This window comes from Sus scrofa, chromosome 6, assembly GCF_054392235.1.
Source record: "Sus scrofa isolate SSC_HxYL_T2T_F1_AM1 chromosome 6, Sscrofa_HxYL_maternal_Yorkshire_Landrace_v2.0, whole genome shotgun sequence".
Taxonomy (NCBI): Eukaryota; Metazoa; Chordata; class Mammalia; order Artiodactyla; family Suidae; genus Sus; species Sus scrofa.
The window spans coordinates 57963412-58166044 of NC_139388.1; the positions used below are offsets into that span (position 1 = coordinate 57963412).

Below are 202633 nucleotides of genomic sequence, written 5' to 3' on the forward strand. Positions count from 1 at the left end.
TAGGAGGCAGGAGGTGCTGGGACCAGAGCTAAGGGGTGAATTGACCATAAGCGGGTAGAAAGAACAGGATTCGGGGCTAGGGTCCGGGGGGGCGGGGGTGAAGAAAGGTGCAATTATCTGCCGGGGCGCTGAAGGGCACAGAACCTGGAGGAAGCAGAGGCTTATGGGAAATGTAGTCCCGCCCCGGAGACTTGTGGGAAACGGAGTTCTGGTTCATCCAGAAGGGAGGCTCGGATTAATGGTCTTTCCCCCCCTCACCACCCCCGCCCCTTTGTCCCCGCGGAAGCGGCGGTGCGTGAAGGTAGCAGGAGCGAGGGCTTCGCTGCTTGGGTCTTTGGAAATGACGTGGGCAGAATACTTGAGTCCTAGGGAGCGGCGTAAGTGAGAATGCAGCCCTAACTCTGACGGTGGCTTGCTCTTTGTTCATTTATTCACTCAACAAACAAATTCATTGAACCTACTGTGCATAGCCAGGCCTCATGGCAGAATTCAGGGGTGCAGCATGCAACAAGTCAAATCCGTTCCCTGCCCTGGGGGGTGGGAGGGTGCATGTCACAGGGACTCACAGAAGGTCCACTAGAGTTTTTCAAACTGTGAACAGTGAGCCATTCCCGAGGTTTAATGTCAACCTTTTGGGTTGCAACCAGAGTTTTAGGAAAAATAAAATGGAATAATCTAGAAGATGCAAGGGAAATATCCATGTATGGAACGTTTATTTCTGACAGGTCCCTATTCGAAGACCTGAGGCCCCGATATACTCAGGACTTGGGAATTTTTAAATTTGAATAAGATCATAGGAGCATATTTTGTGTATTCGGAACAGCGCCAATGCGGTCTGGGGCAGCCTGGCTGACATATTTCAGGGGTGAAATTTATGGGCTGTCCCACTAAAAGGGATAAATTATATATATATATATATATATATATATATATATTTTTTTTTTTTTTTTGTCTTTTTGCCTTTTCTTGAGCTGCTCCCACGGCATATGGAGGTTCCCAGGCTAGGGGTCCAATCGGAGCTGTAGCCACCGGCCTACGCCACAGCCGAGCGGGATCCGAGCCGCGTCTGCGACCTACACCACAGCTCATGGCAACACCGGATCCTTAACCCACTGAGCAAGGCCAGGGATCAAACCCGCAACCTCATGGTTTCTAGTCGGATTCGTTAACCGCTGCACCACGACGGGAACTCCGGGAGAAATTTAAGACTGTGTGTCTGTTTAGGCCAGGTTCTGCTTCCAAATTTACAATAAACCTTTTTGTTCTCAGCATTTTGTTGATCTGAAACTGTGGTTCCGTGTGTCCCATGGGGTCCATGAGACCCAGTCAGGGGATGAGGGAGGTAAAAATTCTTTTCATACTAAAGCTTACATGCTTTTTTTTTTCTCTCTCTCTCTCAGTGTCCACTGGAGTTTTCCAGAAGCTATATAGCATGCAATATAGTGCCTACATGCAGCAGTTACAAGGATCCAGCCAGATCCTTGGTGAGCCAGATACTGAAAAGATTTGCAAAATGGTAAAACCAATGCCACTCTTATCATTAAATTTTTTTTTTTTTTGGTTTGGAAAAGTTATTATTTTTAGTAAAGTAGTTTATGGGTTAAGTGCAATGGGTTTATTATTTTAAGATACATTAGTAAACAAATTTTAAAAATATTTTTAAAAGTATCAATTTTAATTTCTAATGTGGTAAAACTTTTTTTTTTTTTTTTTGGTCTTTTTGCCTTTTCTAGAGCCACACCCGCGCGGCACATGGAGGTTCCCAGGCTAGGGGTCAAATCAGAGCTGTAGCCATAGGCCTATGCCAGAGCCGTAGCAACGCGTGATCCGAGCTGCGTCTGCAACCTGCAACGGATTCTAAATTGCTGTGGCTGTGGTGTAGGCCGGCAGCTGTAGCTCTGATTAGACTCCTAGACTGGGAATCTCCATATGCTGTGGGTGCGGCCCAAAAAAGCAAAAAAAAAAAAAAAAATATTATTAAGGATTCCCAAAGGCTATAATTTATGTGGGTTATATCTATCAATATTTACCACATTAGAGGAATTCCCGTTGTGGCTCAGTGGTTAACAAATCCCACTAGGAACCATGAGGTTGTGGGTTTGATCCCTGGCCTTACTCAGTGGGTTAAGGATCCGGTGTTGCCATGAGCTGTGGTGTAGGTCACAAACTCAGCTTGGATCTGGCATCGGTGTAGACCAGCAGCTGCAGCTCCAATCGACCCCTTATTTATTGTGTCACCTAGTTATTGTGTAGCCGAGTGGGAATGCCAGGGGTAGGGATTCTTGGGGACCCTCTTGGAGGCTGCCTGCTGCAATCTGGGACCAGTTCACTGGGGGTGCAAATGACCAAATAGCATCCAGCCCTGTGTTCCTGTGACACTCCGTTTCGCTTCCAAAGCTATGGCTGAAATGTTCCCCACTAGCCAGGGACATTCCTGACAATCCCTGGGGGACCCACTCTCTTCCCTGCGACCTTGATGCCCTTTCCACATCCATCCATTTGTCCCCGCATCACCTTCTGGCTTGGGGGTTGGCACACCTCATTAATTTAAATGAGGCCGTCTACACTGTGAATGCAGAGAATGAAAAGTGGCTTTTATTGCACCTTTGGTATAAAGGGGAAGGCGTGTGTGCCTGCATGCTGAGGACGCTCCATTGGTTTGACAAAGGCATCTCATTAAGTGTGCCTTTCAGGAATTCAGAGCTGGCAGTTAAAGCAGGATTAGCAGATAGGAGAATGAATGGGCATGACTCCCTTGCAGGGCAGGGCTGCAGGGTACAAGGGCCCGGGTTTGGTTTGGCTTTGCTTTTTTTAAACATTTATTTTATTCATTTTTGTCTTTTTAGGGCCGCACCCGCAGCATATGGAGGTTCCCAGGCTAGGGGGCGCATCGGAGCTACCGCTGCTGGCCTACACCACAGCCACAGCAATGCAGGATCCAAGCCGCGTCTGCAATCTACACCACAGCCCCCCACTACGCCGGATCCTTAACCCACTGAGTGAGGCCAGGGATCGAAGCTGCAACCTCATGGATGCTAGTCAGGTTCATTAACCACTGCGCCACAACAGGAACTCCTGTTTTACTTTTAAAATCTGGTGCTAAACTACTATATTTAGAATGGATAAGCATTGAGGTCCTACTGTACAGCTTGAGGAACTCTATCCAGTCTCTTGGGATAGACCATGATGGAGGACAATGGAAGAACGAGAAAAAAAAAAATAGATAGATAGATATATGACTGGGTCACTTTGCTGTACAGCAGAAATTGGTACATTGCATTTTCTTAATTAAACTCTTTTTGTGGTGGTTTTTTTTGTCTTTTTTTTTCAAATTTTGTCTTATTGTCTTGGCACAATATTGTAAATCAACTGTATTTTAATTAAAAAATAAAATATTGGACTTCCTGTTGTGGCGCACAGGTAACGAACCTGTCTAGTATCCATGAGGATGTGGGTTTGATCCCTGGCCTCGCTTAGTGGGTTAAGGATCCTCTGGCGTTGCCATGAGCTGTGGTGTAGGTTGAAGACACAGTTCGGATCTGGTATGGCTGTGGCTGTGGCCTGGGCTGGCAGCTGCAGCTCTGACTTGACCCCAAGCCTGGGAACCTCCGTATGCTGTAGATGTGGCCCTAAAAACATAAAATAAAATGAAGACTTTTAAAAATAAAATAAACTCTGGTGCTAGATAATATTTGAGTCTACTTGGAATTAATTCATGAAGCAATCCACTTCTGAAATAGGTCCTCTTATACAGGAACTTCGGAGTCCCATAAAAACTCAAGCAAATTTTATTGCCCAAGAAGCATATTATCAAATAAGATAATGAATCAGTATCTCAGGCTTTTTAGAAACTGAACTGCCTGGTAGTTGAGAGCCTGGGCTGTCTGCCTTTGCATGCCACTGTGCCACCAATGCTGTGTGGCTTTGGGCTAGTTCCTTTACCTCTCTGACCCTTAATTTGTACATCTGTGAAATGGAGACAGCACTTACTGGGCAAAACTGCCTGAGATAAAGGGGAAAGTGTTTAGTAGAGTCATTGTCACAGAGCAGATGTTGGCTACATGATACCACTGTTGGGTTTGCCAGAGTTGTGATAAATGCATAAAGAAATAAAAAATGCAGGAGTTCCCATCATGGTGCAGTGGAAAGGAATCCAACTAGGAACCATGAGGTTGTGGGTTTGATCCTTGGCCTTGCTCAGTGGGTTAAGGATCTGGTGTTGCCATGAACTGTGATGTAGGTTGCAGATGCAACTCGGATCCTGGGTTGCTGTGGCCAGTAGCTGTAGTTTTGATTAGACCCCTAGCCTGGGGACCTCCATAAGCCCTGGGCATGGCCCTAAAAAGCAAAAAGAGAAAGAAAGAGAAAATGCAGATCCGCTATGCCAATAAAAAAATGGGCAAAGGCAGGACAAATACATCACAAGGCAGAACTACAGTGGATTACAAACCAGTGGAAAAGCATTTACCCTCAGTATTAACTCACTTTGGTAGTACTATTGGAGTTCCCTGGTGACGTGCCAGTGAAGGATCCAGCGTTGTCACTGCTGTGGCTCAGATCACTGCTGTGGTGCCAGGGGAATTTCTCCACGCTCGCCAAAGAAAGAAAGGAAGAGAGAGAGAAGGAAAAAAAGGAAGGAAGAGAGGGAGACAGGAAGGACGAAAGAAGGAAAGACAGACCAGTACGCATTGCTTTCTGAAAAAAAAAAAAAACAAACTAAAAAAAAAATTTATTAGTTACGTATTTAGTCTTCATCTCCCTCCTCTGTCCACTAGAACGATTCTGTTTTGTTCATTGCTGCATCTCCAGCACCCAGAACTGTACCAGCCATGCAATCCGTGCTCAATAACTACTTACTCAACAAATGAATATGGAAATGAAAAGGAGCGTCACCTTTTCACTGACCAATAGCAAAGCTCTAATAAAATGGTACCATTCAAAGGGGAGGATGTGGCGAGACCATGGCTTTACCGTGTTTACTGTAAGCCAGTGGAAATTGTTTTAACCTTTCTAGAAACTGACTCTTACCCAGCCATTCCACTTCTGAGACTCTACTAGAAGGAAATAATGTAAGATCTGCACAAAAGGGTTTTTTTTGTTTTTTTGTTTTTTTGCTTTTTAGGGCCACACCCACGGCATATGGAGGTTGCCAGACTAGGGGTTGACTTGGAGCTACAGCTGCCAGCCTGCATCACAGCCACAGCAACGCTGGATCCCAGCTTTGAGTGCGACCTACACATAGCTCAGGGCAATGCCCGATCCTTAACCCACTGGGCGAGGCCAGGAATCGGACCCGCCACCTCACGGTTCCTAATTGGATTCATTTCTACTACGCCATGATGGGAACCCCTAGATTTGTGCAAAAGTTTATGCACAAAGACTTTTCTCTGTTTTATCTTTTGTGTTGGTAAACAAAAAATTGGTACAGCAAATGTTGATAATACTTTTCATATACTTTTGATAATAAGCTTTAGAGGAAAGGCTCTCTAAGTGAGAGAGTAGCAACATCATGGAGTATTATGCAATCATTTTACCTAAAAGCAGAAAATGTTTTGATGATATATTAAGTACAAATAAGCAGACCGGGGAAGTGCTGGGTACGGTATCCTCAACAAGAAATTCGAAGAAAACGCGTCACCATTTCAAATTATTGGAAGGATCCATAGCGAATGATGGGGACAGAATCGCCATCTTCTGCTTATCTGTAGCTCCCAACACCCTGCACAAACACAGACATGATCCTAAAGCCCAAAGGAAATCATTTTCAAAGCAAAGTGTTTACTTCCTCTGACTGATCAGGGATTCGGTCCTGGAGATGGTGGAACTAATTCCAGATGCAGAGACGGCACAAGGCACAGGCGTAATTTTCCCAGCGAACGCGTGGCAGGGAGCCAAAGGTCCAACCATAGGGAACTGGGGTGGGGGGGGAAGCTAAATCATAATCCGCCCATAGCGACTTAGGCAGGTATTAAAAGTCCTGTTTATGGAGGTCCTGTCGTGGCTCAGTGGTTAACAAACCCGACCAGGATCCATGAGGACTTGGGTTCGATCCCTGGCCTCGCCGAGCGGGTTAAGCATCTGGCGTTGCCGTGAGCTGTGGTGTAGGTCGCAGATGCAGCTCAGATCCTGTGTTGCTGTGGCTGGGGTGGAGGCTGGGGGCAACAGCTCTGATTCGACCCCTAGCTTGGGAACTTCCCTCTGCCGCCAATGCGGCCCTAAAAGACAAAAAGAGAAGAAGAAGAAAAAAAAAAAGTCCTGTTTATGACATGCTTCAAGCCCCCAGGAAAATGTTTGTGTTGAAAATCACATGTAAGCTCCCATGTGGCACAGGGGGTTAAGGATCTGGCGTTGTCACTCCTGTGGCAAGGGTTTGATCCCTGGCCCAGCAACTTCTGCATGCAGTGGGTGCAGCCAAAAAATAAATAAATAAGAAGAAAAGAGAAAAAAATCATGTGTAAAAAGCAAGATATAAAATGACATATGCAATAGAATCACCTCTATGTATGTTTGCATATACATTTTTGTATATATACACACGTATATACATACACAGAGTTCTCTTTGATTTTATCTATACAACACACACGCACACACAAAATAGAGGCACAGGAGTTCCCACTGTGGTGCAAGGGGGTTGGTGGCATGTTGGGAGGGCTAGGATGCAGGTTCGATATCCAGCCTGGTACAGTGAGTTAAGGATCTGGCTTTGCGGCAGCTGTGGCATAGGGTGCAACTGCAGCTTGGATCTGATCCCTGGCCTGGGAAATCCAAAAAAGGGTAAAAAAGAAAAAAAAAAGAGGCACAGAGGGGATTTTATACATATATATACACACACATATAATGTGATATAAATTTTATATATTTACTCTTTTTTTGCTTTTTAGAGTCCCACCTGTGGCATATGGAAGTTCCCAGGCTAGGCATTAAATCGGAGCTGCAGCCACTGGCCTACGCCACAGCCAGAGCTGTGCCAGATACGAGCTGTGTCTGCAAACTACACCACAGCTCATGGCAACACCGGATCCTTAACCCACTAAGGGAGGCCAGGGATCAAACCTGCATCCTCCATGTTATATATATTTACACTTTTAATTTATTATATTTATATTTGTGGTAGTGTAGTTATTATTACATTATAATATGCAAATTTATATTATAAATGTATATTATATTTTAATTATTATATAATAATAAATATATTACTATATTTATTATAGTATACATTTTATATTATAAATTTCTATGTAATCTTTATGTGTGTGTGTATATATATATATATGCGAAATTAGGAGACAAAACCAGGATGCTAATAACACAATTTTACAAAGGTAAAACCCTTCAAAGAATGCCACTCCTGGAGTTCCTGTTGTGGCTCAGCAGTAACGAACCCAGCTGGGTTCCATGAGGATTTGGGTTCGATCCCTGGCCTCACTCAGTGAGTTAAGGATCCAGCGTTGCCCTGAGTTGTGGTATAGGTCATAGATGTGACTCAGACCCAGCATTGCTGTGGCTGTGGCTGTGGCTGTGGCTGGCAGATGCAACTCTGATTTGACCCCTAGCCTGAGAACTTCCTTGTGATACAGATGAGGCCCTGAAAAGCAAAAAAAAAAAAAAAAAAAAAAAAAAAAGCACTACTCCTGGTTATTTCTTGGAGGAGCCCTGGGGATCAGTCTTGGCCTTTCAACTTTATTTATTTTGGTTTTTTTTGGGGGGGGTGCACACCCACAGCATATGCAGCTTCTCAGGCCAGGGGTCGAATCAGAGCTACAGCTGCCCACCTATACCACAGCCACAGCCACGCAGGATGCTTAACCCACTGAGCGAGGCCAGGGATCGAACACGCAACCTCATGCTTCCTAGTCGGATTGGTTTCCACTCCGCCACTCCGGGAACTCCAGCCCTTCCGCTTTACAGAGAAAGCCCCTTGGCCCCTCCACGTCTTTCCTGGAGGCCCCACCCTTCACTGTAGGATGTCCCCTTACTGTTTTATGCTGCTATGTATTTCCCAAATATTTAAACCTTTATAAACATATACTTTTGTAGGGGTTTTTTTGCATCTAAACATTGCATAGCGTCCTGAATGAGTTGTCCTGCAACTTGCTTTTATCCATCCTGAGATTTTTACCTGCTGCGTCGAATTTCATAGAAGGGTGAGTCTCAGTGTATTTGATTATTGCCCTGTTGGCGGCACCTAGATGGCTTCACAGCTTTTGCTGTGATAAACAGCAAAGTGGTGACTCTTCTTGCAGGTTCAAGGTCCCCACTTGAACGCGGCTTGGCGTTCAAATGTGTCTTTAGGGCGATTTGGAGAAGTTCCTGGAAGGAGAGGACGCCAGTGGCTTTGCGTGGAGACGGTCCGCTCCTCCTCCTCCTCCTCCTCCTCCTTTCCGGTAATTGTCAGGTTTTCCATGTTGAGTCTCGGCTTTCTTTTTCTTTTCTGTTTCTTTTTTTCTTTTTGGCCACACCTGCTACATGTGGACGTTCCCAGGCCAGGGACGGAGCACCCAGTTCAAGGCATTTGTTTCCATTTCTTTACCTACAATTTTATTGAGGTATAATTAATGTACCATACACTGTACATAGTTGAAAGTGCACAATTTGCTAAGCTTTCACAATTGTGTACCCCAGGGAAGCCACAGCCACCAGCCAGATAGTGAACACGTGGCCTCTCCCCCAGCAGTTCCTGTGCCGCTTCGTAATTCCTCCTTCTCACCCACCATGTGTGAGCACCCATTGATCTGCTTGCGGTCACTGTAGATTAGTCGGCATTTTCTAGACTTTTATATAAATGCAATCTTTTAGAGTGGTCTATTTTTTTCCTCGGGCTTTTTTTTCACTCAGCAGAATTATTTTGAGATTCGTCCATATTTTTGGGTATTTCAGACGTTCATTCCTTTTTATTGTCAGGAAGTATTCCCTGGTCTGGTCGTGCCACAATTTGCTGATTCATTTGCCTGTTGGTGAACATTTGGGTTGCTTCTTGGATTTGGGTACAATAAATAAAGCTGCGGACCCTTCCTATCTGGATCTGCATAGAGACCTGTGCTGCCGTTTCTCTTGAGTGAATACCCAGATGTGTAACAGCTGGGTCATGGGACACATGTAATTTAACTTGATGAGAGTAGGGAGGAAAAAAAGGCCCCCCTACCCTTCTAGGTGCTTTGGGCTGGTCCAATAATTCAATTGAATGAAGACGCATCAACTGGAGAGAAAAAGATTGAAGTGGGTGTGTATGGAAGCCCCAGGTAGACACGAGGCTCGAAGACAGAAATTGAGGCTTATGTGCCATCCTGAGTTGAGAAGCGGGTAGGGGTCTGGGGCTTCCAAGGAAGATAATTCACTGGAAGATGGGAAGAGCAAATGTTTGCCACGTCACAGAGAGGCAATGGGGCACAGAAAGGAATCTGTGCCCGGCTCCCCCCAGCTTGTCCCACCTAGCCCCCTCTCGGGTAACCGTTCTCTTCCTGGGCCAGACCCCCATGTCTGATTGCTGGGTCTGTTGGGCTTTGAGTGCCCTCCGTTTAAAATCATCTACACCCGCCGAAGTGGTACATCCTGGGGTGACCCTGCCCTGCACCCCACCTGGAACGTCCTCCGCAGCGTCCCTGGAAATTGCACATCGCGGAGCTGGTAGCTGGTTCCGTGATGTCATGGAATGAATCGCTTAGTCTTGAAAATAGGTCAGTTCAGCTCAACAGTTGCGTCTCCTTTTTAGGAGGTGGTGGTGCAGCTGGGCTCCCAAAGTTAGGCCTTGATTGCATGAGACATTAGGGATTTAATAAGGCATTTCTATGGAAACAAAAGAAAAACAATGGCTAATGATTGGAGCAGATTATAATCCCAGTTGCTACATATTGGGCTCAAAGCATCTTCAGATGGACTGGGGGCAGGTGATGGGAATCTGGCAGGTCTTCTTCTTCTTTTTTTTTTTTTTTTTGTCTTTTTAGGGCTGTTCCCGCGGCATCTGGAAGTTCCCAGGCTAGGGGTCGAATCGGAGCTGCAGCTGTCAGCCTACACCACAGCCACAGCCACAGCCACGCCAGACCTTCGACCCCACTGAGCGAGTCCAGGGATCGAACCCGCATCCTCATGGGTACAAGCTGGGTTTGTTTCCACTGAACCACAATGGGAACTCCACCTTTAAGCCAATTAAATAGAGCTCTCTTTTACACATTCACTTTGGCAATACCATGGGGAAGTAGAAAATACTGCACAACTACAATGCATATAAATAGACACACATGACCATACAGACAGATGCAGAGACCTCGTAGCTTTCTATTTTCAAGGTTTAATCATGAGACGGGTATTTGTGGAGGAGACATTTAAGGTTTTGTTACGGAACCAGGGTTGCCGGACGCACCGCAAGACAAATGCTGAGATGCAGAGAGTTGCAGCTGAGAAAGAATGTCTTCACAGGCAGCCAGGCAGAGAGACCAGAGAGCAAAGTCTCAGATCCACCTCCACGAAGGTGAGGGGCTTGAGATATTTATGGGATAAAGGGGTCGTGCAGGCATATCCGAGTTACACGCTTCTTCATGGAATGTATGTTTAAAGAATGGAGGCGCTTAGCATCATCTGAGGGTGGCATGTTTGGCCCTCTGACGTCGAAGTCACTCATCAGACACCTACGCAGGCCTAGTTTTAGGGTTGATGGTCCCAACTGGCTGGAAGCGAAGAGCTGGAAGCTGGAGCTGGAAGGAGACACAGCTGACTCCAAGTGCCTAGAAAACAACTCTGGCGGACATCTTTTTTTTTTTTTTTCTTTTTACGGACACACTCGAGGCTTACGGAAGTTCCCAGGCTAGGGTTCGCATCGGAGCTGCCGCTAGGGGCCTGCACCACAGCCACAGCACACTGAATCCCAGTCGCATCTGTGACCTACACTGCAGCTCAGGGCAACACCACATCCTTAACCCACTGAGCACGGCCGGGGATTGAACCCACATCCTCAATGGACACCACGTCAGGCTCTTAACCTGCTGAGTCACAATGGGAATTCCTCGGCAAACGTCTCACTGCTTAGCCTAGGTGAAGCTTGGAGGGTAGGTAATTTGTAACAAAATAATTAAGGCAAGCGTGCTCAGTGAAGGTTAGGCTACAAGCAAAGTGGGTTTTAGCAAGCTGCAAAACAATCTCAAGATTTTCTGTTAGTCACCACTTTCTGTTCTGTCCTGGGGCACGGCTTCAGGATGGATTTTTTTTAAGTCTGTGAGGTATGGTTTCCATTTTTTGTTCGTTTTGTTTTTGTCTTTTTTTTTTTTTTTTTGTCTTTTTGCCATTTCTTGGGCCGCTTCTGAGGCATATGGAGCTTCCCAGGCTAGGGGTCGAATTGGAGCTGTAGCTGCCCGCCCACGCCAGAGCCACAGCAACGCAGGATCCTCGTAGTTCCTAGTCGGATTCGTGAACCACTGCGCCAGGATGGGAACTCCTGATTTTGTCTTTTGAGGGCTACACCTGTGGCATATGGAGGTCCCCAGACTAGGCGTCCATTCTGTCTGAGCTACGCCACAGCCACAGCAACTCAGGAACATACACCACAGCTCATGGCAACTGGATCCTTAACCCACTGAATGAGGCCAGGGATCGAACCCGCATTCTCAGGGATGCTAGTTGGGTTTATTAACTTCTTTTTATTTTTATTTTTGGTCTTTTTCTTGCCATTTCTTGGGCTGCTCCCATGGCATATGGAGGTTCCCAGGCTAGGGGTTGAATTGGAGCTGTAGCTGCCAGTCTACACCACAGCCACAGCAACACAGGATCTGAGCTGCACCTGCGACCTACACCACAGCTCACAGCAATGCCGGGTCCTTAACCCACTGAGCGAGGCCAGGGATCGAACCTGCAACCTCATGGTTCCTAGTCGGATTCGTTAATCACTGAGCCACGATGGGAACTCCAACCTTAGTTCTTCTACTGAGCATGTGATATTCTGATGCCAATTCCACTTCCAGCATGTCCATGTCATTTTTTCCCCAACATCAAGCAATTCTCAGACCCGAACCAGGTGCCCTGCAGTTCAACTCGGTTCTAACGCTGTCTTCCTGACGAAACGTCAGAGCCCTCAAGTTAAGGATTCAGTTTAATAAGATACCGCCCCACCCCACCCCCAATCCCCACTTAAGACACCAGTCTAAGTTCAAGTGGTCACCTGCGCTTCTGACTAGCTGATCAGATCTTCCAATGACCGTTCCTTGGGTTCAATTAATTTGCCAGAGCAGCTCACAGACCTCAGAGAAACATTAATTACTGGATCACTAGTGTATTATAAAAGAATATAACTCAGGGAGTTCCCGTGTGGTTCATTGGGCTGAAGAGCTAGTGCTGTTACTTCTGTGGCTCAGATTCGATCCCTGGCCTGGGAACTTCTGCATGTCTCGGATAAGGCCAAAAAAAGAGCTTTTATCACAGGAAGGGCCGCGTGGAAAAGATGAATGAGGCTAGGTATAGAGAGTCTTTGAGAAACTTCTTTTTTTTTTTTTTTTTGGTCTTTTTGCCTTTTCTAGGGATGCTCCTGAGGCACATGGTGATTCCCAGGCTAGGAGTCCAACCAGAGCTGTAGCCGCCAGCTTACGCCAGAGCCACAGCAACACCAGATCCGAGCCATGCATCTACAACCCAAACCACAGCTCTTGGCAACGCTGAATCCTCAACCCACTGAGCAAGAGTCGAACCCTCAACTTCGTGGTTCTCAGTCGGATTCGTTAACCACTGAGCCACAACGGGAACTCCTTTGGGAAACTCCTTTACATGTGATTGATTAACCATGGGCCATTAGTGATTGAACTCAAACTCCAGCCACTCTCTGCTCTGACAAGGTCAGGGATTGGATGAAAGTTCCACCCTTTCAATCACATGATTTGTCCCCACCCCCACCCCGCCCCCTGCCTCCGGGCAACCAGCCCCCATCCTTAGGTGCCAAAACCACCTCATTAATCAAATCTGGTGTGGTGGACAGGGGGTTGTTAGGAGTATCAAGACATTATCTTTTTTTTTTTTTTTTTGTCTTTTGTCTTTTTAGGGCCACACCCACAGCATATGTAAATTCGCAGGTGAAGGGTTGAATCAGAGCTACACCTGCCAGCCTACACCACAGCCACAGCAACTCAGTGATCTGAGCCTCATCTGTGACCTACACCACAGCTCACAGCAACGCCAGATCCTTAACCCACTGAGTGCGGCCAGGGATCAAACCTGTGTCTTCATGGATACTAGTCAAGTTTGTTACTGCTGAGCCACGAGGGGAACTCCTGGATGTTTTTTCATTGTGTGGCCACCTGTGGATTGTAGGATGTTAAGCAGCATCCTTGACCTTGACCCATTAGTCCCAGTAGCATCTCCTCTCCCAGTTATGACAACCACAAAGTTCTCCGATGTTGCCCAGTGTCCTCTGGGGGTGACAAAACCCTCTGGATGCTTTTCCAAGTTCCCTTGTGGGATTAAGCACCACTGGGTCCAACTTTCGTGGTGTGAATTCTTCCCGGTTTGTTCGGAGAGAGTTGTGGGTTCCTGGTGGTGAGTGGGGTGGACATAATCCCTCTTCCAGGGACCACCAACCCCCAGACAGGAGGGACAGACATTATACTAGGACTCAGGAGCTTCTGACTTATCCCAGCTTGGGGAACGGTTTTTAAAAGGCATCCAGGTGTTCCCATCATGGCGCAGTGGTTAACGAATCCGACTAGGAACCATGAGGTTGTGGGTTCAATCCTGGCCTCAATCAATGGGTTAAGGATCCGGTGTTGCCATGAGCTGTGGGGTAGGTTGCAGACACAGCTTGGATCCAGTGTTGCTGTGGCTGTGGTGTAGGCTGGTGGCCACAGCTCTGATTAGACCCCTAGCCTGGGAACCTCCATATGCCATGGGTTCGGCCCTAAAAAGGCAAAAGACAGGAAAATAAATAAATAAATAAATAAACAAAATAAAATAAAAGGCATCCAGAGGAGTTGCCTCTGTGGCACAGTGGATTAAGTGTCGGGCATTGCTGCAGGTACGGCATAGGTTGCAACTTGGGCTCAGATTCAATTCCCTGGTCCTGGAATTTCCGTATGCTGTGGGTGCAGCCATAAAAATAAAAAATAAAAATTTTAAAAGGAGTCCAAAGGGTGTTTTGGTTTTATTTCCATTTGTTTTTTGGCTGCACCTGGGGTATGTGGAAGTTCCCAGGCCAGGGATGGAACCCACGCCACAGCAGCAGCCAGAACCACAGCAGTGACGAGGCCGGGTCCTTAACCCACTGAGCCACAAGGGAACTCCAAAAAGTGTCCAGCGGGTTTTGATGGGCAGCCAGGATGAGAACTGGTGACTCTGAGCCATGTTGATTAAGTATTTATCATGGGCCAAGAAATGGGCCACAGGTTTTTTGCCTCCAGCCCGGTTGATGCCTTCCAGCCGCAGCACACACCTTGCTGGGCTCCAGTCCAAGCTGGAAAAGTGACATTAGCCCTCTGCATCTTGGTTTCCTCATCTGTAAGATGGGCTTAATTAATAGTGCCAGCCGGAGTTCCCGTTGTGGCTCAGTGGTAACAAACCTGACAATATCCATGAAGTTGTGGGTTCGATCCCTGGCCTCGCTCCGTGGGTTAAGGATCCAGCATTGCCGTGAGCTGTGGTGTAGGTCACAGATTCGGCTTGGATCTGGCGTTGCTGTGGCTGTGGAGTAGGCGGGTGACTGAGGGTCCGATTTGACACCTAGCCTGGGAGCCTCCATATGCTGCAGGTGCGGACCTAAATTAAAAAAAATAATCATATTACTAACAGTGCCGGCTGCATAAGGTCATCACGGGGATTAAATGAAGAGCCATGTAGATTCTTGGCAGGGTGCCGGGCACTGAGTAAATACAGCGATTGAAAGAGTCTGACAAAACAATGGCTGTATATCTTGGTATCGCAAGGGTGTCGCAGCACGCTGGCCTGGCGTGTAAGGCGTGTCTGCTTCCCTGAGCTGGGAGAGAGCCTGTCACACATCACGGGGGACCGAGCTCCCTCCATCTTTCCTTTCCGTCTCTTGAGAGACACGGTCCCACCTCCGAAGCTCTGTCCTTGCTGTCCTCCCCAGCCCTTCTTCCCTCTCCTCTTTCAGGTGCTTGCCTAGTTGTCACAGTCTTGGGTTTTTTGTTTTTTTCTTTTTAGGGCCGCACCTGCAGCATGTAGAAGTTCCCCGGCTAGGGGTTGAGTCGGAGCTGCAGCTGCTGGCCTACCCCACAGGCACAGCCACAGCCATGCCAGATCTGAGCCCTGTCTGTGACCTTTGCCACAGCTCATGGCAACGCCGGATCCTTAACCCATCGAGTGCGGCCAGGGATCGAACCCACCTCCTCATGGATACTAGGCAGGTTCAACTCCACGCCCACCCCAGGCTCCCCGTCGCCAAGCCTGCCTTAGCTTCCTCCACAGCACTGTGTTTACATGCTCATTGGAAAGCTCTCCCTGCAGGGCAACCATATACCATTGTTAAGGCTGCTCAATAATAGACTATTTTTTTTTTGGCTACACCTGTGGCAAGCAGAAGTTCCCAGGCCAGAGAGCGAACTGGAGGCACAGCAGTAATAATGCCCAATCCTTAACCCATTGAGTCACATGAGAACTCCAATACAATATTCTAATTAAAAAATTTTTTTAATTTTTAATTTAAAAAAAATTTTTTTGTCATTTTTGTCTTTTTAGGGCCACACCGAAGGCATATGAAGGTTCCCAGGTTAGGGTTCCAATCGGAGCTGTAGCCGCCAGCCTAGACCACAGTCACAGCACCAACAGGTCTGAGCCGTGTCTGCGACCTACACCACAGCTCACGGCAACGCCAAATCCTTAACCCACTGAGCAAGGCCAGAGATCGAACCCACAACCTCATGGATGCTAGTCAGGTTCGTTAACCTCTGAGCCACGACGGGAACTGCTAAAAAAACTTTTGGTCACACTCAAAGCATATGGAAGTTCCAGGGCCAGGGATAAAATCCAAGCCAGAGCTGGGACCTACACCACAGCTGCAGCCAACACCTGATCCTTAACCCACTGTGCTGCAGCCGGAACTCCAATATACTAATGTTTTAAAAAATTCACTTGCCAAAGGAAGGGAGTCTTTCTTTTTTCTCTTTTTGGTGGCACCTGCCACATGTGGAAGTTCCTGGGCCGGAGATCGAACCCACACCACAGCAGTGACCCAAGCCAGGGGTGTGTTTTTCTAATTGATACCAAGGCATTGTATGGAACACCAGCTTCCCCCTGGAACCCTCTGCTCCAACCACACCCTCCTCCTACCACAGGGCCTTTTTTTCTCATTTTGTTAATATTTTATTTTATGTTGTTTATTTTTTCACCTTTTTAGGGCCACAAGACGAATTTTTTTTGCTTTTTAGGGCCGCACTTGTGGCACATGGAGGCTCCCAGGCTAGGGGTCTAATCGGAGCTATAGCTGCCGACCACAGCCAAGCCAGATCCAAGCCGTGTCTGCGACCTACACCACAGCTCACGGCAGTGCCGGATCCTTCACCCACTGAGTGAGGCCAGGGATCGAACCCACAACCTCATGGTTCCTAGTCGGATTCGTTTCCACGGCACCACGACGGGAACTCCCATTTATGTGATTTTTAACTGTTATCTTTCCCTTTTACCACTATCCTGTTTTCCTATGGCTGCTGTAACACATTGCCATGGATTTAGTGGTTTAAAACCACCCAAGGGGAGTTCCCGTTGTGGCTCAGCAGATTATGAACCCGACTAGTATCCATGAGGATGCGGGTTTGATCCCTGACCTGGCTCAGTAGGTTGAGGACCCAGCATTGCCACAAGCTGTGGTGCAGGTCACAGATGTGGCTTGGATCTGGCGTGGCTGTGGCCATGGTGTAGACCAGCAGCTGCAGCTCCGATTGGCCCCCCCCAGCCTAAGAACTTGCATATGCGGCAGGTGTGGCCGTGAAAAGCACAAACAAACAAGCAAAACAAAACAAAACACCCCTATCTTATGAAACTTAAGACAAAAAATAAAACCACACAAGTTTCTTCTCTTGCGGTTCTGGGAATCAGAAGACCAAAATGGCTCTCACTGAGCCAACATCAAAGTGTCTACACCGCCGCTGCTTCTGGAGGCTCCAGAGGAGGATCTGTTTCTTTGCCTTTTCTGCTGGCTGCCTGCATTGCTTCGCTTGTGGTCCCTTCCTCCATCTCCAAAGCCGGCAGTAGTACCTTCAGTCTCTGACTCTGACCCTCTTGCCTCCCTCTGTCACTAGTAAGGACCCTTGTGATGACCCTGGACCCCCTCAAGGCACGCAGGCTAAGCTCCCCATCTCAGGACCCTGAACTTGATCACATTTGCAAAGTCCCTTTTGTTGTCTGGGCCCACATATTCGCTCTGGGATCAGGAGGGTGCCCAACCCACCACAACACAGTCTCACCTTTTCGGTTCCCCAGCGCCTGGCACAGAATAGGCGCTCCGTAGGAGGTGCTGAATGAATGAATGGACCGGAAGCAGCAGGAAGGGCAGGATGGATGTTTGGTGGAGCAGGTTTGGGGAGATCCAGGGCCAAGGAGGAAGTGCCAGCCCAGAAGGAAGTAGAGGCAGTGCCTCGTGGCCCAAGGCAGGATGATGGACAGAACAGGGGGTAAGCCGGACCGGCTGGCCAGGCGGGAGGTAGAAAAATGGAGCAGCTATTAGGGTGTCCTGTTCTCCGGGACCGGAGCCAGCCTTCCACCCACCTACTCACCACCCTCGCCCTGGGGTGGGCCCAGGCCTCCCAGGGGCCACCTTAGGGAAGGGAGAGGGTGGGGGGAGGGGGGCACGGGGATGCCCGACTGGCACAGCTGGTTTGGCTGGTCCTGGCATCTCGGCAGAGGGGAGCCCTGGGGAGTGCCCTCCCCGAAGCCGCGGGGGAGGGGCAGCGCCTTTGTTCTTGGGTTCACCCCTGTGGGCCCCAGACTCCGATGCCCACCACCCCCACCCCAGGAGGCTCATTTGCTGTTTGTCCCCGCGCCAGGGGCCAGGAGCCTAACGTCCCCAGTCCCCACCCTCTTCTGCCCTCAGACGCAGAAGCCCAGACCCTCAGCCCCTCCTCCCTCAGACTAGTGCCCCCAAGCCTTGGGTTCCCTCACACGTCACTTGACCTCCTGGGCTCCCGGCTCTCTGGGCGCGTGTGCCCCCATCCCCACCCATCTGCTCCTCTTAGGGCCAGGCAGCTGGGTAAGCACCCAGGTTCCCCTCCGACCCCGCCCACCCTCTCCCCAGTCTCTGGCCCCATCCAGGACCCCAGAGTCAGGGTCCCCAGCCATCACTGCCCCAGAGGAGGCCAAGCCCGGCCCCGCCTCCGCCCGCCCTGCAACCGGGCCACCCAGCTCTGCAGCCAGCGCAGCCTGTGTGAGCATGTGGGGTGAGGCTGCGCCCTGGGGCAGGCTCCTCCGTGGGGATGGAGGTGGGGATGGAGTAATCGGGGTGGGGAGCAGAGAAGGAGGTTTCTGAAACGCTGCACGCCCCTGATGGACCCACTGATTAGAGGGCGCCCTGGGGGGAGGGAGCCCCGCCGGCTTGGAGCTATTGGCTGCCCTCCTCCCACCCCACCCAGCGTGATGTCTTCGTTTCCTTCTCAGAGGGCCCTTGGCGGCCTTGGGGATCAGGACATCCCCCTCCACCCATGACCCACCCTTTGCCCAGGTCCGGGTGTCTCGGTGTCCCAGTTTCATCTCTGTCTGGGTCACCGGGCTCCCAGTCTCCATCCCTTTGTCCTCCGGGATCCAGGAGTCAGGGGCCCTGGGGCCTCCTCCCTCAGACCCCTGGTCCCCTGGCCTCTGCACCGTGCCCCTTCCCCCTCCCAGGCAGGATTGGGGAGCCCTGTCCCCCAGCCTCTGTCCTCTGGGGAGCCCAGGCTCTAAGCAGCCCTAGCTGGCCTGTCCTCAGTTCTCCCAGAATTCCCAGCAATTACTAGCTTTTAATGGAAAGGTTGGGCTCTGGAGGTGACAATGGCCCCGATTCCATGGAAATGTGGAAACGTGACCTCGTGACCCAGTGACCTCCCTTTGCCCATGACTGAGCCTCCAGGAGCCAAAGGGCACATCCTGGGGCTTCCTGGGGCCAAGTGGGGGAGGCCGGAGAGAGGCCAGGAAGTGGACATGGGGGGGCCCAGGATAGGGTGGGGGTGAGGGGCAGGCTTGAGAGCTCCCCATTTCTGCTCTCTGCCCTCAGCCCCAGCCAGGGAGACCACTGTCCGCGTCCCTTTCCTGTCTGGTCCCTAAGGTGTGGCAACGTGCGAGGGGGCCCCTCTCGTGGTCAGCGGTACACTCAACCTGATCTCTGCATGGGGGTGACGAGGCATGTCCTGACCTGCCCAGCCCGGCCCCGCCTGGCATCGCTCCCGGCTGCCATTAAGCCCCCAGGGGCGGGTGTGGGCTCCCCACCCAGGACGTAGGAATGCCCCTATCCCCATGTGCCCCCTCTTTGGACTGAGGAAATACCTCCCAGTTGTGTCCCCAGCTCTTGGTCTGGACCCCCACCAGGCCCCCCTCTGGATGCTGTCTCCTCTCAGGTCACTCAGATGCCAACCTGGACCCTCCCCAGAGGCCCGTATCTACAGGCAGGACACCAAGCGGGAATGTCCCTCAAGCCAGCGAGTCGATGCAACTAGTACACTAGCTATGCCGGTCAGTTTAAACCTTCCAGGAGCCATATTTTAAAAAAAGAGAGAAACCAGGAGTCCTCGCTGTGGTTCAGCCGGTTAAGAATCTGACTAGTATCCCTGAGGATGCGGGTTCGAGCCCTGGCTTCGCTCAGTGGGTTAAGGATCTGGCGTTTCTGTGAGCTGCGGTGTAGGTAACAAATGTGACTCAGATCCTGCATTGCTGTGGCTGCTGTGTAGACCAGCAGCTACGTCTCCAAATCGACCCCTAGCCTGGGACCCTCCCCATGCCGTGGGTGCACCCCTGAAAAGGCAAAAAAATAAAAATAAAAATTGGAAATGTTTGTTTCGTTGATCATGTGGGTCACATTTCTAGGACTTAATGGCCCAGAGTAGCTGGTGGCTCCTGTGTTGGACAGCAGGCCTCCCCAGATATTAGTCAAAGGGACGGGTGGATGGATGATTGGGGGATGAATGGATAAATGAGTGAGGAATGGAGGCAGGGATGGAGGGATGGACAGCTGGATGAATGGATGGATGGATGGATGGACGGACGGACGGACAATTACTGCTCCTCCTTGTGCCCCCGCCACTGGCAGCTGGCACTGGGTTTCCCACTTCCTCCTTCCCAACACACTCCAAGTCTCTTCCCTATCCCCAGACTCCTAGGCCGCCCCAGATTCATTTCTGTGGGGTCAGTGGCCTCCATTCCTCTTCCTTCCCCCCCGCCTCTCGGTGAGATGCTACTGTGGTGTCTTCTGGTTCCTCTGGCCGCCCCCTTAGAAGTCTGGGCCCCTCGCTGGGCACCCCCTGCCTCCAGCCCCACGTTCTGAAGAGATTCAGCCACCTGCTCTTCTGCCACTTGTCGCTCATTCCCCAGGACCCAGGACGACCCACTCATTCCATCAGCAGCGTTTGTCGAATGTCTACCACATCCCAGAAGCGCTGCCAGCTACTTCCCTCGGGATACAACAGGGAACAAACAGACAACAAGCCCTGTCTTCATGGGATTGAGTCTGATGAGGAAGGAGACTGTCAACAAGACCAAGAGTAAATCACTGAGGATGGTAATGAGCGCTACGGGGTGCGGGTGGGGGGGCGGACAGGAAAGGGGGATGGAGAGGTTGGTGGGCAAGCCTGGAGGAGGTGATACAGGACAGACTTGGATAAAGGGAGGCAGCAGAGCTCCCAGGTCTGGGGAAGACCGTGTCAGACAAGGGAACAGCAAGTGCAAAGGTCCTGGGGTGCGAGCCTTTTCTGGGTCTCCCAGCCCCTTTGTTGGGCTGCTCCCTTGCATGTTATTCTCCCTTAAATATCATCCTTGAAACTCTCATCAGGTGTCTCTGGATCTCCTTGTCCCCCGGGCTGCGCTCCCAAGTGTCCCTCCTAGTCTCCCTCAAGGATCTGGGGGTTCTGTTCCCCCTAGAGGCGCCTTCTCCCCTGGAACCTGAGGCTTCTGGCTGGCACAGGTGCCCTTCCACTCTGTCTGGCAGTGCTGTGGTGGCCCTGGGGACAAGGTTCAGAGGAAGTTCCCATGGGAGGGATAGGGCAATAGCTAGAAACCTTCTCCTTAGAGCTAGAAACAAAAGGTCATTGAAGGCAGAACAAAGGCCAGGCAGTCCAAGCCGGAGGGCCAGGCACCCCCATCGCCCTGAAGTCCACAGCCCCGGGCAGGGAGAGCTGGCCCTCTTGATTTCCCCGCCTCCCTGTGAGAGAGCCCTTTCCACATATGGGAGCATCGAGGCTAATACTGAAAGGAGCTGAGGCAGGATTTGAACTCAGTTGTGGTGGTGTGGAGAAGGGGGGTGGGGGACCCTCTTATCACAGCATCCTAGAGGTGAGCGCCGTTGCTCTGCCCCAGAACATTTGTCTTCTGCCTGTTTTCAGAGTGAGGATGGCCCATGCTGTGTGACCTTGGGCAAGTCACTCCACCTCTCTGAACCCACTTCTGCATCTATTCCATGTCGGACATGCTGGTTCCCCTCACCTGCACAACACATGGCAAACCATAATGGGTCGGTAAAGAGAGTTTTCAGTGCTAATATTTTTGTATTTATTCATCCAACCAAAATTTCTCTGGCACATATTAGAAGAATGAGGAGACATTTCTAGAAAGATTCCACCAACAGGTTAATAGTGTTTATCTCTGTGGGTAGAAGGAAGGTCACAGGGATCCTTATTTTCTTTCTGGAGTTACTGGCGCAGATAATTTTTGGTGGCAGGGGTAGGGGGCGGGGGTGGCACTCCTTAGGCATGCAGAAATTTTCCAGCCAGGGGTCGAACCCACGCCACAGCAGTGACAACACCGGATCCTTAACCCCTGGGCCACCAGGGAACTCCATGCATATATATATATATATATATATAGGGAGAAGGTATACAGATTTTTTGTCCTATAAAAGGAAATAATTTCTTTCCTTCCTTCTTTCTTTTTCTTTTTCTATCTTTCTTTTGATCACAGCATGCAGTAGCTTGATGTGCGATCTCAGTTCCCAGACCAGGGATTGAAACCAGGCCATAGCAGTGAAAGCACTGAATCCTAACCTCTGGACCACCAGGGAACTCCCCCAAATAAATCATTTCTGGTGAGGAGATTGGGCTTCACAGCTAGACTCCAAGTCTCTGAGGACTCAGGGGACTAGCAGGCGGGGCATGGTAGTGGCTGGGTTTGATGGGATGGAGCAGAAGGGGACGCCAGCTTTGCAGAGCCTACTGTGTATCAGATACTCCACGAAGCACCTGAGAACTATCTCATCTGGTCCTCACAACAGCCGGGTGAGATGGGTCCAATTTACGAGGGTGGTGCTGGTGGGGACCCGAGGCAGAGGGGGACAACGGGACCAGCTTCAGGTGGCACAGCTGGGAGATGCTGGAGCTGGGATTCAGCCCAGGCACCGTGAGCGTCAAACCCCCACACACCCCCAGCTCTGGCTGTGATCTGTGGCATCTCGGCATCTCTCTGTGTCTCCCACTGTCTCTCACTATCTCTGACCCTCCATGTCTCTCTCGCTCCCTGGGTCTCTCTGTCTCTCTTGCTGTCTCTGACCGTCTCTTGGTCTCCCTCTCCCGGGCTGCCTCTCTTCTGTCACTGCGTCTGTTTCCACATGTGCTTCTTGCCAGTTTCTGTCTGTCCGGTTCCCAGTGTCTCGGTCCTTAAAACAGCGCCCGGCAGACAGGAGGTGCTCAATAAATATTTCTTGAATGAATAAAGGCGTGAATGAATGAAGAAATGAACGAACTTTCTGAGACGAGACTAGCTCCCAAGTCAGATGAGCCAACCGAGGCTCCAGGTGGGCACAGACCTGGTCTCAGCCGTCAGCCTGGAAGGTTCCCCTGTGGGATTGGCCCTAACCCCCTGAACTCTGTTCCTAGCCACTGGCGAGATGCCCGGGAGGTGCCCATCACCCCTCTCCCCACCCTCCGAGAAGGGTGGCCCTTGGCCTCTCCCCGCTGTTGGAGGCGTGGGTAGCAGCTGGGAGAACCGGCTGGAAGCGGCCCCTCCCCTTGGGCGTGGAGGTAGACACCTGGCCCGCTCCCCCAGGTGGCAGACGCCACCGCTGCTCATACCTGGTCCCTGCACCGCCGGCTCCCAGCACATTCTCCTCTCCCCACCTTCGCCCTCCTGCCATGGATGGGCCTGCCGAGCCCAGGAACCAGGCCGAATGGGATCCCTACGAGAAAAACATCTCGGAGATCAGGTGAGGTCCAGACCCCGGCATGGGTCTGAGCCCCCTTGGGGCGGGGGAGGTGGCCTGGGGAAAGAGCCCGGGGCCTCTGGCTCGTCTCCCACCCCTGGGCTGCAGATGCCTCCAGCGAAGGGATTTGCGGACCCGGGCTGTGCTAAGTCACCAGTCTGGATGCCTGGTGTCCCTGTAATTCAGGGCCTCGATTTCTCTATTTGTCCAAGGGGCCCAGAAGCAGTTGGCCTCCCTGCCACGGGACGGGATGAGAGCAAGGGCTTGGTGCATGCTTGTTGCTTGGGAAACAGGGGGGCCTGTTGCCCCCCCTTTCCTCCTAGACCTTCCCCAAAGCCCTTCAAATGGAGGTGCCTTCTCACAAGGGAGATATGAGTGTGCCACCTGCTGTGGGGGGAGGATGGGAGAGGTGGGCGGGGTCTGGGATGCAGCTGAGTCCGAGTCAGAGGTTGCGTCCCTGGGGTGGGGGAACTTGGGGACCAGGAGGATGGGTCTCAGACTCCCCCATCCTCACAGGAGTGGTTAGGACAGCCTTCTCCCCAGCTCCGAAGTGCGGCTCTTTGTTCCTAGGAACGAGTCAGCCGGCTTTCCAGATGGGGATACTGAGGTTGAGAGGGAAAGTGATGGGTCCGTGATTACGCAGCCAGAAGCAAACCCAAACCCCATCTGTCTGACCCCAGAGTCTGTGGTTTCTCCTCTCTGTGAGAGCCTCGGGGAAGCCACCTCCCCACAGCCCCATTTTTCAGAGGAGCAATCGGAGGCTCAGAGAGGGCAGGCAGCCTGCCCAAGGCCATGTAGCAAGCTATTTAGGGGATCTCTAACCCCTAGTATCTTGCAGTCTGCCAGGCGAGTCTCTCCTGGCTGTACTATCTCAGGCTCTCCCCTCCCCTCCCTCACCCTCATGCTCTGGACTCCAGAGACTGGAGCAGTTGAATTCTGATTGCTGTGTGACATAGACAAGGCTCATAGCATCTCTGGGCCTCCCAGGCTGATCCCAGGTCGGCTTGAGGAAGCTCCCAGCATGCTCGCTCTCCTCCACGTTCTTTTCTCCAGGGTCTCTGAGTTCCCCAATCTCTCCCTCCGGAGATAAACTAGTTCCCTTCCAGGGTGCCCATCTCTAGGGAAGCCTCCTCCCGCCGGGCCCCAGGAGCCTTCTTGCTGCTCCTGTACAGGCAGCTGGCCATACAATCCCAGCCCTTGCTCCCTGAGTGAATTGGAACCAGTCATTTGTCCTCTCCTGGCCTCGGTTTCCTCATCTGAGAAATGGGGATTAATACCCCTCACCTGGGAGTTCCTGCTGGGGCACAGTGGGTTAAGACCTCAACAGCAGCAGCTCAGTTTGCAGCGGAGACACAGGTTCGATCCCCAGCCAGGGAAATTCCATAGGCCGAGGGCGTGGCCATTAAAATACATAAATGACCCCTCACCTGTGAGACATTTCTGGACCTGAATTCAGCAGTCCCTGGGGAAGTGCCCTTGGGATTTAAAATCCTCTTTTCCATGAGCTTCTGGAATCCCCCGGATCCCTAGGGATGTCTCTCATGAGGGCCTTTAACCTCAGGTCCCCTCTGACACGCGACATCCCCAGCATTGATGGGGACCTCAGTGGCTCCCCCAGAATCACTCTTCCACCCAGACCGCTGTCAGTCACCAGGTCAGACCTTCCACCCCCGGCCATCGCCCTTGTCCCTCCCTTTCTCTTCCTCCCATGACCTGTCACTCCCCAACCCCACTCTCCTGTCCTCTAATGCTCTCTGTCCCCAGGGCCCCAGCTCAGACCTCATCTTGGCCCCTGGAGCCTTGCCCCAGCCTCCCGCCCCCTGCTCCCAGTCCCTAGGCCCTCCAGGCCCTGGCACCCGGGCCTCTCCAGGTCAGCCTCCTGCCTCGCCTGCATTCTATCCAGTCCATCATTTCAAACTCCCTGCCCACACCTCACTGTCCCTCCCCCAGCGCCCTTGCCTGTAGGGTTTCCTCTGCAGGGATTCCCAGAGAGTGCTTTTCTAATCTCTAAATGTACCCCTGGAGTTCCCATTGTGGCTCAGCAATAATGAACCCACCTCGTATCTATGAGGACGCCAGTTCAATCCCTGGCCTTGCTCAGTGAGTTAAGGATCCAGCGTTGCCATGAGCTGTATTGTAGGTTGCAGGTGCAGCTTGGATCTCGCGTTGCTGTGGCTGGCATAGCCCAGCAGCTATAGCTCCAATTCGACTCCTAGCCTGGGAACTTCCATATGCTGCAGGTGTGGCCCTAAAATAAGCAAAAATAGGAATTCCCGTTGTGACACAGCAGGAACGAATCTGACTAGGAATCACGAGGTTTTGGGTTCGATCCCTAGCCTCGCTCAGTGGGTTAAGGATCCGGTGTTGCCATGAGCTGTGGTGTAGATCACAGACCCGGCTCTGATTCAACCCCTAGCCTGGGAATCTCCATATGCTTCAGGTGGGGCCAAAAAAAAAAAAAAAAAAAAGGCAAAAATAAATAAATAAAAATAAAAACATAAATAAATCTACCCCTGGCCAGCCCCCGCTCAAGTCCCTTCCATAACTTCCCAGCACCCACAGCCACGGTTTCCAAAACGCTTTTAAGACACAGATTCCTTTGGCCAAGAGAAATCTTACATCCAAGGAGAAATACATACTAGAGATCCAAAGGGAGATGGGAGTTCCCTGGTGGCTCAGGGGGTTACGGATCTGGCATTGTCACTACCGTGGCTCAGGTTCGATCCCTGGCCCAGGAACTTTCACATGCCAGCTCTCATTGAAAATGGGGCAGCAGGGCTGGGGTCCTGCCACTGGCCCTGCTCCCTCGGTGGGAGCATCTCTCTGCCCTCCGACCCCACCCTCCCCACCTTACTTGCCGCCTGGGCCCCACCTGGCTGCTTCCACTGCCCCCCACCCCCACCCCCGGATCTCACACCTTCAGTCCTTTGCACCAGAAGTTTCCTGGCCTGGGGTGTCCTCTCCCCTCCACATGGCAAACTCCTCGCACAGTTTAAGACTCTTGGCCATGACCGGTAGTAGGTCCTTGATCAGACTCCTGGCTTCAAACCACTGCCTTGGCACCAAAAGGTGGACCTGTTCACAGACAGTGTCAGAGTCGGGCCCCCCTCTGCAAAGGCCCTGAGATTGTCGGCAAGGGATGCATGGAGGGAGATTAGGCAGGCTTTGAGCTGACCCTTGCAGGATGAGCCAGGGTTAGAAGACACTTGAGGAGAGGCTGAGGGGGACGAGACTTTGGAGGAAAAGGACAGCTGCTTGTTGGAAGTGATGTGCCCTTCGCGTCAAGGGCAAGCTGCTGTTTCCAGGACACTATCCGCAGCTTGATTTCTTTTCTTTTCTTTTTTTTAATGGCCAGACCCACGGCATATGGAAGTGCCCTGGCCAGGGACTGAATCTGAGCCACAGCTGCAAGCTACGCGCAGATGCAGCAACACCGGCTCCTTTAACCCACTGCGCCAGGCTGTGGATCGATTCCCAGCGTCTGCAGTGAACCGAGCTGTCGGATGGGAGTCTTAACTCAGTGTGCCAGAACGGGAACTCCTGATCCCATTTTTTAAAAAACACCACCCCCAACCAAACGAGAAAAGCGAAGCACTATATCATTTTTTGAATAGAGGCATATATGATAAAACCATCTTAAAAAAACAAAACAAGGGAATTCCCACTGTGGCTCGGCAGCTTACAACCCCGACGAGGATCCATTCGGGTTTGATCCCTGGCCTCGCTCAGTGGGTTCAGGATCTGGTGTTGCCGTGAGCTGTGGTGTAGGCCAACAGCTGCAGCTGCAATTTGACCCCTAGCCTGGGAACTTCCGTATGCCACAGGTGCGGCCCTGAAAAGCAAAGCAAAGCAAACCAAAACAAAACAGAAGACTGTCAGGAATTTAATTCAGGTTAGTGAATGAGGGGGAGGAGGCCCACAGGCCATGGAGGAGCCCAGAGATACCGCAGGATTTGTTGCTTGGAAGGTTCTAGTTCACGGGGTTTGTTACAAATTATGGTTTTGAAATTTTATGTATGTTTCATGTAGATCTGTATGTATCCAACAGATTAAAAATCGATCGTCAGGGCAAAACCAAAGCTTTCAGAGGAAAAAGAAGCAGGAAGAATGCAGGACCCAGGCAGTTACGCTCAGTTTACAGGTGGCAGAGCCAAGGCAGAGCCAAGCCCAGAGCACGTTAATCCCTGCGGAATTTTTAAAGTGCTCCCCTTGCAGAGTACCTTCTGAGTATTGCCTCATTTAATCCTCACGACAACCATTTGAGATTAAGCCAATGAATGAGTAACTATTATCAGCCTATTTATGATGAAAGCAGTTGAGGCCCAGAGAGGTTGAGTGACTTGTCCAAGGTCACACAGCTGTCAAGGGAGATGCAGTCAGGATGTGACCCAGGACAGCCTGACTCTATCGCGCCCTGGAAGGGATGGGCAGGTGTGAAAGGAATTTGGGGATGAGCAATACGAGGAAAAGAGATGTCAGGAGTGCCCAGCATGGCTCAGCCGGTTAAGAATCCGCCTAGTATCCATGAGGATGCGGCTCTATCCTGAGTCACCATGAGCTGTGGTGTAGGTCTGTGGCTCGGAGCTGGCATTGCTGTGGCTGTGGCATAGGCCAGCACCTGCAACTTGGACTTGACCCCTAGCCCAGGAACTTCCATATGCTGCAGGTGTGGCCTCCCTGCCAAAAAGAGAGAGAGAGAGAGAGACCTCGGATAGGAGGCTTCAGTATGTACTCTGTGCTCTGCTGTATTTCCCGGAATAGCCTGTGTACTGGGCTGCACTTTAACCAGCTCCTTCTCAAGAAAGTCAAGGCCAGGAGGAGCCTAGTAGGCATTTGTACCTGCGGGTGTTGCTCCCCCCCAAGCAAGGTCCTTTCTGATCTTCCCTTCTTTATGGTTGAGGCGGCCAATCTGTTTCACAGCCCCGTCCCTCCTTTTCCTTGGGGAGAGCGGAGCCACTCAGATGATGTTACGGCTACCGTCTCACCAATCAGAGAGCTGCTTTTCCCAAGAGGAAGGGCGGTGCTAATCAAAAGGTAATTATTTGCAGTATGATTAGACATTGGACCTCCTTGCCTGGGTGGAATTTGGGCAGGTGGAATTTGGGCAGGAAGAGAGGAGTGAGGATTCTGGAGTCCATTAATAAATAAAACACATTGGTGGGAGTTCCCGTTGTGGCTCAGTGCTTAACGAATCCAACTAGGAACCATGAGGTTGCGGGCTTGATCCCTAGCCTTGCTCAGTGGGTTAAGGATCCGGCGATGCCGTGAGGTGCAGTGTAGGTTGAAGACGCGGCTCAGATCCCACGTTGCTGTGGCTGTGGTGTAAGCTGGAGGCTACAGCTCCAATTAGACCACTTGGCCTGGGAACCGCCATGTGCTGCAGGTGTGGCCCTAGAAAAGGCAAAACATAAAAAATAAAAAAACACGTTGGTGAGAATTAGAAAAACGTGTGGGAGTTCCCTGGTGGTCTAGTGGTCCAGTGCTTTCGCCACTGCAGCCTATATTCAGGCCCTGGTCTAGGAAACAGATACCACATCAAGATGCTGCACAGCTACCAATAAATAAATAAATAAATAAATAAATAAATAAATAAATAAAGGGGAGTTCCCATTGTGGCACCATGGAAACAAATCTGACTAGTATCCATGAGGTTGCAGGTTCGATCTCTGCCCTCTTTCAGTGGGTTAAGGATCCAGTGTTGCTGTGAACTGCGGTATAGGTTGCAGGCGTGGCTTGGATCTGGTGTGACTGTGGCTATGGCGAAGGCCAGTGGCTACAGCTCAGGCTCAACCCCTAGGGAACCTCCATATGCCACCAGTGTGGCCCTAAAAAGCAAAAAAAAAAAAAAAAAAAAAAAAAAGATGCTCACAGCCCCCACCTTCCCCTCTCCCCACACCCCCTGCAAGGGACCCAGGCTTGGAGGGCAAAGGGAAGGAAGTCTTTCTGCTCCCATTTGTTCTCTAGAGACTGGCAGGGTGGGAGGTGGGACTCATACCTGTGGGTCCTGTGTAAGGAGGGGAGGTGGGAACGCTCAGGACCCACTTGGAAAGAACCAGAGCAGCCCAGCTAGCTGAAGGTAGGCTCTGGGGGAAGCAGAGTGGGACTCCGTGGCACCAAGTGCCAAGCCAAGAAGAGAGACCCTGGTTTCGCTGGGAGGGCTGAATCAGAGGTCCCAAGAGAGTCGTATTGGGCTACTCGCATGGGAGCCTAGACCAGGGCCCCAGAGGCCTCTGCCACTGCAGACAATACCCGCCTGCAGGAAGACCTCCGGAGTTCAAAGCCTGCTCACCTTGCCTGCCAGCATGGACCTGCCGCCGGGCAGACAGGGTCGCACTAGGAGCCGAGCATCCGTGAGATGGGCGTGGCAGGTGATGATGCTAAGTCAGGCCTCGGCGGTTTTCCTCCCCACTGTGACCACTCTTGAGCCAGGAAGGGTGGGGATGGGCTGAAATGAGGATAATTACGGCCCTCGCGAGCGTTGGCCACACACCAGGCGTGTGCGCGGAGCCGTGTGGGCGAATCCTTTCCATCTTCACGGAAGCCCTGTGGCGACGAGGTTGTGGTTCCCATTTGACAGATGGGGAAACTGAGGCCGGAAGAGGCCTACAGCTGGGATTTTGCTCCAGAGACCTCGCTCTTTACCCTCATGCGGGAGAACAGGATCAGACAGGGACCTCGAGCTGCAGGAAGGGTTTGCCTCTCAATGGCCGTAACTTTCACAGGGGGTGGGGGGCAGGGTGCTAGTAGCCCCAAATGGCATCTATGAGACTGTGGTCTGTCTACCTTCCAGACCAACACTGCCCCATACATGCATGACTCTAGCCCCCTAGACAAACATTTTCTTAGCTCCATTTAAAAAAAAAAAAAAAGTAAGTTTCCACAGTGGCTCAGTAGCAACAAACCCAACTAGGTTGCTGGTTCAATCCCTGGCCTCACTCCATGGGTTAAGAATCCGCATTGCTGTGAGCTGTGGTGTAGGTCACAGATGTGGCTTCGATCTGGCATTGCTGTGGTTGTGGTGTAGGCTGGTGGCTGTAGCTCTGATTTAACCCTTTTGCTGGGACCCTCCATATGCCACAAGTGCAGCCCTAAAAAGAAAAGAAAGAGAGAGAGAGAGAGAGAGAAAGATAGAAAAGAAAAGTGAAATGAATTTTAATTATATATTTAACTTAACCCAATAGATCTGAAACATTATTATTTCAACCTACAATTGACAGAAAAAATTATCGGTAAGATATTTTAGGAGATCCCTTCGCAGGCTCAGCTCGGCTCCTGAGGTGCTGTGGCTGTGGTGTAAGCTGGCAGCTACAGCTCCAATTCGACCCCTAGCCTGGGAACCTCCATATGCTGTGGGTGTGGCGCTAAAAAGACAAAAGACAAAAGACCAAAAAAAAAAAAAAAAAAAAGATATTTTACACTCTTCTTTTCATACTAAGCCTCTGAACCCAGAGTGCTCACTTTATCAGACCAGACACTAACCTTTCATCAGAAAGATTTGATTTACATTCAGATCCCATCACCGGTTGCAGCTTGAAAGTTTGATTCCTAGGCCTGAGCTGTTCCAAACCTGCATTTAAAAAATATTCCAGGAGTTCCCTTTGGGGCTCAGCGGTTAACAAACCCGACTAGGATCCATGAGGATGCAGGTTTGATCCCTGGCTCAGTGGGTTAAGGATCCAGCATTGCCATGAGCTGTGGTGTAGATGGAAGACGTGGCTCGGATCCCTCATTGCTGTGGCTGCGGTGTAGGCCAACAGCTGCAGCTCTGATTGGACCCCTAGCCTGGGAACCTCCATATGCCGCAGGTGCAGCCCTAAAAAGCAAAACTAAAATCAAATCAAATCAACATAAAAAGTATTCCAGTAATTGAATTGTCAAGGTTTCAGTTGACATCAATAATAATTAAATAAAATTAAAAGATGAGACCCTCGGTGGCAAGGGCCACATTTCAAGGGCTCCATAGCTACATGCGGCCAGCAGCTGCCACAATACAGCCATTCCCATCATTCAGTTCTGTTGGCTGGCATGGCTCTAGGCTGCCTGGGCGCCAAGGTCGGGAGAGGCATATGGTAGGAGCTTAATAAACGTATGTTGGAAGGGAGAGAAAGAAAGAGAGACAGGAAAGTTAGAAAATTCGAGAAGAGCCTTCAGGCTAGAGGCACAGAACATGCCGAGATCCAGCCGTGTAGCGGAGCATGGAGTGTGTGGGGAACAAGTTGAACTTGACAGTGGGAACAGAACAACACTGGCTGCGCTGGTGTCGGGACCCAGGGGAGGTGAGGCAGTGCAGGCCGACATGCCCACAAAGAATCGGCCGGGCTTTGAGAAACAGAGCCAGGGATGCAAGACAAAGAACCCTGATAATTTGAAGAGAGTGAGTAATTTCTTTAGCTAGATTTTTTCTCTATTGATACTGTAAAAGTAATAAGTCAAGATGATAGATTTCAGCTGTTTTCAAAAATATTATCTTTGCCATGCTTATCCCTTTATTTATTTAGGCCACCAAGGAACTCCTTTATTTTATTTTTTATTCAAGTATAGTTGATTTGCATCGACTGTTAAATATATATATATATATATATATATATATATATATATATATATATATATAATATGTGTATAGATTTTAGGAGTCCCCTGGTGGCTTGGTGGGATAAAGATCCAGTGTTATCACCGCTATGGCTCAGGTCACTGCTGAGGCACAGGTTCAATGCTGGGGCCAGGAACTTCTACATGCCGCAGGCACGGTCAAAAAACAAAATAAAATAAAAATCTCAGAAGCCTCAAAATTGTATGTGGGAAGGGAGGGTAACTGATTAAGAAGAGGCACCAGGGAATTTTCTGGGGCAATGGACTGCTCTGTATTGTGACAGGGGTCTAGATTGCATGGGGCTTTTAAGCATTTGTCAAAATTCACTTGAAATTAGGAGGTTTCAAAAGACGCAAAGTTCTGTCTAGTTATCCATCTATCTGTCTATCATGGTCATTTCTAAGTGGGAGAATTGCAGGTGATATTTATTTTATCCTCTGTTATTTTTCATATCTTGCAAATGGTCTATATATCGGGAGTTCCCTTTGTGGCACAGCAAAATGAATCCTACTAGTATCCATGACGACACAGGTTTGATCCCTGGCCTCACTCAGTGGGTTAAGGATCCAGTGTTGCTGTGAGCTGTGGTGTAGGTCACAGATGAAGCTCGGATCCCTATTTGCTGTGGCTGTGGCATAGGCCAGCAGCTGTAGCTCCAGTTCAACCCCTAGCCTGGAAGCTTCAATGTGCCTCGGAGGGGGGGGTCCTAAAAAGCGAAAAACAAAAACCAAAAAACAAAAAAACCAAATGGTCTATGTATAATTTTTTGTAAGCAGAAAAAATAATGATTCTAAAACTTTAGATAGTAATAATTTCCATCTGTTGTTAAAATAATCGAAAATGTGAAAAAAAAACATTAGGAATTTTCCTCAACAGGAAAATAATTTTTAAAAGATTAGCTATTTTTTAATGATTTAAAGATTAGATATATCTTTCAGCTATTTTTTCCCAAAGTTGAATAGAATTTTATTATTTTTCTAATTTATTTTTCATTAAACGAATGATTCCTTAAATTATGTAGTGCTTTACAATTTTCAAAAGTTTCGGAGTTCCCAGCATGGCTCAGCAGAAACAAATATGACTAGTATCATGGGGATGCACGTTCGATCTCTGGCTTCGCTCAGTGGATTAAGGATCCGGCGTTGCCGTGAGCTGTGGTGTAGGTCACAGATGCGGCTCGGATCTGGTGTGGCTTTGGTGTAGGCCAGCAGCTATAGCTCTGATTGGACCTCTAGCCTGGGAACCTCCATATGCTGCAGGTGCGGCCCTAAAAAGACAAAAAAAAAAAAGTTTCATATACATGATTTCGTATAATCTCATAATAACCCTTTTTTAACCCCCTCCTCCTGTGTTGCCCTCCCCACTTCCTTCTCCTCCCTGGTAACTGCTGGTTTGTTCTCTGTATCTGTGAGTCCACTTCTTTTTTTTTTTGTTTTATTCACTAGTTTATTGTAGTTTTTTGGTTTTTTTTTTCTTCTTTCTTAATGGCTGAACTTGTCTCATATGGAAGTTCCTGGACCAGGGATTGAATCCAAGCTGCAGCCGTGACCTATGCCCAAGCTGCAGAAACACTAGATCATTTGATCCACTGTGCCAGGCTGGGGAATAAATCCTCACCTCTGCAGTGACCTGAGCCACTGCAGGTGGTTTCTTTTTATTGTTATTATTAATGATTTATATTGGCAGTTGGATTCTCAACCCACTGCACCTACAGCAGGAACTCCTGTAGTTTATAGATTCCACATATAAGTGATACCATTTGTCTTTCTCTGTATTTGTCTTTCCCTCTCTGACTCATATCACTTAGCACAATACCTTCTAGGTCCATCCATGTTGCTGCAAATGGCAACAGTTCATTCTTTTTTCTGACTGCATAATATTCCATTGCATATATATGTACCACCGCTTCTTTACCCATTCATCTGTTGATGGACACATAGGTTGTTTCCGTACTTTGGCAATTGTAAATAATGCTCTTGGAACTATTTTTTAAAAAAATGATGACTGCAGATTTGAAAAGACTGTCATAATAGAGTAACTAAAGAAAAGCAAGATGCAGAGTAAATTGTAAGGTCTGGTATTAGTATTGTTTAGAAGAACTTGGAGGAGCAGAGAAGGAATCTGAGTGTTCTCGCTATGGCTATGCTCTCATGTACTTCCATAAGTGCAGTTAAGTTATGAGCCAAACTCGTTGTATGGGGATCCCCAAAGGCTGGCATAGCAGTGCTGGGGGACCATTAAGTTTTTTTTTTTATTCTTGGCCACCCCAAGGCATATGGAGCTCCTGGGCCAGATCAGAGCTGAAGTCGCAACCTTAGCCACAGCTGTGACTGTGCTGGATGCCCAACCCACTGTACTGGGCCCAGGATGCAGCCTGTGTCCCAGCGGTCCCAAGACACAGCCAATCCTGTTGAGACACAGCGGGAGCTTGGGGTGGGGGAGGGGAACCATTAACTTATTAACAAACCCAGATGGGAGTCCCTGCTGTGATACAGTGGAAAGGAATCCTAATCGTATCCAAGAGGATTGGGGTTCAATCCCTGGACTTACTCAGTGGGTCAAGGATCCAGCATTACCAGGAGCTGTGGTGTAGGCTACAGATGCAGCTCAGATCGGGTGTTGCTGTGGCTATGGTGTAGGCTAGCAGCTGCAGCTTGGATTCAACCCCCAGCCGGGTAACTTCCATAAACCGCGGGTACAGCCCTAAAAAGTGAGAAAGAGAAAAAAAAAAGATCAATAGATACAGGATTTGTTATTTTCCTAATTAGATTCTCTAAAAAGAGAATATGCATGTGTCGTCTCAAGGCAGTTCTAGCCGATGTAACAAACATCCCCACACTTCTGGAGCTAAATTAAGGTGGTAGAAAGTCATTTCAGACTCACATTCCAGCCCCAGGTGGCGGCCGGGGAGGGGGGTGGGTCCTCCTGGTCACGTGACACCTAGAGGCCCAGCCTCTGCCATCTTCCACCCTCCACTCCCCCAGTCCCTGGAGACATCTCTCTGGTACTGCCAGCCAAGGGGGCAGAGGGCAAGGACGTGGCAGTCACTGCCTTTACTCTGTGTTCACAATTGAGAATTCAAGAGGTGCAGAAAAGCCTGAAATGGAAAATTCTGGTTCCCACAACCACCCCAGATCCATTCCTTGAGTAACCATTTCTGATGCTTCCCTGCCAGAAAATTTCTCTTTTTTAAGTTTTTTGGCTGTGCCTGTGGCAAGTGGAAGTTTCTGGGCCAGGGATGGAACCCTCACCACAGCAGTAATCAGAGCCTCAGTGGTAACAATGCTGGATCCTTAACACACTGAGCCACCAGGGAACTCCCAGAAAATGTCCCTTGATGTGCATATCTTGTCTTTATTTACTCTGTTTTTTTGGAGGTGGGGTCTTTTTAGGGCCCCACCTGCAGCATATGGAGGTTCCCAGGCTAGGTGGCAAATTGGAGCTACAGCTGCCTGCCTACACCCCAGCTACAGCAACACAGGATCTAAGCCATGTCTATAACCCACACCACAGCTCACCGCCATGCTGGATCCTTAACCCATTGAGTGAGGCCAGGGATCAAACCTGCATCCTCATGGATACTAGTCAGGTTCATTACCTCCGAGCCACAATGGGAACTCCCTACTTGTTTTTATTTATTTATTTTGTTTGTTTTTTAGGGCTGCACCTGAGGCATATGGAAGTTCCCAGGCTAGAGGTCAAATCAGAGCTACAGCTGCCGGCCTACACCACAGCCACAGCAATGCAGGATCCAAGCTTCGCCTGTCATCTACACCACAGCTCACGGCAATACTGGATCCTTAACCCACAGAGCCAGGCCAGGGATCAAACCCGAAACCTCATGGATCCTAGTCACGTTCATTAGTGCTGAGCCGCAACGGGAATGCCCCTACTTATTTTTTAAACATAATTAAGATACTACTTTATATCTGTCTCTTGTCAAACATTACACTTTTTGTAATATCTCAGTCATCTTCCCAAATAAATGCCACTTCTTCACTCCTCTAACATTTTATTATGAGATTTTCAAAACTTATAAAAATGTTGGTGGATGGGAATTCTCTTCGTGGCTCAGTGGTTAACGAACCTGACTAGGATCCATGAGGATGTGGGTTCAATCCCTGGCCTCGCTCAGTGGGTTAAGGACCCGATGTTGCCATGAGCTGTGGTGTAGGTCGTAGACGCAGCTCGGATCTGGCATTGCTGTGGCTGTGGCTAGACTGGCAGCTACAGCTCTGATTCTGCCTCTAGCCTAGGAACTTCCTATGCCGTGGGTGAGGCCCTAAAAAGCAAAAAAAAAAAAAAAAAAAAAGTTGGTGGAATGATTTAATGAACTGCTCTCTATACCTGCTATCCCTAACATTTTATTATACTTGCTTTATCCTATGTCTGTGCGTCCTTCTCTCCATCCAGCCATCCTTCTTATTTGTGGTGAGTTTCAAAGCAGTAAGCCACAGACATCAGAACATTCACCTTAAACTTGCCAGGCTGCGTATACACAGACTTCGATATTGGCTTATGGCTTTTTCCAGATGGAAGCTGTTTCTGTGCGGTACATTGCACGCATGTGAAATGCGCCAGTTTGAGACATATATGCGTAACCCAAATCCACAGAAACGCCTCCTTTTGAATGGCTGGATTTCAGTGTTTTCCAGCTGTGATCCAGTTCATCCAGTTCTGATGTATCTAACCAGTTCTCTGTTGTTCAGGTTCATCTTATAAACGATGCTGCAAGTAGCCTCGCGGTACCTATATCCTGGGCACTTCCTCAAGGGCACCCACCCAGGAAATGCCTGGGGGTCAAGTTCATTGGTGCATCTAATAGATGTAATGGACTGTTGCCTGTCTGATGCTGGTTCTTGGAGGCGGGAGACGCGAGACGCAGAATTTCGGCTCCCTTGTAACCGCATTACTAGTGGGGAAGATGGATTGAAAGAAGTCACTAGACAAAGAAAATAGTTGCTAAGTATTAAGAGGACTAGTGAAAGAAATAAACAGGATGGATGCTGCGATAGGTAAAAATGCACCCTGGACGCGCGCACCCTCTGCTTTGGGGGAGGTGGCCTGTATAATTTACAAGCTGCCAAGTGACCTCGCAGAGAGGTTCCTCTAATCATTCCCCACCCCACCCCCTGGGCCGCCTGCCACCGCAGCCAGGAGTAGGAGGGCGAAAGAACCTGATTCTCCGCGCTGCGGCCAAGGCATGAGTCATTCCGCTGAGGTGGAGGTGGCCGGAGGTGGGGACGCTTGCCCAGATGGGCTCCAAGCACAATTTCGGGAGGCGAGGCAAGGCACTCCTGCAAGGGAGACCAGCCCGGGCGAAAGCAGAGCAGCTGACGCCGGGCGTTCTGGCAACGAGGCGCACTGAACCCAGCCCGGGCTCCAGGAGCCTTGGCGCTGCGCTGCCTGCGGAGAAAGTCAAGTGGACCACAGGCGCCCGCTGTGAGTCAGCAAAGTCCTCCTGAAACTGAATCGCATTCCTGGAGGGCGGGGCCGCTCACAAGGTGGGGGGGGGCGGCGGTTCCCGTCCCACCAGAGCCCTGAACCCCCGTGGCCTCTCCCTTCTTTTGCACTCATGGTCCCCTCTGGTCCCCACACAACACTGGTCCCTCCGCTCCTTCAGGTCGGCTCGACCTCCACCGATCTCAGCGAGCCCTCGCCTGACTCCATCCGTCTCAAACTGCAAACCCTCCTGACCCCAGACGCACCCCATCCCGCACCGCTTCAGGTTTTCCCACCCCCTTCCGAGGCGCTACTTGTAAAACATCCTGCTTTAACGTTATTGTTCATTTAAATGTAAACCGCATTAGGTTTGGTTTTGTTTTGGGGGCGTTTTTTGGCTTTGTTTTGTTTTTTGTTTGTTTTTTGGCTTTTGTATCCCTCCGCTCCTGGCACATAGTAGGCATTTAGTGAAAATGTGGGGGCTGAGGAGTGCCCGCTGTGGCGCCATGGAATGGCCAGTGTCTCTGCAGCACCAGGATGCAGGCCGGATCCTCTGCCCAGCACAGTGGGTTAGGATCCTGCATTGCCTCAGGTGTAGCTTAGGAGGCAACTACCTCTTGAATCTTAATCCCTGGCCAGAGGTTTAAGATCCATATGTCATGGGGCGCCCCCCACCCCCAAAAAAATCTCTGGGCTGAATTAATGAATTTGCCTCCCCTCAGGCTAAATGGCCTAAAGGTCCGAGATGGGGAGCTCTCTTTGGACATCAGACTGGATGTCCCCCATCACTGCTCATTCTTCAAATGAGACCAGAGAGGGCTTGAGAGTGATCTCAGGTCACACAGCACATCCAAGCCAGGCCTGGAATGTAGGCAGGAGTTGCTTCTCTGCACAACCTGGGTAGCCAAGAGGGATGCTGGCCGGCGGGATGTCTTATTATACTAATGGCTAATGGGCATTAAGTATTTATAGGAAGGAGGTTTTTTAAAAAAAATCAATCAGTGAAATTGATTTGTGTGTGAGCGAGTGTATCACTTTATGAATTTTAACACATGTATAGATTTGTGTAACCATCACCACAGTCAGGATACAAAACTGCACCATCAACCCTTGAAGGGTCCACCCTATCCCAGTCCTAGCTGCCCCACCCCCACCCGCAGCCCCATTTCCCCCCCCCCCCGCCCCGCTACTGATTTATTTCCTGTTCTTATACTTCTGCGGGTGTGTGTGGATGTGTGTGGGTGTGTGTGGTGTTTCATTGGCTGCATCTGCAGCATTTGGAAGTTCACAGGCCAGGGATTGAACCCATGCCACAGCAGTGACAACGCCAAAATCTTTAACCACTAGGCCACCGAGGAACTCCCCTGTATTTTCAAAAGTGATCTATGCCTTTCCTATTGCTGCTGCAGCAAATGACCACCAATGGAGTGGCTTAAAGCCATACAGACGTACGCACCTGCATTTCTGTAGGTCAGAAGGCCAACTCCAGCATGGCTGGGCTCACATCGAAGCATCAGCAGATTGGCGTTCCTCCAGGGTCCTTCTGTGCCTTTTCCAGCTCCTGGAGGTCACCCGCATCCCTTGGCTTGTGGCCCCTTCCTCCATTTTCAAAGCCAGCTGCATGGAATTCCCTGGTGGTGCAGCAGGTTAAGGATCCAGTGTTGTCACTGCTGGGGCTTGGGTTCAATCTCTGGCCCAGGAACTTCCCTAGGCTGCAGGAGCGGCCAAAAAGAAAAAGAAAAAAGGGCCAGCTGTATAGGATCTCGCAAACTCCCTTCTCTCTAACCTCTGCTTGTCTTTACATCTTCTTGCTCTGATTCTGACCCTCTTGCCTCCCTCTTATAAGGACCCTGTGGTTACATTCAGGACTCACCGGCCTCTCTCCCAAGTTCAAAACCCCTAACATAACCGCAGCTGCAAAATCCCTTTTATGGTGCAATGGAACGTATTCGCAGTTTCTGGAGATGGGGCCACGGATGTCTGGAGGCCATCATTCTGGCCACTGTAGTCCCATAAATGGAAATAGGCAGGTTGTGACCTCCTGAATCGGCTTCCTTCCTCCACAATGCCTTTGAGACTCATTCATATGGTTGTGGGTATCAGAGTTTTGTTTTTAGGAGTTCCCCAGGGGCCTAGCAGTTAAGGATCCAGCACTGTCACTACTGTGGCTCAGGTCACTGCTGTGGTGCAGGTTCGATCCCTGGCCCGGGGAACTTCTGCACGCTGTGAGGGCAGCCAAAAAAAAAAAAAAAAAAAAAAAGAGTTTCTTGTCTTTGCTGAGTAGTAATTGTGTGGTATACCTGTACTTCCGTTTATCCACTCACCTGTTGACGAATATTTGGGTCGTTCTCAGTCTTCAGAATTCTAAACAGGGCAGCTATATAGATGTTGGTGAGAATACGAGTTTTTGTTTCTCTCGGGTGGAGCCCCAGGAGGGGGAGAAACTTTGCTTTAAAATCTGTGCGTATATTAAGATGTTTCATTGAGGTCTATGAATAGGAGCTCCCGTTGTGGCTCAGTGGGTTAAGAACTTGACATAGTGTCCACGAGGATGCGGGTTCAATCCCTGGCCTTGCTCAGTGGGTTAAGGATCCAGCGTGGCTGTGGTGGTGGTGTAGGCTGGCAGCTGCAGCTCTGATTCGAACCCTAGCCCAGGAACTTCTATATGCCGTAGGTGCAGCCCTAAAAAGAAAATAATAATAATAATAATAATAATATACCCTTAGGCGTTAAATATTCCTGTGACCAAGGGAAGGGAGGTGGACACAAAGAGTGGTTATGTGAGTTGACTGAGATCAAATCTGTCTATCCGACCACCCCCGAGCCCCCGAGCCCCCATAACCCTGGCCCAGAATGAACACACCTGGGGAGAACTGTATGAGGATGTAGGAGGGGCTACCCCATGGCTCTGGTAGTTGGGGGTGCAAGCCTGGGGTCTTGCTGCCTGGGTTCAAAACCCAGTTCTGCCCTCTGCAGCTGTGTGATATCCGCCAAGTGCCTTTGCCTCTCTGTGCCTCCGCCTCATTTGTCATGTGGGGATGGTAATATTCCAGCAAGCAGTCTCTAAGGGCTGTTGCCAGAATAAATGAATTAAGGCCCATAATGTCCTGAGGCATGTGGGGCCAGGGAGCACTGTGAGCATTTCTTTTATTTCTTCAAACCAATATTGACGGAGGGTCTTTGTGTTTGGAAACACTGGCAATCAAGACAGAAACCGCCCCCCCCCCCAGAAAAAAATCCCTGGTCTCATGCAGCTTACAGGCAAGTGGAGAAGAAAGGCAATAAACAAGACATGTAGGAGTTCCCAGCATGGCTCAGCGGTTAACGAATCCTACTAGGAACCATGAGGTTTCAGGTTCGAAACCTCACTCAGTGGGTTAAGGATCCAGCGTTGCCATGAGCTGTAGTGTAGGTCACAGGCGCGGCTCGGATCCCGCGTTGCTGTGGCTCTGGTGTATACAGTTACTGCTCTGTTTGGACCACTATTCTGGGAACCTCCATATGCCGTGGGTGCGGCCCTAGAAAAGGCAAACACACACACACACACAGGCATGTAAAGCATATGTAAACCGTAAGAACTGGTCTTGGTCAGTGTGACGGGAAAACAGGGCAGGATGAGGGGGTGCAGTGGGTTCGATTGTAAACAGCGTGTCAGGGGAGGCCTGGTCGATAAACAGTGATGTTGGAGCAAAGATCTGCAGGAGGTGAGGGTGCCAGTTATAGGCCTGAATGGAAGATAGAACAGCCAGTGCAAAGGCCCTGAGGCAGGACTCAGCCTGAAGAGTTGAAGGAAGAGCTAAGAGACCTGTGTGGCTGCAGCCCAGTGAGCAAAGGAGAGAGGATGAAGATAAAGGCAGAGGGAGATCACGGAAGATCTTGAGGGCCCTTGCAATCCCGGTGAGACTTTGGTGTTGCTTGGAATGAGACAGAGTGAGGCAAGGTTTTGAGCAGAGGAGGGACAGGAACTGACTCAGGTTCGAATCAGATCCTGCTGGCTGCCAGGTGGGGAGAGTGGACTTTATGGGGAAAGGGTGGAAGCAAGGAGACCAATAAGGAGGTGACTGCAACAGTCCAGGGGAGAGGGGGCAGGGGACAGCAGATTTTAATCTTATCAAGTTCCCCCAAGGGAAGCCTTCCTATCCGCCCTCTCCAGATGAGGACTCTGAGGCACAGAGGGGTCAAGCTGTATATTCAAGGTGTCAAATTTAATCATGGAAAGTGAGTTTCTGCAGGAACAGCCAGAGGAAATGCAGCCGGGGAAACGCAAGCTTCGGTAGTCCACTAGCAAATCCAGAGAAAGAAGGAGGGGAACTTGCTTTTATAGGGAAAAGAGGAGTGGGGCGGGGCTGTGACAACTGAAGAGTCCATTGGAGGAGTCCACAGTAAGAAGGTTTCTCATTGGTTGGGCCGCTACGGTCTCTAATTGGCTGGACCATTGTGGGCGGAGTGAAGCGTTCTTCCTTCTGCTGGACCATAAGTAGAGGCACCTTCCTGTTGGAGATGTCCTCTAGACACTCCCAATTTGAGCAAATGAGTGCATGACAGGGCATGAGTGCCCCCCGCTACAGGCCTGTCCCCACTCCGATTTTATTTATTTGGGGGGGGGTTGTTTTTTGTTTTTGATTTTTAAAGCTGCACCGGCGGCATATGGAAATTCCCAGGCTAGGGGTGGAATCGGAGCTGCAGCTGCAGGCCTACACCACAGCCACAGCAACTCGGGATCCGAGCCTAGGCTGCAACCTACACCAGAGCTCATGGCAGCGCTGGATCCTTAACCCACTGAATGAGGCCAGGGATGGAACCCACGTCCTCAAGGATACTAGTCAGGTTCCTTACCTCTGAGTCATGACGGCAACTCCCGATCCAATTTTAGATGCGGTTTCTTTTGCTGATTCCACAGAGGTCACACAGCTGGTTAGCCATGGAGCCTGGGTTCAAATCCGAGACTGTCCAACCTCAGCCCATCTCCTTTTGCACCATGGAGGTGGTGACTGAGCTTCCACCACCAGGGGATCCGGACTGGAGATGGGATTGTTTATTGTGCACCTGTTTTCTCCCGGGCACAGAGGATAAAACACAGGAGACAGACACACTGTGTCCTAGTGGCAGAGGAAGGGTGGAGGCTCATCGACAGGTATTTACTGAGAACTCCTATGATGACTACTGTGTGACTTTGAGAAAATATATTAACCTCTCTGGGCCGCTATTGCTTCTGGCATGAAGTGGTGCCCTCAATACCCACTTCACGGCGTTCTGGGGGAAGTCTGAGATAATGCATTCCCTTGGCATAGAATTTGCACAAGGGAGGTTCCCCTACCCATTCTCTCAAGCTGGGGCCAGAAGGAAGCCAAACAAGACTTTTGGGGGAGGAGGCCAGAAGAGTGAGCAGGCCCAGGCTATGTAGGGCCTTGAGCTCCAGGCCATGTTGGAAATGGACAGGAAGGAGAGTTTGGAGAGCAGACTGGGTTGAGGCTCCAGGGGGCAAAGAGGAGACCTGAGCTGGACTGGAACAGTGGGGACCAAGAGGAAGAACCAGGACCTGGGGGACAGAGGGTGGGGGGCAGGAGGGTCGCCATGTGGGACCATTCTTAGAGTCTCATGTCCTGGGGTCTCCTTAGCAGGCCAGGCCTCTTCCATGAGGCTAAATGCATCATTGATCCATTACCCATCCTGTGGGCCATCATCTCTCTGCTGCTCCTCCCGCTGCTGGTCTCTGCCACAGCTCAGTTGTCATCTTCATTCCTCTGCTCCATCCGAGCGATAGCTGCATGCCAGGCCCTGGATGTAGCATGGGAACAAAATAGGCTCAGAACCCAGGGAGAGGAAAGGTCACCCCGGGGCCAGATTTAATTACGAGGTGGGGAGAGAGGACGCATAGCACCTGTTTGGGGACATGCAGTAAGATTCGGCTGAGCAGGAATCCAGGTGGGGGCCTCCACGCTCAAGCCCAGAGAATGGCAGGGGTCAGCATTCCTGGCAGAATGAACAGCAGATACAGAGGCCAGAGGTTGGAATAGTGCTCGATGCACTGGGGGGCTTGGGCTGGTGTCGGGGTATGGGGGAAGGAAGGCCTGGAACAGAGCTGCAGGACTTGAGGTTCAAGTCTCAGTTCTGATTGGTACTTGCCACGTGACCTTGGCCATATGGCTTCCCCTCCCGCCCCCTCCATCTTCTCATCTGTAGCCTCCTAACATGCAAGGCAGTCCCAGCTCTCCAGCGTTCATGCCTTGATTGTTTATCGAATACTGATGCTCAGTCATTTATTGAGCGTCTGGTTGTTCTGGGCTCAGAAGAAGCCATAGTAAGGTGTGGACACTGTTGACCAGGAATGAGGCTGGGTTTGGGGAGTTTCTAACATACCCACAGGAGATTCTAAAGTGCCGGGGGCTGAGAACCTGGGAGGCAGGTGAAAGGACATGACAAGCGCTCTTTGACTTTCCCTAACTTTTTTACTGGTAACCCCCTTCCTTCATTCACTCATTTGTTAATTACACATTCATTCACCCGCACATTCATTCATTCACCCACTTATTTGTTCATCCACATATGCATTCATTCCGGCAAATACCCGCTGAGCCCCAGATGCTAAGTGCTGATGGAGATGGCAGGGCATCCTTGCATTCAGTGAGTATTTCAGGGACTCCTGAAGGGCACAGGATCTTTTCCTTGTTGGCAACTCCGTTTCCCTCTCCTGTAAGCTGGCGGGGGCTGGGGGTGTTTCTCCCTCAAGGAGCTGTTGGTAAAGATCAAAGACTAAAATAGCGCGGGATGCTAACGGGAGCTTCAGTGTCCTGAGCATTTATCAGGAGCCAGGTGTTTAATATATACTATCTTTTTTAATCTTTAGGTAGGATTAAAACCCTGAGGTAGAGATTACTGTTAATCTTCATGTGACAAATGAGGAAACTGAAGCACAAAGAGGCCAGATCTGCTGCCCAGGGCACCAGAGAGCGCGTGTGACCCACCAGAGCTAAGGCCCAGGCACTTAGCAGTTAATCTGCCTGGTAACTGGTGACCTCACAGCTCCGCTCCCTGGACTAAATCTGCCTGGCAACTAGTGACATTACGAATTCCCTGCCCATGCTCAGTCTATGGGCTAACCAATGACATCACGGAATAATAAAGTAACGCCTGTGTGCTGAGGGCCTACTATGTGCCAAAGGCTGTGCGGAGCAGCCCCACCTCTTGGCTCGCACAATGCCCGGTGTTGCCTCTGTTACTGGGTATAATAATAACAGTAATTTTAGTCCAGATTTATTGAATTTGTACTACAAGCCAAACTCTATTTTAAACATTTTTATTTCTAATGGTGCATTAAACCTTCCCACTAGCTCTATTTTAAAAAAAATCAACAAATATTTATATAGTGCAAACTCCTGTGCCAGACCCAGTTCTCAGCACTTTTGACAGGCTCACAACAACCCTATAAGGTAATGTTTATAATCTCCCTTGTATGAATGGAAGAACTGAGGCACAGAGAGGTTGAGTGACTTGTCCACAGCCACACAGCTGGTGGGAGGTAGAATTCAAACTCTTGTATTCTGGCTCCAGGGTTTATGCTGTTAACCAAGACACGAAGCTATTTATATCCTTGTTTTTAGAGTTAAGGAAACGGAGGCCAAGAAGGATTAAGCAGATGAGGAAGAATTAACAGAAAAAGCCTATTTGTGCAAGCCATCTGGGGTTTCATCCTCATGGGGCCCAACACCTCGCCTCCTTTTTATTAAAAACAATTGTTTTTTGTTTTCGGTTTTTTTTTTTTCTTTTTTTTTTTTTGCTTTTCAGGGCCGCACCCATGGCCTCCGTTAGGATGCGTGTCAGATCCCTGACCTTGCTCAGTGGGTTAAAGATCTGGCCTTGCCACATGAGTCGCAGGTGCAGCTTGGATCCCGTGTTGCCATGGCTGTGGTTTAGGCCTGTAGCTGCAGCTCCAATTCGACCCCTAGCTCTATTCAACCCCTAGCCTGGGACCCTCCATGTGCCACAGATGCAGCCATAAAAACAGAAAAAATCATTAAGTTTCTGAGCTTCATCTATGTGGTCAGACCCAAGCCCTCTTTTTTTTTTTTTTTTTTTTTTTTTTTTTCCGCCTTGCCTGCAACATTCAGAAGTTCCCAGGCTAGGGATAGAACCCATCATGCCACAGCAGTGACTTGAGCCACTGCAGGGATAACGCCAGATCCTTAACTCAGGGAACTCCCTAGCCTTTTTTTTTTTTTTTTTTTTTTTTTTTTTTTTTGTCTTTTGTTGTTGTTGTTGCTATTTCTTGGGCCGCTCCCGCGGCATATGGAGGTTCCCAGGCTAGGGGTTGAATCAGAGCTGTAGCCACCAGCCTATGCCAGAGCCACAGCAACGCGTGATACGAGCCGCGTCTGCAACCTACACCACAGCTCACGGCAACGCCGGATCGTTAACCCACTGAGCAAGGGCAGGGACTGAACCCGCAACCTCATGGTTCCTAGTCGGATTCATTAACCACTGCGCCACGACGGGAACTCCGCCTTTTTTTTTTTTTTTTAAGTTTTATTGAAGTATAATTAATTTACAAGGTTGTGATTTTTTTGCCTTTTTTTTTTTTTTAGGGCCACACCCACAGCATATGGAAGTTCCTAGGCTCGGGGTTGAATCAGAGCTGTAGCTGCCGGCCTCCGCCACAGCCACAGCCACAGCCACACCAGGTCTGAGCCATGTCTGGGACATACAACACAGCTCACAGCAACACTGGATCCTTAATGCACTGAGCGAGGCCAGGGATCTAACCCTCATCCTCGTGGATACTCGTTGGGTTCATTAACTGCTGAGCCAAGATGGGAACGCCTAATTTTTTATTTAAAAAAAATATATTTTTAAAGGTAGTATTTCATTTTTTTAACCTGGCCCACTTTATATAACAGAATATTTGTAAATCCTCTTCACTACCCTGAAGTGAAATCCACAAACATGCATAACCCATTTACACACACAATTTCCCCCCCCCCTCAGTTCAATGTATACTAGAAATGACCACAGATGGAAAGTAGCAGCTATAACTAGGCAGACCCAGGCTTCATGGTGCCTGAAGCTTATACTATTTTGAGGGGATTCTCCTTAAGAAAAAAAAAATCGGGGAGTTCCTGTTGTGGCTCAGAGATAAAGAACCCAAGTAGTATACATGAGGACGCGGGTTCGATCCCTGGCCCTGCTCAGTGGGTTAATGATCCAGTGTTGCCTTGAGCTGTGGTGTAGGTCACAGACGTGGCTCTGATCTGGCATTGCTACGGCTATGGCCAGCAGCTGCCGCTCTAATTTGACCCCCAGCCTGGGAACCTCCATATGCTGAAGGTGTCGTCCTAAAAAAAATAACTAAATACATAAAATAAAACAAAATCAGTACATGTGTGTGCAACATTAGGCAAAAAGAATATTTGCTGAGAAGGAGAAAAGAAATGAGTTGTTTCATCTTGGAAGCTGGCACATACACCTCAGATATTCTAGAAAAGTAACACACCAGCTTGTGGCTTCAAACCTGAGTCTTCTCTTCCATCCCGTGCTTTCGGTGCCAAGCACCCTTGGACATGTGGTATCTTGATCTCACTTCAGTCCCCAGCCTTCCTGTCGTTATGTCCAGCAGGTGTTCTGGAAGCAGTTCCTGCACCAGCCAACTTGCCATCCTGTGACGGTACAGAGATGTGACAGCAAACCTTGTACATATCTCATCAACGTCTAGTGCAAGTCAACCTCACTTTAGCCAGGTCCCCAAAATACCTACCCCTCTCCCACACCAGGAATAGGAGGCGCCGGGGACGTTACAAGAGTCATTGGATTAAATGCATTGCTCCTCAAACAGGTCACTTTGGAAATTCTAACCTCCGCTCTGCAAATATATTGCAGGGTTTTGGGAAAAACAGCTTGAGTGAGGGGCTTAAAGCTTAAGATGTTTCTAGCTTCCTGGCGACTCCACATCTGGGTTTCACGGGTGGACTCTGCCGCTCTATGGCCACCTAGGAGTGGGCAGGGGGCCTGGTCCCTTTGGCCGCTCTTTGTACAATGAGGTGTGACTTAGCGTCTTCCTCGAGGGCTGGAGCGAAGAGGAAATGTGTGGAAAGCGCTTCAGCCCACTTGGCAGGTGTGAAGTGATGCATGTCCCGCCAGCTGTGTGGCTTGGGGCAAGTCTCTCAACCTCTCTGTGCCTCTTCAAAGCGGGAGAGTAAATGCTGTCGCCTCATAGGATCATGATGGGGGGTCGGTGAATTAGCCTTACTTTGCCGATGAGGGTACGAGACCCAGAGAAGATTCCTTGCCTCCCTCAGCCCCTTGCTTGACCTCCCCCACCTGGCCTGAGAGTCCGCGGTCACTTTCTGCTGCCGAGTGTCCTGGAGGCCTCAGCCGTGAAGTTGGACCCCTGTGCAGGCTCCTAGGACCTTGAAGGATGCTCAAAGGCAGGCCCCCGCCCCCCCCCCGGGGAGGTTGACCCCCGCCTGGCCTCCTCTGCAGTCCTCCGCGTTCCTCACGGTGTCTCCCCCACCCTCCTACAGCCAGAATTTGTCAGGCGAATACTTCCGGTACAAAGGCATCCCCTTCCCCGTGGGCGTCTACTCCCCAGAAAGCATCAGCATCGCAGAGAACGCCAAGGTGCAGGATGACGACATCTTCATCATCACCTACCCCAAGTCAGGTATCTGCTGGGCGGCAGCGGGGGTGGGGTGGGGGCGGGGCCAGGGAGCAGGGGCGGGGCCAGGGAGAGGGCGGGGCGGGGCCAGGGAGCGGGCTGGGGGCGGGGCCAGGGAGAGGGTTGGGGGCAGGCAGAAGATGAGAAGGGCAGACGGGGAGTCAGAGTCTCATCGTGGCTCAGAGGTAATGAACCTGACTAGTATCCATGAAGGCATGGGTTCTGTCTTTTCTTGAAAGTCACGGAAATGGAGTCAGACCCTATGTAGCTCTAGAGACTGACTTCTCTCATTCAGCTTCATTCAAGATGTATTTTTTATTGCTGAGGAATATTCCATCAGCTGGATGGACCATGGTGGGTCTATCCATTCATCTGTGGAAGGACACTGGGTGTTTAGTTTTATTTTGTTTCCAGTTTGGAATGAGTATGGATAAGTTGCTATGAAGCTTTGCATGGGAGTCTCTGCATGGAAATATGTTTTCATTTATCTTGGGTAATTACTTAGGGGATGGCTGAGTTTATGGGACGTCTGTACGCTTCACTTTATGAGAAACTGCCAAACTGGTTTCCTAAGTGGGAACCATCTTGGAGTTCCTATTGTTGCTCAGCGAGTTAAGAACTCTACATAGTGTCTGTGAGGATAAGGGTTCGACTCCTGGTCTCACTTGGGGGGTTAAGGATTTGGTGTTGCTGTGGCTGTGATGTAGGACGGCAGCTGCAGCTCCAATTCAGCCCCTAGCCTGGGAACTTCCAGATGCCGCGGGTACAGCCCTAAAAAGACAGAAAAATATATATATAGTGGGAACCATCTTGAATTATCTGGGCAAGCCAGTTTACCATCGTGCATTCTCGCCGGCAACGTAGATGGGTTCCAGTTGCTACACTTCCTTGTTAGCACTTGATATTGTCAGGGGTTTTTTTTAAGCCATTCTAACAGATGTGTTCTAGTATCGCAATTGTCATTTGAATTTGTGTGTCTCTAGTGGCTAATGAAGTTGAGCATCTTTTCATGGGCTTATTAGCCATTGTATATCTTCTTCAGTGATGTGTTCAAAATTTTTTTGCCCTTTTTAATTGGATTGTTTTCTAATTACTGAGTTTGGAGAGTTCTGTATATAATCCGAGTATACATCCTTAATCAGATATGCCTCTTGTGAATATTTTCTCTGAGTCCATGGCTTGTCTTTTCACTTTCTTTTCAGTGTCTTCTTAAGGCAAACGTTTACTTTTTTTTTTTTTTTTTTTTTTTTTTTTTGCTTTTTAGGGCCACACCCATGGCATATGGAGGTTCCCAGGCTAAGGGTCTAATAGGAGCTACAGCTGCTGGCCTGCACCACAGCTGCAGCAACACAAGATCTGAGCCATGCCTGTGACCTACACCACAGCTCACGGCAACGGTGGACCCTTAACCTACTGAGCGAGGCCAGGGATTGAACCCTCAACCTCCAGGCACCTAGTCGTATTCGTTTCCTCTGCACCACAACGGGAACTCCCAAAACTGTACTCTTAAAAATGGTTAAATTGGTCAATTTTATGTTAAGTATCTTTTACCACACACCCGGGAAAAAAAATTATATATATATATATATATATATATATATATATATATATATATATATAGACTGGTAACGGAATTACCAAAGGGTATAGAGGACCTAACGGATACAGAAAGAGCTGATACAAGGAGCCTCCCTTCCCTTTAAGGCTGAAGCAGGTCACCTAAGGAAATTTGCTGGGGCGTCTGCTGGGGGCGAGGGGTATCAATAGGGTCAAGCCATTGCACCGCTGGTCGCTGTCCATCGCTAGAGCCTGAGGAGAAGCAGAACGAGGAAGCGAAACCTCATCGTTCTGCAGGGTTCCTCCAGCGCCCTCTACTGACAAATCTTAGCATTGCGCTAGTTGGCAAAGGGTATGTTCATAGGGTCCTGCTCCGGTGTCATAAACCAGGGCAACCAAGCGGGGATTTGGGGCTGAGAGGCAGTATGTTGGGATGTGGCACAGAGTCGTTGTCAGAATTCAAGATAATATAATACTAATACCAAGTGATTGTTAGCATAATTATTATTATTTCTCATCTGACCTGCCTGTAGTCTCCTGGATTCCAGACCTATGAACTGAGTCATTGATGAGATTCCAACTGATGTTTGTGGCTCCCCAAAGAAATCAAGGGCTTATCCCCAAGAAGGGGCAGTGAGAAGAGCTGAGGTTTTTTTTGTGTGTGTGTTTTTTGTCTTTTGTCTTTTTAGGGCCGCACCCGCGGCATATAGAGGTTCCGAGGCTAGGGGTCTAATCAGAGCTGTAGCCACCGGCCTACACCATAGCCACAGCAACTCAGAATCCAGGCCGCGTCTGGGACCTACACCACAGCTCACAGGGAGGCCTGATCCTTAACCCACTAAGTGAGGCCGAGGGATCGAACCCTTGTCCTCACTGATGCTAGTCGGGTTTGCTAACCGCTGAGCCATGATGGAAACTCCCAAAAGCTGAGATTTTAAGACTAGACACCTGGCTTCAATTCCAGCTTCCTCTGTATTAGCAGAGTCCTTCTGCCCTAATTCATAAGCCTCAGAATCTCAGAAGCTGAACCCAATGGAAGTTTACTTCTCATTTCTATAAACTCTCACTGGTGCGTGAGGGAGGGGGGACGTGGGGGGACTCCAGCATCCCAGCTCCTTCCGTCTTATGGCTCTGCCCTCCCCGGGGCCCCCAGTCTGCACTGGCATCCATGGCTCGAGCCAGCAGAGAGAGGAGGGGGATGTCACATGGCAGGTGTTTACAGGCCAGGCCTGGAAATGTCTGCAGATGGCTGCACCTGCACTTCCTTGGCTGGAACTCAGTCACATGGCCCCACACGTAACTGCAGGGGAGGCTAGAAAAATGTAGTCCTGTCATGTTCATGGCAGGGAATTGAAATGGGGTTAGGTGGACAGCTAGCCAGTCCCAGCCACATGCCACTGCCTAGCCTTATCACCTTGGCTAGCAACTTAGTTCCTTTGAGCTTCAGCTTCCTGCTTTAAAAATAAAGATAACCAGTGTTCCTACTGTGGCTCAGCAGGTTAAGAACGTATCCATGAAGTTGCAGGTTTGAACCCTGCCCTCGCTCAGTGGGTTAAGGATCCAGGTGTGGCCCTGAGCTGTGGTGTAGGTCGCAGATATGGCTCAGATCCCGCACTGCCTTGGCTGTGGCGTAGGCCGGCAGCTGCAGCTCTGAAGCTCCGATTCGACCCCAGCCAGGGAAATTCCATATGTCGCAGGTTTAGCCCTAAAAAGAAAAAAAAAAAAAAATCAACTTTAACCTCTTTCCTGGTTGTGAGGAATCTGAAATAAAACATGTAGCAAATTGTGCCACAAAGGCAGCCATTATGAATTTGATCATATCCCCCCTTCACCCCTCCCCACCTCTAATCAACTCACCCAATTTCTCCCGACAGGCACCAACTGGATGATCGAGATCATCAGCTTAATCCTCAAGGACGGGGACCCTTCCTGGATCCAATCGGTGCCCATCTGGAAGCGGTCGCCCTGGTGCGAGGCCATCATGGGTGCCTTCAGCCTCCCCAACCAGCCCAGCCCCCGCCTCATGAGTTCCCACCTCCCCATCCAGCTCTTCACCAAGGCCTTCTTCAACTCCAAGGCCAAGGTGCGGGAGGAGGAAGGGGAGTGTGTGTTGGGGAGGAGTGCCAAGCCAATCGATGATTTATTGTGCTCCTACTCTGTGCCTGGCCCTGATCTAGAACAGCAGCAAATCCAGCAGCACAACACCTGCCCTGTGAACCCACGCTCTAAAGGGGAACAGGCAGAGAAGAGATGGGGTAAATGAGGACCATACTGAACGCAGCCAAGGAGATCAATTTCTGTTCTGGGGGGGGGGTTAGAGTTAAACAAGGAGGAGGGGGCGTGGTTAGAGTTAAACAAGGAGGAGGGGGCGTGGTTAAAGTTAGGCGATGAGGAGGGGGCGTGGTTAGAGTTAGGCGAGGATGAGGGGGCGTGGTTAGAGTTAGGCGAGGAGGAGAGGGGCGGGGTTAGAGTTAGGGATGGGGTTGCAGTTGTAAACAGGGTGGTCAAGGGAGGACTCAGTAAGAAGGTGTCATTTGAGCAAAGACCTGGGAGGTGAGGAAGGAGCCAATGGGGAGTCTGGGGGAAGAACATTCCAGACAGAGGCAAGAGCAGGTGCAAAATAACTGACCCTGGAGTTCCAGGAATTCCCGTCGTGGAGCAGTGGAAAACGAATCCATGGGGTGGCGGATTCGATCCTTGGCCCGATTCAATGCGTTAAGGATCCTGTGTGGCTGTGGCTGTGGTATAGGCCGGCAGCTGTAGCTCCAATTCGACCCCTAGCCTGGGAATTTTATATGCCGCCAGTTGGCCCTAAAAAGCGAAAACAAAAACAAAAACAAAACCAAAAAAAACCAACCAACAAACAGCTGTTCCTGCACTTGGTCTGGAAACAGCCCCTCCCTCTTCCTAGAATGTGGCTGTAGGGGAGGGTTCACCCTCCTGTGGATTGAAGTGACCGGATCTGAGCTCCCGTTAGCTAGGAAGTCCCCTGAGACGTCTACCCCGAGTCCTTCCTGCTGCAGGATCAGAAGGCTGGAAGGGACGCAGCTTCAGAGGCTGACAGCTTCTCCCAACACTCGTGCACAGGTCATCTACTTGGGCCGGAACCCCCGGGATGTGCTGGTTTCGCTCTATCATTACTCCAAGATCGCCAGGCAGCTGAAGGACCCGGGCACGCCTGACCAGTTCCTGCAGAACTTTCTCAAAGGCGAAGGTGAGGACTGGGGAGGCGCCCCTAGTGGACCCGATGGGAAGGACAGGGGAGGGGAAAGAACGAGTAGGGGGAGGCCTCCAGCTCTGAGGGGCCAAGCCTGGAGCCATGTGGGGCTAGCGGGGCCCCCTCTGAGCCCCCCAGTGGGCGTGGCCCGGCTGCCCACACACCCCTCACCCCCCTTCCCCTCTGCCCGCAGTGCAGTTTGGCTCCTGGTTCGACCACATTAAGGGCTGGATTCGGATGCGGGGCAAAGAGAACTTCCTGTTTATCACCTACGAGGAGCTGCAGCAGGTGACTCCCTCTCCCCCACCTCAGCCCACCCCGCCCCCGCCGCGCACCTGCCAGCCTCCCTTCCCGGAAAGCAAAGAGCTCAGGAGAAGAAGCCAGCGGGGAAGGAAGGTCTGGAGTGGGTGTGGGCACGATTTTCAGAAAGGTGGTCGGGGGATGGAGTTCCCGCTGTGGCGCAGGGGGTGAATGATCCCGCTTGTCTCGGTGGCATTGCTGGTTCGATCCCCAGCCGGGCTTAGGGGTTAAGAATCCGGTGTTGTTGAAGGTCTGGTGTAGGTCCCAGATGCGCCTGGGATTTGAGCCCCGGCCCAGGAACATCCATATGCCACAGGTGTGGCCGAAAAAGAAAAAAAAGGATGATCGGGGAGAGCCATGGCGCTATCTGGGGAAAAGTGTCCTGGGCCCAGGGAACAGCCAGGGCCAAGGCCGTGGTTGACAGTGTCCAGGCAACCAAAGAGGCTTGTCGTGGCCAAAACCAAGAGAGGGAGTGGGGCAGGACAGAGAGGGGGCAGGACTCTAATGAGACTCGGGCTTTTCTCGGAGCAGGTGGGAGCCACGGGGCGGGCGGGGGGAGCTCTGAGCAGGGGAGGTGACAGGTTGAATGAGATCATGCAAAACTGTGACACAGGGGGGAAGTGAGGACAGTTTCCTGATGGTTGGGACCTGAAGGGCAGAAGGAAGCAGGGAAGGAAACCGCCTTTGAAGGGAGACGGGAGCCCATCTGGACCCCTTCGCACATCCCTGGGGCAGACACCTGAGAGAGAGAGGCCTTCTAGCTGAGGCAGTCAGGGAGGGCTGCCTGGAAGACGGGGCCACGAAGAATGTCGCAGCTTTGCCCCGCTGCAGAGAGGCTGTTGGGCTTCTAGATGGACCACAGCAGTGAACAGGTCAGCTGTTCTAAGTTCTTAACAAAGATCTACCCTGAGAGGCTGGGAACCTAAGACGCTCCCAGTCATGTGCCTTCATCAACAGCTCCAAACACGTTGTCTTCCTGTTTGTGCAGTTCATGTATTTTTTGTATCTCCTTTCTGTCCGTACTTGGTGTGGCAGAAAGAGCCCGGATCTGGGTGTTCCCAAAGCTGTTAAAATCTTCTTCAAAATCTCGCAGAGCCTCGGAAGTCTATCCTGAAAACGGGTGACAAACTAGAGATGTCGCAAGGACCTCAATACCTGGCAGTGGCATGTTATAAGCATCTGACAGCAAAAGTACAGCAAAGTGTCAGTACAGTGTGCAAAGGAAGAGGGATTGGGTTCTGAGCGAGGGCCCCTCTGAATAGTAAGAACCATAATAATAGATGCTTCAGCCTCCTGAGGGCTGACAACTGCCGGCCACCGAATACTGCACACGGATGATCCCATCCGACCCTCTCAAGAAGCAGACAGGGGAGGTACAGACGAGATCAAACCACAAGAAATTGCTGACATTTAACCCATTTTGAGCTGCAAAAAAAAAATTGTCCTGTTTAATGGTTCATCCCCAAATCGTCATTGCCCCCCCCCCTTTTTTTTTGCCTTTTTGCCTTTTCTGGGGCCACTCCCACGGCATATGGAGGTTCCCAGGCTATGGGTCTAATTGGAGCTGTAGCTGCCGGCCTACACCACAGCCACAGCAACTCGGGATCCCAGCCGTGTCTGTGACCTACATCACAGCTCATGGCAGCGCTAGATCTGTAACCCACTGAGCAAGGCCAGGGATCGAACCCGCAACCTCATGGTTCCTAGTTGGATTCGTTAACCACAGAGCCATGGCAGGAACTCCTGCCCCCATTTTATAGAGGAGGAAACTGAGGGTTTATAACCCAAAGAGGGCTGAAGACTTGTCTGAGGCATGCACCTCTTCACTGCAGACCCCATGGGTTTGATTTTTTTTTTTTTCCTACCTTGGTAAATCTCTTTTGATGGAAAGATCCAGAAAAGATTTTGGCATTACCCCTCCTCTCTCTTTTCCATCAAGCTTTATTCTCCAAACCCAAAACTGGGCCACACAGCCTGACAGAGTTTCTGGGCCGCCCCTGGGTGTGAGGAGCTGCCAACATGTTAGAATTTCTAGGCCACATCAGTGATTCAAGAGGATAAAGTGATGGAGGCTTATGAAACCAAGAATGACCTGGAAAATTGGGGCCGTGTGGTCGGCAGAGCTGACCAGAAGGCTGGCTATGCCAGGCGCTGCAGATCACAGAGGGCAGGGAGATAGAACGGAAGACAGGGGCTTTGGGGACTCAGCTGTGAGCTCTTCCTTGGCTGTGTGACCCTGGACAGGTGTCCTCCCCTCTCTGGGCCTCCATTTACTGATTGCGGCAATGACACCTCTGTGCCAGGCTATTGAGAGAATCGGCACAAATACACATGAGAGGCTTGGTCCAGAGATTGGTACACAGTAGGCACTCAAGGGGAGTTCCCTGGTGGCTCAGCGGGTTAAGGATCTGGCACTGTCACTGCTGTGGCTCAGATGCGATCCCTGACCCAGGAACTTGTGCATGACGTGATGGCGGCCAAAAAAATAAAGAAGTGGCGGCCTATGTTGTGTGTCACAGGAGATGCTCAATTCATAGTGACTTTTTAATATGAAGGGGATCCTGCATAAGATGCTGGATGGACATCTGTCCCCTGCTGTGACCTCTGACCTTGCCCCTTCCCTCCCTCCCACAAAACTCTCCAAAACCCCAAACTGAAAAAACCCTCAGAGGCCACAGCCCAACCCCTCGGCTGGGAGGTGGGGAAACTGAGGCAAAGATTCCAGGTCTGGGCTGGGATTCAGGCATCCAAATACAGGGTTTGGTGTCCCTTTCTCACCCGCAGTCCCCTCTCTCTGCCAACCCATCCCGACCCCTGTCCCCTGCCCCCAGGATCTCCACAGCTCCGTGCAGCGCGTCTGCCAGTTCCTGGGCCGGCCACTGGGCAAGGAGGCGCTGGACTCCGTTGTGGCTCACTCAGCCTTCAATGCCATGAAGGCCAACGCCATGTCTAACTTCACGCTGCTGCCCACCAGCCTGCTGGACCAGCGCCGTGGTGCCTTCCTCCGGAAAGGTGAGGGGATTCTGGGGTTCCAAGCCCCCTGAGGCCACTTCTTGGCTGTGTGGCTTGGGCGAGTTACTTAACCTCTCTGGGCCTGTTTCGCCAGCTGTTACATGGGAGTGCTCCGAACAGAACTGCCTTCGTGGGGTCACTGTGGACCCAGGACTGACACCCCCCTGCAACAGGGCTTAGTACGGGGCCTGGCACACAGCAGGTGCTGAGGCCCTGCCTGCCGTTCCCGGCCCAGCACACTCCCAGAGAGTTCCAGATGGGAAGGAAAGGCTGGCCAAAGCCAGCCCTGAACCACAGTGAGGCTACTGAGAATCTTTGTGAACGCTTCTTTGTTTTAATGTTCACCCAGAAATATTCAAGTGTTGGGTTTCGGGGTGAGGGTGGGAGTGTCAGTTTTCTAGTCCTGCTGTAACCAAATATCCCAAACTTAGTGGATTAAAACAACACACATGCAGAGTTCCCCTTGTGGCTCAGCAGTGACTAACCTGACTACTATCCCTGAGGATGTGGATTCGATCCCTGGCCTCGCTCAGTGGGTTAAAGATCTGGCGTTGCCGTGAGCTGTGGTGTGGGTCACAGAAGTGGCTTGGATCTGGCATTGCTGTGGCTGTGGTGTAGGCCAGCAGCGGTAGCTCCGATTCGACCCCCAGCCTGAGAACCTCCATATGCTGCAGGTGTGGCCCTAAAAAAAACAACACACACATAAGCAATGCCAAGGTCAGAAGTCCAAAATCAGTCTCACTGGGCGAAATTAAAGTGTCAACCAAAATTAATACGTGCATAACCTAAAGAAATAATAACCTAGGGAAGGAAGAAGGAAAGAAAGAAAAGGAAAGAGAAAGAAAGAAAGGCAGGAAGGAAGGAGGGAGGAAGGAGTTCCCTGGTGGCCAAACAGTTAAGGATTTGATAAGGTCACCACCGTGGTTCAGGTCACTGCTGTAGCACTGGTTCAATCCCTGGCCCAGGAATTTCTGCACGCGGTGGGCGTGGCCAAAAAATAAATGAGGCGGCAGGGCCGAGTTCTTCCCGGGGGCTCCAGGGGAGCCCCATGTGCATCTCTTGGTTCACCGCGCCTTCCTCCATCTTCAGAGCATCTTCTGCTCTCTGACTCTGACCCTCCCGGCCCTCTTAGAAGGATGTTTGCCATTAAATGGGGTCCACCCAGATAATCCGGGCTCTCCTCCCCATCGCACGATCTTTTTTTTTTTTTTTTTTTTTTTTTGTCTTTTTGCTATTTCTTTGGGCCGCTCCCTCGGCATATGGAGGTTCCCAGGCTAGGGGTCTAATCGGAGCTGTAGCCACTGGCCTACGCCAGAGCCACAGCAACGCGGGATCCGAGCCGCGTCTGCAACCTACACCACAGCTCACGGCAACGCCGGATCCTTAACCCACTGAGCAAGGGCAGGGACCGAACCCGCAACCTCATGGTTCCTAGTCGGATTCGTTAACCACTGCGCCACGACGGGAACTCCATTTTTTTTTTTTTTTCCATCGCACGATCTTTAACTTAATCACATTTTCAGCGCGATGCCTGGCACCCACCCACCGAGGGCAGGGAAAACACTGATTCCCAGTCTCAGAGCAATCGTGGAGGTAGCGCGCGCGGGGGGGGGGGGGGGCATTGCAGGAGCAGTGGAGGGAGGAAACGCTGGTGCAGCCGGGGAAGTGAGGGACAGGTCACAGAGGAGGTGACACAGGGGCTGGGAAGGGTGCGATGGATGTTAGATGGGGCGGCGGATGTTCTTGGTAGGATTTAAGAGGCCGGTGGAGGGAGGTCAGAGGTTGGCTGGAGGGGTAAGAAGGGCGGTGGGAGCTGAGGGAGGGAGGGACGGAGCGGGAGAGTAAAGTGCCCAGGGGTCTGGCCAGTGTATCACCCATCATCGTAGGAGGTTAAGGGGCAAAGTGGAGACGGAGGGGGTGGCAGGGGAAGATCTGTGCACTGGCACAGGGAACACCATGGGCAAAGGCGGCCACGTGGGAGCCAGAGTGTTGCGGGCGGGGAACGAGGTTCCGAATGCTCCTCACCTCTGCTGTCCCTCCCTGCCCTGCAGGGATCTGCGGTGACTGGAAGAACCACTTCACGGTGGCGCAGAGCGAAGCCTTCGACAGCGTCTACCGCGAGCAGATGCGGGGGCTGCCGACCTTCCCCTGGGACGAGACCCCCGAGGACGCCCGCCCGGACCCCGACCCCAGCCCCGATCCTAACCCCAGCCCGGGCCAGGCCTCCGAGGTCCCCCACCCGTGACCCTAGGAATAAAATTATTCGTGCCCCGGCTCCTCGATGCGCTGTGGAGGTGGCGTGCCGCAGGCGGGCGGCAGAGGGCGCGCGAGGGCGGGTGGGGCGCCACGGAGAACCACGGAGGCGGGGGTGGGGACCCGCGCGGGGCACCCAAGACCTGGGCAGGGCAAGGTCCTCTAACCCACCTGGCACGCCAGTGGGGTCAGTGACTCAGAAGCCTCACCCAGAGGCAAAGGCGGAGCAGGGAGGCCAGCGCTGGGCACCTGACTCCGCTGGACGAGAGTGCTGTGGCCAGGACTCCTGCGTCCTTCGGAAGAAGGGTGATGGAGACCAGGAGTCCTGGCTTCTTGGTGAGGAGCCCGCTGGGGGCCCAGACTCCTGCATCTGAGGGAGGAGGGGCCAGGTCTGGATTCCCCGGTCTCCCATGATGCTCTGGAAATGCAATTTTCTGGCAAGAAGCATCTTTATTCTGAGCAGAGGTAAAAGGCAGCTCCCCAAAGCTCACCTGTGAGCACCTGCTGGGTCCCCGTCCACGGCCCTGACCTGTTCCCCAGCAGTGTGTCCTCACCAGTTTCCTGTCCCTCAGGATTCAGGTCCGCTCCCCTGGTGGGGTTCTCCCCTCCGCCCAGCTCAGGTTACCCTCGGCTCCTGAGCTCAGCAGCTGGGGGACGTTTCCCCTTTGCTTCACCCCACACAGTTCCAGCCTGGGGGCCGCTCAGCCAGGCCTCTCCTCAAGAAAGGTTCTGACCCCGCAGGGACAGGGTGCGTGCTCTTCTAGGATCCCCGCTAATGGAGACTTGCTGCCCATTTTCTAGGCTGTGACACTGAGGTCTAGAGTCGACTTGTCCAAGTTCTAGAACAAGGCGGTGGGGGGGGGGCTTCCACTTCCTAGACTCTGAGGCCGGAAGCTTTGTGCAAGGCATGACAGCAAGGCAAGGGGCTTGGAGGTGACAGTTTTCCGACTGTCCTGGGACAGGCCGGCCCCATCTGGCTTCTGTCAAGGCTGCCCCTGGAGTCCTGGCTGGGCGGCCCAGTCTGGCTGCCGGACGCCTCTGGGTTCTGGGAGTTTGGATGCAGTATCTTTGCCAAACCTCTTCCGGGTCGGGGACAGATAGCGGAGGCGACGGGCATGGGTGAGGGGCAGGGGGCCGCCCCGGGGCTGGGACCGGGCCAGCGGACGGGAGTCCGCCTCACCCCAGGGGGCCCCTCCAGTGCCCCGCTGCCTCATCAGGGCCTTGGCTGGGGTGTCCTTGGTGCCCCAGGACTTCTTGAGCTGCGGAGGGAAAGAGAAGGAGGTGAGAGGAGGCTGGGAGAGAGGAGGGCAAAGGAGGATGGAGGGAGAGCTCAGGAAGGAAGGATGAGAGAGGAGGGAGGTGAGGGGGGGTGAGAGGCCCCTGTGTCTCCAGAACCAGGAGGGAGGTGAGCAGTGAGGCTGGGGACCCCCAGACCTAGAGATGGGGTGAGGAGATCTGTCCCCACGTGCCGCTTTGCAGCTGCGGAGGAACAGGAAGCAGCCAGCAGCTGCATGGGGGAGCAAATATTTGCCAAGGGAGGGATGCCCATTGAGGGTGGCTCAGGACCAGGTAGGGTGAGGACCTTGCCCCTGCCCATCCCTCTTCTCCCCTTGACGCTGGAGGAGGTGATTCCTGAGACTCCGGAGAGGCCCCGAGCTCCCACTTAGCAGATGGAGAAACTGAGGCCAAGAAGCGGCCCAGCTCAGAGACCCCAGGTCAGCCTGCATCCCTGCAGAATCCACCCGTCTCTCCCACGTGGCTCCACTTTTCTCCTCTCAACAGCCCGCTTCAGAGGTGGGGATGCTGAGGCCCTGCCCAGGGTCCCCCGGAGAACTGGGGCAGGCTCTGCTGGACCCCAGTCTCCAAGCAGCTAAGAGAAGGAAGGGGGGACCCCCTCAGCTCCCCTAATCCCCTCCCCAACACCCCCCCAGGACACTTAAAAGCCCTGCCTGGGAGTTCTCCTGTGGCGCAGTGGGTTGAGGACCTGGCATTGTCACTGCAGAGGCTCTGGGTGCTATGGTGGCATGGGTTCGATCCCTGACCCAGAAACTTCTGCATGCTGTGGGGAGTGGCCAAAAAATTAAAAATAAATAAATAAATAAATAAATGCTCTGCGTGGGAGGAAACCAGGACTAAGGTCTGATTCCTCCCTGGTGCCTCAGTTTCCCCACCTGTGAAAGGGGCAGGCGGAGAGCCATAATCCCATCCACCACATAGCATTGTGGCAAAGGTTACACTGAACTGCCTCTGCGAAAGCACCTGGCAAGGGGCCTGGCATGTGACAGGGTGCCCGCCCAAGATGGTTGCTTTGACCTTGGGCTCAACCTTCGGTGGGTTGAACACAGCCTGAGCCTCAGCATTCCCATCCGGAAAACTGAGCATAATAAGAGCGTTGCCTCACTGCCCTTGGGATGAGGAGGGCATGAAATCACAATAAATTCCACTTGGGGGATTTATGGTAACGACAGTGATTTCATTTCATTCGATCTCATTGACTCCTCCTGCTCACCCCCACCCCCACCCCCGCAAGCAAACTGAGGATGGGGATGGCGGCTCAGCCCATTACCCTGATGGGAACACTGAGGGTCAGAGAAGGCAAGTCTCTGCCCCCACCCCCACCCCCAGCTCTCATGGTTGGGATTATCATGCTGGGTTTCACACCCAGGGCTCTGGGGGTCTCTGCACCATGCCACACGGCACCCCCCTGCCCAGCACACAGTAGGGATACAGGAAGTGGGCGATGCAGTTATTACCACGGGGGAGCAGTTTTGCTTTCCTCGCCCCCCACCCCCCGCCCAGGGCCAGGCACTCGTAGGCTTTCACATGCTTCCATCCTCCTCCGGCCAATCTCTCTCAGACCAGCCACCAGGTCTCACCTCATTGTCACCGTCACTAGAACCTGACAGCTGGGACAGGCGGCTCAGGTCCCACAGGGAGCGGCTGGGCCGGGCCAGGGGGCCACTGGGGGTCAGGGTGCGCTGTATGCTCCTCAGGATGTCGCTAAGAGCTGGCCCTGGCATGGCCAGGGTCTCCTGCTTGTCCCCTTGGAAGACTTGGCAGGCGGCCAGGCGCTGGGCCAACGAGCCATCAGGCGATGGTGCTGGTGGTGGCAGTGGTGACACGGGGACCACAGAGCAGCGGCCGGCCACGCGGTGTGGGCTGTGAGCCAGCTGAAGCCCCCCCGGGGCTCTGACATAGGGCCCCAGGGTGGGGGCGGGCAGGAGTGGCCAGGAGGCTGCATACAGTGTCCGGAACTCTCGGCTGAAGGCATCGGCAATCTCACCGGTCAGCAGGGTCACCAGGCCACGGTGAAGGCGTGAGTCACTCCATGTGAAGCTGGGGGGGTGGGGAGAGCATGGAGGCAGGGGTCAGGATCTCCCAGCCTGGCCTGGCCCCCATCCCCAGTCCCCAAGCTAGTCCCAGAACAGGCCGTGTGACCTCCGGCAAGTCCTGCCACCCCTCCAGCCTCAACATGAACCTACCCTTCATGGGTTGGTTGTGAGGGCAACAGAAGTTAACACATTTAAATGATCATCTGGGAGTTCCCGTTGTCACTTGGCAAAAACAAATCTGACTAGGAACCATGAGGCTGTGGGTTTGACCCCTGGCCTCGCTCAGTGGTGTAAGAATCCAGCGTTGCCGTGAGCTGTGGTGTAGGTCGCAGACACGGCTCGGATCTGGTGTTGCTGTGGCCGTGGCGTAGCCAGTGGTTGTAGCTCTGATTCAACTCCTACTCTGGGAACGTCCATATGCCGCAGGTGCCACCCTAAAAAGCAAAAAAAAAAAAGGTCATCTGGAGTCAGATGCAGGTTTAAACCTGGGCACTGCCTCCCTTTTCCCTTCTGGAAAGAGAAAGGACTGTGACACCCTCGGGGACTGTTTTAAGACCTAGATGCTTCTTGTAATGATTGCCATTTATTAAGTGCTGGCTGTGTGCCAGGCTCTGGGTGCACCTGCTCCCTGCCTCAATTTGCTCATCTGTGATATGGAGCTAAAACACAGGAAGATTAGAATCAGACAACCAACATGGGTCAAGCCGCCAGCCCAGTGGCCATTCAGTACCGAGCACTAACATCCTGTGAACCCTGCAAGCGGGGCCCTCACCTTGCTACCCCCGTGATCACATTGGCTGTGACCTAAAGCCTCTAGGACAGGTCTTGACACACAGTCGTTTCTCAGTAAATGCCCTCTTTGTTGTTTTGGGGGGGTCTCTTTGCTTTTTAGGGCAGTACCCGTGGCATATGGAAGTTCCCAGGCTAGGCCTACGCCACAGCCACAGCCACGTGGGATCTGAGCTGAGTCTGAAACCTACACCACAGCTCACGGCAACGCCAGATCCTTAACCCACTCAGCGAGGCCAGGGATCGAACCCGCATCCTCCATGGATACTCGTTGCGTTCTTAGCCACTGAGCCACAACAGGAACTCCAAAATGCCCTCTTTGGAACTAAATGAACCTGGGCTCTCGTCCTGCCTCAGAGGACCTTGGACATGTGACTTTCCCTTCCTGAGCTTCAGTCTGTCCGTCAGAAAAATGGGCTCACCCAGGGCTGTGTATCTTGCACCTCGGCAGGCACAGCACCCAGCTCAGCAGAGCAGACAAGTTCAGGGCTGGGATGGTGAAAGCTGGTCTGAGCATCCTTACCTCGGCAGGGTGGCAGTGTCCTTGCTCTCTGGCAAGTCATGCGGGCCAACCTGCCCCTGAGATTGTGACACCCCTCCCCCGCCGATGACCTCACCCCGGAGCGGCCAGTGGGAACCCTGGGACAGGTCTGTGAGGTCACCCCATTCCACTCCACAAAGACTCTTGTTGGGCAGCAGCCGCTGGCTCTTCTCCATCCCTGGGGGAGTTTCTGGGACTCAAGGATTCAAGAGCCGTGGTCACGACGGAGCTCTGGAGAGCGACGTGGGGCACTGGGGACTGAGGACCCGCCAGGTGCTGACCCTGGGAGACCAGGAGCAGGGGTACAGGTCTTGTGGGCGGGAGCAGTGTCACCCAGCAGTTCCGGGAGGCCCAGGAAGCCCACGGCCTGGCTCGGGCACCGTCACCGCCGCCAGGCCACCATGGTCCTCGGCTGGCTGCTGCTTCTGATGATGGCTCTGCCCCCGGGCACGACGGGCGTCAAGGACTGCGTCTTCTGTGAGCTGACCGACTCCGCGACCTGCCCCGGTATCCCCATGCGCTGTGGCGATGACGAGGACTGCTTCACGGGCCATGGCGTGGCCCCAGACATTGGCCCCATCATCAACAAGGGCTGTGTGCAGAGCACTTTGTGTGGCCGCGAGGAGCCTGTCAGCTACAAGGGCGTCACCTACAGCCTCATCACCACCTGCTGCACGGGCCACCTGTGTAATGGGGCCCTCGACCCCTCAGGCAGCCGGATGGCCGGGGCCACCACCAGCCTGGCGCTGGGTGTGCTGCTGTTGCTCCGACACGTGCTGTGACAACCTGGAGGGCGGGGCCCGGGACTGGTCTCTAAGCTCCGCTGCTCCCCGTGCCCCCTGCCTCTACCCCCTTCCCGTATTAAATGGCCAGAGGCCCTGGACAACCTCTTGTGGCCCTAGCCTCATCCATTCTAGGGCTGTCCAGCAGAGCCCAGGGCTCAGGGAAGCATCCTCAGGCCTGATTTAGTGGTGGGGAGCCACGCCCGATGGGTTTGACGGTACGACTGTATTTCATTGGTTCTAAGACACGTATCTTTGCACATTTTGATCTGCATGCTTCTTTTCTTTGGTGGCACCTTAGAGTCGATGAAATATGGTAAAAATGGAATAAGAATAATAAACGAGAGCTGATGCTTATGGAGCACTTCTTATGTTACCTGCCAGGCACCCTGATCTCCGCGAATCCCCGAGGAACCGTGCTTCTTTTCAGAACCTCCCAGTCTCATGCTAGTGGTTCTCAAGGTGTGTCCCCTGGGGCCCACTGCCTCGGTATCAACCGGGAGCTTGCTAGAAATCCCAGTTCTCGGGCCCCCGTCCCAGGGCCAGCTGAATAGGGCTGGGCCCAGAAATCTGGGTTTTAATACATGTCATCTGGGTTGTAACACGTCGTCGGGGTGATTCTGAGGCCCACTCAAGGTTCAAAGCCATGAGGCTAGGAGTTCCCGTTGTGACTCAGTGGTAATGAACCAGATGAGTATGCATGAGGACACGGGTTTGACCCCTGGCCTCACTTAATGGGTTAAGGATCCGGTGTTGCCAAGAGCTGCAGCGTGGGTCACAGACAAGGCTCAGATCGCATGTTGCTGTGGCTGTGGTGTAGGCCGGCAGCTACAGTTCCAATTGGACCCCTAGCCTGGGAACCTCCATATGCCTCAGGTGCAGCCCTAAAAAGACAAAAAAAAAAAAAAAAGCTAGAACAATGGTACTCAATGGGGGCACTTGGGATTGTTTGTTTTTGTTTTTGGTTTTTTTTTTTTTTTTTTGTCTTTTTAGGGCTGCACCTGAGGCATATGGAGGTTCCCAGGCTAGGGGTCCAATCGGAGTTGTAGCTGCCAGCCTACGCCACAGCCACAGCAACATGGGATCCAAGCCACGTCTGCGACCTACACCACAGCTCACAGCAATGCCAGATCCTGAACCCACGGAGCGAGGCCAGGGATCCGAACTCATGTCCTCATGCATACCAGTCGGTTTGTTACCACTGAGCAACCACGGGAACTCCCAGGTCCCCCTGTTTTTTAAAACTCCCACACACCAACTGTGGGTCTAGTTTTCCGGATAAGAAAACAGAGGGTTAAGGAGATGAAAACTTAGCCTTAAGCCACTAAACAGTCCAGCGGCTGGGCCAGTGCCAGCCTGTTCTGCTACATGACGCCGCTTCTCCTGGGCAGGGGGTTAGATCCATTTTACAGACAAGGAAAGCGCCTGCTGCGGGAGAGGTGGGAACGGGTGAGCAGGGGTGTGGGGGAAGCCGCACCTGTAGGATCCTGAGATGACCCTCTCACCGTCCAGCAGCACAAACTTTTCCCGCACGTTGCCGATCACCTGCCGACGCCAGCGGCTCTGGAAACTGCAGCCTCTCACCACTCGGATGTCCAGGTTCTGGGGTGGGAGAGGTGCACCCCCGCTCAGGCTGACCCCGCAGACCCCCCACCCACTGCTGCGGGCTCAGGATCCCTCCAGGCTGGTGCTGCCTGGGGGACCCGTGACTCTCTGGAAGGCTCTGTCCCAGCTTCCCCGGAGCCAGTATCCAGCCCCAGGGGTCTCTTGGAAATACCCCTAACTCAGAGGGACCCCATGGGAAGGCTCCCCCACTTCCGCCTCCGCCTTGGGCATCACGGCTCGGGGGACCCTCCAAGCTGACCCAGGACTGCATGGGAGGGTCTGCCCCAGCTGCCCCCAGTGCCAGGCAATTAGGGACTCAGGGGTCCCTCCGGCCAGGCCCCTACCTCAGTGGCCCCAGGGTTCACCCCCAGCTGCTGGGCCAGCGTCAGGAAGGCAGGCAGCTGCTGATGGTCCAGGAGAAGGTAGACGGGCACCCAGCGGCGTGTGGCAGCGTCCACCAGGTCCAAAAGCAGGTCTGGGTCAGTGAAGATGTCCATGACGACAGCCACCAGCTGAGGGGTGGGGAGAGGGGCTGTGGGTGGAGCCTGGCGTTGGGGGGACATTCGGAGGGTGAGGGGCTCTGGGTGGGGGGTGGGAGTTTAAGGGCCCAGCCTCCCTGGGATGTTCAAGATGCCTGAGGGGAGACACGGCCCCCGGATAGGCACCGCTGTTCATGCAAAACCTATGCGTGAATGAGAAGAAAAAAGCCCTTCCCAGAGCCCTCCCCTCGCCCCCACCACCTCTAACTGCTGGAAACTGTCATCATACATCACATGTCTGGAGTTCCCTGTGGCTCAGCAGGTTAAGAGCTCAACTAGTATCCATAAGGATGCGGGTTTGATCCCTGGCCTGGCTCAGTGGGCTAAGGATCTGGCCTTGCTGTGAGCTGTGGTGTAGGCTGCAGATGCAGCTCGGCTCTGCTGGTGCTGTGGCTGTGGTGTAGGCCAGTGGCTAGAGCGCTGATTCAGCCCCTAGCCTGGGAACCTCCATATACCAAGGGTTGAGCCCTCAAAAGACCAAAAAAAAAAAAAAAAAAAAAAAATAGACTGGGAGTTCCCTGGTGGCCTAGTAGTTAAGGATCTGGCATTGTCACTGCTATGTCTTGGGTCACTGCTGTGACGGCTCGGGTTCGATTCCTGGCCTGGGAATTTCTGCATGCTGTGAGTGTGGCTCCCCAAAAAAGATGTTAAAAAAAAAAATTAACAGGCCTGTCCAGGGGGCTGCAGGGCAGACATCTGGGAAGAGGATGGAGCATGTGTCTGAGACCAGGGGGTCCTAATTAGGGGCCAGGGGCATGAATGCCTATGGCACCCTGGCCTTGGGGAGAGGGTAGGAACCCCCTTATCTAAGAGGGTGAGGGTGAGATCTTGGGGGGTGGTGAGGATGCCCCGATCCTGGGGGCTTGGAGGCATGGACTCCTGGGTTCCCGGGACGTGGACGCACAAGTTTCAGGAGGGCCTGGCTCAGGATGCCCGGGTCCCAGGGGATGTGTACACAGTCCCAGGTCTGGGGAAGGAATGCCAGACCCTCCCAGAGCCCCACCTTGTGAGCGGCCTGGATTTCCTGGCGCACGATCTCCTTGAGGGATGGCTGGCCCTCGCCAGGTGGCTGGGTGTAGAGCTGCGCCCGGGTGATCCCCTTCCAGGCTGAGTCTTCTGGCCAGCCCAGCCGCAGCACGGGCACCTGCTCCTCCGACTGTCCAGGCCAGTAGGTCAGGCTACCTGAGTCCCCATCAGCGGTGGTGGCTCCCTCTGTGGCCCTGCCGGGTTTCTGCTTTGCCGCTGTCCAGTCTTCAGCGGCCGCTGCCAGGCCCCGGAGCTCATCTCCACTCAGGAAGGGCCGCAGGCCCTCGCGCTGCACGCAGGCCTCAAAGGCCTCTGCGCCTTTGCTCAGCAGAGCCTCCAGCGCCAGCCGCTGGCCCTCAGAGTACAGAAAGCTGGGGCTGGCCTCGGTCAGGGGCAGCCCCCCTGTCCCCCATTCCATCCCTTCCAGCGCATCCAGCTGGGAGGCCGCCATCGGGCTGTTCAGGTGGGACGACGGTGAGGCTGCATGTCCAGGGTCTGAGCATCTGCGGGGGGTCTCCTGACAGGCAGATTCTGCGCGGCTGTGCAAGGCTTCCAGGACAGTCCGGAGAAAGTCCAAAGGGCTCACAGTTCCGACAATCAGGCTGCCCAAGTGACTGACCACTGGATGCACGGCGCGGCTCAGACCAAGAGCCCACAAGCCGTCTGAGCTCCCTGCCGGCCTCTAATGGTCTGGCCCTGCATGGCGGTCAGCTGCCCGTTTCTGCTCCACGGCATGACAATCTCCAGCCTCACGGAGGGTTCAACAGGGCCCCTCATGAACCCTTCAGCCAGCTCAGGGTGACTCTGCCACCACGTTCAGGCCACAGGCTGCCTGCCCGTCTCTGAGCACCCAAACGTCCCTCGCTAAAGGCAGAGCCAGCTGCCTGTTTGCTCCCCCCTCCCGGGGACAGCACCTCCAGCTGACAATTTCAATACCCGAGGGCCCAGTGGAGCACCTAGCTGGCTCCCTTGGAATGTTCCTCCCGACACCCAGCTGGCTGGCTCACCAGCTCTCACTGGCTGACCATCCCGGAAGCCTTCTGTCTGGGTCTCCTCTCTGAGCCTTGGAAGAAGGCACCCTGGCCCTAAATCTGGGCATCACCCCCTCCCCACCTGGGAGCTAGGCCAGGCTGCCCTGTGGGTTGACGGCTCTGCTCCCTGAGCCTTCACACCCGCTCAGGCTGCGGCAGTGCCTGATGCCCTCCGCAAGGGGTTTTCTCACTATTGAGCAGGTCTAGGTTGAGCCACACACGGTTCCTCAGACCGCTGGCCCTGCCTGTCCTCTGGGCCGCCCGGTGGTCTCTGGCTGCCCTCTGAGCAGTGCTGATCCCAGCCTGGATTTCTGCCTTAATCCCACTATGCCGTGCAGTCAGATCACGCACTGATTCCTGGGCAACGACCACTTGCATAACCTCCCAAGCTGCCCCTTTGAGGCTCTCCACCCAACCTCTGTCTGGCCTGTAGACCCCTGATCCCTGCAAACCAGCAGCCCCTCCTAACTCCAGCACCCAGGCAGCACCCCTCCTCCAGACCACAGCGACCAGCCCTGCAAAGAGAAGAGGAATAAAGCCAGGCCACCCTTTCTCCCTCCTTCCCAGCCCCTTCAGCACGTCCAGGTCTCCACACCCTCTCCTCCTCTTGCCTTTGCCGGGAACAGTCAGATCAGGGGGCTGGAGACCTCCTGCTTTTATTTCTGCGGTTCTTCCGGGCGACCGGCCTTATTCATCAGGTTTCTGCCTGGGATCCGGGGAACCCAGCCCCTTGTGCAAACACAGGGGCAGGGCTGATCCCTGGTGGTCTGGGGTTGGGGGACCCCAGGGAAGGCAGGTCCCAGCTCCAGGAACACACTCACCGGGCCAGCGGCCCGCCAGACTGGAGCTTCGGGGGAGAGGGAGCACCTCACCTGTTCCCACGCATTCCCTCCCCCAGAGGCCCGCTCCACCTGTACTTCCCGGTACGCGCCCTGCCTGCCACCCCTAGCCGACCCAGATCCCAGCCAAGGCCGCGGGTCCTTTAAGAGTAGGTGTGGCTAACCGTAAAAGGGAGCAGGTGCGCTAACGCCCCACACCTGGCTCTAGGGAAGGAGGTGGGGCTCTGAGGCCCAAAGGCCCGCGGGAGGGCCTGGGCAGGATTAGGGCGGGCACCCTGGGGGAAGACACAGGAGACCCGCAGACTCCACCCTCAGCACAGCAGAAGGGGCTCATCCCAGATGCAGGACTGCAGAAAGGGGCGTGGCATCCACCCCCCCAGACAAAGGCTTCCCACCCAAGGCTCAGAGCCTCCCCCACCCATGTTGCCAAAAACCACACGAAGGACCACCAGCATTCAAAATCTTTTTAATAACAAGGCAGGCTCTGGGGTTAGTTTTTGTAGCCGCGGCTGGCACGTCGGCCTCTGGCGCGCTCGAACTTCCGGCCCTTGGAGCGAACATAGGGTCTGCAGGGAGAGAAGGTAGGGTGAGAGCCGGCCCACATCAGGGATGGTGGGGCTGGTCTGCGAGCTGGTGGCTTAGAACAGTGATGCTTGTTCTATCAGAGCAGCACAGGGACACCAGGAGGCCCCATTCAACCCAAGAAAGACCAACCGGCAGTGCCGAAAGCCAAGATGCCAGGAGGGGCTGCCGAAGCTCCCTCACTAGGCATCAACCTGGGTGCCCCAGAGCTGGACAAAACACAGGCCCCACCTGAACCTAAAAGAACCTGTGCATCTGTGATGCTGCCTGCGGAGGGAGCTCAAAGCCCAGGAGCAGGCTAGGTTTACAGCTTCAAGCCAAGTCTTGAAGAAAAAGCGGGTAAAATGGGGTGGGGGACTCCAGAACGGCCTGAGGCTGGACTAGTGGGAGGAAAAGCAGCTGGAAGCATGGCAAAGCCTAGAGCTGCAGCGTGGGGTCCAGGAGAGAGGCAGGACTAGGTATACTCACTTGGTGTGGCTGTGCGGGGTCCCTGGGGCCTTGCCGAAATGCCTGTACACCTCGCGGCCCTTGCGAGGCCCTGGGGAAGGGAAGCAAGGGGTGGCTCAGGCTGATCTGGGGTGAGGGTGTCCCTGACCTCCCAGGCCAGGGAAAGTAAAGGCTGCCAGCAGTCACACAGCTCCCATCGGACCACTCCCACCCCCGGGCCCCCTGCCAGCCACTCAGCACCACTCACCAGAGAGGAGGACAGTGCCACAGCCTTTGGGGGAGTCCAGGGCCAACTGGTCGAAGGTGAGGATTTTGCCCCCGGCCTTGAGAATGCGGCTCCGGGCACGGCTGCTCACGCGCAGAGCGCACACCTGGAGGACACAGGACAGGTGTGGTCAGAGCCCCCTGGACAGTGACAGGGCCTGCTGGGACGGACTACCAACTGCCCAGACCCAGGACAAGAGTCTCGGCTGCTTGCTCAGCCCGAGAGCCAACGCCAACTACTCAGAGAGAGCTTTCTGAGTTGACAACAGCCATTCTTCTATTTTTGCGTCTAGAAATGGCTTTAACACCATAACCCTAAACTGTTACAGAAGGAAATTGTGGTTCCTTTTTTAACACTTGTGGTTTAGTGATACTGAACCCAACCACTATCCATGAGGATGCGGGTTTGATTCCTGGCCTCACTCACTGGGTTGAGGGTCTGGCGTTGCTGCGACTGTGGTGTAGGCCGGCAGCTGTAGCTCCCATTGGACCCCTGGGAACCTCCATATGCCATGGGTGCGGCCCTAAAAAGCAAAAAAGAAGGAAACTGAGGCACAAAAGAGATCCAGGGCTGTCCAAAGATGATAAAGTGGCAGACACATCTAGATCTGAACCCTGGCTGGATCAAGAGCCAGCATTGTCAGCAAGGCCCCAAAAGGGGTTTGCCCAGGGATGCCACCAGCAATGCTCAGGACGCCCCCCCTTCAATCCAGGCCTTGTCCAGAGAAGGAAGACTGAGGATGAGCCAGATAGCATGACAGTAGGACAAGGACTTGAGGTGCATCTGTGGGACCTCACCTTGACCCTTGCACCGCGCTGTGCCCCATCCCCACGCACCTTCAATTTGGGCACCTCCTGGACACGCACGTCATCGGTTATAGTCCCTACGACCACAGCGGTCTTGCCTTCCCGGCCAGGAAGCTTCATCTTCCGGATCTGGAGGCGGGGGTGTTACGCACATTCAGCACGTCCCTTCTGACGGTTAAATCCAACCCCACTGCTTCAAGCACCCCAAGAACCAACAGTCATGCCCACCCACACCACAGCTCTCAAACCAGCACAATCCTAATCTCAGGTTCAGCCTGAGAAGAACATCTCCAAAGGAAATGCAAAGACAGGAATTTCCATCATGGTGCAGCGGAAACGAATCCGACTAGGAACCATGAGATTTTGGGTTCGATCCAGGGCCTCGATCAGCAGGTTAAGGATCTGGCGTTGACATGACCTGTGGGGAGGCTGGCAGCTACAGCTCTGATTCGACCCCTAGCCTGGGAACCTCCTTATGCTGCAGGTGCGGCCCCAAAAACCCAAAAACAAAAACCAGACCCGTTCAAGAGATGTCACCTACAGAGAGCTCTTGACATACGGGGCTTGCTCTATGACTTGGCCTCAGGAAGGCCTCCTAAGGTCGCTGTAACCAGCACCCAGCACCAACCAATGAGAAAGAAAATGAGACCAAGCCAGTCCAAAGCCCCTGCTGTTCAGCTACAACCAGAGGTTTAGAGCTCTGTGCCCACCACCAGAGCTGCAAGCCCGCCCTTCCCCCTGAAGTCCAGCAGACACCATCCAGCTGCCCCCCAGGTTGAGGATGCTCCCAGCATCAGTCCCTCACCATCCGGGAAAGCGACAGGGGTGGCCGGTTGGTGCGACTCATGAACAACCTCTTCAGCACAACTTGATTGAAGGTGGAGTTGGTTCGTCTGGCCAGAAACCTGTACAGCTGGAGAAGGAAAAAGGAAGAATGAGGCCCCAGGGCAGCCGACTCCCCCATGGCTTTCTAACAAAGGGGCAAATGACTGAGGGCTTCCCCCATCCTGCTGAGCCCAAGGGAGCGAGCTGGCCCAGATCTCTCCTGGCTGGAGACCCAGAAAACCTCCCTCCCCATCCAAGGTCAGAGGATGAAAAACTCTGGACTCCCCAAAAGCTTGGAGAAAGAACCAGTGATTCGAGCTTGGACCAATACTGCCACAGAGGCTCTGGAACCTGTAGTTCGGGGGTGGCCTTGTCTAAGGGTCTCAGGCCCAACCTCACCTTGACCAGCAGCCTCAGGTAGATGTCCTGGCTCTTGGGCTCCTTGCGTCGAACCTTTCGGTCCTTGTTGTGGCGGATGTCAACTCCCTGCAGGGGTGAAGGGAAGACCATGAACCCAGCCCTGACTCGATCCTCACCTCACAAACATTCTCAATGAGCCCTTACCTCTGAGCAAGAGCTAATGCAGTCTCTGGAGACAACGAACTCCAATCTGACACTCGGAGAGCTCTGGGAAAAACCACTTAACCCCCTACCCAATGACCCCTTTGTAGAAAAAAACTAATTCAACATAAGCCTTCAGCACATGACACACAGCACACACCCTGAAAGACCTCAACAAAGGAGCCACACTGACTCAAATTTTTAGTTCCAAAGAACTAAACTGTGTTTTCAGGGATGTATTATTTAAGCACCCCAAACTCACTCCGAAAAAGCAGAACCAAAATCACTTAAACCAAAGGCAGACTTAAAAAGGTATTACGGTATCAATGAACTTTTTTTTTTCAGTAATCCGTACAAAACTACTTCTAGGACTTTTCTTATACTATCTCCTTGAATCCAACAATCTTTTATGAAGTTAGTTTCCCACTTTAGCGCTAAAAAAAAACTGAAAGCAGCCTACGATTTCCACTACAGCCCCTGCCTACTTGCCTAAAGAGGTTTTTTTTTGTTTACTATGCTATTAACTGGAAAGAGGTATTTGACCACTGATACCTCCAGCACTTAATATACGCAAAAGCCTACAACAAGCACACTTCCCGGGACTTATTTCTTCCCAAACTCACATCTGTGAGACATAATTACTGGGCCCCCAATGATAAAGTCAAGATGCTTTCCCCGCACAGAAATGATACGTTGGGCAGTGAATTGAGATTCGAATCGAAGCCTGCCTGGTCCCCACACCCAGGCACCAGACGCTCAGCAACTCCCCCAGAACCCAGCTTTCCAGGCCGGGGAGTGACAGGTCCAAGGGCAGCACAGGCAAGAGTGGCTGTGGGATCAGCGCCTGGGTCCGAATTCTGACTCCGCTCTTTATTGTCATTACGTTACCGGTCATATTTAACTCCCTTACCCCTCAAGTTGGTCATGTACTCAATGGGAACCATAAAAGAATACGGGAGGACGAGAAATTGACGACTCCCATTTCTGCTCTTCAAGCCCCCAAAATAGCTCCCCAGCCCGGGAGTCGCTTCCTTTGGACACCCTGGGACCCCTGCCTCCCTCTGGAACATCCTCGGTCCCAGACCGCAGCGGATGGCAACGGATGATCAATGCCCAAACTCCGCAAAGCGCGCTCACCATGATGGCGCCTCCTCCTTAGCCAGGTCCGGAAAGAGAGACAGGGAGCTAGGGTGGGCGGGGAAAGCCGTCAGTGAAGGGCTCGTACGTGACGTCACATGGACGCGACGCGGCACTCTACCGCGACGCCCGCCCTCTCTATGGTGATCGGAGGACCGGCTAGATAGACGCCTCCGGAATTGGGTGTCGGTTCCCTGGTCCCTAGGAGGGAAGGGTCTGTACGTCGGGGCCTCTCTGGCCATATCCAGTCTCTGTTCTCGATAGTCTTCCGGAAGAAAGGGCGCTGGGAACGAGGGAGATGTCGCGCAGAAGTAGGAAGACGCGTCGTGCGTTGACGCTCTGGCCCGACGCCGACGGCCTCTCGGTGGCTCCCGGAGGACCCAGCGGCCCGAGTCTTGGAGGTGAGGAGGCGGGGCTGGCGGGACCAGTCCGGACGTAGGGAACCGTCTGACCCCAATCTTTGAGCGTTTCCTTATCGGGTTCACCTCTGCCTTGTCTCGTGCCGCGCTTGCCAGGCGCGGCCGCAGCTTGAGAAGTCTTGCTTGAGGTCTAACCCGAGATCTTCTTGCTGCAGTCCTGTCTGTGGCATCCGGTGTTTCCACCTTTTAGGTTCAGCTTCACCCTCTTCTCCCAGATGGCCCTTCCTTAACCCCTCCTCAGCCTCTGCCACCCGGAGGCTGCTTCTCCCAGCCAGAGAGTTTCAAGTGGCCCAGCGGGTTCGGTATGAGGGATGTGCACGGTACTGGAGCGCAGAGGAGGCAAGCTGAGGCTGCGGGCTGGGGCGACGCGGTGGAGAGAAAAAAATTCCTGAAAAAGAAAAGTGGAGAGAATTAGAGAGAGGGAGACCGAGATTCAGAGGAGGGAAGGAATGGAGACCCAGAGGGGAGTGGACAGAGACGGAGGGTGGGGGAAATAATGACGGGAGGTGGGAGGATGTTAGAAAGAGAGGGAAGATGGAGGTCTAGGGAGAAGCAGAGACAAATTCAGTTCCTTACTAAGCATAAGACCTTGGGCAAAACCTTTTTTTGTGTATTACTTTCCTTATTTGCAAGAAGGGGATGATAATAGGCCTGGCACATGGAGTGTTTTCTAGCATTATATAAGTTAGTTTAAATGCTTGGGACAATGCTTTGTACTTCTAAGCGCTGAGTTAACAATTAGCCTCTAATCCTGTTGGCTCTCACTGGGGAGGTGGAGAGGACCAGATGGACTGGTTGGGGCAATGAGGAAGCTGACTTGTCCATTCTTGTCTTCCTCTTCTGGGAAGCCCTGCCCCTTGGGCCCCCAGCACTTGGGGCTTGGCCTCCTCTTCTCTGCCCTTAATACTCCTACTTATTCATCTCTCCTCCCCAGAGCCACAGGCCAAGCCTGGACCATGATGCCTGACTCCTTGCCCATACCACCCTCCCATGGCCTCCCAGCCGGGGCCACGTTGATGTTGTAACACAGCAGGGGGCCTGCAGACGAATGGATTCCTTAAAGCAGAAGAGGAGCACGATCAGGTAAGGGTCTATCTGCAAGTCAAGATAACCATACCTTGGGACAGTTTTCTTCTCCCCATCCTTGTCCCTGTTCCCTGGTCTCTGAGTCCCAGCCTCTTCGATCAATGCATCTGTCTTTGTTTCCCCTGGAGCCCTAAGCTCACACACTGTTTCCCTGTCTCTCCATCTTACTGGGTTTCTCTTCCCCATCTCTCTCTGGGTCACTCTTTGGTACATATTGTCTGGTGCTGGTGCTGCTCTGGATTGAACACTAGGTACATTGTTTGGCAATAAATGAACTTCTTCCTCTGTTTATCTCTTTCTAGCAAGCTCAGTCGCTGTCTCCTTCAGCCTGTGTCTTTCTTCCTTCAATTGTCTCCTAGGTCACCTGATGCTATTCTTGCCTTGGTTTCTTTCAGTCTCACCATGTCTTTGCCTCTCTATGTCAACATCTTTGCTTTCTGGCTCTTAGTTAGTCTCAGTTCTCCTCAGCCTCTGTGCCTCCAACATTCTCTCCCTCCCTCACCCCTGATCAGATACTTTCTCTCCTGCACCTCTGTCTTGCCATGTAACTGGGTCATTCACTGGGCAAATATTTATGTCGTGCTGCCTCCCGTATGGTTTGGGCCCAAAGTAAATAATACTTTGTGATTAATAAACCTCTCTTCCCTGGTTTTCGTTCCAAAAGTGTTTGTCCCCATCTGTCTCTGTCCGTTGTTTTCTGGGTTTTCTTGAGTCCTTACCTTGCACGTTCTTAATTCTACTGTCTCTTTCTCTCCTTGTTTATATCTCTGCTGTTCTTCTATATCTGTCTCTCTGACACCCGTAGCTCTGAAAAAGAGAGGACACTCCCTTTCCAGGTCTCTTATTGCCTCAGACTCTGCTTCTCTGGATCTCTTTTATTAACTGTTTTTGCATATCTCTGAGTCTTCGTTAGCCTGTGTTAGGGTCATTCTTTATCTGCAGTTCAAGACTTCCTCCACCATATCCTTTTTTTTCCTATGAACTCAAATGATGGGTCAGGCTCACTTGCCCTCAGTAAAGATGGCGACAGAGGAGCTGGCTCTGGGACCATGAAACCACCTCTGCTGCGCGTGTGCCCTCACCTACGATGGCGGCTGATCTCGCGAAGTGCGATACTCCGCCCAGGTCTCTGGCTCTCTAGCAGCGGACTCCTGCACCAAGCTCGCGATTCGGCTGGCTCCGCCCTCGCACGCTCTCATTGGTGCGACTCAGGCCGGCGGTGCGGCCATTGGCTGAGCGGATGCACACCCTCCCCCCACCCCTGGGTCTGATGGGGGCGGTTGGTGCTGACTCGAGGGGCCGCGGCGAGGAGGACCCGGCGGCTTGAGAGGAGGGTCGGGGGATCTGGGAAGGGATTCGAGTCAGGAGACAGAGACTAAGAGGGACGGATACGCAGGCCCGGGACCAGGGGTGTGGGATGGTGATGACGAACCAGAACCAGGACTGAGGGATCCAGGAATGAAAACCCAGGTCTGGCACTGGGTTCTGGAAATGGGGTGGGGATGAAGGCCCGGGATCAGGGAAACCGGAGACACGGAGACTCAGACCTCTGAGACCTCTGGATGGAGACCCAGGCCCTGGTCTGAGAGATCTAGAGGCTGGAGAGGATGGAGACTGGTCCAGAGATCTGAGGACCTAGGGACAGAGACTCAGGCCCAGGACTGGGGGAGATTAGGGGCTCTGTGCCTAAGGGGCGGAGGTCAGCGCAAGTTTAAAGGGGCCCGAGGAGCTGCTCAGGGCAGGGGGCAGAGATGACTCCTGAGTGAGTCCACAGATGGGGGTGTGTCTGGGGCAGTTCAGAGCCTGGGGAGCTGAGGGGCAGGACTGATAGGAGACAGGCGGGTGGAGCAGTGAGGAACAAAGGTGAGCAGGAAGGAGAAGGCAGAAACTGGGCAGAGGGCAGGGGGAGGGGACCTCGGGGCCAGCTCCCAGTCTCTCCCTGGAGAGCAGGCGGCTAGACACCCAGGTCAGTGCTTGGGGTCCAGCTCTTGGCCCTTGTTCCTTGCAGGTGCTTGCATGTGGCTCCCCTCCCTCTGACCCCTTAGTCCCTCTGTGTCATACCCCTTTCTTAGTCTCTCCAGCGACCGCATCCCCTACCTCCTGCCTCTCCTGTCTGCTCTTTCTCTACCTCTGTTGTCTCTCTGACCCTCAGAGTGCCTCCTGGGGCCCCTAAACTCATACTCTGCTCCCCAAGTAACTCTCATCAGACTAGGTTTTTTGTCTCACTGAAGCTGTTTGTCTCCTCTCAGTGTTTTTCTGGCTCTCAGACCTTCATGTGTCTGAGTGTCTCTTGTTACTTTTCTCCATCTGGAGTTGACTGTGTGTGTGTATGTGTGGTGTTTTTCTGTCATTACACGTCTGTTTGTATCTATCCACCTTCCTGATCTCCTCTGCATTATTTTTCCCCGAAGCCATTAGCATCATCCAGCATGATAGGTATTTTCTTATCTTGTTTGTCTGTCTTTGGATTAGAATATAAACCCCACGAAAGCAGGGGGTTTTGTCTGTTTTATTCCCTGCTGTCTTTGCTGGGCCTGGCACCATGACTGATAAATAGAGGGTACTGAATAGTTGGTGGGGAATAAATGAATGAAAGTTTGCATGGCTGAGTGTGGGCCCTCCAGGGTGCTGGCCTTCTCCTCCAGCTGACCTCTGCCCCGCAGCCTTGGCGTCTTCCCACACTTGCCCAGGCCGGTCTGTCTCTGGTGCGCCCATCTTGCCTGTGAGCACCCCTCTATCTCCTGCTCACAGGCCCTGCCCCTGCTTCCCTCTGCCCACCGTGAGGGTCCTGGACTCTGACTCCTGCTCGCCTTCCTCCCCACAGAGGCCAGACCAGGAGCTGACCTGGAGCTGGGGCCACAGGCCTAGGAGCACCCTGGACAGAGCTAAGGCCATGGCCCCCCCACCGCCACTGCCCTTGACCGCCAGCACCCCACTCCTGCATGGCGAGTTTGGTTCCTACCCAGCCCGAGGCCCACGCTTTGCCCTCACTCTCACACCACAAGCCCTGCACATCCAGCGGCTGCGCCCGAAGCCTGAAGCCCGGCCACGGGGTGGCCTGGTCCTGCTGGCCGAGGTCTCAGGCTGCTGCACCCTGCGGAGCCGGAGCCCCTCAGACTCGGCAGCCTACTTCTGCATCTATACCTACCCGAGGGGCCGGCGCGGGGGCCGGCGCAGAGCTGCACGTACCTTCCGAGCCGACGAGGCAGCCACCTATGAGGAGAACCGTGCTGAGGCCCAGCGCTGGGCCACTGCCCTCACGTGTCTGCTCCGCGGGCTGCCGCTGCCTGGGGACGGGGGTGAGGCACTGAGCAGCCTTACTGTCCTAAGGCCACCTTAGTGTCTCTGCAGATCTCCCTCTGTGGGCATCTCTGTCTCTACTTTTCCATGTGTCTGGCTGTGTGATGTCTCTCTCTGGGTTCGTATTTCAAGAGCGACACACAGACAGGGATGGAACAGAAGGAACAGAATCACAGGCAGAGAAAAAGGGTTCCTGTCTGCTGCGCCTTCTGTCTCTGTGCCCTGCTCCCTGCCATGGGTCCAGACCACGATGAGTCAGAGGCTCCTGGGCTGGTGAGAATAGCCAACTGAGACATGCTTGGTCACCACCCAGTGACAGGCACTGAGGTCCCCTGGGGAATCTCAGGAGCCCAGAGATGGCATCTGATCCATCTGTAGGGGATCAGAGACACAGGGACCCCCAGTCAGGTACTCAGTTGGAACAAGGTAAAGGTTTGAGGGTCCCCACCTGGTGGGCCTTCCTTGGTCCCAGCTGCCTGGGGGCCTAAGAGCTGGTGACAGGGAGTGAGCCTCACACAGCAGAGGAACCTGATCCTGGGTTCCCAGGTGTTTGGCGGTGAGGAAAGTGGAAACCTCAGCTCTCCTGCCTCCTCCCAAACGTGCATCCAAAGCGCAGTGGGATTAGGCACCCAAGCGCTGCCTTTGTCTTAGCACCTGGGAGAAGGGGCAGGGCTGCATACCTGGGCCTAAGCAGGTAAGCCAGAGAGAAGAAATCCTCTAACTCCCAGCAGGTTCTGATGCCAGCCCTCCCCCAGTTCTCCTGGGGGCTGTTCACAGTTACTGTTGCCGGGGTGGGGTGCCTGGGTCCCTGACCCCTTAGACCCCTTTTCTTCTCTCTGCAGACATCACCCCTGACCTTCTGCCTCGGCCGCCCCGATTGCTCCTACTGGTCAATCCCTTTGGGGGGCGGGGCCTGGCCTGGCAGTGGTGTAAGAACCACGTGCTGCCCATGATCTCTGAAGCTGGGCTGTCCTTCAACCTCATCCAGACAGGTGAGGGCGGTGGGAGGATGGAGGCGGGAGCTGGGGGCTAGGAGTCCCCAGCCCTGCGGAGGGGTGGTGGCCCAGGGGTGGGACAGCCTTCCTAACTTCCTGGTTCCCCACGTTAGAACGACAGAACCACGCCCGGGAGCTGGTCCAGGGGCTGAGCCTGAGCGAGTGGGACGGCATCGTCACAGTCTCGGGAGATGGGCTGCTGTACGAGGTAGGGCAGGAGCACCCTGCTTCAAGCCCGAGCCCCGGGGGACTGCGGAGGCCAGGACCAACACCTAGGTGCCCCGTCTCCCGCCCTCCAGGTGCTGAATGGACTCCTAGATCGCCCCGACTGGGAAGAGGCTGTGAAGACCCCAGTGGGCATCCTGCCCTGTGGCTCTGGCAACGCACTGGCAGGAGCTGTGAACCAGCATGGGGGGTAGGTGGGAGGGGCCCTCCGGGGACAACAGGGACCGCCTCCCATCTTCCCCTCGGCCAGTCCAGTCCAGTCCATCATGCTGGCTGGGTGCTCCCCACACCCCTCCCCGACATTTTGACCTGTCTTGTTCCCAGCTGTCTCTCTAATGCCTAGAACTGTGCCTGGCACACAGGAGGCACTCAGTGGATGCCTAGGGAATGAAAGAACTGACAGGGAACCTGGCCCAGTAAGAAGAGTCTGCCCAGAGCGGGCCAGAAGGCTGTGGGTGGGCGGGCCCTGGAACTCAGCCTCCTGATGTCTCCCCCCAGTGTCTGCTGCCCTGCCGATCCTCTGTTTCTCCTCCACCCGGCACTGTGTCTCACCCAGACCCTTTGACTCTTTCCCGCTGTTGTCTGTCCATGTCTGACTGTGAAGGTTTGAGCCGGCCCTGGGCATTGACCTGCTGCTCAACTGCTCTTTGCTGCTCTGCCGGGGTGGCGGCCGCCCACTGGACCTGCTCTCGGTGACGCTGGCCTCCGGCTCCCGCTGTTTCTCCTTCCTGTCTGTGGCATGGGGCTTCATATCAGACGTGGATATCCAGAGCGAGCGCTTCAGAGCCCTGGGCAGTGCTCGCTTCACACTGGGCACAGTGCTGGGACTGGCTACACTGCACACCTACCGCGGCCGCCTCTCCTACCTCCCTGCCACCGTGGAACCTGCCTCACCCACTCCTGCCCATGGTCTGCCACGTGCCAAGTCAGAGTTGACCCTGGCCCCGGCCCCAGCCCCACCCGTGGCCCACTCACCCCTGCATCGCTCTGTGTCTGACCTGCCCCTGCCCCTGCCCCTGCCTACCCTAACCTCTCCTGGCTCACCTGAACCCCTACCTGTCCTGTCCCTCAATGGTGGGTGCCCAGAGCTGGCTGGTGACTGGGGTGGGGCTGGGGATGCCCCGCTATCCCCAGATCCACTGCTGCCCTCGCCCCCTGGCTCCCCCAAGGCAGCTCAACTTTCACCCATCACCGAGGGGGCCCCAGAAATGCCAGCATCCTCTGAGCTCCTGCCTCCCACCCCTGATATCCCAGTAGCCATCTCCACTGGGGGCCCACCCGACCACCTGCTCCCTCCTCTGGGCACTCCACTACCCCCAGACTGGGTGACATTGGAGGGGGACTTTGTGCTTATGTTGGCCATCTCACCCAGTCACCTAGGGGCTGACCTGGTGGCAGCCCCCCACGCACGCTTTGACGACGGCTTGGTGCACCTGTGTTGGGTGCGCAGCGGCATCTCGCGGGCAGCACTGCTGCGCCTTTTTCTGGCCATGGAGCACGGCAGCCACTTCAGCCTGGGCTGTCCGCAGCTGGGCTATGCCGCGGCTCGTGCCTTCCGCCTCGAGCCTCTCACGCCCCGCGGCGTGCTGACAGTGGACGGGGAGCAGGTGGAGTATGGGCCATTGCAGGCGCAGATGCATCCGGGCCTTGGTACACTGCTCACTGGTCCTCCGGGGTGCCTTGGGCGGGAGCCCTGAACCCAACCAAGCCTGGAGTCCGCCAGGGGCGGGGCCTGAGTTGGGGGTGCGGCGTGGCTGCTACAGTCAGGACGGAGGCCGCACGGGTCCTGGCCCAGTCTCAGGATTGCGCCTTCCCCTAGGTGATAGGGGAGGGTGTCCCGAATTCCTGGGGGAGAGGATCCTGAAGAAATAGGCTCGCCCCAAGGGTAGTGCCTGATCGAGGGCGGAGCTCCTCGCGCGCTCTTAGGAGGCTAGGTCGGCTGAGGGCGGAGCCTGTCCTAAAAGTGGTCCAATGACGCGACCTAGAATGTATGGGCGGGAGGGTCTCGCCCTATCCACTGCGGTGCCTCCACTAAGCTGGCCAATCAGCCGAGGAGGGGCAGGTTCCCCGGGGCCGGCGCACCGACTTGCACTAATGTTCCTCTCCCCGCGGGTGGGGCGGGGAAGTTCGTGTCCCCTGTCTTCTGTCTCTTGTGCGTCCCCTGCTCCCAGTTGTCAAAGCAATTGAAAAGGTCTATGCAATAAAGGCAGTGGCTTCATCACTCTCAGGCCCTCGGCCTTTCCTCAATCTGGCAGCCCGTGGGATGGTTCGGACTTACGGCACTTCCAGCAGCTCCTGCCTTTTATGGACAGAAGCCCAGACCTGCCCATGAACTGCAGCCAGTGTGACCTGCTGGCCTTGAACGGAGGCCAGGGAGTTGCCTCCTCCCCCACGACAGCTGGCTCTAGGGTTCTCAAGATTTATTCAGGATCGTGTTAACGGAGGCGGTGGGAGGATGGGGTCCCCAACGTGCCAGGAGCACACACAGAGGACCCTCCCCGCCCCCGCGAGGGAGGGGGGAGGCTCGCTTTTTCTTAAAAATATAAATGTATTTATCTGCATCATTACGTCCCTGGGGCACCCAGCTGGCCAGCCCGTGGGCCACAGGGCGGGGAGGGAAGAGGGCGTCAGGGCTCAAGTCTGAGCAACAGGGAGGAGAGCTCCACCTGGTGGGGGTGGAGGCGGCCTCACAGGGCTCCGTGCTGGGCCTGGTAGCGGGACAGCACGGCGCGGTAGTGGGACAGCTCCTGGCGCACGGCCACCACCTCCTGCCGCAGCAGGGCATTCTCCTTTTCCAGGAAGGCCGCCCGCACAGATATCTGGTTCTCCTTGAGCCTCCGGGCATCGCGAGACCGCTTGGCTGCCTCGTTATTCTTGTACCGCCGGCTCCAATATTTCTCATCCTGGGAGGGTGGGAAAGCACTGAGGTCCGGAGGGGGGCCCAGCCCCGGCGGGGGAAATGAAGAACAGCTTTGCTCGTTTCTCCAAAGACCCGAACGCATCCAAGAGACCCCTGGGGCTGCTTCTCACCCAGCAATGGGCCTAAAGGATACCAGGTCTCCCCGAGATGGTACCCAAGGGTCTAGTCTTTTAGGGCCTTGTCGCAAAGGAGAGCAGGAGGCCCCCTAGCAATAGCTAAGGCATGAGATGGCCTCTCACCCCAGGCAACTGAGCTTCAGGTGCCCACGGAGCAAAGCAGTCCTAAGCTCTGTTCACTTGACAAATGGCCTGCAATTAGCTCCTGGTTTGCTAAGGGTGCTTGTTCCCTAGCAACAAGGCCTTCAGGGTCTGCGGGCTTCTCCCAACAAAAAGCACTGACCTATACATCACTTTTCCAGAACCTGGTTGCTAAGGAAAGCCTAGGCTTCCTAGTGATGGGGTCCAGTGTCCCCAAAAATCCTTCCAGGGCTAGGACTCTTTGACCGAGTTGCAACGGCAACCTCATCCTTCCTCAGCACACAAAAGTGAGGTCTAAGTGGTCCCAACCGTCACAGCCAGTCTCTGACTTTGAAGAGAGGCCAGGCAGCTGCCCAACAGTCCCTGGCTGCAAAGGGGTCTATCCTGAGAGCTCCCCACATCATTCTGTAGAGAGTTCTCCAGTCCTTCAATAACAAGGCCCATCTAGAGCTCCAAAAGATGCCCATCCAACCCCGTTTCATTAAAGCCTAGTCCCCGCTCACTAAGGTAAATCCAGTCCCTAGCAACAGGGCCCCGTGGCAGGAGAAGCTGCTAGTCTAGATTTGGTTTATAGGCCAGTACTCACTGCTTCAAGTAGTTGTCTTACATAAAAACATGGCAAAGTCTATGAGACAAGCCCAGGCACCTCTTGTTAGAGAAGAGAAGATCCCAGAAGTGGCAAAGGCAGAATGCTAGAGAGATATGGCCACTGAGAATGTGGCCCTGGCTGCTACTGAGAACCTGAGGCCTCTGACCAGTGAGCATTTCAGGCCCAGGAAACTAGGCCTAGAGGGCTGACAAAGTCTTCATCCTAGGCAGATGTAATTGCCCTGAAGGATGTCCCGAATCACAGATTAAACCCCCAGGTCAATTCCAGCCTGCGCAGAAGATGGCTCAGAAGAAACAGGCCGACTGCTCAGAGGAAACAGGCCGATACTGGACTCCTAAAGGATGCTGTCCTTAGTAACTGACGCTGGTAGACCCTGAAGCCTGCCCCACTGACAGTTTTTGGTCCACCTGATAGGGGAAGCTCCAAGCCTGTACAGTCCTTAGTCCAAGCAGGGCTGGCTGCATCTGGGTCCTACACAAATACATTTTCACAAATCTCAAGCCCAAACCTCTGCCCTTGTGCACCCTATGGCCAAAGAGGACTGGTCTTGGCTGTAGGTTAGAAGAACATGAGACCTAACCCCAGTGAGAAATCCAGGTCTGACTGCAAAGAAGTTGCCATCCCTGGCTGTTGGGCTCACCCTTGCCAAGCCTGGGTCCCACACCCAACCCAGCTCACCTTCTGTTCCTCTGGTACCTGGATCTTCCGTGCCTTCTTCATGATTGGCTGGGGCTTAAGTTCCTCCTCTGAGAAGCGATGTCTCCGAGGGTCAAAGGTCTCATGGCCGGGAATGCTTGACAGGGCTAAATCAGCTGGGTCGGGTTCAAAGGTCATCAGCACCTCCACGGTGTCTGGATCCACAGGGCTGGGTGTGTCCCGAGAGGTCAGGCCTTGGAGAAATAGAATGTGCCAACTGAGTGGGTGCATATTCACTACAAGGAAGGCTCTTGTGAGGTCCAACAAAAAAGCCTGCCAGAGATCAACCTTCCCTAAGCCATGAAGATGCTCATAAATCAGGGAACCGGCGTTGTCTTCGTGGCTCAACAGTTAATGAAACCGACCAGAACCCTTGAAGATGCGGGTTCAATCCCCAGACCCCTCAGGGGGTTAAGGATCCCGTGTTGCTGTGGCTGTGGTGTAGCCCAGGAGCTACAGCTCCCATTTGACCCCTAGCCTGGGAACTTCCAATATGCCATGGGTGTGGCCCTAAAAAGCAAAAAAAAAGAAAAACCAAAAATAGAAATCAGGGAACCAACTCCACTTTTACACACAGAAACAGGCACAATCATGCATGCCTTGGCCTAAGTGACGCGGGAACCTGAACTATTGCTTCTAAAACTTCAGGGTCACAGTAGTAGATTCCTATAGGCTAACCCCTCTTAACTGAATATCCAACCAAAGCCTAGATCCCAGGCTGTTCAGGGAAAGGAAATTAAATGCACCGACAAGTTCAAGGTAGCTTCTTAAGAGCTATAGCTGCAAAGTTAGGGACGAGCAGGATAAACTGCTCTAAAGTGCCAGGACGGAGCTTTAAACAGAAGGGCGGTCTGTACCTTTAAGAGCGAGCCAGCCGGGGACAACTGAGGACACGGGTTCAGGGCCGAGTCACGTGCCAGCGCCTGCTTTCCCGCCCCGCCCCCCTTCCGTCCCCCCCCAACCCCGCCTCCACTAGCGCCCTCACGTTCCCCAGTCCCCGCCCCCTCCTGCGTGACCGCGCGTGCGCGCAGCGCGAAGCAAGCAGGCGGGAGGAAAGGACTCACGTGGAGCGGGAATGTGCGGCTGGGAAAGGGAGGGCCCTGGTTGTGCCTGGAGGTCTAGCCAAGAGCAGGTGTGTCCAGGAACCCCCGACCCGAAGTCCGCCCCCTGCAACCCCTTGGTGCCCGAGGGATCACACTTTTCCTTTTGCTCCCTGGGGTCTCTCAGCTCGAACCTCTCAACCTCCAACGATCCAGACCCCTCTGCTCGCCAGGAACACTCGAGAATCGGCTCCCTAGATCTGCTCAGGCACCCAAAGCCTTTGCCACTAGGGTACAGACCCCAAGCCCTTCCTTTCCCAGGAATATAGAAAGCTCGGTCCTTTCCCCAATGGGAAAGATCTCTTCTGAAGGATTCTGGGAACCGGGGCGCGAACCCTTCTCCACAGGGGGGAACCAGGAGCCAGGGCGGCCAGTCCCTCACCCTCTCCCTCTCCATGGTAGGGAGCCTAGGAGTTCCGGTCCTACTCCAACTCCGCCGATTCCGGGCCCAGATTCTGGGGCGCAGTCCACTCCCCAATAAATAACTCCAGTGTTCCGGGGTCCCAGTCTGGACTCCTCGAGTGTCCAGACCCTTTGTCCTTACGTCCCGCGTAAAAGTCTACACACAACCTCTCCACTTTCTGGAATTTGGGATCCTAAGTCCCTCACCTCCTAAGGGTTCAGGAGACCCATTCCCTGATCTATGAGGGGACACAGAATCCGGACTCCTCTCTCGGCATCCCCCGAATAGGGGACCCTAGAAATGGGGCGTGCAACCTCAGTCCCACCTTCCCGACCCCCAGTGTAGCACAGCCCCGCCCCCTGGAGTCCAAGCCCCGCCCAACTAGGGCCCCGCCCCGTCCCCGACGTCGCACCTGCGCGGTGGCCGCCGGCGGCCCCGAGGGCAGCCCGGGCGGGGGCGTGCCCCGGCGAGGAGCGAGGGGAAGCCGACCCGCAGGAACCGGGCCCCGGGGAGGGTGCGGGCGTGCGCACGGGCGAGGGCGCTGGCGACGGGCCGCCGGGGGGCGGCGGGCTGGGAGGGAGCCCGTGCTCCAGCAGGAAGGCGTCCAGGTCCACGTACTCCACGTCGCCGAACGGCAGCGTCCGCTCCCACAGTAGCGGCGCCAACAGACCCGGGCCGGGCACAGCCCCCGGGCGTCCCCGCGGGGACCCGCCGCCCACCACCGCCCCAGCTGAGGCATCCGCCGGACCTGCAGGCTCCAGGCCCGGCCCCGGGACCGTGGCCGCCGGCGGGGCCGCTTTGCGCTCCTTTTCCTTCAGGAGACCTTCGGGGCCAGGGAAAGAGCGGGCAGGGTGGGCAGGAAGAGGGAGATGGAAATGAAGAAGAGTCTCCGAGTGGAGAAAGACAGGAGAAACGAGGGGATAGAGAGCCCCACCGCCGAGGTGAAGAGAAAGAGGGGACAGAAGAGAAGTAGAGGAGAGATCAGAGAGGGTGGGCAAGGGCCCAGAGATAGGAGGGGACAGAGGCTCAGAGAGGGAGAGAGACCCAGAGAGAAAAGACAAGAGACGGGGCGACAGACAGAGAGAGGGACAGAGAGCCAGAAAGAGGGGAGGACATGGATGCAAAGAGAGAGATGGGGACAGAGACCCAAGAAGAGATAGGGACATAGAAGGGGGACAGAAGTTCAAAGAGAGGTAGGTGGAGGGTTGGGCAGGTAAGAGAAAAAATGACAGCTCTGTAATTCTTCTGTAATTAGCCCCCTACCCCCCGCGCACTGTACCCCTTTCTCCTCGATCTCCCCCCCCCGTAAGGGTCAGGAAGGGGTTCTATTTCTGGGGCACATTCCTCGTCCCTAGACTCCATGTGACCCCAGGAGGCTCCGCCCAAGCCCGTGTAACTACCGTGTGAGCATCCGACACACCCCCCTCCCTTCTCCCTCGACCCCAAGAGTCCAAGACTCTCGGAACCACAAGAAACAGGGGGCTGGGGCCTAGAGTCTCGAGTCCTCGGGGTGGACGGGCTTGAAAGCCGGTATTTTTGGGTCCTGGGTGCTGAGGGATCTAGGGGCTTAAACACCTAAGTATTGGGGTAGATAAAGGTTGGAAGGGTGGACTCTGGGCACGTAAGAGGTATCTGTGGACCCTCCCAGCACTGGAGTCCCTAAGAGCTGGGGGGGGGGGGGCTAGAACTCACAGCTGGTTGGCTCTTTGGGCTTGCTGGTCCCCTGCAGAAGGCTCCGCAACCCAAGCAGCGCTCCCCCGCCAGGGGGGGCCCCGGCCGGGCCGCCCAGCAGCAGGGGGGCCGGGGTCCTGTCGCTCACGGGCCGCGCCATCGCCCGGCACCTGCCCGCAGGCTCACGGGCTCATAGAGAGGCGAAGAGCTGGCTTGCCAGTCAGCGGCACACTCCTGTGGTTCAGGCGGGTGTCTGCCCAGGGGCGGGCGAAAGTAGCTTGCAAGCCTCCAGTCTCCAGTCTCCAGAACACTGCAAGTCCTAGGAGCGATGGGGATTTGCAGTCCTCGGTGCAGAAATGTGCAACTCAAGAGGGTCCCAGGAGACCATACAGTCTGGGTGAGGGAGTGATCAAATCAGGCGGCCAGCTCTTTGCAACCGAGGGCTCAAGGGGACACAAGGCGCTCCTACAAGGTGGGCGAGCCTGGCTCTTGCAAAATCTGCAGCTCTCTCTAAGGAAGGAGCTTTGCAATCTGCACCAAGAGGTGTGCGCGGAGGGGCGGGGGAGAGGGCAGGAGGAGGCGGCTGCCTTGAGGCGTGGCCAAAGCAAACTTCTTTCGCGGAAAAAAAAAAAAAAAAGCCAAACCAAAACACCCGACGCCACAGCGCGCACCCCTCCTCTTGGCCCCGCCGGACTCTCAGGCCTTGCACCCCAGCCGCGTGCCTCCCTCCCGCTGAAAGCGCAGGCCAATCGCGTCTCGACCCCTCGAGACCCACAGCCAATGGGACTCCTGGATCTGCCGAGGCCTGGAGTGCGCGAGCAAGGGGCTCAGTGAGTGAAGTTACCTTGCCATTTGGAGGGAGGCGGGACCCTGACCTACATTTGCCCAATGGGAGACGGCTCTGGGGGCGGGACCGTGACCCAGTTCAGGCCAATGAGGCAGGCGGGAGGGGGAAGCACATGGCTCTGCGCGTGCTGCCTGACTGGGAGGGTGGGTGAGAGGGTGGGGGGCGCGGGAGAAGAGCCATACAGGAGCCACAAATCCTAATGATTGTTTTGGAAAAAGGAAGCCAAAAACCCGAGTAGTGGGGTTTAGGAAGTGGGAGATTGGTTTCTAGAAGAAGGCTGCTATTCTTTAATATCCAAATGCTTCCCCGCCGCGCCTAGAATCAGACCACTGAGATACAGGAAGTATTCTGTCCCTTTAATAGCTTTGTTTTGGGGGTGACTCCCCTCCCTCTGTGGGGAGGCTTGGGCAAGGCAGGCGCAATCCTCGATGGGGAGTCTCAGCGACCGTGGGGGGCACCATCCACTGTAAGACGAAACCGGTGGGGGGCGTTAGTTTAGGGCCTGATAGGATGCACCGGGTAGGGGGCGTGCAGGGGCGTGCAGGAGGCGGGGTAGCGGTGCTGGGCTGCGCCGGGCCATACCACAGGCAGGCTGCGAAGGGGAAACTGGAATGTACCAGCTTGAGAAGCTAGGGGAAAAGGACAGATTGCGAACTGGCAGTGGGCTGAACCATAGGGAGGCAGCAGGAGGGTGGCACAGGGACGTCCAGTTTCAGCATCAGGCTGAACTACGCGACGGTATTCACGGGGAGGCCTAGGCTATACCATGTTGGGAAGCCAGAGAGGTGGATGTCAGATCACTGGACTGAACCAAGAGGAGGCAGTAGAAGGGGAAGGGGATTGTACCATGTTGTTTTTCAGTGAAGGGGGTGTCAGACTTTGGACCAGCGTAGGGTTGTACCACATGGAAAGAGGGGAAAGGTTTCGGGCGATACCATTTCAGAAAGCCTTAACAAGAGCCACGGTCCAGTAGTTGATCGTACCCCCATGGAAGCAAGGGGGTTCGGGTTATACACCAAGTTGCAAGTCGCAAGCATTGAGGAGGAAAGACAAATCATGGACCAGCAATGGTCTATGACGGAGAGGTGGGCTGTACCACGTTGACACAAATGGAGAAGGGAGAAAGAGCGAGTGAGAGCTCAGGAGGCTGGATCACACAGAAGCAGCAAAGAAGGGTAGGACTGTATCATATTGAGACACCAAGGGGAGACAGACACATAGGCGGGTTAGACCAAGACGAGGGGGTGCATACTGGATCATACCATGCAGGCGGTAGTTGGGGCCTCGGCAGCGCCTCTCGGGGTGCCTGGGGTCCCTGTTGCCCCTCAAGGCCCTGTGGGCCAAGGGCTGCAGGGGCCGGCCGTTCCCACTGAGGCTCTGGAAGATCTGGGACGGAGGATTCTGGCTCAGGAGTCTCAGGGAGTGCATCTGCCAAGGAGGGCGAGGGAGGGTGGGAACCTGGAAGTGACTAATGAATGGCCCTGCTGGCATCACAGAAAACCCCCCCGCTCCTGGGAGCAGGTGGGCGGGGTCTTGCTCAGCCCCACCCCACCCTCCACCAAGGATTGCCAGACCCTCAGTCCCCTCCAGTTCTCTGTCCCCGATGGGAGGTGAAGCGAGGGGACACCCAGGCCAAGGAAGGGGCTGGGGGTGGCAGGGAGGGGGAATGAGCTGACAGGGTCACCTGGAGGGAGGTGATATTGAGGGCCCTGTCAATGAGGATCCAGGTAACAGTCTCCGAGCAGGGTGGGGTGCTGAGAGAGCCCTGATAGGTGATGAAGCCAAAGGATTCGGGGAATAGGAGCTCCAGGCTCAGGTCTTGAAGAAAGTAGGCATCATCTGCAGGAATATGAGGCGGGTGTGAAGAGCGGTGCCCCTGGAGAACGGCCCCTTGTGCACCCCCGCCCGCACCCCCCACCCCCCAGTGCCCAGGGACTTACTCTTGTAGGAGATGCGGGTGATGGTGTCACGGTTAAGGAGGCGGCTGAGGAATGGGTTTGAGTTACCAGCCACCTGTGCGGAGGTAAGAGGTGAAGCGACAGGCACCCAGAATCCCTTCCTCCCCTAGGGACCCCAGCTCCCCTCTTCAGAGACCCCAGGTTCCAGCCCCTCCCTCCCTCCAGAGTCTTGCCTGGGCTCACATTGACAAAGAGACTGAGAATGGCCAGGCCATTGGGGCCCCGGGAGGCGGCACTGAGGTTCCCGTAGAGCTCTTGGTTGAAGTGGATTAGCTGCACCTGGGAGGGGAGCACAGAGAGTGGGGTCCCCCAGCAGAAGGGGAGGAGAGAGCGGGTACAGCTCTGGTCCTTTGGGGTCCCAAGTCTGGTTCAGTATGAGTGCCCGGGGGGTGGGGGGGAATGCTGTGGAGGAGGATGGGGTGAGGCAGGAAGAGGAAGGGGGAGGGGAGAAGAACTGGGTTGACTCAGGGCGAAGGTCGGGGGTCAGAGGTTAGCGGCCACCACCTCAGCAGAGAACCCCTGGTGATTGATCTGGTGTTCCGAGCCAGCTCCGTCACGTGCTCCAAATAGCAGCCGCAGTTCGCTGAGCCGGTGGCTATAAAGGAGGGGCCCCCCTGACACATTGACCACGGGCCGGGGCGCAGGCAGGAAGGAGACGTGTCGACCAGTATTGTACAGGGTGCCCCGGAGCTGTGGGAGAGGTGGAGGTGTCATGGGGCTGCAGAGAGAAGTCCTTTTCCCTACACCTCCTCTCCCCTCTGCCAGCAACCCATTCGTCCTTCAGCATAGTTTGAACACCAGCCACTTTCCAGGCTCGGTGCTGGTCCATGGTAGGTGCCCAATATCAGCGACCTTATTTCATTAACAAATATTTATGGAGCTGCCGTAAGGTACCATGGATGTCAGGAACAGAGCAATGAACAAGAAAACAAAAGTCCTGGGCCTCATGGAACTGTTGCAATGGAGGGAGAGAGACAAAAAATATTGAATCATAGGGAGTTCCCTGGTGGCCTAGCAGGTTAAGCATCTGGGGTTTTCATTGCTATAGTTCTGATTCGATCCCTGGCCTGGGAACTTCCACATGTTGGGGGTATGGCCAAAAAAATACTGAATCATATGCTTAATTAATTACCTCCCCTGCTCCTGCTGGGGAGAGCATTCTAGATTGGGGGGGGTAGGATGTCAGGAAAGACTTCCAAGAGAAAGTGACATTTGAACAGACCTGAAGGATAAGGAGGAGTTCATTGCAAGGAGCAGGGAGAAGGGCATTCCAGAGGAGGGAACAGCAAGTGCAAAGGCCCTGAGGTAGCCTATTTTAGAAGCCAGTGGGAGGTGTTCCCATCATGGCGCAGCAGAAACGAATCCGACTAGGAACCATGAGGTTGCAGGTTCCGTCCCTGGCCTTGCTCAGTGGGTTAAGGATCGGCATTGCCGTGAGCTGTGGTGTAGGTAATGGATGAGGCTTGGATCTGGTGTTGCTGTGGCTGTGCTGTAGGTTGGCAGCTGTAGCTCCGATTAGACCCCTAGCCTGGCAACCTCCATATGCCGCGAGTGCGGCCCCAAAAAGCCAAAAAAAAAAGAAGAAGAAGCCAGTGGGACCAGAGCCCAGTGAGCAAAGGAGAGGGTGGTGATGGGAGCCAGATGGTGCAGGGCCTTGTGGGCAACAATGGGGCACTTTGTATTTTTATTTCAATAATTGAATATATATATAACACATTTGGCACAGTGGGGGGTACACGGTAAATGCTGTATAAGTGTTTGCTGTTACGACTTATCCTAATAGAAGGATTTTGAGCCCGAGAGTGGTATGATCCAGTTTGTGTTTTTAAACATCTCTCTAGCTGTGGGATGGAGAATGGATTGCAGGAGGCAGAGAAGCAGGCCAGCAGGGATTCTATGGCATCAATCCAGGTGCAAGATGATGGCAGTGGAGAGACCAGAAGTGAAATGCTATTTAGCAGGTAGGCTAGAAAGGGCACCGGTAGCAAGTGGGAGTGAGGGAGGAAATGGGAGGGGGAAGAGCTCGGAGACTTGGCTGGGGCCACTGAGTGAAGGGTGGTGCCAGCTCTTATAAGAAACAGTATTGCAGTGGAGGGAAGAGCATGGATTCTGGGACCACACTGCCTAGGTCTGAATCCCAGCCTTGGCACTCTCTAGCTGTGTGACCTCAGGCAAGTGACTTCACCTCTCTGTGCCTCAGTTTCTGCATCCCTAAAATAAGAATAACAATAGCATCTATTTCATGGAGTTGTGAAGATGAGACGATTTATCAGGTTCGAAAACAGTGCCTGGCACGGGAGATGGTCTGTCTTACCATTGCTTCCAAGAGATGGAAAGACTAGGAGGCCATGTTTGGAGAGGGAAGAATCAGGGATCCATTTAAGGGTGGACAGCGCCTCCTCTCTGCTCAGTGTAGGGCTCCTTCCCCCAGGCTAGCCTCCCAGCTCATGCCCCACCCCCGACCCCAACTCAAGCCCAGTGGGGTTTGGTAACCCCTCCCAACAGGCCACTTACCTTCTCTCCCCCAGTGCTGAGTCTCAGTGGGGGCAGAAAGGGGTCGTAAAGGACCCTCTTCAGCTCCACATCCACAGGGCTCTGCCGCTTCCCCACAGCACACAGACTCCAGGCTGCGTTCACCAGGCCCCAGAAGGGAGGCCCTGGGAGCAGAGGTGGGGCAGGGAGGAAAGGGAGTCAGAAGTAGGGACTAGATCTCAGTGCTGGGATCTGCTGGGAAGGCTGTGGTTTCCTGACTTTGAGGGAGGAGGTGGCTGAAATGCAGAGTCCTGGGTCCTAGAAGACTCTTAGAGGAGTTTCCTATACCGCCCCCCTACCCCCAACACCTCCAAGCCTCTCTTTGATCAAACCTATCATCAGTGGTCTTTGGGGAAGAAACTACAACTCCCAGCAGTCTGTGAGGTGGCCAGCCTACCCATCCCCTGCCTGCTTGCCCCAGAGCCCATGGGAGTTGTAGTTCTTCAGTCTCCCTTATCCCACAGCTGGTTGATGAATGTACTGGGGAGAAGGAGTTGCAAGAGAGGGCTGGACCAGGTGGAGAACCGGGCCCCGAACCTCTGGTTCTCAGTACGAGCCAGGACCTACCTGGTCTTTCCCAGCAAGCACACACACACTCTTCCACCCCCACACTCCCTTGCCTTCCACTCACTCCCACTCCCGACTCGAAATGCGCATGTATAATGTCCCATGCTGAGCCACCCGGGGTCAGAGGCTGGGCCTCCGGAGGGAGGAAGGAAGGGGCTAGGACTCCTGGGTCCTGGGGATGGGGGGGGGGCGGGGGGGGGCAGGGGAGGAGCGGACTCCGGGGTCTCAGGAGGAAAGCCTGGCTGCCCAGACGCCTGGGTCCCCGCCCTGGCTGCACCTGGCACGAAGTTTCCCTGGAGATTATCCTTGTAGCTCCACCAGTCCTCTGGGTCAGGTGCGGGTCCGATGTGAGCTGGGGAGACAGCGGCTTGAAACCCTCTCCTGGACACCCCACCCCCACCCCTCCCTGAGGGGCTCCTGCCCCGACCCCCCCAGGCCTTACCTGCCGCCCCCAGTACTGCCCAGAGTACCAGCGCTCGAGGGGCGCTCAGACGAGCTGCACCCCCCATCCCGGGGAAGCCTCGGGGCGACCCCTATCCCAATGCCCTGACCCCCAACCCCCCAGCTCCTTCCCTTCTCTGTGGAACCCCGACCCCCCAAGGACTTGCAGCCTTCCTCTCCTCCACACGGGGAGCCCCAGTTCCCAATTTCTGAGGCAGCCGGGGACTGAGACCCCCCTACCCCACCCACTCCCCTGCTCCTTCTCGGCGTGTCTCCTTCCTCGCCTCTCTCCCCAAGCCCTCGAGTCTCCCTCTGTCTCCCGGTCTTCCTACTCCTCTCCTCTGCCTTCTGCTTTTCCCTCGGGTTACCCCTGGGCTTCTAACCCACACCCCCCTCTTCGCTCTCTTTTCATTAAGCTCTCCCCAGCCTCCTAACTCCATGTCTCCATCCTGCTTCTCTCACCTCCTCCTCCTCCCTCTCTCCCTCCTCTGCTCCTGCCTCTTCCTTCTCCCCTTCTTCTCCTCCTCACTCTCTCCCTCTCGGCCTCCCGCTGCCCCCTCTCTCTCTCCCCCCACCTCCTCCTCTCCTGCCTCTTCTGTTTCTCTGTCTCGCTCTTCTCCCTCCCCCCCTTCTCTCTCTTGCTGTTATTTAATTTTTCTGTTGGGGGGGGCTCTCACAGCAGCGAGCACCCCTCCCTGGGCTGGTGTGTGTGGGTGGTGGTGGAGGGAGTACTCCCAGGGGCAGGATAGAGAGGTTGTTGGGGGGGGGGACTCGTCCCCAGCTCCCAGCCGCGCTGGGGCCACGGGGGCGGGGGTGGCCCGGACACCTGGGGCCCAAGAGCTGGCAGTTTCCATCCTCCGCAGAAGGGGGAAGGGGGGGGCCCTTAAGGTGGAGCTGGGAGAGTCCTCGGGTGTCTCCACGCTCAGGGCCACTGGCCCTGAAGGATCCGGGATCCCCCAGCTCGCAGGGACCCAGGTGCGAGCCTGCACAGCGCCTGCAGCCCCCCGCCGGATGCATCACCCAAGCCTCCACCAGGGGCTCCCTTAACCCGGCTAGGGGATCCCCTGGGAGACCGGAGTGCGGTGTGGGCCGCTGACCAGGAGGGGGAGGCAGAGACTTGGAGAGAGAGTGGGGGAGCGGGAGGAGGCAGGAGGAGGAGCCGGGGAGGCTGAGGCAAGAGAGCAGAGGTGAGGTCAGGGAGCTGCGGAGGCTTGAGGAGGAAGAGGAGCCTGAGATGGGGAGATTTGGCAGGAGACGCAGGGTAGAAAATAAACAGGCAGGGAGGTGGGGGCAGCCGCGGGAGACCAGAGAGAGGGGGAAAGAGAGAGAGAGAAAGAGAGAGAGAGACCTGGGACATACAGTGAATGCAAGAGATGCAGAAACTGATAAGATACACAGAGACAGAGACCCCCAGAATGACAGGGGGGAAAAAAATACAGAATGAGACAGATAACAGGTGGAGGCAGAGAAAGATACAGACACACACACTTAGAGATAGAAGCAGAGAGATGCACACTGCAGGTTAGAGATGGAAGAGCAAGATGCCAGGCCCAAGGTGGGTGGGGAGGGGCAGAAACAGAAAAAGATCTCAAGACAGAGGAGTTCCGGTCATGCCTCAGTGGTTAATGCACCCGACTAGTATCCATGAGGACATGGGTTCAATCCCTGGCCTCGCTCCATGGGTTAAGGATCCAGTGTTGCCTGAGCTGTGGTGTAGGTTGCAGACGCGGCTCGGATCCCGTGTTGCTGTGACTGTGGTGTAGTCCAGTGGCTATATCTCTGATTAGACCCTTCGCCTGGGAACTTCCAAATGCCGCAGGTGTGGCCGCAAAAAGACAAAAAAAAAAAAAAAAAGAAAGAAAGAAAGAAAGAAAGAAAGAAAGAAAGAAAAGAATCCGTCTGCAGGAGTGCCCTTGCGGCTCATCGGGTTAGGGACCCAGCATTGTCACTGGCAGCTCAGGTCACTGTTGTGGTGCAGTTTCAATCCCTGGCCCAAGAACTTTCATATGTTGCAGATGCAGCTAAAAAATAAATAAATAAATAAGGCAGAAGAAGAATCTGACTACAGTGGCTCGAGTCACCTGCTGTGGAGTTTCAGGTTTGATCCTGGCCCAGCACAGTGGGATAAGGATGTGGCATTGTTGCAGTGGAGACATACATAAGTCACAGCTCCAGCTGAGATTTAATCCCTGGCCTGGAAACTTCCATACACTGTGAGTCAGCCATAAAAAAAGAGAGAGCTTGACATAGAAACACTCACCTAGAGCAAGAGGCAGAGAGAGTGAGTTCCTGTTGTGGCTCAGTAGTTAACAAGCCTGACTAGTATCCATGGAGATGCAGGTTCGATCCCTGGTCTCGATTAGTGGGTTAAGGATCCAGCATTGCTGTGAGCAGCTGTGGCGTAGGTCGCAGACGCAGCTCTGATCCCGCATTGCTGTGGCTGTAGCGTAGCTGGGCGGCTACAGCTCCTATTCGACCCCTAGGCTGGGAACCTCCTTTTACCGTGGGTGCGGCCCTAAAAAGACCAAAAAAAAAAAAAAAAAAAAAAAAAAAAAAAAAAAGAGGCAGAGAGAGGAGGAAACAGAGAAAGAAGCTGGCATGTGCCCATAGAGGCACTCATAAAGGAAGAGGTATCAACAGAGACCAACTAATGGACAGAGACAGACCCAGATGGGGGAGAGAGACCCAGAGATAGATCTGCCGACATAAAGGGAGAGACTAAAGCATCAGAAAGCAGAGCCTTCAGAGACAGAGAGGTGGCAGTGCACGTTCAAGCACCCGTGATGGAAGGAGACAGAGACACTCAGGAGACTCAAAACTGGAGCGACACAGGAGTTCCCACTGTGGCGCAGCAGAAAGGAATCCGCCTAGTAACCACAAGGTTGTGGGTTCAATCCCTGGCCTCGCTCAGTGGGTTCAGGATCCAGGTTGGCGTGAGCTGTGGTGTAGGTTGCAGACACGGCTCAGATCTGGTGTGGCTGTGGCTGTGGTATAGGCCGGCAGCTGTAGCTCTGATGCAGCCCGTAGCCTGGGAACCTCCACATGCTGCAGATGTGGCCCTAAAAAGCAAAACAAACAAACAAACAAACAAACAAAAAAAAACAGAAAACACAAGAAAGGTAGTATTCAGGAGTTCCTGTAGTGGTGCAGCGGTTAATGAATCCAATGAGGAACCATGAGGTTGCGGGTTCAATCCCTGGCCTTGTTCAGTGGGTTAAGGATCCAGGCGTTGCCGTGAGCTGTGGTGTAGGTTGCAGACACGGCTCGGATCCCGCATTGCTGTGACTCTGGTGTAGGCTGGCGGCTCCGATTCTACCCCTAGCCTGGGAACCTCCATATGCCACGGGAAGCAGCCCTAGAAAAGGCAAAAAGACAAAAAAAAAAAAAAAAGAAAAGAAAAGAAAAAAGAAAAAAGAAAGGTATGTATTCATTACCCATTGTCACAAAACAAATTACCCTAAAACTTAGTGGTTTCAAACAACACTTATCGTCTCACAGTTTCTGAGGGGTAAGTCTTTTGGAGCTGTTTAGGTGGTCGGCTCTGGCTCAGATTATAACAGAAAACTCAGAGTCTCTCATGTGGGTGCAGTAAGCTATTGGTCAGGGCTGCAGTCATCTGAAGGCTTGACTGAGGCTGGAACACTGCTTCCAAGCTCACCTGCATGGCACTTGGCCAGAGGCCTCAGCTCTTACTGGCTGAGCCTCTCCATACGACAGCTTGGGTGTCCTCACAGCATGGCTGCTGGCTTCCCTCTCAGAGCAAGTGACTGGGGGGTCCGGAGGGGGAGAGGAAATTAGGAGACTCAGTCTGTGTCTTTGTTTTGTTTTAGCGTTTGGGGGGGGAGCTTTTTTTAGGGCTGCACCTTCGGCATATGGAAATTCCCAGGCTAGGGGTCGAATCAGAGCTGCAGCTGCCAGCCTACGCCACAGCCACAGCCAGCAACACGGGATCAAAGCTGCATCTGTGACCTATACCGCATCTTGCGGCAACACTGGGATCCTTAACCCACTGAGCGAGGCCAGGGATCAAACTGCATCTTCATGGATACTAGTCGGGTTCCTAACCCGCTGAGCCACAGCAGGAGCTCCAAGAACAGTGTCTTTTTCTATCTAATCTCTAAAGTCACACACCATCACTTCCACTTTATTCTGTTCATTGGAGGTGAGTTGCTAAGTCTAGCCCACACTCAAAGGGAAAGACATTAGGCTCCTCCTCTTGAACAGAAGAGAATCAAAGCATAGGGCTGTTTTTTTTGTTCTTTGTTTTTTTGTTTTTTTGGGTTTTTTTGGGGGGGCATATGGAGTTCCTGGGCCAGGAATCAGATCTGAGCCAAAGTTGTGACTTAATCTACAACTGCCTCAATGCCAGATCCTTAACCCACTGTGCCCAGCCGGATCAAACCTGCATCTCAGCGCTTCCAAGACACCACTGATCCTATTGTGCCACAGCGGGAACTCCAATGTGGACGTACTATTTTTGGTTGTGCCCACGGCATTTGGAATGTCCCATGCCAGAGATTGAACCCATACCACAGCAGTGACAATGCCCGATCTTTAACCCACTAGGGCCCCCATGGGACTCCGAGTGGTATTTTTTTGTTTTTTCCTTTTTAGGGCTGCACCTGCAGCATATGGAAGTTCCCAGACTCAGGGTCGAATCTGAGCTGCAGCTGCCAGTCTGAGCCACAGCCACGGCAATGCCAGATCTGAGCAGAGTCAGAGCCTATGCCTCAGCTTGTGACAATGCCGAGGCTAGGGATCTTCGAACCCAAATCCTTATGGATACTAGTCGGGTTCTTAACCCACTGAGCCACAGTGGTAATTTTTTACAGCAGCTGCCGCAGGGGTGGGGGGAGATGATGAAAAAAACATGGAACTCTCCAGAGGGAGAGCCGGTGAAGGAGCCAGAGATCCACAGAGGGAGAGAAGCCAGACCAACACTGCAGGCAGAGTGGGCTCTCCCTACGCTTTGGCTCTCCTTGTTCCGGAATCCCACCCTCACCTTTAGGCTGGGTTTGTGCCTGCTGTGGACCTTCCCAATGCCTGTGCCACCTCCAGTAGAGCACAGATCTCCTTAGGAGAAGGACTATGTCCCTGTGTGCCCTCCCTCAAGGGCCCAGGCCTGACCCACCTCTGGGTCCCCAGCATCACCCTGCGTAAAGGACATGGGTGGTCCTCAGGAGAGAAATCGGTCATGCTTGAATGAGCCGATGCTCCTGATGTCTCTCCCTAGATATTCCAGCCCCTCCTGTCTGCCTGGGAGATACTTGGATTTCCTTCAAGGCCCAGGGTGGGCCTCACCTCCTCCAGGAAGTCTTCCCTGACCTCCCAGGCTGGGCCCCTGCTGCCTCCACGATACACATCACAGCAATGTGACTCTTCCCTCCCCTACCCCACCGTCCCAGACTGGGAGCACCCCCCCAACTGCCGGGCACGTCCAGGGAGTGACTGAGGTCTTGGACCCAGCATTTCCCAGGGGGAACTCAGGAGACAGGCTGTGTGAAAGCTTAAGTGGGGCAACTCCCTGGTGGTCCCTGGGCATTCAGTGCTTTCACCGCCATGGCCCAGGTTCAGGGTTCAATCCTGAATGCGATTGTATTCATTCACGTAAGAAACAAAGAATAGGTGAATGAATGAAGTCACATTCAGAAATGGGTATGAAAAAGGTTTTCTTTGCTTTGCTTTTTAGGGTTGCACCTGCAGCATATGAAGATTCCCAGGCCGGGGGGCGAATCAGAGCTGCAGCTACCAGTCTGTGCCACAGGCGTAGCAACGCAGGATCCGAACTGTGTCTGCACTCTACACCACAGCTCATGGCAACCGTGGATCCTTAACCCACTGAGCAAGGCCAGGGATCGAACCCACGTCCTCATGGATATTAATCGGGTTTGTTACTGCTGCACCACCACGGGACCTCCCTAACTGGGCCTTTCTTTTTTTTTTTTTAATGCTGCAGAAGTTCCCTGGCCAGGGATTGAACCCGCATTGCAGCAGTGACAACACCAGATCCTTAACTGCTAGGCCCCAGGGAACTCCTAACTGGGTGGCAACGCCATACCCTTAACACACGGGGCCAGGTCAGGGACTGAACCTGCCTCCTCCCAGAGACAACATCAAGTCCTTAAACCGCGGAGCCACAAGGGAACTTCCTAACTGGGCCTTTCTTTCTGCCTCCTCTGCTGGGCAAATTCCTAGTCCTTATGCACATCAGGAGCCTGCTTTTCCAGGAAGCCGTTGGCGACGCTGAGTTGGGCAGGGGCCTCTCACGAGTTCTGGAAGCCACCTGTGCTGGCTGCATTATAGCACGAAGACAGCCTGGGCTCGATGCCCACGGGCGGGAGGGAATGGCCAGGCCGGAGGTGGGTCCCAGATGTGGATTTCATGCCTATTCGTCACGGGCGCTGGGAACAAAGTTTGGGTCATAAGGAACATATGGGGCTTGCCCTCCTCCTCACTTTCATCTCCCACCTCCCCTCCCCCGGGGGGGGGAGGCAGCCGGGCCAGGACTCTCCAGGTCTGGGTGGTTCCCACAGCCCCGCTTGGCTGCCTCACCCCTCCCTCCCTGCTCTCAACTCCCACTCCCCCAGGGAGCCCAGCCACATCCTCCAGGTCTGTGTTGTCGCCACCTTCTCGGTTTGCCTCTCCTGGGGGATATGTGGCCGCCAGGCATTTAAATAATAAAACAGACCCCAAGGGCTCTTACTCTATGCCAGGCACTGTCCTGAGCCCATTACATACACGAACTAATTCATCTCATCCTCCTAATATGCCCTGTGGGTTACTTCCTCTTATCATGTCACTATCTCCATTTTACAGATGGGAAAACAGGGACAGAGAGGAATTTGAACTCAGGAGGTCTGGCTTCATGAAACTGACCCCTAGAGTGGCGCCATCTGATAGAAGTTTCTGCGATGATGGATATGTTCTGCCTGATACACTAACCACCCATGTGGCTACTGGTTGGATAAGCTCAGCTGGGGAGAACTAAGTTTGAATGCCAGCTACCTGCTGTGTGACGGTTGCTAAGTCTCTCACCTCTGTTAGTTCCTTTATGGAAGAAGTGGTTAAAAAGATTCCAACCAAACCCAAGCATGTGTCGGTTTGAATCCCTACCCCCATATCAAGGTGAAGTCCTCTTAGGAACCTCAATTTCTTCATCTGTATAATGGATATAATGATAGCCCACTTGTTCAGCATTTTTACTTTTTACTTTTTTTTGTTTGTCTTTGTCCTTTTAGGGCCGCACCCACGGCATGTGGAGGTTCCCAGGCTAGGGGTCGAATCGGAGCTACAGGTGCCGGCCTACGCCACAGCCACAGCAACACCAGATCTGAGCTGCACCTTCAACCTACACTACAGCTCAGGGCAACACCCGGATCCTTAACCCACTGAGCGAGGCCAGGGATCGAACCCGAAACTTCATGGTTCCTAGTCGGACTCGTTGCCACTGCACCACAACAGGAACTCCTCATACACCTGTCTAAATGCAGGGGAAACAAAAATCTCTGCTTCCACGGAGCTCACATTCCAGTGGAAGAGACAGACATAGTAAACAAATAGATGAATATTTAATATATCAGGTGCTAAAAAGCTATGTGCCAAAAAGGCAGGGAGTTCCTGTTGTGGTGCAGCAGAAATTAATCTGACTAGCATCCATGAGGACACAGGTTTGATCCCTGGCCTCGATCGGTGGGTTAAGGATCTGGTGTTGCTGTGAGCTGTGTTGTAGGTTGCAGAGAAGGCTCAGATTCTGTGTTGCTGTGGCAACACACTCAAAGTCCCATTATTGTTTTCTCAGAGAGTCTCAGAGAGTCCATCAAGAACCCAAAGTTCCTCAATCTGGAACTTTCTGGAAATCTAGCACTGCTGACCTATCCTTGGGTGTATTTCCCGCCTTTTCTAGCCATTCTCCCCCGCCACTGGCTTTGACCAATCATCAGGCATCAGAGATCTGACCAGCGCCCAGTGAGGGCCCACCATCTCCTTCACTGGTTTGGGCATTTGGTCGGAGATCTGTACCATCCTTGGGTTCCACAGATTTCCTCAACGCCTTCTTCATTTGCCCCTGAGACCCTCCCAGTACAGATTGGGGTCTAAAGCCGAGAATCCCCAAGATTTGAAGCTTTATTGAGGAGGCCCTTACGTAGGTCACAGGTCACGTGTCCTAGCCAGAGACCAAAGGTCCTGCTTGCAGTGTGTGGCCTTTGACTAAACGTCCCTCACGCCTGGTTGGAGCTGGCGCATGCCTGTGACATCGGGTGCTCTGCGGAGTCTGATTGGCTCGCTGAGGGATCCGCCATTGAGGTAGAAAGCTTCACGCGGTCCTTGTTTCTAGTGCTTTCCTTGGCGTTCGAGGCCACCTGGGGGTTCGGGGCTCGGAGTTGGGGTCGGGGGCCCCAGTCCGCGGCAGCCCCCGGCGCGTTCCTCCTGCTGCAGCCGCCGCAGCGGCCGGGCCCAGTGCGGCCTCCAAGGTAACGCGAGGCCGTGGCGGTCGAGGACCAGGCGCGTGGGGTCGGGGCCGCCAGCCGCGCTGCCCAGCAGCAGGTAGTGGGTGACGGGCTGCAGGCGCAGGCAGCCGCAGGCCAGGTCGGCGCGGGGCACCCAGGCGTCCTGGCTGCCGCGGCGCACAGGCCGGGCCCGCTGCTTGTACGCAGCCAGCACGCGAACAGCCAATCGCTGCCACACGGGGCCAGCCGCCTCGGACGCCAGCACCTGCGCGTGGAGAACTGCGGGGAGAGGAGCTGTCAGGCCTGGGCGGTGGAGAGCCTCTGGCCTGGGAGAGGGTGGGCTCGTCAGGGGCCGCATTAGGGAGGAGACCTTGAACCTTAGAGGGTGAGAGGTTTGGGAGTCTGGCCGCCGGCTGTCAGGAGTGAGGCCTTTCTGAGATGGGTCGAAGCAGGAGGGGCGGGGCTTACGGAGCGTGAGGTTGGGTCACTGCAGTGTAATTAGAATCTAGAGGTGGGGGTTCCGGGTGGAGGTGTGAGTCCCTCCAGAGCGGCGGCAAGACGAGGTGCCCACCAGAGATGTGCCAAGTGAAGCCCTCTGGGTGGGTCACCTTAGAAACAGCGGATACGGGAATTACTTAAAGGTTGGAGGTACCGGAGTTCCCGTAATTGGCTCTGCGGTTAACGAATCTGACTAGCATCCATGAGGGCTCAGGTTTGATCCCTGGTGTTGCTCAGTGGGTCGAGGATCTGGCATTGCCGTGAGCTGTGGCATAGGTCACAGATGCGGTTTGGATCCTGCATGTAAGCCAGCAGCTACAGCTCCAATTGGACCCTTAGCTACAGCTCCAATTGGACCTCCATATGCCGCGAGTGCAGCCCTAGAAAGCAAATAAATAAAGAAATAAAGGTTGGAGGTACCAGGAAGACCCTCCAGTGAGTGGGGCTGGGAACAAAGCAGAGGAGGCAGCTCCAGGGTCTCTGATGCCACTGGGTCGGTCAGAAGGTGTTAGGAGCAGAGAGAGATCGCTGGGGCACAGGATCTGGATCCAGGATTAATTTGGGGGTCAGAAGGAGGTCATTCTCCAGAAACTGAGGGTTGAGGTCCTACTAGTGGTAGTTTGGAGGCTTGTCCAGTGGGTAAGGTGAGATTTTGTTGGGACAGGACTCTGGTGGACAAGCTGGGTCTGTGAAGCAGAAGATCCTTGAGGGAGGTGGCAGAGAAGGCGCCACCTTTGAAGTTCAAGGACACTAGTAGCCAGTTGATGAGCCTCAGGAAGGAGGGGTCTGGAAATCCTTGAGGAAAGTAACTGGGGCTGGGCTGAACCACCAAGTGTGCGCAAGGGCCAGATTACCTGAGGTTTTGAGGTCAAGGGGCTGGTGTGGATGGACGGGGTAGGGAACTGCATGTAAGTGGGACACGTCTCAGATTTTTGGGACCCCGAACGGCATCTGAGAGGGTCTGAAAAAGGAGAGCCAGGCAAGGGTCGCTTCCATTCAGCCAGTTCCCCTTTCTCCTTCCATCCTCAGGAGGCCACCTCCCTCCCTCCGAGATGTCAGGCTGAAGGAGGTGGTGAAACACTGGAAGGCTAAGAACATGGGGAAGGAGAGACTACGCTGCCGCGTCTGTCTGTTGTCTGCAGACCCGTTAGAAAAGGCCCTTTGGAGTCCAACAGCCTTGCCTTTTTAAGATGAGAACACCAGAGGCCAGAGGAGGGGGTGGTTTGGAGGCAGATTGGAATACCCGTGCAGCCGCTGGCCCTTTTCCTCCCCAGCACTCACCGTAGTCCTGCTGGCAGTACCTTCGAAGGCTCATGTGTACCTTGGTGTCCGAGGTATTGCAGTAGTTTTGACACTGAGGGTCTGGGGAGGGTCAGGCCATCTGCAGCGGGCTCCTGAGCCTGGACTACAGCATTCTGCCCTGCCCATCCCCCACATCCCAACTTGCCAGACAGCTGGGGTGCCCGAACCCTTGGGACTGGGCTCAGTGGGCCACCCCTGGATCCCACCTGGGGGCCCACTCAGCCCCTCCCCGATGATCCCTCTCACCGCCAGCGATTTCCAGGCCAACCTGTCTTACCAGCGCTGTAAGCCCGAGGGGTCGTAGCCAGCATGGTTGTTGCCTCTGGAATTCCTGTGAGAGACCGAAGAGAAGATAGGGCTTCTTAATGCCCCCCAATCTGCACCACACCTCCCCTGAGAAATCCAGGTTTCCAGACCCTGAAGGTCTCTTCCCCTGAGGCCCAAGAGCGCAAGTCCCCTTGGCCCTCCACCCCCCGCACCAGTGGTCCTGGCCCAAAGCCCTCTTCTTCCTCGAGACCGGGGGGTAGGCCCCCATTGCCCTCCTCCCTCAGACCCAGGAGTCCAGGCTCGCGGGCTCTTCCTCCCCAAGACTGAGGAGACCAGAATTTCAGTCTCCACCTCCCCAGGGGCTCTGAGTTCAGCCTGCAGCGTTTAGGCTCTCCCCACACCTGCCCGCTGGAGATCTGGGAGTCTCCTTGCCGCCCCACTTAGGCCTGTGGCATGTCCCCCAGGACTCACGCTGGCAGGGCATCCTGGGGGAGTGGCTCTGCTGGTAGCCGGGACCACAGCGGTTGCATGTCAGGCCGGTGACCCCTATCTTGCAGGAGCACTGCCCACTGGTCTGATTGCAGGTACCACCTGTCGCCCCAATAGGATGGCACTGGCAGGCTGCATGAGGAGAGGAGCTGGGGGCGTGGGGTGCAGGCTTCCAGCCTCTTCCTCCCCAAAACTGAGGAGACCGCAGTGCCCTGGCCAGCCCTCCCTCAGACCTGGGAGTCCTGGGCCCAGCTCCTCCTCCCTCAGACCGGGAGGTCCCAGTCCCCTGTCCCCTCCTCCCCCAGGCGCCTACCTCCTTTCCCTCTAGGCCCAGTTTCAGGCTGCACTCACCCCTGCAGGCCTTGCGGCTGGTGATAGGCTGGCTGGGGTCCCTCCAGAACCCCGGCTGGCAGTAGTGGCAATGCCGCCCGGCAGTGTGGTGGCGGCAGCGCTCGCAGACACCCCCGCTCTGGCCGCCCGACAGCCTGAACAGCTCGGAGTTGAACCTGCAGCGTCGGGCGTGCTGGTTGCAGGAGCAGGCTAGCAGCAGGATGGAGGCCGTCAGCTCCAGGCCCTCTGTGTCCCTTTCCCAGCCTTCTCCCCCCTGCCCTCCGGAAATAGACTGCCCGGAAGTGAGGGCGGGCCCTTGAACCTTTCCGTTCTCGTGTTTGAAATGGAGGCCCCGGAGGACCGCTTAGCTCGCTGGGTTGGAGTGGGGTGCTGTAAGAAGGAGGCCCTGGCCTGGAGCTGGGTAAGCCCCAGGGGACTGATGAACCTGCCGGATGTCTGGGTGAGACCAGGGGGCACACAGAGGGGCTCCGGAGTCAGACCCCCATGAGAACGGGCCTCACTGCGCTCCTCGGGCAAGCGACATCTCCTCTCTGTAGCTCACTTTCCTTGCGGCAAGATGACACGTATAGTGTCTGCTGCTTGAGGTTGAAGTGAAACCGACTCGCTCTAAAGTGCTGGCTTAACTCAGTGGCTGGCCCAGAGCACACCCTTGCCCATTTAGAGGGTCCTCGGGCCCAGGGCCAGGGGCCAAGTGCTGGGTGTGTTTCCTTCTCATGGAAGGTCTGTGAGGCTGGTGCTCTAATCATCCCCATTTCACAGATGTGAACGACGAGGCAGAGAGTGAGCGCACCCGCCCACCCAGCTGAGGGAGGGTCAGAGGCAGGAATGGGATGCAGGCTCATTCCACTGCTTCCCTCTCAGCTCGCACCAGGGCCCTTTCCGTGTACATTTGCCCAGGGAGCGATGATGGAATTGCCTAAGGCAGTGGCTCGCTGACCTTACCACTTATCCACTGCAGGGTGGGGTGTAAAAGAGCAACACAGATCCCAGGGCTCATCCCAGGGCTTCTGTGGGTCCAGGCGTCTATGTCGAGCAAGCACCCCAATGTGAGATGCTGATTCAGGGGGTTCCTGAATCACCCATTGGAGAGATATAAGGAGACTCCTCCTCCAAGAGGTTTGAGGGGCCTGGACTGGCAGGGCCCGAGGCCTGAGGAGTAGTGGGAAGGCCAGGGAGCCGAGACTGCTGGGTGTTCTTAGGAAAATGACTCCCCATCTCTGAACCTTGGTTTCCTCCCATCCAGTGGGGATCTCAGTTCCTCTCTCCAGGGTTTTCGTGGGCATCGGGGATGGCTGTGCTCTTGAGATTAACAGCGAGTAGCGTTGGGCTTTGGATTCTTTCTGCCCTGAGAGTGATCACTTCACCTCACTTCCCTCTAGAAAACTCGGTTGGAGGGAGGGGTTCCGGCCACCCGGTGTGAAAAGCCCACAGCTCTGCCTCCGGAGTTAGTCTCACCCTGTCCATCCAGACCCTTCTCCATCACGACACTGTTGGTCTCCTAGGCAGGTCCAGAGGGCTGTGCCCAGTGCAGCCTGGGGGATGTGGTGACCCTCTGAGGGAGAGCCTCCCAGCGTCCAGGCCCACGATGAACCCCACCCCTAACTCAGGCCACGTGAGTCTCCCCATCTTCGCTTCCCCATAGGGGCGTCACATCTCACTGGTGGGAATGGGCCAACCAGCTAGAGGGCTGAGGTGGTGGGGATAGAGGGTCAAGGAATCGTCCAGTGGGGATGAGGACTGAGCATGGAGCTGAGGCTGCGCAATGGTCTTTAAGTTATGCACTTGACATTGGGGAAGAGTAGAGGGGGAGGGGGCAAAGAATGTGGGAAGGGGAGAGGGGGCGATGCAGAGAATGAGAGAGTCTGTGTTTGTGTGTGTGTGTGTGTGTGTGTGTGTGTGTGTGTGTGTGTGTGTTTATCTGGCGGTGGAGTGGCATGACCTCCCAGGGTCTGGTGACCCACTCAGCCAGGCTGCAGGCAGGAGGTGGGAGGCGAGGGGGCTGTCTCTGACCGGAGCTGCTGAAGGACAGGGAAGGAAGGGCCTGGACACCAGGCTGGTCCAGAAGCACTGTGGACGGGGAGGGCCCTGAGTGCCGCCTGGGGAGCACTGGTCCAGCCGGACAGCCAGTGCCTGGCCGCGTCTGGTCTCTGAGCCCAATCCCAGCGCTGCCTCTTGCTGGCAATGAGACCTGGGGCAAGCGACATAACCGCCCCCCTCCCCCTCCCCAGCCAGGCAGTGGGAACAACGGTGGGCGCTCAGGAAGCTCTTCCTCTATGCCAGGTCCTGTGTCAGGCTTCATTCTAAGGACTTTATGCATGTTTATGTATTACATTTTCTCAAAAGCCTGTAAAGGAAGTGCTGCTGCCAGCCTCATTTTCCAGGTGAGGAAATGGAGGCACAGAGAGGTTAGGTCACTTGCCTGGGGTCACACAAGCCAGGAAGCAGAAGACCTGGGATTTGAGCCCGGGCGGTCTGGCTGGCTGGCTGCTGAGGCCATGCTCCTGTCTGTCACCCTAGAACATCTAATGTGACAGGATCTGCCAGGAGCCTGGCAAGGACAAGCAAAGACCCTTGGGCTCAGTGCCCTGAGCTCAGATTCCAGCGCTGCCCCTTACTGGCTTCTGTCCTTGTACAAGGGACAGTCCAGCTCTAGCCTCAGTTTCCTCATCTAGAAAATGGGTTCGAGGCAATAGCTGCCTGGCCCATAGGAGGTATTGGATAAATAGGTGTCTAATGAATGAACACATTTCCCCTGCGGGCGATTTGATGAGCCAGGAAAGGTCCAGCTGCCCTCTTTTCCTACAGCTACGCAGTAGGCCCCGGGCTGGGTGATGAGAAGTGTTATCCACATCACCGTGGTGCTCCGGTGTCAGGGAGATACTGGAGCCCCCTAACGGGGGCGTGTAAGCAGCTGGAAGTCGGGACAGCAGAGATGGGGGCAGATGGGCCATGGGAGGAGGAGAAGGTAGGGGAGGCGAGGAGGGCGCCTGGCTGGAGGGCACCATGGGGAGAAGCAAGCAGCTCTGGGAAGGGAGAGCGCATCCCGCCCTTTAGGGACATGGGAACAGCTTCGGGGTGGGGCAGGACTCACGCAGGCAAGGGTGAGGATGCTGGGGTGTGGCGGGTCGCCAAGGCCAGTCTCGGTGGGATGGGCGGCAGCTCTCACACCCTGGGCCGGTGGTGTGGTGGCGACAGCGGCAGCGGGGTGGCTGGGCGCGGGCAGCACAGCGGGCTGCGTGGCCGTGGCACTGGCAGCGGCCTCTCACTCCTGCTGCTGCCAGCCCTGCCCGACCCCCAAGCTCCACGCGAAGGTGACTGGCCACCACGCTGGTCCTGAGGCCCGGTGGGGCTCGGAAGGTCACCCTCTCAGGGCCTCCCAAGGCCCCCGGCCAGGCAGGTCTGCGCCACAGTGATCTCCAGGGACCTCCGCTGGTCCAGGCGGCAGACAGGACCAGGGCTGGGGGTCCTGGGGTGCAGAAGCGCAGGCTGACAGACGTCAGGAGGAAGGGGCCACCCAGCCCCAGGGTCATACTGCCATTGCAGGTGGCCCGGGGGCCAAGGTCCACCCCTGGGGCAAGGATGCAGGCCCGGGGACAGGAGGCAGCCATGGCAGCCAGCTGGGTCACTGGCGGGAGGCAGAAGCGAGGGCGGCCCCCTGGATGGTAGCATGGGTCTGCGCTGGCCTGGCTCAGGAGGAGCAAGAGGGCAAGGGTCACGGGCATAGTTCCAGCAGATGCAAGTACCTGAGGGGAGAGGATGGCCCGGCTGGGGGCTGGGGCTGCGCTCAGGGCTCAGCCTCCACCCCGCTCCCCAGCTTCCCTGAGGGGCCCTGGCATTCCGCCCCACCCTGCCCAGGACCCCTCCTGGCTGCTTCTGAGCGAGGAAAATAGTTCCATCTGGGGAGAATTATTGTTTACATAAGCCAAAGGGGAAAGAACGCAAGAAAAATCGAGAATTTTGCCTGAACTAATCCGTAGCTTAACACCCCAGAGCTATCCGTCAGTGTCGAGGGGTAGGGGGCCCTGGGGAGAGGGCGGGGTGGGGGACAGATGGGGAACCTAGGGGGCGAGGGGAGCGGGGCGGGGCAGGGAGGGGAGCGGGAGGCAGACAAGACCAGAGACAAAGGAACAGAGAGGGCTGGGCAGAGACAGGGAGGGCAAAGCCTGGGGGACGTGGGCGCGCCAGGCTTGGACAGGGAACCAAGGGGAGAGAGGACAGACCCAAGGGAGACAGGAGGCCCAGGCACATGGCGGCCAGGCACCCAGAGTCCACAGGGAGTTGGGGGGACCTGGTCCCAGGGAGCCTGGAGGTTTGGACAGGCAGGCAGGTGGGCAGGTGGCCTCAGAGACAGGAGGAGGGCCAGCAGCAGGCCTGCTGGGCAGCGCAGGGATGAGGCCGAGAGGAGAAGGGCTGGGTGCTGGGCGGGGGATCAGAAGCCAGAGGCCAGACCTCAGCCCACGGGGGGATCGGGGATCAGAGCAGAGACCCTTTCCCACGTGGGGCCCTAACCTTGTTCTCCACACCCAGGGCACGGAGGGGGATTATTGCCAAACAACTGGGCCTCCCTGCCACCCCCCAAACCCTGCCTGCGCCCGCCCTTAACCCTTTCCCACCCGGGCGCAAAGCCCGGAGAGCTATGCTGAGGAGCAGAATGGGGATGCCTCCAGGGCTGGGACACGGGCGTAGAATCCCTGTGGGGCTGGGAAGCCCGATGCCTGGGTTCCCCTTGGGTCTCCGGACGGGAGGACCCTGTGCTCGCGTTTCTGAGAACTTTCTCATAGTCTCAGGCCCTGCCTGCCATCTAGGCCTCAGGCTCTGGGAGTTAGTGGCCCCGTGTTGTCCACTGGTTCTGCGGTCCCCACAGCAGATGGAGGAACAGATGTTGGGGGTGATGGGTGCTGAAGGAGGAGCAAGGGAGGCAGGGCACGGCAGGGCCCGATGCCAGGGCAAGCACAGGACCAGAACCCGGATGGCAAGAGCGAGGGCGGGCTTGTATTGAAGTGCCCCCTTCCCCGCCCAGGCCGCAGCCCCTGGGGAGCTCACTCAGGTTCTGAGGCCTCGGAGCCTTTCTGGGCCCCACTGTCCAGGCCCCTGGCTCTCATCTGGACCCTGGCTTGTTCCTGGGAGTCTGTGAGGCACCTGGGGGGGTAGGTGGGGTCACCTCCTTCCCCAGCCTGACTTGCCGTCGCCCCATGCGGAGGCCGCCTCCGCTGATCACAGGCACAGCCTTCCGCTCTCGGCAGGAGCTGGCGCCATTTTGAGCTCTCGTGCCTGGCGTCTGCCCCAGTCCCCCGGCACCCGTCCCCCCCTCCCCTGCTTGCCTTCACAGGGTGCTCCTTTCTGGCCCTTAACACCCCAGTTCCCCGGGCTGGATCCCCCCCGTGCTCCTGGGGATCCTGAAGCCAGTCCCTACCCACTGAGGAGCCCAAAGCTCCCAGTCCCTGCCCCGCCTGGGACCTGCAGCCCACCCTGACCCCCACCCCCCTTTCAGGAGCAGAGTCTAGCTGTGCTCCCACTAGAGCCAGAGTCAGGCCCGGTCGCTGCCCGCTAAGAAGGTCCACTGGGACCCTGGCTCCTCTCCCCTGGCTCTCTGCGCATGCACCCTGCCCTTCACCCCTGACACGGTCCAAACCTGGGCCCAGGAAGAGAGCGTCCTCTGCGGCCAGCTTGTCCTGTGTGCTTCCCTCCTGCAGGAGCGGGGCGGCCGGCGTGGGTGCTCAGGAGTAAGTGCCGAGTGGCTGTCCTCAGGCCCCGGGCTCGTGGGGCTCTGGGCGGGAGCTAGGAGCAGAGCCGCAGAATCCAACACCACTCCCGCCCCCCCACCCCTCCCCATCTCCCTCGCCAAGGCGGCCCCGCTCTCCCCACAGGGACCCCTGGCAGCCACGCCACCCAGGACTGCGTGGGACAAGAGAGCCGTCGCCCCGCAGGGGCCAGCAGCAGGACAGCCCCGAGCAGCCTGGCCCAGGAGGCTCAAGGCAGGTAGGATGGGACTTCCTGGAGCTGCGCTCAGCTCAGCCTCCTGCCCCACCGGCTCCTCGGGGCAGGCAGACGCCGCTCAGCCCTCCATGTGGTGCTGTGATCAGGAAGGCGCTGACCTGCCGGGCAGGGGTCAGGGCTGCTCACACTGAGGAGGGGGGTTGGCCTTTGGCTGCGTGACCCCAAGCCAGGCCCTAATGCCCCCTGGAACCTTCTGTCAGCTGTGGGTTAACCGAGCTTGAAGGTCATTCGCTTTCAAGCCCTAAAAATCAGTGCTCTTGGAAGGGTCACACCAGCCACCTGGAAACCCAGAGATGGGGCTGCGTCTGAGGCGGTGGGGGAGGGGTGGGGAGCTGTGACTGCCTCGGACCTGGGTGGTTCTAGCAGCCAGAGGGACACACTGGGGACTCTGAGGGGGACAGACCTCAAAGCTGGCCTCCCCCATGGCCAGCTTCCTGCAGGGCCTCAACACTTCAGTCCTGAAATTTTCGTGCAAATGTTGCTGTCAGCTGTACTACACGTTCAAATGGTTTCACTGGAAAAATAGCATTTTCTCTCCCTTCCCAGAAAAGCCAGGGCCTCGGGAGAAGGGGCTGCATGTTTGCTGCTGTGGCCTCCAGTGCATTGACTGTGGCACAGTGTGTGTGCGACCCTGACAGGGATTTGGGGACCCACTGTCCAGGGACGAAGGGCACAGCTAAGGCCATGCTGATTCTGGTTCCCGGTGACCTCTGTGCCCTGCAGTGGAGGAGCCAGCCCCAGGGGGCCGGGGCCACCAGGACGGGACATTGGAAAGTACACAGTGAGGAGGAGTTAGCGCCCGAGACAGAGACACTCCCAGATCAGAGGCGGCCCAGGCAGAGAGAGTGGCCAGTGCAGAGGAAACGCGGAAAGGTTTAGGTCTCTGTTATCCCCTCTGCTCCCCCCACCAGGGACCAGAAGATTCTTAGGCTAATGTTCCCTGGAGAGAAGCTGGCTTCTGCTGAGGCCATGAGTACCTGCAGAGGGCCTGGGCGGGCCTGGGAGGGCGGGCTGGCCGCTGAGGCGAAGTGACTCCCGACTCCTCCAAGCGGCCAAGCTGTCAGGAGTCGCTTCTTCGCCTGAGTGTTGCTCCCTCAGGACGCAGTGGTCAATCCAGGACAGTAATTAGGAGCACCGATTCCTGAACTACACTTGGCCAAATCCAGGCTCTGCCGCCTTCCTAGCTGTGTGGCCCAAAGCACGTTTCTCAACCTCTCTGTGCTCAGTTTCCTCATCTGTTTTGTGGCCTCACCTGTGGGAGATGTGAGAACCGAATGAGCAAAGACAGCTCTACATTCTAATATCTGGAACTCTGTGGACCAGACACTTGCCAGAAGCTATATTTTGACATCGTCGTGGGTGCACAGGTCACACATGATGCAGCTGCAGGCCCTCGACAGGGTCTGGGCACCCTCCTGTGATCAAACAGGATTGGTTCTGCAAGCCACATGAGTCACGTCTGTGAATAGCTGTACGTGGGTCAGACCAGATTTTGTCCCCAAGTGAATGTGGCTCAGGTTAGGGTTTGCCCACCTTCCTCATGAAAATGGCCAATCAGGGCTTGTGGCCCAAGACGTCCAAGACACAGTGCTGAATCCGGTGCCCGGCGAGACTGAGGCAGAAAGCACGGAAGCATCAGCCTTGATCAGTTCCCTCAGCTTTTCTGTTGTGTAGGCCAGTGACAGGCCAGGTGAAGGAGCACTTGAGACTCAAGGACAGAGGTGGCAGCCAGGCCAGTGTTCTGGTTTGCAGAGCCCAGTGCAAACTGAGAGCCCGGGTCACCTTGCTCACGTCTCTGGAGAATTTCTAGCTGATGACTGGAGCAGCGCAGGGCCTTGCGGCCGTGTGAGTCACACACCGTGGAGGGGTCCTGAGCTGGTTTCTCCTTCCCTGTAGCCCTGGCTCCAGTCCCTGCTCAGCTTGCCTGCTGGCTTTGGGACCTGCCTGGGGTTCTGGCTGAACTGATCCGAGGCCGAAGCTTGAGTCCTTCTCCAAGTAGGACCCCAGGAAGGACCTGAGCTGGGCAGGTGGTGTGATAAAGATTGGGACGGAGTTGTCACCAGCCAGTGAGAAGGAGGCTCAGGGGCAGATTTAATTCGCTTTTGGGGAAACTAAAGCAGCGAGCAAAGTGCTTCATATAAACAGGGTGAGGGGAGCATAGTATGTACTCAGTCCTCATGTGCTAAGAGGGAACCCACACTGAACCCGAGACTTCCAAGCAAGGCCCAAGAGCGTTCGGGTTTCCCAGAGGGGGGTCAGATTAATAAAGTAAGGAGGCCTGGCGTACGGGAAGAGGAGGAGAGCTGAGGCAAGGCTCACAGAGCCCTGATGTTTAAGGGGTCCAGTGGAGGGAGAGATGGGGAGCCTGGAAGGGGGAGAGAAGTAAGCTGGATGAGAAAGAGTAGGGGCTACGCAGTCCAGGGCTTTGGCGGGGGGCCTGGGGTGGGAGGGGTCCCCCTGAACCACAGCCACTGCGATGGCTCCAGGGAAACCACGGGTGGCTGGTCAGGAGGGGAGGAGACAGCGTGGGTCAGGACACTGGAGACCTGGCAGCAGGAAAAGAGCATTCCCCAGAGCCCAGGGGAGAGCTGGAGGCGAGACAGACTCAAGAAGAAGCAACCCCCGAAGAAGAGGCTACCCCGTCCCATTTCAGGGATGGAGAAACCAAGCTGCCCCAAGCCCAGCCAGAGCACAGTGGCGTCGAGGGGGGAGCCGGAGGGGCTCTGGGCCAGTTCCCTGAGCCAGCCCGGCGTGCACACCGGGGTCAGAAGGCCAGTCTCGAGTGTTGGGGGGGACGTGAAGTAGTCAGAGCCTTGTAGCTGCTGGCGGGAATGGAAAACGGCAGCTGTGTGGGAAACGGTGCGCAGTGGCTGACCTCAACGCCGGGTCCCTCACACCTGACCAGCAGCTCCACTCCTAGGTGATCACCCGAGGGAAGTGAATTTAGATCCACCCAGGGGTTTGGTCGTGCGTGTTCATGGTAGCATCATCCATCATAGCCCAGAGCGGAAGGAACCCAGACATCTAGCAATCAGTGAACTGATGAATAAAACAAGGCACATCCGTATAGCAGAATATTAGTTGGATGTAAAAAGACATCAACAACGTGCTAACACATGCAACATTGGATGAACCATGAAAACATGACACTAAGCAAAAGAAACCAGTCACAGAGAGTCACTTACTGTAGGATTCATTTATACGCAGCTTGCAGAGTAGCCACATCCACGAGACAACGTAGATTAGTTGGACATTCCCCTTGTGGCGCAGCGGAAACCAATCTGACTGGTATTCTTGAGGATGTGGGTTTGATCCCTGGCTTCGCTCAGTGGGTCAGGGATCCAGCGTTGCTGTGAGCTGGTGTGGCCCTAAAAAAATAAAGGCAAGGAAAGATTAGTCGAAGGGAGGAGGCAAGGATGATTGGGGGTGGGGATGACCTTCAGTCAGGGCTGCTTTTTGGGGTGATAACGTTTTTCTAAAAGTAGGAATTCCCAGAGTTCCCATTGTGGCTCAGCAGTAACAAACCCAAGTAGTATCCATGAGGACGCAGGTTTGATCCCTGGCCTCACTCAGTGGGTTAAGGATCTGGCATCGCCATGAGCTGTGGTGTAGGTCACAGACGTGGCTCCGATCTAGCATGGTGTAGGCTGGCGGCTACAGGTTTCCAGTTTCGACCTCTAACCTGGAAACCTCCATGTACCACGGGTGCGACCCTGAAAAGACAAATAATCATGATAATAAAATTAGGGGTTCCTGTTGTGGCTCAGTGGGTTAAGAATCCGACTGGTATCTGTGGGGATGCGGGTTTGATCCCTGGCCTTGCTCAGTGGGTTAAGGAGCCAGTGTTGCCATGAGCTTCAGTGAAGGTCACAGATACGGCTCAGATCTGGTATTGCTGTGGCAGTGGTGTAGGCTGGTGGCTGCAGCTCCTTTTCGACCCCTCACCTGGGAACCTCCATATGCCACGGGTGTGGCCATAAAAAGCAAAAAAAAAAAACCCCAAAAAACATAAAATTAGTTGTGGTGGTTGCTATGACAACTATGTAAACATACTGAAAGCTATGGTACACTTTAAATGGGTGAATTATATGTTTTTTTAAAATATCATCTCAATAAATTGGTTACCAACAAACAAGGAAGGGCTCATCAGAGACCTAAATATAAACGCTGAATCTAGGCAGCTTGAGGTGGCGGCAGCACAGAGAGAATGTTACAGAAGCAGGAGACGGGAACTGGTGGACCCTTAGGTCCTGGTCCAAAAATGGCACGTTGTCACTTCTGCCATATTTGATCCGCCAAGGCAGTCACAGGGCTGCCCAGATTCAGGGGCAGGGCATCAAGAGACTCTGCAGCCAGCTCGAATCTGCCACATCCACTGGCAGTCCCAGTGGATTAGCACTTTCCATGGCTGAGGCCCTTCCAGGTAGAAGTCTGTGTTTTATTATTTTTATTAAAAAAAAGTTTTGGCTATCCCCACAGCATGCAGAAGTCCCTGTACCAGGTATTGAACCTGTGCCACAGCAGTGACAGTACCAGGTCCTGAACCCACTGTGCTACCAGGGAGCTCCTGGAAGTCTTTATTTTCCGAGACTAGTAGAGTGCTTTCTGTGCGCCAGACACTGTTCTGAACATGTTACAGGCCAACCAGTGCTGTTAAGTTGGACCATATGAAATGGATGTTTGTGTAAGGAAAATACAGTGGCACTTTCAAATGGTTTGACCTAGTCAGCCCTGGAAATTAGGGTTCAGATGGAGTAACTTGAAAGTAAAGTTGCACAGCCGGTAGGGGGTGGGGTGGGATCCAGACCCGGGCCCAAAGGGTCCATGGTCTGTGCTCTTGGACACCACAGTGGAGGCCACTAGACACGCCTGCCGGGCTGAGTGAGCAAAGGAACAAAAGATTAGGGGTGAGCACATGAGACCTACCCGCGCAGCCATCCCTCCTAACGCGAATTGTCTCTCCTCTCTGTAGCCACCAGGACATTCTGGGCCACCTGCCCTTCCTTGTCCACCGTCTTCTTCCTTTTCGTCATCTTCATGGTGTCCATCATCTTCCACTGCCGCCAGCGCCTGGCTCTAGTGCCCAACCCCTGGGCCTCCCCAGGCCACTTGGTCCTGGTCCCTGGACACCTGCCCCCCGGGGGCATGTTCACCATCAACGCCAAAGGCCGCCTGGGGAACCAGATGGGGGAGTACGCCACCCTGTACGCGCTGGCCAGGATGAACGGGCGGCCGGCCTTCATCCCGCCCGAGATGCACAGCACGCTGGCCCCCATCTTCAGGATCACCCTCCCGGTCCTGCACGCCAGCACGGCCCGCAGGATCCCCTGGCAGAACTACCACCTGAACGACTGGATGGAGGAGCGGTACCGCCACATCCCGGGGGAGTACGTGCGCCTCACGGGCTACCCCTGCTCCTGGACCTTCTACCACCACCTGCGCACCGAGATCCTCCGGGAGTTCACCCTGCATAACCACGTGCGCGAGGAGGCCCAGGATTTCCTGCGGGGTCTGCGGGTGAACGGGAGCCGACCGAGCACCTACGTGGGGGTGCACGTGCGCCGGGGGGACTACGTGCACGTGATGCCCAACGTGTGGAAGGGCGTGGTGGCCGACCGGCGGTACCTGGAGCAGGCCCTGGACTGGTTCCGGGCTCGCTACCGCTCCCCCGTCTTTGTGGTCTCCAGCAACGGCATGGCCTGGTGTCGGGAAAACATCAATGCCTCGCGCGGCGATGTGGTGTTTGCCGGCAATGGCATCGAGGGCTCCCCCGCCAAAGACTTCGCGCTGCTCACGCAGTGTAACCACACTGTCATGACCATTGGCACGTTCGGGATCTGGGCCGCCTACCTTGCTGGTGGAGAGACCATCTACCTGGCCAACTTCACCTTGCCCACCTCCCCCTTCCGGATGGTGTTTAAGCCCGAGGCAGCCTTCCTGCCAGAGTGGGTGGGTATTGCAGCTGACCTGTGGCAGGCCAGAGACAACGGCCCCTAGCCCCGTGTCCCTGCCTCACCCTCGGCTCTGCACACCGTGTGGGGCGCAGCACGCGGGCTCGGATGCCTGCATTTAAATCCAGGCTGCTCTGCTTCCCGGCTGGGTGACTTTGGATGAGTAACTTAACCTCTCTGTGCCTTAGTATGCCACCTGAGAAACAAATGGGACGCAGCTCCTCCTAAGAACACGATGAATTCGTGTAGGGCCTCGGAAACAGGTGGTAAAGTGTTGGCTGTTAACACGTCTCTGGGTGTCGTGCCCTGGACATTGGGACTGTGTTAAGGTGGGTGGAAATGTATTTTTGCCCTCTCCTTCTTTATAGTCCCGGGAGCATAGAGTCCAGATGTTTTGTACTTGTCTCCTGGAAGGGCTTGGCGATGAAACTGTTCCTGCCCTCAAGTAAAGGGGAGCTGGCTGGTGGCTAAGAATTCAGGCATTGGGTCCAAGGGGGCCTTGTGATGAGAGAACATGAGGGAAAACAGGCCGTGAGAGGCTGACTCAGGGAGAGACCCTCTCGCGGAGGGGCTGGGGGAGGGCCTCACAGCGACGGCAGGACTCAGCAGCAGGCCTTGGCCTGTAGCAGCGAAGACGCCCAGAGTCCGAAGGTCATGGAGCAACAGGCTGACCCCACAGGGGCAGGGGCCACGGAGACTTGCCATGGCCGTGTCCACCCGTGTGGACAGGTGATCTGACACCTTGGCACTGCCTGTGCCCCAGGACCTAATGCCACTGTGAGAAACCCCAATATGGACAAAAGTCGGATTAGGTGATTATGATACTGGTTTTCTTGTGTTTGACGCATCTTAAAGCATGAAGATAACCAGTATTTTTATTGGATCCTTTTTGGATATGAAAAAAATGTAAAGTTACTTATGTTCATTTAAAATTTCCCCCAAACATGGGTGAACTGGTTTAGAAAACGTTTCAGCCACATTTCGTTCCCATTTTAAAACCTGTTCCAAGTGTCTTACTTATTTGCTTCCCGTGTCTTGGCATACGGGTGCGGTCGAGTGCCCTTCCTCTCCTGTGGGAGCAATACTGTCTTCCCAGAGCCCTAAGTCCTCGGTGGTTAAGAGGGGGTGTTGAAGAAAGCAGGGGAGGGGCTCAAGGGGAGGGTGCCAGGGAGGGAGGCTCTGTATCAGCCATCTACCGTTTTGTAACAAAACTTACAAACCCCAACGCCTAGTAGCTTAAAGCAACAATAATTTACCATTGCTTACAGTTGCCGTGGGCCAGGAATTCGGGAGTGACTTGGCTGAGTGGTTCTGCGTGGGACATCCAGGGAGGTGGCTGTCGGGTGTTAGCGAGGGCTGCAGTCATCAGAAGGCTTGATGGGCTGGGGATCCGCTTCAGTGGCTGGCAAGTTGGTGCTGGCTTTTGGCTCTTGGTTAGCTCCTCCCCCTCCTTTTTTTCTTTTTTGGCTGTACCTGGGCACATGGAAGTTCAGCTGGAGCTGATGACACAGTTGTGGCAATGCTGTTAGGGCAGCTACCCAGCAGCCCTGCGCTGCAGCGTATCAGCTCTGGAGACAGCCCTGTGGCTGTAGGGTACCAGCTCCAGCAGCTCTGTGGCTGCAGTGGATCAGCTCTTTCACCCGGGGGGAAACCAAGCGAGCGCTCGGAGAGGTGGAGAACTCAGGTTTATGACGCCGGCGCGCTCAGAAGAGATCGCTCTCCAGAGTCTGAGCCGGAAGAAGGGTTTCCCAAGGCTTTTATGGGCTGCGTCTTCTGGGTCCAAGCTTGGCTGGTTGGACCGGAGTGACGTCAGGCAAGGTAGTGGATGCGGAAACAAATTGACAGAAGCAGATGCGTGGGGGAGGGGTGGTTGGGACAGTTGGCTGGACTTTGCTCAGTCATCGTGGCCGGGGTCTCTCCTTTCTACGTTTTTATTGGGACATTTTCTCCTACAATGCTGGATCCTTTAACCCACTGTGATGGGCTAGGGATTGAACCGGCACCACTGTGTGAGCTGGGAGGGGACTACTCAAGAGTATGATGCCGGGAGGATTATCTCGGGCCGTGTTGGAGGCTGCTGTGTTAACTTGCTAGAGCTGCTGTAATAAAGTACCCCAGACGGGGGTGCCTTGATTAAACCACAGACATTTATCGTCTCACAGATCTGGAGGATCGGAGTCTGAGATCGAGGTGTCGGCAGGGTTGCTGGTTCCTTCTGAGGGCTTTGAGAGGACCATCTGCTCTGAGCCTCTCTCCTTGGCTTGCAGATGACCAATTCTCCCTATGACGTCTTCCTTTGTGTGCGTGCGCGCGTCCCAAATTCCTCTTCTTGGAGTTCCCTTTGTGGCTCAGCTGGTTACCAACCCAGCTAAGTATCCATGAGGACGCGGGTTCAATCCCTGGCCTCGCTCAGTGGGTTAAGGAGCTGGTGTTGCTGTGGCTGTGGTGTAGGCCGGCAGCTACGGCTCCAATTAGACCCTGGCCTGGGAACCTCCATATGTTTTGGGTGCGGCCCTGGAAAAGACGAAAAGACAAAAAAGACCAAAAAAAAAAAAAAAATGCTTCTTCTTATGAAGACACCAGTCATGAGAAGTTAGGCCCCTAATCTCATCTTAATTTAATGAATCCGTAAACATCCAGTCTCCAAACACACCCCCCTTCTCAGGTTCTGGAGGTTAAGACCTCAACATAAGAACTTCTGTGGAGGTAAATGCCACCCACAGCAAGGCCCAGCCTCCATTCCCAGCCCTCCGCTGAAGTCAGAAGGGTTTTACTCCTCTTCCGTTTTTCTCTCAGGGCCAGCCCCTCCGCCTCATTTAATTACTTGAGCCAGGAGCTCATCCCACATTCTCTCCTTGGAAGAGACTCAAGCCAGAAGGATCCAGACCCTCCGAGCCGACCCCTGGCTCTCTCTCAGGTGCAACATCAGAGCACAGGAGCAGCCGGCCGCCCTCTCTCTCTCCCATGTCAATAAGAAGTGCCAGGATCCTTCCTGTTTCTTGTCCGGATCTCATCTCCAGCTTTCTCCACGCTGCTCTGTGCCCTGGAGGCTGTCTCATGTGATCTGCTACGGCCCAAGTGTTTGTGATCCCCCCAGATTCATATGTGGAACCCCCAGTCTACTGCGTGATGGTGCTTGGAGCTGGCGCCTCTGGGGTCATTAAGTTATGAGGGTGGGTGTGTCGTAATGGGATTGGTGCCCTTATAGGAGCCTTAAGAGGGATGTGGTGCTCTGCCAGCTTCCATTGTAGGAGGGCCACAGCAGGAGTTGCGGCTGCCAAAGTAAATTTCACCGATTCATTTAACAAAAACCAGGAAGTGGACTCTCAGCAGGAACCAAATTAGCAGGTCATGGACTTATCAGCCTTCAGAACTGGGAGGAGGAAATTCCTGTTGCTTAAGCCACCCAGGCTGTGGCATTTTCGCTGTGGCAGCCTGAACTGACCAACACGGCATCTGTGGGCACCCCTGCCTTATGCCTTCCTGTTGGCTTTGGTCAGTGGGATTACAGTCCAAAGGAAGGGAGTTCCCGTCGCGGCGCAGTGGTTAACGAATCCAACTGGGAACCATGAGGTTGCGGGTTCAGTCCCTGCCCTTGCTCAGTGGGTTAACGATCTGGCGTTGCCATGAGCTGTGGTGTAGGTTGCAGACGTGGCTCAGATCCTGCGTTGCTGTGGCTCTGGCGTAGGCCGGTGGCTACAGCTCCGATTAGACCCCTAGCCTGGGAACCTCCATATGCCGCGGAAGCGGCCCAAAGAAATAGCAAAAAGACAAAAAAAAAAACAAAAAAACAAAAACATGTACAATCTCTTGGGTAAGAATTCAGTGTGTGCAATCGTAAAACAAAAAAAAAAAAAAAAAAACAAACACAAAAATCAAAGGAGGAATGAGTGAAGCTGGGTATTTCTCCTCTCAGATCCATCCCGGCGACCTAGAGAGGGTAGCAGCTCCCCACAGTCCCCACTCCTGGGAGCTGTACCGTCTTGAGTTGTTTTCCTATATACCCTACCCACATCTTTGTCAGCGATCCTGGTAAACTCCTCTCACGTTGCCCCCTGTGCGTGTTCTACTTCCTGCTGAGGGGTGCCCTGGAGAGCTTGGTATTATACCACTTTGTAGTGAACCTGCCAGCTGAAATTCTGGCCAGCTTAGTGGAATGAGGACTCGTTCTCAAAGTCCTCAAAATCAAATTGATTCAAGAAGTTCCCTCGCAGCACAGCATGTTAAGGATCTGGCATTGCTGCCACTGTGGTGCGGGTTCGATTCCTGGCCTGGGAACTTCCACATGCCGTGGGTGCGGCCAAAAAAAAAGCAAGTTAACAGACAAGAATGAAGAGATGTGACGTTTCTGGCAGACCCGACTTGGAGGCCGAAGCAGAAATCTGTGGAGCTATTATAACACCCACAGGTGGAGAGCTGAGTGCGTTTCCTGCATGTCCTTTCTTGCACATCCTGAGGACTTTTAGGTGCTGGGGGAAGATTTAGAAGATCCATACTCACAGCCACCCTCTCCCGTTACCTCCCAGGAGGTCTCCACCCAGAAAGGGCCCTGCCGGCTTCCAGGAAGTGAGTGCAGCAGTGGGATAGACTGTTCTGAGTTCGGCTGAATCTAGATGCTCTGGGGACCCGGCTCCGCTCCCTGTGTTTAGAATTCCTTGCTTGGGGGGAGCGAACACCTTTTATTTGATCAGCGTTAAAGCAGGAACTGACCAGATGCCAGCAGTAAATTACACTAATTCATTCCCTAAGTATTTACTAAGCTCTTTTCTGGGTTTGCAAGTCCAAAGCAGAAGGGAACGAGCCCTTCCTTCCTCCTCCTCTTCACCAGAGGAGACACAAGGATGCCCAGAAGGCCAGGGACCACTTCTGGTCTCCAAAGACAGAGATCTCGCAGCCCAGCGCTGCAGGCAATATTAGCACATAGTGTGTGTGTGTGAGTTGAAGTGTGTCCCCCAGAAAGATCTCCTGAAATCCTAACTTCCAGTACCTCAGAATGTGACATTGGGAAATAAGGTCTTTACAAGTGGAATTGGTTTTGACAAGGTCCCACTGGAGGAGGGCGGGCCCTTCCTGCAGCCTGACAGGTGGCACAGGGACGCATGAGGGGAGAATGCCCTGTGGTGACGGAGGCAGAAGTTGGCTTTGGGCCTCCAGAGCCACGGGAGCGGGATTCGCTCTCGCCCTGCATCACTCAGGTCGTGGCAGGCTCTTAGAGGCCGTGTTCAAGGCACGTTTACTGAGTGGGCTGAACAAGCACGGGGGCGGTGCCGAGCTCTGGGCTTAGCAGGCAAGCAGGTTACAGCCAGTCTCCCGATGCCTTGGCCCAGGATCTGTGTTCCTGGTCAGAGCCTGGAACCCAGGGGCCATTAAGATAGCAGTGGGGCTGAGTCAAGCAGGGTGGGGCCTGGTTGAACTTGGGAAGTGGCCAGAAGCGACACAGGTGTGGCACCGAGTGACTTAGAGTGACATCCTGGCTTTGGATTCGTAAGGCCTTGAAATGCTCAGAGGCCATTAAGATCACATGAGCATCGTCTTTCCAGAAGAGACTCAAGCTTGTCAGTCAGATGCCGGAACCCAAACCGAACCAACCCAGCTGGGGATCCGGCCCCTTCAGTCATCTCCAGGTGTTAATTTGAGCCCAACCAGAAATAGAGGCCCCCATGGACCAACCAGTCCTTCAGTGGTTGGAGTCAGGGAGGCGGGGTGTGCTGCATAAGGTTCACTGCACAGCTCAGCTGCCCTTCTGGAGAGTCTCAGTCTTGCTGCCTTGCAGAGAAGGCCCCTTCCCTGTGCCGCTGAAAGAAAAGCCTCCCCGTTGCCTCTTAGGGGCCCTAGCCCGAGGCAGCCGCCAGTCTGCTTTCTGTCTCTATGGATTCAACTTTTCTGAACACTTCCTACAACATGTGGTTCTTCGGTCAGTTTTAACCCTCAGAGAGGTGAAGCCACTTGCCCGGGATCACACAGCTGCCGAGTGTGGGGCAGCCAGAGGGTGTGCCCTTACCCGGAGTCCCGTGTCCTCGGAGTCATTGCATGACTGCGTTCCGCAGGGCTGAGCCAACCGAGGCCTCCCCTTCAGTGACTGCCTGGTGGGGCCATGAGGAGGTTCTGAGGTGAAGGTGAGGATGGGTGCATAGCTCTGCATCCATTCTGATCAGCAAGCCACTGAAAGGCACTGCATGTACTTTCTTTTTCTCCCACTTTTACTGAGATGTAATTGACAGCACTGTGTACTCAGAACGATGGGATTCACACACATCATGAGGTGATGATCACAATGAGTTTAGTAAACATCTGTCATCTCATGGAGAGAGGAAACTAAATAGGAAAAAATGTTTTCCGCTGATGGGATTTTACTCTTTTTTTTTTTTTTTTTCTTGCTTTTTTTTTTTAGACCTACACCCTTGGCTTATGGAGGTTCCCAGGCTAGGGGTTGAATCGGAGCTACAGCTGCGGGCCTATGCCACAGCCACAGCCGCGCCAGATGCAAGCCGCATCTGTGACCTACACCACAGCTCACAGCAACGCCAGATCCTTAACCCACTGATCAAGCAAGGCCAGGGATCAAACCCGCAGCCTCATGGTTCCTGGTCGGATTTGTTAACCACTGAGCCACAACAGGAACTCCAATACGGTTTTTAAAAATTCACCAAGGTCCCCTTTTTGTGCCAGGGGACAAAGTTAGGAGTGGCCTGGCCCCAGTTCCCACCCTGTAGTGCTCTGCCATCTCTCTTAGTCTGATGGCAGAGGCCACGGGTATCTTGGGGATGGAGGTTGGAAGGATGTTGGAAGTGGTCCGTTAGTCTACGCAGAACATCTCCTGCCCAAGCCTGTGGATGGTGGGGTGTTGAGGGGGTTTCCAGTGTTTCATTCTCAGCCCTGGACCCCACACGCCTTCCTTGTGGTCACCAGGAATCTCCCTGTCCATGTACCCACCTGCAGCCCTGGACCCCTCCCACCCTGTGGTTAACAAATAAAACATGGCCCAGGCGCTGATGCTTATAAACTAGTTTTACACCTACATGCACGTCTGGCAAAATATTCAAAAGTCATAGGGATGTGAGACAATCCTTCATCGAGAAACGTCTGGCATCCCCAGCCCAGGTTATGAAATGAGATAGTAGCCTCTACAGATAGACCTTTCATTTATTTTTTCCTGGCTTTTTAGGGCTGTGCCTGCAACATATGGAAGTTCCCAGGCTAGGGGCTGAATTGGAGCTACAGCCACAGCCACAGCCATGCGGGATCCGAGCCACACCTGTGACCTACACCACAGCTCCCGGCAATGCCGGATCCTTGACCCACTGAGCAAGGCCAGGGATGGAACCTACATCCTCATGGATCCCAGTTGGGTTTGTTACTGCTGAGCCACAACAGGAACTCTGAGGCAGATCTCATTTTATTGTCCTTGCTTCACTGCATTTTGCAGGTACTGTAGGGTTTTGTTTTTTTAGAAGTTGAAAGTCTGTGGCTCCGCTGTGTCCAGCATTCTTTTGGCACTGTTTTTCCGGTAGCATTTGTTCACTTTGTGTCTCTGTGTCACATATTTCAAACTTTTAAATTATTATTATATTTGTTATTGGTGTTCTATGATCAGTGATCTTTGATGTTATTATTGCAAAAAGATTGTACCTTGCTGAAGACTCAGATGATGGTTAGCAATTTTAGCGCTGAGGTTTTGTTTTGTTGTTGTTTTTTTTAGGGCCGCCCCTGCAGCATATGGAGGTTCCCAGACTAGGGGTCTAATTGGAGCTGTAGCTGCCGGCCTAGAGCACAGCCACAGCAACGTCGGATCCAAGCCACCTACACCATAGCTCACGGCAACACTGGATCCTTAACTCACTGAGCAAGACCAGGGATCGAACCCGCGTCCTCATGGATGCTAATCAGATTCGTTTCTGCTGAACCACCATGGGAACTCCCCCACACTGAGGTGTTTTTAATTAAGACGTATGTTATTTTTTTAGCCATAATGCTATTGCACATTTAATAGACTACAGTGTCATTTAAACATAACTTTTTTATATGCACTGGGAAACCAAAGAACTTGCAACTTGGTTTATTGCGGTATTCATTTGACTGCAGTGGTCTGGAACCAGACCCGCCCTGTCTCCAAGCGATGTCAGTATACACATGTAGACCCTCCAGCTCCACACACTCTAGCTCCTTGCCCAGAGGCCGGTGGGCAGCTGCTAGCCCCACCCACACAGTATGGACATCAGCTCAGGACACGGAGCTCTGCAAATCCTTTCCTTCCTTCCTTCCACAAATGTGCATGTAGCACCTCCTCTCTGCCAGGAAGTGTCCTAGGCTGTGAGAACACAGTAGAGGGCAAGACAGATACACGTCCTGCCCTCAGGGAAGCCCCGCCTTAGTGGGAGGTGTCTCAGGTAGCTAATGCTGTGTAACAAGCCACCCCCAAATAGGATGAGTTCACCTGCATTATTTCCCCCAGTTCCATGGATTGACTGGGTGGCTCTTCTCTCCCTGTGATGCTGTCTGAGGCTTCGCAGCTGCAGGCAGTGGGGCGCTTGGTCAGGACACTTGGTCTCCTCCATGTGGCCTCTCTCCTGAAGGATAGGTGGGCTTCCTCACCGTGTGGCAGCTGCATTCCAAGAGAATAGGTACCAGAGTTTGAGGCAATGCAGGTGGTGTTTGTGCCAGACCAGGTTTATGGCCAGTACCCATTACCGGGGGGTTAGCATCACAGCCCCTGCTTGCTACTAGTGTCTGCTTCCTGGTGCCTACCCCAGGGGGCCTTCCTGCTTCTCCCCAGCCGGCTTCCAAAGCAGGTACCAGGCTCTTTCACAGGCTGGGGACGTTCAGTCTTTCACCCCAAGCTCCTCAGCTTGCACGTGGCACAGGCAGGATTCCAGCCTGGGCCCATGCTGCCGCCTTCTCTGCAGCGTGCTCCATGTGGATGGCGGCCAGTTTCAGGTTTGTTAAGTCGGGATTGGATGGAAGGATGGCAGGGAGCCAGGGTCCCCGAAGGGCACGTGCTGGGTTCTAGTCCTAGCTCTGCCCACCTCAGCCGTGGGCTCCCAGGAAGGGCGTGACTTCTCCATCTGCAAGGGGAGGAGGGCCACGGGAGCCCTTGCAGTGTAGGCATTGGGCACCCCTGCATTTATTCCACATACACTTCTGAGCATCTGTTATCAGCAAAAATGGTTCCATGTGCTGCAGGTGCAGTGAGTGTTGCTTTTCAAAACACGGGCAAACCCATGTTCACAGCCACACTATTCGTAGGCGCCAGAAGAGGGGAGCGCCCCAGGTGCCCGCCAGTGGACGACTGCAGAGACACGGCGTGGTCTCCTGGTGCAGCGGGGTGTCATTCAGCCTGAAGGAGGAAGGCGATTCTGACCCATGGTCATAGCTGGAGGACACTGTGCTAAGTGAAGTGAACCAGCCACAAAAAGCCAAGTACGGTACGATTCCCCTTCTAAGAGGTGCTGAGAATAATCAAAACCATAGAGACAGAAAGCAGGACGATGGTTGCCGGGGGCGGGGCGGGCGGGGGAGTGTGGGAGTCGTGGTGTCACAGGGACAGAGTGTTTGTTTCTCTGAGATGAAGGAGTTCTGGAGCTAGGCTGCGCAACCCTGCGAGTGTACTTAACACGTCCGGACTGTACACCTAAAAATGGTGACGCTGGCACATTTTATGGTGTGTGGATTTTACTATAACTTAAAAGACTTCCAGCAGCTTTGGGTTCAGGGTTCAAGTCCCAGCTCTGCCACTTGCAGGCTCTGTGACTCTGGCCAAGTGACTGTACCTCTCTGTGCCTTAATTGGTAGTGATCACTTCCTGAAGTGGGGAGGTTTAAGTTGTTGATATTGTGCAGCAATAAATAGCATCAATAGGACTGTTCTCTGTGGTGCCATGGGATCCAGGATGCCTTGGGAACACTGAGACACGGGTTCGAACCCTGGCCTGGCATGGTGGGTTAAGAATCTGGTATTGCCACAGCTTCTGCTTAGGTGGCAATTGCAGCTCGGATCTGATCCTTGGCTCAGGAACTCCATATGCCACAGGGCGGCCAAAAAAAAGACAAAAAAAATTTATAAATGAGTACCATTGATAGAGCTCCTGCCCTCTGAGGGCCTAGAGTCACTGCAGATATTATGATGGCATTAGGATTGTTTTATTATCTTGCAAGGTGCAATATGAATATAAAACAGAGGGTTATTGGGGTTCTTGGTGGCCCAAGAAGTCAGACTAACCTTGACCCCCAGATTGCAAGGGGCTAGCCAGGCAAGGCGGAGCAGGGATTTGGGAATGAGCGACTTGGGTTGACACTTGCCCCTCTGTCACCTTCTCTGTGTGACCTTGGGCTTTCTCCTTGGCCTTCTGAGCCAGGGTGTCCAAAGGGAGCAAAGCAGAAGTCAGAGCAAGACAAGAGGCTGGGGAGGCCTGGGGAGTGTAGGGGGTCTTAGATCGAAGCTCCTGAAGAGGCCAGGCTGGGCGGGGGAGGGTCAGGCCAGGGAGAACTCTCCCCGGGGGCGGGGGCAGAGGTTGGGGGAGGACGGCTCAGACCTGCCTGAGACGAGGTCCCGTCACAGACAGATGTGGCAGTAATCAGTCTGCCACTTTAAAGTGTATGCTGCGCTGGTTTTTAGCCCACTCACAACGTTGTGCAACCTTTCCCATGATTGAAGTCCAGAACGTTTTCATTCCCTAAAAAGAAACCCACACCTAGAGCAGTCAGTCCCCACTCCCCTCCCTCCAGCCCCGGACAACCACTCCGGTCCTCTCTGTCTCTCTTGATTTGTGGGTTCTGGATGTTTCAGATAAATAATCATACAATATGAAGCCATCGGCCAGTGGCCGTTTTTATACCATGGAAATTAGCAAATGCTACCAAGCAGGATTTTCTTCTTCAGAGAGCTGGTTACTAAGCATTTACCTGTGCAGCCCTGGTCCTGAGAGAGCAGAGGGTTAGGGCAACAGTTCTCAAATCAAGGGAGTGCTGTCCCCTGGGGGGTATTCTGGGAATCCATGGGGTCCTTTCTCGTTTGCACAGTGGTTGTCCAGCCCTAGCCCTGTGCTTAGTGACCGAGGGCCAGGGCTGTTAAAAGCTACGCAGTGAAGAATCCCCATGACTCTGGAACAGCCTGTTAGACATTCGTACAGGTGAAAACGCTGCTTACATGTGTCTAAGCTCTGACTCTGCTTTCCATGTGTTATAAGCTTCCCCGGAGTGTCTGTTGTGGCACAGAGGAAGCAAAACCAACTAGGAACCGTGAGGTTGCAGGTTCGACCCCTGGCCTCGCTCGGTGGGTTGTGGATCCGGTGTTGATGTGAGATGGTGTAGATCACAGACATGGCTCCGATCTGGTGTTGCTGTGGCTGTGGTGTAGACCAGCAGCTGTAACTCTGATTAGATCTCTAACCTGGGAACTGGGAATCTCCATATGCCCCGGGTGCAGCTCTAAAAAAGAGGAAAACAAAAAAAGTTTCCCCTCTGGGCTGCTCTTCTCTGTCAGGGACTCGCTGGGGAAACCAGCAGCCCCTCGTCTGGTAGGCCGGCTCCCACGTTCTGGACTTGGCTGCTGTGTCCTCATGGTGTTGCTTCCCTGGCAACTTTTCCCTCCCGTTTTCTGAAAACTGGAGATAGCAGGGAGAGGCCTTTCTTTTTTCTTTTTGGCGGTGTTGGGCTGAAGTAGGCATTTCTAGTTGGTGCAGGGACCTCCTGTCACCTCTCTGGAGGGGGTGCAGCGGGGCTGCTCGTCTTTCAGTGTTAGGACTGCCGGGTGCTCTGGAGATGCCCACTTCATCCCTCCCCAGTAAAGCTCCCCCCCAGTCTCGCGTCTGATTTTGGCAGCTGTAGACAAGCATTTCCCGGACCCATAATTACCATTAAGAGATGCAAACCAGGAGTTCCCGTCGTGGCGCAGTGGTTAACGAATCCGACTAGGAACCATGAGGTTGCTGGTTCGGTCCCTGCCCTTGCTCAGTGAGTTAACGATCTGGCGTTGCCATGAGCTGTGGTGTAGGTTGCAGACGCGGCTCGGATCCCGCGTTGCTGTGGCTCTGGCGTAGGCCGGTGGCTACAGCTCCAATTCGACCCCTAGCCTGGGAACCTCCATATGCCGCAGGAGCAGCCCAAGAAATAGCAAAAAAGAAAAAAAAAAAAAAAAAAAAAAGAGAGATGCAAACCAGCAGAATGGTCATTTCCTAAGAGAATCTTTTTTTTATTATTATTTTTATGGCCGCACCTGCCAGCCTACACCACAGCTGTGGCAAGGCCAGGGATCGAACCCGCATCCTCATGGGCACTCTGTTGGGTTTTTAACCCCCTAAGCCACAACAGGGGCAGCTGAGAACCGTTTGTGAAGTGAGTGCAGCTGAGAAGAGTGGCTACCTGCCAGGTGTTTTCCAAGATTCCGGCCTGCCTGGTTTTGTATTCCATGGCCAGTATTGTATTTCTGGCCATGTGACCTTGGGCAAGTCTCTTGGCCTCTCTCTGTCAGTTTTCCCCGCTTTACCGAGGGGCACAGGGTGTCGTGGCTCTCACAGAGTTGTGAAGGTGGGATGAGGTTGGTAGGCCAGTAAGTGCTAACAGTTGTGAGAAATCACTGCGGGCCTCACTGCGGGCGGAGGAGGAGCGGGCCCATTCCGCCTGGGTGGCCCTCCTCCAGGCTGCCCTCCTCCAGGCTGCCCTCCTCCAGGTTGCCCGGCCACGGAGCCCTAGTCCCTGCAGCGCTGGGGGAGGAGGGAGGAAGAGGGAGGGGCTCCGGGCTCACCTGGCTCGGGCAGCCTGGCCACCCCGCCTACCCCTGGAGTAGATCTTGGGCGGGGTTTTCAGCCCTTGGTGCTGGAAGGTTCGAGAGATTCAGAGAGAGGAGTCGACCCGAGGGGAGGGAGCCTGCTGAGCTGCCAGCAGCGCCACTTTGCCTTCCAGCCAGAACCAGGTGAGAGATGGCGAGTGGGGGGCGCTCCCTGCACCGCAGCTCACACTCGCGTACACACACACACACACACACTCACACACGGCAGAGAGCTGGGAAGAGGCTTGACCCCTGGGATTCAGGGCCAAGTGGAGACTCAACCGGCCACTCCTTGGCCTCTGACCCGCTCTGGGATGGACCCCGCCTCGGGGCCTCCACCTCCTCTGCCCCAGCGCACCGGCCCCCTGACCTCCCGGTCAGCCCCCAGCACCCTCCTCAGCCCCCATCACCTTCCTTCCCAGCAGACCTGTTGTTAGCACCCGGTCCCCTCCGTCACCGCCGCGCTCCCCATCCCCACCCGAGGCCACCAGCTCCCACCCTCCTTCCTGTCCTCGGTTTCCTCCGAGAGTGAGAGGCCAGAACAGGGTCCGCAGTCCCTGGAGCGGCCCAGAGCCGAGCCCCTGTGGGCGCCCCGCGCAGGCCTGCCCTGGCGCCGCCCGGGAGGTGGCCGGCTCCCTGGCTCCCCAGTTCTATCCTGATTCAGCCTTTCTGTTCGGGGTTTCAAGGTGGGAGCCCCACTTTCTGTCTTAGGCTCTTCCCCAGCGCTCCTGCTTAGAGTGTGAATTTCAGGTGGGGGAGAAGCCGGGCGGACCTGCCGGAGCCGGTGTGGGTGGGGAGGAACCTGCAGCCCGGCGGGCCCTGAGCTGCGGGAGAAGGAGGGCGGGGGGCGCCTTCCGAGCGGGAACAGGACTCGCTCATCACTGGGTGTGACTGGGCTGGGCCTGAGGAAGGGGAGGGGGGCGGTTTGAGCTGAGGCGGGATAGGGCTAGCTCTGGTTGGGAACAGATGCTGAGGGCTGAGGGGGGCAGAGGAGAGGCACAGAGGCTGCGGCTGGCCTCCAGGAGGGAAGAGGGTGAGGCTAGGCCTGGAACAGAGAGAAGGGGATGGGAACTAGAAAGTTGAAAATAAATGCTGGGCAGGTTTTTGTGCCCCCCCCGCCCCATTTTCCTGAGGGACCTGGAGCTTGGTTCAAAGTTGGGGCTCTCTTCTGTTCTATATCCTATGGCAACCTCTCCCCACCATGGGATGACTCCCTGGGGTCCCGGATGGCGGAAGGGACCTTGAGCCGTCCAGTGAGGACCGAGGGCCAAAAGAGAGAGGGGATGGATTTCCTGACCTCTGACGACTAGAGGGAAAGGCAGGCTCCTTCCATTTGCCAGAAGCTGCAGAGCCTTCCTGCTGGCAGGGCTCCCCTTGCCCGCAGGGGGTCCTCTCCTGGTCTCCAACCTCCCAGCCCCTGCCCCATGCCTGCCCCCCCCACCCCCTTGCTCACCACTCCCTAAGCCTCTGTTTCCTTAGCTTTCAAATAGGCGTCTTTATACCTGCTTCTCCATTAAAATTCAGTAAGAGAGTGGTTCCCTCTGTGGTGCAGTGGGTTAAGGATCCATCATCGCTACAGCTGCGGCTCGGCTTCATTCCCTAGCCTGGAAACTTCCACATGCCACAGGTGTGGACATAAAAATAAACATTTTTTTAATTCATTAAGATAAAGCTGTGGGAACTAGGAGGAAGGGGAGTGGGGCATGACAACAGGACACATGGTTCCAGCCAGAAATAATTGTGAGTTGGGGGTATTAGGCTTGCTCCGGGTGGTAGGACAGCCCATGTGGCCCAGCCTTCACTGCACAGCCCTGCAGAGAGGTGCTGTCCCATTTTTGGGGTGATGACAGAGAGGTAAAGGCCTGTGGTTAGGCCCCCGCTCCCAGACACTGGGTTTCACCCTGTGATACTCTCCCCAACTCTTTCTCCTCTCCCTGCAGCCTCAGTCAAGATCATGGGGTCAAGGCCTGGAGGCCAGTGAGGCCCCGTCAGCATTTGCCCATCCCCCTTTCTGGGTCTGGCAGGAGGGAACCAGGGAGACTAAGAGACATTGTTCTAGAACATTCTGCTTTTCTTCTTACAAAAAAACAAATGAAACTAGCCTTCTTGCTTTCTGTATGCTGTAAACAGATTTTCAGGGGTGTATTCGGGGCACCCACTGCCAGTCCAGAGGCGAAGAGGTTTGAGTATGAAGGTCTGTTCTTCCAATGTTCCTTTTTTCACCTACTAGGTGTTGGGAAATGGGGACCAAAAAAAGAAAACTACCAGGGATGTAAGGAAATGAATGAGGCAGGGAGATGTTGGCAGAGACTCAGGGAGAGAGGGAGACAAAACCCAAATGGGAGCAAACGGAACCGACAGAGGTAGAGAGCTGCATTCCTTCTGTGCGCGCGTCCCGATGCCTGCTCCGTGCTGAGCCCAGCTTCTGGGGCCACACGGCGCTGCCTTAGTTGGTCTCGGGATTCACAACCGCTGATGAAATCGAGCCCTCCTTTAGGTCTGCTCCCGTTACATTCATGTACGACTCCTCCCAGTGCTATGATCTGGTCTAAAGGCTACATTTGACCATGACCCACACACCCAATGGGAAAAGTGGAAACCCACTGGTTGCTGGCCCAGAGCCCATACAAATAGCACCTTCTGCTTTGTCTGTGATAATATCAAAATTGTACTGCCTGTGTCTATGTGCCAGGCACAGTTTGCATCCTCAGAGACATGAATTCACTTGTCCAGAATCACACAACTGGTGAGGGTAGGGATTTCACAGCTAATGTGGAATCAGCAGCCCACAGCCAGAGATGGTGCACTTAGGCACAGAGAGATGTGTCCTCTCCAGGTCACCAAGTCAGGTTCATTCCATGCAGGGCTGAGTACGTGGAGGCTTCACTTTCATGGCCATGAGGACAGGGCCTTATCCGGGGTTTGTGGGCAATGAGGCTGAGACTTGTGAGCTGCAGCTGAGCTTCGAAACAAACCTTATTCAGCAAACCCAGCTTCTCCGACTCCTTTCTTTCAGGTTAAAAAGGGGCTAGAGGTCGTTTACCACCCGGAAGTCTATTTCTGGTCGGACTCAACACCTGGGGACACCCAAAGGGCCCATGCCTCCAGCTGAGTTGGTTCAGTTCACATCCATTTGACAAGCCAGAGTCTTTTCTGGAAAGAGACCCCTCATGCGATCTTAATGGGCTCTGAGGGTTTCAGTGACTATATATTAATAAATCAGAAGAGGGGATGTTGATCAGCAGGCCCTGTGCTTTTATCAGCCATAATTAGTCTCAGAGGGCCACACCTGCATGGCTGCTGGCAGCTGCCCAGCTTCAGCCTGGTCACAACCAGCTTGATTAAGCCCCAGTGCTCTCTGCCCAGTGGGCACTTGGTTCAGTAGTTCAACCAGGAAGAAAAAAAAAAAAAAAAAGCTGGGAGTTCCCGTTGCGGCTCAGCGGAAATGAACCTGACTAGCATCCCTGGCCTTGCTCAGTGGGTTAAGGATCCCACATTGTCATGAGCTGTGGTGTAGGTCACAGACATGGTTCAGATCTGGCATTGCTGTGGCTCTGGTGGAGGCCGGTGGCTACAGCTCAATTCAACCCCTAGCCTAGGACCCTCTATATGCCATGGGTGTAGACCTAAAAAAAGCAATAATAATAATAATGTGTTAACTGGGATGACATAAGTAATGCTTTTTCTGCTTTTCCTCACTGGCTTCTAGCCACATAATGGAGGGTCAGAACCACTCCGTTTCCTGCTTTACTTACAGCTGCTTGGCTTACGCTCAGCAACCCCGTCTTCAAAGTCTCGCCCTTTAGGGGGCTTGATCCTAAGAATCCCAGCCAATAGTTTAATCACCTGCTTCACTCGCCAAACTTCTGGGTCAACATTGATGTCCCAGGATGGGTCTTCCCAACGCCCCCTTCCTCCTGTAACAGCATAGTGAGTTCCACATGTTCTCAGAAGGTCTGTCCTGTGCAGCCGCCCTACTCCTGGAACTAGTTTCTGTTGTAGCCAGAGGTGAGAAGAACAGATTGTGTACTTTTTCAAACATGAGCAGATTTTCTGGGAGTTCTTGACTGGTAATTGAAGCAATTCCAGTCTCGAGGTCTCTGCCCAGCTCTTCCGGTGTCTCTTGGTGACTGGTTCCCTCTGCTTCAGCCCGCCTCTGACATGTCCCAGCCACACCGATTCCTACTCTCCCTTCCAGCATCACCTGCTGTGGTTTCACAGAAAGATCTTTGGTCTTTGTCCCCAGCTCCTGGCACATAGCAACCAAGATCCTTGGCATTTCCTGACTGCCAAGTGATAGGAGTGTCTCCTATGATGACAGGCAACTCTTGGCAGCCTCTAGATGGCTTCAGGATAGGAGCTGCTCACCAGAGACACCAAGCCTTCATTAGAAGATTGGCACTTTCACGGAGTTTCCGTCGTGGTGCAGCGGAAACATATCCAACCAGGAACCATGACGTTGCGGGTTCAATCCCTGCCCTCAGGATTAGGATCCGGTGTGTTAAGGATCCGGTGTTGCCGTGGGCTGTGATGTAGGTCACAGATTGGGTTCAGATCCTGCATTGCTGTGGCTGTGGTGTGGGCCGGCAGCTATAGCTCTGATTCAGCCCCTAGCCTTGGAACCTCCATATGCCGTGGGTGCGGCCCTAAAAAAAAAAAAAAAAAAAAAAAAAAAAGAAGAAGAAGAAGATTGGCACTTTCAGCTCCAAACACTTCTCCCCACCCCCACCCCAAGCTCTTGGGAGGGGAGATGGACCAGAGATTGAGTCAATCACCGGTGGCTAGTGATTTAATCAGTCATGCCTGCACAATGACACCACCATAAAAATCCTAAGCAGTGGGTTTCAGGGAACCTCTGAATCAGCAAACACGAGCCAGTAGGGTGGTCCACCCAGACTCCAAGAGGACGGAAGCCCTGTGCTCCAGACCCTTTGGATGTCATCGTATGGCTCTCTTCTTCCGACTTCTCATTTTTCTTTACGATTAACTAGTAAGTGTAGGTAAAGCGCCTTCCTGAAGTCTGTGAACCATTCTAGCAAACCAAGGCTGAGGAGGGGTCATGGGAACTGCCCATCTGTGGCTGGTCTGTCGGCGTATGAATGGCCCAGGACTGCTGGTTGGCGAATGAAGTTGGGGGCAGCCTTGCGGAACTGTACTATTTTACTTGCAGGATCTGAGAGTAAGTCCAAGTAGATTGTGTCAGAATTGAATTGTTAGACGTCGAGATGGTGTCAGGAGGAAAAAAACATGACCATCTGCCTTCTGAGCCTTTTAGTGAAAATACTCAAGAGAGGGTTTGGCCATAGACACACGAAAAGATGCTCAACATCGCTTATTATTAGAGACAGGCAAATCCAAACCGCAATGAGATGTCCCCTCACACCAGCCCGAATGGCTGCCGCCAGAAAGCCTACAAATAACACAAGCTAGAGAGGGTGTTGGTGGGAATGTAAGTTGGTGCAGCCACCATGGCGAACAGCATAGACGTTCTTTAAAGAACTAAAGACAGAGTTACTATATGATCCAGGAATCTCACTCCTGGGCATCTACCTGTAAAAGATGAAAATTCTAATTTGAAAAGATACATGCACCCCCATATTCATAGCAGCACTATTTGCAATAGAAGACATGGAAGCCACCGACACGTGCATGACAGAGGAATGGATAAAGATGTGGTTCATTTATACACCATGGAATACTACACAGCCATAAAAAAGATGAAACAATGCCATTGGCAACAACCTGGATAGACCTAGAGATTGTCATACTGGGTGAAGTAAGTCAGAAAGAGAAAGACAAATACCATATGTTATGTGTGGAATGTAAATAAGATACCGGAGTTCCCGTTGTGGCTCAGCAGTAACCAACCCGACTAGTATCCATGAGGATGCGGGTTCAATCCCTGGCCTCCACTCAATGGGTTAAAGGGTCCGGCATTGCCATGAGCTATGGTGTAGGTGGCCGACGCAGCTCGGATCCCACGCAGCCCTAAAAAGCAAGATAATAAGTTAATTAAATTAAATAAGATACAAATGAACTTATTTACAAAACAGAAACAGACTCACGGACATAGAAAACAAACTTAGATTACCAAAGGGAGAAGAGGGTGGGGAAGGGATAAATTAGGAGTTTAGGATTAGCAGATACAAACTACTATTAAGGAGTTCCTGTTGTGGCTCAGTGGTAACAGAACCTGGCTAGCGTCCATGAGAGTGCGGGTTCGATTCCTGGCCCCACTAAGTGGGCTAAGGATCCGGCATTCCCTCAAGCTGTGGCGTAGGTCGCAGACGTGGCTCAGATCCAGTGTGGTTGTGGCTGTGGTGCGGGCCGGCATCTGCAGCTCCGATTCAACCCCTAGCCTGGGAACCTCCATGTGCTGTGGGTGCAGCACCCCCCCAAAAAAAAACCCTACTATATTTAAAATACATAAACAGCAAGGGCTTACTGTATAGCGTAGGGATTCTGAATTAAACCACAATGGAAAGAAAAAAGAAAGGGAATTGGTCATCTCCTCTTTGAGAGCAAACCTGCACTGATCAGGAACTCAGCCAAAGAAAGGAGAAGCCGCTGTGGAGCCAGGTGTTTACCTCGGTGTCAGTCATCTGAAGCCAGGACGGTGGACAGGTTGAGCGGTTGAGCTCTTGATGGGCAGTGCAGTTTCCCGTCAAGGAGGATGTGGATGGGGAGGGCACGCAATGATGGACACCTCTGGAAACTGGGTCCCCAGGAAGCAGCAGCTTCACACACTTGTGCTCATCATATAGTATACAGATACCCACACACGTACACTCACAGGATATAAATCCACGCACTGTCGGTTCACAGCCACCTACACATGACATGTGCGGTGTGTGTGTGTGGTACCCGACCTTATGCTTACACAATACAAATATAGCTCAGATAGTTGAGGTTCAGTTCCAGACCACCACAATAACGCTAATACTGCAACAAAGTAAGTCGCACCAAGTTTTTGGCTTCCCTGTGCCTACGATAGTTATATTTATCCTATACTGTGGTCTTCTAAGCGTGCAACAGCATTATAGCTAAAAAAAAATAATGTGGCGTTCCTGTCAAGTCTTAGTGGTTAACAAACCTGACTAGTATCCATGAGGACATGGGTTCAATCCCTGGCCTTGCTCAGCGGGCTAAGGATCTGGCATTGCTGTGGCTGTGGTGTACGCCGGCAGCTGTAGCTCCAAATCGACCCCAAGCCTGGGAACCTCCATATGCCATGGGTGTGGCTCTAAAAAGATGAAAGACCAAAAAAAGCCAATGTAAATACCTTAAAAACACTTTATTTCTTTAAAATGCTAACCCTGGAGTTCCCGTCATGGCGCAGTGGAAGCGAATCCAACTAGGATCCATGAGGTTGCGGGTTTGATCCCTGCCCCTGCTCAGTGGACCTTGCGTTGCTGTGACCTGTGGTGTAGGTCACAGACATGGCTTGGATCTGGCATTGCTGTGGCTGTGGTGTAGGCTGGTGGCAGCAGCTCTGATTTGACCCCCTAGCCTGGGCACCTCCATATGCCACAGGTGCAGCCCTAAAAAGCAAAATAAAATAAAATGCTAACCCTTATCTGACAAGGCAGGGTTGCCAAAAACCTTCAGTTTGTAAAAAACACGCTATCTTCAAAGTGCTCTAGAAGGAGGCGTGCCTGTATACTCACAGCCATGCAAGACAAGGTACCCTACACATGCAGTGTCCATTTGTATGCACACAACCTCACACAGAGTCATACGTACACAATATATAAGATACCCAGGTATAGTCAAATGATGCACATGCCATGCCTGTGGATATACACAGAACGCATATATATCCACGTGTGTAAACATGCACATATGAATCCAGGGGAAACACACCCTCAAAACACTCATCTAGCGATGTACCTGCATAAATGCACCTGAGTATTGGTTTCCACGCACCCACAAAGTAAATCCACACGCAGAAACATCTACACAAGGTTGCACACATAACTGCACTGCCAGCTTCATGCGCCACCCCTAGGGCCTCCAGCCCCAAGCTAACCGCTCCCTGTTCTCCCTCCCCTGACAGCCATGCTCAGCATGCAGGCATCTTTCTTCTTCCCCACGGGTCCCTTCATCCTCTTTGTCTTCACGGCTTCCACCATATTTCACCTTCAGCAGAGGATGGTGAAGATTCAACCCACGTGGGAGTTACAGATGGTGACGCAGGTGACCACAGAGAGCCCCTCGAGCCCCCAGCTGAAGGGCATGTGGACGATCAATGCCATCGGCCGCCTGGGGAACCAGATGGGGGAGTACGCCACCCTGTACGCGCTGGCCAGGATGAACGGGCGGCCGGCCTTCATCCCGCCCGAGATGCACAGCACGCTGGCCCCCATCTTCAGGATCACCCTCCCGGTCCTGCACGCCAGCACGGCCCGCAGGATCCCCTGGCAGAACTACCACCTGAACGACTGGATGGAGGAGCGGTACCGCCACATCCCGGGGGAGTACGTGCGCCTCACGGGCTACCCCTGCTCCTGGACCTTCTACCACCACCTGCGCACCGAGATCCTCCGGGAGTTCACCCTGCATAACCACGTGCGCGAGGAGGCCCAGGATTTCCTGCGGGGTCTGCGGGTGAACGGGAGCCGACCGAGTACCTACGTGGGGGTGCACGTGCGCCGGGGGGACTACGTGCACGTGATGCCCAACGTGTGGAAGGGCGTGGTGGCCGACCGGCGGTACCTGGAGCAGGCCCTGGACTGGTTCCGGGCTCGCTACCGCTCCCCCGTCTTTGTGGTCTCCAGCAACGGCATGGCCTGGTGTCGGGAAAACATCAATGCCTCGCGCGGCGATGTGGTGTTTGCCGGCAATGGCATCGAGGGCTCCCCCGCCAAAGACTTCGCGCTGCTCACGCAGTGTAACCACACTGTCATGACCATTGGCACGTTCGGGATCTGGGCCGCCTACCTTGCTGGTGGAGAGACCATCTACCTGGCCAATTACACGCTCCCGGACTCTCCCTTCCTCAAACTCTTTAAGCCCGAGGCAGCCTTCCTGCCCGAGTGGATTGGGATCGAGGCAGACCTGTCCCCACTCCTTAAGCACTGATGTCGGCTGGTCCTCGGCTCCCCATTCTTCTTTTCTGGCTCCCCCCAAGATCACTTCCAAGGCACAGGGAGCACACATTGTTCCATGTTCCAAGTCACTTCCCTCTTGTATCATAATGCTTCCAGCTACAAGCAACAAAGTCCCAACTAACTTGTGTAAATAACATGTTTGTGTATCTCACACCACAGGGCCCAGAGGTGGTGCATCTCCAGGGTTAGTTACTTTAGTAACTGAAAAATGTCGTCAGTGACCCCAGCTCCATCCATCTGGTTGGGCTGCCATAATGTCTTAAATCAGCTCCGACACGGTCCTCCTGGCCCCGAGAGGCTGCCACATTCCCAGGTGTCCCACACAGATAACCTCTTCCCAGCGCAGCAAAGAGAGATCTGCGCTTAAGTACCTTTTGAAGAATGTGGGAAACCTTCCAAAACCTCCAGCAACTGGCCCCATGTCTCATTGGCCAGAACTGTGTCAGATGACCACATGACCCCTTCCATGGCATGACGAATGAGACCCTGGGATCGGCTTAGCCTCAGGTCAATAAATCTTTGCCCGCTGCAGCTGGGGAGTAGATCAGCCTCCTCCAAAGGACATGATGGCTTGCAGAAACAAAAGTGGGGTGTTCTTACCAAGGAGGAAGGGAGGCAGGGCTGTAGGATGCAAAACAGAGAAGCCCTGAATTGCTGTGCAGGTTGGTCATACACAAAGGCACCTGGCCAGGGAGGCAAGTGGGGCTTAAATAGAGCCCCAGTCTGTTCACCAAGCCACGTGTCCTTGGGACTCAGGCTCACTTTTTTCTAGTTAGTCCACCCAGAGCAGGGACCTTTTTTCCAGTTTTGACAAGATAGCCGTATTGGCTAGGAGTTAATGTGAAGCCTAGACCATGTGCTCCACCTCTACAACCCTGGCTTCCGGTGCCCGTGATGATTATCCTTGCGAACTGAAGCCAGGGAGGTCCTGTTGTGGCTCAGCAGTTAAAGAACCTGACTGGCATCCATGAGAACGAGGGTCCAATCCCTGACCTCACTCCGTGGGTTAAGGATCTGGCGTTGCCGTGAGCTGTGGTGTAGGTTGCAGACGTGGCTCAGATCTGGCATTGCTGTGGCTGTGGTGTAGGCCAGCAGTTGTAGTTCCGATTCAACCCCTAGCTTGGGAACCTCCATATGCTGCAGGTGTGGCCCTAAAAGAACAAAAAAAGAAAGAAAAAAAACTGAAGCCAGGGTGGCTCAGGGAACTTGATGAAAGTACATTCATTCTTTCAGTAAATACGTGCGGTGGTGAAGCTAACAGACAGAAGCCCTGCTCTCCAGGACTGCGTTCACGACACATGGTGGCTTAAAATGACAGCAGTTCATTATTGCCCACTATTCTGTGGGTCAGCTGGGTGACTCACTGCTCCCTGCAACAGTGGCTGGGTTCTGCTACGCAGCTGCGTGTATGTGGAGCACCACTGGAGTGTCCTGCAGGGTGGGATAGCTTGGACTCCCTCACGACATGGCTTGCAGGTTGTTTGCTGGAACCCTTGCTTTTGGAGTCCTCAGACATCCTCATCGCGTGACAGGTCCAGCTATGAAGCTGTGACAGGTCCAGCTGTGAGGAAGCCCAACCCCAACGAGAGGCCACACGGAGGTGCTCCGATTTAAACATCTTGGCCGAGGCCAGCTTCAAGTCATCCCAGCCCGGGCATCAGCTGTGTGAGTGAAGAAGCCTCCAGATGAGTCCACAGTTCCAGTCAACCCAGCATTTAGAGAGACCCAGCTGAGGCTCCTGACCACGTGCGGTAGTGATAAGCCATATCGGAATTCCTGAGTCCTGTGAGCAGAATAATGCTTGTCGGATGTCACCAAGTTTTGAGATCATCTGGTAGGAAGCCATAGATAACTGGATAGCCAACTCATGAGACTAGTCTCTGTGTTTGCAGAAACGTTTCTGCCTTTGGCGTAAGGTGGGCCAACATGAACATCCCCACCAGACTTGAGATCGCATGTGCCAAGGTCCTGTGACAGGGGAGAGTTTGTTTATACGTGAGAGCGCAGTTAGGCCAGTGTGGCTGCAGCAGAGAGACGGGTAGAGGGGGCGAAGGTGGCGCAAGACACTCCTGGCCGACATGATGAGGGCTTTGGGGTTTAGTCTGAGGCCAGTGGGAATCAGAGGGCTTTAATGAGGGGGGGCCATGATCTGATTTGCCGTGTGGACATATCTGGCTGTGACTCGGAGACAGGGCTGTGGGGCAAGGGTGGAGGCAGAGAGAACACGGAGACGGCTCCTGTGACGTCCCCGGCACCCAGCAGTGGTGGGCTGGGGAGCTGATGGAGGAAGCAGAAGTCTCATTTCGAGAGCCCAACTGAGACACCGAGTGTCTCTGGCAGCTTCACGTCCCTGGAAGAAAGGATCTGCCTGCCTCCATCAGACAGCGGGGAGGGTCACCGACTACAAACGTGGCTGCCGTATGTGTTTGGCGGTTGGTTCCAAAGGAGAATGAAAGAGTAGCCTGAGAATTGGGAAGATGCCCCCAAAATGGGTACATAGGACAAAAAAGGTTTGCCACTCACACTTCAGCGACTGCAGCAAGTCAGGTGGTCACATCTCATTTCGAAGAGGGCAAATAAGAGCAGTCTGCCCATGTGCCCACGTACGCTCCGATGACTACCTCACATCTCCTTGCAGGCCTCTATCGTCTCTCTGGGTGGTTCTCTCTGGGCCCCTTCTGTGTGGCCTGGTACCCATGGAATGGGATGCAGCGGTACGCGCTAGGATAATAACTTGCCGGGTTTCTCAATAACTCTGTTGAAGGACTCCTCTTTCAAATTTCCAGTCTTATTTTATACAACTGGAATGGGAGGTGGTCACTGGGCCAGATTTTGCCATTTTAAAAAAAGAAAACGGGAAGGTCCCTTGTGATGCGGTGGGTTAAGGATCTGGCATTGTCACTACAGTGACTCAGGTTGCTGCTGTGGTGCAGCTTTCAGGGAACTTCCATATGCCATGGACATGACCAAAGAAGAAAAAGGGAAAAAAGAAAAAGAAAAAAGTTCTCGTTGGGGCACAACGGGATCAGCAGCATCTCTGCAGTGGCAGGAGGCAGGCTCAACCCCTGGCGGGCATGGTGCATTAAAAGGATCTGGCATTGCCACAACTTTGGTGTAGGTTGCAGCTGTGGTTGGATCTGATCCCTGGCCCGGGAACTCCCATCTGCTGCTGGGCAGCCAAAAAAAAAAAAAAAAAAAAAAAGAAAAGAAAAGAAAAAAAGGAGGCATTCTCATTGCCGCTCAGTGGGTTAAGAACCTGACTAGTATCCATGAGGATGCAGGCTCAATCCATGGCCTCGCTCAGTGGGTTAAAGATCCGGTGTTGCCTCAGGCTGTGGTGTAGGTCACAGATGCGGCTCAGATCTGGTGTTGCTGTGGCTGTGGTGGAGGCCGGCACCTTCAACTTCAATTTTACCCCTGGCCTGGGAACTTCCCTATGCTGCACCTACAGCCCTAAAAACAAGAAGAAAGAAAAAAGGAAATAAACTACATGTTAATTTATTAATTTAGCATTCTCTGGGTTTTTTTGTTGTTGTTTTTTGTTTTGTTTTGTTTTTTTGTCTTTTTGCCATTTCTTGGGCCGCTCCCACAGCATGTGGGAGGTTCCCAGGCTAGGGGTCTAATAGGAGCTGTAGCCGCCAGCCTACACCAGAGCCACAGCAACGGGGGATCAGAGCCGCGTCTGCAACCTACACCACAGCTCACGGCAACGCCAGATCCTTAACCCGCTGAGCAAGGCCAGGGATCGAACCCGCAACCTCGAACGAACCCTTCCTAGTCAGATTCGTTAACCACTGCGCCACAATGGGAACTCCCCGCATTCTGTTTTCTTAATGTACACCTAAAAATGTATTTGGGGAGGGCCCATTTTACATGCTTCTAAATTAAAGCAACATCGTAGTTGGTTGGAATTTTCGAAAATGGCTGCAGTAACATTTCCCATTGATTTCATTCTCCTTTCTATCCCCATCTCGATAATGGTTCTATTCATTTATTTCAACCAAACCCTTAAGCCCATTCTTGATTCTTTCTTTCACATTTCATCCACAAGCAAGTTCTGTCAGCTTGACCTTGAAAATATACTCTGGATCTGATCTTTCGTTCCTCTGCCATCACCATTCTGTCCAAGTCACCACCATCTCCATCTGGGCAATCTCTTTAAACGCAGACTAAGCAGGGAGTTCCCGTTGCAGCACAGTGGACATGAATCTGCCTAGTATCCCCGAGGATGCAGGTTTGAGCAGCCTTGCTCTGCGGGTTAAGGATCTAGCGTTGCTGCGGCTGTGGTATAGGCCGGCAGCTGCAGCTCTGAGTCGACCCCTAGCCCGGGAACTTTATATGCTGCAGGTGCCGCCCTAAACAAACAATCAAACAAATAAATAAAAGACCTAAACTCCCTGATGGCTTTCAGGGAAGGGTTTTAAAGATGATGGTGATGAGGATGAGGATGATGGGGGTGAAGGGGATGAGGATGATGGTGTCCGGTGGTTGGTGGAGCTGCGAACTGGGGTGTAGTCATCACTGGTGGAGCAGAAAGAAAAAACAAGGTGGAGGTAAAAGTCAGTGACTGGAAAGAGCAAACAAGCTATGTGGTAGCAGAGAAGGGAGGGAGAGAGACAGGGGCTGGGTGGGTTGAGAAGAGAAAGAAGAGGGGGATGGGGAGGGGGGAAGCACACAAAAGATATTCTTCTCCAGCCTCCCCAGTGACTATGAGTGGATCCTTCTGGGGAATGTCTATGAGATAGATTGGTCATTTTGGTATTATGTCATAGATTCTTGGTCTTTTTCATGCTTCCACTGAAATCATGGGATGGCAGCTTGATGGTGATGTGGGTCCCTCTCTGACTTCATCCATCCTGGGCAGCACCCCCATCAGTCCAGCCCTCATTTTTCCCATCCCCTTGGGTGGGGAGGGCAGGCCTCTCCTTGGTGGTGGTGGCAGCTGGAGGAAGCCGCTGAAATATCTGGAGAAGAGCGAGGGGATAGGCCGTGGAGAGTGCGAGTGCGGGATGCAAACCCATCCCTCAGCCTCTGGATTCAAACCTGCATGCTTCACCCACATCTCCACCTCCCCAGGAATGCCTCAGCCGCCGCCCCCTGCCCCGACTCCTCGGGACTGCACTCGGGCCCCGCAGGCTCTCAGCCCAAGGCTGCCCTCCTCCAGACAAATGAGAGATGGGGACAGAGTGATAGGACACAGAAGCAGGCAGAGCTGGGAACAGATTGATAGGGAGAGAGACACACAGAAGCGTTGGAAGGGAAACAGAGACAGAGGAAGCCCTGCCAGGCCCCTTCTGACCTTTCCCACCCGTGTTCAGCCCGACATGAAGGCTCCTGCTGCCACCCACTCCTCCAGCCCTGGATTCTGCCACACAGCTGACACCCACCTTTTGCTCCAGGAACCCTAAGCTTACAAGGGTCTCCAGATGGCAGCACCCTTCACACTGCCAGACCTGTGTGTGTTCTTCTCTACGAGGGTGCTGTTCCAGAAGGTTCCTCTGACCACCTCCTCCTCATCCTTTGAGTCTTGGCAAAAATGCTTTCTCTGATCATCCAGTCACATTTCCCTGTAGCTTCTGGTACTTTCTGGGAATCATGACCCTCCTATCCCCCGTGCCATTGCTGTGAAAGTATTTATCCCCCTGCACTGGGACCCCCTCTTTGCAAATGAGTTTCACCAGAGCAAAGATTGTGGCTCTTTAATTTTTTTCAACCATGAGGGCACAGGCTGTGGACGTATCTGATTTAAAACCCCACGCCAACACTTCTTTTTTGGCTTTTTAGGCCCGTACCCGCGGCATAAGGAGGTTCCCAGGCTAGGGGTTGAATCAGAGCTACACCACAGCCACAGAAATGCAGGATCCGAGCCGCATCTGTGACCTACGCCACTGCTCATGGCAACGCTGGATCCTTAACCCACTGAGCAAGGACAGGGATCAAACCGGAGTCCTCATGGGTACTAGTCGGGTTTGTTACCACTGAGCCACGATGGGAACTCCATCCACTCTGACACTTCTTGTCTGTGTGACACTGGGCAGATCACTCCCTTTTCTCTGATTTTTAATTATTTCCTCTGGGGAGTGAGGATGAAACTTCATACCTGATTGGGTTGGAAGACACTCAAGATTCCCTTTGCCTCATGGTAACGATCATTTGTTCCATTCCATTCATTTTATCTTGGATTTTTTGTTGTTTTTGCTGCACCCGCCATGTGCAGAAATTCCTGGGACAGGAATTGAACCCATGCCACAGCAGTGATTTGAGCCACAGCAGAGACTATGCTGGATCCTTAACCCACTGAGCCACCAGGGAACTCCTATCTTGGAGTTAATGTTTGTCAGAGTTTACACACTTCAAGGAACTAGGATTATCAATCAGTAGCTAATAATGGTGATTAATATTTATCAGCAGGTGGAGTTCCCAAATAGATTCATGTTTGCTTTTTAGGACCACACCTGTATCGGCACATATCACATGCCAGGTCTGGTTTGTGGACGGTGTGTGAACCCTTTAATACACACTGGGCTGGAGGTGCAGAGGAGGAAACTGACACGACAGCCAAGACAGGGGATGTCGTGGACTCTAGGCCTGTAACACATACTGATTCCCACTCACAGTGGACACTGCTGACGGCCTGCCCACGTCCCCTCAGACTCCTCTCGCCAGTTCAGTGCACCTAACACCTGCTTCTGTGTGCTTTAGGCATGAATCATGCCTTGTTTATTTTCTGTGTTGCTGGTGCTTTGACGTCTGGGACCTTGCTGACATTGGAGGGCCTGCCCCCTCCCAGGGCTGGCCAATTGCTAGAGAGAAAAAAAAAAAAAAAAGGACTCACAGGAATTCCCTGGTGGCTCAGTGGGTTAAGGACCTGGCTTGGGTCACTGCTGTGGTGCGGGGTTCCATCCCTGGTCTGGGAACGTCTGCGTTCCTCAGGTATGGCCAAAAAAATGGACCCATATGTAAACACACCTTTCACATGCCAGCCAACCAGCCCAGAGCCCACACCCACAACCACTTCCTTTACTGAGCTCGTACACTTCAGGCCACCCCTACTCTCTGCCTAATTACCCCAGAGAAAGTTCCAGACAACTGGGGACAGCCCCTACACCCAGAGCCTGCTGAAATTCTTCAAACTAGACACTCCCAAGCTTACCCCACCTCATCTGTTCCTTCCCAAGGAAACCAGTCTTTACTCTTGCCCAAGCTCCGCCTCTCCCCTTCCACCTCCTGACTGACCCTGGTGCTTCCCCGTGGAGCCCTGCATAGCTTGGTGTGCCCCCTTCCTTTGGGATCTGTGAAGATAACAAATTGTCTTTTCAATAGCAATTGTCTCCTGATCTGTTGACCTCACCATATCTGAATAATCATGAAACCTACATTTTTAAAACACTTTGCTCCTAATGGCTTGCCCTGAAATCTTGTTTCTAGTACCACCCTTGGGCTGAAGGTACCAGCGAGCTTATGTCCTGCCCCTTCTCGTGACCCGTGGCCCTTGACTGCCTAGAAGGGTGTGGTGGCAAGTCTCCAAATATAATCCCCAATGACCATGCTCCAATATTCATCCATTTGTGTAGTCTTCTCCCATGGTCAGCTTGGGCTGCCCTAATTTGCATTAACTGACCAATAAAATATGGTGGAAGTGACATTGTGCCAGTTCCAAGCATTGTCTGTAAGAGACTGGACCTTTCTGCTTCCTCCCCTAGGAAGGCTCACTTTGGGGAGCCCTGAGCTACCATGTAAAGAGTCCAGCTCTCTATTGGCAAAAGGAACACATGGAGAGGGAGAGCACCGATGCTACACAGAGAATGAGAGAAGTTCGGGTATCTCACAGCCCATAGGGTGAAGCCTACCAGCCATTCCTGCCAAGGTGCCAGACACATCCGAGTGCGCCATCTTGGATAGGCCAGCTAAGTCGGGCCCTGGAATGAATGCAGCTTTAGTTGGCATCATACAGTGCCGAGGAATGGCCTCACTGAGCCCAGTCAATCCATGGAATTGTGGACAATCGTTGACAGTTATTAAGACTCTAAATTTTGGGGTGGTGTGTTATTCAGTAATAATAAACCCAAATAGGAATTTCCTTCGACCTCAAAGGCCCAGTTCCCTTTGCCTCAAGGTGGGAAAGACTCTGCAGCTTTATCTTCCAGAGCTCCCTGTGGGATCAGGCTGAGGTTGGGACTTCACCTGAAGTCATGGTCTTGCTCGTCTTCTTCCTCATCACTGTCAGATTTCATCTGTTCTTTTATTGGTTTCTCCAAGGGGCATTTCTTTCTTTTCTTTCTTTTTCTCTTTCTTTCTTTCTTTTTTTTTCTTTTTTCTTTTTTTTTTTTTTTTTTTTTTTTTTTGCCTGTCTATTTAGGGCCACACCCGCTGCATATGGAGGTTCCCAGGCTAGGGGGTCAAATCAGAGCTACAGCTGCCGGCCTACACCACAGCCACAGCAATGCCAGATCCTTAACCCACTGAGCGAGGCCAGGGATCGAACCTGAAACCTCACAGTTCCTAGTCAGATTTGTTTCTGCTGCACCACGACAGGACCTCCAGGGCATTTCTTTAATAAATCACAGATACACGATTCTTATCCCAGACTCTGCCTCCCAAAGACTCTGACCTCAGACACGACACATCTGATTTGTCTCATCTCCAATCAGAAGCTAAGGGTCTGGTAGACAGTTCTCCCTCTCCACTCTTCCCTGCCCCTCCCCTGCCTCCAAAGAGCATTGACCACCTTCGAGGCTCCCCAGCAACAGGGAGACATCTAGGCGGTGGGATAGGGGTTGGGGGGTAAAGGTGGGGACAAAAACATCTATGAGATCTCTGAAGGCAGCAGCAAGCAGCTTGTTTGCCCTGGCCAGCAACCAGTGAAACCTCCTTGCTCCCAACCACATGACCATGGAAGGGGGTCAGGCAGATAAAAGTCAAGAGGTGGGCATGTTAGCAGCAGTTCAGAGGCCAGGTGGGGATGAGCGTTGTCTCTGAGGTTGTGTCCATGGCAGGAGGGGCTCTGCTGGTTGTTCCCACCCCTCCCTCGCGGAGTCATGTCTGTGACTTCCCCAGCCCCGCCAGTTCACAGTCCCTGCAAACCCAAACATCCATCACCATGGATCCTCCAGCAGGTCCCACAGCCGAGTGCCACTGGAATCAGATAAGTCAGCAGAGAAGATGCTGGAGGCTGGGGGGCCACAGCCCAGCGGGGGACCCCCACTCAGAGCCTCCAGCCAATCCAAGGAGTCTGTGGGGCCCCTGGGAGAGTGGGACAGGGAGTTCGTGGGGGATGGGATTGAGGAAGAGAAAACAGATGAGAGGCCTTCAGAGTCTGGGGAGGGGGACAGCACGTCGAAGGAGCCAGGAAAGTCCAGGGGGATGGGGGGCAGTGGGTCTGCAGGAGAAGGAATGTATTGTGAGTTTAAGAAGGCAGCGATCCCTCCCAGCTCCCTATTCTTCCTTTCCAGAAGTTTAGGTATCCAGCCCACTCCTCCTTAGGACCCAGGAATTCAGACACCAACCTGTCCCTCCCTCAGACCCAGAAGCCCAGAACCTCAGCCCAAAGCTCAGAGTTCGGCTCTTACCCTCAGGTTCCACTTGATCCTCTAGGATGTCATCGATGCCCCGGTTCGGAAGCAGCTGTGGACAAGCAGAGGCGGTGTGAACCTGGGACTCCAGACTGATCCTGACTGAGACCCTAGGCCTGCGCTCTCTCACCTGCGCTCTGCGGATCGCTTCCTGCAGCTCCTCCTCCAGTGTCAGGGCTGTCGAGGCTGGTGCTGAGAAAGGGATCGGCGCTGGAGCCGGAGCCGTCGTCGCAGGCGGAGCCGGAGCCGGAGCCATCATAACGGTTTCCGCGGCATGTGGAGGAGGAGGAGGCGAGTGAGGTGTTGGACTCGGCTTGAACTAGAACCGCCGAGAGGGAGAGTTTCTATAAGCCGCGCCCACTGGGAGCAACCTCACCCACTCGCAACCTGTGGCTCCACCCCCTGGTCCCGGCCAGGCCCTTCACTCGTTGACCCCTCCCTTTGGCCTCGCCCCCTATTCTTTCATTGGCTTCCCTTCCCTTAAGATCCTCCCCCTTTGCTCTTAACTACGCTCCCCACACTTCATTGGCTATTCTTTTCTCGACTTCCTTTCCCCGTCCCGCTTTGTCTTCTCCTCATTGGTCTACACGCGCATAGCCCCGCCCTCACCGATCCGGGCCTCCGGGAGGCTCCCAAAGCTTTGGCCCTGAAGCGTGGCCAGGGAGCATCCAGGGGACTGTCCTCGCGCCGCGGCTTTGGCCGCTCGCGGGGCGGGGCACCGCCGCGCATGCGCTCCAGGAGCATCGACTTCGTCCCAGACACCGGGAGGCCCCGCAGGCGCAGCTGCTGTCGGAGCTCTGAGACCTGAGGTGAGGGGTGGGGAGAGGCCTGGCTAGGCTCGCGGCCGTGGCTGAACTTATGGAAACTGAGAGAGGAGGGACTGGGGTCTGATGGAGCGGGGGTTGCAGGGTTAGATTTCTGGGTCCGCACTGAGGGAAAGGGCCAGCCTGGGAGGTTACTCCCCAAACTCACCGTCAGCTCCTCCAGTTTGAGGGTCTGAAGTTCCAACTTGTGTGAAGGGGGCGAGGGACCGGGGACTCCTGGTGGGGAGGAAGTGAAGGGAGTGGGCTTCATCCTGACGATAGTTGGGAGGGGGAAAGACAAGTTAGAAGGAGCAGAAAGAAAAGGCCTTCTAGAGTCCTCAAAGACAGGGGCTCAGGAAGATGCGGGAAAGTGAGGGACCCGAATTCTGAATCTCCTAGGGCTCAAACACAGGAGGCTAGTTCCTGTGCATGGTGGAGGAGGAACTGGGGGGCTCAGACTCTGGGTATGAGATCAGGATTCCTGCAGTAAGAGGGGCTGGGAACCTCAACCTGAGTCCTTGGGGAGGAGGGAGAGGAGGTCCTGGACCTCCCTGAGAACCAAAACGGGGGTCATACCTAGGAGGTGGCTGCTGTGAGTGTGTCCCTTCCCACAGAGGTGGTCCAGGGGGACCCAAGGCCGACCCTTCAGCCTGGGGGTCTGCCCTCGTCCCTTGTCTTGGCTCTGGAGGCATGTACTGGTGGTATGTCAGATTCCCCTTGGGCTTGGGCTCCCTCCAATGCTGGGAGATCTTGGGAGACTCCTGAAAAGGCAGGTATGATGTCACATGCTATAGCTCGTTCCCACTTTCCTGCCCCTGAGCCCCATGCTAAGTATGGGGTTAGCTTGTCACCACCAAAAGAAGCAAAATGAGCAGCAGCAAGGAAGACCAAGGCTAGACTCTTAGGAGGACTTCCCTTCACTCTGGTCAAAACTCACCTTCTTCAGGGACCTCCAAGGGCAGTACTCTGGCTCCGGAAGGACCCCAGGGTTGAAGAGGAAAGGGGCAGGGCCCGAGGGTGAGGCTGGGGCTGGAGCCAGAGCTGGGCCTGAGGCTGAGATCCACGGATCTGGGTCTGAGACTGGAGAGGCGGCAAAGGACCCTGACAGGTCTGCAGGCAACAAGCCAGGCAGGGAGGAACAAGGCTGTGTGGGAAGGAGGGCCCCGGAGGTCCCAGTTCCCCCAGGGTGCAGAAGGACAGGCGGTGAGTGAAACCCAAGTGGTGGGAGCTGGGTGCCTAGACTCCTGGATCTGAGGGTGCTAGGGACCCAGTCTTTTGTATGCTCTAGAGAGGTAGGAGGAGTTCTTTGTGGCACAGTGGGTTAAGGGTCTAGCTTGTCACTGCAGCAGTTTGGGTCACTGCTCTGACGCAGGTTCAGTCCCTGACCTGGGGACTTCCACATGCCTGGAGTGTAGCCAAGGAGAGAGAGAGGTAGGAATGACACCCCCAGTCACCAAGGGCTGTGGTGGGTGACGGCTGGAGATCACAGATCTCTGGGGTTTTGCTGGGACAAGGGTGGAGCCAGCACTCCTGGTTCTTGGGGGGAGAGAAAGGCTGAAAGCTGTGTCCTGAGATTTGTGTGCATGCCAAGTATGGAGTCTGGGATGCCTGTCTTCTCCAAAGAAACAAGATTCATGCATTTCACTGCAGTGAGAAAAGCCCGAGAGCGGGAAGGAAAGCTCCTGGGGTGGGGCAGCCGTGGGACCTGTCCTCCCAGGTCCTGGGAAAGGACAGGATGGGACTTCAGTGTACCCCTGGGGCCTAGGGACTGAGGCTCGGGAACCAAGCTGGATATCTGGTGGCCGCAGTCCTGGGTGCCCCGAGGGGAGCAGGGCCACCATCCCCGCCCTTTCAGGGCCCACACTTACTCGGGTCCTGATACCGTCTGTAGATCCGAAGCTGAAGAACTGTGGAGGGATGGGGGAGGAGAAAGGCAGGAAGGGAGTGTCCAAGAGCCCGGCCTGGCAGGCGGGTGTGAGCTGCAGTTGTTGCTGGGACCACGTGCCCAGCCCCCTTACACACCCCGAGAGCGCAGGCTGCGGGTGGGCGGGCAGCCGGCTCCCTTCCCGGGCCTTCTGCCTGCTCCCTGCCAGCACAGCGCTGAAGGCCAGAGCCGCTCTGGGGCTGGGAGCCAGGCAGCGTGTGGGTGGGAGGCGGCCCTGCCCCCGGCTCCACCTGCCCCCTCACCAGCCATGCCCACCCATCCTCGCCGTCTTAGCGTTTGTCCCGTGCCTCCTTTTCTCCGTGCACCCCGTTTTGCACACACCCTTCTGTGCTACCTCCCCTCAGTCACCCCCTTGGCACACCAACCTTTAAACACGCATTTCCTGGGGCTCTGGTTTTGCACCTACACTCTTTTTGCCCACTGGTACCCTTTGCCCCGCTTCATGCTTGGCTCGTTGTCTTGGCACACACCCAGCCACGTGAACACACTTATTTGCACATTCATGATTTGCCCCCCCCCCCAGTTTTGGAGCAAAGATCTCTCTTTGCACATTTCTGCTCTTTGTGCAAGTACACTCTTGCACACTCCTTGCTCTTTGGTTTTCTTATCTTTGTACCCACCCAACTATGGAAGCACACTTATTTGCACACTCAAGCACGCTGTCTACTCAGGACTTGACTTCCAGGTATCCCCACGTGCACACTTTCCACCTGCGCTGGGACATGCAGTGCACCCTTTGACCCTTTCGAGGCTTCCCAACTCACTGTCCCCTCCCTCACCCACAGTTCCACACCGGGCACTCTGAAGTCCCAGCGCTGGGTGCTCCTCCTCTTTGCACAGTATCAGTTTAAACCCCTCTGCCTTTACGGTACCGGCCCTCTGCACACCCACCCCAAGTCTACTCCCCACTGTTCGAGTGAGCATCGCACTAGCCATTTGTACACTCACTGTCCACAACTCGACTGCTTTGCTGGAGCTTCCTTTATACACACAAATTATCTTTTGCACAGAAAACATATGTCTCCTGGGTGTAACCACCCCCCTCCCATCTCACCGCCGCCGTGCACACTCCCAGAGTCAGATTATGTCCCCAGGACCCGGGGGACCCCTCCCCTACATTCATTGAGAGAAGCTTCTCACCCGATCGGAACTTGGAACGAATGATTTGGGAGCGCTGGGAGGAAGCCGCCAGGGTCATTGCCAAGGCTGGTCGGGGACCTGGACTGGGGAGGGCAGGGCCCCCACAGGAGGCAGGGTCAGAGTGGAGGTCAGAAGGCGTCCCCCGCATGTGAACACAGCAGGGAAAGGGCCTAAGGAACTTAGAGAAGGGGGAGGCCTTGAGTGGTATCTTCTGAATCCTGGGGAAGGAGGCGACTGGGGGCCCAGACTCCTGGGTGTGAGAGACCAGAGGGCTGGGGACCAGGACTTCTGGGTGTGAGGGAGAAGGGGCTGAAGGCCCCAATCCTGGAGCCTGAGGGAGAAAGGACCTGAAGTCTGGGGCTCCTGGGTCCTAAGAAGGAGGGCACTGGTGGCCTGGACCCCAGATCTGTGAAAGGGGAGGAAGGAAAAGGGGATGAAGGGCAGGAACTCAATACTCCGAGGGGCCTAAAATCTAACCAACAGCCTTGATCAAGGGCAGGTCCCAGGGGAGCAGAATGGTCTCTGCCTCCTGCTTTTTAGAAGGGCGTGGGTGGATGTCAGCCACCACGGTCGATGGGGAAGGGACTGGGATCAGAGAGGTGACAGAAGAGTTAGGGCGGGTTCCCCTCCCACCCCGCACCCCAGGGGCTTCTCACCAGGTGGGCTCTGCGCAGTCGTGCTTTGCAGCCGCTTCAGTCCCGCGATCTAAGCCAGAGGCCGCAGGCCCCGCCCCACCAGCCTTTAGGGGGCGCGTCGAGAGCGGTGGAGGCTGGCGGGGGAGACCGGAGCCCCTCCTGGCATCCCGAGAAGGGGCGGGAGCACGGGCTGCGAGGGCCTGGGGCGGGACTGACGTCGGGGTTCCTGCCTCCTCCTCCTCCGCCTCCTGGAGTGGGGCGGGGCAGCGGGGGTCGGACTGACAGAAGCAGGTGCCAGGAGAGGGGCTCAGGGTGAGCAGCAGCGGCAGGTGGTCGTGCCCCGGCCTTGCAGGCAGGTGCCACCTGTCGCTTACTTTTTCCCTGACGCAGCAGCGGGAGTCGGATTCAGGGGAGTGAAAAGTTCAAACTGGAGCCCTGGATTCCTGGTTCTGATGGAGGAGGGAGCTGGGGACCTGATTTCTGCGTTCGAAGAGAAAGGGCCGGGGACTTGGACTCCTGGGCCTGAAGGAGTGGGTTGGGAGCTCCGTACTCTCGGGTGTGAAGGAAGAGGGATTCCAGAACAGGGACAAGAGGTGCTGAGACTGACTCATCGGTGTGCTCGACAGGCAGAAAGGGCCAGAAGGGACTTGGAAACCCAGACACCTGGGTCTGAGAGAGGAGTATGGGCTTCGGAGGTCACCCTTCAAGTGTTGGCTATTTCCCACTGGCAGGACTGATCTTTGGCAGAACAAGTTTAAAGCCCTGTCCTTAAATGCATGGGAGGCCCCCGTGCTCCTGGGTTGGATTACATGTAAGAGGGCAAGCTGAGGCCGTGGCTATAAATACCTCGGCGAACTCGGCAGGAGCCCAACACTCCCGGCAAGGGCCCTGATGCCTCATTTCACAGAAAATCAATATCACCACCGCTCCCAAGTCTTAACAAGTGAGACGTTGCCAATCCGACAGATACCTTTATTGCTGCTGGTACTCAAATCCCAAACCCATCTTCCCATTGTCCCATCCTCTACTACTCCAGAACTCAAACTCCCAGTATTCCACGCGGGGAAAAAAAAACTACAATTCCCAGAAAGCTTTGCGCTCGGGTGGGCTCTAGTGGCTAGAAGCCAAGGAATTTTCAAGGTTCGCGCGTTCGTTCGATATGGGTGTTCAAGGAGGCGTGGTCACGGGAGGTCCGTGGCGATGATTGGCTGGTAGTTCCTGCTGCTCAAGGTCCCAGAGGAGGCGGCGGAGCCTGCGCAATTCACGATGCAGGGCGTCGTCGGTCACCGGACCGGTGAGGCAGAGGCGCGAGCTGCCCAAGGGCAGGATGAGGGGAGGGTGGGAGGAGAAGCTTTCGAAGATGTCCCCTATGAGACCGAAGAACAAGGAGTTAAGCTCTGAAAATGGGCATGAGGCAGCAGTGTCGGGGAGAGCCGAGGCTGCGTCACACCCGAAGGAAGGAAAAACTTAACACCCCCCACCAGCAACTCCTGTAGCAGGGTCCCCACAAAGGCTCCCCTTGGGGTGCCCAAGCATCATGGGAATTGTGGTTCAGACTATGCAAGGCCACTGTGGCCTGGGAAATGGGCGACCTGGTTGGGTTCTTGGATCCGTAAGGAAGGGCTGGGCACTTCATTTCACAGATTCCTTAGAGTGGAGAGGCCTGGAATCTGGCCTCCTAGGTGAAGGGGGTAATTTGCGGGGGAAAGAGGCTGAGGGCTGAACCCCTGTATCCTGAAGGAGAATCCTGTATCCTGGGATCCAGCACTTAGATCCTGGGAGGAGGAAAGGGTTTGGGTCCAGAATCCTGATCAGAAGGCTGTGGATTGCTAGGTTCTCAGGACCTAGAGAAAGCTGACAGTCCCAATGCCTGTGTCCCGATTTCTCCCCACCTGTGTCCACAGCATCCCGCTCTGCAGAGGGAGGATCCCAGGCAGGTGGAGGCCCGCGGCCAGGACCCAGCTGGTAATGGCTGAGCAAATGGTGGAGCTGAGCAGGGGTCAGTGTGGGATGGTCAGTTCGTAGGCTGCTCCACGAAGCCTGGTGGGAAAATGGGATGAGAGATCCTGAGGAAGGCCCTCCATAGAGGGCATGGATGTAGTGGGTAGACAGTGGTGTCTGTGCGGTGTCTTCTGGGCACTGTGAGGCCTGTTGTCACCAAAGAGATGGTGGGGAAAGGGCACACGCTCGGCTTTAAAAAAGAAAAATGTGTCTGCTTCAGAATACATGGGGAGGTAGGTGTGGGTGGAGAAGACACAAAACTGACCATTAATTTATGTTACTGTGTGCAGAGGTGTTGTTATCTACTATGGCTACTTTTCGGATCTGTTTGAAAATTTCTTTTTCATTTTTTAAATTTTTAAAAATTTTTTGCCATTTGTTGGGCCGCTCCTGTGGCATATAGAGGTTCCAGGCTAGGGGTCTAATTGGAGCTGTGGCTGCTGGCCTACGCCAGAGCCACAGCAACGCCAGATCCGAGCCACGTCTGTAACCTACACCACAGCTCACGGCAACGCCGGATCCTTAACCCACTGAGCAAGGCCAGGGATCGAACCTGCAACCTCATGGTTCCTGGTTGGATTCGTTAACCACTGAGCCACAACGGGAGCTCCTCTGTTTGAAAATTTCTGAACCTAACCTAGATCTAGGCAACAGAATCACCAGGGTGGTTAAAACCAGAGACTCTGAACCAAGCAGACTGCTTGGGTTCAAGGGCCCCAGACCGCTCATTACTGAGCCACTGTGCTCACTCTCCTCACCAGCAAACTGGGGGAGAACAGCAAGTACCTATTATAGTCGTTATGAGGATGCGATATGGCAGGATTGTAAAGTACTTAGAACTGGCCTGGGCTTATTAAATATTCTGTAAAAGTTTGATACTTAAAGGTAAAAAATGAAATCAAGTGACCAATTGTATCTGATTTTCAGTGTCTTTGAACAAAATTGTCGATAACCTGCTTCATGGGGCTTGGTCAGCATTCAACACGAAGGGCTAAGCACAGTGTCCAGCATGTGGTTTATGTTTTAACTGCCATGTTCCTTGCTCCCGCACAGACCTCCTGAACCACATGTCTAAGGAGGAGGGCCCTGGAAACTATTATTAATAAGTCCCACTGGGATTCAGCTGCAACTGAGTTTGGGCACTAGTGTAGCTGGCTCTCTTCTAGCTGCCGATGGTGTCTGAGCTGGGACTGGAGATTACATGACGTCCAAGGAGATTCAAGGGTGAGCTAAACACAGAGGACAGCTGAGTGGGGTCGGGGAGTCAGAGGTCAGGAGTCACCTTGAGCAGGGAGGTGCGAGGCACGCAGAGCAGGTTCACGGCCATGGAGAGTTTCCGGAAGAACTCAGTGGCAATGTCGCCCAGGCCAGCCCCTTGCAGCCAGTCCAAGACAAGGTCCAGGTTGGTTCGGATTTGCACAGCTCGGGACCATTGATAGAAAGGTCGACCTTGACCTGTGCGGGAAGTGTATGAGAGGCAGTGAGTGCATGGACCCTGCCCTCCTGCCTCTCAGACCTTTCCTATCCTTGACCTTCAGGTCTGGAGCTTGTGCTCCAGAGTCCCTAAAACGAGGCCTGAGCCTGTAAAGGGTCTTAACCAACATAGGTTTCAGTAGCTCCCATCTCTGCCTCTAGGTCTCCTTCCACTCCGACCCTCACCTCGTTCCATCAGCGAGTTGAGAAGGGATGCATTGGAGAAGAAGAACAAGTAGCCAAATGTCTGAGACACAAGATCCGGGTGCAGCTCGCACTGGCTGGTCAGTTCCAGGGCTGCCTGGAACACGCCCAGGGTAGGTCTCAACCCAGGAGGCATGGCCCCCAGCTCAGCGCCAGGCCCCGGCAGCTCTGCCCCAGCTGTGAAAGGGTTACTATCCAGGAGAGCAGGCAGCGTTGAATACAGAGTCTGAGGAGATACAGAGATACAAACAAGTGATCAGACTACAACTCCTTAGAAGCTTCAAAGTAGTAGAATACAAAGGTACTGGGGAACTCCACCAAAGGCTTCTGGGAATTGTAGTCCATTTTGCCTTAAACACCCTAGAGAGCTCCATGAGCAAATTCCTATTTTCCAGAAGAGTTTCTAGCATTCACCAAGCCTTGGACACCTCAAGTCTTAAGAAGAGCTTTCCAGAAGTGTCTTAGGTGTTTTTTTGTTTTTGTTTTTTTTCTTTTTAGGGCTGCACCTGTAGCATATGGACGTCCCCAGGCTAGGGGTTGTGCCTACACCACAGCCACAGCAATGCCAGATCCGAGCCACATCTGCAACCTACACTGCCATTCACGGCAACGCCAGATCTTAACCCACTGAGCAAGCCCAAGGATCACACCTGCATCCTAGTCAGGTTCGCAACCCGCTGAGCCACAATGGAAACTGCTATCTTGGGTATTTTAAGACCACCTTTGGTGCCTTACAGGACTTGTAGTTCTCCACAGAGATAGCTCAAGGAGGACAAAGGACGTTGAACAAAGAGGCTCCCTTCAATCAAAGAATTATTTATCCAAAATTCCCCAAGGAACAGAAAAGAATGGCGAGTCAGGAAGTGGGAGTGGGGTGGCAGTTAGCCAGTGGAAAATGAGATCAGGCCAAGGACAGGAAATGAGGTCAGAGCCAAAGAAGAAATAAAACCACACTTGGCAGGGATGCACAGGAAGTGAAGCCTTAGAGGAAAGGCTTCACAAATCAAGGCTGCTCAAAGAACAGAGAGACCATCTACCCCAAAAGATTCCCCTTTCATTTTGCAGCTAGAGAATCAGGCCCATCAGAAGCCAGGAATCCTGAGAGTTTCAAGACGCAGTAGTGGTCAAGAGTGGTAGCAGTGGACTGGGGCAGAAAGCAGGTCCTGTAGGATGGGAAGTCCAGGGAGAAAAGGCTCAGAAAAGGGAATGGATTCAGAGCTACAGGAAGCAAGGTCAGCAAACCCAGGAAGTGAGACCTGATTAAAGAGGTTTAGTTTACATGACAGTGCCTAGTAGTATTTGATCTCTCTTTTTCTCTCTCAAACCTATCAGTGACTTAAGAGTGGACTTGGGGGGGAGTTCCCGTCATGGCGCAGTGGTTAACGAATCCAACTAGGAACCATGAGGTCGAAGGTTCGGTCCCTGCCCTTGCTCAGCGGGTTAACCATCCGGCGTTGCCCTGAGCTGTGGTGTAGGTTGCAGATGCGGTTGCCCTGAGCTGTGGTGTAGGTTGCAGATGCAGCTCGGATCCAGCGTTGCTGTGGCTCTGGCGTAGGCCGGTAGCTACAGCTCCGATTCAACCCCTAGCCTGGGAACCTCCATATGCCGCGGGAGCGGCCCAAGAAATAGCAAAAAAAAAAAAAAAAAAAAAAAAAAAAAAAAGACTGGACTTGGAAAACAGGGGCTGGAGAAGGGGTAATGGTGACAGAACCAGGCAGGGAAGTCACCCTGGCAAGAGGGGATAGTACAAGAGATAAGAGAAGTCAGAAAGGCCGGAGGTGATGTAAACTCAAACAGGAAGTGGTATCAGAACAGCAAAGTTCGAGGGGCAGACATGGGAAGTGACGTCAGAGAAGCAGGCAGTCTTGCTGGGTCTCATAGGAAGTGGCATCAGAGCCATGTGACAGCGTCCAAACCGGAAGTGCGGCTATGCCAGACAGGAAACAGGTCAAGACCAACCTTGGTGAGGTAGTAGACAGACTGCTGGAAGGTACACATGATGACCTCATCCAGAAGGGCCATGGCCTCATCACATAATTCCAAGTCATTGCAGAGCTGTGGGTCTGAGGACAGGCATAGGAGTGAGAGGGAGAAGCAGAGGCTGCCAGGCCGGAGTCCCGGTCCCCAGGTGCTGAGACTGGCAGGGGGCTTGCATGAGCACGGGCCTGGGGTCCGAGCTCACCCTCCTGGTCGGCCTCCTTTTCCATCTCCAGCACCTTCTCCTGTACAAAGCTCAGCAGCTCCGTGGTGTTGGCCATCCACAGCATGAGTGGCTGCAGCTCCACAGACACGGCCTCGGGGGTCAAGGGCACCTCAGGAACCCCCTCGGGGTGGCTAGGAAAGGAAGAAGAGACCTGTGATCCTTGCCCAACCCCCACCCTAATGTGCAAACCTGGAGAGATCTGGGGTCCGATGAGGGATGGAGTCCAACCTTCATTTCTCAACTGGAAAATTCGAGTCCCCCAAAAGCTTGCACTAAGACGCGCATGGAAATGTGAACACCAGAGCTGGCTGCAAATCCTGACCCCTGCATCCCTCCAGGCCCTTCTCCCCAGAGATTCTCTTACTTTTCTGGCTGACGGTCTCCGATTTCCTTAATCTTTTCCTGTGGAACAGTAAGATCAGAATCAAGGTGAGGGGGATGAGGAAGACAGATCCGTGAGTTAATGCCCTATTTTTTTTGTTGTTGGCAGAAACTCTCCCCACTTTTCAAATGGAGTCTAATTCTCAAGCTTCAGAATAATCAGCCCTCTTGACCTTTTAAAACACTCACCCCTATGACCATGAGTGGTCTGTCTCCCTTTGGGTCTGCTTCTGATCAAATGGAGTTTCTTCCTACCCCCCAAAACTTCCTAAACCTTTTCTTTAGCCCCCAGCTTAGTAGGGTGGAACTACCCCCAAAAAACTCTGAATGGCTTCTCCCTGGCACATCCATCTGTCAGTCCAATGGGTTTGTTCTCCCTTGCCTCTGAGAAGGGTCTCCCGAACTAAGGCTCCAAGCTTCAAACCCAGTGGGCCACCCCCCTCACTTCTCACAATGGTCTCTTCTAATTTTTCATCCAGTGGGAGCTCTTTCCCCCCAGCATCTCCCAGAATGGTTTTTCCCATTATCCCACAGCTGCAAAAGTAGGTACTACTGTACTGCCTTCTCTTCACCCACTGTGGATAAATCCACAACTCCCAGCATCCTGTGGGGCCCCTTAATAGCCCACACCCCTATTGAGGTATCCTGGGAGATGTAGTTTCGTCCTGCCCAACTATGACACTAAGGTTGGAGGGGGCGGGAGGAGGCTGAGGAAAGGACTTGGGGCGCAGATGGGGCGGGTTGGCGGTAGGGGGCGCTCACCCAGACAGCCTCCTTGATGAGACGGGCCAGGCGGCCCAGCAGGCGCGGCAGGTGGCCCAGCTCCAGTTCCCGGGCTGAATGCTGCACACACAGCGCCAGCAGCGTGGCGGGCCCTAGGGGTGGCAGGTCCCCGGCGCCAGTGGCCGCGGTGTGGACGATTTCGCCCAGCAGTGCCTCTTCCTCTCGTGGCCGGAAGCGCAGCACGGGCTCGCGGCCGTCCAGGTAGGCCGCCAGGGCCTCACCGCGCTCCTGCAGGCCACGGCCGCACAGGCGGCAAGAAAAGGCCCAGCCGGGGCCCGGTGGTGTGGCCCCAGGGCGCGCAGGCAGCCATGATGGGCGCGCAGGCCCCGAGCCCCCAGAGCGGGGATCCTTGTACATGAATAGGAAGTGCTCGCCCAGCCCCAGCAGGTCGCCGGGATGCAGCTCGGCCTCCCGCAGCAGGAGGCAGCCGTTGTGCGTGACTGGGGCTCCCCGGGATGGGCGCACCATTGCCGGGGGCTCCGGACCCGCACGCACTGTGCAGTGACGTGGCAGGATGTCGGGGGCGTTGAGAAAGGTGTCCACATATGGGGCCGGAGACGCACCGCGGGCCGAGGAGTTCCCACCCCTGCCGAACACATGCTGCTCCCGGGTCATCACATACACCACGAAGTCCTGCAGGGAAAGTAAGGATGGGCACCACTCCAGGAGGAAAGGATGCTTCCAAAGGGATCGCTTTCCCACCACTGCCTCTCGCATCACCTACATCTCTTGAATGAGTGCTTCCAAAGAGAGGTCCCGGGACCCCAAAGGACTCACTCATTACCCCCACCTCCCATGAGTGGACTCTTCCAAGGCACTTCTTGTGGTGGGCTGCCCATTACATCCACCCTGCAAACTAGATACGAGGAAACTCCCTTCTTGCCATGAGTTCTACCATTTCCCTCCCTCTGAGAATGGATGCATCCCAGATCTTTTTCCAGTGGACTCTCCCATCATCTCACCTCCTCTGAATAGACTCCTTCAAGGCAGTCCCTTCCTAGCGTGGACTCCCCGATAATACCCAGCCCAAAGAATGGGTTGCTTCCAAGAACATCACATCCTCGTTACGAAAATGGATTGTCCCACTACCCTCACCCTCAAAGAATGGACTTTTCCCAAGGAAACCTTCTTTCTCCTTGGAACGCTCCCATTCCCTTACCCTGGCCCCACTGGCCCATCACTCCACCCCTGTCATGGAGGCTTTCAAAGACATTTCCCCTGCCAATAACAGTTTCTTTCAATGTTCTCAAGGCAAGGAACAGATACCTTTAAAGAGATTCTCCCTTTGATCAAAGTTTCTTCTATTATCTCCACCCTATGAATGGGCACTTCCAAGGAGACCCACTTTGAGACTCATTGTTTTTCCCACCCCATGGTGACTTAACTTCCAAGGAGACATAATCCTACAATGGACTCACCTATTCTCCTTACTCCCATGATGGAAGATTCCAAAGATACTCTCCCTTCCGCTACTGGAGGCTCTTGATATTCTCATTGCCAAGGAGATCTCCATAGAGTGGCACTTCTAGTAACCCCATCTTATAACTAGATTTCTCAAGGAGACCCTCTTGTAGTGGAGTGCCCCATTTTATCCAGCAGATGAAACGAAGCATTCCAGAAGACCCTTCCTAAAAATGACTCTCCCTCTGCAACCTATTAAAATGGAAGCACTCAGTTTGGCCTCCCTCCTAAAAGAGACCCTTCTCTTTCCCGTTAATGGCTGAGAGAACAGTCATCCTGGATACTCATAAATCCCCTTCCTACACCAAACTCTCCCACTGCCTGTATTCCATGGATAGACATTGCTAAGTCCCCTTCCTACAATGGATTCACTCATCTGCCTCTCAAGAAAAACAGACCCTTCCAGTCTGACCACCTTCTGAAGGTAGGCCCTCCCATTTTCCATCCCTGTCTGTGGGAATGGAATGATCTAAAATACACAACCCCCCCTCCTTAGAGTGGGCTCTCCTGTTCCTTAACCTAAGAATGGATTCTTCCACTGCTTCCATTGCACCTACAGTAATTCTCAGATTACAGACACCCATGCAATCAAATTCCTTTCTACAAGAGATCAGACTCTTACTCCTGTCCCCAAGGAATGGACACTTCCAATGAAGCCTCTTCCTTACAAAGAAATTTCTCATGAAACCCACCTGAAGAATGGATGTTTCCAACGTTTCCATCTTTTCCCATAACATACTCCCTTATACGGAGTTCCCATCGTGGCTCAGCGGAAACGAATCTGAGTAGCATCCATGAGGATGCAGGTTCGATCCCTGGCCTTGCTCAGTGGGTTAAGGATCTGGTGTTGCCGTGAGCTGTGGTGTGGGTCACAGACGCGGCTTGGATCTGACATTGCTGTGGCTGTGGTATAGGCCAGCAGCTACAGCTCCAATTGGACCCCTAGCCTGGGAACCTCCATATGCCGTGGGAGCAGCCCCAGAAAAAGCAAAAAGACAAAAACAAAAACAAAAAAACCTCCCTTATGCTCCTAGAATAGATCCTTCCAGTTTGACCACCTTTCCAAAATAAAGCCTCTTATTCTCCAACTGTGTCTGGAGGAATGGGCTGTTGTAATAAATATGATCACTATTCTACAATGAGCTTACCCTGAACCCTTGCCCCAACAAGGACAATGAATTCCTTCAGTGAAAGCTCTTTGAATAGTTTTAACCTCTCACCCATATATGCAGCCAAGTCACCTCATCCAGTTGGATCCTTCTCTGAGAGTAAAAATGGAAGTGTTCAATAAACTCCGCCACCTTCCAGAGTGGGCTTTCCCATTGATTCCAGTGCTACCTGTTGAGCTTGGCTGTACCATTTTTACCCAAAAGTGGACAACACCATAACTCCTTAAGGATACTCCTCACTTCCCCTCCCTCCCTCTCCCTCTTTCTCTCTCTTTCTCTCTCTCCTCCCCACACCCCCGCACAAATATTTCCAATATTACATCACTATCAATGAAATAACTTCCAACTGCTAATCCTTTCTCCTCCTCTGCCCCCGACATTCAAATTCTCCTATTGCCACCCAAATACGTAAACGATAAGTGCCACCTGCCCCCATCAACGATGGTGAAATCGTTTGAATGAAACCCATCAACTTTTACAAATGATTTAGTCCTCTCCTCCCAAGAGAATATAGGCTTACCCAGAAAAGATTCCAGGCATTAATCAAATTTCTCCCTTCCGCCAGAAGATAGTCTTCCATTACCCTACCCCAAGAAATAGAGGCTTCCAAGATCTTTCTAAAATACGCTCTCGCATTCTTCCTGGAGGAAGACAGTGCTTTCCCCCAACTTTGAACGAAATAAATCATCGCCTACTTGTCCCTCCAGTGAAATCCCTCTCAGCCATCTCCACCTCCCCCACTCTCTTCTCTGACAGTATCTCCTCCCCTGGGACCTGGCTGGGACCGTACTTTCCGGCATACCGAAGACTAACACGACCCACGGAATTCTGGGAGTTGTAGTTTTGTCGCCCTTCAACCTGAGGATGCGGCATAGGACTCTCCCGGTAGAAGAGGATGTGCCTACCTGGGCGTCTTGGTAGCCTTGCAGTAGCAGGAAGTAGGGGCGGTTGCTCGGGGCCTGGATGAGGCACTGGGTCAATTGGTCAAAGTCGCCGGGGTCTACTGGTCCGATTTGGGCGTCGGCTGCGCCTGGGGCCATGCTAAGGGCCTGCTGCCTGCGCTCCTGCTGCCGCCTCCGCCGACCCTGCAGACTGAGCTCCGATACGCTGCGCCGCAGGGACAGGTTTTCCGAGCGCTCCTTGCCCCCGGACCCAGCCGGGGGCCCTGACCCGGACCCCGGGCTAGGGCTGGCCAGAGCCGCCCCACCAGACGCTGCCCGGGAGCGGTTCTTCTGTGGCCGCCACGAGGGGGCGCCGGTGCCTACGGAGAGAGACGGGGAGTGATGGATGAGACTGAGACAGAGGAGGCTCAGCTGGAGATGATAGCCAACTGGCTGTGAGGATGCTTCCCACATTTCGTTTTTTGCATATGCTGTTCCCTGCGCCTGGAACATACTTCTTGCCTGACTCTTACCCATCTTGCAGTTTCAGCTCATAAATTCATTCATTCTTCCAATTCGTTGTTAGGTTTTTTGTTTTTGTTTTTGTTTTTGGCTGCTCCCGCAGCATGCAAAAGTTCCCAGGCTAGGGATCGAACACGCGCCACAACAGCCACCCAGGCCGCTGCAGTGCCCATGCCGAATCCTTAGCCTATTGAGCCATACGAGAACTCCTCAGTATTTTCTGAACAACTCCTATGTCCTGGGCACTGTTCTAGGCACTAGGGACTTTGCAGTGAACCCGAGAAGATCCTCCCCACAGGGAAATAGGAACCACCTCCTCCTGAACACCCTTCCCTGACCTTCCAAGTTGAAGCAGAGAAGGGCACCACTGGGCACTCTGAATGCTGCCTGGGCCCAGCACAGCCCTGTCACCCAGTAGGTGCCCAGTGGAAATGAACGAGTGAACTGATGTATTTCTTACTGGGCTGTGAAATCTAGGAAGGCAGGAACTTCATCTGTCAATGTCCCCATTGTAGTCCCCCAGGACCCTAAATCCTATGTGACCCATAGTAAGCATTTCATGAATGCTCTTTGGGAAAAAAAGGAAAAAAAAACAATGATGGTTATAACTGCTTTTTTTTCTTCTTCTTCTTTTTCTTTTTAAGGCCACACTCAAGGCATATGGATATTCCCAGGCTAGGGGTCGAATCAGCGTACACCACAGCCACAGCCAGATCCAAGCCATGTCTGTGGCAACCTACACTGCAGCTTGCAGCAATGCTGGATCCTTAACCCACTGAGCGAGACCAGGGATCGACCCTGCATCCTCATGGATCCTAGTCAGGTTCTTAACCCGCTGAGCCAGGATGGAAACTCCCTGCCGTTCTTTATTTAACAATTACTATGTGTCAAGCCCTGTGCTAAAAACCCTTTATTTGCACTATCTCCTTGAATCACCTAGGATTTGGCTGTATTTAACTGGCAAAGAATGGGTTGGAATCCAACCCTGACTTCGAAGCCTGTGAGTGTAACTGCGACACCACTCTGTCTCACAAAGGAAGGCTCAGGAACAGAAAAGCAGTGAGAAGGCTCCCTGAGCAGGCGCCACCCTTGTGAGCCAGGCCCCACCCCTGCCAGGCTCTGCCTCACCTTTGCTATTTTACCACCAGTGCACCTGTGCTCCCATTCCGGCCCAGGCCTTCTCAAAGACCAGGCCCCCAGGTAGCCTGATTCTTGGCCAGTACCAAATACCTCTTCATTTCCCATGCACCACCCTCAAGCCCCCACTCAAGCTTTGCAGCCAACCCAGTCTAAGGCCACTCGTTCCAAGACCCACTCCTCCGAGACTCTTCCCATTCTTAGGCTCTGATCTACCAGCCCATGTTCCCACTTTCCAGGCCCGTGCCCCTTCTAGCCTCCATCCACAAAGGCACTGCCCCTCACAAACCAATTCAACCTACTACTACTGACAGGCCTCCCGACATCAGGACCACTCACCTGCTCCGCCCTGTATCTCTTCCTCCCCATTACTCCATTCCGCGGCCCCGCCCCAGTATCGCAGGCCCTGCGCAGCGACGCTGCACCTATCCCAAGGGCAACGACCTCCGGCCTAGCCCACCTGGCTGACCCGAGTCCCGTCCCAGTTTCGTCTTCCCCTAGACCCAGGGCTGTATCGGCCCCACCCAGACCCCTCTCGCGGGCCCCGCCCCCAGCCCGCCGTCCGGTCCCACCAGCTTCTCTGGCCCCGCCCACGCTGGCCCCGCCCCCAAGCCCCCGCCCATCCCTCTCCGCTGGCCCCGCCTTCCAGCGTCCGCGCCGCCAACTCACCATCGCCGTCCGCCGCCCCGAAGGCCTCCTGCTCCAGGCGGCGCGCCTCCTCGCGGCCGCGCAGCTCGAAACGCCGCGCCCAGCCGGGCCGCGCCCGCCACAGCTCCTGCACCAGCAGCGGGCGCTCGGAGTCGCCCAGCACTCGCAGGTGCTCCGCCCGCCACTCACCGCTGCCCACCGCGCCCGCCCCGGGCCGGCCCAGCGCGTCGCACAGCGCGAAAGCGTCCACGCAGCTGCTCTCGCCGGGGCCGCTGCCGGGGCTGCCGGCCAGCCCGTAGCGCTCCAGCGCCTCGGCCACCAGCTCGCGCGCCGTGGAGCGCGCCGTGGCCAGGACGCTCTTGTAGTTGGCGCCCGAAGCCAGCCCGGCGCCGAAGATCTTGAGGACCCCCGGGGGCGCCGTGGCGCGGGCGGCCAGTGGCGGCTCGGGGGCCACGCCCGCCGCCAACTCCGGCAGCTTCTTCTCGCTGGCCCAGCGCTGAGCTGCCCCCGGAGTCCCGGGACCTCCCGCGCCGCCGGACCCCGTGGTGCCGGTCCCCGAGCCCCGAAAGAGCTGAGAGATGCGCTTGGCGCGGCTCCCCGAGGCTCCCCCGGCCGCCTTGACCGCGCCCACTCGCCGCAGCTCCACGTGCGGCGGCGGCGGGGGCAACGGCTCGCTGCTTCGGCTCCCCGTGTCTGAAGACGAAGACCTGGCGGCCCGCCGGGGAGCAGAGACGGGGGAGAGAGAGACCCCAGAAGACACGCAGAGACAGGGTGGGGGATTAGAGAACGAAGGAGGGGGGCAAAGACACAGATGGGGGAGCAGAGTCCCAGAGCGAGTGGGGGACAGACACCCACAGAAGGGCAAGAGATGCGGGGTATATAGAAATGGGGGGCACAGAGGCCAGAGGGGGAGGGGGGGAGAGAGAGAAAATAAATAAATAAATAAATAAATAAATAAATAAAGGCAAGTCCCACAGAAGGAAATTCCAAGAGGTGAGCAGGCACGGGAGGAAGGAAGGTGAATCAAGCTGCTGCTCCTTCTGTGTCCCGGTCCCCCGTCCCCGTGTCCACCCGGCCTAAGCCCACCTCCAGGACCCACACTGGCCCCATCAGGCCCTGTATCACTGAGGCCAACTGTCCCCTACTGCCAGCTCACTTGCCCCTTCAGGACAGGAACTGGAGCCAACCCTTTCGGGGTCCCGGGCATTTTCCAGTGGAGGGACCGAGTCCCAAACAGGGCGAGACCGGAGGCAGGTGAGGTGGGGCAGGAGTCGGGCAGAGGTGGGCACTTACTTGACAGAGGCAGCGCTGGGCCAGCGCCGCCCCAGCTTGGCCAGCTGCTTCCTGGGAGAATTGATCCACAGGCCCACCGGGAGATGGAGCTTCCCGAAGCGGGGGCTTCCGCCCTCCTTCCGCTCACCAGATAGCATGGCCCTAAGGGAGAGCGGGTAAGGCCCCCACTCACGAGGCTTGAAGAGCTAGAGGTGGGGGTGGAGGGGGACCAGGCCTCCTAAGTCAGAGGGAGGAGGGGGCTGGGTGGGAGAGAGGAATGGGGCCCCGGGTGGCTGGGATGGGGACCCACACCTGGGTCTGAAGGAGGAGGGGTCTGGACCCTGGGATCCCAGGCTCTTACCCTGTTTCGGGTCCCGGCAGCACCCGGGGCCCCTGGCTCCTCTTGCCCTGGATGGTTCCTGACCCCGCTGCTCCTGTTCAGCCTCTGCCTCGGCCCCAGCTCCCAGCACTGGGTGGGGGACAGGAAAAGGCAGAGGAAACCGGCAGGAAGAGCGGGGAGGGGGCGTCCTGTGAGGGGACCAGGCCTGGGGGAGGAGATCTGGGGAGGGCTGGCCCTGCCCCACTCCTTGATTCTGGAATCACATCGCAGCCAGTGGGCCCCTTCCAGGACCCAGGGGGCCAGGTCTCCAGCCCCTCCTCCCTCAGTCGGGAGAGAGTCCCCAGACGTCTCTAAGGGAACCAGGTTAGAATCCGTCCGGAGGAGTGCGTCAGATACTTAGACAGCTACATTAATCTTTATTTTCTCCCTAATGTTTTCCTCTTTTCCTTCGAAACCCGGAGTCCTAAGCAGTGCCTTTGCCAGGGCTGAGCGGGGAGGCCTTTAGGAAATTCATCACTTTCCCAGACTGAGAGAAAAGTATCCTGGCGGGGGTGCAAATAGCGGAAAGAGGTTAGGTCCCAACTGAGTGAGGAACACCGCTTCCCAGCCTCCCCGGTGCTTGATCTCATTCTAGCATTTAGCCAAGCTTCGCCCTCCTAGGTAAGCCCCGCTCCCGGAGGAAGGCCAGCTCTCGGCGATCGTGGGCTCTCAGAGCCTTCCTGCCTTAGGGACTTGGAAACCCCGCCCCTCACTCCAGGCCCCGCCTTCTTCAGGGGGCGGCTCACGCGGTCACGACGCCGGCTATCAGCACCACGATGGCCCCGATGAGCAGCCCTACCAGGCGGTGTCTCAGCACTTTCTCGGGCCCTGGAGACTGTGATTGGAGGGTTGCGGACGTCTGGGGACGATCCAAAGTCACCTCACCCGGAGCCGTCTCATCCTGGGTTTCGGTGTTTGGTGACGGTGTCTCCTCCACGATTCTTTTGGGCAATACTGAGAGAGGAGGGGCAAGCAGCAGTCCTGGGGGGGCATCAAGGTCCCGCCAAGGCCCAGGCAAGCTCTCCTCATGGCAACCCGACACAGGCCCCGCGGGACAAAAATCACACCCCCAGTTGCGTGAAGTCCGAACACACCCAGTGGGGGGGGCCCTGGCCCTGTGGCCAGAGGCCACACTCAGGCCAGGAAGCCACACCTTTGGGACCTGAAACCACAGGCCGATAGAAAGTTATGCCCACAGGCCACGCCCCGGGAGCAGGCCACGCCCCTGGAGCTGGAGTTCCACCCCCCCGACCCCCCCAACCTAGGGACCATCTGAATCCCACGTCTCTCAACAACCCAGCACTGACCTGTGACATGAAAATGGATGATGGTGGCTGGAGTGGATTGTACAGTACCCAGCTCGCAGCGATATGTGCCTGCATCCTTCGGACTCACCATGGTCTTGGTCAGGGTGGGCTCTTGCCCCTTGGCCATCAAGGTCTCAGAGTTGTTCTTCCAAACCTAGACCCAAGCTCAAGGGGTCACAGAGGCCTGGGGAATTCAGGGGTTGGGGGAGTATAGGGGTGAGAAGATCACGGGGCTTCAGTGGTGAGGTGGGAGTCCAAGGTGTCCTGATCAGGGCCTAGGGTCCCAGGGGAGCAGAAGAAGCCAAACTTGGTAGGTCATGGGTCATGGGCATGGTGGGTGCAGGCCTGTGGGTACAGGGACCGGGGGGCTCATACAAGCCTGATGGCCTTGGACTTCAAGGGTTAACAGGAGTTGGAGGACCTCACCCTGTAAAAGCTGTAATCCGTCAGGCCTTGAGAGACTTTATGCCAGTTGAGCTCACAATCCAGGATCATATCTTCCATTTGATGGACCTTGACTTTGCGCTCTGGGAATGGGGAGTTACTGTGGGATGCTCTTTCGCGGTTCTCGGCCCTCTCCCAACCCTTCCACTTGACATCAGCCCCGCTGTTTCCAGTTGGCTGGCTCCAGTCTCCACCCTCTTTAGACTCGGTCCCTCCTCCGGCTCCACCCCTCTTGCGCTAGTCCCACCTGCTGGGTCCAGGGCTCACCTCCACAACTCCGGGACTTTCGACAAGAGTGAACCTGCTTCTGGCAGGTACTGCACCAGATCAGAGGCTGCAACATCAAACCTGAGGGGGCAGGATCGAGGTTGTATTCTCTCACTAGGAGGCGGGGCTAAAAGGAGAGGGCAGGGCCAAGGGCTGGGGCAAGGTCAAGAGCCGAATCCCTAGGAGGTCAGCCGGAGAGGGGCGGGGCTAGAACACAGCCCCCTGAACCAGGCTCAGAAGAGTGCCAGCAGATTAGGACCCACTTCCCAAGAAAGTGCGGAGGAATACTGGAGACCCAGGAACCTCTGGGGGCAGAGAACGAAAGATTGCATGGACCCAAAAGTATATTCACGGGGCAGGGATGAGGGATAGAGGACCAGGTCCCATAATCCGGACTCACCACATTTGTTGGGACAAAAAACTGTCTCGGAAGAAAGGGGAAAAAAATAAGAATCAGATTTCGAAGTTAAAGGGCATGAGAGAGGGGATGCGGAACAGGTGAGGGCTGGGCCTTCGGAATGGGGAGGAGGAAGGACCTGGATGCCTGTACCCCCTGGGTCTGAGGGAGAAGGGGGTTGGGAGAGCTGAGGGATCCGTGGCGGAGAAGCAGAAGGCTGGGGACAGGGACTCTCTTAGACTGTGGAAGGAGAAATCTGGGGTTCCCGACTCCCATCTACACTCACCCTCTTTTTGAAACTGAGCAGCATAGCTGGCGAAGGTATCCTTTGCCAGGCGCAACGTCCAGAACAGCTCATCCACGAAGAGCTCACCTGGGAAGAAGCAGGATGACGCAGAGAAGTCCCCGCCCCCACCCTCCTGCTCCCCCCGGGTGTGCGGTACAGCTACCTGGCCTTTGTCAAGTTGGCAGAACTGGCGGTCAGTTTGGGGGTCTTTTTAGGGAAGGGCAGTAAAATTTAACGACCACTTAACATGATGCTGGCCACGGGGCAAAGCACCGACTGGGATGAAGGGTCTGTTATGGGCTCCATTTCAGAGATAACGAAGCTGTGCAATTCCTTCGTGTTATTTTATTTTGGCCACCCCTGCAGCGCAGCATGTGGACATTCCCGGGCCAGCAGCGACCTGGGCCATGCAGTGACAATACTAGATACTTAACCCGCTGGCTGTGCCACAAGGGAATTCAAGCTGTGACAGTCCCTGCTCAAGGCCACATGGTTAGGAAACAGCAGAGCCAGAACTTGAACCTCAGCAGTCTGGCTCCAGAATCTAGTACCTGATCACCAGACCAGGTGTCACCAGCAATCACTTCCCTGAGAGTTTCTAGAAGTGCTCTCCTGCCCCCTCTGCGCATTTACCTTTTACGTCACTGTCCGTGATGCGTTTCAGATCCTTCAGCAAGCTCCAGGATGCCTTTTCCAGAGTGGCCTCATCTGTGGGGAAATTAGAACCTCAGATTCCAAGCCTTACTGTCTCATTGGCGCGCCTCGTCTTAGAAACTACAATACCCATGGGGCCAATGGGCAAGGATAGGCCTAGTAAAAGGGCTTTTACACCCCGTTGCCTTCTGGGAATTGTAGTCTTATCACATAAAATTGCAGGATAAGGGGTAAGAGGAACAGTATTTGCCAGCCCTTGGGGAACCCCGAACTCTGCATCCCAGCCCTCTCCACTCCCAAACCCAGGAAACTCTGCCTCCAGCCCTTTCTCCCTGGTACCTCCTAGCAATGCTAACCCCAGACCTCTCCTTCCCCGGGACCCAGGAGTTGCACTCTGCCCTCACCAACGACCCCCATGTAGGAATCCTCATCAATCGGCAAATCCTGGAAATCCTTCACCGCCTGCTTTACCCTTTTCATCACGTCTTTGTGATGTTTGGCCTCCAGGTGGCCAGGCAGGTAATTTGTTTCCAAGGAGCTCAGCTCCTCCACGACTTTTGGGTCACATATGACACAGCCCCGGGCAGGAAGCAGGCAGCCGGCCAACGCTGCCACCAGGAGCGAAAGCCGCTGCGGCTCCATTGCGGCCAGAGCTCGCAGTCCGCGCGGAACTCGCGGGGAGGACCTCTTACCCTAAACCGAGGAGGTGAACGCTAAACGGAGAGAAGCCCTTCTCCGAGACTAATGAAGCCCCAGTTGGCAGGGAGCACCCTTCTCATTAGGAAACCGAGGAGTCCTGAAGCACTCTAAACAGCCAGCCGCTTCCCGACCTTGACTCCTAACAGGGATGCCCTCGAACGCTAGGGTTCGCTAAAGAGTCTAGGTTCTGAGGGCTTTTAGGTGGGAGAAGCAGGCCGGTCCTTCCACGCTAATATTTTCCCAAGACCAAAATTAAGAACTTTGTTGGGGGCGAGGGTGAGGTGGGCTGCGTGGTATAGAGAGCTTTTGTTGCGGGTCACAGTCACGGTTCGCTCCTTACTACTAGGACCTCCCGCAGCATCCGCCTTCTAGCTACCCACGTGGAGCCCCAAATTCCCAAGAGATATTCCCTAGGGTTTCCTCCGCCCTGCCCAGAAGTTCGACTCTGTCTGATTGGACCGCAACATAAGGATGCCCCGCCTAGACCTCCATGATGTCACAGAGGCGGCAGCCTTTGCCGACTAGAACTTTCCGAGCATCACCGAAGGCCAGGTACCCTGTCGGCTCTAGAGCCAAGGAAAAGGCTTCTAGCCATCAGTCTCCTCCCCCCTCTGGGCCCCAAGACCCAGGCTTTTTGACCAGAAGCCCACGGCTTTTGGGGAACCCAGTCGTCGGGCCTCGAAAACGCGGGGAGCGGCCCTTTCTAGTTCTAGGACTACGACTCCCAGAAGGCGCCAGGGTCTCTCCCTAGTAGATTACCGCAGCCAATCACATAGCTTTATGGGAAATGTAGTTCAAGAATTATAAGCTTTGCACCCTCCCTCCCTCCTCCATCGTCTGGGGCTGGATGCCAAGGTCCCAGAGGAAAAAGAGGTCTGGGGGCCAATACTGAGAGTCTGGAAGAAAAGAATTGAGGTTCTGAGACCACAACCCACACAACTGCAGCAACAAAAGAGCAGGAACAGTCTCCCAAGACATGAGTCATGCGAGTCTGCAGAAGCTCCATACCTTTACTTCTCCTTACACACACACACACACACACACACACACACACACACACGTGTACACAGAACTCCCAAAAACCTGCAGAGGCGGGTTGGTGATGTGGACTTTTAATTCATACTTCCCTCTCTCCCACCAAGGGCAACTGAGTAGGGACCGGTGCCCACAAATTCCCTGAGAAGACTAGAACAGGGCTTAGATTCTCAGACAACTCTATCATAAAAGCATCTGCCTTCACTCCCTTCAAAACGCATCAGGAGGATCCTAAAACCTGAGTCAAATGTCCCATCCTCTTTGGCCAGACCCTGTGCTCCTGCCTGGGTTGGAGGCCAGGCCATGGGCTACATACCTTCAGAGCCTTCCATTCCTGGCTTGTTCAAAGCCAGATTTCATGGTCGTGTGGATTCGGGGCAGATAGGGGTTAGCAAGAGGCACGATATGGGCGGGTCTCTGCAATGGGCACCCTTATGCCAAGTGGCGTTTGGTAAATCGACCCCATCAGCCTCAGCAGCCCAGCTGCCAAGGAGGAAATATCCTTCAGTGGGAGAGGAAATGAACTCAGAGCCAACATATGCACATCTACCTACCGTTGGCAGTTTGGGGGCTTAAAAAAAAAAAAAAAAAAGTTGTCCCTAGATTTCTGCAGAGCCTTGCTCCATAACCTGCACCATTCAGCAGCCATCCTTTTCCTCCTCCTCCCATATTTTAGTATATCTATGGTTTGTGGTTTTCTGGGGGATGGAAGGTTGGGGAAAGTTCCGCCCTGCTCCCAAACCACCCCAGCTACACAGGTAGTTTGTCTTCCATCAACCTTTCTAGCAGTGGTGAGGTGGTGAGCTTCTGGTTGTACCCTCATCGGCTTCTTGGCGGAGGTTATCGAGAATTCCAGAATCCCCTCCCCTCTGGAAGGGGCCAGAAGGGTTCTTTACAGACCCTACCACTGACCCTCTCTAGAGCAAACCTTCCCCCAGAGCCCTTGGAGAAACAGAGGTGGAGGGGTTGGTGAGTGCTTGCCCCACAACCTCCAAGAGGTCCTTCAGTTCTGACACCCCAGGGGGAGGAGAAATATCTCTTCTAGACAGTCAACACTGGAGCAAGGAGTTCCCTGGGGAAGGGGGCAGACAGCCCTCTAGAAGTACTCTGGACACGGGCTGGGAAGAACAGGTGGGCAATGCGAGGTCTAGAATGGCATTAAGCGTCTCCAGACATTGCCAGCCATCATGAAAAGCTCTTCCACTGGTTCTAGAATGTTCCACCCTTGCAGCAAGCCCCTCTGCAGGGTTTCCTCTGAGTCCAGCCAATTAGAATCACTCTTGAAATAAGTGTCCAGCTGCTACAGGACCACCAGCATCTCCGGAAGTTACTGGGGCTTCCGGAGACCCATAACGCTGGCCCTGGGTTGACCGAGGCTATTCCAGAAAGGCTCCTGGCTGGTTCAAGGCCCAGCCAACATCTGGAGTGGAGACAAGTCTGCATTAATGCCCACCCACTCGGGCAGGAAGGCAGCCTCGGGTTTAAAGATCTTCAGGAAGCTGGAAGTGGGCAGGGTGAAGTTAGCCAAGTAGATGGTATCTCCACCAGCCAGGTAGGCGGCCCAGAAGCCGAAGGTGCCAATGGTCATGATGGTGTGGTTGCACTGCACCAGCAGCGCAAAGTCCCTGGCGGGCGCGGCCTCCCGCCCATCGCCAGCAAAGATCACGTCCCCCCGGGAGGTGTCGATGTTCTTCCGGCACCACTCCATGCCGTTGCTGGTGACCACAAAGACGGGGGCTTCGTATCGGGCCCGGAACCAGTCCATAGCCTGCTGGAGGTAAGCGCCATCACCCACCACCCCCTTCCAGCGCTTGGGCATCACACGCAGATAGTCCCCGCGGCGCACGTGGACCCCCACGAAGGTGCTGGGGCGGTCCCCTGTGCGGGGTAGACGGAACTGACTCAGTACCCCCTGGGCCTCTTGCCGAAGGTGGTCGTGCAGGGTGAACTCGCTGCGGATCTGCTCCCGGAGGTGGTGGAAGAAGGTCCAGGAGCAGGGGAAGCCGGTGAGCTTCAGCCAGGGCTCCTTTAAGTGGGCATAATCCTCGGACATCCAGTCGTGAAGCTCCAGCTCCCGCCAAGGAGCGTGCCTGTCTACCTCGGGCGCCAGGACAGGCAGCGTGATGCGGAACACGGGGGCCAGGACGGCGTGCATGGCAGGCTGGATGAAGGCCTGGCGGCCGTTGAGCTGCGCCAGGGCCAGCAGCGTGGCATACTGTCCCATCTGGTTCCCAAACCGGCCATCCGGGTAAATAGTCCAGGTCCCGGAAAAGGAGGCAGGATGCTTGGGACAGGAATCGGAGGCGTTGGGGTGTACCGGCGTGCCCGCCAGGCAGAATATGGCCACGGGAGATGATACCACGTTATGGTCTGGACACAGGGCCAGCAGGTCTAAGCCACTGTAAAAGAGGTCTTGATAGACGTTCAGGAAGAAAATTGCTGCTAAAACACAGACTAGCAGGAAGGTCAGACAGAGGTGGCGGCGGCTGGGGACCCACATGGCTGCAGGGAGGAAAAGTGAAATTAGCAGATCCTCGGGGCTGGAGGCTGAGCGGCAGGGAGGAGAGGCCTGTGGGCATGAGGAAACTCTGGCTTTGAACTCCTGGGTCCGTCGGAAAAAGGGAGCCGGGCTCTGGGGTTTGAGTTAGCAGGTGTTGGGGGCTCAGAATTTCGGGGGTGGGAGATGGTGAAAACGAGTGGTTTCCAAAGTTAGCGATGCCACGGGCGGGACCCACCGCCTGGTCCCCACATCTTGGAATCTCCGTCCCGCGGGCTGTAAGGGCCACTGACCTTGAACACGTCCCCCCACCTCCTTTCTCAAGGACCTGCGTGGGCGGGGCAGAGTCCACTATGGAGGTGACAGCAAGCAACAGGTCGGGTAGAGAGCGAGAAGCCCCAGGCCCACGTCTGGATGGGAGCTGTGGACTCCTGGAGGAGCAGGAGTTGGGGGTCGGGGCGCAGGAGACACCTGCGGGTAGCAGGGGGTTAGGGGTTGGGGGTGCGCCTCCTGGTACTGAAGGCCCGGCTCCTGGGTCCGAGGCATCCGCATCTCCCACTTACCTGAGCTCCTGGCGGGTGGCAGATTCCCAGTCATAAGTGCAGCCCGCATCCGGCGGCCCCCGGAACTCCAGGTTCCCAGGCCCCACAGCCCTCCCCCTCCACGCCGCCTCCCCCGACTGGCTGCAAAGGTTCGGGAAGCTGAGGTAGGAGAAGGGGCGCGGTCGGGTGGCTCTCAGCCTCCGCCCCTCCAGGCCGAGAGTCGGAGGCGGAGCCCCACCCCTTCCCTGGCGCCCAGCCCCGGCTCCGCCCCCTAGGGTGGCAGCGCCCACCTCCTGCCCTCCCGGGACCCCGAGACCCGCGCCCCAGCCCCCTCCTCCCCGGCACTGGCCAGCCCGGGGCAGCGCCCACCTGGCTGCCCAGCAGCCACATCCCTCCGCGGCCGCGGAGATCCAGCGGCCAGATGCAGCGCTGGACCCAGATGTTCCGGTCCATCAACCTCTCCCTCTTCCCTTCCAGTTTCTTGGTTCGCCACCCGCCCTTGTACCTGGATGCGCCGAGTGCCGCCACGCCCCAGCGGCTTGGGTAGGGACGCCGGGGACGCGGGGGACACCCGGTCCAGGCGTCGTGCGCGGCCCCCCGCCCCCCTGCCGAGTCCTCCCCGGGGGCAGCAGAACCTGTTCGCCAGGCTCCTCCGCAAGCGGATGCGAGGCCTTCCCCAGCTCTCCGGGTCCGGCGTGAGCGCGTCTGGCGCACCGGGGCCGCCGATCGACCCCCTCCGCCCGCAAAATGTCCGGGTTCCCGGCTTCTCCTTCCGGCGGAATCCACTTTCTAGACGCGCACGTCTCGGAGGCCGCAGCCTCTTCCCAGGGCGGGAACGGCGAGAGCCGAGGTGGAAGTGGATCTCTCCTGCCCCTCCCGCAGAGGCCCGGGCTGCAGCCGGCTTCTGGAACAAAGGCCGTGCCCTTCGGCAGACCCGAAGCAGTTTCCTTGCCCAAGGCCGCTCCGCACCCACCCTAGCCCGGGCGGTCGGACCATTGTCATTCTACAAAGCAAAGACGCTGGAATTGCACTTGACTCTCCAGAGATTTTTTTTTTACGGCTGCACCCGCGGCGGACGGAGGTTCCCAGGCTAAAGGTCCAATCGGAGCTGCGGCTGCCGGCCTCCGCCGCAGCCGCAGCCACGCCCGATCTGAGCCGCGTCTGCGACCTACACCGCAGCTCATGGCCACGCTGGGTCCCTGACCCACTGAGCCAGGCCAGGGATCGAACCCACGTCCTCATGGAGACTAGTCGGATTCGTGCCAGCTGCCCCGCAAGGGGAACTCCCTCTCCAGAGATCTGACCCTCATTTCTCCAGACCCTGGATTCCCAGACCCCAGACCCGGACCCCAGCCCGCTCCTCAGCACCCTGAGCAGCCCAGGCCTCCCACCGCCCCCTCATTCAGATCTGATGCCCAGTCTCTTGCACCCTGGGGTTCCGGGAAATTGCCCGCCTCTTCACTCTCTTTGGGATCGTGGGTCTAACTTCTGCCTCTGAAGCCCAGGGTCCGTTGCCAACTCTGAGTCAAAGACTCTCACCCCCGCCCCCCCTCCCTAGGCTATTTTAAGGGCACCTGTCTGATCCTGGGTAGCTTCTCTGGTGAAAGAAACACCGGGATTGCATCAGGATCCAGGCAGAGGAGGCTGGATGTTTGGCCTCTGCGTGCCTGGGTTCGGGCTGGTGTGGAGGTTGGCTTGAAGCTTCCAGACCAGGAACACCTGGGTCCTTGAGGAGCGGACGCTTTGGTCATGTGGCCTCTGCTCCTTCCCCGAAGGTCAAGGAACCTCAGTGTCCCACCCCAGAGACGCAGAAATTCAGGTGGGATGCAGAAATTCCAGCAGCCGTGCGTAGTTGCGATCAGTCAGCCAGAGAGGTGGGTTTACCGGGCTCCTAGCCCCCTTCTTGTTCCGATTCAGAAGTCCGGGCCTGGCCCCCTCCTCCCTCAGACCAGAGTCTGGGCTTCCGGCCCCCTTTCACCCAGGTCCCAGTTCATCAGCCCCCTGAGCCCTGATCCTCAGACCCCAGAGTCCAGGCCCCCAGCTCAGAGGACCCCCCCATTGCATCATCCGTTCAGGCTGACCTGGCCACCGTGGAATCCCAGCTTCTGCCAAGTGGGTCAAATATCATGGGTCAGGCATCTGGAAGGTGATTGGGCGGGTCTGTCTGGATATAAATTCTGGAGCTTCTGCATCCATCCCAAGAGATTTGGGTGTTCCTGTCAGCTGTGAATTCAAGCCCAAGAGGACCTGGGCATTTGGACAACTCAAGTAGTGTGAATCTGCTCTTCCAGACCAGCAGCATCTGCAGCAGCAGAATCTAGAGCATTCAGCTGTTCAAACTCCCAGACCCCAGACCTCACCTGAAGACGTGAGCCATTGATGGGCTGGGCCGAGGCCAAGTTCGAGCGCTTGGGACTGTGGGTCCCTGTGCTGGCTGTCCTGCTGGGAGCCTGCCAGGCACGTCCCATTCCTGACTCCAGCCCCCTCCTCCAATTTGGGGGCCAAGTGCGCCAACGATACCTCTACACGGATGATGCCCAGGAAACTGAAGCCCACCTGGAGATCAGAGCTGATGGCACCGTGGCAGGGGTAGCCCGCCAGAGCCCTGAAAGTGAGTATGGAGATTAAGGCCCAGTTCTTTTTTTTTTTTTTTTTTTCTTGTCTTTTTTTTTTGCCTTTTCTAGGGCCGCTCCCACAGCATATGGAGGTTCCCAGGCTCAGGGTCGAATCAGATCTGTAGCCGCCGGCCTACACCAGAGCCATAGCCATGCGGGATCCAAGCCGCATCTGCGACCTATACCACAAGCACATGGCAATGCCAGATCCTTAAGCCACTGAGCAAGGGCAGGGATCGAACCTGCAACCCCATGGTTCCTTGTCGGATTCGTTAACCCCTGTGCCATGACGGGAATGCCAAGGCCCAGTTCGGAGGGAGGAGAGATTTGAGGCCCGGATTCCTGGGGTCTGAGGGAGGAGGGCGCTGGGCATAGGCGCTGAGTCCCTGATCACTTCTCCCCTCAGGTCTCTTGGAGCTGAAAGCCCTGAAGCCAGGGGTCATTCAAATTTTGGGAGTCCAGACATCCCGGTTCCTGTGCCAGGGGCCAGACGGGAGACTGTACGGATCGGTGAGTTTCTGGGACCCCTGACCTTCCAGCTGGCCTTTGCTCTCACCATCCTCACAACCTGGGGACCACTTCTTGCATCTGTGGCCTTGGCCTGGCTTGCTTCCACGCCTCCTGCTGATCTAGACATCGCCTCCATCCCTGGGGACAGGAGCTGCTGGTATCAATATTCAGCAGAAGAGGAAATGGAGGTTCAGGCAGGACCACCCTCCAGCCCCAGGTCACAAGGCCTGTGAATGACAGAGTGACCCGGGAGGCCGAGTCTTGTGACTCTTAACCCGTGCTGACCGTACGGGTTCCTACATGCCTGGCTCATGCTGGGTGCAGGGTCGCTCCAGGAATCAATGGCCTGTAAAGTGAACATGACCTTGGGTGCTCGCCAGATATCCCTGCCAGGACTTAGAGATGCCTGGGCTGGAATACTCCTCTCTGTGAGGTGGGGGCAGGGAGGGGGGCCTTGCAGGACTGCCTGAGGGGGAAGGAGGAGGCTCCTGCTGTCATTTTGGGTCCCAGAGGAAGGGACTGGGGACCTGGATTGCACAGTTGAGGCAAGAGGGGGTCCCCCAGGACTCCCACGTCCTGGTGGAGGACAGGACTCTGGGGGTCTGAAGGAAGGGAGCCTGGGTCCTGCAGCAGGAAGATAGAGGGGAAGCTCACGGCTCTGATCTTTGTTCTGGTTGCCTCAGCTCCACTTCGACCCTGAGGCCTGCAGCTTCCGGGAGCTGCTTCTTGAGGATGGCTACAACGTTTACCAGTCTGAGGCCCTTGGCCTCCCACTCCGGCTGCCTCCGCACCGCTCCTCCAACCGGGACCTGGCCCCCCGGGGACCTGCTCGCTTCCTGCCACTGCCAGGCCTGCCCCCGGCACCCCCGGAGCCGCCAGGGATCTTGGCCCCTGAACCTCCCGACGTGGGCTCCTCGGACCCCCTGAGCATGGTGGGGCCTTCACACGGCCGGAGCCCCAGCTACACTTCTTGAAGCCACAGGCTGTGTATGATTGGGTCTCCTCTTTATTTATTGTATTATTTATCTTATTTATTTTTTTATTTTTCTTACTTGGGATAATAAAGCATCTGAGAGGAGGATCAGAGAGTGCATGTGTGTTTGAGGGAGGAATTGGGGTCTGCTGCCTTGTCTCCCCTTGTCACACGCCTGGGGGAAGGTCCCAGCCTTTCTGCACCTCCCCCGCCACCCCCACCTCCACTAAGGTGTCCCCAGGGACTCTGGACTATCCCTGCCCTTTGACAGGACAGGACTTGTTATTCCTCCCCCATCCCCACCCCCTGCCCCCAACCTCGTGCTCATGTTGTGGAACTGTTTCTCCGAGGTAACTCAATACCAGGGGCCACTTAAAAAAATGACACAGCAGACCCACAGCCTCATGGGAGATGTAGTTTTGTGGGTTCACTTAGTTCTAGGAATGAGAAGACATCTTGGTCCTCAGGGCTGGGGCAAAGACGCTTGGAGCCCAGGGGTGTCATTTGTGCTAGGAAATCACTCTTGGGTCCTGAGGGATCAGGGGGCTGGACAACTGGACACCTGGATCCCAGGAGAACAGAGGGATAAGGACCGGGGCTGAGGGAGGAGCGATGGAAGATTGAGATTCTGGGTCTCAGGAGAAGGACCTGAGAATCCGAGTTCTTCCACCCAGACACTCGTGGACTTTGGTGGGAAATGACGGTCTCATACTCCCGTCCCCGTGAGCCAGCTGCCCATCCTCCCTCCCTTTCCACAACCTAGGTGTCCACACTGCTCTTCAAGTTATTTCCTGGTTAGGCGTTCCCGTCGTGGCACAGCGGAAACGAACCCGACTAGGAACCATGAAGTTGCAGGTTCGAAGATTCCCCTGGCCTCGCGCAGGGGGTTAAGGACCGGCGTCGCTGTGGCTGGGATGTAGCTCAGGGACTTCCCTATCCCGTGGGTGCAGCCCTAAAAAGCAAAAAAAAAAAAAAAAAAAAAAAAAAAAAAAAGGAGAGAGAGGATGTGCAGAGAAGAAGGCAGACAGGCAGAGCCATGCACTTTGGGAGTAATTTCAATGTCTCATGTAGGGGCTGCTCTTCCGGGCTTCCTCCAGCCAGTCACCTTGCTTTCTCCGGCCCTGAGTCCGTATTTGGCCTGACTCAGGACCTCCCCGTGTGCGTGCACATCTTTCAGCCAAGATGGATTCTAGCGCAAGGGTTTCTGGGAACTTGGCAGGCGCTGCAGGGTCTCTGCTGTGTCTGGCCCCTCCCTTCTCTGGCCCCTGAGGAATGTCTCTGCACTTGTGAGGTCCAGGAGTTTCCCTTGACCTCAAGGCTGAGGAAATTGTGCTTTCTTTATCTTTCCTCCAACCAGGAATCAGCTCCTTGCTGTTCCTGCCATAATCTTTATCTCAAAGTCTCAGTCCCCTGGGACAGATTCCAGTTGCTCAGCCTGAGATCTGTCTCTCTCCTGCCCCCAAGGGAAAGAGACATCTCAGTCACAAGGAATCCAAGTGTGGGTCCCCGAAGGTCATGGGAGGGAGCGATGCCTGGAAGAAATGAAGACCTCTATCTTGTTGAAAGTGCAGCTTTAAACTCCGGTGGAACCAGACCGGCTCGTTCAGGGGAGAGGTCTCCCCGGAAACAGAATTTGAAATGCTACAAGGGAGCAGAGAGACCCAGAGAAAGGGGAGGACGGAGACCTAGGAGAAGGGAGAAGGGGGAAAAAGACGGGGTCGCAGGGGACCCAGAGGGAGGGGCAGAGACCCAGAGAAAGAAGGAGGTGGGACAAAGAACCCACAAAATGTGTTCACACAAGCACCTGTCCTCTCTGTCAGAGCACCCGGAATCTCCAGTTGTGTTGTGAAGGCCCAACTGTGTCGCAGGCCAGTGTCCCCTTGTCCAAAGACCACCCCCTAAGATTGCCACGTGGCACAGGTCTGCCGATCTTCCTCAAGGCCCACCCCATTATTTCTCACGGCTTCCAGCCCAACTCCTGACAGACTCCATCGGGTGAAGTTCAAAGTGTGACCCGAGAGAAGCTATGACAGTCACCAAAAGAACTGCAAGATCTTGCTGTTCCTGCCATATCACAGGAGAAACAAATCCAACTAGGAACCATGAGGTTGTGGGTTTGATTCCTAGCCTCGCTCTGTGGCTTAAGGACCTGGCATGACCGTGAGCTGTGGTGTAGGTCGCAGACACAGCTCAGCTCCCACGTGGCTGTGGCTGTGGCGTAGGCTGGCAGCTATAGCTCCGACCACTAGCCTGGGAACCTCCATATGCCATAGGTGTGGCTCTAGAAAAGCAAAAATAAACAAATAAATAAATAAAAAGAATTGCAAGAATTTGCCCTTAAAATTGATATCAACCTGGGCAGCCAGTCCAAGAAGGGGTCCTGGGAGATGAATTTATTAGCAGAGATTCCAGATTCCAGTGACAGCTGGAGGGGCTAGTTTGCTCTTTGACTGGAACCTACACCCCAAATGATCTGCCCTTGAGATGCGGTAGGGTGGCTGTTAAAATAAGGTGTCAACCAGAAACTTCAGCATCCCGGGACTTCAGAAGTGCACATTTTGGAGTTCCCATTGTGGCTCAGCAGTAACGAACCCGACCAGTATCCATGAGGGTTTGAGTTCAACCTCTGGCCTCGCTCAGTGGGTTAAGAATCCAGTGTTGCCCTGAGCTGCAGTGTAGGTTGCAGGCACAGCTGGGATCTGGCGTGGCTGTGGCTGTGGCGTAGGCCGGCAGCTGCAGCTTGGATTCAACCCCTGGCCTGGGAATTCACATATGCAACAGGTGTGGTCATAAAAAGAAAAAACAAAAACAAACGCACATTTTGCTTTTTAGGGCCACACCCAAGGCATATGGAAGTTCCCAGGCTAGGGGCTGCATCGGAACCACAGCTACCGGCCTACACCACAGCCACAGCAATGAGGGACACGAGCCTGGTCTGCAACTTAAACCACAGCTCCCAGCAACACAGGATCCTTAACTCACTGGACGGAACCAGGGATGGAACCCACATCCTCATGGTTACTCGTCAGAGCGGTTTTCGCTGTGCCACAACGGGAACTCTAGAGATGCCCATTCTGGAACTCGGACCCATTGAATCCAAAAGTCTGCAGAAAAGGCGAATTCAAAGGGACAGAAATCAGATGAGCCATTGCCACCAACCGTGGGAGGATGCGATGAGGAGTGGCTTCGGATCCTAGGGCTGCTGCAAGGAAGTGTCACAAACTGAATGGTTGAGAAGAACAGAAATTTGCTCTCGTGGTTCCCGAGGCTGGAAGTCTGACAACGAGGTGTTGGCGGGTGTGGCATTTTTGCCGGTTTCGTTTCTTCCTCTGCCCGCCCTGGTTTGACCCCACCCACTTTTTTTTTTTTTTTTCCAGGATGCACGTTGTCTTTTGCTGGAAGGAGTGTTTGTGAACCTCTGCTATCGTCCTGGCTTTACTATGGGGAGGGGGGGTTGTCGTTTTTGGGGGTGGGACAGAATTTGGGAAGATTTAAGAAACTGTGTTCCCTCAACCAAAAGGAATCACGAGGAAACTTCAAACAAACTCCAATCCACGCCGTCTGTGAAACCACTGGCTTTGACGGTAGGCAAATGCCAAGGTCAAGAACAAAACGTTGGGAGGACTGTTTATATTAATGAGATCAGAGAGCCGGCCGGAGGAAATGTGGTTCACTGCGCAGTCCAGGTGACAGCCTGAATATTAGCAAGACCTTTGATAAGATCTGAATGAGTGCTGTGCTTTATTTTTTATTTTATTTTATTTTTGTTTCTAGGGCCACACCCGAGGCATATGGAAGTTCCCAGGCTAGGGGTCGAATCAGAGCTAGAGCCGCTGGCACACGCCACAGCCACAGCCATGTGGGATCCGAGTCATGTCTGTGACCTATGCCACAGCTCATGGCAACTGGATTAGGCCAGATCTTTAACCCCCTGAGCGAGGCCAGGGATTGAACGTGCAACCTCATGGTTCCTAGTTGGATTCATTTAAGCTGCACCACGACAGGAACTCCTGAGTTCTGTGCTTTAGATTAAAAATGTATCCTAGGAGTTCCCGTCGTGGCGCAGTGGTTAACGAATCCGACTAGGAACCATGAGGTTGCGGGTTCGGTCCCTGCCCTTGCTCAGTGGGTTAACGATCTGGCGTTGCCATGAGCTGTGGTGTAGGTTGCAGACGCGGCTCGGATCCCGCGTTGCTGTGGCTCTGGCGTAGGCCGGTGGCTACAGCTCCGATTCAACCCCTAGCCTGGGAACCTCCATATGCCGCGGGAGCGGCCCAAGAAATAGCAACAACAACAACAAAAACAAAAGACAAAAAGACAAAAGACAAAAGAAAAAAAAATGTATCCTATGTTAATTTTCATTTCTTTCTTTTTTCTTTTTTCTTTTTCTTTTTAGGGCCAGGTTCATTACCACTGAGCCACAACGGGAACTCCCTCCCATGGTAAATTTTCTGCTTCTGATTTTTGTACTGCAGCTACTGAAAAGAATGTCCTTATGCTTAGCAAATACACACTGGACCAGTTAGGGACAAAGGGGCATGGTATCGCCAGTGCTTTCTCAAATGTTTCTGGAAAGGTAAATAAAATACATAGTAATATACAGACACAGAGAGCGAATGAGAAAGCAAAAGGGGGGGATAGGGATAATTGGGGAGCCTGGGAAAAGGATATACGGAATTCTTTGTACAAGCATTTTATCATTTGCTTTTGGTTTTTGCCTTTCTTGGTTTTTTTTTTTTTTTTTTTTTTTTTTTAGCCTTTTAGGGCTGTACTCACAACATATGGAAGTTCCCAGGCGAGGGGTCCAATTGGAGCTGCAGCTGCCGGCCCACGCCACAGCCACATATGTAGCCTACACCACCGCCACGGCAATGCTGACAGATCCTCGACCGAGGATCGAGGCCAGGGATTTAACGCACGGCCTCGTGGATGCCAGTCGGGTTCGTTAACTGCTGAGCCACGAAAGGAACTCCCCAAACAACTTTCTAAATGCATTGACAAGCTCCTAAGAAAGGAAAATCTTCATACTGTCTCCCCGCCTCACCATGAGAGAGAGAGAGAAGGGAAGGAAGGAGAAGGAAGGAAGGAAGGAAGGAAGAAATGAACAGAAGGAAAGAAGCTGAGAGCACAGAGCAGAGAAGAGGAGACAATGGAATATCACTCAGCCTTGAAAAGGCAGGAAATTCCAAAGCATGCCAAACAAGGATGGATCTTAAAAATACTTTGCTAAGTGAAAGCCGCCAATCACACAAGGTGGGAGATGGCATCAGTCCACCGATGAGCGGTACCTGGAAGAGGCAAATTGGGAGAATCGGGAAGTAGAATGGTGGTGGCCGGGGAGGGGCTGGAGCGCTGGGGTGTAGTGGGGGCTGAGGTCCAGGCTGAGGTGATGCCAGCCTTCCCCACGGGGAGGGCGAGGACGGCGGCATAACAACGCGGAGGCACTGCGGGCCGAGCAGCTGTAAGCAGTTGAAAGGGTAAACTTCATGCGAGCGGGGTCTCACGGCCATTTAAAAAACAACCCACAGAACTGCATTCAGAACCCCTCAGGAGATTTTCCTATTGCTGCTGGGGCTCTCAATGGAAGAAAGATGATTGTCTATTGAAACTGTCACCACCGGATCAGTCTCAAGGGGCACGTGTTAAAAATCAAACCTGGTGGAGGAGGCGCTGCCCAAATGAGGTGTCAAGGGAGTCGAGGCTGGGCCAGTGATGACTCCAGGCCTTTTGGCGAAAGCAAAGCACAGCTACTCAGCCGAGATCTCACAGAGGACGGCTTGAAAGAGCTCCTAATTCAAAGTCACAAAACACACACGGTAGAGGCCGGCAAATATAATTTACAACAAGACTAGACAGCCTCATCCTGCCCCACCTCATACTAACTTTGGAGGAAAACGATAGTGCAAGATCGTTCTTTAAAATGATGATCAGGGAGTTCCTGTCGTGGCTCAGTGGTTAACGAATCCGACTGGGAACCACGAGGTTGCGGGTTCGGTCCCTGGCCTTGCTCAGTGGGTTAAGGATCCGGCCAGGTTCGATCCCTGGACTCCCTCGGTGTGTTAAGGATACGGTGATGCCATGAGCTGTGGTGTAGGTCGCAGACGCAGCTTGGATCCGGCGTGGCTGTGGCTGTGGTGTAGGCCGGCAGCTGCAGCTCCGATTCAACCCCTAGCCGGGGAACCTCCATATGCCTTGGGCGCGGCCCTAGAAAAGAAAAAAAAAGACAAATAAATAAATAAATAAATACATACAATTAAATAAAATGATGATCACACAGGGGTTGCCACTATGGCACAGTGGGTTAAAGATGTAGCGTTGCTGCAGCTCAGATTTGTTCCCTGGCCTGGGAACTTCCATGTGCCGCCAGGGCAGCCCCCAAAACAACCAACCAAACACACGCAGCATAAAATTTACCATCTGAACTACTTTCAAATGTACAGTTCAGTAGTCTTGAGTGTATTCCCATTATGGTACAACAAATACGGTATATGGACTATAAATACACCTGGTATATTTCATTTTGATTCATTTATTTATTAGTATTTATTGTTTTTGCTTTTTAGGGCTGAACCCACAGCATATGGAAGTTCCCAGGCCAGGGGTCGAATCAGAGCTATAGCTGCTGGCCTACATCACAGCCACAGCCACAGCCACACCAGACCTGACCCACGTCTGGGACCTACACCACAGCTCACAGCATCACTGTATCCGTAACACACCGAGGGAGGTCAGGGATCGAACCCGCGACCTCATGGATACTAGTCAGGCTCATTACCATGGAGCCACAGCGGGAACTCCCACACCTGGTATATTTCAGCTGTGAAAGCAGTCAGGGAATGCTGAGAGGAACGTTGATTGTTTGAAGATTAATTATTAGCAGAAAACCAAATAGTTGTCAACACTGGTGTGAGGTGACATCATGGGTTTGATTTGCGGTTCCCTAATGATTAGTGGTGTGGGGCATGTTTTCTTTTTCTCTTTGTTCTCTTTTCTTCTTTTTCTTTTATTTTTGCTTTTTATGGCCGAATGTGAGGCAAATGGAAGTTCCCAAGCTACGGGCTGAATCAGAGCTCTAGCCACTGGCCTACACCACAGCCACAGCAACTCAGGTTCCAAGCCGCATCGGTGATCTACACCACAGCTCCCCATGGCCATGCCAGATCCTTAACCCACTGAGCAAGGCCAGGGATTGAACTTAAGTCCTCATGGATACTGGTCGGGATTGTTGCCACTGCACCACCATGGGAACTCCTCAAGCATCTTTTCATACATATATCTTATATATGTACATGAATATCTTCCTTGAAGAAATGTCTATTCAAGTCCTGGGCCCATTTTTAAAATCTGCTTGTTTGTTTTTTTGTTGTCGTTGAGCTGTAGCAGTTCTTTCTATGTCCCGGCTATTAACCCCTTATTAGATACACGATTTGCAAATATTTCTCCCACTCCATAGACTGACACTATCGAGTGTGTCCTTCGATGCACAAAAACTTTTAATGTTGCTGAAACCCGATTCCTTCTTCCTTTGGTTGCCCACGTGTTTGCGGTCATATCAAGAAATTGTCGCCAGATCCACTGTCATGAAGCGTTTCCCCTCAGAAAAGCTCTCTTCTAAGAGGTTTAGATCTCAGTTCTAGGTCCTTAATTTAATTTGGGTCCACTTATGTATAATGTATAAGGGAAGGGTCTAACTTATTTTATTTATTTATTTATTTGTTTGTTTGTTTGTTTGTTGCCTTTTCTAGGGCCGCACCTGCGGCATATGGAGGTTCCCAGGCTAGGGGTTGAATCAGAGCTGTAGCCACCGGCCTACGCCAGAGCCACAGCCACGCGGGATCCGAGCCGCGTCTGCAACCTACACCACAGCTCACGGCAACGCCGGATCGTTTAACCCACTGAGCAAGGGCAGGGACCGAACCCGCAACCTCATGGTTCCTAGTCGGATTCGTTAACCACTGCGCCACGACGGGAACTCTGGGTCTAACTTCTTTCTTTGGCATGTGGGTATCCAGTTTTCCCAGCATCATTTGCTGAAATGATGGTGACGAAACTTTTTTGTTTGTTTGTTTTTGTTTTGCTTTTTAGGGCTACACCTGCAGCATATGAAGGTTCCCAGGCTAGGGGTCAAATCAGAACTACAGCTGCCTGCCTATACCACAGCCACAGCAACACAGGATCTGAGCCTCGTCCGTGACCTACACAACAGCTCACGGCAACGCCGGATCCCAGACCCATTTAATGAGGCCAGGGATGGAACCTGCATCCTAGTAGATACTGTGCCACCACGGGAACTTCTAAAATCTTTTAATTTCAGAAGAGCTTTTGAGTGTGGGCACAAATATTCACAACTGTTTGGTTTTTTGGTAATGATTAATTCATTTTCAAAGAATCAACTTTCCTCTAAACATTCTCTGACTGCTTCGACAGCTAAAAATAGCAAGCCGTGAGTTTCACAATTTTTAGATTTCCCAAAACATTTGAACATTGATTGCAAATTTAGTAAACAAAGTTTTCACAAATCTGGAGTTCCCGCCGTGGCTCAGTGGTTATCGAATCGGACTAGGAACCATGAGATTGTGGGTTCGATCCCTGGCCTCGCTCAGTGGGTTAAGGATCCAGCGTTGCCATGAGCAGTGGTGTAGGTTGCAGACGTGGCTCGGATCCTGCAATGCTGTGGCTGTGGTGTAGCTCTGATTCAATCCCTAGCCTGGGAACCTCCATATGCCGAAGGTGTGGCCCTAGAAAAGGCAAAAAGACACACTCACACACACAAGTTTTCACAAATCTGAGATCTCAGATTCCCTTACATGAATTAAGAGCCTTGACAAGGAGCAAGAGAGCAATGCAATTTTGATCCTATGTCTCACGTCTGATATGATAAATTCTCACGAATGCTTTAAAAACCCTCCAGGACAGACAAGTCAAGGTAAGTGCTTATCCCATGGATCAGATTCCTTACATTAAACTGGTTGCACATGTACTGACATCATGGATACAAATGCTTCTTCACTGCCTCTGTTCCCATCAAAGATTTTAAGCATCTCAACACTTCCTCTACCGTATGGTTTTTCTTACCTCTAAGAAAGCGAGGCTTTGCTCATCCACCAGTTGAGTTAACAGTTCGACAGTGTGAGGGTTAACGATTCACCCCTGGGGTCCCTTCCACGTTGATTCTCACCAAGCTCCAGTTCCAGGACAATTAGATTTTTCTCGCGACCACATAAGTTAGGAAGCTGAGTTCGGTGCTTCTGATTTATTTCCCACAGCTGTTTGTTCAGTTTGGTCACATCTTTGTCGTGTGGCCAGAAGGACATGTTCTAGGCATCCTATCATTTTAATAGGCTGTGATTATTTGGCAGCTGTGGGTTCTGGAGCCTTCCCCATGAAACAGGCAGGACACTTGCTCTTTCTTTGGCACTCAGCCTGAGCCCGTTTGCCCCCCGACCCTGCTCGTTCTTGGGGAGGCCATGCTGCTGTCTCTTTAGCTGACTCTCACCTTCCAACTCTGTGACCCTTTGCGACAACTGATCAGAGTGGCAGGGAGGACCTGGCAGGAGGTGGGGAGGCAGAAGGAGGGTCACATCTGCCAGGAGCCACATGCAGCGATGGCACCAGCGGCCTGTCACTTTTGGCACGGCCAGTCCCAGCCTTGGCAGGGAGGTTGCCTGCCTCCTTGGACAGAGGTGTTATTCTCCCCCCCTCCCCATAGGCCAGACCCTCTTGGAGATCAGAGCACCAGCTGCCTGGAGCCCCCTGCCGGAAGTCTGAGTTCTACCCTTGGGAGATCCGTCCTCGAAGCTCCCACAGCCCTGGGGCGTTGACCTGCTCCTGGTCCCTGCTGCCTCGACTACCTCAAGGATCCCATCTTGCTCTTCCAGCCTCCTGGCACATGGGTAACCAATTCCCTTTAACAAAATCCCTGTATTTTCAATACCTGGAGCGATTTCTTTTCTTTTCTTTTCTTTTCGTCTTTTTGCCTTTTTCTAGGGCTGCATCCCGTGGCATATGGAGGTTCCCAGGCTAGGGGTTGAATTGGAGCTGTAGCCGCTGGCCTACGCCACAGCCACAGCCATACCAGATCCAAGCCGCAAGGCCAGGGATCGAACTCGCAACCTCATGGTTCCTAGTTGGATTCGTTAACCACTGTGCCCCAACGGGAACTCCCCATGGAACTCTTGATGGATGCTTGAGCTGTTTCTAATTACTTGCCATATCAAAGAATGCTACAGTTTAGAAGCTTGGAAATCCTTCATTTGGTGTGTAGGCAGAGAGTTTGTAAGCTCAAACCTCCAAAAGAGGACGACGGAAGCAAGGGATAAATATATGGGCAGGATTATGTTACTGCCGAGTCAGCCTCTATAAAAGTAGCATCAGTTTGGCATACTTACCCCTGATCCGCATTCCTCTTCCCCTATAAAGTGTGTTCTCAGACCTCAGGATATTTGCCAATCTGAAGCCAGGAAACGGTATTGAGATGTGGCTTTATTTTGCATTTCTCCTTTTCTCAGTGAGGTCTGGCACATTTTTAAAAAATTTCTTTTAGTTGATTTGCAATGTTCTGTCAATTTTTGCTGTAAGATATGGCATCTCTCCCTAGATATACGAGCCATTTGAATTTCCTTCTCAGGGAACTGTGTGCACTTATCTTTTGCCTATATTTGGGGTGTTGGTCTCATGATTTTCTATAGCCCTTTTTTTTGCCTTTTTTTTTTTTGTCTTTTTAGGGCTGCACCTGCAGCATGTGGAAGTTCCCGGGCTGGGGGTTGAATTTTTTAGCTGTAGCTGCCAGCCTACATCAGAGCTACAGCAATGCAGGATATTAGCCTCATCTTCAACCTACATCACAACCCATGGCAACGGTGGATCCCTAACCCACTGAGCAAGGCCAGGGATCAAACCCATGTCCTCATGGACACCAGTCAGGTTCATTACCACTGAGCCACAATGAGAACTTTTTTTTTTTTTAGGGCTGCTCCTGCGGCATATGGACATTCCCAGGCTAGAGGTCGAATTGCAACTGCAGCTGCTGGCCTACACCATAGCCACGGCAACGCCGGATCCTTAACCCACTGAGCAAGGCCAGGGATCGAACCCACATTCTCCTGTTTACTAGTCTGATTCATAACACACTGAGCCACACCAGAAACTCCCTGATTTTCTATAGCTCTTTTTTTTTTTTTTTTTTTTTGTCTTTTGTCTTTTTGCTGTTGTTGTTGTTGTTGCTATTTGTTTGGGCCGCTCCTGCGGCATATGGAGGTTCCCAGGCTAGGGGTTGAATCGGAGCTGTAGCCACCGGCCTACGCCAGAGCCACAGCAACGCGGGATCCGAGCCGCGTCTGCAACCTACACCACAGCTCACGGCAACGCCGGATCGTTAACCCACTGAGCAAGGGCAGGGACCGAACCCGCAACCTCATGGTTCCTAGTCGGATTTATTAACCACTGCGCCACGATGGGAACTCCAATATAGCTCTTTTTTTTTTTTTTTTTTTTTTGTCTTTTTGCTATTTCTTGGGCCGCTCCCACGGCATATGGAGGTTCCCAGGCTAGGGGTCGAATCGGAGCTGTAGCTGCCAGCCTACGCCAGAGCCACAGCAACGCTGGATCCAAGCCGAGTCTGCAACCTACACCACAGCTCACGGCAACGCCGGATCCTTAACCCACTGAGCAAGGGCAGGGACTGAACCCGCAACCTCATGGTTCCTAGTCGGATTCGTTAACCACTGCGCCACCATAGGAACTCCTATAGCTCTTGATATGTTAGAAATCAGCCCTTTGAATCTGAGCCGTAAATATCTCTGCCCATTTGCCACAGATCTATTGGATGCACTTCAGCTGTTTTTGTTGGACACACAAAATTTGTTCTCAAAAAACAATAATCTTTGGATTTCCTGTCATTGCACAGTGGCAATGAATCCGACTGGGAACCATGAGGTTGTGGGTTCGATCCCTGGTCTTGCCCAGTGGGTTAAGGATCTGGCATTGCCGTGAGCTGTGGTGTAGGTCGCAGAAGCGGCTCAGATCTGATATTGCTGTGGCTGTGGTGTAGGCCGGCAGCTGCAGCTCTGATCAGACCCCTAGCCTGGGAACCACCATATGCTGCGGGTGTGGCCTTAAAAAGACAAACAAACGAAAAAACCCAATAATCTTACTCTCGGCCTTGTACCATCTTCTGAGAAACCTATGCACCATGAGAGCAAAGTGGAGGAAGCAGCACATGCACAGGCTGCAGCACAAAAGAAGAAAGATGAGGCAGAGGTTCGAGTAAACTTTGCTCATAGAAGCCCTGGGAGCAGAAACAAGGAAAGTCCACAGGCCAGGGGCGCTGGCTCGGCTCGTCACACTGTACGCCTTCTGTCCAGAGTTGTCTCCATGGATCTAGAATATCCTTTGCCACTCTGGTCTCCTCAACCACTGTGAGACCCGCCTTGCTCGTATCAAAACGATCCCCTTGCATTCTTTGCCCTGGACCTGTGACATTCTGGACTAATTCTTTTTTTTTTTTTTTTTTTTTTTGCCTTTTTCTAGGGCTGCACCTGCAGCATATAGAGGTTCCCAGGCAGGCCTGCACCACAGCCACAGCAACGCTGGATCCTCAACCCACTGAGCGAGGCCAGGGACTGAACCCACAACCTCATCGTTCCTAGTCAGATTCGTTAACTACTGAGCCACGACGGGAATTCCATTTTGGACTAATTCTGTACTCAGTTGTGGCTGAATGCAACACATGTACGATAAATCATGGGCTATCTTAGCCGAAGAAAATAAATACATGAATAATAAAAAAAGCAATAATCTTTCTTAACTTGCACACACTCGCAAACTTCTACCAAAGGTTAGAAATCCAGTACAAGCACCTCTTATGTTCCAGAATTCTTTAGGTATGAGATGCCCACGTGAAGTCCTGCCACCGCCCTAACAACCTGCTTGGACACGTAGTTCTTACAAAGCCATTCTCCTGTTGAATCACGACACAACCATTAAAATAACATGTTCCCATCATCCCGGGAATCTTCAGACCTCAGTCAAGTCTTGCCAATTGTCCCAGTAATATCCTTTATAGCAAAAGGGTGCAGCTCAGACTCATGCGTTGCTTCCGAAGTCAGATCTCCCAGCAAAAACCCAGCTCCCCCATCTTTCCTGAACTTGACCGTTTCGTTTTGTTTTGCCACCTTGTGGCATCTGGGCCAGGGATCGGATCTGAGCCACAGTTGCCACCTACGCTGCAGGTGCGGCCACGCAGGACCCTTAACCCACTGTGCTGGCTGGGGGTCGAACCTGCGTCCCAGCTCCACAGAGGCCACAGATCGCCTTGCACCACAGCGGGAACACCTGACCTCGACATTTTTGAATATTTGCAGCCAGTTATCTTGGAATCTCTCCCTCTGTGGGTGTTTGTCTGATGTTTCCTCAGATTTCCGCTTTCAGAATTATGGCTGAGGAATTCCTGTCATGGCTCAGTGGTTAACAAATCCGACTAGGAACCATGAGGTTGCGGGTTCGATCCCTGGCCTTGCTCAGTGGGTTAAGGACCCGGCATTGCCGTGAGCTGTGCTGTAGGTTGCAGACGCGGCTCTGATCCCGTGTGGCTGTGGCTCTGGCGTAGGCCGGTAGCTACAGCTCTAAATCACCCCTAGCCTGGGAATCTCCATATGCTGCGGGAGTGGCCCTAGAAAAGGCAAAAAGAAAAAAAAAAAACAAAACACAGAATTATGGCTGAAAATTTGATCTTCCCTTACTGCACCTCGGGGGGCTCCCGATTTCTTTGGCGTAGTCAAACAGGATTTTTGCTTCACCCACACAATGAAGGTGGCGTCTGCCAGTCTGATAAGTTGCAAAGTTAAGCTTCTTTCTCCGCCTGTTCAGGAAGAAAGGAAAGAGGAGGAACTTTTGATCCTACTTCATGCATTTAAAGGTACCAGCAGTTTTTTCTTTTACGGCTTCTGGATTTTGAGTCACAGCTCAAAAATTTCTCCACCCCCAGATTATAAAGACATCGTCCGATGTTTACTCTTCATTCTTTTATGGTTTTATATTTTACCTTGAAGTCTTTGATCCATTTGGAGTTTATTCAGCATATGATGTTTTCCGTTCCCACCTTCTATTAGGTTGATGGGTGATGGGGTTTTCCCTTTTTTGTTTTCTTTCTTTCTTTCTTTTTTTTTTTTTGTCTTTTGTCTTTTTAGGGCCACACCCAAGGCATAAGGAGGCCCCCAGTCTAGGGGTCGAATCGGAGCTGTAGCCTCTGGCCTACACCACAGCCACAGCAACACCAGATCTGAGCCGCTTCCTCGACCTACACCACAGCTCATGGCAATGCCGGATCCTTAACCCATTGAGCAAGGCCAGGGATCGAACCCGCAACCTCATGGTTCCTAGTCAGATTCATTTCCAGTGAGCCAGGACAGGAACTTCCAATGGGGTTTTCTTTATTTCTGCTCTTTTTTTTTTTTTTTTTTTTTTTTGGTCTTTTTAGGGCCGTGGGCTCTGGGTATTTGGAGCTTCCCAGGCTAGGGTTCAAATTTTTTAGCTGTAGCTTCTGGCCTGTGCCACAGCCACAGAAACACAGGACACAAGCCTCGACCGTGACCTACACCACAGCTCATGGCAACAACGGATCCTTAACCCATTGAGGGAGGCCAGGGATCAAATCCGCGTCCTCATGGATACTAGTCAGATTTGTGAATGCTGATCCACGATGGGAACGCCTTCATATTTCTTTTTAAAACAAAGTTATATATGCAGGAGTTCCCTGTCGTGGCACATTGGTTAACAAATCCGACTAGGAACCATGACGTTGCAGGTTCGGTCCCTGGCCTTGCTCAGTGGGTTAAGGATCCGGCATTGCCATGAGCTGTGGTGTGGGTCGCAGATGCGGCTCGGATCCCCCGTTGCTGTGGCTCTGGTGTAGGCCGGTGGCTACAGCTCCGATTGGACCCCTAGCCTGGGAACCTCCATATGCTGTGGGAGTGGCCCTCAAAAAGCAAAAAGACAAAAAAAAAAAAAAAAAAAAAAGTTATATATGCACACAGTAAAGTCACAAAGTGCTACGTGTTCTGTTTGAAATTCCGCATTTGTCCGTTTGGCAATTGATCCCTGCAATTAGTGAAAGCACTGAGGAAGATAAGCTCTGAGATATCAGTGATTTAGGCAACTGATAATTTTTTTTCTTGTTCATGTCAAGTCCAATCAGCAGAGCGGAAGAAGGGCAGGACGCCAGGCTAACGGCAGCTGTGCTGTCTCTTTTTTTTTTTTTTAGGGCTGCATCTGGGCCATATGGAAGTTCCCAGGCTAGGGGTCGAATCAGAGCTGCAGCTGCTCTTACACCATAGCCACAGCAATGCAGGATCCAGGCCGTATCTGTGACCTACCCTGCAGCTCACAGCAACGCCAGACCTTTAACCCACTAAGAGAGGCCAGGGATCGACCCTGCATCCTCATGGATACTAGTTAGGTTCGTAAGCCACTGAGCCACAACAGGAACTCATTAAACAAAGGTAGCTTAATGCCCATTACCTGGAAGACAGGGTTCCCAGAAATGGGCCAGTATGTAAAATTTAAGCTTATAGGTAACATCCCTTTAGTGATTAACTTGTATCGAAAGCAATAGAAAGCCAAAGTTAAAGAAATGTGTCCAGGAGTTCCCGTTGTGGCGCAGTGGTTAACGAATCCGACTAGGAACCATGAGGTTGCTGGTTCGGTCCCTGCCCTTGCTCAGTGGGTTAACGATCTGGTGTTGCCATGAGCTGTGGTGTAGGTTGCAGACGCAGCTCTGATCCCGCGTTTCTGTGGCTCTGGTGTAGGCCGGTGGCTGCAGCTCCAATTGGACCCCTAACCTGGGAACCTCCATATGCCGTGGGAGCAGCCCAAGAAATAGCAAAAAGACAAAAAAAAAAAAAAAAAAAAGAAATGTATCCAGTATGGAATCATATTTGTTCTTCCCTCTTACCCTAGCTGCTATGCCTTGGGGACCCCCCAGCAGCCTAAGGAGACACCATCAGACAGAGAACAGAATCCCCCAGCCAACAGCCATGTGAGCGATCTTAGAACTGACTCCTGAAGCCCCACTGAGGCTTCAGAGGACTGCAGCCCTGCCTGAGAGCTTGATGGAAACCTCATGAGAGACCCTGAGTCAGAATCCCCCCAGCTAAAGCTGTTCTGAATTCCTGGCCTTCAGAAACTATGTGAGGTAATCAGTATTTGTTATTTTAAGCTGTGACACATTTTTTTGTGGGGGCGGATTCATTACACAGCAATAGATAACGAATACACTAGCATCCATATCCAATCAGCAGGTGGAGAAGGGAGAGATGGACCCAATGAGAGCTTTTTAGAAACCAGGCCTGGAGTTCCCGTCGTGGCGCAGTGGTTAACGAATCCGACCGGGAACCATGAGGTTGCGGGTTCGGTCCCTGCCCTTGCTCAGTGGGTTAACGATCCGGCGTTGCCGTGAGCTGTGGTGTAGGTTGCAGACGCGGCTCGGATCCCACGTTGCTGTGGCTCTGGCGGAGGCTGGTGGCTACAGCTCCGATTCAACCCCTAGCCTGGGAACCTCCATATGCCGCGGGAGCGGCCCAAAGAAATAGCAAAAAGACAAAAAAAAAAAAAAAAAAAAGAAACCAGGCCTGGAAGTGGAGCAGAGCTTCCTTGCTTGTATTCCATTGGCCAGAACCAGTCACATGACCCAACCTCCATGCAAGGAAGGCTGGGAAATGTAGTCTCTCCACAGGCACTATGGCCGTGGACCACAAATTCATGGGGCTCAGCTTATCTCCATCACCAACATTCTTCTGCCTGGAGAATTCCTCTCCATCACGTCACAGTTCAAATGTTACCTCCTTGAGGAGAACTTTCTCAACCTATTAGCTCACACCACTCTTCAACCACAACTCTCTCTGCTAAAGACTCCCTAAATTGGGGTTAGACTTGTGTTTGCTGCTAACCTGTATCACATCTGATTCTCGATCCATCCCCACAACCCTGCTTCCCGGGGCATCAAAGGTACGCTTCAGTATTGCTTCTGGGATTCCTTTCCCCCAAGTTTCTGATCTCCACCCGGCAAACTGCGAAGCTGGAACTTTTGATGTCCACACACATGCAGGCAATGAAAACTCGTAAGTCCCTACGAATTATAAGAGGCATCCCTGATGCAGAAATGTTAAAACCTGTTCTTCAATCAATGAAGCCGGCTCTACCAGATATTCTGCCTGTTTGATTCATTTTGCCCTTTCACGGCCTCAAGCTAGCAGGTGGCAGCTTTAACTAGGCAAGTTAGGGCTGTCAATTAGAGAGTTATTATTTTGAAAGAGCAGGAAAAAGTTCAACCGGCGGGGGTGGGGGTTGAAATCCATGTGGCTTATCACCAGAACTGTCAACATTACTTTTGTCAATGAAAGAAAAGGGAAAGCTGTTCAGTTAATTTTTAAACTTTTTATCTTGACATATCACAGAAATACACCATACATAAATAAAACTGAAATGTATAGCATATTAGTTCCCTAAGGTTGCTGGACCAAATTACGATTCGTTAGGTGCCTTGAAATAACACACACAAAAAATATTCTCTCACAGTTCCGGAGGTTAGAAGTCCAATCGCTGAATCTCGGATTGAAATCAAGGTATGGGCAGGGCGATGCTCCCTCTGGAGGCTCTTCTGGGAAGAATCTGTTCCTTAGCCTCCTCCGGCTTTTAATGGTTACCAGCACTCCGTGGCTTGTGGCCACAGGACTCCAATTTTTTTTTTTTTTTTTTTTGTCTTTTTGCCATTTCTTGGGCCGCTCCCACGGCATATGGAGGTTCCCAGGCTAGGGGTCTAATGGGAGCTGCAGCTGCCAGCCTATGCCACAGCCACAGCAATGCCGGGTCCTTAACTCACTGAGCGGGGCCAGAGATCGAACCCGCAACCTCATGGTTCCTAGTCGGATTCGTTAACCACTGCGCCACGACGGGAACTCCCATAGGGCTCCAATTTTAAGACAAACCTCGTCCAGTCGGGCTCTGCTCCATTTATTATCTCCTCTCTCTTTAATTTTATGGCCACACCCAAGGCATATAGAAGTTCCCAGGCCAGGGACTGAATGAGCCACAGCTGGGGCCAAGGATCGAACACCTGCCCCTGCAGAGACCCAAGCCACTGCAGTTGGATTTTTTAATTTTTTTGTCTTTTGTCTTTTAATTTTTTAATTTTTTGTATTTTTTGGTCTTTTAGAGGCCGCACCTGCAGCATATAGCGGTTCCCAAGCTAGGGGTTGAATCGGAGCTACAGCCACCAGCCTACACCACAGCCACAGCAACGCCATATCTGAGCCTTGTCTGTGACCTACACCACAGCTCACAGCAATGTCGGATCCTTAACCCACTGAGTGAGGCCAGGGATGGAACTCGCATCCTCATGGATACTAGTCAGCTTCGTTTCCGCTGGACCTCGTTGGGAACTCCTGCACTCAGATGCCTAACTCATGGCACCACAGCAGGAACCAGGAATGCCACCTTCTCCTCTGTGTCAAATACTGCACTGGCTATTTCTTATAAGGATATATATGGCTGCTCTTATTTATTTTCTTGTTTTTATTTTTTGGCCATGCTTGTGGCATGTGGAAGTTCTGGGACCGGGGTTGGAACCCAAGCCATAGTAGAGACAACCCAAGCCTGATCATTTACCCACTGAGCCACCAGGGAACTCCACATATGATTGCATTTAGAACCTGCCTAGACAATCCAAAATAATAATATAATAATCCAATAATAATAAGACTCCTAATTTAGGAGTTCCCGTTGTGACTCAGCAGGTTAAGAACCAGACTCCCTGAGGAGGCATGTTTGATTCCTGGCCCTGCTCTGTGGGTTGAGAATCCAGCATTGCCGTGAGCTGTGGTGTACATAGCAAATGTGGCTCGGATCCCTTGTTGCTGTCGTTGTGGTGTAGGCTGGCAGCTACAGCTCCAATTCGACCCCTGGCCAGGGAACTTCCATATGCCACAGGTGAGGTCATGAAAAAAAAAAAGGAAAAAAAGAACCCTCCCAATATAAATCACATTTTCCGTCTTTTTTTTTTTTTTTTTTTTTTTTTGTCATATAAGGTGACATTTGCTGGTTCCAGGAATTAGGACTTGGGTGCCATTTAGAAAGACAATTTTCAGCCCACCACGTACAGTTTAAGAAATAAGTATGAAGCAAACTCCTGAACCACCACCACCCAGGTTAAGCAATGGAGCATTGCCTCCGCCCACTGCTCCCCCTCGCTCCCCCCGACGCCCCCCCAACACACATTAGAAGACAATGGCTACAGAGTCTAACCAAGAGGAAATACTAAACTGAAACCAAAGGGCCTTCTACAAAACACTCAGCCAATGTTCTTCAGGATTGTCAAGGTCACGGAGTTCCCGTCGTGGCACAGTGGTTAACGAATCGGACTAGTACCCGTGAGGAAGCAGGTTCCATTCCTGGCCTCACTCAGTGGGTTAAGGATCCGGCGTTGCTGAGAGCTGGTCGCAGACGCGGCTCGGACTCCACGCTGCTGCGACTGTGGTGTAGGCCGGCAGCTGCAGCTCCTCCTCGACCCCTAGCCTGGGAACCTCCGTATGCCGCGGATGTGGCCCTAAAAAGACCGAAAAAAAAAAAAAAAAAAAAGGATGGGGTGAAAGGATGCTCTCATCATCCGCCCTCACCGCCCTCTGTCGGTTCCCCCACACGGCCGCCAGAGGGCGCGCGTTCCCACCTACAGAGGGTCTCTGGCCTTTTTCGCTCCCAACTTTTTCCCTGGCTCTAGGCTCATTCCTAGAAAACCTTGAAGGCTCACGGTGGCTTTAACAAGGCTCTGAAGGATCTCGCACTCTCTCCTGTCCCGCTCACTCCATTCCAGACACTCTGGCCGCCTGCAAGTTCCAAGGACACAGATGGTACCCTCTAGCCACAGGGCCTTTGCACTGGCTGTTCTCCTGGCTTGGAGTTCTCTTCCCACCAGAAGCCCACAGGGCTCATCTGTCACCGGCTTCAACTGGCCACTCTAATGCCATTTTTAAACAGGGAATGAGATGATATTAGGGAATTGTTCATTTTATTAGGTGTGGTAAAAGAATTTATAGCAGAAAAGAATGTCTTCATTGCTGGAAATACAAACTGAAGTGTGGTGGCCTTGGGCAGGGTGAGTGAAGACATCTGAAATGGACTCTAGTCTGAATCGGCAAATATGGAAATATCAGGAAAAGCAAATGTGGCAAAACGTGGCAGGTTGCCGAATGATGCTAGTAGGTATTGGCGTGAGCTGTACTATTCTTTTTACTCTGCTGTATGTTTGACTTTTTTCATAATGAAAAGGTTTTCCAAATGGCACCTAAGTGTGGCTTTTCCTGACCACAGTAATTATTTATTTATCTAGTCTTTGTGTATGTTTCTGTTTTTTGTTTGTTTGCTTTTTTAGGGCCACACCCTCCACATATGGAGGTTCCCAGGCCAGGGGTCGAATTGGAGCTGTAGCCGCCGGCCTACACCACAGCCACAGCAACTCGGGATCCAAGCCACATCTGTGACCTACATACACCACAGCTCACGACAATGCCAGATCCTTAACCCACCAAGGGAGGCCAGGGATCAGACCCGAGTCCTCATGGATGCTAGTCGGATTCGTTACCGCTGAGCCATGACGGGAACTCCCTATGTTTGTAAATTTTTATAGTGCCATGGAAGTGTTTTTAGCCAATCACACACTGAAAACTGCTGAAATTTTGTTGAGATGCTCTCACTGTAAATTTGCCTTTCTGCTCTTTCCCCCTTTAGACTTTATCCCAACAATGGTCGCTAGATGGCGCGAAAGGTACAGCAGCTCCTGAGACGCGCGCTGTGACTGGATAATTTAGCTGAAATTTCTTTACCATCTAGCCTATTTTTATTTTCTTTATTTATTTTGCTTTATATTGTTATGCTATTTCATTTTATCTTTTTTCCCCCAATTCCCCATGGACATTAGTCGGATTCGTTACCACTGAGCCGCAACAAAAGCAGTTTTATAATGTTTCCACCTGCCAGGCCCCGTTCTAAGACACCGCAGTCACAGCAACACGGGATCCGAGACTCGTCTGTGTCCTACACCAGAGCTCACGACAACGCCGAATCCTTAACCCACTGAGAGAGACCAGGGATTGAACCCACGTCCTCATGGATACTAGTCAGATTTGTTTCCGCTGAGCCACGACGGGAACTCCACGATCCCCATTTTAAATGAGAAATCCAAGGCTCAGAAATGTGCACTCAATTCCTCAAGGTCACAGAGCTATTAGGGTATTTAAAGCAATGGTTCATCTCTAATTAGTCAACGTAAGAGGGTCCTTTGAAATGTGAATGCGTGTACCCCAACAATTTTCATCTGCACCCTGTATATCATTCACATCAAGAAGTAATCATATCAGAGTTCCCGTCGTGGCTCAGTGGTTAATGAATCCGACTAGGAACCATGAGGTTGCGGGTTCGATCCCTAGCCTCACTCAGTGGGTTAAGGATCCGGTGTTGCCATGAGCTGTGGTGTGGGTCGCAGATGCGGCTCAGATCTGGCATTGCTGTGCTGTGGTGGAGGCTGGCAGCTACAGCTCCGATTGGACCCCTAGCCTGGGAATCTCCATGTGCCACAGGTACGGCCCTAGAAAAGACAAAAGACAAAAAACAAACAAACAAAAAAAAAAGTTATCAAATGAAGCAATAATGTCAATGAGGCTGCTGGAATCTTCCTATGGAATGTCTGTCTCACCCAGAACAAGCTCGGAACGTTTTCAAATGTCTACGAGGGCGAAACAAGAAACAAAATTCTTTTATGGGATAAGTTGCAACCCTATCAGAGCAGCGGCTTATTTTGTTATTTAACCACCACTTACATCAGCCTGCCAAGGGCAGGGCAGTGCGCACGGACAGCAGTTCTCAAATGTTTTGGTCCCGAGACCACTTTACATACTTCTCTCTTTTTTTTTTTTTTTTTTTTTTTTTTTCTTTTTTGGGGGGGACTGCACCTGTAGCGTATGGACGTTCCCAATTGCAGCTACAGCACCTGGTCTACACCACAGGTGCAGTAACACCAAGTCAGAGCCCCACCTGTGACCTACACTGAAGCATGTGGCAATGCCAGATCCTTAACCCACTGAGCAAGGCCAGGGATCAAACCCACATGTTCATGGACACACTATGTCAGTTTTTAAACCCATTGAGCCACGACAGGAACTCCCACTTTACACTCTTAAAAGACCCCGAGGAATTTAAGAGCTTCAGTTCATGGGGGTTACCTCCATCAGTAGTTATCGAAATCGAAATTACAACAGAAAATTAACAAAATATTAATTCACTTAAAAATATCAGTACTGGGAATTTCTGTCGTGGCTCAGCAGTTAACAATCCGACTAGCATCATGAGGACCCGGGTTCGATCCCTGGCCTCGCTCAGTGAGTTACAGATCTGGCATTGCCATGACCTAGGGTGTAAGTTGCAGACACGGCTTGGATCTGGCGTTGCTGCAGCTGTGGCGTAGGACCCCCAGCCTGGAACCTCCATATGTCTCAGGTGGGGCCCTAGAAAAGGCAAAAAGACCAAAAAAAAAAGTAAATAAATAGAGTACTTAGCCTATTGCATGTCAATCTGTGTCTCTGTTTAATCTCAGCTGCTGTTGACCCAAGTGACTTTCTTTTTTTTTTTTTTTTTTTTTTTTTTGTCTTTTTGCCATTTCTTTGGGCCGCTCCCGCGGCATATGGAGGTTCCCAGGCTAGGGGTCGAATCGAAGCTGTAGCCACTGGCCTACGCCAGAGCCACAGCAACGCGGGATCCAAGCCGCGTCTGCAACCTACACCACAGCTCACGGCAATGCCGGATCGTTAACCCACTGAGCAAGGGCAGGGACCGAACCCGCAACCACATGGTTCCTCATGATTCGTTAACCACTGTGCCGCGACGGGAACTCCGGGCTTTATCTCTTAACAATGGCTTGTCATTCCCCTAGGGTTCAAATCCAAGATAAAAATCTCACCTAGGATTTCATCTGGGGCCCAGACACTGGCTACTAGAGTCAGGGATTCTCCCTGGATGCCATCAGCCTGGGCCATCAAGAGTTACAAGGGGAGTTCCTGTCGTGGCTCAGTGGTTAATGAATCCGACCAGGAACCAAGAGGTTTCGGGTTCGATCCCTGGCCTTGCTCAGTGGGTTAA

The 202633-nt window shown here is 53.9% G+C and overlaps 15 protein-coding genes across 100 annotated transcripts; 6 read left to right on the forward strand and 9 right to left on the reverse strand.

Annotated features, from left to right (window-relative positions):
• Window positions 1-23117: 23117 nt before the first annotated feature.
• Window positions 23118-58334, forward strand: SULT2B1 (sulfotransferase family 2B member 1). Of its 2 annotated transcripts, none has more exon segments than NM_001243697.1 (7): window positions 23118-23296; window positions 47840-47979; window positions 51405-51613; window positions 52618-52744; window positions 52941-53035; window positions 55879-56059; window positions 58111-58334. In NM_001243697.1, coding segments are annotated over 7 exon segments (1017 nt in total). In that variant the 5' UTR covers window positions 23118-23225; the 3' UTR covers window positions 58305-58334.
• A 408-nt stretch (window positions 58335-58742) lies between these two features.
• On the reverse strand, window positions 58743-68877 carry FAM83E (family with sequence similarity 83 member E). 2 transcript variants are annotated; one of them, XR_014806566.1, is made up of 5 exons: window positions 66904-68877; window positions 65706-65873; window positions 65079-65358; window positions 61189-61958; window positions 58743-59571 (listed from the first exon to the last, which is right to left on the reverse strand). XR_014806566.1 is itself a non-coding variant. In XM_003355969.5 (5 exons), exons 1-5 carry the CDS (start codon window positions 67375-67377, stop codon window positions 59296-59298), a joined length of 1503 nt encoding a protein of 500 aa, XP_003356017.1. In that variant the 5' UTR covers window positions 67378-68877; the 3' UTR covers window positions 58743-59295. The 2 variants fall into 2 exon arrangements, 1 of the variants encoding a protein (XP_003356017.1); XM_003355969.5 differs by having other exon boundaries at window positions 61189-61648; window positions 65234-65358.
• SPACA4 (sperm acrosome associated 4) lies at window positions 63376-63756 on the forward strand. The gene has a single exon (NM_001177929.1). The coding sequence runs from the start codon at window positions 63376-63378 to the stop codon at window positions 63754-63756; it is 381 nt and encodes a 126-aa protein (NP_001171400.1).
• Window positions 68878-69245: 368 nt separating the features above from the next.
• RPL18 (ribosomal protein L18) lies at window positions 69246-73457 on the reverse strand. Its single transcript, XM_021094700.2, has 7 exons — window positions 73420-73457; window positions 72121-72207; window positions 71702-71809; window positions 70927-71025; window positions 70073-70196; window positions 69847-69916; window positions 69246-69362 (listed from the first exon to the last, which is right to left on the reverse strand). The coding sequence occupies exons 1-7, from the start codon at window positions 73420-73422 to the stop codon at window positions 69287-69289; spliced, it is 567 nt and encodes a 188-aa protein (XP_020950359.1). The 5' UTR covers window positions 73423-73457; the 3' UTR covers window positions 69246-69286.
• A 325-nt stretch (window positions 73458-73782) lies between these two features.
• SPHK2 (sphingosine kinase 2) lies at window positions 73783-81665 on the forward strand. Of its 10 annotated transcripts, none has more exons than XM_084961546.1 (7): window positions 73783-74177; window positions 74773-74921; window positions 77749-78223; window positions 79067-79216; window positions 79333-79427; window positions 79519-79634; window positions 80049-81665. In XM_084961546.1, the coding sequence occupies exons 3-7, from the start codon at window positions 77818-77820 to the stop codon at window positions 81139-81141; spliced, it is 1860 nt and encodes a 619-aa protein (XP_084817672.1). In that variant the 5' UTR covers window positions 73783-74177; window positions 74773-74921; window positions 77749-77817; the 3' UTR covers window positions 81142-81665. The 10 variants fall into 10 exon arrangements, with proteins under 10 accessions (XP_084817672.1, XP_084817673.1, XP_084817675.1 ...); XM_084961547.1 differs by having other exon boundaries at window positions 73783-73820; XM_084961549.1 differs by lacking the exon at window positions 77749-78223.
• Window positions 81666-81849: 184 nt separating this feature from the next.
• On the reverse strand, window positions 81850-87808 carry DBP (D-box binding PAR bZIP transcription factor). The gene is made up of 4 exons (XM_003127286.7): window positions 87123-87808; window positions 85843-86253; window positions 83910-84121; window positions 81850-82347 (listed from the first exon to the last, which is right to left on the reverse strand). The coding sequence occupies exons 1-4, from the start codon at window positions 87259-87261 to the stop codon at window positions 82132-82134; spliced, it is 978 nt and encodes a 325-aa protein (XP_003127334.2). The 5' UTR covers window positions 87262-87808; the 3' UTR covers window positions 81850-82131.
• Window positions 87803-118891, forward strand: FUT2A (galactoside alpha-(1,2)-fucosyltransferase 2). Of its 24 annotated transcripts, none has more exons than XM_084961767.1 (6): window positions 89051-89123; window positions 91748-91867; window positions 103421-103725; window positions 106303-106412; window positions 110668-110779; window positions 115770-118891. In XM_084961767.1, exons 4-6 carry the CDS (start codon window positions 106386-106388, stop codon window positions 116792-116794), a joined length of 1164 nt encoding a protein of 387 aa, XP_084817893.1. In that variant the 5' UTR covers window positions 89051-89123; window positions 91748-91867; window positions 103421-103725; window positions 106303-106385; the 3' UTR covers window positions 116795-118891. The 24 variants fall into 24 exon arrangements, with proteins under 24 accessions (XP_084817890.1, XP_084817896.1, XP_084817893.1 ...); XM_084961774.1 differs by lacking the exon at window positions 91748-91867 and adding an exon at window positions 110292-110523; XM_084961768.1 differs by lacking the exon at window positions 91748-91867.
• On the reverse strand, window positions 88175-93973 carry CA11 (carbonic anhydrase 11). Of its 3 annotated transcripts, none has more exons than XM_013998572.3 (9): window positions 93448-93973; window positions 93283-93357; window positions 92421-92563; window positions 90411-90596; window positions 90090-90185; window positions 89889-89961; window positions 89633-89787; window positions 89211-89416; window positions 88175-88412 (listed from the first exon to the last, which is right to left on the reverse strand). In XM_013998572.3, the coding sequence occupies exons 1-9, from the start codon at window positions 93512-93514 to the stop codon at window positions 88229-88231; spliced, it is 1185 nt and encodes a 394-aa protein (XP_013854026.1). In that variant the 5' UTR covers window positions 93515-93973; the 3' UTR covers window positions 88175-88228.
• On the reverse strand, window positions 101553-110648 carry NTN5 (netrin 5). Of its 22 annotated transcripts, none has more exons than XM_084961559.1 (8): window positions 110433-110532; window positions 107892-108543; window positions 104801-104955; window positions 104432-104581; window positions 103971-104024; window positions 103673-103753; window positions 103246-103352; window positions 101553-102172 (listed from the first exon to the last, which is right to left on the reverse strand). In XM_084961559.1, the coding sequence occupies exons 4-8, from the start codon at window positions 104442-104444 to the stop codon at window positions 101666-101668; spliced, it is 762 nt and encodes a 253-aa protein (XP_084817685.1). In that variant the 5' UTR covers window positions 104445-104581; window positions 104801-104955; window positions 107892-108543; window positions 110433-110532; the 3' UTR covers window positions 101553-101665. The 22 variants fall into 21 exon arrangements, 18 of the variants coding, with proteins under 18 accessions (XP_084817685.1, XP_020950336.2, XP_020950333.2 ...); XM_021094677.2 differs by having other exon boundaries at window positions 104432-104551; window positions 104801-104989; XM_021094674.2 differs by having other exon boundaries at window positions 104801-104989.
• A 10662-nt stretch (window positions 118892-129553) lies between the features above and the next one.
• On the forward strand, window positions 129554-139781 carry FUT2 (fucosyltransferase 2 (H blood group)). 2 transcript variants are annotated; one of them, NM_214069.1, is given in 2 exon segments: window positions 129554-129654; window positions 137567-139781. In NM_214069.1, a coding segment is annotated over 1 exon segment (1023 nt). In that variant the 5' UTR covers window positions 129554-129654; window positions 137567-137568; the 3' UTR covers window positions 138592-139781.
• Window positions 131141-152799, reverse strand: MAMSTR (MEF2 activating motif and SAP domain containing transcriptional regulator). Of its 18 annotated transcripts, none has more exons than XM_084961668.1 (10): window positions 152737-152799; window positions 152081-152163; window positions 150864-150902; window positions 149933-150105; window positions 149572-149756; window positions 149165-149267; window positions 148802-148996; window positions 148323-148511; window positions 148190-148244; window positions 131141-135498 (listed from the first exon to the last, which is right to left on the reverse strand). In XM_084961668.1, the coding sequence occupies exons 2-10, from the start codon at window positions 152136-152138 to the stop codon at window positions 135383-135385; spliced, it is 1113 nt and encodes a 370-aa protein (XP_084817794.1). In that variant the 5' UTR covers window positions 152139-152163; window positions 152737-152799; the 3' UTR covers window positions 131141-135382. The 18 variants fall into 18 exon arrangements, with proteins under 18 accessions (XP_084817794.1, XP_084817791.1, XP_084817790.1 ...); XM_084961664.1 differs by lacking the exon at window positions 152737-152799 and adding an exon at window positions 146471-146539 and having other exon boundaries at window positions 134285-135498; window positions 150864-150956; window positions 152081-152363; XM_021094694.2 differs by lacking the exon at window positions 131141-135498 and adding an exon at window positions 147160-147999 and having other exon boundaries at window positions 149933-150075.
• Window positions 152800-153666: 867 nt separating this feature from the next.
• On the reverse strand, window positions 153667-167297 carry RASIP1 (Ras interacting protein 1). Of its 5 annotated transcripts, XM_003127281.6 has the most exons (12): window positions 167212-167297; window positions 166872-167012; window positions 165600-166285; window positions 163296-163651; window positions 159740-160393; window positions 158961-158998; window positions 158576-158727; window positions 158353-158456; window positions 156376-156619; window positions 155999-156171; window positions 154608-154755; window positions 153667-154082 (listed from the first exon to the last, which is right to left on the reverse strand). In XM_003127281.6, exons 2-12 carry the CDS (start codon window positions 167006-167008, stop codon window positions 153883-153885), a joined length of 2892 nt encoding a protein of 963 aa, XP_003127329.4. In that variant the 5' UTR covers window positions 167009-167012; window positions 167212-167297; the 3' UTR covers window positions 153667-153882. The 5 variants fall into 5 exon arrangements, 3 of the variants coding, with proteins under 3 accessions (XP_003127329.4, XP_084817504.1, XP_084817505.1); XM_084961378.1 differs by lacking the exons at window positions 165600-166285; window positions 166872-167012; window positions 167212-167297 and adding an exon at window positions 165270-165434; XM_084961379.1 differs by lacking the exons at window positions 163296-163651; window positions 165600-166285; window positions 166872-167012; window positions 167212-167297 and adding an exon at window positions 162911-163138.
• A 288-nt stretch (window positions 167298-167585) lies between these two features.
• Window positions 167586-171433, reverse strand: IZUMO1 (izumo sperm-oocyte fusion 1). Of its 6 annotated transcripts, none has more exons than XM_084961823.1 (9): window positions 171277-171433; window positions 170564-170638; window positions 169931-170017; window positions 169648-169668; window positions 169248-169328; window positions 168963-169063; window positions 168537-168690; window positions 167976-168183; window positions 167586-167732 (listed from the first exon to the last, which is right to left on the reverse strand). In XM_084961823.1, the coding sequence occupies exons 5-9, from the start codon at window positions 169321-169323 to the stop codon at window positions 167654-167656; spliced, it is 618 nt and encodes a 205-aa protein (XP_084817949.1). In that variant the 5' UTR covers window positions 169324-169328; window positions 169648-169668; window positions 169931-170017; window positions 170564-170638; window positions 171277-171433; the 3' UTR covers window positions 167586-167653. The 6 variants fall into 6 exon arrangements, 5 of the variants coding, with proteins under 5 accessions (XP_084817949.1, XP_020950357.1, XP_003127333.3 ...); XM_021094698.2 differs by having other exon boundaries at window positions 168029-168183; window positions 170989-171433; XM_003127285.5 differs by having other exon boundaries at window positions 170989-171433.
• Window positions 171434-172379: 946 nt separating this feature from the next.
• Window positions 172380-176477, reverse strand: FUT1 (fucosyltransferase 1 (H blood group)). Of its 2 annotated transcripts, none has more exon segments than NM_001434989.1 (2): window positions 172380-174820; window positions 175993-176477. In NM_001434989.1, a coding segment is annotated over 1 exon segment (1098 nt). In that variant the 5' UTR covers window positions 174819-174820; window positions 175993-176477; the 3' UTR covers window positions 172380-173720.
• A 1129-nt stretch (window positions 176478-177606) lies between these two features.
• FGF21 (fibroblast growth factor 21) lies at window positions 177607-179485 on the forward strand. Its single transcript, NM_001163410.1, is given in 3 exon segments — window positions 177607-177968; window positions 178379-178482; window positions 179166-179485. Coding segments are annotated over 3 exon segments (627 nt in total). The 5' UTR covers window positions 177607-177736; the 3' UTR covers window positions 179457-179485.
• The last annotated feature ends 23148 nt before the right edge of the window (window positions 179486-202633 follow it).

Bases quoted from the DNA above. Each gene is read 5' to 3' on its own strand.
- CA11 (XM_013998572.3), bottom strand. From the start codon at position 93,514: ATGGGGGGTGCAGCTCGTCTGAGCGCCCCTCGAGCGCTGGTACTCTGG. The intron at 90,597-92,420 runs GTAAGTGGCCTG...CCTCTCCCACAG, and splicing joins TCAGCACTGGGGGAGAGAAG to CTCCGGGGCACCCTGTACAA. The intron at 89,962-90,089 runs GTGAGCCCAGGC...ACCTCCGCACAG, and splicing joins TTCTCAGTCTCTTTGTCAAT to GTGGCTGGTAACTCAAACCC.
- MAMSTR (XM_084961658.1), bottom strand. From the start codon at position 152,228: ATGCGGGGGACGCCTTCTGACCTCCACTCTGACCCTGCCTCCTGTGGG. The intron at 148,997-149,164 runs GTGAGTTTGGGG...CCCTCACCTCAG, and splicing joins TCAAACTGGAGGAGCTGACG to GTCTCAGAGCTCCGACAGCA. The intron at 148,245-148,322 runs GTGAGAGAGCGC...GCTTGTCCACAG, and splicing joins AAGCGATCCGCAGAGCGCAG to CTGCTTCCGAACCGGGGCAT.
- IZUMO1 (XM_003127285.5), bottom strand. From the start codon at position 171,226: ATGGAGCCGCAGCGGCTTTCGCTCCTGGTGGCAGCGTTGGCCGGCTGC. The intron at 168,691-168,962 runs GTGAGGTCCTCC...GCTTGGGTCTAG, and splicing joins CGGATTACAGCTTTTACAGG to GTTTGGAAGAACAACTCTGA. The intron at 168,184-168,536 runs GTCAGTGCTGGG...CTCCTCTCTCAG, and splicing joins CATCCATTTTCATGTCACAG to TATTGCCCAAAAGAATCGTG.
- NTN5 (XM_021094674.2), bottom strand. From the start codon at position 108,522: ATGCCCGTGACCCTTGCCCTCTTGCTCCTCCTGAGCCAGGCCAGCGCA. The intron at 104,582-104,800 runs GTGAGTGCAGCC...CTCCTCATGCAG, and splicing joins CAGCCGCAAGGCCTGCAGGG to CCTGCCAGTGCCATCCTATT. The intron at 104,025-104,431 runs GTGAGTCCTGGG...GGTCTCTCACAG, and splicing joins CCCCAGGATGCCCTGCCAGC to GAATTCCAGAGGCAACAACC.
- DBP (XM_003127286.7), bottom strand. From the start codon at position 87,261: ATGGCGCGGCCCGTGAGCGACAGGACCCCGGCCCCCCTGCTGCTGGGC. The intron at 86,254-87,122 runs GTGAGTTCTAGC...CTGGCCCCGAAG, and splicing joins GCCCAAAGAGCCAACCAGCT to GTCTCCTGAAGGAAAAGGAG. The intron at 82,348-83,909 runs GTGAGCTGGGTT...CCACCCTCCCAG, and splicing joins AGGTACCAGAGGAACAGAAG to GATGAGAAATATTGGAGCCG.
- FUT2A (XM_013998595.3), top strand. From the start codon at position 105,123: ATGGAGGCCCCGGAGGACCGCTTAGCTCGCTGGGTTGGAGTGGGGTGC. The intron at 105,201-110,667 runs GTAAGCCCCAGG...CTCTCCCCACAG, and splicing joins AGGCCCTGGCCTGGAGCTGG to GGACCCCTGGCAGCCACGCC. The intron at 110,780-115,769 runs GTAGGATGGGAC...TCCTCTCTGTAG, and splicing joins GCCCAGGAGGCTCAAGGCAG to CCACCAGGACATTCTGGGCC.
- RPL18 (XM_021094700.2), bottom strand. The intron at 71,026-71,701 runs GTGAGGGACTGA...CCCCGCCTCCAG, and splicing joins CCCTGTCGCTTTCCCGGATG to ATCCGGAAGATGAAGCTTCC. The intron at 69,917-70,072 runs GTGAGTGGTGCT...TCCCTTCCCCAG, and splicing joins TGGCACTGTCCTCCTCTCTG to GGCCTCGCAAGGGCCGCGAG.
- FUT2 (XM_084958623.1), top strand. From the start codon at position 137,569: ATGCTCAGCATGCAGGCATCTTTCTTCTTCCCCACGGGTCCCTTCATC.
- SPACA4 (NM_001177929.1), top strand. From the start codon at position 63,376: ATGGTCCTCGGCTGGCTGCTGCTTCTGATGATGGCTCTGCCCCCGGGC.
- RASIP1 (XM_003127281.6), bottom strand. From the start codon at position 167,008: ATGCTATCTGGTGAGCGGAAGGAGGGCGGAAGCCCCCGCTTCGGGAAG. The intron at 166,286-166,871 runs GTAAGTGCCCAC...GCGGGCCGCCAG, and splicing joins CCCAGCGCTGCCTCTGTCAA to GTCTTCGTCTTCAGACACGG. The intron at 156,172-156,375 runs GTGAGGGTCGGA...CTTCCCGCACAG, and splicing joins CAACTCGCTGATGGAACGAG to GTCAAGGTCGACCTTTCTAT.
- SPHK2 (XM_084961545.1), top strand. The intron at 79,428-79,518 runs GTAGGGCAGGAG...CCCGCCCTCCAG, and splicing joins GAGATGGGCTGCTGTACGAG to GTGCTGAATGGACTCCTAGA. The intron at 79,635-80,048 runs GTAGGTGGGAGG...CTGACTGTGAAG, and splicing joins GCTGTGAACCAGCATGGGGG to GTTTGAGCCGGCCCTGGGCA.
- FAM83E (XM_003355969.5), bottom strand. From the start codon at position 67,377: ATGGCGGCCTCCCAGCTGGATGCGCTGGAAGGGATGGAATGGGGGACA. The intron at 65,874-66,903 runs GTGGGGCTCTGG...CCCACCCCTCAG, and splicing joins AAATCCAGGCCGCTCACAAG to CTGGTGGCTGTCGTCATGGA. The intron at 65,359-65,705 runs GTAGGGGCCTGG...CTCCCACCCCAG, and splicing joins TGAACCCTGGGGCCACTGAG to AACCTGGACATCCGAGTGGT.